Source organism: Nelusetta ayraudi, unplaced genomic scaffold (assembly GCF_046127955.1).
Source record: "Nelusetta ayraudi isolate G7.1 ecotype Tasmania unplaced genomic scaffold, CSIRO-AGI_Nayr_v1 ptg000026l, whole genome shotgun sequence".
NCBI classification, from domain to species: domain Eukaryota; kingdom Metazoa; phylum Chordata; class Actinopteri; order Tetraodontiformes; family Monacanthidae; genus Nelusetta; species Nelusetta ayraudi.
In genome coordinates, this window is record NW_027466076.1 from 1177442 (window position 1) to 1448368 (window position 270927).

General features: G+C 49.5%; 29 protein-coding genes and 3 long non-coding RNA genes across 44 annotated transcripts in view; 15 read left to right on the forward strand and 17 right to left on the reverse strand.

Annotated features, from left to right (window-relative positions):
* Positions 1-1652: 1652 nt before the first annotated feature.
* Positions 1653-4118, forward strand: faap24 (FA core complex associated protein 24). The gene is made up of 4 exons (XM_076028768.1): positions 1653-1883; positions 2926-3068; positions 3170-3325; positions 3629-4118. Exons 1-4 carry the CDS (start codon positions 1781-1783, stop codon positions 3875-3877), a joined length of 651 nt encoding a protein of 216 aa, XP_075884883.1. The 5' UTR covers positions 1653-1780; the 3' UTR covers positions 3878-4118.
* A 376-nt stretch (positions 4119-4494) lies between these two features.
* On the forward strand, positions 4495-13002 carry slc7a10b (solute carrier family 7 member 10b). The gene is made up of 11 exons (XM_076028760.1): positions 4495-4778; positions 7467-7671; positions 8023-8174; positions 9008-9133; positions 9225-9378; positions 10187-10310; positions 10758-10861; positions 10941-11037; positions 12032-12181; positions 12261-12438; positions 12510-13002. Exons 1-11 carry the CDS (start codon positions 4646-4648, stop codon positions 12638-12640), a joined length of 1554 nt encoding a protein of 517 aa, XP_075884875.1. The 5' UTR covers positions 4495-4645; the 3' UTR covers positions 12641-13002.
* A 1991-nt stretch (positions 13003-14993) lies between these two features.
* Positions 14994-20136, forward strand: dus2 (dihydrouridine synthase 2). 2 transcript variants are annotated; one of them, XM_076028761.1, is made up of 16 exons: positions 14994-15117; positions 15419-15657; positions 15731-15776; positions 15868-15959; positions 16055-16098; positions 16208-16268; positions 16490-16537; positions 16623-16688; positions 17238-17308; positions 17392-17478; positions 17835-18003; positions 18104-18225; positions 18307-18432; positions 18963-19050; positions 19245-19318; positions 19409-20136. In XM_076028761.1, exons 2-16 carry the CDS (start codon positions 15538-15540, stop codon positions 19677-19679), a joined length of 1485 nt encoding a protein of 494 aa, XP_075884876.1. In that variant the 5' UTR covers positions 14994-15117; positions 15419-15537; the 3' UTR covers positions 19680-20136. The 2 variants fall into 2 exon arrangements, with proteins under 2 accessions (XP_075884876.1, XP_075884877.1); XM_076028762.1 differs by lacking the exons at positions 16490-16537; positions 16623-16688.
* Positions 20109-23481, reverse strand: LOC142890028 (uncharacterized). The gene is made up of 2 exons (XR_012927035.1): positions 23340-23481; positions 20109-21506 (listed from the first exon to the last, which is right to left on the reverse strand). It is a non-coding gene; the product is annotated as an uncharacterized LOC142890028 (long non-coding RNA).
* nfatc3b (nuclear factor of activated T cells 3b) lies at positions 21433-32528 on the forward strand. The gene is made up of 10 exons (XM_076028759.1): positions 21433-21506; positions 23340-24042; positions 24146-24544; positions 25413-25578; positions 26180-26379; positions 27160-27332; positions 27420-27560; positions 27658-27713; positions 28263-28785; positions 31844-32528. The coding sequence occupies exons 1-10, from the start codon at positions 21440-21442 to the stop codon at positions 31957-31959; spliced, it is 2544 nt and encodes an 847-aa protein (XP_075884874.1). The 5' UTR covers positions 21433-21439; the 3' UTR covers positions 31960-32528.
* A 511-nt stretch (positions 32529-33039) lies between these two features.
* Positions 33040-35181, reverse strand: pdcd2l (programmed cell death 2-like). Its single transcript, XM_076028767.1, has 2 exons — positions 34545-35181; positions 33040-34119 (listed from the first exon to the last, which is right to left on the reverse strand). Exons 1-2 carry the CDS (start codon positions 35056-35058, stop codon positions 33473-33475), a joined length of 1161 nt encoding a protein of 386 aa, XP_075884882.1. The 5' UTR covers positions 35059-35181; the 3' UTR covers positions 33040-33472.
* Positions 35182-37964: 2783 nt separating this feature from the next.
* Positions 37965-54861, forward strand: LOC142890015 (Golgi apparatus protein 1-like). 2 transcript variants are annotated; one of them, XM_076028753.1, is made up of 26 exons: positions 37965-38435; positions 41941-41970; positions 42090-42176; positions 42277-42492; positions 43104-43307; positions 43995-44066; positions 44141-44324; positions 45333-45547; positions 46283-46404; positions 46638-46739; positions 47371-47527; positions 47854-47901; positions 48381-48605; positions 48913-48975; positions 49610-49723; positions 49810-49898; positions 50478-50595; positions 51553-51645; positions 52471-52608; positions 52718-52841; positions 52944-53086; positions 53176-53277; positions 53368-53475; positions 53891-54011; positions 54108-54214; positions 54390-54861. In XM_076028753.1, the coding sequence occupies exons 1-26, from the start codon at positions 38100-38102 to the stop codon at positions 54555-54557; spliced, it is 3486 nt and encodes a 1161-aa protein (XP_075884868.1). In that variant the 5' UTR covers positions 37965-38099; the 3' UTR covers positions 54558-54861. The 2 variants fall into 2 exon arrangements, with proteins under 2 accessions (XP_075884868.1, XP_075884869.1); XM_076028754.1 differs by lacking the exon at positions 47854-47901.
* A 4269-nt stretch (positions 54862-59130) lies between these two features.
* On the reverse strand, positions 59131-62683 carry LOC142890023 (fibulin-7-like). 2 transcript variants are annotated; one of them, XM_076028765.1, is made up of 7 exons: positions 62608-62683; positions 61504-61657; positions 60637-60807; positions 60351-60560; positions 60136-60273; positions 59906-60041; positions 59131-59635 (listed from the first exon to the last, which is right to left on the reverse strand). In XM_076028765.1, exons 1-7 carry the CDS (start codon positions 62671-62673, stop codon positions 59275-59277), a joined length of 1236 nt encoding a protein of 411 aa, XP_075884880.1. In that variant the 5' UTR covers positions 62674-62683; the 3' UTR covers positions 59131-59274. The 2 variants fall into 2 exon arrangements, with proteins under 2 accessions (XP_075884880.1, XP_075884879.1); XM_076028764.1 differs by having other exon boundaries at positions 61504-61660.
* Positions 62684-65926: 3243 nt separating this feature from the next.
* Positions 65927-74036, forward strand: LOC142890017 (NLR family CARD domain-containing protein 3-like). Of its 2 annotated transcripts, none has more exons than XR_012927034.1 (12): positions 65927-66068; positions 66637-66767; positions 67045-68893; positions 69300-69473; positions 69623-69796; positions 70595-70771; positions 71021-71194; positions 71640-71813; positions 72375-72548; positions 72922-73098; positions 73296-73764; positions 73803-74036. XR_012927034.1 is itself a non-coding variant. In XM_076028755.1 (12 exons), exons 1-12 carry the CDS (start codon positions 65935-65937, stop codon positions 73300-73302), a joined length of 3408 nt encoding a protein of 1135 aa, XP_075884870.1. In that variant the 5' UTR covers positions 65927-65934; the 3' UTR covers positions 73303-74036. The 2 variants fall into 2 exon arrangements, 1 of the variants encoding a protein (XP_075884870.1); XM_076028755.1 differs by adding an exon at positions 66225-66287 and having other exon boundaries at positions 73296-74036.
* A 510-nt stretch (positions 74037-74546) lies between these two features.
* On the reverse strand, positions 74547-78807 carry LOC142890026 (troponin T, fast skeletal muscle isoforms-like). The gene is made up of 11 exons (XM_076028769.1): positions 78680-78807; positions 77334-77351; positions 76663-76681; positions 76476-76521; positions 76261-76377; positions 76099-76176; positions 75620-75733; positions 75426-75538; positions 75230-75320; positions 74844-74884; positions 74547-74718 (listed from the first exon to the last, which is right to left on the reverse strand). The coding sequence occupies exons 2-11, from the start codon at positions 77344-77346 to the stop codon at positions 74682-74684; spliced, it is 669 nt and encodes a 222-aa protein (XP_075884884.1). The 5' UTR covers positions 77347-77351; positions 78680-78807; the 3' UTR covers positions 74547-74681.
* A 53-nt stretch (positions 78808-78860) lies between these two features.
* LOC142890029 (uncharacterized) lies at positions 78861-84029 on the forward strand. 2 transcript variants are annotated; one of them, XR_012927036.1, is made up of 3 exons: positions 78861-81679; positions 81842-82982; positions 83599-84029. It is a non-coding gene; the product is annotated as an uncharacterized LOC142890029 (long non-coding RNA). The 2 variants fall into 2 exon arrangements; XR_012927037.1 differs by lacking the exon at positions 78861-81679 and having other exon boundaries at positions 81689-82982; positions 83599-83739; positions 83858-84029.
* Positions 84030-84094: 65 nt separating this feature from the next.
* prr33 (proline rich 33) lies at positions 84095-90032 on the forward strand. Of its 2 annotated transcripts, XM_076028778.1 has the most exons (4): positions 84095-84194; positions 84384-84535; positions 86446-87258; positions 87350-90032. In XM_076028778.1, exon 4 carries the CDS (start codon positions 87853-87855, stop codon positions 89374-89376), a length of 1524 nt encoding a protein of 507 aa, XP_075884893.1. In that variant the 5' UTR covers positions 84095-84194; positions 84384-84535; positions 86446-87258; positions 87350-87852; the 3' UTR covers positions 89377-90032. The 2 variants fall into 2 exon arrangements, with proteins under 2 accessions (XP_075884893.1, XP_075884892.1); XM_076028777.1 differs by having other exon boundaries at positions 86446-90032.
* On the reverse strand, positions 85798-99028 carry lsp1a (lymphocyte specific protein 1 a). Its single transcript, XM_076028779.1, has 13 exons — positions 98650-99028; positions 95955-96101; positions 94730-95033; positions 94534-94640; positions 94195-94438; positions 93952-94083; positions 93115-93158; positions 92551-92632; positions 91746-91889; positions 91256-91354; positions 90640-90729; positions 90455-90548; positions 85798-86038 (listed from the first exon to the last, which is right to left on the reverse strand). The coding sequence occupies exons 1-13, from the start codon at positions 98706-98708 to the stop codon at positions 86019-86021; spliced, it is 1566 nt and encodes a 521-aa protein (XP_075884894.1). The 5' UTR covers positions 98709-99028; the 3' UTR covers positions 85798-86018.
* Positions 99029-101671: 2643 nt separating this feature from the next.
* Positions 101672-108310, forward strand: LOC142890033 (ATP-binding cassette sub-family G member 4-like). 2 transcript variants are annotated; one of them, XM_076028781.1, is made up of 16 exons: positions 101705-101735; positions 103876-104199; positions 104695-104917; positions 105007-105124; positions 105216-105348; positions 105444-105494; positions 105596-105741; positions 105929-106052; positions 106148-106262; positions 106355-106482; positions 106667-106765; positions 106846-107014; positions 107126-107226; positions 107613-107771; positions 107867-107985; positions 108064-108310. In XM_076028781.1, the coding sequence occupies exons 2-16, from the start codon at positions 104053-104055 to the stop codon at positions 108287-108289; spliced, it is 2058 nt and encodes a 685-aa protein (XP_075884896.1). In that variant the 5' UTR covers positions 101705-101735; positions 103876-104052; the 3' UTR covers positions 108290-108310. The 2 variants fall into 2 exon arrangements, with proteins under 2 accessions (XP_075884897.1, XP_075884896.1); XM_076028782.1 differs by lacking the exon at positions 103876-104199 and having other exon boundaries at positions 101672-101735.
* A 6612-nt stretch (positions 108311-114922) lies between these two features.
* On the reverse strand, positions 114923-118645 carry LOC142890039 (troponin I, fast skeletal muscle-like). The gene is made up of 7 exons (XM_076028787.1): positions 118623-118645; positions 117083-117116; positions 116610-116646; positions 116244-116372; positions 115768-115857; positions 115509-115682; positions 114923-115382 (listed from the first exon to the last, which is right to left on the reverse strand). The coding sequence occupies exons 2-7, from the start codon at positions 117088-117090 to the stop codon at positions 115305-115307; spliced, it is 516 nt and encodes a 171-aa protein (XP_075884902.1). The 5' UTR covers positions 117091-117116; positions 118623-118645; the 3' UTR covers positions 114923-115304.
* Positions 118646-119494: 849 nt separating this feature from the next.
* On the reverse strand, positions 119495-122964 carry LOC142890038 (troponin I, fast skeletal muscle-like). The gene is made up of 7 exons (XM_076028786.1): positions 122846-122964; positions 122053-122085; positions 120979-121018; positions 120746-120874; positions 120525-120614; positions 119959-120132; positions 119495-119770 (listed from the first exon to the last, which is right to left on the reverse strand). The coding sequence occupies exons 2-7, from the start codon at positions 122058-122060 to the stop codon at positions 119693-119695; spliced, it is 519 nt and encodes a 172-aa protein (XP_075884901.1). The 5' UTR covers positions 122061-122085; positions 122846-122964; the 3' UTR covers positions 119495-119692.
* Positions 122965-124055: 1091 nt separating this feature from the next.
* Positions 124056-126615, reverse strand: LOC142890037 (troponin I, fast skeletal muscle-like). The gene is made up of 7 exons (XM_076028785.1): positions 126540-126615; positions 125954-125986; positions 125651-125690; positions 125253-125381; positions 125073-125162; positions 124315-124488; positions 124056-124219 (listed from the first exon to the last, which is right to left on the reverse strand). The coding sequence occupies exons 2-7, from the start codon at positions 125959-125961 to the stop codon at positions 124142-124144; spliced, it is 519 nt and encodes a 172-aa protein (XP_075884900.1). The 5' UTR covers positions 125962-125986; positions 126540-126615; the 3' UTR covers positions 124056-124141.
* A 1419-nt stretch (positions 126616-128034) lies between these two features.
* Positions 128035-132019, reverse strand: LOC142890040 (troponin I, fast skeletal muscle-like). Of its 2 annotated transcripts, none has more exons than XM_076028789.1 (7): positions 131927-132019; positions 130879-130917; positions 130268-130304; positions 129722-129850; positions 129405-129494; positions 129144-129317; positions 128035-128388 (listed from the first exon to the last, which is right to left on the reverse strand). In XM_076028789.1, the coding sequence occupies exons 2-7, from the start codon at positions 130884-130886 to the stop codon at positions 128311-128313; spliced, it is 516 nt and encodes a 171-aa protein (XP_075884904.1). In that variant the 5' UTR covers positions 130887-130917; positions 131927-132019; the 3' UTR covers positions 128035-128310. The 2 variants fall into 2 exon arrangements, with proteins under 2 accessions (XP_075884904.1, XP_075884905.1); XM_076028790.1 differs by having other exon boundaries at positions 131931-132014.
* A 3500-nt stretch (positions 132020-135519) lies between these two features.
* On the reverse strand, positions 135520-140253 carry LOC142890036 (troponin I, fast skeletal muscle-like). The gene is made up of 7 exons (XM_076028784.1): positions 140158-140253; positions 137645-137681; positions 136844-136880; positions 136620-136748; positions 136447-136536; positions 136152-136328; positions 135520-135897 (listed from the first exon to the last, which is right to left on the reverse strand). Exons 2-7 carry the CDS (start codon positions 137653-137655, stop codon positions 135817-135819), a joined length of 525 nt encoding a protein of 174 aa, XP_075884899.1. The 5' UTR covers positions 137656-137681; positions 140158-140253; the 3' UTR covers positions 135520-135816.
* Positions 140254-141000: 747 nt separating this feature from the next.
* LOC142890035 (troponin I, fast skeletal muscle-like) lies at positions 141001-144320 on the reverse strand. Its single transcript, XM_076028783.1, has 7 exons — positions 144177-144320; positions 142976-143004; positions 142357-142393; positions 142011-142139; positions 141844-141933; positions 141364-141540; positions 141001-141274 (listed from the first exon to the last, which is right to left on the reverse strand). Exons 2-7 carry the CDS (start codon positions 142981-142983, stop codon positions 141179-141181), a joined length of 537 nt encoding a protein of 178 aa, XP_075884898.1. The 5' UTR covers positions 142984-143004; positions 144177-144320; the 3' UTR covers positions 141001-141178.
* A 1992-nt stretch (positions 144321-146312) lies between these two features.
* LOC142890041 (uncharacterized) lies at positions 146313-148974 on the reverse strand. Its single transcript, XM_076028791.1, has 4 exons — positions 148223-148974; positions 148007-148087; positions 147715-147899; positions 146313-147329 (listed from the first exon to the last, which is right to left on the reverse strand). Exons 1-4 carry the CDS (start codon positions 148296-148298, stop codon positions 146439-146441), a joined length of 1233 nt encoding a protein of 410 aa, XP_075884906.1. The 5' UTR covers positions 148299-148974; the 3' UTR covers positions 146313-146438.
* Positions 148975-150535: 1561 nt separating this feature from the next.
* LOC142889901 (voltage-dependent calcium channel subunit alpha-2/delta-4-like) lies at positions 150536-176144 on the forward strand. The gene is made up of 39 exons (XM_076028577.1): positions 150536-151980; positions 154108-154189; positions 155861-155977; positions 156109-156168; positions 156344-156506; positions 156655-156786; positions 157152-157212; positions 157776-157926; positions 158476-158550; positions 158755-158844; positions 158963-159076; positions 159250-159328; positions 159486-159619; positions 159800-159817; positions 160570-160647; positions 160766-160846; positions 160921-160995; positions 161121-161207; positions 161368-161439; positions 161742-161803; positions 161994-162061; positions 162163-162208; positions 162355-162452; positions 162576-162666; positions 163006-163098; positions 163186-163307; positions 163406-163474; positions 170705-170766; positions 171955-171969; positions 172289-172333; positions 172419-172481; positions 173450-173520; positions 173705-173780; positions 173883-173935; positions 174014-174069; positions 174699-174816; positions 175063-175217; positions 175401-175471; positions 176043-176144. The coding sequence occupies exons 1-39, from the start codon at positions 151895-151897 to the stop codon at positions 176142-176144; spliced, it is 3291 nt and encodes a 1096-aa protein (XP_075884692.1). The 5' UTR covers positions 150536-151894.
* Positions 163698-170152, reverse strand: LOC142890043 (uncharacterized). Its single transcript, XM_076028793.1, has 4 exons — positions 169868-170152; positions 166884-167008; positions 166113-166799; positions 163698-165331 (listed from the first exon to the last, which is right to left on the reverse strand). Exons 2-4 carry the CDS (start codon positions 166927-166929, stop codon positions 164838-164840), a joined length of 1227 nt encoding a protein of 408 aa, XP_075884908.1. The 5' UTR covers positions 166930-167008; positions 169868-170152; the 3' UTR covers positions 163698-164837.
* Positions 176145-176931: 787 nt separating the features above from the next.
* afg3l1 (AFG3-like AAA ATPase 1) lies at positions 176932-184609 on the reverse strand. The gene is made up of 15 exons (XM_076028792.1): positions 184366-184609; positions 183453-183537; positions 183305-183369; positions 183014-183163; positions 182866-182937; positions 181959-182083; positions 181605-181875; positions 180665-180956; positions 180054-180161; positions 179828-179953; positions 179617-179727; positions 179393-179508; positions 178872-179072; positions 178558-178752; positions 176932-177789 (listed from the first exon to the last, which is right to left on the reverse strand). Exons 1-15 carry the CDS (start codon positions 184495-184497, stop codon positions 177562-177564), a joined length of 2277 nt encoding a protein of 758 aa, XP_075884907.1. The 5' UTR covers positions 184498-184609; the 3' UTR covers positions 176932-177561.
* Positions 184610-185220: 611 nt separating this feature from the next.
* On the reverse strand, positions 185221-186325 carry LOC142890044 (5-hydroxyisourate hydrolase-like). The gene is made up of 3 exons (XM_076028794.1): positions 186189-186325; positions 185738-185873; positions 185221-185437 (listed from the first exon to the last, which is right to left on the reverse strand). Exons 1-3 carry the CDS (start codon positions 186323-186325, stop codon positions 185348-185350), a joined length of 363 nt encoding a protein of 120 aa, XP_075884909.1. The 3' UTR covers positions 185221-185347.
* On the forward strand, positions 185302-187137 carry LOC142890045 (uncharacterized). Its single transcript, XR_012927039.1, has 3 exons — positions 185302-185426; positions 186121-186346; positions 186477-187137. It is a non-coding gene; the product is annotated as an uncharacterized LOC142890045 (long non-coding RNA).
* A 3547-nt stretch (positions 187138-190684) lies between these two features.
* myod1 (myogenic differentiation 1) lies at positions 190685-193733 on the reverse strand. Its single transcript, XM_076028795.1, has 3 exons — positions 192906-193733; positions 192203-192284; positions 190685-191600 (listed from the first exon to the last, which is right to left on the reverse strand). The coding sequence occupies exons 1-3, from the start codon at positions 193554-193556 to the stop codon at positions 191374-191376; spliced, it is 960 nt and encodes a 319-aa protein (XP_075884910.1). The 5' UTR covers positions 193557-193733; the 3' UTR covers positions 190685-191373.
* A 26769-nt stretch (positions 193734-220502) lies between these two features.
* Positions 220503-225935, forward strand: dld (deltaD). Its single transcript, XM_076028797.1, has 14 exons — positions 220503-220654; positions 221553-221622; positions 221758-221837; positions 221922-221990; positions 222406-222475; positions 222569-222669; positions 222766-222909; positions 223538-223639; positions 223730-223920; positions 224007-224177; positions 224397-224586; positions 224791-224928; positions 225368-225457; positions 225689-225935. Exons 1-14 carry the CDS (start codon positions 220616-220618, stop codon positions 225752-225754), a joined length of 1521 nt encoding a protein of 506 aa, XP_075884912.1. The 5' UTR covers positions 220503-220615; the 3' UTR covers positions 225755-225935.
* A 679-nt stretch (positions 225936-226614) lies between these two features.
* syt8 (synaptotagmin VIII) lies at positions 226615-232201 on the forward strand. Of its 3 annotated transcripts, XM_076028800.1 has the most exons (10): positions 226615-226856; positions 227187-227546; positions 228460-228671; positions 229509-229678; positions 229759-229857; positions 230025-230192; positions 230304-230471; positions 230775-230892; positions 231144-231277; positions 231799-232201. In XM_076028800.1, the coding sequence occupies exons 3-10, from the start codon at positions 228482-228484 to the stop codon at positions 232033-232035; spliced, it is 1284 nt and encodes a 427-aa protein (XP_075884915.1). In that variant the 5' UTR covers positions 226615-226856; positions 227187-227546; positions 228460-228481; the 3' UTR covers positions 232036-232201. The 3 variants fall into 3 exon arrangements, with proteins under 3 accessions (XP_075884915.1, XP_075884914.1, XP_075884913.1); XM_076028799.1 differs by lacking the exon at positions 227187-227546; XM_076028798.1 differs by lacking the exons at positions 226615-226856; positions 227187-227546 and having other exon boundaries at positions 228245-228671.
* Positions 232202-232223: 22 nt separating this feature from the next.
* Positions 232224-236782, reverse strand: asb15a (ankyrin repeat and SOCS box containing 15a). Its single transcript, XM_076028578.1, has 8 exons — positions 236646-236782; positions 236481-236527; positions 235883-236032; positions 235151-235402; positions 234728-234899; positions 233920-234445; positions 233331-233484; positions 232224-232642 (listed from the first exon to the last, which is right to left on the reverse strand). Exons 1-8 carry the CDS (start codon positions 236780-236782, stop codon positions 232482-232484), a joined length of 1599 nt encoding a protein of 532 aa, XP_075884693.1. The 3' UTR covers positions 232224-232481.
* Positions 236783-238659: 1877 nt separating this feature from the next.
* iqub (IQ motif and ubiquitin domain containing) lies at positions 238660-245362 on the forward strand. Of its 3 annotated transcripts, XM_076028803.1 has the most exons (14): positions 239243-239421; positions 239487-239533; positions 239599-239758; positions 239874-240008; positions 240144-240311; positions 240438-240613; positions 240753-240908; positions 241711-241921; positions 242270-242445; positions 243241-243411; positions 243502-243678; positions 243775-244023; positions 244531-244716; positions 245191-245362. In XM_076028803.1, the coding sequence occupies exons 3-14, from the start codon at positions 239617-239619 to the stop codon at positions 245353-245355; spliced, it is 2112 nt and encodes a 703-aa protein (XP_075884918.1). In that variant the 5' UTR covers positions 239243-239421; positions 239487-239533; positions 239599-239616; the 3' UTR covers positions 245356-245362. The 3 variants fall into 3 exon arrangements, with proteins under 3 accessions (XP_075884917.1, XP_075884916.1, XP_075884918.1); XM_076028802.1 differs by lacking the exons at positions 239243-239421; positions 239487-239533 and adding an exon at positions 238660-239166 and having other exon boundaries at positions 239699-239758; positions 240441-240613; XM_076028801.1 differs by lacking the exons at positions 239243-239421; positions 239487-239533 and adding an exon at positions 238663-239166 and having other exon boundaries at positions 239699-239758.
* Positions 245363-246339: 977 nt separating this feature from the next.
* cadps2 (Ca++-dependent secretion activator 2) overlaps positions 246340-270927 on the forward strand; it is a 51893-nt gene continuing 27305 nt past the window's right edge. Inside the window, 15 exon segments of the mRNA XM_076028804.1 lie at positions 246340-247008; positions 250326-250439; positions 253709-254056; positions 254216-254296; positions 254881-255117; positions 256039-256160; positions 257341-257452; positions 257724-257863; positions 260130-260196; positions 260326-260434; positions 260596-260784; positions 264455-264591; positions 267606-267695; positions 267697-267794; positions 270161-270262. Coding sequence (XP_075884919.1) covers positions 246607-247008; positions 250326-250439; positions 253709-254056; positions 254216-254296; positions 254881-255117; positions 256039-256160; positions 257341-257452; positions 257724-257863; positions 260130-260196; positions 260326-260434; positions 260596-260784; positions 264455-264591; positions 267606-267695; positions 267697-267794; positions 270161-270262 — 2348 coding nt within the window. The 5' untranslated portion in view covers positions 246340-246606.

Below are 270927 nucleotides of genomic sequence, written 5' to 3' on the forward strand. Positions count from 1 at the left end.
TTTTTATTAGTTTTACTATTGTAAAAATATATTATCATTATGACTCAGTTTAATGTACATGTGACACACTGGTCCTTTGAAACATTCCAGTAGTCGGCTAAAAAAAAAAGAAAAAAAAAGCACCAACATCATCACAACAACTTTGGGCCGGTGCGACTTCCACTCTCACATCCACAAAAGTGTGGATGGGCCTCGTCCTAGCCTGGATCAGTCTGGGCTTCACACGTCCACGCTGAGCAGAGCCTGTAGAAAAGGTTTACAAGATGCTCAAAAGCTACCAATTTCTTGTTAACACACTGAGTGCACACCGCTGTGCACAGCGTACACACTGCACACGCAAAATCATCTGATCTCATCTGATGCAGAGTTGCTCCTTGATCACGTGACATTTGTCCGAATTTTTGGCACGAGTGGCGTCGGATCAGTAACGCAGCTGGATGGCCCGATTTTACATACTCAGCGCAGGCAGCTGATACTCACCAGAATAATTTACTAAAATTATATGCACTCCTGTTATTAAGTCCAGTTCAGTCTGTTAATGTTGACAACCGTTTCAAACGAACTTTAATAGCTGTGTTGCTAAGCCTAATAACTTAAATAACAAGCTTGAAATTTACCCGTCCCATTTTCCCCTTTATTGTTTTTTCTCTGTACTGTAAATCTTCTGTCTAAGAAGAAATCTGAGGCTGCTGTTCTGAGAATGAGCTACCAAAGCTTTTTCTGAATAAATCTATAAAGATCCATTTATGGAAAGCTGTGATGAAGGCAGTTTTGTCTTTAATTATATTCAACAATATAACATATTTTACCACTTTTGATTGATTTTTCTAACTTTAATACACTAAAGTTAAGGCTATATACCTAATTTCTAGTAAGTGGCCCAGCCCCTCTTATATTTTTTATGTATATGGCCCTCAGTGAAAAAAGTTTGTTCTGTCATACAGTATGGATGGTAATCAGAGATGTGTTAATTTAGTTAACTCTCTTTACGTGCCGTAAATGTGCTGATTGTGTGGCTGTAAAAAGATTCACTCTGAATATTATTTTAACTATTGAGTGGACACACACACACACACACATATATATATATATATATATATATATATATACATACATACATACATACATACATACATACATACATACATACATACTCTCGTACATAGTTGTATTAGGGTGGGTCTTTGTTTTGGTACATTATATTTATTTTTACAGTACTGTGTTCCATGTTGAGTGTATCAATAATACACATGTAATATTTTAAAGATCATGAAAATTAATTCTTAATTTTAGCACATAATTTGGTCATAAAATAAAAGAAACAACAGAAAATGTAAGGAGCCGTTTGGAAGCCAAAAGAGCGTGAGAGTCAGCTGAGTCAGTCTCTTGGCTGAACGGCATCGTGATCTTGCATGATCAGTGTTTACTCTTTTTTTGCTAATTTCCTCTACTTGCATTTGCTCCCCGTACATTTGCATACCATTGCATTTATTTCTATCTTCGTTATAATCATTAGTGTATGTCAATTGATTTCTTTTTTTCATATTTGACTAAAGAAAAACAGAGTTTCCTCTATAACGTTATAGAGCGTGTCGATGTATTCTACATCGTGTCCATCGGGGGGCGACCATTGATCATCTCCGCCGCTCACCTCTACTTGAGACGAAGAAGACGTTCGGAAGTCAACGATCCACGGCGGGAAAGAGTTTTCCCTCGACCGCTGGCTGTTCAAAGCTCTCAACAGCCAGCTGTTAAACGGGCCAATCGCGTCTTTGTCTCCATGGAGACCCAGACGTCTGCCGCGTTGCACGCGGTTCCTCCGTACGGACACGTTCTCGCCAGCGAACGTTGGAGAAACACGTCACTCAGTGACGGCTTGAAAGGTAGGTAGACGTCGCCCAACATCTCCCTGTGTCATCGATTAATACAGCTCGACTGGCCCAGTGGTGGAACGGCTGTCCGACATGTGACGTCAGGGAGCACCTTCGCCTGGTTCCTGCGCCAGGAAGACGACACTCGCTCGCGCCAATCGCCGTGTACAATAGTCCATGTTGAAGTTTGATTTGACGCTGACGGCAGATTGATAAATATTGTTTTTTCCAAACGTGTTAAGATGAGTTCTACTTCCGGGTTGTTGTTTTTTTTAGTTTATAATTCAAATGATGGGAGATTTTTCAAACTCCTGGTGCGCTGCTGTCTAAAAGAAACTCCTGCTTTGTTAATTGTGGGTTTTCTATTGACTGTTGTTGAACTTAAAGAGTTCTAATTTTCTTTTAATATATTTTTAAACTGATTTTTGAAGCTGTCTAATTTTGTGGTTGACAAATCAGTCTTATCAACGCTACAAACCAACGACAGACATTGTACAGAGACATAATATCCAAAGGACTTGGTTGTCAATTCTTATTTGTTACAATCAACAATAAATAAAATAAAATCGAAACAAATTAACAAATTGATTTTAACAACTTCAATTTACATTCTGTGTTTCGTGGCCCTCCGATCAACTGGCCACTTGTCCCTGCCTTCGCACTGTGACAGCTGGGAGAGGCTCCAGTAGACCCCCACAACTCTGAGTTCAGGAAGGAGCATGTATTGAAAATGGATGGATGGATGTTTCCAAGTCAAACTGAACTTTTCATTCATCTGTCTTCAGTCACAGTTTGTCCTGCACTCATTGGTTTCAGGTGGTAGAGTCTATCCCAAGTCACTTGTTCGTCACATGGCCAACACACACACACACCAAACACACCCACACACACAGATAATTTAGAGTTCTTCACCAGCCAGGTGTGTTCATCTTGGATTGTGTGCGGAGCTAGAGAACTTGAGAACCTGCAAACCCAAGAGCCACATGTTTCCTGAAGACAGCCTCTTTTGTTTTGTTCTTTTTTTTCTTCCTAACAAGCTTCACCCATGCTGTAGGTGGAGGTGTGAAGGTCCTGTTTGAAAACCAGCTCGGCGCTGCAGACTTTCTCCTGCCCAACAACAGCTGCATCCTCTACGTGTCCGAGTGCGATGTCATTGCAGGAAGCAGCTTCAGGAGGAAGTTGGCTCGCCACCGAAACGTGAGTTGACTGCAGAGGCCGTTGTTGTTTTCGCCGTTGTTTTCGCCGTTGTTTTTTTGTGTCCCTGCGCTGACGTGAGCCATGTCCATCCTGTGTTGCAGAGCAGCAGCCATCTCCAGGCGCTGGTGTTGGTGGAGAACACCAGGCTCAGTGAGCAGTACTTCACCACCGTGCAGAAGTTTGTGGTGTTTGACCTTGGCTTGACCCTGCTGCCCGTGGGTGGGCAGACGGAAGCCGCACAGCTCATCACTCAGATGGTGAGTAGCAGGGAGGAGATAAGAATGTTCAGTTTCACTCAGGGAGCATCCAGTGAATCTCACAAATTCTTATTCCCTCCACGACGGAACCAACTGTGGAGAATTCCTTATGTGGAAGAGTCTCAGGTTTGTTTCCTGTGCTTATGTGCAACATTTCTTGGTGTTCCATAAGGTTCTAAAATAAATTGTCAGAAGCTTTATCTGAAGCAACCACATTAGCTGGTCCGGGGTCCAGTAAAGTTTAATTTACTCCATGAAATCTGAAAGCGTGCTGCATGTTACGGCTGCTCTTGTCCACCACAGGTCCACTGTGAGAGCAGGGAGAACCCGTTCAGCAGGAGGACTTCCTGCCAGCTGCTGGACCCACTGGTCCTGGCCATGGTGCAGCAGGTACCGGGGGTCGGCAAGGTCAAGGCCCTGGCGCTGCTGCAGCATTTCTCCAGTGTGCAGCTGCTGTGCAGCGCCACCCTCGGTCAGCTGGAGCCCGTCGTGGGCCAGTCTGCGGCGCAGCAGATCCACAACTTCTTTTACCAGCACACTGCAGGAACCTGAAGCCACCGACAGGGGTCCCCCCATTCCTAAGGGAACACTGGCTGCGCTACAACCAAGACTGACAATGTTGTTCGAAGGCTAATATTTGTTTTTCGGGCGACCACAGATGGTTCAATGTGACTCGCCAGAGCCGACCAGCCGATCAGCACAGTGGCAAAACTTTCAAATGGACCTGGTGACACGGACCGTGGGTTTTAATGTTTCGAGCATCGTTTTGGGCTTCTGTTCTGCCATGTGTGTTTGAAGTCGGTGTTAAATATTAAAAACCCTAAATATGAGATTAATTTGCGCAGTTGTCTCATTCATGAAATAATGATATTAATAAATAAGCCTAATAGTGTGTCCTGGGTTTGACTGCGAGGTGACGCGTGAGTGTTTAATGTTTACAACAAGCTCCTCATAATAAGAGTTGTATGAAATCTTTAAGCAGAAAAGAAACTATTATATTCATTTAAGCGCGGGATTTCAGAAAGGGACTGGCCGTCCCTCTAATAGTCGGAGAGCTGCCTGACCGCTCGAACCAACTTCGGTCAAACCGGACGCGCGCGAGTCGATCGAGTGGATCCACGCGCGCGTCCGTGAAAGCATCTCGGAGAGTCCCAGGGTATTTAACATTCTACCCCGGACAGCCGCAGGTTGTTGCGCAAGCGCGGCCCTTTCAGTATGCATGAGAGCGGAGTGAGGAGAGGACGGGAGCACTGGGAGCACTGGGACTGACTGGGAGGAGGACACCGAGGACCGGAGCGGAGCGGACCCGGCCAGGCGGACATGGATGGCCCGAACGGCAGCGCGGCGGACGGCAGGAAGAAGAAGAAGAAGGAGAAGGAGGAGAGCTCAGTCCCGGAGCGGGTGACGCTGAAGAAGGAGATCGGGCTGCTGAGCGCCTGCACCATCATCATAGGTGAGCTGCAGCTTCCTGACACCGCCGCTGCAACTTTGTGTCGCTTCAGTCGGCAGCAGCCAACCGACGAAAAGGCACTGAAATAGAAAATACCAGAAGAAGAAAAGGAGATGGGAAGATCTTTTTTTTTTTTTTTTTTTTTAATCATGTTTGTTATTGTTTATTTGAAATTCTACCACCACCACCAACCTACCCCCAATGGAGGACCAACCAAGAGGACTCCATGTTTGTTTGCATGTCAGTCCTCGTCAATGTGAGTTGCAGTGCCGACGTGGCTGGAGTTGGCTGGGTCCAGCAGGAGGCTGCTGGTCAGGCAGAAGAGCTGTGACTGCTGGAGCAGAATGAGCAGCGGGAGTCTATGCACTCAGTAAATAAGAGCGACAGCCACCCAATTATGTCACTCCCCTCTGCAAGGTGAACAGCACAGCACCGGGGGAAGAGATGGAGAGGAGTCTGGGGTGGATGTCTGCTCAATGACCCCCAAAACCCAAAACAGTTCCCAAGGCTCAGTACTTCAAGGCCACAGAAGCACAACCGGAACCAGATCAAATAGTTTTGGGCTCCAACAGTATAATTTCTGTTCACACAGGAGGTTCCATAAGCAGAGTCATGATCCTGATATGTCAATTTTTATTTTATCAAATACTTATGTCACTTTGTGAAAGAGTCCATACAAAATATTAGAGGGTGGGGAGGATGCAGTGTTAGCGTGGATGTTGCAGTGTAAACAGTGTCGGTGTAGATGCTGCAGTGTAAATAGTGTCAGCATAGATGATGCAGTGTAAACTGAGTTGAGCGTGGATGTTGCAGTGTAAACAGTGTCAGCATGGATGTTGCAGGGTAAACTGTGTCAGTATGGATGTTGCAGTAAACAGTGTCAGCGTGGATGTTGCAGTGTAAACTGCCAGTGTGGATGTTGCAAGGTAAACTGTGTCAGTGTGGATGTTGCACTGTAAGTTGTGTCAGCATGGATGTTGCATTAAACAGTGTCAGTGTGGATGTTGCAGGGTAAACTGTGTCACTGTGGATGTTGCAGGGTAAAGTGTGTCAGCGTGGATGTTGCAGTAAACAGTGTCAGCGTGAAAAGTGTGTCAGCGTGGATGTTGTATTGTGAATAGTGGCCGCGTGGATGTTGCAGTGTTAAGTTTGTCAGTGTGGATGTTGCAGTGTAAACAGTGACAGCACGGATGTTGCATTAAACGTATGTTGCACACATCCACCAAAGGTGGATGTTGCACGTTCTGATCACATTTCCTCGTTATAAGAAGAACAAAGACCTGGATGGTCTGAAGGCATTTTTCTACTGCTGCACTACTACTGGCTATGTCCATGTGCTCTGTACCTGTTCTTTTCCAGACTGACTTACGGTAAATTATTTTCCGTATTTGGAAATTTGGTGCAGATCGCGATATAACTTCACTCTGCTCTAAAAACGTGCTGCTTCTGTATCACTGCGTCGCAAGCTGACTCGCCACGGTTCAAAACCAGTCAGGTCTGAGTCAGACGCCATCAGATGTGATGCTCTGGGAAGCTGCCGGAAGGCAGGAGGTGAGTCGGTCACTCCCCCACCTCAGCAGCCGCGGTGCTGGATAATTTATGTGCTCTTACGTAACGGCCGTCTGTGCCACTTGGCTGCCTCCTGCCGCGCTACTGCTAGCGCAGCCGTGTGAATGCGGCGCCTCGACTGGGACCCTGAGGCGGTGGGCGGCAGCGGCCGTCCCGGGATGGAGTGATGGTCGGCAGCTCCTCCCCTCACCCACTCTGTCACGGTAGCCGCTTTTGTGTGGCCTGGTGGCCCCGTCTTTCGACTCCCACTGACTTCCTGTGCAGAATTGTAGAATTCTGTGCGCGGACACATGCACCCCGACACGTGAGGCCCTCTGGGACAACATGTGGGGCTTTGGAGGAGGTGGAGGAGCAAAGACTGACTAAAGCCATCGTACGTCCGCAGTGACTTTGAGAAACTCTTGTCGCGGCCATACAGTGAAAACACTTTCAGCACCACAGCTGTGATCAGTGTTCATGTGACTGGCCTTCGTCTCGGGGTTCCTGAGGGGGTTGCGGTTTTGGATGGGAGTTCTGCTGCTGGATCTCCTGCATCTGTGTCTCTATAGAATAAAGCACATACATTACATTTCAGAACTTTTCTTTTTTCTTTTCTTTTCTTTTCTTTTTTTAAAAAAGGTGTTGGAGTGGAAACTTTTTCCAACCATCATCAGAATCAGAATCATATTTTATTGTTTTCACAGTCAGGGTTCAACTAGTAACACTTGCATCTAAAAACTGACAGCACAAAATTGAGAGAGTCATAGCAAGCAGAAACATAAATACAACAGACAGTGCTGTGTGAGGAGGCCAATTATTTTTGAACAGGGGAATTTTAGGGGCTTGTTTCTATTGTTAGTAATGTCGAATAGCAGAGATGCTCAGTAAAGAAGAATGGATTCAATGATTTGATACAATGGTACAGAATGAGCAGAAGGTGGGATTGGACAGATCAGGGAATGGGGGTGTGGAACATAGCGTCTCTGTTGGTGCCGGCGCTGGTGGATGTGAGTGGTGTGTTGGTTGGTTGGTTGGTTGAAGGTAAGCTTGTTGTGGATGGTGATGCGGTATTGTCGATTTTGATCTTTGCAAAGATTTTAAACACTGAAGCCTCAGCTTCTTGTACTCCCCTGCTGTCCTCAGGAAACATCATCGGCTCCGGGATCTTCATCTCTCCGAAGGGGGTCCTAGAGCACTCGGGCTCGGTGGGCCTGGCGCTGGTGATCTGGGTCCTGGGGGGCTGCATCGCCGCTCTGGGCTCCCTCTGCTATGCCGAGCTGGGTGTCACCATCCCTAAGTCTGGGGGAGACTACTCCTACGTCACTGAGATATTTGGTGGCCTGACTGGGTGAGTGTCACGACCTCATCAAGGTTGTGCTGAAGTTTAGTACAGAGAATATATGCAACTTTAAAGTTCATTCATTCGCCGGCTCCACTTCTCATAAAGTGTGGACTGAGGCTAAAGTTCAGCAAATCGTCCTACTTTGACATCACAAAGGGGCACTGGTACATCTCCCAGGTCTGCTGACTGTACACAAAGCAGCAGTTTTAGCAGGAGACTGTAAACAGCGGGCTAAATGTGCTGCAGCTGCTGCTGCTGCTGCCTGGAGATGTAGAGAAGTCAGCAGATTATCACGGTGAAGGCAGTGTGGGCTGATAGACATGTCTTGACCTGTAATAACCCCAGCCTGCCCCTCAGGTTCCTCCTGCTGTGGAGCGCCGTCCTCATCATGTATCCGACCACGCTGGCTGTCATCGCGCTCACCTTCTCCAGCTACGTCCTGCAGCCCGTCTTCCCCAACTGCCTTCCTCCGTACATGGCCACCAGGATGCTCTCCGCCACCTGCCTGTGTAAGTCTGAACTGACATACAATAAAACTGCAGCCTCTCAGACTCTCCAGCAGCATTCTAGAGGAGAAAGAGGAGGAGCTTCTACATGTCAACGGTCTCGAGTGCTTGTGCTGGTAGAGAAGCCAGCTCTTTTTTTCTTTCTTTTTTAAATGGCTGTAGTAAATAATGCAGAGCATCCTTTCAGAAGGCAGAGGAGGAGGAGCAGGAGGTGGTAGACAAGGGGGAGGATGAGAGGAAGTAGAAGCAGGAGGTGGAGGAGAAGGTGGAGGAGGGGTCAGTAACAGAAGCAGGATGGGAGGGGGAAGTGAGAGGAGGAGGAGGAGGAGCTGTAGTAGTTCTAGAAAAAGGGAGAGGATGAGGTGGAGGAGGGGGGCAATAGCAGGAGAAGGGGAGGATTAGGAATAGGGGGAGAGAGGGGAGTAGTAAGTGGAGCAGTATGAGGAGGTGGAGGAGGAGCTGTCGTAGTTCTAAATAAAGGTAGAAACAGAGGAGGGGGCAGTAGGAGGAGCAGAAAGAGGAGGAGAAGGGGGAGGTTATGGAGGAGGGGAAAGGAAGAGGAGCAGGAGGTGGGAGAAGGAGAAGTAGGAGGAGGATGGAGGGGAGGGTGGAGGTGGATGAAGAGCAGTTTTGAGGATGTCGACCAGTGTGGAGTCAGAAGTGAACTCAGAGGCTCCTCCCTGCAGCAGCTTCTGCTCACATGTTCACCTCCTCGTTGGTGAACGCCAAGAGCTGCCTTACGAAATCTGGTTGCTGTCATCGCTGTTATTGCTGTAGTTGTTGCTGTCGTCATTGTCGGTGCTACCGTTTGACACCGACTCCACTCCTCCTCTCAGTGCTCCTCACTTGGGTGAACTGCTCCAGCGTCCGCATGGCCACCAGGATCCAGGACGTCTTCACCGTGGGGAAGCTGATGGCCCTGGGCCTCATCATCGTGGTCGGCCTGGTCCAGATCTGCAATGGTACCATCCCGGACCAGTCCAGCGGGGTGGGGGCGCTCTCACATGTAGGGTTTCAACCCACCCGCTGACGCCATGTGACCTGTCCCGCCAGGTAACTACGAGGCTCTGAGCCCTCAGGTGGCCTTCTCTGTGGAGCGGACGCCGTCGGTGGGCCAGATCGCCCTGGCCTTCCTGCAGGCCTCCTTCGCCTTCAGTGGCTGGAACTTCCTCAACTACGTCACAGAGGAGGTGGTGGAGCCCAGAAGGTGAGCGTCCTGTGACCTTTTCCAACGCTTGCTGTCAATCTGTGTCATCCAGGTTTACATCTAAATAAAATCATGGATCCGACCGAGACATTGAGGCAGCTGATTTATTTTGTAAGTTAAAAATGGAAAGCGATAAGGGGTAGGAAACAAAACCAGGTCAAAAGATTTTTTTTTTCCGAGTTCCCTCTCAATCCAAACAAAACCCTTTTTTTTGCCTCAGAATGCTATTCTCCCTTCAGTCACAGAAGGGTCGAGCCTTCAAAATAAAAGTCTTCTGTTGCCATTTTAAGTCTAATAAAACAATGAGATAGTACTTAATCAACTTAAATATTTATTTAATATTATATTTATAATAATAAATCTTTACACCTGTAGGCACTTGCAGGACCTTAAAGGGTTAGTCTGACAATTTGTTTTTTGCGTCTTTGTATTCGAGGCGGCCGTATTCCAGCGTCTCTTGTCCATTCTTTACTTTTCCTGCTGTGACATCACAAGGGATTTCATTATTTTATTTTTTCTGTCATCAGTTTCAAACGACGCCTTTAAGGTTTGCGCTCACATACATTTTTCAGTTTCCTCCCTTGGTTCAGTATCTTCTGAATTCAAGATAATTGACACGCAACCAGGTGAAGAACATGTGGAGGCAGAAGAAGCTCTGCAGTGTTTCTTCTTCTAACTGTGTGTGTGTGTGTGTGTGTGTGTGTGTGTGTGTGTGTGTGTGTGTGTGTGTGTGTGTGTGTGTGTGTGTGCATGCTGCATGGCCTGTGTGGTCACCTGCCCGCTCGCTCGCTGCATGGCGCGGCTGCAGGAATCTACCTCGTGCCATCTACATCTCCATCCCGCTGGTCACCTTCGTGTACACGCTCACCAACATCGCCTACTTCTCCTCCATGTCGCCCGAGGAGCTGCTCTCGTCCAACGCCGTGGCCGTCGTGAGTAGCAGCGCAGCGGTCGGCATCTGTCCTGCTCCTCAATGGTGTGGCGGCTCTGAGAGTTCCTCAGAGTTCCTCAGGACTGAGAAAAATGTGTAGAGTTTGGCTTTCGAACCAACTGCTCTTCTCATTCTCTTCCTTCTCCCTCTCTTCTTCCTGCTCCTCGTCTTCTACCTCCTCACTTCCTTATTCTCCTTCTCATCCTCTGACTTTCTCCTCCTATTTTCTTCTTCTTCCAACTTCTCTACCACCTTCTCCTTATACTCCTCATTGTCTTCTTCTTCATTCTTGTCCTCCTCCCATCCTCTTCCTGCTTCTCCTTCTTTTCCTCTTCCTGTTTCTCCTCCTTTCCATCATCATCACCCCCCTCCACCTCCTTGTCCTACTTTTCCTTCTCCTCCTGCTTCTGTTTCTCCTTCTCCTCCTCCTTCTTCTCGTCCTCCTCAGACATTCGGTGAAAAGCTCTTGGGAATGTTCTCCGTCATCATGCCCATCTCCGTGGCTCTGTCCACCTTTGGGGGGATCAACGGCTACCTGTTCACCTCCTCCAGGTGAGAAGCTGCGCCCACTCTAGCGTGCTACCAGGGGGTACCTCGCCTTGTTTTGTGACCATGCTTTTTGTTCCTGCAGGTTGTGTTTCTCTGGAGCCAGGGAGGGTCACCTGCCCAGCCTACTGGCCATGATCCATTACAAGAACTGCACCCCCATCCCTGCCCTGCTGGTCTGCGTGAGTATTGCACCGCCTGCGTTTCTGATTCTGTGTGTTTGAAACAAGTTGACATAGGAGACAAACAGTTTGGTTGCAGGTTTTAAATCTCAGGCTTTGCATCTCTTCCCTTGTGTGGAACACAACAACACAACAACACATGACATCACAGCCCAGCTGTTTGACTGTTAACTGGCTGTGACTAAATCAGAAGGTTTTTGGCGACCTGCACTTTGTTCTGCCCCTCGGCAGTGCAGTAGTGGGTGGAGACCAAAGTGACGATTTTACTTTGTGATTGTCAGTCATGTCTTCAAACATCACAAAGTGACAGACAAGGGAGAAAGTGGGAAAAGGGAGACCTCTGCTGGGAAGTACTCAGAGTCTCTCTGGGGAACTGAAGGCCCTTCTCACCATGCTGTCGTCCCCCAGTCACTGATCCATCGCCATGTCCTGCCTTGTTTTGAGTCCAATGGGAAGATTACTTTGCAGATATAATTGGTTACAAGTACATTACCCTATTGAAAATGTAATAGTTGTGTAGCTGTGTGAATTACTTCATCAAAGTAATATAAGTAATTAAATTTCATTAAACTTTGATTGCTTTTCAAAATTTTGAGTAAGTGTTCTCAACTGTTTAGACGTGATGGTGTTAACTTTTCCGCAGTACTCAAAACAAAGACAATTCAACTGGCAGGCAAGTTGTAGATGGGCACTGCAATTCCCAGGGTTAATTGACAGGAGAACCAGAAGCATCAGAATATTTTCAAACTTTGGTCTGTCAAGGGAAAATAGGACGGGCAAACGAGAAAACCATGCAAAGCAACAAAATAAAACGAGTAAACATAGAGCCCAGCCTTTTTTGTAAAAAAAAAAAAAATTGGTCAGATGTAATTAAAATTGTAATCATGAATAATTCCACAATCAATTGATTTACAAATGTTTTTCCAATTCTAAAAGAGTATGTAATAATGTTGCAAGTAACATACTTGCCTGACACTGTTTTATGTCTCCGCAGTGCGCTGCCACTATCGTCATACTCTGCATCGGGGAAACACACAACCTCATCAACTACGTCTCCTTCATCAACTACCTGTCATACGGCGTCACCATCGCCGGGCTGCTGTACCACCGCTGGACCAAGCCCGGCTTGTACCGACCCATCAAGGTAGCACTTGTTGTCACTCGTTGTCACTTTTGCTACTCGCTGCAATGTTTCCCCCTCACATTCCCCACCTGTCCTCCAGGTGAACCTGCTGGTGCCCGTGTGCTACTTGATGTTCTGGGCTCTGCTGCTGGGCTTCAGTCTCTACTCGGAGCCCGTTGTCTGTGGCGTGGGCCTGGTCATCATGCTCACCGGCGTCCCCGTCTACTTCCTGGGCGTCCACTGGAAGGAAAAACCAAAGTGCATCTACCGCTTCATTGGTGGGTGGCCGCATATGTGGGTGGGAGGGCGCAGGGGTCTCGGCTGACTCTGTTTGTTGTGTTTCCTGCAGAGAGAGCGACGCTGCTGGGCCAGAGTCTCTGCTTCGTGGTCTTCCCTCAGCTGGACCCCGTGGAGGCCGTCGCTCCATCAGAATGGACAGAGCCGTCCTCCGGCCGGAGCAGTCTGTGCGCCAACTCTTAAGACCATTTCGCCCCCGACGTGCACGCCGACTGTTCCTTTTTTTTTTACTCTGAGAATCTAGACACTTCCTCCCAGGGGCGCGGGAGCTTCCTGTCTGGTCATCGGAGACTCAGCCGGCGGAGCTGAGTGCGAAAATGCCTGTTGTGCTGTGCAAGCCTTGTGCACTTTTTACTTCTCTCCTTCTTTATCTAATCAGTAGAGCAGCACAACAGTCAAATGACCACAAAGTCACTGTGAACAGTTGCTCCTCTTCCGGCTTATTTCCTGTGTGCAACAACGCACTGCTTATTTTATCTTGAATGTTGCTGGGGTTTTTTGGCTCTTTTTTTTTTTAAAGAAGGGCGTGGGGTTATTTTTTTTTTTACACAAGATCATAAATGATCAGAACGCCATCAGTCAGAGCCGACTGCAACCCAAACACACAAGACTGCACTTAGGGTTTTAATTGTCACTTACGAATGTGCTAACCGATTCTAAACTAGCATGCTAAACAGTAGAGTAATTGTCTTCGCCAGTGAATGCGTTAGGGAGCCGAAGCTAGCATTTAGCACTCGCTGTTGCTAAGTCAGACTGACGCAGAGGCAGTTTGATCTCGCTCATCCGTCTTGCCGAGATCCAACCAGGAGTTTTTTTTTTTTTTAGGTTACTCCCAGTGTTCTGTAACCAATCAGTGTCCCTTTGTCAACTCGCGACAAAACTTGGAAGCTGCTTCTAACTTCTATTAAGTGAATGCAGAAGTAAAGGTGGAGAGCACCTTTAGGTGGCAGCGGTGAGCTCATCCTCGTGGACGCTGCAATCGGCACTGTTTCCTCAGCGGGAGAAGAGGAAAAAAAACAAGAAGCTTTTCTCCACCACCAACTGGTTTTTGGCAAGCTGCAATTAAGGTACACCCACCGTCTTGGCTCACCATCACAGCCAATGGAGTGCAGCTACTGTGGCCCTTATAATTGACATGAAGGGACCCAGTCCCCCAGTGTCCATGAGCCAACACGCATACCGAAAAAGCTTTTGGCACCGGGGTTACTTCCGGCCATGCGGCCAGTTGAGCATTTAGCATAAGCGTCCCTTCCCACCTTGCCTCTGCAACACACGTGATCAGCCAATCAGAGCGAGCGGAGGCACTGCAGCACTTATAACATTGTGACATTACAATGGGAATAAGCTCTTTTCTGGCAGTTTTGTTGGCCTATGTAATGTTTTTAGCCCAGGAACTAAAAACATACAATAGAAAGATTTATTATGAACTGTGTTTCAGGTTAAAAGGTCATCCTGTCAGCCATTTTTCTTTTGTATTGCGGCCTAATGGGGAAAAAAATGCTTTTTGGGCCACATGGGGTTTTGGCTGCAGTACATCGGATAGCCACTGGGAAGAAATTGCTGCGCCACCATATTAGCAGTAATGTATTTACCCATCCATCCATTCATCCATCCATGAAGGGTTCCATCTACTTCTCCGGTCTCTTCTTCTTTTTCCCTTTTGCCTGTTACAGTGCATATCATGACCGCCGGGCTGACCAGTGGCTCCTCCTTCTGTTCTCCTCCCACGATGGTGACTGCACTTCCTTTTTCTTGGTAGGAAACCACTTGGCTGACAGGTGGAACATTGTTAGGTTAAGGAGGAAGTGCGGCACATTTGGCTAATGACCACAATCATGCAACTGTTTATTCCCCTTAGTCAGTAGGCGTCACACTCACTCGCACTGTTGATGTTACTGGCTCAGAGATTGTTATTGCTTCGCATGTAAATATTCTCAACATTTTGGATGAGATAAAAGATTTTTTACACAGTTATTTCACTACTATACAACTTTTTTTTTCAGGAAAAGTTAACTTTTATTCTGTGCCTTTCTTAAGGTACTGTGGATGTTGTATGTATGTATTTGTGTAATTCAAATTGTCTGTACCACCTTTAAATTCCAAAAACCATTGTGTGTCTAAAATTAGCAATTAAACAACAAACAATTAAATTGGTCTCTTGTAGCACAAACATACCAACTATTGATGTGTACTGACTATTCTCGAAAAAAAATATCTTCTTTTTAGTATTTTCCTGTTGTCCAGTTATATAACTATCCTGAATAAATGTGACATACCTCTTTTGATTGAATAACGGCTGTTTGTCTCGTTTGTCTAAGAGACTGCGACTTCCCCAAGTCAAAAAGTGTTAAAGAAAGATCTTCGAATTAAAATTTTAACTTATAGAACGCAATTATATGAAAAGTTGATGTGCCCCCCTCCCAGTGGACCAATAACTTCCGATTTGATGTGATAATCTTTATTCTAGAAAAATCTAGAATAACTGATGTGGCGTATCCAATTTATTGACTGGTTCACTGATAGATCGTCGTTGTCAACGACTGCGCGTGATGATGACGTGCGAGGCAAACAGGAAGTCGGATTTTAGCACGCTGCACTCTTTGCCCACATGACCACAAGCCTCGGCTCTTCTTCACACCAACAAAACGGGCTAAATGCCGGTGAGTTGTCGACAAAAAAGTTGTGTTTTTTGCAAGTCTTTCACACTCTTGTCACAATCTGTTTCTCGGATGCCAGAGTGGCCAAAAAGGTTAGCTCGTCGTTCAGCCAAATTCCGTTTAGAAAAGCTTCGTTTGTGACGGCGCAGCGTCGAAGTAACCGAGAAAAACGATTAAACGACTTCAAACCCGCCTGCACATAAATGACGACGGCATCAGAAACACGTCGGCATATTTATTTTGTGTTTTAATGGCGACTTAATGGTCAATTAAAAGGCGAATTGTTTGCTCGGCTGTCTTAAAGCCACAACATTTTAGGCTTTAAACAGTCAGCTGGGTCTCGAGGAGTCACCGAGTTTGTGGTGTAAAAGTGCCCGGATGCTGGTACTGCCCGGTCTCGGGTGGATCCGGTTCTGAGAGACGATGACGGCGAGCCGGCTGAGCTTCCGGAACATCACCGCCCTGGCCCCGATGGTCCGGGTCGGGACGCTGCCCATGAGGCTGCTGGCACTGGACTACGGGGCGGATGTGGTTTACTGCGAGGTGAGTGACTTGTTTTGTTGTTGTTGAAGCCGCAGTTCCGTCTCTAGGTGCTGATTGGTCCTGTCTGTGTCAGGAGCTGATCGACATCAAGATGGCCCAGTGTCGCCGGGTGGTGAACGGTGGGTGTCCCTCACCTGCTGGAGATCTAGAGTGACTCGCTGACTCACTGCACCGTTTTAACCACACTGTGTTGTGTTGCATTTGCGGCAGATGTGTTGGGCACGGTGGATTTTGTCGCTCCCGATGATCGCGTCATGTTCAGGACCTGTGAGCGGGAGAAAGACAGAGTTGTCTTCCAGATGGTGAGACTGAGGACACCTGTTGCACCTCAGGCGGCCAATAACAGAGCGAGGAGGAGGGTTGAGAGTTTTTTGTTGTTCTTGTTTTTTTTGTCCAGGGAACCGCTGACCCTGACAGGGCGCTGACCGTAGCCCAGCTGGTGTGAGTCCACAACTCTGTGTGTGTGTGTGTGTTCATAGGAGTAATTTGTGTTGAGGCGTTTGTTGCCTTTTTTGGGGGGGAAAAAAACTGTGTGCTGCTGCTCATCCAGGGAGAAAGACGTGGCCGCCATCGATGTCAACATGGGATGTCCCAAAGAATATTCCACCAAGGTGAGTCTCCTCAAGCCGTCCGTCACGCAGCCTAAACTGACCGGTGACTTTCTGTGGTGTTCGGATTCACTTTGGATCTCCGGCTCATGCTTCTCTCAGCACTGAGAACGTTTGACTGAAACCTCAGACGTCAATTTTGCTTGTGCTCAGGAACCAAGTTTTCTGTTTTCAAGTGTGCCGTGAAAAAATGACAAGAATGTCTGACCTCTGACCTCTTGCAGGGTGGCATGGGGGCGGCGCTTCTCTCTGACCCCGACAAGATTGAGGCGGTGAGTCGCTGCACCCGCCTGCCAGTATCAGACACTGAACTCAATTTTCAAATTAAATTTTTCCTTCTTTTGTTTCTACCTTCAGATCCTCAAGAATCTGGTCAGAGGCGTTTCTCTTCCGGTCACGTGTAAAATCCGAATTCTGCCTTCGGTAAGACATTAAAAGAAACTGTGGACTTTATTAAAATGTAAACTCCTCTTAGTCTTTCAGATATGATCGAGTTGGAACGAGTCTGTTTTACTTCTCCACCATTCAGTGGAGAGTTTTTGTGGGTTTTTTTCTCTGCGTGGAGAGTATTTTTCCATTTGTGCACAAATATTTGCATTTTCCACTGCTTACATTGGAATAACATACTGGTTACTTTTGTGCTTAAAAATGCTCAGTCAATCACCTATTATTTATTCTCGTTTTTGTTGCTTGAAGTGGAGCTATTTGAGCATTTGAGCTTGGCTGTTGTGTAGTTGAAAATAAAACTCGATGACTGTTTAGAGGGAGATTATTTTAGAATACCTCACCTTTGCGGCCACTGTTCAGTGCTTTTCCAGTGCAGAGGCAAATGAAAAAATAAAATGGAAATAACATTGGTTATTGCTGGGAGTTTTTTTTACGCAAGTATCCGTACTTTCACTTAAGCACAGACGGTGACTACTTTTGCCACCTGGTAACTGATCTGACCTTGTCGTCGTTTCCTGGTTTCAGCTGGACGACACCGTCAGTCTAGTCCAGAGGATTGAGAGGACGGGCGTGGCTGCCATCGCCGTTCACGGCAGGTACGTCCACTCAGTACCAGATCTCGGCTCCGCCCGCTCAGCCGAAGCTCGCCCGACTGTAACCCGACTGCTGGTGTTTGCAGGCTGAAGGAGGAACGTCCCAGACACCCGCTCCACTTCGACTACATCCAGGCCGTCGCCCAGGCCGTGTCCATCCCTGTCATTGCCAAGTAAGCCCCGCCCCCTGCAGCTGTCGAAGGAGAAGACCATCACCTGGTCATTGAGTCAGACTTTTTTTTTTCATGGGTTGGTGATAGTTTTTTGAATGGTGAATGAAAAACTTTTTTTTTCTTTCCAAATCATTTTTAATTGTAATAATTTTATTTAATTTAATTAATTTAATAATCACAATTTTAATCTAATTATTAATCATTTGCTCCATCTCAAAATTAGACAATATTCATTGACTCTTCAAGTCTGTCCTTTAAAGCCGCTGCTGCCGGGTGTTGGTGAGGAGCGTTCCAGGTCCCTGGTTCCAGCCGCAGCAGGTTATGTGATGTGTCTTGCCTCCGTGTGCCTCCTGCAGCGGCGGCTCTCTGGATCTGGTGAAGAGCCAGGGCGACATCGAGGTCTTCAGGAAGGCGACGGGTGCCTCGTCCGTCATGCTGGCACGCGCCGCCATGTGGAACGCCTCCGTGTTCAGCGAGGGGGGGCCACTTCCTGTGGAGAGGGTGATGGAGGACTACCTCAAATATGTGAGTGTCTAAACCGGGGAAGGGCTGGGGTTTACTTTTATTTATTTATATATATTTTTTAACCGTTCTCCTGACTCTTTCCCGCTCCGCCCTGCGGCAGGCCATCCGGTATGAGAACCACGCTCTCAACGCAAAGTACTGCCTGTGTCAGATGCTGCGGGATAAGGTGGAGTCTCCGCTGGGCAAGCAGGTGCAGGCGGCGCAGACCCTCGCAGAGATCAGGTAGTGGGCTGCCGGGTGACTGCAGAAACCCTGAGGTGAGGAATTGGTCCCTATGTCACACTGCGCGTCCCTGTGTTGCAGCAAGGCGTTGGGCCTGCAGGAGTTCTGCCGGCAGACCCAGGAGCAGCTGCAGGCCCGGAGGGAGGTCCAGCCGGACCGGCCCATCCTGGACGGGGACGTCACCACCATGGCTGTCAAGTTTGAGCGGTCAGTGCGAGCGCGCGCACGCACACACACACACACAAGCAAAGTAAATACAGAAATTCACCAGATACATTTTTACTGTATGTGTTTCTATATCTAATGTTTGGGAAATTTACCTTTTTAGAATAGCTTCATTTAAAAAAAAAAATGAAAGTATGAATGAAGCCTCCTGTATTTACGAATCCAGCCAGTAAAATTAAAAGATATGTTAGTTTGTGAATTAATTGGGAATTTTAAGTGCATATGTAGTTATGTTATTCCACAAGATAAGATATAAGGTCTTATTTGTGACCCTCAGAGGTGGTGGGAAGTACACACAGTAGGCACAGTTTTTTTTAAAAAAAAACATTGTTTGCATTTCCTGTTTCCATTTATAGAAAGAGTGAGAGAGAGAGAGAGACACCTGTGACTCTGCTCTGTCGGTCATGCTAAGGCGACACCGCTGACAGACTGGTTTTGCTGGAGAATATTAGTGCTTATTTTTCGTCGAGTCATTTTCACGTTTTTCTTTCCGTTGCCCCCGGTGGTTTCAGGAGGGAGTACCCGCCCACCGTCACGCCCAAGATGTTCCTGCTGGAGTGGAGCCGCAAGGAGAAACTGGAGCAGCCGCTCTACCAGACGGTGTGAAAAAAAGTTGAATTTGTGGGAAAAACAAAACAAAAAAATCTTCACTTACACGCTAAATCCTGTGGGCCAAGCGGCCATTCTGGGCAAAGTTTTACTAAACTGAGTCAGTCGTGTCGCTGTTAGCCCGTAAATTAGCAAAGCTAGCGCAGAGCGACGGTGAGAACTGGTGGTTTGTCGTGTTTTTTTAGGTGCAGCGCTCTCAGGATCGAGCCTTCCAGTCAGTGGTGACTGTTGCAGACAAGAAATACAAGTCTTCACTGTGGTCAGTACGCACTCGCATAAGGCACACACACGCATACAGAACCAGCATGGACTCACAACTTGAGTTGAACAAACTCGTTTGTGTTCTCAGGGAGAAATCGAAGAAGTTTGCCGAGCAGGCGGCCGCCATCGTGTGCCTGCGGGTGCTGGGCGTGCCGGAAGGTCGCATAGGAGAGGAGGACTCGGGACTTGTCTGCAAGAGGAAGAGAGAGAGCGCTCCGGACAGCGGCGCCGTGAAAGAGAGCAAGAAGCGGATTGGAGCAGACGGCCAACAGGGGGCGCAGCACTGCTGCAGCACAGCGGCCAACGGTGACGCAAAGAACGGGGCAGACACGCCCCCCAAAGAGCTGTCGAGTAACTGAGATTATAATTGTTGGGGGGATTATTTTATTTTCATTTTCCAAATTCATTGGATTGCAAAGTTTTCATCAAAATAATTATCCGAACCTTTTCAAACTGGGATCTGCCCACTGTAAGTCTGTCTTCCATGAAAACACGCAGTTTAACTAAGAGATCATAGCCCATAGGGGGCAACACATCACAAAACTTTTTTTTTTTTTTTTTTTTAATGATGTTGTGCCTTCTGACGGACTGATGTATTATATTTTTTTATCCTTTAAATGAACTGTACGCACATCTTCATTCGTCTCATCATGACACAGTCTTTTGTGTCATCTCTCATTTATCATGACTCGGCCTCTTTGGAAGAGAACCAAGGAGCAGCAGGTCAAAGCAAATAAAGAACAACCACGTCATTAAAGTCCAGATGTGAGGAACTTTGTATTATTGGAAAAAAAAAAAAAAAACTGCGCCGGAGCGACTGTAGACGCCCAACGACACGACGTCATCACGTTGTCCGGCTTACGGTGCCTTCAAGGGCTACTGCGAAACGTGACTTCCATCGTGCGAAGACCTGCTGCATGATGTACAAAAACTGTTCAAGAAACCAAAGTTTTTTTGCATTGTTTGCATTATGTATGGAAAATAAACTTGATGGTTTCCATGAATAGCAAATAATATACTGACTTTACATTTAAATAAACACAAAATCTAGCTCTTTCAATGCATGTGTCATCACGATAGAGACACTGAAGTAATTTAGAAATATTTTTGATCTAAAATTTAGAGGAATTCCAGTGAAACCGTGCTAGAAACCCAGGTATTTATATATCCATTGACTGATTTCAAAACTTGCAAAACAGTAACATAGTGGTGGAAAGAAAGGTTTCTGGATAACTCATGCAATGGTCATGTTCTGTATTGCAGTAAGAATCACTCCAAAATCTGTAAAGTGCTCTCCAGTTTCAGGAAGATGACTGCTTTGTTTCGACACATCCAGAGTACATAAAACTAGTAAATAATAAATACGTTTGATATAAGTATGATGCAGTCAGTCCTCTTGAAACACACGTCTTTGGCGAATACTGTTTTTAATTACAATATTTGGGAGTGAGTACATTTTTTCTTGATTTCGTGATTATGTGCTGAAACAAAAAATAAATAAAATGAACCACACCCTCATGTTCTTTATCCTATTAAGACGCGTAAATATGCCAGCCCTTCAAAACAAGTTATCATTATTACACTGTCATTTGAGTTAAACTTTTAGCTTTGCGATAAGACGGCGTCTGAGAGTTTTGCGTTTTTTTTCCGGAACAGAACCGCTCTGATTGGTCGTCGTACAAGAGGAAAACCTCCGACTTAACGACGCCCCTGAACGCGTCATTCGGATCAACCTGGACTGGAGGGAGTCAAACTCGCAGCGAACGAACACAAACGGCCAGACGGCAACAAGTTCGCGCGACGCCCGGAAGGGAAGGGAGCGCGCGGCGGCGGCTTCCGGCTGCGCGTCGGCGCTCGCGCAAAGAACTTTTATTCGATTTTATTTTATTTATTTATTTTAGCCGCCGAAGCGGCCGGAGTTGCGCCGCCTCCAGTCCGATGGCAGTGAGTGAGTGAGTGAGACGAGTCAGTCCCACAGGGAGCGAGAGAGAGAGAGAGAGAGAGAGAGAGCGACACACACACACACACACACACACACACACACACACACACACACACACACACACACACACACACACACACACACACACAGCCCCCGGGGACACTTCCGGTCCGTTCTATGGCTGCCTCAAACTTCTCCGAGGAGCTGGACTTCGGCCTGGTGTTCGAGGCCGACGGCGGACGTGCTGCAGGTAAACTTGACGTGTCATTTTTTCGGGGTCGCTTTACCGACGTTTGTCAACAGCAACAAAGCTGGCGGGTGTTTGCTTGGCGAGTGACGAGGAGGAAGTGGGGGGCAGCGTGGTTTTCAAAATAATGTCAGGGAAGCAACAAGTGTTTGTGTGCGTGTGTGAGGGGTGGCACTCGTGTTCCAAGGCTCCACGATTGACGTTCATGTACGACTGTGACCTTGATGTCGATCCGTGGCGGTCTTTGCGTAACATACACAATCTTTTTAAAAAAGTGAAGGGACATTTTTTTTTTAAACTCGTTTCCGTTCAGTTGGAAACCGACTGTATGTGTATGTGTCAATGTGTGTTGCGAGAGTGCGATCAAATCTCTCAGCAAATATCGAGGAAGAATTGCATTTATCCAAAAACAAACAAAACAAACAAAAACAAAACAAATACTACCTAGAAACCAAATGACCAGCGATCAATTTGACGGCTCCTCTGTTTTACTTTGGGGAAAAACCGGAAGCCGTTCTAGTTGTGTTATCGCGGTGGTGACACGTCCAGCTGTCGGCTCTTGAATGTAGGTGAATCTTTGAGAATGAGGTTAAGGAGGGAATGGAACAAGGAAACGGGCCCTTATCGAAACCCGGCGTTCGATCAGCCTGCTCGGCTGGTCGTCTGCAGGGTCCAATCAGCTGTCGGAGCTGCCCTTATCACTTTGGATCAGCGCAGGTCGATTATATTTGACACAGCAGGTTTTAAAAAACAACAAGAATGTCTCATATTTTGAGTAATTTATTGGTTTAAAAGTCATATGATATAATCAAGATTCCTTGTTGAATCATTAAATAATGTAAAACTTAAAACTTGTCATGCCACCCCCCTCTTTTTAAACATACTCAGCCTCAACTCAGTCTCAAATGTTGTTGAAGTATTTTGATGTATATACCAGTTAAAAAGGTTGATGTTAGAGCAAAATGCAGAGGTTGTGTCTGCCTGGTGGTTGGCTGCGGTATGACTCCCCGTTAGCGGTGAAGAGTTAATTAAAACAAAAAACAGGCAAAGAACTAATTTGTTATTTACAGTTGCTGCACCTTCCTGCTGACAGGTTTCACTTCCTGGTCTTCAGTGTGCGCTGATGCACCCAGCTGCACACATCCCTTCCGTCCCCTTGTCACCCATTCTTCTTGGGGCAGGGGAGATACATTTTGTTTTGGCGGGGTTGGCAGGCAGTGCGAAGCCAACTGCTGCATCACGTGTTGGTCTGACTGTGTTCAGTGTCTGCAGCTGCTTTTACAGAAAGCAGACGCTACCGAAAACACATCGCTGTGTGGCCTTTCACACCTTGTGTGTGTATGTGTGTGTGTATTAATAGCAGAGTTGCGGTGCAACGTGTGTGCAGCTGTGTGAATGAAGTGGAACACATGATCTGGCCAAAACTACTCAGGTGCAACACATTTGAATTGCTGCTGCAACTTTCTGTAGTTTTCTTGCGCGTCCGACCGGGAAAATGTTTTGAAACCTTTTGCCACCAAGACTTTATGTTGTTAATAGTGGACTTGTTATTATTATTATTATTATTATTATTATTATTATTATTATTATTATTATTATTATTATTATTATTATTGTTGTTGTTGTTGTTGTTGTTGTTATTGTTGTTGTTGTTGTTATTAGTAGAAGTAGTAGTAGTAGTAGTAGTAGTAGTCTACTTCTGCTACTAATACTAATACTACTACTACGACTAATAATAATAGTCAGTCATATAAATGTGTCTGCTGCCTGCTGCGGTTTGCATTGCAAATCACTACAGGTGTGTTTTTTTTTGTTTTTTTTTACACACACCTGCAGGTCCAGGTGTCCATGTGAGGGGACCGCCCACCTCCGCCCAGGCTGCGGCCGAGCAGCGAGTCTTCCAGGAGCTGCAGAGCTTCCCCTCCACCGCCACTGGCCAGTACCAGCAGCAGTATGGGTACCAGATACAGGGTCTCCAGGGTCTCCAGGTGCTCCAGGGTCTCCAGCCGGGTGCCCAGGAGAACCTCAGAGCCTTTGACTGCCCCAGCATCCAGATCACCTCCATCGCCGTCGGCAACCACGCCGACCAGGCCGGCTGCGGCCTCGAAGCGGCCCTGGCGGTGGGCGGAGCCGAGGGGGGCTACCCGGTGCCGCCCCCTCGGTCCAGAGGGCAGCTCTACCTGCCCCCGGACGCATGCTACCGGGATGCGGTGCTGTGCCCGAGCCCCTGCAGCAGCCTCTCCTCCAGGAGCTGGCTGTCCGACGTCTCGTCCTGCGAGTCCTTCTCCCACGTCTACGACGACGTGGAGGTCGAGCTGCAGGACGCCGCCCGCCTGGCCTTGGGCTCGCCGCTCGCCTCGCCCCTGGGCTCGCCCGGCTGCGGCGGCGGGGCCTTTGGGGTGGAGCTGTGGCAGCAGCAGTACCAGCACCCGCTGGCCTTCAGCCCGGCGCTGTCACCCCACCAGTCGCCCTGCCAGTCGCCCCGCACCAGCGTGACGGAGGAGAGCTGGCTGCACCGCCGGCCCGCCTCCAGGTACACGCATGCCGCCCCGCCTCCTCTCGCCCACGCCGTCCTTTGCTCTCTCGCTCTCGCTCCAGTTTCCATCCCACCCACCGCCTGACCTCTCTGCCTGCAGGCCATCCTCCAGGCCCACGTCGCCCTGCGGGAAGAGACGTCACTCCAGCGCCGACCCCTACACCCGCCGCTCGCCCTCCCCTCACCACTCGCCCAGCCCCACCCCGGGCGCCTCACCGCGGGGCAGCGTGACCGAAGACACCTGGCTTGGGAGCCCCGCCGGCACCCTGGGGCCGCTGCTGCTCTCCGAGCTGGACGTCCCGTCCAAGACCAGGAGGAGGTCGGGCGGCCAGCTGGGCCTCCTGGCCGCCCAGGGCGACCCGGCTCTGGAGTCCTTCCAGGACGGCGGCGCCGCTGCAGAGGACAGCCACGACCAGGACGGCCTGGCCGAGCTTTTCCTGCAGGTGCCGTCCACCTTCAGCTGGAACAAACCCCAACCTGGAAACCCCCCGCTGTTCAGGTACTTGCCTGTGTTCTGTCTTCCACATCAGCAGCACACAAGACAGAAGGTCGATGTTTTTTTGATAGAACAATAAGCAGCAACATGGACCTGCAATGATGTGAACATGTTTCTTTCTTTCTATGTATGGCGGCCCATTCATTTAAATGGAGTTGCTAGCTAGTTAGTCAGCTAGCGCATACGGCAAAAAAGTCCAACATTTTCAAATGGCTACAGGGTTGCTTCTGCATCACGCAGCCCCATAGAGCATGAAGCAGTTGTGTCACTTCCCATCATGCCCTTGTAACTGTCCTGTGATACATCAGGAGGATGCATCAACCAATCAGAACATGCCAAGACACACTGAGAGTATACACTCTTTTCTGGGGATTTTTCCAGCCTTTATAAAAAAAAAAATATTAGAAAGATTAAATATCTGGAACTTAAAAATCTACAATAGATACTGTAGATTTATTATGAACCTTGTTTCATGTCAAAGGTCGTCCTGGCAGCCGTTTTACTGTCCTTTACTTTTGTATTGCAGTCTATGGGAAAAATGCTTTTATGGCCGAATGGGATTTTTAGCTTCAGTACCTTGGGTGACCACTGGGAAAATCGCAGCGCCACTATAGCCGCCATAGCATCATTGCCTGCCTGGTCTCAAGTTCTTATCACACATTGGTGGTCCATAATACTCCAGCAACAGAGCAGCTTATTGAAACATGTTTAGCAGAACTTCAGGTCACATGGTTGTGGCGGCAGAATCGTCCAACGTCCAAAACCTTCTGTCATGTCGCTGTCACACGTCTGTTTTGGTAGATTAATGTGATTAATTGATCGATCAGCTCAGTTCAGCTCATTAAAGTTGGTTTGTCCGCCACCTCCGCAGGGTCTCGTCGCCGCCCCCCCCTCTGGACTGGCCCCTCCCCTCCCAGTTTGAGCAGTGCGAGTTGAAGCTGGAGGTGCAGCCCAGGTCGTACCACCGGGCCCACTACGAGACGGAGGGCAGCCGCGGCGCCATCAAGGCGGCGCCTGGCGGACACCCCGTCGTCAAGGTGAGCCGCCGCCTAGCCATCCGAACGAGGCTTTTCCTGCCATCAAGTCGGCTTGTCCTTCGTTAAAAGGAACCAAACAAAAAGGAAATTAATTTGAAGAATTCTAATATAATAATTGTAAGATAGATTCTCTTAATACCTCCCAGAACCTCTCAAGACCTTTTGGCTTATCTTGTGGAATAACATTATGTATGTATGTATGTATGTCTTCATTTTGCTTTATGAATTTTAGGATCCCGGGAAGACTGGCTACCACTGTTGATAGCTAATGGGGATCTATGAACCAATGAATTTATTCCTAGTAACCAAATCAGTATTAAAACTACCAATGAAAGTACAAACTGTCATTATACCATACGTTTATGTATTGTTATTATACTATTATTCTCTATTATCATTCACCTTCTTCAACAAAGTAGCTACTTCAAAAGGTACATTTCACAATGTGATAATGTATCTAGTCAAGTAGACCTGGGCTGAATTTTTGTTGTGTGTGTGTGTGTGTGTGTGTGTGTGTGTGTGTGTGTGTGTGTGTGTGTGTGTGTGTGTGTGTGTGTGTGTGTGTGTGTGTGTGTGTGTGTGTGTGTGTGTGTGTGTGCAGTTGCGGGGCTACTGTGAGCGGGCGCTCAGCCTGCTGCTGTTCATCGGCACGGCCGACGAGCGCAGTCTCCGCCCCCACGCCTTCTACCAGGTGCACCGGGTCACGGGGAAGATGGTGACCACCAGCTGCCAGGAGAAGATTGTGGGCGGCACCAAGGTGCTGGAGGTGCCGCTGCTGCCGGAGAACGACATGGCTGCCAGGTACCTCGGAAGCTGGGAACCAGTCTTAGTCCTGCTGGAGCCGTCCCACCCAGTTACCATCTCATACTTTTATCTTCAATCCAGACTTTTTTTTTCTGTTTTCTTTAAATGTTTTTGGACTTTTTACTGTTTGAGTCCCAAGATATCTGAGGCCACGCCACGCCCCCCAGGATCCATTATGGCGGCCCATTAATTTTAATGGAGTGGACGCCGAAAATGTTTTTGGCTTCTGGGTTCCTTCCACGATCATGCGGCCCCCATAGAACATGTAGCAGTAGTGTCACTTCCCATCATGCCTTTGTGACTCACACGATGTGTCAGTACGCAGAATGAGCTGAGTGAGACACACTAGGAGTTTAAAACAGTTTTTTGGGGATTTTCTGACTTTTATAAAAAAAAGAATTTTCCATGACTTAAAAATCTATAGTGTTTATTTATTATGGTCCAGTTTTAGGTCAAAGGTCATCCTCGCAGCTGTTTTCCAGGCTTTTATTTTTGAATTGCGGTATTGCGGAGAAAAAAATGCTTTTGGGCCGCATTTGGTTGTTGGTTACAGTACCTCGAGTGGCCACCGGGTGAAAATCGCAGCGCCGCCATATTGCCAGTCAGGTATTCATTTCTTATAATACATCCATGCGACGGATGCTTTTCGTTTCCCCGTCGGTCATATTTCCAAAAGCCTCTTCCTGTCAGAACCTTGTTGGCTACCTGAGCCAGTTGCTTCACAGCCGCTGATGGACCTTCTCGTTCTTCCCCTGCCCCTCCACCCCCACCCCACAGCATCGACTGCGCCGGCATCCTGAAGCTGCGCAACGCCGACATCGAGCTGAAGAAAGGCGAGACGGACATCGGCCGGAAGAACACCAGGGTGCGTGTCGTGTTCCGGGTCGCTGTGCCCCAGTCGGACGGCCGGGAGCTGTGGCTGCAGGCGGCGTCGGTTCCCGTGGAGTGCTGTGAGTGGTCAACACGAGTTCTTTTTTCAATACTGCTCCTGATCCTTAACTAACAAAACCCCCGACACATCGGTTTGTTTCTTTCAGCCCAGCGCTCGGGGCAGGAGTTCCCCCTGGTGGAGAGCTTCAGCCCGGCCGGCTGCTCCGCCGACGGCGGCGAGGAGCTGATGATCGCCGGCTCCAACCTGTCGGCCCAGTCCAGGGTGGTGTTCTCCGAGAAAGGACCAGGTGCGCTTCTGTCAACGACCACTCGACGGCCGATCGTCCTGTTTGAACAGCTGAGTTTTGTCTGAATGCTGAATACGTGTTTTTACTTCCTGTTCAGACGGGAGGTCGCTGTGGGAGGTGGAGGCCCGAGTCCTGCCAGACAGAAGCAGCGCAGTGAGTGGAAATATGATGGCAACATGTTTTCCATGTAACAAAAAAACAAAACAAAAACAAAAAAACAATACAACCATCAGTTAATATTGATGAATAATCTAGCTGGTTCCTTTAAATGAAGAAATTATTCATTAGAAATAAAAACATTTTTTAAACACAAATTATTATTTTAATCAGGCAAACTGGTCGACCTCAGCAGAGTTTTTATTTTCATCCCGTTGGAAAAAATACACTTCATGCCTCACATGATGAGACTGCAGCCAACATTAATACAATCACTTCTCACAATAACTGAGGCTCAAAGGAAAAATGGGAAGAACTTGATTTGTTCTCCCCTCCACCTCTCCCTTCTTCTCTACGTCCATGCTCTCCTTTCATCCTCCGTCCGGCCCAGTCTCAGTTTATTTTGTCTTTTCGTTTTAAAAGAAGAAATAAAGCAAGAAGGTCAAATAATTAGAGGGGAAACATCAAAACGCAGACGTCCTTCAACATGTTCTCAGCCTCATTGTCCCCCTCAACCACCCATCGTCCGTGTCCCTCTGCTTTCAGTCCAGAGTGGTGGTGGAGGTTCCCCCCTACCACAGGAACATCGAGGAACCGTTGCAGGTGCAGTTCTACGTCTCCACCGGGAAGAGAAGGCGGAGCCTCGTTCAGAGCTTCAACTTCTTTCCTGGAGTCGGGCGCCACCGCCGCCATTTGGTCAAACAGGAGCGCTGGGAGACAGACTACATCCCCCACGATGCACCTGGCCTCCGCCCCGCCTCCGCCCAGGTGTCCTCCGGCGGTCCCGCCGCGGCTCGTTTCGATCCCTGCGACGCCCTGCTGCACGCTGCTCCTCGGCTTCCCCAGCCGGTCCCGGGGTTCCGTCACCCCGCCGGGCCCCGAGGCCACGCCTTCACAACCTCCTCCTCAGTCCCCTACGCTGCTGGAACGCCCTCCCTGACCTCCAGGACAGCCCTGGCGACCCCCGGCGAGCCCCTTAAAGACCCTGTTCTCGGCATCAAGCAGGAAGCCGAGGAGCTGCAACCCGTCCTGGGCTCGCTGGGCCTCCAGGAGATCACGCTGGATGACGGTAGGAACCAGCCGCTGCTCTCCAATATCCCTAAAGTTTCCCACCAGTTCCTCTCCAGTTCCTCTCCAGTTTCTCACCGGTTCCTCTCCAGCTCCTCCTCAGTTACCCTCAGTTCCATCCAGTTGCCCCTCAGCTCTCCTATAGCTCCTCCTCAGCTCCCCTCTCGCTCCTCCTCAGTTACCCTCAGTTCCATCCAGTTGCCCCTCAGCTCTCCTATAGCTCCTCCTCAGCTCCCCTCTAGCTCCTCCTCAGTTACCCTCAGTTACCTCCAGTTACCCTGTAGTTCCCCTCTAGCTCCTCCTCAGTTACCCCCAGTTGCCTCCAGTTACCCTGTAGTTCCCCTCTAGCTCCTCCTCAGTTCCCCTCCAGTTTCCCTTCACCTCCTCCCCAGTTCCAACAAGTTCCCCTCCAGCTCCTCCTAAATTACCCCCCAGTCTCCCCCAATTCCCAATTTTAGAGGTGTCTCAACTGGAGCCACTTCCTTATCAACATCAACATCCACAATCCATTTGGAAAAGAAAATGTCTAAGCACATAGAGGGACGAATTAGACTTTGAATATCAAGCTTTTAAAAGGTGAGAGAGAGAAGTCAGACTTACAGACTTATTGGGAGCGGCTCATACAAAAGGCTGCTTACCGAGCTAGCGGTTGGCTAATGTGAGGAAGCCGATGTGGTTGAATGAATTAAAGAGTGAACGGTAGAATAGTTTGAAGCCTTGTTCTGAAAAACAAGTGTGTGTGCACGCGTGCGTGCGTGTGTGTGTGTGCGTGCGTGCGCGCGTTCACACTTTTTAGCTGCTCAAGTAGAAAAACCTGTACGCGATCTCTGCTGAGTTTCTCTGAAATGTGATCAGTGTCGGTGTTTGGCAGCTGTGCACCAGTTGCCTTGCACACTGTGTGTGTGTGTGTGTGTGTGTGTGTGTGTGTGTGTGTGTGTGTGTGTGTGTGTGTGTGTGTGTGTGTGTGTGTGTGTGTGTGTGTGTGTGTGTGTGTGTGTGTGTGTGTATCTGCAAGTGTGTATCTGCAAATCCTCTGTGATCTGGGTTAATAATAGCCTCCTGTGCGTCTGTTGCAGCTCTGGCCGCGGTGGCACACGCGCAAGGTTAAATTTGTTGCTCAGTTGGCGAGTGGCGTCTGTCATCGAGATCGAGGTCCCATGGACTGGCACTGCCCCCCACCACCCAACCCCCACCCCAAAACACAGAGGCACCACCCCCGCATCTCCTCCCCCCCTAAAAAGGATGACAAATTCTATCTTAAAGTTTATCATCGTCCCGACACAGATGAATGAGATTCCCTCTTGATGGTGGGTTGTGAGGGGTGTCTCCAGTGCTGTAGTGGGCGGAGCTTAACTCCGGCATTGTCCTAGAGCTGGTTAGCACCTGAAAAAAAAAAACGCCTTGGGAATCCGGTTGTGATCAATCTTGCCGCTGACATGTCGACAAAGACTTATGCTCTTATTTTGTGTTTTTGCAAAGACTTCCTGGTTGTTTGCCAACCGTGTGTCCAATGCAACACAACACTGGTGTGTTGATGCGCTGCCTCAGGTTTCACTGCGGCACTATGAATAGGCCCGCTGCGCAAAATAGAGTCAGTGGAGCGGCTTGAAACGCCGCTGCTAATAAACACCAACATTTGCCGCCTCCCTCGGAGCTCAGTTGACACACAGAACCCAGCATTGAGTTGTGTTTCTGATCGGTCACCAGAAGACACTCTAGAGAGCCCCTGCACAGCAGAACGAATAGTGCATTGGGGACTACATGAGAGCTTTTGGAGCGAGCTTGTGCACAGCTGCTCCCTCTTGTGGACACTTTGGGAGCTGCAAGGGGAGAACTTGCTCGCTGCCCTTTGTCATTTCAACACACACACACACACACATATGTATATGTGTGTGTGTATATATATATATGTATGTGTGTATATATATATATAAAAAATATATATATATATATATATATATATATATATATATATATATATATATATATATATATACATATAATATCTCATAATATATTTATTTATCATAATATATTTATTTATCATAATATATACCTTCATTGCTCAAAAAAATAAAGGAAAGACCAAAACAACACAATGTAACTCCAAGTCAATCACACTTCAGCACGATTGGCATTTGCCAGAGAACATCAAGATTGGCAAATTAGCCGCCACAAACGAGAGCAGGTTCACACTGTGACCAACGTGGAGAACGTTGCACTGCTTGCAACATCATCCAGCATGACCGGTTTAGCGGTGTGTCAGTAATGGTTTGGGGGAGGCATTTGTTTGGAAGGCCGCTCAAACTCCTTCTGTGCTAGCCAGAAGGAGTTTGACTGCCGTTAGGTACCCGGGATGAGATCGTCAAGATCCATTGTGAGACCATATGCTGGTGCTGTGGGCCCTGGGTTCCTTCTGATGCATGGCAAGGCCAGGTCTCATGTGGCTGAAGTGTATCGGTGTTCCTGCATGATGAAGACATTGATGCTTTGGACTGGCCTGCCCGCTCCCCAGACCTGGGAAGGGACCCCTCAGGAAACAATTGGCCGTCCCAATTGGAGCATGCCCAGGCGTTGTAGGGAGGTCATACAGGCATGAGGAGGCCACACACACTACTGAGCCTCATTTTGACTTGCCCTAATTTCCACTGTATTCTTAGTTTCCACTTTTGTATTGAGTGAGATTCCAAATCCAGACCCCCATGGGACAATAATGTTGTTTTGTTCTAAACACATTCCACTGTCCGATTAATAAAGATTTTCACCTGGAACATTTCCTTAATTGATATGATATCTAGGATGTATTATTTCAGTGTTCCTCACCCACTGCTGGTTGCTAAGAGTGTCCGAAGGTTCTCAGTCATCCAGGCGATCAGAGCCTTGAAGGTGGACTCGAGTCTCCTTCACGCCACCCTCAAGGCTGTCGGAAAAGTGTGCTGGTCTTCTGGTGCTTGTGTGGAAATGATCTACCGGCCAGCACGTCGAGTGACTCTGGCGTCTCTGAGCTGTTCTCCCAAATGACGAGGGGATTCTGTCTCCGCCATCTCCTTGTGTTGCAGTGAACGAGATCATCCACCGGGACATCGGCGGGGCCCACTTGGACCAGCGCCACCAGTACGACTGGCAGGATGGCCACAGCAGTGCCACCCCACCGTTCAACGGGGGGTCCCGGTAGCTGCCTTCCACCCCCCGCCCCCTCCCACCTCAGGAGATCCTTGCAGTGCTGCTGCTTGTTCTTCTTCTTCTTCTGTTTGCTCCTCAGTGCAAGTTTGCACGAACTGATCTCCAAGTGCCTGACAGTCAATTAGCAACCAGAAACTAGTGGTCTCACTTCCCTCACCCACTCAGGAAATCATTCAAGCCAAAGAATTATCAATTTTTCAGTAAATTGGAAGAACATTTAAAAAAAAAAAAAAACACCAAAGGGCTGAAATTGGACTGTGACAACGGACATGAATCAGCGATGAGTCGCACAAACACTCAACAGATATTTATCGGCCAATGAATGAAGAGCTCTATTTTTGATACTATGGCTATGATCTGGTCTGAAGCTGATTCTTTTAGTTTGGTTAGTTGTTTTTTTTTTAAAGCTGGTTTCTGTCTTGTTCGGCCGGTGCAGGATGGCGTCTCAGACTCACTGGAGGAACCGTGTGGTGGATGATGATGATGATGATGAAGACAATCAGGAGTGTTTGCCAACATGTGTAGGCCACGCGTGGTTCCAATAAATCTAGAGAAAAGTTGTGTGTGTGTGTGTGTGTGTGTGTGTGTGTGTGTGTGTGTGTGTGTGTGTGTGTGTGTGTGTGTGTGTGTGTGTGTGTGTGTGTGTGTGCGCTCATCGAGCTTCATGTTTGGTTTGGAATCCTCCTCGTCGAGTAGCCTCGGGGCGTCGGCTGCACTGATCACATGGTCCACATTGACACATATTTAAAGGCTGTGTCCGTAAAATCGTCCTCTACTGACTATATAGTCACATTTTGCAGCGACATCGGTATTCACTATGTAGCCCAACCAATGTTTCCCTCAACGCATAGCTAAAAGTTGTGTACAACTGTTGGTCACTAACCCGGCAATATATACCATCACGCTAACCCAAATTTGGACACTTTTTTTTTTGGCCGACGCCAAGTGTATTATATACTTTTCACAAAAATGCATATACATGTGTAATTAATGTATATATTTATTTATCACTACCTGCCGACGGGACTTTTAATAATGTGGCTGTGCTAACGTTAATTAACGGTGTTGAGAGTGGAATCTGATTTTTTAATTCTTTATTTTTTTAGTTTGGCTAATGAGTGCACTGTATATTGTGCCCCCTACATAGAGAGGAAAGAGGAGAGAATTTGTGGGTGATTATCAAGACACGGGTGTGGCCACCAACGCCAATGATTTAATCACCAATACTCTTTAATTGTGAAGAGTGACGGTAAAATAAACAAAAAATCAGGAAACCACGAACAAACAACTCGCGTCACCTGTCAGTGAGGTCAGAAAAGAGGCACTTTTGTCAAACATCCAGCTGTGATGTCATCAGCCTGGCAGTGAAGTCACAGCGTCCACCACATCCCACTCAGGCTGAATCAACAAAACAACTGAGAGGTCACGTGATACTGTTCAGAAGGGTTGCTCGCTTGTGGCGAACAGAGCCAATGACCTTTGACCCCGACGGGCAGGCGGGTGGGTCACCTGAAGAGCTGCTGATCGGGGTCCGCCTGCACCAGGCACACCTCCTCCACCGCGGACGTCGAGCCGGCCGTCCAGCAGCTCTTTGTGCACGTGTAGACCAGAACTGTGCCAAACTCAAGCCCAACGTCCTGCTCCCCACCATCACCACCACTGCCATCGTCCGTCCTCCGCCGCAGCAGACTCACCAGAGCCGGCATCAGCTGCAGCTCCAGTGTCCGGGGCCCTCCGCAGGAGCCGCACGGCGTCACGGTGGCGGCCATGTGGGCCGGCAGCTCGCTGATGAAGAGCGGCTCGCCGCCGCGGCGGTACCTCAGGATCTGCTGCGGACACACGGCGATCTCCTTCATGAACCTGGAGAAGACGGCGTCGCCGTGTCGGGCCTTCATCTTCTCGTACTTCTCCTCGCCGCCAGTGGCAGTGGCGCCGCCGCCACCGCCCTGCATCTCCTCCACTGCCACCCCCTCCCTCCTCTCGTACTCCTGGAGCAGCTGGTGGGCGTGGCTCAGGCCGCCGTCCACGTCCTCCTCGCCGCCGAGATCGGCCTCGTCCACCACGGTGATGAAGAAGGAACGCAGCTCAGGGACGTCCTCCTCCTCCTCCAGATGGAGATTCTGCAGCTGCTGGTCGATGTCCCTCTCCCCGTCTGAAAGGGAGAACAGCGGCACCTATCACTGCTGTTGCACACATGCATGCACACACAGCGTACAGTTAACGGAGCTGTCTCCACTGACTCAGGTCTGAAATATCTTCAGGGTTCCAGTGAGATCAAATTGAGGAGGAAATCATTATTATTATTATTATTATTATTATTATTATTATTATTATTATATATTTAGAAGTATTAAGTTGGACCTCTCCAGAGGGAATCAGCTCATGAAAATTAAAAATATCTGCAGTGGTTGTGCTGCCGCTTCATTCAAACAGCCATATCTCGGGTTTAAAACATTGACAGTGTAAACAGTGTGCACTGTTCCGGATGCCGGCTATCTGATGGACGTGATGGACAGATTCGACCAGGAAGCAACTCCGCTGCATATTCCCCGGAAACAACTTTAATCTATACTGTACCTCTGGGCTCGTCTCTGGCTTCCGTTACTGCTGTCGGTTTCTCTACTTGACCCTCGCTGTTCTTCCTCTCGTCACTTTCTCCCCACCCGTCTTCCTCCTCACCCCAGTCATCAGCGGCGGCACACCAGTCAGTGGCCGTCAGAGGAGCCGCCTGAACCAGGACAGGTGGTCCAGGTGGGCCACTGGCCTGCGCCGCCTCGGCCTCCAGACACTGGGAGCGGAGCACCGTCCAGGCGTCCGCGCCACCGCCACAGTCTGCAACCGGGCAGGCGAACAGGTGGAGGTTCCTGTGGTAGGGGGACGTGTCCAGGGGGCAGTACACTTGCACCACCAGGAGCGACCGGGCTCCGCAGCGTCTGCAGCAGGGACGGGGCCGGGTGAGAGGTGGTATCCAGTCTGGCCGACCTCCGACTTTGTTGGTGAGGAAGGAGGTCCTGTGTCGCTGCGGATCGAGCTCCCCGTCACACAGGCCGAGCAGGGTCGGTTCCGCCACGGCTGGTGCCATCTTCATCATCGTCTCTCACATGCTGGAAAGGCTACCGGAAGTGGAAGTCGGTGGTGTCTGTGCGAGTCCGTCACCAAAACATGACCGCAAACTAAGCTAGCTTAAATGTAAAGTCATTTTGTACGTATTTTGTATGTATTGACAACAATAAAGTAATTCCTATTTTATTTATTTATTTATTTTTTAAAACATACTAAATATTCTGAAAGGAAGTACGTTTTTGTTTTTGGAAATAGACAAGCGCACATCCACAACCGAGAGGCACCCAAATGCAGACATGGGCGCCGCCATTACTCCAACCCCGTAACTCAACGCCGGAAGTTAGTTGATCTTTTTTTAATTGTATTTTTTAATGATTGCGCAAAACAGTACAAAAAACAAAACAAAAAAACAATAGCAACAAAAACTATCGCGAGGGGGTTGCATACATAAAAGTATTTTTACGGTTTGCACGATAAAAATAATTGTAGAAGGCAGATAGATTCAGGGTCTTGATAGCTTTTATGTTACTATTATTTTCAAATAGTTTTAATATACTGTTGGACATCGTTCTCAAATGTAAGAAAAAAGGTTTGACTACATTTTTTAAAAGAAAGGGTAAAATCAGGTTCAATATAAGAGAAAATCAAATTATAGACATCTACTCAGCAAAGTTAAGTTAAAAGTAATTTAAAGGTAAATTTGTAGGCTACTATAAAACTCAGAATTTAGTTTTCTGTGTTTCAGATATTTATTGAAGTCTTTCTGCAAGAAGGAATGACAAGACTGAATGCGGAAATAACATTGGCTCGTGGCAGCTTTTAAGCCTCCTCACCACAGCCACCCGCCACCACAACGGCCAACGGAAGCCTGGCCACCCATTTTTTGTTTGTTTCTGGTGAATTTTTATTTATTTTTTTGATGATCTCAATAAAGGCATTGTGAGAACTTCTAGTCAAATTATTATTGCCAGTATGACATGACATTGTTTTTCATTACATTTTAGAAACAAAATAGAATGAAGAGAAAACTGATAATGGTTAAATAGAATTATTTCATGCATATAGTGACTAAATGGGATAATGAAGACCTCTCCAGAAGCAGGAAATACGTGTTCTGTTGCAGCGATGTCAGGGGCCATTGTTTTACTCTGCTTGAGATGAAAAATCAACTAGCAAGACTGAAGTCATTTTGCCAAGCTGCTTTTCTGTGCCTTTGAAAAAAACAGTATGTTGGGAGCTGTGTCTGTGCAGTGTTTGAATTAGTTGTAGACGCAGATTAACACATCAGAAACCTAAAACAATTTTCCTTCTCTCCCCAGCAGACTGCAGCATAAAACAACAAGGGGGAAGAAGAAGAGGGGGCTTGGATCTGCAAGAAATCGATTATTATTTCCTTGGTCTATGAGGTTTTTCAGTAGGACAGTTCTTGTGACTCCAGTCACTGAAGGCTTTGATCAGGTCCTTATATTCACATTGCTGCCCATTCCTGATACACTTCACAATAGCAAGGATTTACAGTGCCTTTATTTTTGCTGTTGACCTACATGAATAGTAACCATATGCTAATGTGAAAGTAAGTATGACATTTGTTTTGACCATGTGTGCATGTTGCAACTGCAGCCTAATCAGAAAGTGCTCTGTTTATTTGGTTGTGTAAAATTAATTTTCTGTTATAACTTAGTGATTGTGAGCTTTGAACTAAATTCTGAGTTTTATAGTAGCCTACAAATTTACTTTTAAATTACTTTTAACTTAACTTCGCTGAGTAGATGTCTATAATTTGATTTTCTCTTATATTGAACCTGATTTTACCCTTTCTTTAAAAAAAAAATGCATTAAAACCCTTTTTCTTACATTTGAGAACGATGTCCAACAGTATATTAAAACAATTTGAAAATAATAGTAACATAAAAGCTATCAAGACCCTGAATCTATCTGCCTTCTACAATTATTTTTTTTATCGTACAAACCGTAAAAATACTTTTATGTATGCAACCCCCTGACGATAGTTTTTGTTGCTTTTGTTTTTTTTGTACTGTTTTGCGCAATTATTAAAAAAAAAATACATTTAAAAAAAAAGAAGAAAAGAGATCAACTAACTTCCGGCGTTGAGTTCCGGTGGCGCCCGTGTCCGCCTGCTGGTTTACTTTGATATCGTTTTTCCATACATCGTATATTCATCATTCATCTTCCATACCCGCTTATTCTCGAGCTTAGTGTCACGGGGGCAAGGGCGCCGCCAAATGTTGATTAAATCAGAGCTGCCAACTTTTACAAAAATCTTGGAGTGAGATTTAGTGGTGGTTTATCATGGCATAGATATATCTATGGTTTATAGTGTCCCCTGCTGTGCGAGGCGGTCCTGTTACTGTACAGAAGCTCACCATCAGATGGCAGTATACCTATGTTCACCGCTTTCGACGGTACCGTATGGCCAACGCAGCCCTTCGACGTGAGAAATCGGAGGTGAGGCGTGAGAGCGTGAGGAACAAGTCAAATGCGTGAGCCAAAAATCAATGTATATATACATCAGGAAAAGACACACTTGCATAAATATTTCAAAACAAAATGTATGTAGACATCACGAGATTAATACAAGTCACCTTTGGCCTCTACAACTGTATGTGTAAATAAGTACGTATATAAATTAAATATTTATTCAAGTTTTTCTTTTCCTAAAGTGTGTATGCATTTATTTTTTGCTGACTCCTACCCGGCTTTAGCATTGCTCATATATTGTTAGTTATTATTGAACTAATAGTGATCTTTCTTCCGTAAGAAAGAAAAATAGTTGGGTCTCCGTGTTTTGTTTTTCTGTCAATTTATTATTTTTGCAATATTTGCACGAATTTAAGATAAAATCATTGTTTTTACTCGGACCGTGAACCCACCTATTAATTATTCACGAGTTCCTTTGGCTCCAGGCTCCAGTTGGTGAGGAGGAGAGGGAAAGAAGAAGAAGAAGAAAAAAAAAAAATCTGTGTGCAACTTTACGGCTGGGTCCCGATTTTCCGGCAATCCCTGGAAGCAGCAGTAGCAGGAGCAGACTGGCTGGCTGGCTCTGTGAAGATGGCGGACTGTATACGTGTTCCTCTCCTCTTGCTTTTGATGTGCATCTTGTCGTCTGTGCATCCAACTCGGGGTGAAAACACCTTTGTCTCCAAACACGCCGCGAAGGCTGAAATCCCACAGAACCCTGGCGGAGGTCCGCTGGCGGCCGTGGCGAACCCGGCGGCGGCTGCTGAGAAGATCCCGGGCGCCGGGGCCTCGGTCCTGAGGAAGCGCAACACCGGCTGGAAGTTGGCTGAGGAGGCGGTGTGCAGGGATGACCTGACCCGGCTCTGCCCCAAACATTCGTGGAGCAACAATCTGGCGGTGCTCGAGTGTCTACAGGACAGGAAGGAGGTAAATGGCCGGGACACGGTGCAGCAGTCGCAGGGATAGAAGCAGGGTGTGCCTGTGCTTCGGCACGGCTAGTGTTAGCTGCTAGGACTCGCCAGCCGCTAGCCGCCGCAGTGGGAGAACGTCACGCCAATTTACGGCTAAAAGATTCGTCAATTTATGAACCACAACAGTTTACGAATAATGACTTAATTCCGTAACAGAACACTACATTTATTCAGCGAGACCAGGGTGTTGTTGTGAATGCGTCATTTTATACAACACGTAGGTAGGGGAAACATTTTTTTTTTTTTTACTTTATGAACCGTGTCGCCTCTTCTTACACGTCAAAAAATATGACATACACTGGATTCTAGCGGCGCACCATTAATTACAACACAAGCAAAGTAATGTATCCGTTTTAAGGCATTACAACCTGTCAATCATAACGTCACTAAGGGGGATTGTTTAAAGTAAACTAGCAGTCCGCTAAGTTCGTCGTGGAATTGGGCTGCTAGCTAACATTGATGTAGCTAAAGATATTTATATATATTTATTCGCTAATTCCTGTTAGCATTCACAACCTGGCCGAGGTTGTTTTTTGCCGCTCCCCCAATAGTTAATTACACATCATCGGTTTAATTTTAGACCGTGACAACAGTACACTTTTACGGCTAAATGAGTGTCGGCCCACCTAGGTGCTTATTAGTGCGCGTGGGCTTCGAACCGGCTTCCGTGTCAGTTGCTCGTCTGATTGGTTTTGTGGCGCTAATGAGAGGCAGGCGGCTCTCCAGAGACTCGGGCGCTTCTTCTTTTTTCTTTTTGGTGACGGGTCATTGGGGGTCGTGGGTGGGAGGGTGTGGAATGGGGGTCTGTCTTCATGATGGAGGGAGGCGGCCCGACATGCTCAGGCAGCCTTATCCCAAGATCCTTATCGGCTTCCGGTGGTTGCTAATTTGCAGCACGTCGAAGTTCACCTGTGGATTCGTGTTTACGTGTCCTAATATGCCACAGTAACATTTGGCTGAGGTGTGTGTGTGTGTGTGTGTGTGTGTGTGTGTGTGTGTGTGTGTGTGTGTGTGTGCGCGCGCGCGCACCTGCAGGTCTCGTTTTCTTTCTCTCTCTCTCTTTTTTTTTTTTAAGGCCAGCTGGCAGCGCTTGCTTCCTGGTTCGTGGTCACACCCTCCAGGACGCTAATATTTTTGTCAGGGAATACCAAGGGCAACTCAATAAGGTGGATGAACTCAGGTCTCACATTTGAAGAAATATCAGCGCGATAGCAGCACTTGAACTTCCTGTCCCGCTTCCTAGCTGCAAGTAAAACGTGTGTCTGTGATAGTGTGTGTCACTTACTATCACAACAGGTCACATGTGCCCTGATAGCAGTGGCAAATGAAAGCATCCGGTTGCCAGGTTATTTAACAAGCATTTTCTTTGGAAAGTGTGTGTGTGTGTGTGTAAAGTAAACCCTGAGACAACAGCAGATTAGCTCCCTGGTTATCTCCAACCTGGGAGATAAGGGCCAGCAAACGCTTTCACCTGGAGCTACTGTTTATGACTCATCTCGCTGACTCCGCTTCCCACACACACACTTTCCCACTGTCGCTGTTTTTTTTTTGTTGGTTCAACCGCTGGTCTTTGGTCACCGGGTCACTCTGGCCACCTGAAGGTGTGGGTGGGGGAAGGGGGTCAAGTTCTGCTCCGGCCTCTTTCCATAAGCTCATTAGCTGTTGATCAGCAGCCCACAGACGAACGCGTCTTTAAAAAAAAAAGAAGAAAAAAAGCACGTCTTTAAAAACAAAAGAGAGAAAAAAAAACACCTAAAAAAATGAGTCGCAGCTTTTTTGTTTTTGCTTTCTGCCTCAGTGACTGTGAGTCAAACTTTAACTACCTCGGTGTGTGTTGTCGTCATCGGTGTGTTTGTGTATGTGTGTGGCGCAGGTTGCTGTGAATTCACCCGTTACTTCCTACTGTGACTTTTTTTTTTTTTTTAAGAAATGCCTGCCTCGGTGTGCACATTTTGGCAAAGAGAGACACTATGTTTTTTTCCTCAATGTCGAAGCTGTTGGAAAGTCTAAAGGTCCCATATTGCGTAGAAGAAAAAAAAAATCATGTTAAAAAGTAAAGCTCTGCCCTTTTGGCCTGCGTTGTTTTTTGGGGGGGGTTTGTTTTTGTTTTGTTTTCTCACCTCTTTGCAGGAAGGTCCTAGACAAAGCGCTGGTTTTTAGCAGAGGGCTGTCAACAGAGGCTTAAGCATGCGTCTGTTGAGAACATTAGAATATTTATTGCACGTTTTAAAGATCATTTGGTAGCTCGTTGAGAGTGAGAAACGGTCGTCAATAGCGCTGACCTTTTAACCAATTGGTTATCGAGCTGTGTGATTTTGACGTTGTTGCACCGCAGATCTATCACGACCGTCACGCTGATCCTCAGACTCAGTCTTCAGTTTGCGTTCTCTGGTTTGTGACGGCGCAGCATCAGACAGCGGCGGCCTTTTTTTTTTTCCCCTCCAAATTGTCTTTGGGTAACGGGATTAGAAACGATGTCTAAACGTGATGGAGACCTGGCTGGCGACGAGACACACCAAAATAAAACCATCACAGGACCTCAGACTAACTTTTTTTGGGACACAAGCAGAAAATGTAGTTGTAGGACTGAAAGAGGGAGGTGACTGTAAATTGTCTCTGCAAAGTAAATATTTACTGACCAGTACTGACAATAAATGCTTAAAACCACAATGTTTTAAATTCACAAACATCTCATCTGTATATCAGAAGTTAGTCAGCAACTAAATTAGGGCTGCACATAATAATAATTATTAATCAATGGAATGGAAAGTGGAAAAAAGCACAAATTTACTGGTTGCACATCTGGGAGTGGATGGAAAATTAGCTTTTTGAGGGGCCAAATGTGACCATGCAGGGACAGTGTGGCGCCTTGGATCAGTTCCCCTGTGAATTAGGTTTATTTTCTGGCTTTTATTCTTCGTCTTTGCAGCTATTGAGCGCCGCTGTGACCCGGCTGTATCTGAGAGAAGCTGTTTTTTTTTGTTTTCTTTTTTTTTTTACCGGCTGCTGCTGCCGCCGCTCTGGAGCTCCTCCAAGTGAGGCCACGGCGCCGCCCAGCTGGTCGGGCGCAGCAGCCACTTTTAGACCGGGGAGCATTTTTGTGTGTCTTCCAGTCGTGGCTGCCATTGTGGTTTTGTGTACGTGGTGCAAAAACTCCGGTGGGAGGAGGCGCCGCCGCCGCGTCAGGCTGGGCTTCCTATAGCCTCTGGCTGCGTGGCCCGTCGAAGCTCCTGCACGCCGGTTCCCTCTGGACCTGGACCTGGGCCCTCGTTTTAGCCGATTTCCAAGGCTGCACCGCTACTGTCCTTCGCGTGCTTCTGCATCCCATGATGCTTTTGCGTGCTGCTGCAAAGCATCGTGGGATCCTGGCAAATCAGCTGAAATTCACGGCATCTACTGTCAGTCATTCCGTCTGCACCGAGGCTGCCCCTCCTCACCTCCTCTGTCTTCCTCTCTTGCAGGACTCTGAGATCGCCACCGAGTGCAACCACGTGAGTGTCCCGACTGCCGCCGACCACCTCCCACTCCCAGTGTGCATCGTTGGCCCCGGCGCAGTGGTGCTTCCTCGACTAAAGTAACGATAAGCCCCGTGTCCTTTTGCTTTCCGCAGCTGCTCTGGAACTACAAGCTAAACCTGACCACCGACCCAAAGTTTGAGTCTGTGGCCGTGGAGGTCTGCAAGAGCACCATCTCTGAGGTGGGTCTCCATCAGTCGGCTGAGTCCTGCTGTCAAAAAAAAAGCCACCCTGGCCCTGAATTTTTCCCTGACTCCGTGTCCGCTGCCCCCGCTTGGCCAGATTAAAGAATGCGCCGCCGAGGAGCTGGGCAAGGGCTACCTGATGTCCTGCCTGGTGGACCACCGCGGCAACATCAGCGACTACCACTGCAAGCAGTACGTCACCAAGATGACCAGCATCATCTTCAGCGACTTCCACCTCATCTGCGGCTTCATGGACAGTTGCCACGACGACATCAACTCGCTGCGCTGCGGCAGCATCAGCACGGGGGAGAAGGTGAGACGCTGCGGCAGGAGAACTCACAGCCCTCAAAATGAGCCAAGCAGACTTTTATTTGACCTTTTCCTCTTGTCAAAAGCCTTCAGTACCCTTTTGTTCTTCTCTCATACCAGGAAGAGTGTCAGTCGTAAGACTCATAATGTAATATATCAGGCGACACAAACGCTTGACAATAAGTAACAAAGGAGAAGGAGGAAAACAGGAATAGATTGAAATCATTACAGTCATACAAACAACAAAGAGCATAAACATTATAAGAGGCAACAGGTTATAACAGCATCTTGTCATTGGACATAAAAAAAAACCTGTATTGTTTTGAAAATCATATTTCACCCTCAGCCTTAATAATGTAGCCATGTGGTTTATCCTCTCTAGAGAAGCTCTGTATGTACGTGGCTTTTCTGGTCATGACCAACAGCAGCTTCCTGTTTCTGGCTGTAGCTCCGCCCCTCAGGCGGCGAGCGGTTTAGACTGGAGTCTTTTCTTCAAACAAGTTGTGCGAGATGTTTTCGTTGCGCTGCAGGTGTAATTAGTGACTCGTGATCAGCAGAAATAATTTTCAAGCTGTGGGAACAAGCAGCTGAAACCTCCTCCGTGTGTGTGTGCAGGACGTGCACTCGCAGGGCGAGGTCATTGCCTGCCTGGAGAAAGGTCTGGTGCGGGAGGCCGAGGAGCAGCCAGGCGCCCACCCCATCAAGGACGACTGCAAGAAGGCCATCATGAGGGTGGCTGAGTTGTCCTCGGACGACTTCCACCTGGACCGCTACCTCTTCTTTGCCTGCCGTGACGACCGAGAGCGCTTCTGTGAAAACGTGAGCTCGTTGATTCTTTTCTCTCTCTCTCTTTTTTTTTTAAAATTTATTCCCCCCCAATGAAGTCTTTTTTTTTACTCTCTATGCACCAAAAACTATGATCCATCAAAAAAACACTAAATGACTGATAGGTGTCGGGGGGTTAATTAATGTAAGAATCACGATTCTGTATGGACTCATAAATTTCAAATATTGATTTTTGATGTCAGCCCCCCTCCTTGCTAGCCTCAGCTACCTTCATCTCAATCCGGCAATTTTGTATATCTTGACCTTATTCTCATAGTCACTGAGAGCTGAGACGTACTTAAAAAGATTTCTGTCTTGAAAAATCAAACAAAACAATCATTTGTGGTATTTGTGTACAATTTAATTTGTGTAACCTTTTGGGAGAAAGGAGGCCGCCGGACCAAAAGGTCCAAATTTGTGCAATTTTATTGATGTAACAACAATTTTAATTGTACAACCTGCGCATCAATAACTGTTGAACCTTTAGTTGTCAACTTAGCAGCAGTAGTAGTTTTGTTTGCGTCATTGGAATCAGTTGGACATTTCAAATGTAAAAATCCTGCTAAACAAGCTGTATTTTGTTTTCATGCCATCATTTGCCCCAATTATTAACACTATCTAAACACCGTATCAATTGCACCCCTTCTCCTCCTCCTCTAACACCGGCTGGTGTCTCCTCAGACTCTGGCGGGAGAAGGACGAGTCTACAAGTGCCTCTTCAACCACAAGTTTGAGGAGGCCATGTCCGAAAGGGTGAGTCTCCCTGCGCCTTGGAGCCAGCGTCGGTGCCAGAGAGCGTGCTGACCTCTGACCTCTGCCCCCTCCAGTGCCGCGAGGCCCTGACCACCCGACAGAAGCTGATTGCTCAGGACTACAAGGTGAGCTACTCGCTGGCCCGCGCCTGCAAGGCCGACCTGAGGAAGAACCGCTGCAGCGCCGACTCCATGCCGCGAGCCCGCGAGGCCCGCCTCTCCTACCTGCTGCTGTGCCTGGAGTCGGCCGTACACCGAGGTAGGTAGAGGAGGCCACCACCTTAACATCGATATTCCTCTTGCATGCAGAAGTAAAAGTTTTGCACTTTAGAGAAAGTGCACTTTGGAGAAAAACCTTTTATTTTTCAAGCGATGTTCACTTTATCCTTTTTTAGTTTTTCTGGAAAATTGAAGTCGAAACAAATTGAGTTTTCAGAGAAAAACAAAAAATTGGGATTCCATTTTTGTCCAAAATCGCCCAGCCCGACTGACGACGTAATGTCAAGGTGCTACTGGTCGGCAGCAGGGCTGCAACTAACCATTGTTTTGCAATCACTGATTCATTGGCTAATTATTTTTATGGGATTAATAGATGAATCGGATAACAAAAACAAACAAACAAATAAAGATTTCCACCCTTTTATTTGTGAAACAGAGCTCAGGGTGCAAATTTACAGGGTAGAACATCATTAGAAAAGTGGACAAAACTTCCATCCAGGTTTTTTGTTGAAATGGACCTGAGCTTCAGAAGAATAAATAAATGATAAATTAGGAAAAGTTTGCCAGATTCCTTTGAGCATTATGAGCACGACATTCTGATGTGACGCACGCCATTTACAGACGTGTTTTACGGTTCAGGTGAAGGCGCCGCTGTTCCACAGCTTGCAGTGGAAAAACTGTTTTTGGCAGGATTTAAAAAAAATCTAAATTTACGTCAAAAGTTCCTTTGAACTGCCTCTGCCACGTTTCACAACAGCAAGCGTGTGGCTCCGCAGTCACACGCACTGAACTGAACTCAACTCCCAATGCCTTCCCCTAGAGGGCGCTCTGCTCTGCTCCACAATGAAATTTGTTGCCAACACATTTATTTTATTTTTTATTTTTTATTTTATTTTATTTTTTTTGCTGTTGTTGCAGTTTTGTCTGTCCCCTCTTTTGTCCGAGTTAATAACGGCAATCACACACACAAAAAAAAAAAACAACAACACTTTTTTGCACATTTGTTATTTTTATTTTAAAAGAAAAATTACATTTTGTTTTTCTGTAGGCCGCCCGGTGAGCGGTGAGTGCCAGGGCGAGATGATGGACTACCGGCGGATGCTGATGGAGGACTTCTCGCTCAGCCCGGAGATCGTGCTGCACTGCCGCACCGAGATCGAGGGCCACTGCTCCGGCCTGCACCGCAAGGGCCGCACGCTGCACTGCCTGCTGAGGGTGGGCCGCGGCGACATGGGCGCCATCGACATCATGTGTCAGCAGGCGGTGAGCAACCCCCGGCCCGACACCTCACCTAAGGCTAGGTTCAGGCTTCCAAGAACGAATAGGTGGCTGGTGGTGGTATTCACATTCTGTTCTTAAGTCAAGAACTTTCAACTTCTTCACTTAAGTGAAAGTAAGAAAGTACAGGTTCTGAAATGTACTTTTCCAAAAAGTAAAAAGTAACAGAATAATCTGGACTGAACTGAGAGAGGTCAGATGTCTTGATGAGCATCTGGATCATTTTGAAATGATAATGATAATAATAATAATAATAATAATAATAATAATAATAATAATAATAATAATGATACATTTTATTTATATTGCTTTACATTAAGAAATCTCAAAGTGCTACAAGAAGCATAAAACCTAATGTAAAACATATTTAGTAAAACAACACAACCAGAGCAATGAGACATAAAAAAAAAATCCTTTTAGATCATTTTGAGCAGCTTTGCTACTGTCAATACTATAGTTTTTGTTTCTTTACTAACGGCAGCACAACCAAACTGTAATCTGTAATAATTCTGACACTTTTAAGAACAATAACCAACATTATTATCGACTACTGAAAAAAACCTACTTAAGTCCAGTAACAAAGTATTTTTTACTTTGTTACTTCCCATCTCTGGGCGCAGTGGATCATATCCAGTGGCGTTTCCCCCCTTTTGTCGCCAAGTCCAGTTGACCTGCCTGCTGCAGCGGTGCGCCCTGACCTGCCGTGTCTCTGTCCCACAGCTGCAGACCCTGATCCAGGAGGCCGACCCCGGGGCTGACTACCGCATCGACCGGGCGCTCAACGAGGCCTGCGAGTCGGTCATCCAGACGGCCTGCAAGCACATCCGCAACGGAGACCCCATGTAGGTCCCCCAGCCCGGGATTGCTGCACCCTGATGCTAGTGGCCCTTCACTGTGTTGTAGAATTCAAACTAAAGTGAATTCAATTAACAGAAGCTGAAGCTTCAGTTGGAATAGCTGACAGTTGATCTTTGTTTTGCCATAAATGTTTCTCTTACAAGGGGGGGGGGGGTCTAGCTTTGTTTGGTTTTCATTTGCTGCCGACACCAATCTTGTTTTTTTTTTCGACCTTCAGGATTCTGTCGTGCCTGATGGAGCACCTGTACACCGAGAAGATGGTGGAGGACTGCGAGCACCGGCTGCTGGAGCTGCAGTACTTCATCGCCCGCGACTGGAAGTAGGAGCCGCGCGTTTTGTCTCCCCCTGACACTCGTTGCCGTTGCGAACAAACTGTGAGATGAAAGATAGAGACCGGCGCCTCCAGCGCCCCCCCCCAGAGTCCAAGATGCCGGCTCATTCGTTTGAATGGAGTTTCTCACCCGGCGCACATGCCGAAAAAGTTTTTGACTTCCGCATTAATGGGCCCACAGAGCGTGCGCAGTAGTGTCACTTCCCATCATGCCTCTGTAACTCACATGATCTATTTGGCCAATCAGAACGATCCAGGGGATCGTCACTTACAGACACGTTGGGACGCAGCAGCTTTGTACGTCGTCGTGACGTCACGCTGGGAATGAACTCTGTTCTGCTGATTTTCTGGCCTTCGTTAGACCATAACTGAAAAATCTACAATAGAAAGATTTGATATGAATTACATTTCAGATCACAGTTGTCCTGTCAGCTATATTGAAGTCATTTATTTTTGTATGGTGGTCTATGAGAACAATGCTTTTTGGGCCCATGGGATTTTCTTTTGCTGCAGTACATCGAGTGGCCACTGGGGTAAATCGGCACGCTGCCATATTGCCAGTCCGATATCTGTTTCTTTTAATACATCCATGACCAGCTCCTCACCCCCTCTCCCCCAGGCTGGACCCCATCCTCTACAGGAAGTGCCAGGGCGACGCCGCGCGGCTCTGTTACACTCAGGGCTGGAACGAGACCAACGAGAACGCCATACCGTCGGGCGCCGTCTTCTCCTGCCTCTACCGCCACGCCTACCGCTCGGTGGAGCAAGGCCGCAGGGTGAGTCCGCTCCCCCCCCTCCAAGAGATCTTGCACTTGTGTGACTGAGACTCCAGTGTTTGAACCCAGCAGACAGCTGATCCAGAAGAAAAGTCCCCTTTTTTCAAAGCTAGGTTATCAGGAAAAGTGAGGAAGGTTTTCTGGGAATCTGGCTCCCTCCCTTGGTGGGAGCATGTTATTGCACTAAGCGTTGGAATCAAGCAAACGTCCAAGTGTGTACTTTTGGAAAGTACATGCAAAATTAAAGTATTATTATTATAGTGTGTGTGTGTGTGTGTGTGTGTGTGTGACGGAATTTTGTGGCTGACCTCCAAATGTCCTTGTAGCCCTTCACTGAGGCGCCGGGAGCAGAAATCGACACTGTCGCTCTCACTGTGAGTAAGTCGAGCTGCAGAGGCCTGCAGGGGTCGCTGTAATTCAGTCTCCTGCTCTGGTGTCGGTGCACGTCGGGCTGATCGTGAACAGAATCGAAACGATGCAACATCTGTTGTGGGGGAAAAATCGACGGCAATCTCATCAAATCTGAGGGACGCTCCGGTCTGAATGTAACTGGCTGCACTTAATTCCTGTTGTGTGATTACGGCTGATCTTGATCTGACCTTAAAGGGAACCTACACCCGGAGCACACACAGGACACGCACAAAACACACACACACACACACAACGCACCCATAACACAAACGGAACACACGCGCACTCCTTGGCTCGGTGCACATCTGGGGTGGTGCACCAAGGTGTGCAAACTTCACCGGCTGGCACCTGTTTAAAGGGAATGAAACAAAAATAATCAAACAACAGAGTCTCCATTTAAGAATATCCCTCCTCCCTTCCCTCCCGCCTCTCGCTCATGCAGCTCTCCAGGGACTGCAAGGTGGAGGTGCAGAGGATCCTCCACCAGAGGGCGCTGGACGTGAAGCTGGACCCCGAGCTGCAGCGCCAGTGCATGGCGGACCTGGGGAAATGGTGCAGCGAGAAGACGGAGGCGGGCCAGGAGCTGGAGTGTCTGCAGGACCACTTGGAGAACCTGGCGGTCGGCTGCAGGGACGTGGTGGGGAACCTGACGGCGCTGGAGTCGGAGGTAGAGCGCAGGGCGGGGTCGTCGCCCGGGGGGCTCGTCGAACGTCCGTGTGCATGAGTGAGATTAAAATGCAGCAGCTGAGGTTGAACTCAAACAAAAAAACAAGTTAGCATATCTCACAACACACAAACAACAATATAACATAATGAATATAACATAATATTTCAAGTCTTGTCAGTAAATAACTAAAACAAAACAAGAGAAACATGTAAGAAAAAAAAGTGTGAGGCACAGTAAACTCTTTTTGTTTTAACTGAGGTCTATTCTGAGCCGTCTGTCTGTCTGTGTGTCTGTTGTTCTTCTGCAGGATATCCAGATCGACGCGCTGCTGATGAGAGCCTGCGAGCCCGTCATCCAGACCTACTGCCACGTAAGTAGGCCCCTAAAAAGCTGCCACTGGGGCGGGGTGCTGTGGTGGAGCCTTTACCTTAAGGGGAACCTGCCTGCCGGAGCAAAAGAAGAAGTGTAGCACCGTAGAACTACACCACAGTGCAGCATAATTTGGCTGAAAAAGTTGTTCTGCGTTTTGAAAATTTGAAATGAAAATCTCGGGACCGTCGCTGGAAAATGGACCTGGCAAAGTAAAGATTCACGTTCTGTCTCGTTTTTGCTGTATTACTGATAAATACTGTGACGATAAATGCATAAAACCGCAACGTTTCAAATTTGCAAATTTTTCATCTGCAAATTAATCAAAAGCAACAAAATGTGTTGAATGATAGTAAAAGGGGTAAATTGGTCGCATATGCGCAAGTAGATTTTCCTCGCATTGTCTCAAATTTTATGGGCAAATGTAAACATGGGGGGTGGGGGGGGCTGTGTGGAGCAGTGTGGAGCCCAGCTCTTGTATATGTTCAATTTCTGTGTGCCAAGGCACTACAGGACAAAATCAGTTGCAGGCTGCATGCAAATCCATAAATTTGTCTCCTCCTTGTTTTCGAACAATAAATGAGAAAATGATTCCGAGGTGAACTGGCATTAACTGCAGCCTGTGTGTCTGGCAGGAGGTGGCCGACAACCAGATCGACACCGGTGAGCTGATGGACTGCCTGGTCCAGAACAAACACCAGAAGGAGATGAACGAGAAGTGCGCAGTGGGAGTGACGCACTTCCAGCTGGTGAGGAGGATTAAAGGGGAGAAGGACGAGGAGGAGCAGCAGGAGGAGCCGGCAGCTTTCTCTCAACCCGCCGTTTGTCTCCACAGATCCAGATCAAAGATTTCCGTTTCTCCTACAAGTTCAAGACGGCATGCAAGGAGGACGTCCTCAAGCTGTGTCCCAACATCAAGAAGAAGTGAGGAACCCGCCTCAGAACCCCAGTGTCTTGAAGTTTTTCCTTCTCTTGTGCCGCTTTCCCACTGAGATTAGCGGGTCACCGCTGTTAGCGGGTTAGCCCGCTAACAATTGGCGTTTGGCCCCTTTCCCACTGACCAAAACCAGCAGGTCTGCCCCCCCGCTGTCAAGTAACGCTCGAAGTCGTCACGTTAATTAGCGTGTGGACGCAGGGTCTGGCTTCCCCACTGCAAGCCGATCTGAGGCGACTAAAGTCGTGGGTACGTGGGTCGCTGACCTTTTTCCGCTGCCACCAAATGCCGGTTGTTAGCGGGTTTAAACTGTTTTTTTGGCCAGTGGGAACGGAGCTTTACTTATGGGGGAAAAGGGTAGTTTGCTCTCGGTGTGCTCTAGCTCCGCCTACTTCCTGGAGCAGGAGTTGCAGATCAGCAGGTCCAGTTGAGCCTGATGGCCGTTGGCGGTCGCTCAGCGTAGCCACGCCCCCCCTGGCCGCCGCCCCGAGCAGGAAGTGGCTTTGCGTTTTTCCCGCGCAGGCAGTCGGATTTGGGAGGGACTGAAAGGACTCTTGCCTCTCGCGCAGGGTGGACGTGGTGATCTGCCTCAGCACCACGGTGAGGAACGACACCCTGCAGGACGCCAAGGAGCAGCGGGTGTCCGTCAAGTGTCGCAAGCAGCTGCGGGTGGAGGAGGTGGAGATGGTGAGTCCTCCGTCAGCCCCGCAGCTCCGGGGGGGTCGCTTTAAAAACGGGTGATGTGGCTCCGTTTTAAGGAAGGTTTGACAGTAGATTTAAAAACAAACAAAAATGCACATTTTTTTACATAGAAAAAATTCCATGGCACACCAACCATAAATATTATAAAATGACACCGTTTAGCCTAATGATGACAATATAGTCTCTTAATGTATTTATACTCACTCAGTGTAAAACCTGGGCCTGTTTATATGCACACAAAGCTGATATCCTGGGTGGAAAATAGACACACATTCCATTTGAAGCACAGTCACCTGACAATGGAATGTTTAGGTTTTTCTTTTTTTTCTTTTTTCTTTTTTTTTTTAGACTATTACAGTGAAATTGGGTAATTTCTCTCAACGCACCTGAAATTATCTCACAGTGCACTAGTGAAAACAATGGTTGAAAAACACTGGTATAGACATCATGTACTTTGGTTGAATTGAAATGATAAGCGATAACTGTGTTCTTGTAGGTTCACGGTTCGCTTTATTTCCTTTTGGTCCAAAGGGTTGAAGCCAATGACACAAATCACCAAAAAAACAAATTAAATTTAGTGCTCTGGCAAAAACGGTTCGCTTCTCCACTCAGCGACTTGGCTAATGTCATTGATCAACTCTCAACCTCAAGTTCCACCAAAGTTGACGTTTGGCTGCCCTCTAGTGGCTCAGAGAAGCTTTACACAAAAACATAAAGTGCAGCTCTCACACGTCTCGCTACCTTCTTTCACTGCGTGGCCCTGGAAATAAGCCGCAGGGACAGAGTTAAAAAAAAAGAAAAGCTTCCTGCTCAGGAAACAACGTTAGAGACTGACTGACCAATTAGACTTTGTGGTGGAGTTTCCCACCAGCTGAGCCTTTCCTCTCACGACGCATGTGAAGGAACATTTCTTTCTGTTTCTCTCTCTTTGTGCATGTGAAGTCGGAGGACATCCGTCTGGACCCAGAGCTGTACGACTCCTGCAAGACAGACATCACCAAGTGGTGTCAGACCGTGACCTTCGGCAACGCAAAGGTCAGTCCCTGCAACTGCCAGTCGCCACAAACTCTTCTTTGAATCCGTGCCCAGTGTTTCTCGTTATTATATCCTGTCTTTTTTAATGTTATTCATGAAAGCTGAGTGGTTTCATGGGTTTCACAGTTTCATAGGACGCAAACTAAGACAGTTGTGCTGCACGCACTCCCACTAGGCTCTCTGTTCTGGTGTGCGCTAGTGTCAGTGCAGCCCGAGGTAGTAAAGTTTGCCCACAATTCCTCAACCCGTATCAAATAAATACAGAAGAGGATTAGGGCCAAGAACAGAAAGAAATTAAGATAGAATTTTTTTGTTGTTGAAATTTTGAGAATAAAGTTGACGTAAGAAAGTGGGTTAATCCACTGTCCATTCAGTCTAGTCGCTGGTTTTTTTTTTTGACGTTGAGTTTATTCACGAAATTTCGTCTTCGTTTACGTCATTTTTTTTCACAAAATTTCAAACTTCTTTGTTTTTTTCGACTTAATTCACAAAATTGTCTTTTTTATGTCGACTTTATTCTCGAAATTTCAAATTAAAACTCAAAATGAAAACTTAAATAAAAATCTCCTTCCTCTAATATTTTTTCTCTACTTGTGGCCGTAATCCTCTTTTGGAAATAAATGACCAGTTTATTTGGATGAATTCATAATAATTTGGAAAAACTTTTTTTTTTTTCTTGTAACTGAGGTAATAAATTTCCCTGCTGGAACTTTAGAAGGACACAAAAGTTTCCACAACAACTCAGAAGAGTCAGATTGGCCAAGCCAAAAAAAGAAAGCTGATGTGGTAAAAACTTGTGGAGCCGCTTTTCCCTTCCTGCTGCAGGTCATCGAGTGTCTGAAGGAGAACAAGCGGCAGCTGACTCAGCGCTGCCACCAGCGCATCTTCAAGCTGCAGGAGGACGAGATGGTGGACCCCGAACTGGACTACCAGCTGATGAAAGTCTGCAAGCACATGATCAGGGTAGGCCAGCAAATGACAACAACAACACCAACAACAGCAGCAGCAGCATCACATGATCAGATGAGGCGCGTTGTTGCTGCGTTGTGACCGTCGTGTCTCCGCCCTGCAGCGGTTCTGCACCGAGTCGGAGGGCAAGAACATCCTGCAGTGTCTGAAGCAGAACAAGAACAGCGAGCTGATGGACCCCAAGTGCAAGCTGATGATCACCAGGAGGCAGATCACCCAGAACAGCGGTACTCGCACTCACCTGGACCTCCCCCAAGGCTACACTGATTCGCCGAAGATGAGGCCTCAATCATTAGTGTGTGTGTGTCTTTGCGTGTTTGTGTGTGCAGACTACCGTCTGAACCCGGTGCTGAGGAAGGCCTGCAAAGCCGACATCCCAAAGTTCTGCCAGCCGATCCTGACCAAGGCGATGGCCGACAGCGAGCTGGAGGGTCAGGTGATCTCCTGCCTCAAGCTCAAGTACGCCGACCAGGTGAGTCTCCGCCGTGTTGCTGCGTGTCCTGAACACAGTAGAAGAAGGAAGGCGAAGCAGCAGCGTTCATCTCTGTCTGTCAACTGCAGCGTTTGTCCACGGACTGCGAGGACCAGATCCGCATCATCCTGCAGGAGGCGGCGCTGGACTACAGGCTGGACCCTCAGCTGCACATGCACTGCACGCAGGAGGTGCGCACCTTCACACCACTTCCTGCTGCCAGGTGGCCCGTGTCATGTGACCAGTGTGTGTGTGTGTGTGTGTGTTTGTGTGTGTGTCAGATTTCGCGGCTCTGTGCCGAGGAGGCAGCCGCCCAGGAGCAGACAGGGCAGGTGGAGGAGTGTCTGAAGGTGAACCTGCTGAAGCTCAAACAGGACGGATGTAAGAAGGTAAAGAGAGCTCCCTCTCGTGGACAGAGTCGGGCCCACTCCACCTCTTCCTCCTCCTCTCCTGTCCACCCTCTCCTGGCTCTTCCTCACCGTCTCCCCGACTCCTCCCTTTCCATTGTCTTGACCCCTCCTTTCCATCTCCATGGCCCCTACTCCCTCGACTCCTCCCACTCATCTCCTTATTTCCTTCCCTCCATCTCCTCGACTCCCCTCCATCTCCTTGACTCCTCCCCTCTTTGACTCCTCCCCTCCATCTCCTCGACTCCTCTCTTCCCCGCCATCTCCTTGACTCCTCCCCTCTTCGACTCCTCCCCTCCATCTCCTCGACTCCTCCTCTCCATCACCTCAACTATTCTCCTCCATCTTTTTGACTCCTCCCCTTCCACCATCCTCACCCCTCCCCCTGGCCCTGCAGGAGGTGCTGAACCTGCTGAAGGAGAGCAAGGCGGACATCTTCGTCGACCCCGTCCTCCACACGGCGTGCGCTCTGGACATCAAGCACCAGTGTGCCGCCATCCCACCCGGCAAAGGGCGACGTAAGTCTCCGATCAAGCGCACCCCAGTTGTTTACCGAGCCACCGGACCACTTTCATAGGTGGCTGACGAGCATTTCCGTTCACTGTGGCCCCCAGAGATGTCTTGCCTGATGGAGGCGCTACAGGACAAGCGTGTGCGCCTGCAGCCAGAGTGCAAGAAGAGACTCCAGGACCGCATCGACATGTGGAGCTACGCCGCCAAGGTGTGTGTGTGTGTGTGTGTGTGTGTGTGTGTGTGTGTGTGTGTGTGTGTGTGTGTGTGTGTGTGTGTGTGTGTGTGTGTGTGTGTGTGTGTGTGTGTGTGTGTGATTTTTTATTTATTCATGAGACCATTGAGTGACTTATTTTGTCGTGACATGTGCCCTCACTTCCTGCCAGGTGGCGCCAGCTGAAGGTTTCTCCGACCTGGCCATGCAGGTGATGACCTCACCGTCCAAGAACTACATCCTAACTGTGATTGGTGCGGCCGTGACGCTGCTCTTCCTGATGGGGCTGCTCTGCGGCCGCTTCACCAGGCGCGTCACTCAGGAGCTCAAGGACAGGTAGACCCCGCCCACTCCGCGGAGGCGGGCGTTGGGACGCGCCCGAAAGGAGGGAGTACCAACCACCTTGGCGGCTCTGAAAGAAAAAGAAACAAAATTTGAAATTGGAAAAAAGAAAACCCCTCCCCGACCTTCACCACTTGCAAGTGAAAACTCCGCCCACTTAAAACCTGCAACCCGCTCCAAGTTCGCTGGCCAAGCGTTGACGGGTTTTGATTTTTTTTTTTTTTAAACCCACAACCCTTAACGCGCAGGGGCTTGATCGGCGACTTGACTGCCCTTCTCTGCCGTGAGCCCCGCCCACTCCCCCCGAAGCCACGCCCACCCACCAAATCTGCCCCACCCCTCCCCCCCCTCACTTCATCTCTTACTCTCCGAGCTCTGACAGACAGACAGGAAGTGCTGGAAGTGTCCCGCCTGCACCTGTCTGAGACGCAACACGACTCCACCTGTGCTGTGGGTTCAGGAGAGGGGGGTGGCGGGGGCGTAAGCAGGGGGGTCAGAGGTCAGCGCACGGAGACGGAGAGGCAATCTAAATGCTTTCAAATGTAAATGTGTATAAATGGGATGGGGGATGCTCATGTATAGAGCAGTTTAATGAATCCAGTATTTTAATGACGTGTGTGTGTGTGTGTGTGTGTGTGTGTGTGTGTGTGTGTGTGTGTGTGTGTGTGTGTGTGTGTGTGTGTGTGCGCGCGCGCGCGCCTTTCATCATGTTCATCATCTTTGTCCTACTAAACGGTGTTGGGGCCTCTGTTTTGCTCCCTTTTTTTCCTCCCTTCTTTTTTTTTTTTCCTTTCAATTTGTGCTGATGTGTGTTTGATTTATTGGCCATGGACTGCCAGGTGGGCGGTGCCAGCCCTCAGCCGAGCCACAGAGCTGGGCGAGACCAACACTCCCCGCCTTCTTCTTCCTCCTCCTCCTCCCCCTCCCCTCCTCCTCCGGTGAGAACTTGTGTTGAGGTTCTGTTTCTGACAGACCTGGCAACCGCAGCTCTCCCTCCTGTCCTTGTGCGTTTTACTCCCCCTACAGGCCAAGCTGTGCCATGAATCTGTCGCGCCCAGTTTGACCTGCGTCACCACGCCACCTGCAGGTCGAGGCGTGTGTTTGTTTTTTGTTTTTTTGGTTTGGTGGAACCGCGGTTTGATCCACGCTCGGGAGGAGACGACAAATGGACGTGTGAATTCTGCTACTTCTCTTTCCTTTCTTTGTCCTCCTGCTTTTGTTGTTACGGAAATGTTGAGAGCAAAGCGGGAACAAAGAAACAAGATTTGACTTGGAGAAATGAGAAGATTCTAGATTGTTTAAGGAGATGTGAACATTTTGTGTAAAGATGATACTGGAATCATTGCACATTTTTTTTTCTTTTTATATCTTTAAATATATATATATTGTTTTGTCATAGCCTTATTTATTTGATGACTCTTTTTGCTTCACTATAATTTGAATGTTCTCTGGTTGCCTTTTCAAGCGCGCGTCCCTCAGTTCTCCACTAATGGGGCGGAGAAGTAGGAGGGGTCGGTTTGGCTCCTATACATGTTTTTTTTTCGAGGAAACGGGACCTGGTCGTTCAGAACCGGAACTGCGGGGTCGGGGCTCGGACGCTTATTTCCTCTAACTGTGGTTTGATTTGTTCTGCAAAAAAAAACAAACATGTTTTCTTTGTTGCAGTTCTAAACTCATGTCAGCTAGTCTTGCGGGGGACACTGTCGTCGGTGTCGCGAGTTGTCGACAGTTGTCAGCGGACCACTTGGTGGCGCTGTGTGATTTATTATTAGCAAGGGTGTTTCAAAAACGGACAGTAAGTCCGACGCGGTTCGCTCTCAAAATCTCCTTTACGGCTTTTTCTTCTCTCCCCCTCCCCCCGACTTCCGGATTTTGTCTCGTAACTGGTAACTGCGTAGCCTCGACCTGCCGCAGCTGGGGGCAAGAAGTTGAAAGTCGCAGTGATACTTTTGACCGTTTGAAATAAAGTTACCCGGCAAAAGAAAACACTAGGTTCTTCTAAAGTGTTGATGAAACTTGAATTATCAGAAAATATTTGAGACAAAATATGTTTATGATGGAATTATATTTGTATCATTATGTTTATTTTAATTTTTTTTTTTTTGAGCATTGAAGTTCTGTATCCAGCCACCACCAGATTTTTGCTACTAAACTGGAGAGCTCTTTATGTGCCGTTCATTTTGACCGGGTTAGCGTTAACGCTTGGGACGCGCTTCTTTGCAGCGCCATCTAGTGCTCGTCAATGGTACGTCCGGGTGAACTGCCTTCACTGAGGTTTTTTTTCTTTTTCAAATCGTGAGCTTTTTCGTGTTTTTTATTTTATTTTTTTTACATCAAGGCGTGCCTACTCACCGTCCCACCGAGGGGCCTGTTGTACAGAACATCCAGAAGCCCTGCAGCTGTGTGTGTGTGTGTGTGTGTGTGTGTGTGTGTGTGTGTGTGTGTGTGTGTGTGTGTGTGTGTGTGTGTGTGTGTGTGTGTGTGTGTGTGTGTGTGTGTCCTGCAGCCTGCCCCTCCTCCGCTCTTTGCTGTTTGCTCTCATGGTTCCCGAGCTTTGACAAAGTTTCAGTTTTCCATTTTTTTTTTTTCTTTGTAAAGTTTGTTTCTGAATCCATCAAATCCTCTTTATCACTTTGTTTTATTTTGTTGCTCTGTACAGATTAAAGTTGGACAGTTTGTTAATAATAATAATAAAGTCTGCAAGGTTTCTATCCTGCTGTCCTGTTTGTGTGAGTCCATCTATGAAGGAGAAATTGATTTGAATCATTTAAGAAGCAACGAGCCACAAAGAAGCCCTGATTCAGTATCATCCAATATCACAGCCAGGACGTGGTGCCAACTAGTGGATTGGAGGTTTTGGTCTCCAACACCCTCTTAAAGTTTCAGTGTGTAGTATTTGGATATTTTGAAGGGGAAATGGTGACATCAAGTGGTCACCTTTCAGATTGCAGCTTCTTTCACTTTCCCACACCAGGCTTGATAAAAAATATGGCTGTGCAAGATGGCAGCTAACTGGGAGCAAGAACCTTGCTATGACTATTCTTATATATGTATGAGAACCGTTCTAAGGGTAGGAGAAAGTTTTTTTTTTTTTTTTTTTCATACTGGTAAAAGCTTACCATGCAGCCTATAAATGCATGAATAAAGTGTATACGTGCAGTACAACAAATGTAATTTGGTTTTCCTTCCCTTAGAACGTTTCTCATATATATAAGAAGATACATTGAGCAAGGGTCTTGCTTTTCGTTAGGAGCCATCTTGCGCACCATTTTCTTTAAGGAAGCCCTCCAGACAGTGGCCCTAAATACAAAAAGCACTGTCAGGCCGACTTCCTTAAGAATCTTACACACTTTAAATCCAATGGCCAAAGTAGAAATTTTAAGTTTAAAAAAAAAAGAGAAAAAGGAATGGAAAATAAATCAGAGGGCGGGGGAGGAGGGGTTAGGATGGATGTTGGCGGATTGGCTCAACCAGGCTCCTCCCACCGCCTCCACACTGGTGTGCGACTCTTTCCGTGTGCATGTCGCCCGACCCCGAGGTCAACACTCCTCTGTGTCCTGTGTCTTCGCACGGCCGTGCGCGAATGTGACGTAAAACACGTCCGACTGTGTCGCCGTGTCTTGCACTTCTCCGCCACATTCCTGCGTCTGACGGGCCCGAGAGCCTTCGGCGCCACACAGGAGCAGACCCAAGAGACACAACTGGCAGGACAACTAGGTGACGGCACAAACCTCTTCATTGCCGACTACGCAGCGAGTCAAAGACAGACAGACACACGACAGGCGCACTGGCTACAGGAAAAAACACAACACAACACTCCTCACAATACTTTCTGGTATTCACATTTTCTTCTTGCTAGCTTTAAAATCTTTTCGTAAACCCGACATGTTATGACAATGGAATAGAGTAAGAAAAAAACCCAAATGAAAATATGAATAACATTCAAGAACATATAGCAGTTGTAGCTTTTCTTTAAAAAAAAAAAAAAAAAAGTTCAAAAGTTACAAATGTTACAAGTCTGGGGAACAGAAAGCACAACAGAGTCATAAAAAAGTAAACAGTGGCACCGTTTTCTAAATGAGCTCGATGTTGTGGGCGTGGCCAAGATTCACGAAAACTCCGCCACCATCGCTTCCCGCTCCACCTCACTCGGTCCCTGATTGGCTGAGTGTTCTGCGCGCTGCACAATCCCTAACCTTTGAATGTAATGGTAACCAGTCAGAGTGACGAGTTTGCCATCGCCAGTTGCCGTCATATGACAACAGACCACTAGGTGGTGCTAAACCCTGCTCCAGGTACCAGGGAAGAACGTCATGATCCCGCTGTGCTGTTGGCTCCATGTAGCTAAACCATGGGTGGATTATAAGGCCTGGACATCAGTTGTTTTTTTCTCTCGAGTGGTCACTTGAGGTACTGTGGCAAAAAAAGGAAGCATTTTTACCCTTTAGACCGCAATACAAAAAATAAACGCCTGTAAATTGGTTGACAGGACGACCTTTGACCTGAAACAAACACGGTTCAATCCATCTATTGTAGATGTATAGATCTATAATAGATAGATCCCGGGGCTAGACTGGGACGAAGTCCACTGTGATTTCACTTAGCTGTGCTAATGTTGCTAAGATCTCATTTGTTTTGCCTAAGGTAGATGTGTTGGATAAAGAACCAAATCCCAACAAAGGTGTTTTATTTTTTTTTTCCCTTTCTTCCCCCATCTAAAAGTCGTACTGTGACACGAAGACGGTGACTCTGGTGAGGTAGCGGCCCAGCAGGCGGCCGCGCTCCAGCTCACTCATCTCCACCTCGGCCTCCAGGGTGGCGGGACCGCGGACGGGCGCCGCCAGGAGCAGGGTGCCGCTCTGCCTGCCCGCCCGACGCACGCTGAAGTGGCCCCGGCCACTGTCGCCGACCAGGCCGAAGCGCAGCGTGTCGCCCAGCACGCGGGCCGCCGACACCCGGAAGAGGACGCGCGGCGCTGCCATGTTGGACACCAGCGACAGGAAGTGGAAGGAGACGGAGTTCGGCGCCAGAGCGCAGCCCTCGTCTCCCAGCATGCACGGGTTCCTCTCGCAGCGCCTGCAAACAACCGACGGGGCACCCGCGTTAGTTGGCTTGTTAGCGGTAGCGTCAACAGGACCAGACACGCAGTGTGTTACAGTGTGTGTAAAATCTTTGACAGTTTTAATATTTATTTTTCTGATTTCATGAAGCGGCTTGGCTTGATAAAGCTCGATAAAAAAACTCTCCGTGCTAATGTGCTGTTAGCATGCTGGCTACGACAAAGGGTTTGGTGTCGTGGGGCCCATTGGTGTGTCGTTAGATCTCGATGGATTCACGGGCTCTTACACGGGCGAGGTCTTTATGTAGGTGGCGTTCCTGAGGTCGGGGCACCTGACCGCCACGCAGCGGAAACCGCCGAAGGTGTTGACGCACAGCTGCGGCGCCGTGCAGTTGTGGCTCCGCTTCTCGCACTCGTCCACATCTGAGGACAGAAAGAGCGGGGGAAGAAGGGACCAGTAAGAACCAGGATGCCTGCGCACCTCCAGGTCCCCCAACTCTTGTCCTTGACCTCTGACCTATGCAGGTGCGGCTGTCGTCGGCGAGGCGGTAGCCAGCCGGACAGACGCAGCGGAAGCTCCCAGGGGTGTTGACACAGCGGTGGACGCAGAGGCGGCCCGGCTGAGCCAGAGGAAACAGGTGGCACTCGTCCACGTCTGGAGACACCAGGAGGGGGCGTTGGTCAAAAAAAGGTCACCGACCGGCGGCGACTGCGGGGAATGGATGAGCTCACCCGTGCAGACGGCGTTGTCCCGGCCTGAGATGGCGAAGCCCACATCGCAGGTGCAGCGCGTGGAGCCCAGGAGGTGAGTACAGTGGGACGGACGGACGGAGGCGGCGGTAGCTGGGGTGGTGGTCGCCGACGAGGGGCGAGGAGGTGCCGGTGGGGTGGTGGAGGGACTGCGAGAGTAGAAGGGGGAGTAGCCGCCAGACACGTTCAAACCTGGAAAAGGAAGAGGGAGAGAGTTCAGAGACTCTGAGCGCCGCCACCTCAGCTGAAAGTCGGTTGCGTCGCTTACGTCGACACTGGGGCTGCCGGCCGCTCCACCGCAGGGACTCCAGACACTTCCTGGTCCGAGGGCCGATCAGCTCATGGCCAGGCTTGCACAGGAAGTGGACCTCGTGCCCGACGCCAAACACCCGACCCAGGCGGCGGCCGAATGCCGGAGCCTCCGGTTTGGGGCAGGAGGCTGAAACCGGAGCAGGGACAAGAAGAAGGGAGTTTGTTCAGAATTGATTGGGCATTTGCTGGGAATTTATTGGTAATTTTCTGCGGTTTTGTTTCAGAATTTGCTGGGAATTTACTGGGAATCCATTGGGGAATTTGCTGGCCATTTGTTGGGAATCTATTGGGAAATTGCTGGGAATTTATTTGAAATTCACAGTTTTTGCTTGGCTTTGCTTGAAATTTATTAGAAATTTGATGGGAATTGGCTGGCAAGTTACTGGGAGTTTACTCGGAATTTATTTGGTGTTCATTCAGAAGTTGCTAGGATTTTGTTTGGGATATAACTGAATTTGCTCGGAATTTATTAGAACTTTGCTTGGAATTTGTTTGGAAGGCGAGCATGAACCATGAACCATGAGCATAAACCAAAGCCGCCAACCATGACCCCCATAATTGGTCAGCCCATCTGCCAGTGAGGTGACTTTTGACTGTGGGCGGTGCCAGAGGACCTGGAGAGAAGCGCTGCCCTATCTGTGCACGCCGCCCCCTACTGACCAGAGCTGATGATTGTTAAAGGATGATCTGGATTGAGACTCTTGCTAATAAAATGGTATTTGTTGGCAATGAGAGACAATTTAACTTTTAGAAATAAAAGAAAAACGATAAAAAAAACTTCATAAATAGCAGTTTGATATTTCCACCGTTGATGGCATCTCACCGGCAGCCTTGAAGACAACCGCGGTGCTGTTGTGTAGAGCGCCGATCTTCTTCCTCAGGGCTCTCAGGCTCTGCTGGTACGACGCCTCATGGGCGGCAAACATCTTCTCCACCTGCCGCAGCGACTTGACCAGCTTATGGGTGGCCGGACACTCCTGCTGAACGTCAGTCTCAGGATGTCAGCCCGCTTAAGCAACATGTTTTTTTTTGTTTTTTTAATTTTCAAAACTAAAAATATGATATTCAACAACACATCCAATAGTTTTGTTTTGTTTTCAAGTTGTTTTACTGTGTAAATGAGGTAAAAGAGGGTTTTTGTTTGATTCCTCCTGAGTGGCCGACGTTGCCTGTTGGCTAAAGGTAAGGTCAGCTATGCCAGTGGCTCACTGGCTCACTTATGTAATCACACAGAAATCCTTGTTCCATTAATTAGAGAGTAAGGTGAAAATGCAATGGTAAAAATCACCCTGAAAAGTAGACTGAAGTACTTTCATCAGGACACATTTTATTTATTAGATCAATTATATGAATTTGAGTCAAATTAAGAGTGATGACATTCTGACATAAGTTTATAAATATCCTGCATAAAAAAACCTTAAACTACCAGAAAATCAGCCGCCTGTCACATTTTTAAGCATTTACCATGAAAATGACTATTGACACATACTATTACATGAAAACAATTAAAATGTGAAAATATAAATGTTTTACCACCAATAAAACATGTTGCATCTTGATTGGGTTTACTCTGAATTCAAGCAAAATTTTGCTTTGTCCACTCAGTTTGACATTTTCATGCCATCGCTGCTGCTCGTTTGGACAGTTTTTCAAACTCCGGTGAGATTTTTCTGTCTCATAAAAAATGTATTTGAGAGTGCAAAACCTCCCAGCTTGAAAACAACATAAATATTAACTGATCTTACTTGCTGACATACACACACAGCAACACTAGATAAAAAAAAAAAAAAAGTGTTATATATTTAACATAAAGACATTTTTTCAGGGTTCAAACTGCTTGAAAAAAGAGAATTATTGCCACCAGAGTGATCCTGATATCAGCATCGTGAGAGAGTCCTCGGTGTTAGGGTGAATAAAAGAAACGCACCTGAGCTGAACCACAGGACGTGAAGATCAGGCACAGCGTGAATACGGCCAGCTGGGCAGCCCTCATCCTGACCCAACTCCACAGACCTCAGATGACTCTCTGACTCTTTTCAAGGGCGCATGGCAAATTTCTTGCCCGAAACTGTGAGAGTGGGAGGAGCAGAAACCACCCCTCCTGGATCTGGAATACCTTTATTGGTCTGCAAAAACAATTTTGTTTGTGCAAGAAATGTCATTTTGTTGAAAAGTTTGTCAGAGCTTATTTGTTAAAGATAGATTTGCTAACATAGTATATGTATCACATCGAACATTAAATCCTTTTTATTATTATTATTATTATTATTATTATTATTATTATTATTATCATTATTATTATTATTATTTTTTTATTAATTTGTCCAGTAAGAGTAATTGCAGTGTGATGAAGGATTTTGGGGCAAAATATGAATCAATGATTGAAAACAAGTGACGCAATACATGTCTTTGAATATCATATGGAAAACATGCTGTTGTATTTTTATTTGAATTGTCCTTTTTCCGATTAATTCATGCATAGGCATTTGCAAATGATAGTTTATGTTTCTTTGCTGCTTGGTTTCGAAAGCAGACTGCGGTTGCTTGATATAAAACACTTTTTGTATAGTGGAAAAGTTCAATAAAGTGGCTCCCTCTGGTGTCTGCTTAACGCCACTACCGCATTCTGCTGTCACGTGATTTTCTGGAAATGGGAGGAGCCACGCCCACAGACCTCTGCCTGAACGGAATCAGCAACAGAAGGAGATGAAGTTCCTCTGCTCGGCGGACGGACTAGCGGGCTCCGTCCTGGCGTGACTCAGCAGCAGCAGAAGAAAAAGATGATGAAGATGATGAAGAGGAAGTGAAACAACACAAGTCCCGCCGCAGGGTAAGTCCTCTTCTCCTCTTTGATTGAACTAACCTTCCATCTGCATCACTGTGCAGACTGTCAGAGTAAAAGAAGTAAAAAAGGGAAAAGATGTTATTATTGTAGCCGAATACCATATTCACTGTACCAGTTTTCCAGTTTTTTGGTGAGATAATGTCAGGTGTACCGTGGGAAATTATCCATATTTATTTAATTGGTACAAAAAAAAATTCATTGTTGAGTGACTGTGCTTCAAAATGTGAGTACATTTTTCTTCCTCAAGTCCTCTCAGGATATCTGCTTTGTGTGCATCTAAACACAGGCCCCTTCACTTTAAGCATACATTAAAAGACTGTATTGTCATTATTAGGCTTATTAAGTGTCATTTTATAATATTTTTGGTTAATGGTGCGCTACAAAAAAAAATGTGCCGTGGCTCAAAGAAGCTGAAAAACACTGTGTTAGTGTTGCTGTCTTGGCCTGAAGTTTACTCAACCAGCACCTTTATTTTGTTTTTGGTTCTTTGTTGTATTTTTCTTTGACCGTCATAGTTTTTGTAATTGCATAACATTTAACTTTAAATATAACTTTTATCCACCAAATTGTGTTCAATATATGCATATATTTTGTCAAACAAACAAACAACTAAGTCCAACAAAGTTGAGATGAGTGTTTCCAACCTGCCCACCAGGCCTGAGATGCAGTGGCGAGCCTTGCATTTTATGCATGGGCCATGAGTAACGTCATATTTGCTCAATCCTAAATGAATACACCTTATAATATCCTCAATATGACACTATGGCTCGAGAATCCACAGAGAATCACACTTAGACATACCATCACCTTCATATAGGTGACCTAGCAAAACATATTTTCTGGAGGATTTAATCACAACTAAGACAAGTAACTCAGGCCATTGATAGTGTCAGGACTTATAAATAAAAGGCAATATCAAGAGATTCCTCAACAAGCTTTTAATAAGTCCACCAAAGGTACTCTGTAAGCTTTAGCTCTTGTCCAAACTTGAAGAACTTTACCATAATTTACAACAATGGAAGCAACGCAATCAAGTTGAATATCTGAATAATTTTATGAGGATGTTTACGGGGAAATGTGCTATTATAAGTGTGTTGAGGCGAGCAGAGAAGACATTGCTGGCCCTTCTGGCCCCCCACTGCTCAGATGATGCACACGCTGTTGGCGGACTTGTTAATGAGACATCAACTCCCGTGTTCTGGATGCACTTTGTTGGCTAAAGTTCTCGATAAAGATTTTACTTTTCAGTTCTATAAATGTAGTGACTTGCAAATGTACTGCGTTACACGCTATTTGCTATTTTTATGGATAAAATCCACTTTCTTTACTCTTCCTGTTTGACCTCCAGGTCATAAGATGGGTGTTCAAGTGGAGGAAGAGGAGAACTCATCCATCATATGGAAAACATGCTGTTGTATTTTTATTTGAATTGTCCTTTTTCCGATTAATTCATGCATAGGCATTTGCAAATGATAGTTTATGTTTCTTTGCTGCTTGGTTTCGAAAGCAAAGACTGCGGTTGCTTGATATAAAACACTTTTTGTATAGTGGAAAAGTTCAATAAAGTGGCTCCCTCTGGTGTCTGCTTAACGCCACTACCGCATTCTGCTGTCACGTGATTTTCTGGAAATGGGAGGAGCCACGCCCACAGACCTCTGCCTGAACGGAATCAGCAACAGAAGGAGATGAAGTTCCTCTGCTCGGCGGACGGAATAGCGGGCTCCGTCCTGGCGTGACGCAGCAGCAGCAGAAGAAAAAGATGATGAAGATGATGAAGAGGAAGTGAAACAACACAAGTCCCGCCGCAGGGTAAGTCCTCTTCTCCTCTTTGATTGAACTAACCTTCCATCTGCATCACTGTGCAGACTGTCAGAGTAAAAGAAGTAAAAAAGGGAAAAGATGTTATTATTGTAGCCGAATACCATATTCACTGTACCAGTTTTCCAGTTTTTTGGTGAGATAATGTCAGGTGTACCGTGGGAAATTATCCATATTTATTTAATTGGTACAAAAAAAAATTCATTGTTGAGTGACTGTGCTTCAAAATGTGAGTACATTTTTCTTCCTCAAGTCCTCTCAGGATATCTGCTTTGTGTGCATCTAAACACAGGCCCCTTCACTTTAAGCATACATTAAAAGACTGTATTGTCATTATTAGGCTTATTAAGTGTCATTTTATAATATTTTTGGTTAATGGTGCGCTACAAAAAAAACACGGTGGACTTGTTAATGAGACATCAACTCCCGTGTTCTGGATGCACTTTGTTGGCTAAAGTTCTCGATAAAGATTTTACTTTTCAGTTCTATAAATGTAGTGACTTGCAAATGTACTGCGTTACACGCTATTTGCTATTTTTATGGATAAAATCCACTTTCTTTACTCTTCCTGTTTGACCTCCAGGTCATAAGATGGGTGTTCAAGTGGAGGAAGAGGAGAACGGGGAAGCAGAGTTTTCAGACTTCAGCTGTGTGTCTGTAAAGAGTGACCACTCCAAAGGTCTTCCTCTTAACTTCAGTGAAGAAGCTGGACCCCCTGAGACACAGTAAGAAAACCTGGTCTGACTCAGTCTAACTGTAACTGCCGTTTGTCTCACTGCCTGTTCAAACTGCTGGTCATCTGGAAAACCTGGAATCTAATGCAAGAGGAAGACCATCCCGTCCAATTGTCAATATAAACTGAACACACATTTGTGTTGCAGAGTTCAGTTCCAGAGACAGTCAGCAGAGTCTGACTGTTTCATTGGGAAGGACTGGAACCCGAGGTGAGAGGAACACAATGAAATTTTCAATATAAACCTAACATACACGTCTTTGTGTTGCAGAGTTCAGTTCCAACTCCTCAGACACAGTAAGAAAACCTGGACTGACTCAGTAACTAACTGCAGTTTGATTCAAACTGTTGGCTGTCTGGGAAAAAAACTGGAATCTGGTGGGAGAGGAAGAACCTTTTATATTTATAATTATACTGGAAGGAGAGCATCATGGGAATTCTAGTTGATTTAGAACCAAATGTTAAAATACAATTCACTTTAAAAACAAAATGAAGAATTTCAGTAAACAAATATAAAAAGCGATGAGCTGACCACAACCAGAGCCAACGTGTCTCCACAGGAAGAGGAGTGGTGGTTGTGAGGAGCAGCAGCTGCATGGGAACGTCCTGACTGACCCAGTGTGGACCAGCAGTGGACACAAGTTGTGTAGAAGGTGCACCAGCTCATACTGGGACCAGTCTGCTCTGTCAGGTGAGTCCCCATGTCCTCAGTGTGGAGCTGGACTGGAAACTGCCAGTCACATCAAGACTGCTTACAGTAAGACTGTCCCCCTGCACGTCCTTCACATCTCACTCCTGAGATCATGTCAGGACCTCCAGTGAGAAGATTCACTGAGAGACATTTATAGCAAACACTCAGACAATTAAAAAAAATGACTTTGGATGCTTTCAGCTACAAGTTGTGGATAGAAAATAATGCTCACTCTGTCACACTGATGTTTTCTTGTCCAACGTTTTATATACTCCAGTGAATGATGGTCTGCAGGAGCTTCTACAGCAGCATAAGATCAGTCTGGAGAGGAGATGTGAGCATGTGAGTGAGGGAATCAATGAAGCACGAAGTCAAACCCTCCTCAACAGCATCTACACTGAGCTCTACATCACTGAGGGACAGAGTAAAGATGTCAACAGACACCATGAGGTCAGTCAGCTGGAGACCAAGACCAAGAAGAGCCTCCATGACCGTCCAATCAGGTGCAGCCACATCTTTGAAGCCTTTCCTGAGCAGCAGGGAGACATCAGAGTGGTGCTGACTAATGGCGTCGCTGGAGTTGGAAAAACCTTCTCAGTGCAGAAGTTCACTCTGGACTGGGCCCAGGACCTGGAGAACCAAGACCTTCATCTGGTGGTTCCTCTCTCATTCAGGGAGCTCAACTTGGTCAAAGAGCAGCACTACAGTCTTCTGGAGCTGCTCCGTGTTTTCCATCCAACATTAGAGAAGCTCACAGCAGAGGAGCTCTCTGTCTGCAAACTTCTCTTCATCTTGGACGGCCTGGATGAAAACAGACTCTCTCTGGACTTTGAGGACAATCAGGTCGTGAATGATGTCACTCTGAAGAAATCAGTCAGAATTCTGCTCACAAACCTGATCAGAGGACAGCTGCTTCCCTCAGCTCTGATGTGGATAACTTCCAGACCTGCAGCAGCCAATCAGATCCCTCCGTCATGTGTTAACAGGCTGACAGAAGTACGAGGCTTCACTGATGACCAGAAGGAGGAGTATTTCAGAAGGAGGTTCAGAGATAAAGAAGATGTGTCCAGCAGGATCATCTCACACATCAAGGCCTCCAGGAGTCTCCACATCATGTGTCAGATCCCGGTCTTCTGCTGGATCACTGCTACAGTTCTGGAGAGCATGTTGAGCTCAGATCAGAGAGGAGAGCTGCCCAAGACCCTGACTGACATGTACTCTCACTTCCTGCTGGTCCAGACCAAGAGGAAGAAGCAAAAATATGAAGAAGGCCATCAGATCACAGGTCCACAGGAGCTGACGGAGGATGACAAGGAGGTTCTTCTGAAGCTGGGCCGGCTGGCATTTGAACATCTGGAGAGTGGAAACATCATGTTCTACAGTGAAGACCTGGAGAAGTGTGGTCTCAGTGTCACTGACGCATTAGTGTACTCAGGAGTTTGTACAGAGATCTTCAGAAGAGAGAGTGTGATCTTCCAGAAAACCATCTACTGCTTCGTTCATCTGAGTGTTCAGGAGTTCCTGGCTGCAGTGTACATCTTCCACTGTCACACCAACAGGAACAACCAGGTTCTTCAGAATTTCCTCATAGACTCAAAACCATGGCCATTACAAATTATTTTTTTGCGGATTTACAATTTGATTAAAGGAGAAGGTGGCCAAACTGTCGACACCTTTCTGCAGAGAATCTTGGAGAAATTCCTCAAGAGCCAGAACGGTCACCTGGACTTGTTTGTTCGCTTTCTCCATGGACTCTGTCTGGAATCCAACCAGAGACTCTTAGGAGGCCTGCTGGGTCACACTGACAACCATCCAGGAACCTTACAGAAGGTCATCAACAACCTGAAGGTGATGAACACAGGTGATGTCTCACCTGACAGAAGCATCAACATCTTCCACTGTCTGCTGGAGGTGAAGGATCAGTCAGTGCATCAGGAGATCCAAGAGTTCCTGCATTCAGAGAACAGATCAGAGAAGGAACTCTCAGCCATCCAGTGTTCAGCTCTGGCCTACATACTGCAGATGTCAGAGGAGGTTCTGGATGAGTTGGACCTTCCAAAGTATAAGACAACAGATGAGGGAAGATTAAGACTGATTCCAGCTGTGAGGAACTGCAGGAAGGCTGTGTAAGTGGAGATGTGTCACACACCAAATGCAACCACAGTTGCACATGGTCAGGGTTGGATTTTTTTATGCGTAGACTTGCATTTGGTGTGATTGTTAACTCTACAGCATACACCAAAAAACAGAATGTTTGTTAGTATATAGTTGTAATAGTTGTACTTGCAATAGTTTTAAATACAGGCTTTACCGCTGCCCTTTGGTTTTTTACGACAAATGTTAATGCACTTTCTCACCACTGAGAAATATTTGTTTAGATATGGTATATTGTTTACGGCCGTCTTGTTTATGGTCCGTATTGTTTGTGGTCTTATACAGTGTTCTGTCATGGAATGGTGCAATCATATATTGCATATGTTATGTTGTTCACAGCTGTGTCGAATTGTGATGAAATCCTCCTCTTCATTGCAGGCTTTTTAACTGTGGACTCTCAGAGATCCACTTGGAAGTTGTGGCCTCAGCTCTGAAGTCCAGCCCCTCCTATCTCACGGTGCTGGACATGAGTAGGAATGCCCTGCAGGATTCAGCAGTAAAGCTTCTCTGTGCTGGACTGAAGAGTCCAAACTGCAGACTGGAAGTTCTCAGGTCAGTTCCCTGTGTGTGTGTGTGTGTGTGTGTGTGTGTGTGTGTGTGTGTGTGTGTGTGTGTGTGTGTGTGTGTGTGTGTGTGTGTGTGTGTGTGTGTGTGTGTACACATACTATCCATATTTTGAATTACATTTATTGCTCATTCAGATTAGAGACCTGCGGTTTGTCCGCCATCAGCTGCGATTTGCTGGCCACGGCTCTGACGTCCAACCCCTCCCACCTCAGAGAACTGGACCTGAGTGAGAACATGCTGCAGGATTCAGCAGTAAAGCTGCTGAGTGGTTTTCTGCAGAGTCCAGGCTGTAAACTGGAGACTCTGAGGTCAGTTTACTGTGTTCACTTTATAACCGTATGACTCTTTTTTTTATCTAATTGTCACCTTTTCCCAATGGAGCGCAGCTGTGTTGTTGGAGGCACGTCCTTCAGAGTCCTCGAGGGCAAAGTCCTCCATGTATTTGATCACCACCTGGTGTTGTGTCGGACCAGGATCCTTGACAGATTTGTAGTGAGGGCGAACTGACATTTCGTAGAGAAACCTGCTCTTCAGCTCTTAAACCAATACGGCTTTTTGTGCGTCCTCTGGGATGTTTTTGTTCACAAAAATCAAGGCATCCATTGTGGAAAAGGTGGTGAAGAGCCATGTCCTCAAGGTCAGTCGAGCCTGCTGAGTTGGGAACTTTGGTGGAGAATGCTACAGGTGTAGGGGAGGGTGTCAAGCTGAAGAAGGGGCCCTTCCTTGGGTACTGATTGAAAGCGCAAGGCTGTGGATACAAGTGGCTGGAATGAGGTTCCTCCAGCAAGTGGCTAGGCTTACCGTCAGGGCCAGGGCAAAGACCTTGGACATGCAGAATGAGTAGAGCCACTGTGCATTGCTGTCAAAACCAATTAAGGTTGCACAACCTCTCCCTGTTAGAGGTGTTCTGCGTCTATGGATGGCTTGTGTTCCCGTCCTGGGTGACAGTATTTGACAAAATGCTTCTTCTTTTTCTGAAGGTTTCATTGGGCTTTTGGACAAAACATATTCGACCTGCTGACTGGAATTGTTCAGTATACATATAAATCCAGCCATATCTGATCCTGTATTTTCTGTTCTTATACTTCATTTTGGTTTGTATTCAGATTGAGTCACTGCAGGCTGTCAAAGATCAGCTGTGATTCAGTGGCTTCAGCTCTGGAGTCCAACCCCTCACACCTCAGAGAGCTGAACCTGAGTAAGAACAACCAGCTGCAGGATTCAGGAGTGGAGCTGCTGAGTGGTTTTCTGCAGAATCAAGACTGTAAACTGGAGACTCTAGGGTCAGTTCACAATCTCCAGTCAATAACATTTCTTTTTCTTTTAATGTAGTTTTTCAATTTGTTGAATGTCGGTCTAAATCTAAATTTTTTTAATCCAAAATATTTTTTATAGTGATTAAACAAAAATTAATTTGTACTTTTCAGTTTCAGTCTCTCTCTCTCTCTCAAACACACACACACACACACACACACACACACACACACACACACGTGCAGCAATGTATCAGACTATGTTTATTCTTTGTTCAGATTGGAGGGCTGCAGTTTGTCAGAGGTCAGCTGTGATTGGCTGGCCTCAGCTCTGAAGTCCAACCCCTCCCACCTCAGACAGCTGCACTTGAGATACAACAAACTGCAGGATTCCGGAGTGAAGCTGCTGAGTGGTTTTCTGCAGAGTCCAGACTGTAAACTGGAGACTCTGAGGTCAGTACTGGCTCGGATCTACTTGACTTGTCTCGGCGCCAAACACAGTTAATAAAACAGCATATCGTTTGTATCGCATATCCTTTGTTGTAAGTTAACACAACAACCTTTTGCGTCCTATGAAATGTTGAAATGTGGTTTTTCATATTTTGTGAATTTATGGGTTGATGGACGTCACTGAACAGAATATCATCTTCACAAATACTAAGAGATAGTCATATTTTGATTTCTTTGTCATGTGACTGATCTTTTAAACGTATTTCACAAACAGTGTGATAGGCCTTTTTAAAAACAATCATACACAGAATCGAAACATTCATTTAACATTTTCATTGTAGCAAATATGTTACACCAACATCCATACTTTAAGAAAAATGAACAAGATAATATGAAACCATTCATTAAAAACCTAATTTTCGCTCTCCATAATTTATCCTTTATTCAGACTGAGGGACTGCAGTTTGTCAGAGATCAGCTGTGATTGGCTGGCCTCAGCTCTGAAGTCCAGCCCCTCCCACCTCAGAGAGTTGGACCTGAGTTGGAACCAGCTGCAGGATTCAGGAGTGGAGCTGCTGAGTGGTTTTCTGCAGAGTCCAGGCTGTAAACTGGAGACTCTGAGGTCAGTACTGGTTTGGAACCAGTGGATGATGGTTTCAGCACCAAACACAGTCAATCACACATGTCGTATAAACACTGGACTAAAGGTGTATTTTAGGGCTGCCAGTCGATTAAAAATTCTAATTGCGATTAATCACATAGTGTCCTGAGTTAACTCGAGAATAATCACAAATTAATTACAAATGTTTACCCTGCTCGATATGCAACTTTTACGAGATATTTATTGTGTTTCTTATACTGTAGGAAAAATTACAAGTTCCTTCCTGTCGAGCTTGATCACTCGGATCGCTCATGAAATGGTTGTTTTTGGCTTGGGGGTGAGGAGGGTTTCCTAACCTTACGTTGCTGGGGGATTGCCTAACCTTAGGTTTCTTTTCCTCCAGGATTCACTATGGGGGCTGCAGAACATTGGATGAAAATACAATTTTTGTAACATTGTCTGTTGGTTTCTGAGAAGCTAATGCTGTATGGGGGCCATGGCATGGCAAACTTGGGAAGCCCTGCTTTAGAACACACACCCTAGATTGTGTATTTCACTCTCCATCCTGCTTTCTTTATTCAGGTTTAGAGGCAGCAGTTTATCAGAGATCAGCTGTGATTGGCTGGCCTCAGCTCTGAAGTCTAACCCCTCCCACCTCAAAGAGCTGGACCTGAGTGACAACAAGTTGCAGGACTCAGGAGTGAAGCTGCTGAGGGACTTTTTGCAGAGTCCAGACTGTAAACTGGAGACTCTGAGGTCAGTGCTGGGTTGGAACCAGTGGATGATGGTTGTAACACCAAACAAAGTTAAACACATGTTAAATGTTGAATGAGCATAGGACTAAAGATTCGTACCTTTTCATAAATCTCAAAACATCATTCTTTTCATGTTTGAACTAAATTGAATTTTTATTATGAAAAAAGAAACTGGCAATCAGTGGTCATGTGACCAAACCTCATAAGTTTTGTACTGAGGTTATATTTTACAGGTGATCTTTTCATTTTTATCTTTTATTTTTGGCAGATTCTGAAGTTAGGGTTACCACTTTGATTTTCAGAGCACACGCATCATTATAAACTCTCCTTCATTTATTATTTACTTTTGTTATTATTATTACATATTTTTACAGATTGAGTGAGTGCAGTTTGTCAGAGATCAGCTGTGATTGGCTGGCCTCAGCTCTGAAGTCCAACCCCTCCCACCTCAGACTGCTGGACCTGAGTCGGAACCACAAGCTGCAGGATTCCGGATTGAAGCCGCTGAGGGATCTTGTCAGCAACAGAGACTGTAAACTGGAGACTCTGAGGTCAGTCCTGGTTTGAAACCAGTAGATGATACGCATTTCAGAACACTGCAAAGATCCAGTATTCCCAGTCACACTGTTAGAGGAGGATTGTGAGAAGTCAGTCCTTCATCTCTATGAATTGTGAACGTCTCTGTGATGATGCATTGAAGGACCGAGCTGTGAGTCGTGACTCCTGCTGTCACTTCTTCTCTCTACAGTCGTTGAAGGTGAATCTGTTGGTCCTGACAAGAGCAGCGGTTGAGCTGAGGACAGCTCCATCTAGCTGTGGCTGACAGAACTACAACAAGTGGAGATGAGTGACACACTGAGGCTACGCCTCTCTACCTGAATAATGACACTGCACACGCCATCAGGACGCTGAATGTTCCTACTACATATCACTCTAGGATAGTTATAAATCAATACCAAGTGGGGTTTTTTGTGTTGTGCAGTGTGTAAAATTGCGACATCTAGTGTTCACATTTTAGATTGCAACATGGTTGCGCAAGATGGCTACCCCCTGCGAGCGAGACCCTCCAATATTACTATTGTTGTTGTTGTTGTTGTTCTTCTTCTTATTATTATTATTATCATTATTATTATTATTATTGTTACTATGATTCAGCTTTTTCAGGTCACTCACTCACTTCAGGTCACTCACTTCAGGTCACTCGAGAGCCATGCCAAGTTTTATGCCGCCATGCATCAGACTTATGAAGGGTTAGGGTTTATTATTAGGGATTATTAATAGCTGAGCCGTTAAAGATCTTTAAATTGAAATAATAAATAAATGAACGTGAATGCCAAATGCCAAAAAATGTAAATACTTGGATCAGCCCGAAACTCGCAGGGAAGACTGTTAAATGGTAGTTTAGCACAAAACTGATTGATACCACAATGTCCAAGAATCGGCAAAAAAGTCATAGACTATACACTGCTTTTTTTTTCTGGGGGCCTAATCTCTTGCAGAGAAGACTGTTCTATGATAGTTTAGCATGAAAACGCGGGAAAGAGAACAAAATCTCAACTTGGAAAAAAAGTTGTTTTTTTCTCAAATCAGCCCAAAAGTTGAATTTATAAGTGTAATTTATATCACAGCTCGCTTTTTTTTTTTTTTTTGGGTGGGGGGGGGTGCGGGGTGGTGAAAAAAAATATTTTTTAATGAGACTTTATTTCTGGTTCATGTCACCAAATAAAGAAATGATTTCAAACATGTTTCTTCTCAAATAGACGATGTGATTCACAAAAACTGCGATCGGAACGCAAACAACATTTAGATTTTGCGGCTACAACTACAAAGCTTTATTGACCTCTTGGTTGAGTGACGACAGCGCAACAGTCGCAGCATGGAGAGTCACACTTTATTTACAAAAACACTGAGAACCAAACAGTGGGAGGGCGAGGAACCAACACAGCTATATTTCCTATGTGAACAGCAGCTAAGAGCTCCCGGTTGCAGGGGCCAGGAGGCACAATGGCTAAGAACCGCAGCATTCAGGCTCCTCTGCTGAACTAAGACCTTCGCCGCCACGTGCGTGGTTTCTTCAGGCGTGTGTCCGAGACGACGGCAGTTTGGCTCGGGAACAGCGGCAGGGCTGGACCGTTTACTTCCTGCGGCGAGCGGCGGCGCCCTTCTTGCTGCTGTAATGTGCAAACAGAGGAGAAATACAGGAGGTTCAGCGCCGTTGTTCGGCAGCAGGAAGGGATGATGGAGATTCTCTGATTCACGCCAACATGCTGCTAGCCTGATGCTAGGCGCTACTTACAATTTGCTGAGCTCCTCAACTCTCTTGCGCAGGGTTGTAACCTGGAGAGAGAACCAGAGAGTCAGCAAGGATGCATCGTCATCATCATCATCATCATCATCATCAACTAAAAATTCTTTATATGAAGCCAATCAGTAAATCACTGAGTCATATTTTTTTTTGTTTAATACAAGTCTAGTTGTACTTTTTCATTTTAATGAGTTTTTAAAACTAACTTTGTAATTATCCAAATAATCAACAAAAACCACAATAACAATAATACTACTAACAATAACAACATATAAACGTAAGTAACAACATAAACGGGGAAAAAGTCTTCATCGAGAAGGTGAAAAATGCAGCACAGGTCCAGCCAGTGGGAGGTGGTGAAGTGGGCGGGGCCTCACCTCGTACTTCTGCCTCTTCAGCCTCTCCATGTGGTCGAACTTCTCAGACTCCAGCTGGCGCTGCCAATCGTACAGCTCGTTGATCTTGTCCCTGTGGGAGACACCCGAACACACACCGTCAGCACAGGCCGGTGACGTCAGCACAGGCCGGTGACATCAACACGGCGGCGGGGCCGCCCGCCAGCTCGCCACGTACTTCAGCTTGTCCTCGTTCAGGTGGTCGATGTTGAGCTGCTTGCGCCTGGCGGCCAGAATCTTCTTCTTCTTCTCTCTCTCCGTCTCCTTCTTGCCTCCTCTCTTCTGGTCGGCCTGGAGAGAGCAAGTCGAGCCGGTTAGTGTGTGTGTGTGTGTGTGTGTGTGTGTGTGTGTGTGTGTGTGTGTGACACTGACTCTCTGCAGATGGCTGCTGTAGTTGGAGCCCATGCTGGACAGAGCCGACTTCTTCTTGGCTTCATCGTCTGCCTTCTTCTTGGCATCGCTCTCCTCCCTGATCCTTCTCTCCTCCTGGTGCACATCAGCAGCAAATACAACGACGACAACGACGACAGACAGTGAAAAGAAATGTCATCAACAGGACAAAATCATCACCATCGCTGCTCCACTTTTAAGTTCAGGATTTTTAGGAAACGGCAAGAAAAAAAATCTGCTGGTAACTGCGCAATACAATGACTGATCAATGCAAAAACGTAACAATTACACATTTTTGTGAGTCATTTTAATACACTGTGATATTAGACAAAACTCTCTGTCTTTGATGTGACAATTTAGCAAATGAGACATAATGCACAAAGAAAAATTGGTGAATTTCTTTTTAATTTTCTCAATGAGTAGAATTTAAAATCCAGATAAACATTCCAAAGACTTCTGACCTCACGTCTGGCCTGGCGCTCCTTCTCCTTCTCAGCACGGACCCTCTGCTGCTCGGCCCTCTCGGCGCGACGCTTCTCCTGCAGGTGGCAGCACCAAACAAGTCAGCCCCACAGGTGGGAAGAAGAAGAAGAAGAAGAAGAAGGGGTGGGGTCAGAACTCACAATCCTGTCCTTGAGGGCGATGAGCTCCTCCTCCTCCTTCTTCCTGCACTCAAAGTGAGCGTCGATCAGCCCCTGCAGCTCGATCAGGTCCTTGTTCTGACGCTTCTTCTGGATGTCCTGCAAGCAAGGCGCACACACATGCGACACCACCATCAGCCACGAGCAGCGCCCCCTGCAGGACACCACCCCTCCTGCCGACTTCCGCGCTCACTTACGTCAAAGTCCACCTTCTCGCCATCGGGGATCTTGGGAGCGCTGGGCCTGCGGGGACAGAAGGTTTCCCCCCCCTCATTAGTCGGAACTTTTTCCCCACAATCCTCGGACCATTTTTTTTTTTTTTTTCATAATTCTTATTTAAAGAGGAAATGTGGGCAGGACTCGCCGGTGACGGCAGGGACTTACTTGAACTTTGGCTTCTCCTCTGTGGGTTAGGAAATGGAGAGGGGGGGGGACAAGTGACATGTGGTCGGGTTAGAATGCAGATTATTTCATGGTGTGGATTAAACCGTGTGGGCGGGGCTTAGATCAAAGATGTGAGGAGGTGTTAGTGGAGAGATCAGACGGTGCAGTTATTAAAGTCCTTGGATTATTTCTGCAAAGTGGCGCCCTGGAAACCTGGATATCCATTTTCTTGTTTTGCCCTTTTTTTGGCTTGACCCCCAAACATGGTACTGTTGTCACGCAGGCAAGACAATAAAAAAAAAACAGCATTTGGTCATGTGACCGACCGAGAATCAGACTTGCTCCACACCATGCAGGAAAACAGCAGGCTAAGACGCTTAGACGTTAGTGTCTCGCATCCTTTTGCCACCTTCCTCTCCACTAACTTTAGTAACAAAATTCAGTGTCTCTGAGTTTAAGGGATGATTTCACGGTGAGCAGAGGGGAGGTGGGTGGGAAGTTGGGGGGGGGGGGGGGGCAGAAAAAAAGACTCTGAGTACGAGTGACGAGTGGCAAGCGTCGCGCCCCGCCTCCCTGAGAAGAGACGTCGGTTCGAGCGGGGACGCTGAGTTCCGCCCACAACCAGAGACAGATTTCAGACGTGACAGAAGGAGGGGGAAAATCCAACATACCTTCCTCTTCCATGGCCTCTGCATGCAGCAAGCATCCCGGACATAGGCAGAACAGATAGCAGCAACAGTTAGCCGGCTAGCCACTGTGCTAGCTCCGCCCACCAGGGGCACTTCCACCAGACTCCTAGCAGCTTCAGATCGGCATCAGTCATCAAATACGGGGTTTTTTGGGGTTTGTTTTTTAGTTACAATTTAGTCCGCGTTCCGCTACATCAGAAGGAAGCAGCAAGGCAGGTTAGCTTTGGAGTGAGCCAGGGGCCGTCAATATGAGCCCAGTATTTGAAGACTGATGCTGTTAAAAATGCAGTTTCACCTTCAGACATTTTGGTCGTTGTTCGTTGACCACTTCCTGTCGGCGTACGTTCACAATAGAAATGCACAAAACTTTTGGGAAAATTGAGATAAATAAATGACTGCCATTTTCAGAAGCATGTGAATGCGACACCGACACAGCAGGAGGCCGCTTGTGTTCTGCAACCACATTCAGGTAAGACCCGACCCACTTGCGTCTGATTGGGTTAACGATTAGAGACATTGAGCCAAACAGAAGCAATCGGGCCGGGTCTGTGCTGAATGTGGTTTCAGCAAAAAAACTAGCATGTTAGCAATAGCAACATATGAAATATAGCATACTACACACAAATGATAACTCTGCAATGATATCACATTTTTAACGTGTTCTTCCAATAACTCCCCATTAACTTGTTATTAATGATCTGTTTATCTTTACCAAACATCAAAACAACATTGTAAACTGGAGTTAGTACTTGAACATGTGACTCAGTGGTAAAAGACTGGATGTGCTGATAAAAGAAGCAGATGTTTGTGTCAATTAGCCCGTTTTAGCTCCTTCACAATTTAAGTGCTAGGAGGCCAAACTTATCAATGTACAGAAATTCAATTCAGAAGATTTTGGCGGGAAGAAATGTGTGTCAATGTGTGTGAGCGTAGAGCGCTTAAAAAAAGCAAAGTAGCTGATTGTAATCAACCTCTAATCAAAAGCTCACAAAAGGAAGGAACTTTGGTTCTTTGTCCCAGTGCAGAACATGTTGTTAGTTTTCACACAGTCCCTGCAAAATACAGTTGGTTCCAACTGGTTTTGTAAATACAATGTATATATACATACAGTATATGTATATATCTGAAGCAGTTGAAAAATGGTCCTAATGCTAACTGCTAATCTCCATCTCTACCTCCCATATGGATTTGTAGCATTAGCATTAGCATTAGCAGACATGGTGAACATGTTTGCAGATTAGTAAGTCCGGTCTGCCTTTGGCTCCGGTGCTACGCTAAAGAGTGATGGGTTAGCCCCCCTGTACACCCACCCGCTCCATGCCACATACCTTCAGGCTCAGCTTCTGGTTCTACCTCTGGTTCTGGCTCTGGTTCTGCCTCTGGCTCTGGTTCTGCCTCTGGCTCTGGCTCTGGCTCAGGGGCCGCCTCAGGAGCCACCTCTACTTCTTCTACTACCTCCTCCTCTACAGCTACACAGCATGCAGCCAATGACGGGGGGTAGGGGAGGAGGGTGATGGAGGGGAAGGCAGGGCAGCGACAGGGTTAGCGGAGAGATGGGAAAAGGGAGAGACCGGGTGATCCTAGTGAGTAGTGGTGAGACATGAAGATGTTGAGGTGATGGAGGGGCATAAGGTAGTGCCACCAGATGGTGCTAAAGCAAGCGGGTGGAGGAGGGGAGGGTTGTGTGTGTGTGTGTGTGTGTGTGTGTGTGTTTGTGTGTCAGTGGCGGTGAGTCCCCCGGTTGGCGGGGCCAGACCAATCCGACCGATAAACGTCTGGACTGTGGGCGTGGCTTCGCGAAACCCACAACAAGAAGAAAAAAAAAAAGAGGAACGGAAGAAAAATATTTGTTTCCTGTGGCCGATGGTTAGAGTTACCCAACATGCCACACGATCAGAGCACAACATTAGTAGTGACGTGGTGAGGTTGGGGTGAGCTTGCTGTGAGGTGGGGTGGGGTGGGGCGGGGGCGGGCTCTAAGTCTGCGGTAGGCGTCTTACCATCGTATTCTTCACGTTCCGTGTAAGAAAGAGAGGAGCAGAAGAACATTGTGAACAGATCCCGTTGGCACCCATTTTTGACAGAAATCAAAATGTGGGCGTCACCGAGGGGATCCATGCTAAGCATTCGCAGCACCGTCCTCCCCGGTTCGAGCGCTAGCCCCGCCCTCTGACCCTTCCCTGGCGCTCGGACCGGGGAGGACGGCTCAGCCTGCACAGGGTCATGCGGAGTCGCAGGACTTATTGCCGCCGGGACGGTGCAGCCGGTTTCGACCGGAGCTGCCGTGTGATTGGCCGCTGCAGCCGGCCCCGGCGGCAGCAAGACTTCCTGCTACCATCCATGCCGCAGCGGCGAGAGGATGAGAATGAAAATTGTTTCCGTTTGGAGCAAAGTGTGTGGAGCATGGTTGCACAACTTGAATCTGGAGGAGGAGGGAGGAGTCAAGCCAAACCTGCAGTCGCACAAATATTTTTTTTTTTTTTTTTTTTTTTGTCTCTGAGGAAGTGGGAAGTGGTGTTGAGGCAGGATTTCACAGGTAGGACCGGTAGTTTAGCATGGAGCTCGGCGCTGTTTGTTGTGTGAGGGTGGTGGGCGTGAGTGCGACTTACCCTGATCACTGCAAGAGACAGAAAGGAGGAGAAAGATTGGCAGGTCAGAGCAGGAAGTCAACAGCGTTTTGACAGGAATTTGTTTGAAAAGCAAAAATGCAACAACAAAAAAAAAGTTCCCCTGTGGGATTGTCCTTCTGGTTAACGTAGCATTAGCTCATCTTGACCCAGAATGATGCTTTTTTTTTTGTGTTACTGCGTGAGAAGAACCAGAAAGGGGCAGCCTTACACTTCCTCGGTGTCAGACATGGTGAGTGTGGACTTATGGAACCTGGAGGCAGAAGGAGAGCAGGAGAACTTGTGTGAGGACGGTATTTATAGCTCTGGATTAAGTTGCACATGTCTGACATACCAGCCCCACCCTCAGCTAGCGCCACCTGCTGGCTCACTAATGACCCTGCCACCCTCCCCTCAGCTCTCAGTGGAGGCAGAAGAACATCAGCTTCAGCCCTGAATCAGAACCAGGACACTTTATTAATCCCCAGGAGGAAGTGACCTCAGGTGAGCTGATGGCGTTTTAGACCTAGACTCAGACTTAGACTTTCTTTATTCTCATTGCTAAAGGAAAGACAGCAGTGATTTCTAATACAACAAAATGTTGCTGCTCAGCTCTGGAGCACAGCGATCTTTGCTTCGCTGTATAATTTAAAAAATAAAAATATGAAAATACTAAACATAAAATAATATTTTCCAGGGAGATTAACAGCAGCAAGTAAAAATAAATAGATAATAATAATCACAATCTGGGGGCGGGGCAGCTTCTTCATTCCGCCACCAGTGGGACCCACAAGGTGGCGCCACATCTGATCAACTCCTCCCTGAATTTAATCAGACGCTGTGATTGGTGGTGGGGTTACTTTCCCATTAGGGACATTAGTGCGAGGTCACCAACCTCCCCCTGCCAACCTCGACCCCCCTGCCCCTCCCCTCACCGTACTCCTCCCCCCACCCCCCACACCAGAACTATTTCCACCGGACAGCTGCACAGGTCCCAGATCTGGTTTCATGGGACCCAACACTGCAGAAGATAAGGTTCCTTGCCCTGGACCTTCATCTCCTTATCTGGCTCTCAGATGGTTCCTTCAATCATCTTCCCCGCTGACAGACGCCACTTTGCTCCAAGAATTAAAATAAACCTTGAATATGAACCCTCAAAGGTCGGAGGTCATGGTCGATGCTCCCACCCGACTCCCACCCTCAGTTCTATTTCTTCTCTGACCCTCGTTAAATTCCGGGTAAAACCTGTTCACAGGGATGCGAGCGGAAAAAACACTTGCGCGCTTGGTGGTTCCTCTGCATCCCCCTGGAGGCCCCTGGCTCCCGTTCAAAATGCTAAAGTGTTGATCCCGATGCTATGTGCACTTTAACGCAGGCCACACTTGCCCCGCCGCGACCCTCTGATCCCCGGAATCCACTGTGTTGACTCGGCATGAACAGGAAAAACCATCTCGGATCCGAGGGACCGATCTCTGGTCTCTGGAGGTGGTAGCTAATGGCTGGGCTCAGCTCAGCTGGGCTTGGCTGGGCTCAGCTCAGCTGGAGCAGGAAGCTGCTACAGAGGCTCTAAGTCGCCTGTAAATCCCTCCACTATGCACCGCCACTGGACTTGGACCAACAAGATGACGACAATAACAACAAGTGACTGATGCCTCTTTTTTTTTTAAGGATACCACCCTTAGCGAGGACCGGGGGGGGGGGACCATCAAAGAGCCACCCAAAAGTGAGCCACACTGCTGGTCTTAACACCAGTGGATGCTGCCGTCCCAGCGGTGGGGGCGGTCCGGTCTTACCTCAGAGAAGCGAGAAGAAGGAGCTCCCTGCTGGCCGGGACGGGCTGTCGGTTCTGCAAACTTACCGCGCTGATTATGTCCTTCTGTTATAGTGACACACGATCCGCTCCGCCCTGCCATTGGACGAGGGGCCGGCCCAGGGGCGTGGCCGCGCTAGGCGGCTCCTGCGCCGTCCCCTGCCGCCTGCTACCGGTCGCTCAATAAGGAGTTGGAAGGTCCAGGGAGCTGAGAAGCACTGGCTCAAGTTTAGGAGAAGTCGGGTTGCTATTCTGGGGTTGGCCGCATGAGGCAAGCACATTTCCCCTGAGGAGCAGCCATTTAGGCAGGTGTCCTGCAAACAGGCCGAGGCTAACGCTGCATAGCCACAGGTGTTCCCAGGTGTTCCCAGTTGTCCCCAGGTGTTCCCAGACACCCATTGGTGGGAAGTAAAGTGGCTACATGGCAAGAATCAACGGGATAAGAGACACTGGGGAGTGATGGGGGGTGAAGGGGGGGGGGGGTCGGGTTACATCATGGAGCGCCTAAAAATATGCTTAAAAAAAAGGATCACATGACCAGGCCAACAGGCTCCAGGTCAGGTCAGGCGGAGTTACAGCCAAGATCGACCTGGAGTTGTCTGCAAGGCAACTCTCTGTCCTTCCTTCCTGTTGGCCAGTAGAAAGAGACAGAAGTTCGACCAGGTTGGTTTTGACACTGGCAGCATTTGTAACAGAATTTGGATTCAGGAACGGAACCTTCAGAAGCGGGAAAAACCTGCAGCATCTCAGGGCCACCACTGGTTTTCCACAAGAGGGCACTGCAGGGCCAGTGTAAAAGGCTGAAGACAGGTACGGCCACCAGCTGGAGAGGAACGGACCAGTGTGTGACTGAGTGGTGATGTTCCAAATAGACAAACAAACAGTTTCTAAAGAATCTGTCTCATACACACTGTCATCACACCTTCATTTTCCATCCTGGACTCCAGTGGAGCAGCTTCACATCATTACTCTATCCATCCGTTTTCTATATCCACTTATATCCACTTGTGGGGACACCATTAATCAAAAATAAATAAATAAATTTAACAAATCCTTCCGGACCTGCAGCCACATTTAGGCCTGTGTTTACAGTTGTCTGCTGACAGACTGGCGGAGATAAGATGCCGAGGTTCCAGAATGGAGGAAGTGGCGCCCTCTGGTGGACAGCTGTAGAACGCAAGGATCAGACGTCTGCCGATACTAAACCTCGACTGAAGTACTAAGCAGTAAGCACAAGGTGGCACTGCGTTCCCCACTTCCCTCCAGTGTTTCCCACTGTTCCCCAGTCTTTGTCAGTGTTCTCCACTCTTCTCTAGTCTTGTCTAGTCTTCCCCACTGTTCTCCAGTGTTTACCACAGTGTTTACCACAGTTCTCCAGTCTTCCCCACTGTTCTCCACTGTTTACCACTGTTTACCACAGTGTTTACCACTGTTCTCCAGTCTTCCCCACTGTTCTCCAGTATTTACCACTGTTCTCCAGGCTCCCCCACTGTCACGTAGTGTTTCCCAGTATTTCCTACTGTTCCCTCTGCCCTCCAGTGTTCCCCAGTTTTACCAAACGTTCTCCAGTGTTCCCCACTGCCCTCCAGTGTTCCCTATTGTTCTCCAGTGTTCCTCTAGATGCCATAACAAGTATCTTCTGGGGAGGATGTCCTGGGCTCTTGGTCTAATGTGTCAAAGGTCTCAGAATGAATGTCACTGCTGCATGAAGCTCTTATCCTCCAACTCTGGCGCTGCTATAACCTATGTACCTCACCTGCTCTCAATGGCTGCAGCTGCAGAGGTGCTTGGCAGATGGTTGTCCAAGTTGTGTGTCTCTTCTTCACGTTGAGGAGCTGTCAGACTGAACGACCACCAAGGATAATGCACTTTGGGGCCAAGTGGGAATGAGGCCAGAGGAACCGTCCAGTGGAACGTCCGAAAGGTTTTTCCATGTGCCAGTGAGAGAACAACGATTCTGCTGACCCACAAAGGTGCAGCTGAATATGCAACGCTGTCAGTTTTCATTTCAGTTTGAAGTAAAAACGGGAAATAAATCCCATCTGTGTGATGACAATTGAAATGACACCTTTCTTTTAATAACGCCAGTAGATTTTCTGCTGCACACACAGGAGAAGTGGGACTGGCAGCCCCCTCCGGGACCCCTGGGTGGCCCTAAGACCCCACTTTTGGAGCCTGTTGGTGAAACCTGAGGTCCAGTTGCGTCGCCAGGGGCTGGCGCTCTATTCATAGAGTGTCATGGCGCCTGTTCCTTCCACTTGTAGGGGGGTGGAGGGGTTGGTGGGTGGGTGGGCTGGGTGGTGGTGGTGATGGTGGTGGGGGCAGGTGGTGGGGGGTCAGGTTGTGCTCCACATGAGCCTGCAGCTCCGACACTCTGGGCTGGGACGAGCAGCCAGCCGGCCGCCCCCCTGCAGCACCAGTGCCACAGGTAAACACCACATCGACACAGCACCTTTTAATCCAGCAGGTGGCCAGAAGGGGGTGGGGACAGGCGGGGGGGTGGGGTGGGCGGATCCCTCCTCCCCACCTTGCTGGCAGTTGGCGTGTGTGTGTTGTTGTTTTGACACTGCAGCAGCCTGACTAGGCTGGAACTGACCAAGCCTCCGTCTCCCTGCAGCACCGAGGGCCAGCAGTCCGTCTGACCACAGTAGCCTGATGTAAGTCTGGGATGAAAAACACTGTCTGTCCTGTTGCTGCATCCAGGGGAAGCAGCGGCCTCGAGCAGCAGCAGCAGTAGCAGCAGCAGCAGCAGCAGCAGGTCTCCACCTGGTACGTTAGAGTCTTTTCCCTCCTGTTTGCGGCGCTCTGTGGGAGTTTTTGGGGTCGGATTGATTGGCGACCGGGTTCAATCTTGCACGGCTATTATTACCCTTTCCTCTTTTGAGCTGCGTCCGCCGGGCGCTCAACATGCCGGACCTGCCCGAGCCTTAAAAGGAGGAGTGGGCTCTCATGTGTCAGAGGGAGGGAGGGGGGGAGACAGGGGTAGGGGAGCCGCTCTGGCCTACATTTCACCAAGCTGACACACATAATCACCTGAGGGCCTATAGTGGCTGAGCCAAGGGGGAGTGTGTGGGGAGGGGGGGGTTACACACCTCGGCGTATGCCTGTGCGGCAGCGGCAGACCCTTTGTCCACCATCAGGCCAAGGTTCCAGAGTCGCATGCGTTTGTGGCTTTGGATTGAAATTGAGGGCAATTTATTTGTTTGGTCTACTTACATTTAATTGAATCTTAAACCTGAAAAAAGTTATTTTCTGCTTGAGATCCAGCTCCTTAGAAAACACTGCCTAAACATGCCTAAACCTGTTCGCTCCAGCGGGAAACAGAAAGTCGAGTTGTTGTTGTTGTCTGATATCTCAAAACAACGTTTTCATTGATCTCACTGTTTTAAAAATCAAAACTTTTAACTAGTAGGTGGCGCTGTAAATGTCAACAAGCTATCAGGCATGTATGAAGGTTAGTGCCTTCATAACTTTGTTTTTGATTTTTTTTTTCTTTTTGCGGAGTGGGCAGCCACCTGCAGAAAGAGTCCAAGCTTCTTGAAACAGAAGCAGCTGATTTTCCGACCGCCTCACAGCCTTTCAGCTAAAATTAGGTCGAGCCAGAGCGCCATGGTGAGCTGCAGTGAGATGGTGACGGACTGGCTGGCCTATCAGCTGATCTCATCTACCAAAAAAACCACAGGGGGAGTTTTGGGATAGGCTGTCACCCTGTCACCCTCAGCGCTGAAGTGATAAAAAATTAAGTAATGAATGTTCAAGCGTTTTTCTATTCTCAATGTTCCTTAATAGTATAAAGTGTTTTAGCCGCATTATTTGCCAAGCAGGAGAACGATTTAAACATTTCAGATGAGCAAACCTTTTGCACAATAGTAAAATTATCGTGGCTCACGTTCTGGAGATATTGATTCATAACTAAAAACCTGAACATTCTGATTGACTGTTGTTGTCATAGACACAAGAAAAACAACAACGAAAACCCAAGTTTTTGTCGTTTTCAAGGCATTTGTGTTTTGGCAATAAAAGAGAGGAAGTGATGAAAAAGTAGAAAATTGTTTTAATTTATTGAGGGGGAGGAGATAGAGCTGATTGGAGGAGACAGAAGGTTGTCTGACACATGGAGGGAAGGCACACAACACGGGAGGCCACAGTCACAGTGAAAGAAGCAGAAACAGAGTTGAGACGTTTGTTTCGTTTTCCGGCAAACTGGTAGGCGGAAGAACGGCGACTGGAAACCACTGCTGGCAGGAGCTCCTCAACTATCCTGCAGTGAACCTGCAAAAGAGGACAGAAAAGAACAACACACAGGTTCAAGCAGGTCGCAATTAAATCCTGAATATTTACAAGCTATAAAAAAAACAAACAAACCATTAGGATCAGCGCAAAATCAAAGGTTCTGGTGATTATTATACTGGTTGCTGGAACAGAAATCTTGAAGGTTAAACCTTCGAGACTACGGTGATCAGGACAACTGAGAACCTTTACAGAAATGTTGAAACTGGAAGGTTGAGCCGTCACACATTCACATGTACCCAGATATTATCCAGATGAAACATGTCGGTATGAGAACGTTACGGGTCTCGGAACACAGACCACAAACATGCCAACAGATCTGGTGTGAATGAGTCTGCAGACTTGACCTCCTTGGAGCTCCTTCTGAAACCTCTTCCGTTTCTCCACAGATCTCCAGAGCGCTCATGGCTGTCGCGTTCAACCCTTTTTCGCAGATGGGCCTCCTCACCCAGCAGTATCCGCCACCGCTGCTGCCCAAACCTGGTAAGGACAATGTCAAACTGCAGAAGCTCCTCAAGAGAAACGCCAAAAAGAAGGCCGCTGCACAGGCCTCGCAGCCGGCCACGTATTTCCGCTCCAGTCTCTCCCCTGTGAACGAAGCCAGCCCTGATCTGGAGCACAGTGACCACTCTACACCGCCCAAGACTCCTGAGGCTCCCTATGGCCTCTACGGTGTCCAGCCGCCACCGCGCTTCAGCGTTCGGCCGCTGTACCAGCACGTGGCATCGCCATACCCGCAGCGCGCAGCCTATGGCCGAGCGGCAACGTACTCGCCGCAGACGGTGCTCACACCAGCCTTCTCTTATTCGCAGCACGTTACTGCTGCAGTGTCTCAGTATCCAGCCCACCTTCCTGGAGTTCTGCCAGAACCCGGGAGGTTTGCAGTACCTCAGATATCCGTGCCTGAGGCTGTGGTACCGGCAGCTGATGTGAAAAATGCAACCGTCAGCCAATCATCGGAGGCCCAAGTCAGTCACACCCGAGCAGGTCCAACTCCTTTTCAAGCCACGGCGGCGGCTTCTTTCATCCGTCCTCTCGTTGTGTTGACTCCGCTTAGCAGATCAAGGAGTCCACGTCCGACGTTCAAAGCCACTGAGCCGTCAAGGTCCCCCAAACCAATGTTCGACGTCCCTCAAATACGGATGTACACAGCCAGCACATCCTACTATGAAACATCTAAGACGCCACCGGTGTTTGACTCGGTGGGTTTGACAGCCATTGGTACGACCGCAGCTGGTCTGATTAAAGCACCTGTGGAGGCAAAGCAAAACCTGAGTCCATCTCCTCTGTCAGTCTCAGATACCCGAAGAGAGACACCAACTTTGGAGGCAAAGAGAGGAACCACTCCGACAGCTGAGATCAAACGGGTCACTCCGACGGCAGAGATCAAACGAGTCACTCCAACAGCTGAAACCAAACGAGTCACTCCGACAGCCGAGATCAGACGAGTAACTCCAACGGCTGAGATCAGAGCCAGAACCCCAAATTTTGAGCTTTGGGTTCAAGTGGGACGGGCCAAAACCCCAGCTTTTCATGTAACCCGCGCTGCAACACCTGTGTTTGAGATATCCAGGCCAAATCCTCTTCTGTTTGCAGTTTCACCAGTCACAGTACAGCCCGAGAGGTCAAGAACACCAAAAACATTTTCTGTTCCCGCCTCCCCGACTGTAAAGGTGACTGAACAACAACCAGCTGAGGCAGTGCCAATTAGGGACATTCATCCAGACCAGACCGCTGCGGTTCCATCACTATCGCTGAGCATCACAAAGCCACAACCTGATTTGACAAGAGAGACAATGATCCAAACTGCTCCAACTGAATCTCAAACACTCCATCCAGTCCCCACACCTGAGCCAACCACAGCAGTGGTGACTTCTGGAGACTACAAGAGGCCAAAGACGCCGACATATGAGGCATCCAGACTTAGGAGCGTATCACCTGCCTACAAAAGACCAAGAACACCTACATATGGAACATCTCCATCTGGTGTATCCCCCGTAGCCGTTCAAAGGCCCAAAACCCCAACAAAAAGTGCTGAAAAGTCAAGGTCGCTGTACCGCGGACTGACGCCGGCAGAATACGCAGCCCATGGTGGAATCAAAACCTACGTCCCAGAGTTCAGTTTTTCCAGTTCAAAGACTGAAATCAAAGAAGAAGTCACCAAAGAAAGCCAAGAATCACGTGTGGAGGTCCAGACTATGTCTGACTCTTCTAAAACCCTTGAGAAAGAGGGAAACGTTTCACTTGTCCAGCTGGTTCCCAGTATCATTGTTACCCAGGCCTTCACTACCTCAGGAACACAGCCAGCACAGGATACCGGTATGACTCGCAGTCAACCAGCAACAGAACCAGAGACAAATGTGATGGCTGAACCCTCGGCAGCAGTGAAGAAAACCCCAGAGAAAATGGGAAAGCCAGTGATGGAAGCCGCTCAAACAACGACTCAAACTCCAGAAGTCAAACATTCTCTGGACAAAGACAACGACCAAGATTCCCTGAAACATGTGAGAAAACCTTTAGTCAAAGATAAAGTCCAGAGTGGCAAGCAAAAGTCTGCGGTGGAACCAAAATCTGAGCCTTCAAAACCTGTGTCTCCAGCCAAGACCAGAGCAGAAGGACTGACAGCTGCCACAGCTGCAACTGATTCAGTAAAACAGTCTGTTGCTGGGATGACAACGGATCAGGACAAAGTCAAGGACAAGTCTGAATCAACTTCACCTGCAAAGAAGGAGGCCAGCAAATGGCTTCCTGCAGCTGAAACACCTCTCAAAGTACTGCAAAAGCCAAAAGGGTTGAAGTCCAAAGTCAGTGGGTGGTCCAGACTCAAGAAGCACATGGTGGTGGAGCAGGAGGAGCCAAAGTTTCCAGAGGTTGGTTCCCAGCAGGAGGTGGAGGTGGCGGTGGAGGAGGTCCAGAGTGGTGCACAGAGGCCTGATGGGAAGTCGGGTGATCCCGAGCAGGACCAGAGTGATGCCGCTGGCGCCCCCAAGGTCACGAAGATGTGGGACGCTGTGCTCTTCCAAATGTTCTCCACCAAGGAGAACATCATGCACCAAATCGAATTGAACAAGAGCGACAAAGAGAAGGAAGCAGATGAGAAGGAGAAAGAGGGCGAGCCGGCTGAGATCCCGTCCTTTGCGCACCGGCTACCCGTGCTGCTCTTCAGCCCCAAGTTTGACGCCAAGAAGCTGAGGGAGGCGGCGTCGAGGCCGGTGACGAAGATCTCAACCGTCTTCGAGATGGGCCTGATAGGACGGAAGGCTAAAGATGAAGAACCAAAAGACTTTAACAGGAAGGCGCGAGGCTTCGCGGCTACTTAAGCTAACGATGCTGAGTGATGTACAATGCGGAGACATAGAAGGAACCTGCAGCTCTGGAATGTCAGTCCTTAAATATCGGCGTGTGGTGAAGAAAAAAAGCCGGCCGGAAGTTTATACTTGACAAATGCTTTGTGTTACTCTTGTGCGACTGGTTGGTTTGGATGGGAAATGTTTGTGCGCCGTGTGGATTAGCTGCAAGAAAAATATCTCCGTACATTTGTCTTAAAAAGTCCGTCAGACGTCGCGTCACTATTTTGATTTTCAGTTCGAAGCCTCGTGTTTGTTGTCACACCTTCACCAGGACGTCTGTTGATTTCGTTTTTTTTTTCCTGCTTTTCAAAGTCTCAGTAATGTGAATAAAAATAAAATAAAAGCACTTGTAAACCAAATATTTAAAATTTCCATTCATTATGTAAAGGTAAGTTTTAGTTATATGGGACAAGTATGGATTACAGCATATCAAAAAAAAAAAAAAATTCAAGAACTTTTTTTTCTATGTTGACGATCATTTGAATAGTCGTGTATGTTCTCCATGGTGCTAATTGCCTCAGGTCTGACCTCGGATGTCTTCGTGAAGTTCAACACAACATTTTTATTCTGCAGCTTGTTTGTGATCATATTTTCAGTTCTAATAAAACAATAATTTGACACCATGATTATTCTGCCCTTTTTACATTTAAATACATAAACCTATACTTTCATATAAATATAAGCACTGGTCAACTCGCTTGCCCACTACCCTCACCCCTGAAAGCTGGCAGCTGGTAGGACATAAATTGATTGGGTGGAGGAAGATGCTGCCAGTGACACTACTTCTACTTTGTGTTAGCCAGCTGTTTTCAGAAGTCACCGAGCTACAGTGGATGCTAGCTGGCTAGCCAGCCATGGCTGACAGCTGGCTGTGGCAAATCTGCAAATGCGTTTTCAGAGAGATGAAGTTTGTCAAACACAGAAAGGGAAATATATATTTTTTTAAATCAACCTTAAATTTTTTTTTTTTTTTAATCGATCTTGACTTAATTATATGAGCTAACAACGAGGGGCAATCGTGGTATAAAGCAGCTGTTTGTGACCTCACCAGACTTCCCGTTGGCCGCCCCGTCTTCCGCGGCGACCTTCTCGTACTTGCCGTGGCCGGTGATGACAAATTTGTACTTTTTCGCGGCAGCACCCTGAAAAACGAGGGATGGCACAGAGTCGGTGACGCCTACATCCAGGAGGGCAAAAAAAAAAGCCTTTCAAAAACGGTGCTTTCAAACTAACCTTGGCCTTCGCCCCCTGCGGGCTGGCCAATGTCTCTCCCACGCCCTCCCACAGATTCTTTTTCTGCATCACGTCTCCGGGCTTCAGGTCCTGAGACAAACGCAACAGTTGGCGTCATTTTAAAAGAAGAAGACGCCGTGCGCACTTCCTGTCTGGCCTCGCCTAACCTAGCATAGCATCAACGCATCACAGGAAAGGCAAAAAACCTTTCGGCAGAAATTTAGCAGAATCTGCAATGCTTAACACTTTTCTCTCATCATCTTGCTCATTTGCTGTAAGTTCAATTGAATATCAGTATAAATCAAAAGGTTCAAAGTTTGAAATTTCAAATTCCAATTTGTTTTCAGAATTATGGGACCATTATTTGGTTTTTACATTTTCTGCTCAGGCACACCAGAAAATAAAAACTTTCTGATGTTGTACCCTTGACGTGCACTGGAGGAGCATTGAAAAATAAAGTTAAACCTAAACTGTGCAATGGGCAAAGTCTGAAAAGGTGAAGAAAATTGTAAATATGTGATTATTTTTTTTTCACTCAAATCTGGTTCAAATCAGTTTCAAACTGGATTCCAGTGTGAACGAGTCGCTCCACCAGTCCAGAACCATCGGGACTCACTGCAGGTCTGCCCGCCGCTGACTGTCTGCCGCTGTCGGATGGACCCTTCACCCACTGGGTGATCAGATTGGCAACGCCCACCTTTAGCCCATCAGTGTCCTAAGAAAGAGAGTGAGAGAGAGAGTGAGAGAGAGAGAGAGAGAGAGAGAGAGAAAGAAAAAGAGGACCACGATGAGTAAAAATGTTGTCAGACAGAGAGAAAGTGAAAACTTTTATTTTGCTTTTTTCATGACTCACTCCTGTCGTTCATGTTTTTCAGTTTCCATTAAAAATGTCCAGTTAAAGTTAATCTAAATTTAAATTTGAATTTAAGCTTGATTTAAATCTAGAGTTAAATCAAGTTTACTCAAGTTTATTCAAGTTTAATTGCTAAGCTAATTTTAAGTTAAAGGACCACAGAAGCGAGACAGTGATTTGGCTCCAGTAACTGAGGAGGGGAGGGAGCGGGGGGGCACTAGAGGGCTACAGGAAGCAGGAAGGTCCTCCTTGCCTTGCAGCCGGGCACCCTGCTGGGACTCTGGATCCCGGCCTCGCCCGCCTCAAACAGGTTCTTCTTGGCAGTGACGATGACCTCTGGTGAGGCCAGCAGCTCGCTCGGCGGCGCCACCTTCTGACTCCGCTGCTCCTGGGCGTTCTGCGCCGTGAACACAGAGGAAGAAGACCCCAAGTCAAGGTGCGTTTTGACGACGTGCTTTGGCTTTGACGAGGACTCAGGTTTACTTCCACTTGCAATCAGTGAGTCAGTGGAAAATTATTTGTTTTGCGTGGCTGTGAACTGAAGCCGTCAGCCGCGGCGGTGAGAAGCGCCTCCGGTGCAGCGACCGTTCCCGTGATAAAACCCGCGCGATGATGTCACCCACCAGGTGGCTGCACCACTCAGAGCTGATGTCATTGCGATGCCCCCACCTCCACGTCAGTGACATCCTGATTGGCTGCCTTTTCAAAAATAAAAGTGCCGGGAGGGGACAAAAGCCGTTTATTCCCACCGTCGCCAGCGGGAAGCGAGCTGCTGCAACCAGGTGTGACGGAGTGAGTCTGAACATGTCCCGACACAGGAGGCGCAGATGTTTACAGGTGTGTTAACACACACACACACACACACGCACGCGCGCGCACACACACACACACACACACACACACACACACAGACAGCTTTGTGCTATTGTGTTCTTCACAAGGTGACGACATTTCTGGGAAGTGGAGACATTTTGACTGGAATCAAACCAAAGAACAACTGGTACCTCTGTGTGTGTGTGTGTGTGTGTGTGTGTGTGGGTGCGTACGTATGTTCTCACCTCTACCGCATGGACATACTGCTCCACCTTGTCGTCGATCTTCGGCACCAGGACGAGCGGCGCCACCTTCTTAAAACTGTTGCTGCGTCGGACAAAAAAAGAAATAAAATTATTGGGGCGACTTGGGTTTCGTGTGTTGTGCAGCCCCACCTAGTTTTTCAGCTACTGGTAAGGTTTCCTTGCATTGAGGGCTCGTTTGCGCAGCTTGATAGTCGTCACCTCGGATGCCTCGATCAACTGCTAGCATGAGCTAGCCGCAGCTAGTGCGCCTCTATTAAAAACAAACCAACTGGCTTCTTACCTTTGTAAAACAGTCTGCCACCTAAAAGCTCCCAGTGCCAGGTAGAGTCCTTCATGACCACCGCCTGCGACAGGTAGCTAACGCCTGCCACAGCTTGCTAACGCCTGCTGAAGCTAGCAACCGCCTGGCACAGTCAGCCAATGCCTACTCCGGCTAGCTTCCATCTGAGTCTGTGGCAGAGGATCTGGACAGATTTCTACCTCTACCGTTTGCCACCAGGTGATGTTGGGAAATGAAAAGGCCAAACTGCCCCTGAGACTCACCTCTTCTTGAGCGAGCGGTTCAGCGACTCTGTTCTCTCTGTGATCTGTGAAAAAAATAAAATAGTATATTGAAAAAAAATTGAAAGTCGAAGGTTGATTTTTGGAAGTGGGAGAGGGGCCTAAAACACAGGATGTGAATTGCTGCACGGAGGCGGCAGCTCCGACCCCGGTCCAAGGCAAACAGAACCGGCTCCGCTGTTCCCCATCAAGCAGAGCATGACAGGAAGCAGAGCACCGGCTGCAGTGGCATCCTGTGTTTTCTCAGCTTGACGCTCGGAGAACCGGCTGAACCGCCCTGCAGTTCCGAGGGGAGGGGAACACAGCCCAGGGTCGAGGCTCTCGAGTGGAAGGTCAAAGGTTATCACAAACAAGTCTGGCAGCATCCCGATAATGCTGCAGTTTGACGGTGAAATTGACGACAAGGCCGACAACACAACACAACACAACACAACACACTCAGTGCAGTGTTCTCATGCAGTGTCGTGCACAAGCACAAACCCTCAGAACCCACAGAACCCACAGGGCAGGTGCCGAGATGAGCACCTGGACCCATCCTGGACTCAGGAGTCTGGGGGAGTCAGAGGTTGGGGGCAATCAAAAATCAAAGTCACCGCAACAGAACACAAAACACCACACAAGTGCCACTTACGAGCCGAGTCCGAGTCCAGCGGCTGTGAAGGCAACACACACACACACACACACACATAGTAAAGACGTTGACTAGTAAAGAGCTGCAGCGTCTCTGGCTCAACTGGTACCAACACATCGTGAGCTACGGGTTGCCTCCCGTCAGCAGGAGGCAGTGTGGTGCGGTGCAGTGCTGCGGGCGCTCCTCACCTTGTGCGTGGACGCCCTGGGACTGAGGGGGCTGAAGTTCTCGTCTCCGTCTGCGCTGGACATGATCTTCACCCTCTCAGCCGCCTCCATCCTCCTCCTCTCCATGTCCTTCTTCATCCTGCGCTTCTCCTCCTGACAGCCAGAGCGGCGACAGTCAGCAAGCTGCTGCTCCAACCAAAAGAACCCCTCCCCCTGGACCGCCTCAGAACACGTTCCCTCTCCTGGACCGACATGCGAAGGTACCTCCTCTTTGGCCAGCCGCTGGCGCTCCACCTCCTCTTTGTGTTGCTCCTCCTCCTCCCGCAGGCGGCGCCGCTCCTCCCTCCTCCTCTGCAGCTCCTCCAGCTCCTGCTCGGCCTCTGCCTGGCGCTGCCGCAGCTGCTCCAGCTCCTGGCTCTCTTTCTGCTGGAGGCCCTGGCGGATCTTCTCAAGGCACCGCTCTGTCTCCCGGGTGGCCTCCACCTCCTGCTCCTCGGGCTCCGTGGACCTGTGAAGTCACAGGAGGTGCTGTCAGCCTACTGCCATTGACCTGGACCTGGACCTTGTCTACACAGGGACCTGGCCTGCAGATTTGCTACCCACCTGGAGAAGCGTTTGGTCCTGGTGGTCTTGCGTGACATGGCCTCCTCGCTGGTGGTCGGCTCCTGGTGCTCCTGCCAAGACTCTTTAGGTCCTTGTCCCGGTTCCACCTGAACACAGACGTGTGGCAGAACCCGTCTTCAATACCAGAGGTGCCTCCTGGTTCCTCGAGAGGCCAGCGCCTTCTAGAAAACCTCACCTCCGTGTCAGCCCGCTGGTTCTCCTCCTTGACCATCTCCCAGGGATCCCTCCTGCTCCTTCCCACCTTTTTGCCTGCGTCCTGCACCTCCGTCTCTGGTTCCTGCAGCCGGCCGGAGGAGGAGGAGGAGGGGGAGGTTGAAGAGGGGCTCGGGGCTGGAATCCCCACCAACTCCTCCTCCACCTCCTGCTGTCCTCCCTGGTGGAGCTCCTCCATCTGCTGCCTCCTCCTCTGGCGCCGCTGTGTCCAGTCACTGAAGCCCTCGTCCTCCTCTAGAGACGGGGAGCTCCTGGGCTTCAGGTTGCTGTGGAGGAAGGGATGGCACCGGTCACCAGAAGTGTCTCCGCATCTTCTGCTGCACCTTCCCATCATTTAACCAGACACAGACTTAGAATTTCTGAAGTCCACATTTATGGTCTGCAGGAAGTGGGGATTTCTATTGGCAGGGAGGTTGTGTATTCTATTCCCAAACCCCAGGGGGTCATCCTCATCCAGACTGAGCATGTTTCCCCTGAGCAGGGTGGCTACCCATCAAGCTACTCTGGAGGCTGATTGGCAGCTCTAAACTGTCCTGTCCAGGGTTTACTCACACACTCACCACAGGGCTTTTGTTTTGGTTAGCCTCCGTGGTCTCCGTTTCTCCAGATAATTTGTACAAGCTGTTTTGGAAATGTGCAACGTGGAATGTGGGAGAACAAATGCACAACAACAACAACAACAACAACAAAACCTCTCAGTCTCTCAGTTGTCGCTCAAAACGTCATTTTCTCACAACACCCATTGACCATCAGTTGTGTGATTGCTGAGATACGCACTCACCCATTCCTGAGCCACCTGCTAACCAATTCCCGAGCTAACCACTCGCTAACAGTTAGCTGACTCTGCTTCTCATTTCAGCAGTCAGTTAATCATGAAGCCCCCCTGCTGGTGAAGAAACAGCCAGCCAGCCAAAAAAAGGTCATTGCTAAACACCACCGCCGCGTCACCGCAGTGCCTTTCAATTACAGCCCGCAGTGGAGGTGGGTTCAGCGTGGCGGGGGCTGTGATTAGAGCGCCGGTCGTCCCCTCCACACGCTCTCCTGTAAACATTCCTGAAGTGGTGTGTAATGGTGGTGGTGGTGGTGGTGAGGGGGGCGGGGGCTGTGTGTTTGACTCCGCTGCAACGGTGAAGGTGTAGTGAAGGGGCGGGGCTAATGCTGAAGTTCAGGGGCCTGTCGGGACTCACTCGTTCTCCTCCGCCACCGACTCGCCACTTCCGGCGGACTCTTCGGACGGCGAACCGCCATTGCTCCAACGCGAGGCGTCCCGCGTTCGGCGCCGCTGCTCTCGCTCCGCCTCCTCGGCGTCTTCGACGCTCCTCTGAGCTGTCAGCCTGAGTGGGCAGAGAGAGGAACTGTTGTTAGCATTAGTGGCTAGCAGCGGGTGGGGGAGGTGGAGGGAGATGGTGACACAGACTCAGAGTTTCCTAGTTACACACAATCGTTTGTCTGATCAATAATTGTATCAGATGATGACGTCCTGGTTTGCTTTCAAAAAGGAAGCCAACATGAACGTATCAAAAAAAACAACTGCAATCTATCCTTTTACCAGCAGGGTAAAAAAAAAACAAAAAAAAAACAACTGGTTGCCAAGAGAGTAATAAAGCTGTCAATATAGGGGAGGAGAAATTCAGTCTGCACCGCCAGTAAATAAATTCAGCCAATCGGCTCTGATGTCCATTTGTGTTGATTCGGTCTAATTTGGGGTGAAAATCTCCATTAAAGTTGTGGGCATGGCCACAGGTCAGAGCAGACGGGTGGAATCTTCCGGTTTCAAAATGAACCGGAAGCTCCAGGCAGTGGCAACGCCGAGTGTGAAACCGACCTCCGGTTCCTGTCAGTCAGCCTGGCGACTGACAGGAACCTGAACCCCGGCGGTTGTTTGACTCAGGGAGGTTTGGACTTCCATCAGCTCGGCCAGCACCAGCAGTGGGACAGCCCCGCCTCCTCCTGGCTGACGCAGTAATTACAGACAAGGAGTTTTGATGGTGAGGTCACCATAAGGTCACCGCTAGTGTGGGAACAAGCCGTGGTGGCGACTAAATCACCGCCGACAGGAGAAAACCACAGATAACCAGCTGGAGAGGCTCCGTCCAGGAACTTTCTGGAATGGGCCAATCGGCTTCTTCCGCCTCCGCCTCCTTCTCCTCCGAGCTGCGTCTTGGCTAAGTCGCTGCTTAGCTAGCCCACCTCGCTCTGGTGGATCTGGTGGAGTGTTACTTTTTGAACTGGTCCTTTAAATTGCCAGATTCTTGCAGTGAGTTGTGCAGGTGGCGCCGCTCTCACAGCTCCTCGTGTTGGAAAAATACCTGTGAGTCAAATCTGGGATTCCGTTTTCTGACTGACTGACTGGTAGTTTGTTTAAATTGACTCCAGACGCCCTGCAGGGTTCGCCCCCCCCCCACGACGCAGTGCCCTACTCCCTCTCAAACACTCACTGACACACACACACACACACACACACACACAAACACACAGGGAAAAATAACATTCCTCAGCCTCTTATCGGCCAGTATCATAAACAGGGAGGGCAGCCCCCCCCACCCCTCACGTTGGGGGAGGTCGGAGGTCACCGAGAGGGTGGGTGGTACAACTCCCGGATGACATCACTGCCCTGTGTGTGGGCGGGACGCCTGACGGAAAGCATCCATGCCCCGACCTGCCCGATAACCTGCCGCTGATGAGGTCACAGACGGCTCGGGGCGGTCGGCCCCACAGGAAGTAGCCGCTCCGCCAACAGGAAGTGTGCGAGGTGACCTCAGTGAACGTCGTGGCCACGTCGTACGAATCAGCTGCGCGCCTTGAGCAAGGCGGCAGGGCAGCGAGTCATGTTTGACGACGTCTCGTTTGAAAAAACGCATGGCCCTCTGTGATGTCACAGAGGGCCATGCTTTTTCGTAAGAAACACGTGCAAGCTGAGCGGGAGGCTGCGAACAGAGGGCTAAGTGTTCGTCATGTGTGCACCGATCCGGTGGTGCTGACTGAGGACTCGCAGGGTCATGTGACTCAGCTCCGGGGCGAGTCACATGACGGTGACAGTGAACTCCAGTGAACTGTCAAGTCAGGAGACACCCGAGGCGGGGGGGGGGGGGGGGGGGGGGTGCGACGTCATCCGCCACATGACGCCATCTGCTGGTCGCCGCCGCCGACCAGCTGGCTGCTCCAGACGGCGTGCGCTGACTCCGAGCGGCTCCTGACCGGAGCTGCTGAGAGCCGTGACTCAGCCGGTTGCTGAGTGATTGGATGAGTGATTGGATGAGTTGGGGGGTGGGGGGTGGGGGTTGTTTTGGGGGGTAGCGGTGAGGTTGGTGGGTGTGACCCCCCCCCACCACAACCCCTTCCTCTATAGATCACTAAAGGCTCATTCCGCTCAACTCAGCAAACCTGAGAGCCTCAGTCACACACACACACACACACACACACACACACACACACACACGCGGTAACCCTTCCTGGTGCAGTTGGACAGGATGTGCCTCCACCTGAAATCCTTCCAGAAAACAAAAGATGTAACCCTCTCTCATTTGACCTTTCACCTCCGACATGGACCGCCGCCGCCTGCTGCCGCCTGTCTCCACCCTCCTGCCTGGGAGGAAGACAGGGGGTGGATGCCAACCAGGCCGCCGGCGCTGCCGCCGCCGCCGTGTCCCGTTGTTTTCCACAAAACCGTCTCACAACAAATCCCCCAAAACCTGCCCTGACCCAAAACACCCATAATCCCCCGCTCCCCATCCAGAGCAGCCAGTTTATCACACACATACACAAAGCACGGAGACAGGTTTGTGTGTTTGTGTGTGTGTGTGTGTGTGTGTGTGTGAGTGAACATTAACCTGAGCTGTGTGTGTGAAAGCAACACAAAGCAGCAGCAGTGAGCACACACACCTCATCAGGGCCTGTAAGCCCTGTTTGCTGGAGTTCCTCCTCAGCAGAGCCTTGGACATGGTCTTTTGCTTTCTCCTCCTTCTCTACGTCTTCTGTGGCTGCTGCTGCTTCTTCTTCTTCCTCTTCTTCTCCTCCTCCTTGAGTACGACAACTTTTCCTTTCTCCTCGCTCTCGGCCTCCAGCTGCTTCCGTCCCGTCCCGGCTGCTCCGACTTATCGCTTTGTTGTCAAAGCCTCCTCTAAAGCTCTCTCTCTCAGGCGCCGCAAAAGGTGTACACGCACACACATGCACGTACGCAGCCGCTGCAGAGGTTTCAGTTGTGTATCTATCTCTCACACACACAGACCCACACTGGTTCTCGTCTGCAGTGTTGTTGGGAATGTCAGAGTGACTCCCCTCCAGTGTGTGTCGGAGGCGGGGTTTATACACCCGCCCACTCTCTGCCAAACACACACACACACACACACGCACACACCTCACTGCCCTCCTAAACCCCCCACCTCTGTCCTACATGTGGTTTTCATTGAGCAGCTCAGTCCCCCCCCTTACCCCCATTCCCTGGCTAGGTCATGTGACCCCCCCTCAGGGAGGAGTGAAAGATGATCCCCCATCTGTGCCCCCACTCCAGAGCGAGAGACCGACAAATACCTCAGTCAGCTTCCCACCAATCAGAGCCTTGTTAATCTTGTTGTTGTTGTTATTGTTTCCACTCTCAGGAAACCACATGTTCAGCTCCATGTTTTTTTTAATCCCTTGAAGCAATTCATTTCATTATTTCATTTTATTTTGACACCAAAAACAAGATTTTCTGATGTTAGCTTGGCAATTAGCTTGGCATCACTGTGAACTTGACTGTATGTCAAGACTGTGTGATGCATCGCTTAATGAGGCTGTTGTATGTGTTCATAGCTTGCATTAGCTAACTGTTGCATTTGTTTTTTTGTTTTTTGTTTTTTTAGGTAGGATTAGCTCTGTTGTACTTTATTTATTGCTAGTATTAGCTCATTCTGTTGTATGTTTATAATTAGCATTAACTGTATTTGTTTATATAGACATAAATGACATCAAAGGGGACAGAGGAACAGTCCTTGGTTGAGATGAGCGTTTGGCCACCACCCACCAGACAGTAGTGACCACAAAGCTTCATTTACAAGAAAACGTGATTACGGGACAGGATTCTTTAAGTGGCAAACAGCTGCGGTGATGTCATCAGACACATTAAAGAACCACGACGTGGAACACATCAAGGACCGGCACACATGAAAGGCCCGGCGCGGCAGGTCTACCAGGGAAAAATGACGTTTGTCTGCGCTGCTGCTGCATTGTGGAACCTGTGACACGGTTCCGTTCAGATTCAGGCATTCACGTTCACTGCAGTGGTCAGAGGTAGCGGGGGCTAGAGGGGGGCGTGGCATGGCAGAGGCGCAAACAAGCAAAGAAGTGTATGAACGCACGGCCATGCTGTCCTTTGAAGGAGAAAACGGCCCCCAGGACATCCAAGCACTCCCAAGAGTGGACAGCAAAGACCAGGCGGCGATGCCGTTGCCTGATCCATCCCCCGAGCCATCCCCCAAAACGCTGGGCAGCCGGCACCAAGTGGCGCCCTCTTGGGCAAAGCACCATGACTACGCAGAGCAGGATCGGGTAGGCTCGTCCGATCCTGGGACCAGGTCCGAGGATCGTCAGTGGTCGGAACTCTACCAGCAAACCCCAACTCTGCCCTTCGAGGAAAGAGGCGGCCCACGTCCAACCTCTCTGCTGACCACTGAGCTCGCCTCCTCCAGCTGGGAGGAGGCGAGCTTGGCTGAGGCGGCGCACAGCGACAACATGCTGCAGCTGTTTGTAGCCCAGGTAGCGGCAAGGCTGCTGAGGGGGTGCAACGTCCCCCCTGACCACAGCAGGGAAGCATGGCTGACAGAGCGGACCATGGGGGGCCTGGCAGACCTCGCCGACGGCTTCTGCCCCCCCAGGAAGAGTGCCGGCGCGATCTGCCAAGCTGTGAGGAAGGACCTGCAGCGTACCTTTTGGAGCAAACGGCAGCTGGACACCCTGATGCTGATGGAACACCCGGCGGTAGACAGCGTCATCGTCCAGTGCCTGCAGGCTCACATCCGAAGCATGTCGGCGGCACAGCTGGCCAAGGACGCCAAGGACGCCAGAAAGCCACCTTGCTTCTGGAGGTGTGCGCCCCCCATGCTGGTCTTTGCGGCAGTGGTGGGGATCCTCTGGCTGCTGGTCATCTTCCTTCCATCGTGAGCAGAAGATGATGACAACAATTACTCAGCGGGCAGGTTTCGTTCCCGACGGGGACTCAGAATCTCAGAATCTCAGAACTCAAATTCAAGACGGAGCAGGTCACGTGGCAGGCAGGGTGTCAGCCACATCAAGAATAAAGACCAAACCTAAAGAATTCTGGGCCATGCATCCATCCATCCATCCATCCATTTTCTATGTCCGCTTCTTCCTGCACACAGGGTTGCGGGTGTCTGCTGTCATGGTGCGAAGGCAGGTTACACCTTGAAAGAGTCTTTCAAGTCTTAAAGTCTTCAAAATAAAGCACACAATCTCAATTTGTCTCAATTTTTCAATTTCTTCGATCCTCATTGGCAATTTTTTTTTTTTTAAAGAAGAGTCGACAAACAGACAACAATCATAAAACACGGCACTAACTCGGTAACCGAGGCCAAGTTGAACATGGTGGTGAATGTTCAGCACAGACTGTAACTGAACCATATCGCCAAATCAGACTCTGGTCTGGTCTGGGTCAGTGACCCCGTTCAAGGTTCTGGCAGTCTGAGAACGGAACTCCACAGATGCACCGCTGCCATACAGGCAGGCAGTGAGTAGAACACTTGAGAGAAGAGAGAAGAAAGGAGTTCAGCCACATTAAAGTGTCACTTTAATGTGGAAACACTTTAATGTGACGCTGAGATCGCTCGCAGGCTCCGTTGATCGTCCATACGAGCTTATCATCAGATCCGTGCGCCCACAGCAGAAGGGCTTAATCACAGCAGCCTTTAAAAAAACTGGCCACCCCAACAGGAGCGCCAAGATCCAGCGGCCACTGTCTGAACTACTCCCTGCAGGTCAGTGGCATGACTTGGGAATTACTAATCAACATTTGACAAACAGAAGAACACAGCTTCTGTGTCACTGGTGGTGTCTTGAGACCCTTGCTCCACTGGCCCCCCCCCCCAAAAAAAACGTCGCGATGTCCCGCAACTAATCTGCATTTGGTGGCAGTGGATCAGGCTCACCGAGCCGCGCTGTTCCGCGACATAACGGGTCAAACAAGCCGGCAAGCTACCCGGCTAACAATCGGCGACGATCGGCACTGCACCGTTCGGCTTGCGATTGAATTGGGACACCCGCGACATCGCCACCTTTTTTTTTTTTTTTTTTTTTTACATGCCGCACTTGATGACGTTGGGCGTTACACGTGCGCCAAGTCATAATATCGCGCCAGTCGCGGCGTGTATGCAAAAGCTATCGACCACGTTCCATCAGCGCTCGATAGCTGTTCATTGTCCTCTGGCGTCTTCGCTCGCGGCTCGCGCACAAAACGGACCAGACGCCGAAACGATCGCTGCGCGGCGGGAACGGGCCGCGGAGGCGCGCGCCGCCTCTCAAAGTCTGTCGTGAACGACACCATCGCCGCGGAACGATTCTACAGCACAAAATTGCCCAACAACTAACACTGGCCCCACCGCCGGACTCGATGCGCGATGACGTCAGCAGGCACGCAGCGGTGAAAGCGGCGGGGGTGCAGCTTGCCGGCGGGGGTGACGCCCCGCTGGGTTTGGTCCGTGGAGAAGGGACTACGTCCCGCGTCCAGAAAAACATGTGGTGACAGCGCGCTAATTTTAGCAGAGAAGAGGCTTTATTGTTGGTTCTTTGCATATCCGTACGGGTTACGTGCGCAAGTGGCACCGTTCTTATGCGTCGTTCCACCTCATTCTGATTTAGATTTTTCATAAAATGCAAAATTGAAAACTATTTAAAAATATTTGGCAAAATATTTTCATTTCTGTGAACCATTTTAACACTAAATACAACTAAAAGCCCGCATTTTAAGAAATACCAACACTTTTAGAGTATAATAAGTCTCTGAATTTAGTCTTTTCAATGTTTTACTGCGCCTCCTGACGTAGAATGCAATGAAAACTTAGGATGGGTCTATTATCATATGTTCATGAAGAAGCACAACAAATCCTTGGGTTTTGCAGTCAATGAGTTGCGGCCGCAAGGCGAACCGAAGGTCCCTGGACATTTTCTGTGCCTTCCGGGTCCCCGGAAAGATATTTTACTTTGTGTACTGACCGTGTTTTTGTTTTGCATTTTTGCGAGACATTTTAATAGGGCTTAGAATGATTTTGTTTCATACTGTTGACTTGTATCAAAACACTGTCCGCGCAGAGAAAATATGTACGCTGAAACGATCACTTCAGTCATAGAGTAATTTATTATTAGACAAGAATATCTGCACAACTTAAGTCCACACCAAGCACAGAGCAGGAAGAGATCTACACAACCCATGTTACCATGCTGGCAGCGTGAACATCGCTATAAGGAGTGAAACTTGCGAGTCAAAATCGCTGCCAGCGAACACAACACACACATCAAGCAGAGCACGGAGTTTATTCAAGGTTCTTTGAACTTCAGTATATGACAGGAAAACCTTTGATGAACAAAAGTCTCCTTTAGGGTCATTTTACGAAAACACCGTTTTCATTTGGCAGCTCATCAAGATCCGTACAGCAAAATTCAATCCCTTTAAGATACAGTCCCACTCCAAAGTCGTTAACTCATTTTTATTGCAAAGGCGGTTGCAAAGGCGGGCTCAGCCCCATCAACCCTGCTTGTAGGTTTAATTTTATTTATAGTTCTACTTTAGAAACTAAGGGCCAGATCCACAAAAAATGGAGCGCAGCGGTAAATTGCGGTGCATTTTGCGACGACTTTGCGGCCGTAATTTCTATCATCCAACATAATCGCTACCGACCGCTCTCTGACTGAACTCCATTTCTGGGGTGCCAGCCATCATTCTCACCAGATGAGAATGAGCATTATTACACATACAGTTATGGTTGCAACTGTCTCTTCCTTCACGAGACACCTGGCATCTTCCAGGCCTAACGGGCTGCCGGTTGATATCTACATGTTGATCCCCAGTCCTCACTACTTTGCCTGATATTACCCTCCGTCCACCTATGCTGCACCTTTAAGGTGACTTCAAAGGACACATTAAAGTATGAAGAGAAGTTCTTTGATGTGCACAACACCAACGACGATCTCAGTAGCATTTGGACTGTTGACGTTGGGAATCCCTCCTTGGAGTCTGGTTGCCTCCCAGACATTGCCTCTGCTGCTGCTAGCACCAGATGGTCACACAGCGGCGGAGAAATGAAGAAAGTGCCTAACAAGGCTGTTAGTGAACGCACACCAGTGCTGCCCTTTAGAGACAGAGACGTTCGTGGATTGAAGGGGCATAAGGACAGCCAATTAAGACAAGGCGAAACAGTTCAGAGGAAAAAAGACCCTGCCCCAAAGGTAGTGTTGAGCGGTGGAGCTGCCACTGAACCTGCTAACACGCTAGCACCAAAAGCTGAGCGCTGCCAGAGTGCCACCATGGAATGAACTGTGACAGCGGCCAGATCATTGACCTGATCTGGGTAGCTGAGTCTTGACTTGCCTGAATTATAACCGAATGGTCTCTTTAGGGGGTGCCAGAGTAAATATAATTGTGTGGAGCTCTGATGCTGTCCCTGACACCACCTGGCTCAGTACTGGTACGCCTATCACTTGAAAACTTTAGCTTGTTGTCTTGGCACAGCCAAGCCTTAACGAAGACCCCTCCCCCTGAAAATTTTTAAATATTTAGTTAACTACCGTACAAATACTACGCCTTTTTTTAGCCTTTAGCAGCAATTTGTAGAAGATACCTCAGCCGCTGAAATCCACCAAGGATGAATAAGATTGACCTACTGTCACGTCTCAGCGAAGAACTTAGCTTTACGACATTTCTGCCACACCTTTTATTTGCAGCTGGGCATCATGGCAGAAAAGCCCCTGGAGCAGGTCTCGATCAGCGTTGCAACGATGGAGGTGGGGCTTTCAGCTGATGGTTCACCGAAGGAGTTGGAGAAAGAAGAGAACCTGAACGCTCAGGTTCAGCGCCTGTCACAGTTACCACGCCGCTCACCTGTTGACCTGGAGTTCAACAATCTGTCCTACACCGTCCCCGCTGGCCCCTGGTGGCGGAGGAGAGGTACTGTTAGTTCAGTCCCAATCTTGTCATTCAGAATTTTCTTTTCCTCCATCGCTCCTTTGGATGATGATTTGAATTCTCTCCCACAGGGCAGAAAGTCCTCCTGACTGGCCTATCAGGGAAGTTCAACAATGGAGAACTGATTGCAATCATGGGTCCCTCTGGGGCGGGGAAATCCTCCCTGATGAACATCCTGGCAGGCTACAGGTGAAACTTTGAATTGTATTGTAATTGTAATTGTAATTTAATTGCTTTTTTGGAGGACATTCTCAGATCAGCACATTTAATTGCAAAATAGGAAGACAGGCATGAAGGGCAACATCCTGGTCAACGGTCAACCGAGGAACCTCAAGACTTTCCGGAGAATGTCCTGCTACATCATGCAAGAGAACATGCTGATGCCCCAGCTGACAGCAAGGGAGGCCATGATGGTGAGCAGCGACAGGCCACAGATGGCCAGGAAATAAAAAACTCCTGAGTTCTTTAGGCTGAAGTACACTGGTAACTTCTGCCTTTATCCCTCAAGGCTTCTGCCAATCTGAAGCTGAACGAGAGCATGCAAGTGAAGAAGAAGCTGGTAAGTGAGGCAACCAAAAAAGTCTCAAGGCAGTGTTGACACACTCTTTTGCCCACTTTGTGTATGTGTGTGCGTGCGTGCGTGCGTGTCTCACGTCTCAGGTGGACGAGATCCTGGTGGCTCTTGGTCTGATGAGTTGTGCAGATACTCGTACCAACTGCCTCTCCGGAGGTCAATGCAAGAGACTCTCCATCGGGCTGGAGCTGGTCAACAACCCTCCAGTCATGTTTCTGGATGAGCCCACCAGGTAGCTTATTGGCTCTGCTAAAAACCCTTCGGCACGCAACGGTGAATCTAAACAGGTTCGGCCGGTAAATCAGGACGTCTGCAACATTTATTGGTTGTTTCTGTCTCAACAAGTTCTGTGGGTTTTTTGATGTGACAAGTTTTCTCAGCTCACATAAACATGCAACCGCGATGTGTCTCTTCTCCAGCGGGCTGGACAGCGCCTGTGGCTTCCAGGTGCTCTCCGTCATGAAGTCCTTGGCCCGAGGAGGACGGACCATCATCTGCACCATCCACCAGCCCAGCGCCAAGCTCTTTGAGCTGTTTGATAAGGTGATCTTAAATGTACTGCCCCTGTGCATTCTAACGAGGATGATTTCTTGCTAGTCGTGATGATGACGCTCTAGGCTTGTGCTTGACCCCACCAGCTCTACATACTCACTCAGGGTCACTGTGTGTACAAAGGCAGTGTAACCAACCTCATCCCGTACATGAAGACCCTGGGCCTCCACTGTCCAACGTACCACAACCCTGCGGACTTCAGTAGGTCTTTTCACCAGTAGGTCTTTCAACCGACTGCACTCTCTACTGGCCGCTGGCCTGTGTTTTTACAAGTGTGTCCTGTGTGCCATCAGTCATCGAGGTGGTGTCAGGTGAGTACGGGGACCTGAGCCAAGTACTGATTGAGGCCGTCCAGAGCGGACTGTGCGAAGAGGTGCAGAGAGAGACGATCATCCCCTTAAGTTTCCCTGGCAGTGACCGTGTGAGTGATTGCAGCACAAAAACAATAATAATTAAAGAGAAAGAAACAGCATCTGGCCATACGTGACGTGAGCAGATCAGACAAAAAGATTATCTCCTTATTTATGGCTGAAAAAAAACTATATATAAAAACAGTTCAGGTGTCATTAGATGACAAAATGAAAAGATTCAAGCTGTTTCAATAGATCGCCACACCATTGGGGACAGCTGCGCTCTCTACCAGCAGGTTCAAGCAGTTCACGGTCCTTTTCAACAGAAGCTTGATCACAACCTGCAGAGACGCGGTAATCAACCACTAGGTCGTTTCATAACGCTACCATTGACATGTTCACTTGCTCAACGCTGCCCTATCTGCGACATCCAGGTGCTGACCAACCTGCGACTGTGGTCCCATCTGGTCATCGGTATCATCATCGGCCTACTCTATCTCAACATTGGCAATGATGCCAGCAAGGCCTTCAACAACGCAGGCTTTCTCTTTTTCAGCGTACTGTTCCTCATGTTTGGCGCCCTGATGCCCACAATTCTAACCTGTAGGTGGCGTTCACTGAAGACACCCTTCGTGCTTTCCTGTGTGTGGGCTTTAGCTTTGACCTGACCTTTGTCCACCTGCAAACTTGTTTGTCCCTGCTAATGTTCCACAGTTCCGCTTGAGATGTCGGTGCTGATCAGAGAGCATCTCAACCACTGGTACAGCCTGAAGGCCTATTACCTAGCCAAGACCGTGGCTGATGTGCCGTTCCAGGTACGTCGTCACAACTAAGTCCACTGTACCAATGGGATCGTGATCACTCGAATTAGTGAATTCAAAGTATGTATCCAAAAGATTTGTTATCGTAATTATTCAGTTCTACCGCACAAAAACATTGAACTTGACTCAACAACTGTTCCTTGTTTTAATACTGGAATTGTTCAGAATTGTTCTACAACCTATTGCTCAGAAGGCTCACATGCAGCCAGTGGAGTCAGTGCATCTAGTGAACGTATTACCTTAGCGCAGTTACTTCACTGAAGACAGTTTGTTCGGATCAATCCCCGAAACTTAACTGAACTGAGAAGTTAATTCGTTTTGGTGCGTTTAGCCACAAATACATTTTTAGAGTGGTAACCATGCGTGGGTGTGTCTTCCAGATCATTTGTCCAATCATATATGTCAGCATCGTGTACTGGATGACTGACCAGCCACCGGAAGCGGACCGCTACGTCCTCTTCGGGATCTTGTCCACATGTACGGGCTTGGTAGCCCAATCTTTGGGTCTGTTGATTGGTGCTGTAGCACCGTCTCCGCAGGTTGGCAGCCCTATTGGACTTTTTTTTTATTGACACTTGTTGCAGTGCGTGCAAACGGTACCCACTTCATGCCATCCTTCTGTCCTATCTTTCAGGTGGCAACCTACCTCGGCCCGATGGTAGCGGTGCCGATGCTCCTATTCTCTGGCTTCTTTGTCAACTTCGACACCATTCCGTTCTATCTGCAGTGGAGCTCCTACATGTCCTTTATTAGGTACTTACAATATTTTAATGTCCTGAACCTTGCTCCCCCACTCTGACCCGAACGAAGGCTGACTACCTTGCCTTGCAGGTACAGTTTCGAGGGAACTATACTCGCCATCTATGGGATGAACCGCACAGACTTGGCATGTGCTGAATCGATGTGCACTTTCCAAAAGGCGGAGCAGGTCCTGGAGCTGCTGGACATGAAGGATGCGACGCTCTACGTGGACTTTATATCTCTGGGGGTGTTTTTTCTAGTCCTCCGAGTGGCCACTTATGTGGTGCTGCACTACAAAGTCAAGTCAGAACGTTAGAAGGCGGAGGAGGAAGTGACAAGTTTTCGCCGCACAAGTGGTTTGGTAGTGGGTTTAACCTGAATTCTAAGATGATTGTCAACAGTTTAATAAATTAATCAACCGACAGCGCTGATGCTTCAACATAATCAATGAGGACAGGTTTAAAGTAAAAACAAAAAAACATGTAACCATCCTTAGGCCGTAAAACCAAAAACAAATGTGGAAAGGCTCAGTCCAGGAAGACCAGTGGTGTTGGCGGAGGTTAGTGCTGGAAAGAAAGTGAACCTGAGGAGGTGCAGCAGACACTACGAGAAGCATTGTACATACTACCCAGCAGTTCTGAAAAAAGCTCCTACAGTATTTTGCGCGCAGACAAATGTTAGAATGTAGCAGTCTACCGATATCTATTTTGTCAAAGGTTGCAGAAGCTAGTTTTTCTATACTTTTATTTTGGCCTCTTTTATGCACTCCATGAACAGAGAGTAAATGTATATATTGCTGCTGAATAAATCTTGAAAACGGACTTACGTGTGATGTGTATTTTTGGAGGAAATGTGGTTCCTGGAATAGTCTGTTGACAATCCTAATCATTCAACTGTTCCACTGGTGTTAAAAAAGCAGACTAAAAAGTAGTAGAATCGCAATTTAAATTGAATCGGCATCCAAAGAAAATCGTAGAATCGGGAGAAAAGCATAATCGCCGCAGCCCAAGTAACTGAGCACCTCGCCCTGTCTCTTACGGCCGGTTCACACCGGACGCGGAAGCGCTGCAAAGCGGAGACGGCTTCCTTCTGGCGTCCACGTTAACCAATGGTGTCGTTCACACCAGACGACAAGCGCCTTGTCATGCACTGCATTTAGTGTTTCGGCATCTGCTCTGTTTTGTGCGTGAGCCGCGAGCAATCGTGTCAATTGGACAGGAAGTCGCTAAAAGAAAAGCGAGAAAATTAAAATCAAAGCAATTTCAAAAATAAATAACAATACCTCCATGACAAATTAGATCATATTTTTGTAGATTGTGAGAGAGATGAAACACACGTGAGCAATGGAGTGGGCTGGCAACCGGGGTGTCACAAACAAACGGGGAATGAGCGACAGAGAAAAGGCAGAGATTTTTTTTGTGAAGTCAACATGGACGTGGAAGTGGCTGAGCAGAAACGCTTGTCCACCGTCGCAGAGCCGTGCACGTCTGGTGTTAGCAAGAGGGCTGTGGCTCACACGTGATTTTTTTCAGAGGCCGCGTCTAGCGTGAACCGGGCGTAAGGGTGCGCCCAGCCACCCTAAGGCGGAAACTCATTCCGGTCCGCTTGTATCCGCAATCTTATTCTTTCGGTCATTACATCACATTATCTCTTGTCGCCTTTCTTGGTTTTTCGAGACAACATCTTGTCCCCCCGTCGTGTCTAAACAGTCCAAACATGACCCCAACGCCCTCTGCTGGCACCTCTGCCAACCACCAAACTCCGGTTTGAAGAATCTTTGACCTTTTATTTGCAAATAAAAGATCAAAGAATAAGAAGGACGCTTCAAAGGAAATACAAAGGAATTTCTGGCCCTTTGATGTGGTGCCGTTAAGATATGTGTTGTCACCACGCAAAGCCAACAGCAACCTTGTTATTGGTTGGTGGATGCGGAACTTGTGCCCGTACGATAGTTTCTTGGACTCATGATAATACCGCAAGGCGCGACTGATACCTCCACAGTACTTTAGACGTGTGCGATCCAACACGGTGAAATGCAAAAAATAACAACAGCTCCCATTTACGAACGCACACCGGTTTTGCCCTTCCAACCTGATGGCCAGGTACCTCAGCTCCCGGTCAAGAAGGAACCCAAGCGGGCGACGGCACAGTTCTTCTTGCGCAACCAGGACAGCAAGGTGCAGTTCTATGACAATCCCGTAGCCGGGGTGGGCGTCGCCGTGAGCCTAAACAGCGACAACCCGCTGCAGCTGTTTGTCACCTTGGTGACGGTGAGGTTGTTCAAGGATTGCAACGCCATCAAAGGCCGCACCAGGGACCAGTGGGTGGCCCACAGCAAGAGGCTGATCGACCAGACCATGATCGGCCTGGTGCTCACCGATGGCTTCTGTCCCGAGAACAAGAATGTTCAGCCCATGAGCAAGTCGGTGGTCAAGCAGCTGCAGAAGGAGTTCTGCACTAAGCAGCAGCTGGACGCGCTGGTGATGATGGAGCACCCTTCTGTGGACGCCGTCATCGTCCAGTGTATGCAGAATCACATCAGAGAACTGTCTGCCGACCTGGCCAAGGGGGTTGGCAGCCGCCGCAGCTGCTGGAAGTGGGTGCTCGCGGCCTTGGCTGTGCTCGGAGCAGTTGGCGTCGCCGTGGGCCTGGGCCTGGCACACTTTTTCGGCTTAATCTGAGGAGGGTTTGAGGCGGACCCCACTCTTTGTGCTCGTTGTGGCCTGGCTTTGTGGCGCCCTCACAGAACTGTGGCCTCTCAAGAGTTTCAGACAATTTGTCCAGTGATGCCTGGTGAACTTCTCACATGCGCAATGTTTGTTTTTCAAGGTTATTTGCTCCCTCCTCCCCTCACAGAATCCAAATACCCTAATGTACAAGTATACTTTTGGTATAATACATTTCACGTGTGTCGTGGCTTCTGGTGTCGGGCCTTAAACACACAGACGCAACATTGCAGCCTCCTTGGGGGGAAACAGTTAATGTGGTCAACTTGAGTCAACTTTTATGTAAGATCGGACATCATTAAAAAAAAAAAAAAAAAAAATGCAGCTAATTAAATTGAATAAAGACTCACATCTCGTTCCTGAGTCTCTCAAAAGTGCATTTGTTCCAATTAAATCCCTGTCATTTTCCTGGGAAACGTTGACAGAGCCCTAAGTTGGATTCTCTGCAGGGCTGTTGTAGCCTCAAAGTGGAAATGAAACAGCAGAACAAACGCTAAACATGACATAGATGTACATATTTTAAAACATAAGGCTGAAATAAAGCAGTTTTAAAGTAAATCAACTTTCAAATGCAATTATGATGTGTTTCAGGGCACACTCACCGCCATCTTTATTTTAGATCACTCCCTACGTCAGCGGTGTGATAGAGGGACACGCAGGTTGGGAAGGAGGAAATGTGGGAGGACTAGGCAGAATTCTTTCTTTCTATTTCTTGGACATCAAATTTAATGGCCTATGCATTTGAGCTCAGAGGGTTGAGAGACCCATTTTTGCGGAGGATAGTGGAGGTGCAGGGGCTCCGGATGAGGAGAGTGTCGGAAACACTCCCTGTCGTACATGCCGTAACTGCCCCGCAGTGCCGACTACTGTGGAGTCTGTGTGGCCTACATAGAGTCCCAGGAGAGCCGTCCTGCATCACACTGTCCAGCACTTTCAAGATGCTGTGTTGCGAGAGGGACGTCTTGGAAGACGCCGCGCTATCCCAGCATGAAGCTTGTGGGGAGAGACTGGAGCGATGATAAGATTAGGATAATGTCTAAGCTAATAATTACCGCTCGCTTACAAGAGTGTATTCGCTGTGGTAGATGTGGGCTTCGGCAGTAAAATCGCCAGTAATATGTTGTGTATGTTTGTAAATCCCTGATCAGTCCGCTGACGGTGGCGCAGAACGTCTGTTGCTGTTCGGTGGTGAAGCTCGTTAAATTGAAGACCAGTACGGACATTACACCGGTGCTGTATCGCGCCCCAGTTGTTTCGTTATTGTGTGACCAAAGAGGTTAACTACAAGGTAACGCGCTGAAAATACTCATATCGCCCCCTAGTGCTGGGGTGGAGGACGCGTTCCCGTCAATAATTCCATTTTCTCAGCTGCATGTGAACAGGGACAAGGAGAGAAGTCTGATTAGAGGGAAAAATGAATTATGAGCTTAGTCCCATTGAGCTCTGCGTGTAAACATACTGATTGTTTCCGGCTGCTCAGACAAAGGTAGGAAACATTGTTTCCACCTCAACAGGGTTGTCAGTGGTGTCTGGAGGAATTCCTTGGCGCCGCCTACTGTCTCCTCCCTCCAGCGAGGAAAATCTCATCAGATCATCTTCTACAGACGTCTTGTTCTACCTGCTGAGCTCAGATGAAAGTCTCAAAGAAGCTTTAGTCCTACTGCTGATCCACTGAAGGCTCAGGGAGGTTGACCTCCGACCCTGGCACCTCTCTCTGCTTCTCTTCTGCCTGCCTGAGGCTCCTCTCTTTACCTCCACACTGGCTGACCGGGAGGAGCCACTTTCCTTCTTTTCTCCCTTTGACTGGCGTCTGACAAGATGAAACTGGCACGCCGGATTCTCTCCGGAGCAGTTTGGAGAACAAACAAGAACAAAGCCAGTCACTCAAACTTTCAATTTCACTCATTTTCCACTTGGATGCCCCTTGTTGGCCTCTCATTGGGTTGGAGGTTGGAGGGTAGGGTCAGGGGCGTTGACTATATTTAAAGTGGCGTGGAGTCATAATAGCCGAAACCAAACTTGAGCCACGCCCACAACTTCATGGCCATTCTTACAACAAATTAGGACATTTGAACCCATTGGCAGACTTTTGGACTTCCTTTGCCCTCCTTTCAGACTGACACCCAGGCATTTATGGGAGTGGTGGCCAATCAGAAGCAAGCAGGGTCGGGCCTTTGCTGATCTCTGTTGCGTAAAACATATGCTAAGCAGAAAAAATAAAATAAGCTCACAGCAGAGGAGAACTGATGGTGTGTGTGTGTTCAAGTGTCTCCTGCGCTCTTTTGTCTAAACGGACACTGAGGACTAAAAGTGAGGAACATTGTGTTTCGGTTGCTCCGCCCTGTTTTTCTGTTCGGGCCAACCAGCTGTTTGTTTACACTTCCCTCTATCCACTCGCCTTTACGAGTTCCGGACGGATGCATTTTACTGCGAGAGATTTATTTTACTACACCACCAGGAGTTTTACAGCGCTGAGACACGTCCAGCTCACCGCCGGTAGGGGGAGGAGCTCAACACCACCAGTGGGAGAGGAGGGGCTCCTCACCGCCAGGGGGAGGGGGAGGTGCTCCACACCGCTGGACCTTATCGCTCCCCTGCTGCCGCTGCCGCCACCGCCAGACTCCCAGGTTTGAGATGCAGGAATGCAGCATTCCTGCAGCGTGAGGTCATCAGGGGGAGCCAGCAGGAGCCATGGAGGCCTAACTCCCTCACTCGCTCACTCGCTCACTCGCTCAGGGTCAGTGTGAAGAACTAGGTGGCACTGACGGCTTTGGTCGTGGGAAGATGAGCCACAGTTTGTGTTGTGATCAGAATCTGGCTTCATTTGGCAGAAATTCAGAGCAAACGCGCCCCCTGCTGGCGGTGCTGCATGATGACGCATTACTCCAACCATCACAACAGCAACAACAACAACGACAACTCTTGCTGTTTATACAGGCATGTGTTAAATATGAAATGTTTCTGTACGTTCATTATTTGGGACTCCACAGCAGCAGGTCAGTCCAGGAGATGGCGCTCTGCTGCATAACCTCATCGCCTCGGTTCATCTGAACATGTCCAACTCAGCCAAGAGCTTTGGGGTTCGGCTTCTGAGAAAGCCTGGCCCCCTTTAAGAAAGAAGAAAATATTCCTCCATTGTTTTGAGCTGTTTTGTCACTGTCTCTGTTGCTGTTATAATTAAAAGAGAGTCTCACAAACACACACACACACACACACACACGCACACACATGCACACACACGCACACACACACAAACACACACACACACACACACACACACACATTCAGTTTCTCTCCAGTACAGTCATAAGGTTGGACAGTTGTGGACAACCACAAGGATGAGCATTTTTTTTTTGACAAGGACCCTTGGTGATGTCACCAGGTCCAGATTTAACTGGGAGGCGTCTTCCGACATTCCAGCAGCAGGATGTTGAGGTAAAGTTAGCTGCTGGGGTAACTGGAGCCCTGAGACCTTGCAGACCCATACAAGGAGTGTGTGTGTGTGTGTATGTGTGTGTGTGTATGTATGTATGTGTGTGTGTGTGTGTGTGTGTGTGTTCTGCGCACCAAAAACTCCTCACTCCACCAACCAACGATTTGATTCGATTTGTACGTGTCAAAAGGTTTTGCTGGGGCTCCAGGAAATAGCCCGAGCCGCAGCACGTCTGCCAAAAGCAACAGGGCCGCTGTCACTCAGGCAGGGTCAAAGGTCAAATCTTTTTTGCGCTCCAGTTTTCTGGAGATGATGGTGCGGCAGGAGTCGTTGGGCAGGCTCAATCTTTATTTACTCGTTTCACCCACGGTAAACAGCCGGACCTGCAGTTCACCCTCTGGACCAGAAGGTGGCACTGCAGTCTGAGTTCAAGAGCAGGCCTTAGCTGTGCTGCTGCAATGTCAGCATATTTTATGCCATCTCTTGTTTTCTGCCAGTGTCTCTCGCTGCCGTTCATTGGCGGCTTGAGCGCCCCCTGCTGATCCGGAGGCCTGAATTCAAACGCTTGATGACTCTGATCATCAGAGTCATCAAGCATTTGATGGTTCATCAGAGTCTGATGAACCACGAAGCGAGTGTGACATCATCAGACCTCATCATTTTCTTTCAGTTTCACCTACGCTGCTGCAACCAAACAAAGAGATTTTTTTTGTTTAAATTTTAAACATTTATTTTTTTGTGTCTGAAGATTAAAATATGTGATGAAAATAGTCACACGCAAAAACACACACTTGTTTTAGTCCACAATTGACTTTTATTGTTTCTGTGTGACATATTTGCATGTGTGTGTGTGTCTGTGTGTCTGTGTGTGCGTGTATACGTGTGTGTGTGTGTGTGTGTTCCCAGACTTCCCAGACTTCCCAGAGTTTTTTGGACGTTGTGTGTTGCACCTCGCGGAACCACGTGACCACACCCACACATCATCAGGTTGTCAAACCGCTGCGGGTTCCCTGCAGAAAGACTAAAAAGCTAATCCCGCTGCATGCTAACGCTAACCCCACTGGAGGCCAACGCTAACGCTAAACCCTTCCTGCACAGCTCCCCTCGAACACATAAAAACAAGCAACACGCTGATGGGAAGAAGGGGGCGGAGGCAGTGGCGGCGGCGGCGTCTAGGAGGTCTCGAACATCTTCTTCCTGTCGGCCTTGTCCTCCACGTTCTTGCGCCAGTCGCCCACAGCTTCCGTCGGCTGCCACAGAAAAAGCAAAAGCACTTTTACTTCGACCTGCTTTTGGTGATCTCCTCCCCCCGGTGGCTGCTTGTTGGTACTGCCCCCCTTGAGAGAAATAGATGTAACAAAAGAGCGGCTCCTCACCTCCTCCTTCACTTCCTTCTTGACCTGCTTGAGGCTGGACCTCAGGTCCATGTTGACGGTGTGCTTGGAGCCCAGCAGGGCCTTCAGCATAGTGTCGGCCGACATGCGGACCTTCTTCAGGGCCGGTTTCTTCACGCCGATCAGATCCACCACTTTGATCCTCAGGTCCTCAATCTGCAGGAGAGGACGTTTCAATTAGACTCGAGAGGCGTGTGTCCATGTGTGTGTGTGTGTGTGTGTGTGTGTGTGTGTACGCTACCTCTTTGTCGGCCTTGGCCACTTTAGCCTCAATGTCGTACCTCTCCTCATCGATCTTGTCGATCAGGGCATGGATCTTCTTACAGTTGTCCTGTTGACGCGTCAACATGTCGCAACATTAGGCAAAAGACGGCCAAAGAAACGCAATTGCAGTCACGAAAAAAACAAACAAACGACAGCTCGATGGCACATGAAAACGCAGTTGTTGTTGTTTTTTTGTTACACTGAATTGAAATGATGATAAAAACAATCACAAAGTAAAAAGAGATTTATGTAACTATTGTTACGGACATACAGTAAGTTAGCAACAGGTTGCTAACTGCTTGGTGAACTAGCACCACTTCCACTGACATTTAATACCCCACAAAACTTCACCTAGGCTAACGAGGATGGCCGGAGCCTGCTTGAAGCGGCAGTGCCACCGCGTGGACACTAGTGGATGTGATTTTTTGATTTTTTGATTTTTTTTCCTCTCACCATCAGGGTGGCCTGGTCACCGCCCAGGTCAGGGGAGGGGCACTGCTCCGACATGTAGGCCTCTTTGGCCAGCACATTTTCCTTCTTCTCCTGCTCGATCCAGTTGGCGGCGATCTGCAGGATCAGACTCTACAGGAAGTCACAAGACGAGAGGTTTGATCAGCATCCGCCTCACTTCCCGCTGAGCCCACAATCCAGCCGACATTTTGGTTTGTTTGTTAGGATGTTGCTATTTATTGTCTAATACTATTTTTATATTATTATCATTATTATCATTATTTTCTATTGTCTATTGTGTGTTTAACAGCTGACGGTATTGTGTTTTTTATGTGTGCTTCTTTTGGGTGGAATCATCTTCAAGGTTACCTTCAAGTGATGCCTGCGGCTGGACGTCAACTTTTTCCTGTTGGACAGGAAGTGGAGTCAAAAATGATTGTGATATATATATATATATATATATATATATATATATATATATATATATATATATATATATATATATATATATATATATATACATATATATATATATATATATATATACATATATATAGATACATACATATATACATATCGCTTTTTTTTTTTTAAAGCGACCTTTGACATTTATTCTATATATATATACATATATGTGTGTGTGTCTGTGTGTGTGTGGGTATGTATGTATGTTTGTATGTATTTGCAGGAGCAACTTGTGAAGTGTTTATTTTATGAGTACATTCTTATGAGAACACCAACAAATTTGCCCCTGATGCCTTTTTTTCTCCAAATGTTTCGTGTTTGTTTATTTGTCTTTTCAAAGTAAAAGCATGGAAAGCTGCCGTTGTGCTCACACTTACTCAGACATCTCGGCGGTTTTCTGTGCTTCACGACCTGCACAGAGACAAGAAGGGAGACACAGCTAACGTCTGCCAAAGCCTCTGCAGTGTTGCCAACTTTAACAACTTTGTGGCTATATTTAGCGCCCTCTTGCAACTTTATTTCATTTTTATTTATTTATTTATTTTTTAAAAAGCGAACATTGACATTTTTTCTGTTGCTCTTGGAGTCTTTTGGTGACTCAAATGTGAAACCACATGTCGTTCTTCTGACCTGTCCACCTGCAGCAACCCCCCCCCCACCCCCCCAAATCTCCTCGCTCTCCCAAGCCAGTCAGGGCAGATGTTTATTCCTTTGTGTCCAGTCTGGAAATGAATAGTATTACATAATTATTACATTAAAAGAAACTACAAAAATGTGACCGTACACTGGTTTTACGCTACAAATGTTGTAATTCAAATGGTGACTTTGTTCTCATCTACTGTTTTTCCTCATTTGGTACTTTGATTTTCCACGAGATGTTGTCGCCTCCTACGTCGCCATAAAGTCGTAGAGGCTAAAAACCAAAACCCAAAACAGTTGCTCTGCTGGAAGAAGCTAATTTGTCGTTGTCAACACATTCAACGCACGTTCCTACCAAATTATTCCTCTCATTCAGCCCAACAGTGTCCAGTACAACGACATGAGCGGTAATGCCAATGAGGCGATGACGTCATCGACGCTTCTAGCAACCTTTGGGACCGGCAAGCAGCTAATTTTCTCATCGGAGTGTTTGCAGCAGCAGCAGCAGCAGCAGCAGCAGCAGCAGCAGCAGCAGCAGCTCAGCCAGCAGGTGTTGCTGCTGCTGCTGACGATGCTGCTGCCCACTGTGGATGGGAATGTCGGGGGCGTAACGCGATCCGAGGACACAGCTGAAGAGCAGAGGCAGCGGCGGAGGCGATGGAACTAAACTGGGACGTTGTGGGATCAAATGTTTCAACCGTTCGTGAGAAGCAGATCAGGTTGAAGGAAAGTTCTGCAAGCAGCAAGTTTCACCGAATACACACACACACACACACACACACACACACACACACACTCGATCTCCAATCAGAGGGAGGATTTAAATAATTGTCTCATCCAGCTATAGAACAACAAAAAAAAGAAACAAAAAAAAAGAAACAAACAGTCACAGTCAAATAATTACTTGAATTTCTTCATCCTGTCTGAGGAGTATAACAAAAAAAAAAGTTTTAAAAAATAAATCCCATTTTCTCTCTCTATGAGCCTCAGTGGCGTCACCTTGTTGGAATCCTCAGCGCTAACAGGTGCCACCGCCGCCACGGCTTCCACCGCCGTTCTGCTCGTTAATTTTGGTGGAGTCAGTGAAGGAAAAGGTCAGGCGTTGTCGACGGCAAAGCGGCGGGAAGCGAGCGGAGGGCGGCGGCGGCGGCAGCGGAGAGTCAGAGGTGAGGAGGAGACGGAGCGGCAGCTGCAGGTCACTTTAACAAACCGATAGAGAAGATGCTGCTGCCGCTGCTGCAGGTGAAAAAAGGTTAGCGAGGAAAAAGGATTTTTTACCTGCAGCAAGGAGGAAGACGAGGAGGAAGAGAAGGAGGAGGAGGACGACGACACAGTGGCCGGATGGAATCGAGATGCTGGCAAAGACGCACAGTGAAAAATGAAATACGGTTTATAAGGTCGGAGAAGATGCCTCAGCAGAATCCACTCATCCTCGTTATGGAAGCGGATTCCTGCCAGGACCAATCAGCTGCCGGGTGCCTGAAATACACCCGGCCCAGCCCTGAGTGTGTGTGTGTGCGTGCGCGTGTGTGAGTGAGAGAGTGTTTGTGTGTGTCTTTGATGTTTGTTTTTAAAAGCGATATACATTGCCATCGACTTATTTATAAAAAAAAAAAAAAAGGAAAACAAAAAACGTTTTTTGCGACTTTGTTGCTTGTGGGAGGTTCAAGTTAGACAGTGTTAATTATCACTCCGCCTAGCAGAGCATAGTATATAAATGCAAAGCAGCACAAAAGTCAATGTTAAGAAAGAGTATGGTCCAGTTGGCCAACAGTGCTAAGTCTGTAATTGTTGCGTCCACCCAAAGAATTCTGAATATTTTCTGAATTTGAAGTCAAATTTGACACAAGAATCATTTTAGTTATTTCTGTGACATTCTATTTTTAGTAGGAAATTCATGTCATCAATAATCCGATGAGATGATTAGTTGATTTTTTTTGTTCAAATAATAATAATAATAATAATAATAATAATAATAATAATAATAAAAATAATAATAAAATATTATTTCTAGTTTGTTTTTTGTTGTTGGAATACTGTTAACATTGTTCAGAATAGGTTTGAAATTTGTTTTTTTCCACAAACCTCGGTTAAGACGGAAAAAAAAACCCTGAAAAAAAAAAAAGTCATAAATGTACCAACAATAAATGTCTTACTTCAAAAACATTTATTTCTACCGTTACTGTGGGAACTTGTACATGTTTTCTGGATTCTTTTCCTCAGTTTAGTGCCGGAGGGCAGTGACGGATCCACAAAAACAGGTGGCGGAGGGAAAAAACAGGAAAAATGAAAAAGAAGAAGAAGAAGAAGAAGAAGAAGAAGTGTCCAGACTTCCTGATGAGAGACACTTAGGAGGTCTCGAACATCTTCTTCCTGTCGGCCTTGTCCTCGATGTTCTTGCGCCAGTCGCCCACCGCCTCCGTCGACTGGACAGGAGGGGGAAAAAAACACAAACGGCTCAATCTTCCCCTAGTGGCCAGCTGCAGTATAGCACACATAAGCCCCTCCCCCCCCACCACCGTATCAGCGAATGGACATCAAACAAAAACACTAATACTCGGATGATTTTTTTGGAATTCGAGGTGACCTCTGACCTCTGCTCCTCGTCACTCACCTCCTCTTTCACCTCCTTCTTGACCTGCTTGAGGTTGGCCCTCAGGTCCATGGTCACCTTGTGCTTGCCGCCCAGCAGCGCCTGCAGCATGGCGTCGGCCGACATGCGGACCTTCTTCAGGGCCGGTTTCTTCACGCCGGCCAGCTCGATGACCTTCAGCTTCAGGTCGTCGATCTGCAGGGACGGCCGGGGACACGACCGGGCATCATGTGACCGTGGAGGTGATGCAGAAAATCAGCGAGATAAACATCGGCAGGATTGACTGACCAACCTCTTTCTGTCTACTATTCTAAATAAATTCATTCAGCAGAATCTCCTCTATCCAAAGCCACGGACAAGACGAGAATTTTCCATATTAGTAGTACATTGGAGCTGCGGCGGTGGCTCAATTCGGCTAATCCAAAAATAATCTGCAGTGTTGTAATAATAATAATAATAATAATAATGATAATAATAATAATAATTGGCGCTAGCTAGCACTAGCTAGCTCTAGCCATGAGGATAACGTAGCAAGGTCTCTTCCGACCACCAGGAGGAAGCACTAGCATGCGGCTGGTGTTGCTCACGTCCTTGTCGGCCTTCTGAACTTTGGACTCGGCGTCGTACCGCGCCTCATCAACCTTGTCGATGGCGGCCTGGAGCTTCTTGCAGATTTCCTGCAGGATAAAATAAATAAATAAAAAAAACTTTAGACTTGAGTTCCTGATTTTTTTTCCCTCCCCAAGGTTCGTTGCCAGTTCCCCCACCCCCGCCCCCTACATTCTTCGCCCTCTGCCCCCGTCCTCACCATGAGGGCGGCCTGATCCCCGCCAAGGTCGGGGGCGGGGCAGTTATCAGCCATGTAGGTCTCCTTGGTCACCTCAAGGTCCTTCTTCTCCTGCTCAATCCAGGTGGCGGCGATCTGAAGCATCAGACTCTGCACAACGGCAAAGGACAGAGAGAGAGAGAGGGGTGAAAGAGTGAGTGAGGGAGTGAGGGAGCGGGAGGACAGACAGAGAAGAAAGGGAGTGTGGACGTCACCTTCAGATGGTGCCGGCGGCTGGACGTCATCTTCTTTACGCTGAAACCACAAAGGCCTCGTCAAAACAGTGCAACGCTTGAGTCCAAACATGAAACCAGCTAGCAGTTAGCATAGCTAGGAGTTAGCCTGCCTAGCGCTTACCCAATGGCCTCACACCAACCAACGTCACATGGTCAATAATTAGCCTGATTGGCCTGATTGGCCGAAGATCATTCCAACTGAAAGTTTAGACGTAAAGTTTCGAGGTAGGATCTTGATCAAGCCAAGCTCAGAATCAGCATTGTCATTTAAAAAAAAAAAAAAAATGTTCCTTTGTTTCAATGTCGCAAAATACAAACAAACTTTCACATTCTGATGTCAGAAAATGTAGTCGCTGGTTTTGTTCAAATCGTTTTTTTTTTTGTTTTTGTTTTTACTTGAAATCTTGCAGCGGCTTGATTTGGATGGTCGAGGTCGCTCCAAATGTGGAGCAGCAGCAGTTGCTGCCCGCCGAGGTTGAACTTTGACCTTTCAGCTGTCCTAACCTTTTGTTTGTTTCTTTGTTTGTTTGTTTGTTTAAACTGGATTTCAGTCAACGCCGTGTTGTCCCGCACTCCACCCCGGAACTGAACGCCTCGTCGGCCCCAAGCTGTCTTAGATCTCCTTTAATGTGGCACCTATGTGTGGAATGATTTCGATATTTCTCTTTCCCTTTTTTTATTCGTTTTTTTGTCTTTTCTTTCGTCTAATCTAAAATTAATAATTAAGATTAAATCTAGACACTAAACACATCACAGCTGCTGCTGATCAACACAATAACAACAACAACAACAACAACAACAACAACAACAACAGCAACAGCAACGACACAACCAAGGAAACAAAGGTCACACATGAATCACCAAGTCAAGACTACTGTTGTCGGTTTGAATGCGGTCATTTCCTCCTGATGCTGCTCAACTTTTTTTTTTTTTTTTTTAAACTTTATATAAAAATTTTTTATCAGGTATTTAAAATCTGAAAACTATAAAATAATAATAATGATAATGGTGATAACAACAATGATAAGAAGAAGAAGCGGCGGTTCTACTCACTCAGACATGTTGACTCTCGGCTGTGTTCACACCCTGTCGACACAGAAGACACTCGTCAGTGACGGAACCGTCGCAGCTGAGTCGCTATCGATCGGCGACATCCCGACCTCCCCGCACGACACCCGACACGCCCACCGCCGCCGCCGGCCTCCACAAACCGGCTAATTTTGGCTGAGAGGGGGTCAGGCGCCACGCGGCCCCTGAGAAGAATTTCACCCAAAGGCCGCAGAGCCGCATACCACCAGCAGAGGAGCCAAAAATGGTGCCGAGCACGAAGCCCAGGGGCCGTTATCGCCGCAAGGCAACGCCCGTGGAGGAAGGGAAGGGGTGGGGCCGTGGGGCCCGGGCGAGCCCTGCGGAAGGTCGCACTCATGCGGGAGCCGGACGAGATGGAAAAGAAAAAGCAACACGAAAAAGAGTGGAAACGGGAGGTGACGCGTCAGACTGAGCAAGGCTGGAAAACTTCACTGGTGTGAAGAGAAGCAGGTGGCCAGGACAAGTTAGGTTTTTTTTTTGTTGTTGTTTTTGGAACTTTTTGGAGGGGCATTTTTTTTCATGGCTGCAAAATAAAGAAAAAAAAATTGTCGTCGAATCGCTGCTGGTGGAACGCCACGCTGCGCGCAGCATCTCGGCGGCGGCGGCGGCGGCTCCTCTCCTGAGGCTGCAGGAGCCAACAGGAACCAGGAGCTCTCCGACGCTACCTGCCGGCACCCTCGACGCACCTCAGGTCGGCGGGAGGTCAAAGGTCACCATGCAAACGGAGCATCACGAGATGTGACGAACGGGGGCTCACCTGCTGCAGGTGACGAGGAGGAGGAGGAAGAGGAGGAGAGACGCAGGAAACACTGCCAAGTCGAGCGGTGATCAGGATGAAAGCCGGTATATAAGGTGCGAGCTGCTGACTCAGCGCCGCCGGCCGCCCTACTTATGGTAGCGTCGTCGCCGCCGGACCAATGGGCCCTCAGGAGCGCCAGAAATACCACAGCAACAGCTCCTCTGTGTGGGAGCTCGTAAAGACGGCGGCAGGAAGTACAGCTTGACGTTCTCAGGTTCCTGCAACCCCCCCACCCCCCTCCCACCCCTTAAACCCCCACCGAACACTCACCACACCCACCCAACACCCCGGGACAATTGCTACCCAACAGGGACGGCTGTCAGTGTGTGTGTGTGTGTGTGTGTGTGGATGCTAGAGAGCCCCCTGCTGGCTGCAGCCCGTCTGGTAGGACATCGCTGAGCATCAGGAGACAAAAGTGGAAATGAAAAATCAGGCACAAAAAGTAAATTAAAAAATAAAAAATCCACACAAGTGAAGGGTGAGGTCCGATCGACCAGTGAAAGATCTGATCAGGTCAATGTCACTGGCTGACATTTTCTTCCTCGTTTGGAACGCGAGAACCTTGTCAAACACCATCAGCCCAGAGATCGGGGGGGCAAATCTGACCTGACGTACAGCCACATTCACAAAACATTAAATGAAGAGATCTTGATTTAGATTCTAGAGAGAATCCCAGCATCAACATCTGGGCACAATGAAATAAAAACAATAACATTTCTTTTTTTTTTTTTTTTTTGCAAAATTAAATGTTAAATTCGTGTTTCTCTGTCAAAACAATTTTGGTTTGAGTTGGTAGAACTGAAGCAGAAGGAAACAGAGACTCACCCAGCAGAAGGTCGCTTGATCAATCGCTGACACCACTGATGAGAACCTGCTCTCTGCAGCCATCTGGTGGCCAAGCGTGACCCCACCGCCGATGAAGAGTAGGTGATGAGCTACCCCGGGATGAACTGATTCAGCTCGGTCTCTACATGGCTGGCTGAAGATGCTGCGTAAGATTCAGCTGGCACAGCGAGACTAGAGCAACATCTGGAAGAACCCTGGGAGAACCCAGTGGAAACCCTGGAAAGAACCACTGAGGAACTCAGTGGGAACCCTAAAGGAACCCTGGAGGAACCCAGTCAACTCGACTCCCAAACAAGGAACAAACCGCAGCCTGACAGCGTCGCGTTCTTCCCAAAAAACATTTAATATCAAGAGTTTGGTGATTTTTTTTTTCCAGCGACACAGTAAAAAGTGAAGTGGTCAAAGTCTTTAGGAGGTCTCAAACATCTTCTTCCTGTCAGCTTTGTCCTCCACGTTCTTACGCCAGTCGCCCACGCCGTCTGAAGCCTGCAGGGGGGAGAAAGCACAGAGTGAGATCTTCTCCTTCGCCTCCTCCCGGAGGAGGACAGGGCTTTCTGCAGGGGGCGGTAGCGTTGGCTCACCTCCTCTTTCACCTCCTTCTTGACCTGCTTGAGGTTGGCCCTCAGGTCCATGGTCACCTTGTGCTTGCCGCCCAGCAGCGCCTGCAGCATGGCGTCGGCCGACATGCGGACCTTCTTCAGGGCCGGTTTCTTCACGCCGCCCAGCTCGATGACCTTCAGCTTCAGGTCGTCGATCTGCAGAGACGCCGACAACCGTGCCTGTCAACAACAGCTGCTCGAGGATGAGGCCTGAGGGGTCCTGAACACTGCACTAAGTCCCCTACATGGGGCGCTACAGGAGGTCCTGCAGGGGGTCAATCATCGCCTCATCATCGCATTGATTGGATCTGAACAGCTTCAAATGTTTAAAATAATCAACCTGAACTCTGATCGGCAGACTTGTTCCTTTGTTTTCTGCATTTTTCAATTAAAAATTTAAAAATAAAATCTTTCAAAGTTTTTTTTTAAATTACTTAATTTCACCTCACAGTTTTTCTTCACTGATTAAGAGGTCTGAAACAGGAATCATATGAATGAAAAAGGACATGAATATCAATGTGAAATGGATCATTTGTAATATTACAGACACAAATTTTTTATCAAAATACCTGAATATTGAACCAAAGGTTCTTTTAAATTTGTAAACAAGTAGAAAATGACAAAAATGTAAAAATTGCTATATTTGAAATTGCTTATCAGGTTAGAAACGGTCCGATCGTATTCCCTTCACAGGGCCGGTTAGCCTGTTAGCCTGTTAGCCAGTTAGCACGCCACTCTACCTCCTTTTGGGTCTTCTCCACCTTGGCCTCGGCGTCGTAGCGGTCCTCATCGATCTTATCCAGGCACTGGTAGAGTTTTTTGCAGTAATCCTGTCCACACACAGGAGGGGAAAAATTATACATTTATATTTGACTGAAAGTTAACAATGTTTTCATTCTGTTGTGGTTCAACCCGGTTACCGCCATAGCTGCCATGTCTGCGCTCAGGTCTGGTGCCGGGCAATTCTCCTCCATGTATGCCTCCTTGGCAGCGGCCATCTCAGTGGCTTCCTGCTCCAGCCAGGTGGCGGCGATCTGGAGCATCAAACTCTGAAGATACAGAAAAAACGACCGGCGTCAGCGCAAAACAATATTATTTAATAACACCATGCAAAGAAGAAAATCTGAAGATGAAATATTGAAGATCACAGTCCAGGATAAAAATTTTCCTGCCCTGTCGGGTCAAACATTTGAGTGTTTTCTTTCTGCTACTTCTCAGTCAGGAATTAAGTTTACTGGATGTTTTTTTGTTTGTTTTTTTAACTTTAATTTCTGTCACTAAATGTAGAAAAACTCCTTCAATGAAAGCGAGCGGCTACCTTGAGATGATGCCTGCGGCTTGATGTCATCTTCTTTCCCCTGCAGTGACACAGCAAGACAGTCACGTTCAAAGGTTGTTTTTAAAAAAAATTAAAAAAATAAATAAAATAGTAAATTGCATTTTACCATTATTACATCAATGACTAAAAAAATTACTTCGACCAAAATGATTTTTAAAAAAAATATAACTGTAAATAATTACATTATTTTATTGTATTATTATTATTATTATTATTATTATTATTATTATTATTATTGTTATTATTATTATTATGAGTCCAATGAAATGAAGTGGTACTCACTCAGACATCTTGGCGTCTCTTTAGTTTCGGAATCTGTGGATAAGAAAGAGAAATATTCAGTCTAATAATGATGGTCCTTCGGTCTGCCCTTGTGTCACTGGAGTGGGTCAAACTGTGGTCAGAAGGCCTCAGAGGGTCCAAGGGACGACTCAAGTCTTTTTGGTCATTCGGCCTCTATTTTCCTTTAAAAATAGCAGCGAAGCACCGGCCTCAGTGTCACTGAGCTGATCAGGTGGCCGCTAAGCTGGGCCCGCAGGGGTCAGTGGTCAGCTGCCACATCAGCAGCCCGTTGGACAGGTCGTTGCATTACGCAAGGATGACACATTCAAACCATTTGCAGCGTTTAAAGCAAAAGTGAAAATTCAAAATAAGAAATGAGAATCTTTGTGTTCTGTTGCAGACACAAGCGTCACCTGATCCGCCCACTAGGAAGTTAAAGTTCTCCGAATCTGCGGCTGATACCATCTGACTATTCTGCTTCAGGGTTTTACCAAGATTATCAAAAAAAACAGTCAGAAAACTATCATTGCTCTGAAAATCGGACAGGATTCAGCCGTAAAAACAACTCAAACCTGGTGTTTCTCACCTGCAGGTGACGGAGGGCCGGCGGATGCACAGCGATGGAGACTCAGACTAGCAGCTCAGCTGGTCCGGGGGGGTTTATATGGTCCAGGACGGGGTCTGGTGAGGTCTGGGAGGGGTCAGGGGGGTCTGGAGGTTCCTCTTTATGGCCACAAGGAACCAGGAAACCAATCAGACCTGCCAGCTCCTCAAACACCACCATCTTCTGGCCCCTGGCCTCGTATATCAGCCAGGACTGGGTCCTCACAGGGGTCACGGGGTCAGCGGGCGGAGGGGGAGTGGGTGGGGTGTGGGAGGGGCTGGTCTTTAATTGGCGACGACAGCCGTCGACCAATCAGCTGCTCCGATCTTCAGCCAAAAGTTGCTGGTGGTACACAAGAGAAAGAAAGTTTCTTTGGGGGCCAAGTTAGACAAACACAAAAACACACACACACACACACACGCACACACACACACACACACACACACACACACACACACACGCACACACACACACATCAAAGTGTGGGGCAGAGTCTCACCATTGGTCGCTGTTCAGTTTGGCTTCAGACAAAAACTTTGTCCTAAAAACTCGTCATGAGTGTGGACAGAGTCAGAGGCACCTGTGAGCCACTTGACTCAGGTGAGAGATATGAGTGAGGGGTGGAGAGAATCACCCGAGTTCAAACTCTAGCTCGAATCAGAACAAAGTTTGGCCTTGATTGGTCGATCGGTTTGCGAGTCTGTGAGGTTCGAATCAAAGTATTCATTTGTGTGATTTGGATTTTGTGTCTCCGGCTGACAAAACAGAAGCTTCGGCAGTAGGCCAACAGTCGTCTGCTGCCACCATGTGGCCAGAATGGGCAGTGACACCTGTATGACCTGCTGGCTCAGAGTCGGGAATTCTGTCGGTGCTCGCAGAAACGTGCGTTCACATTCTGTCCAGTCGAATGTAGTTTTAAAATAAATCAATAAATGAACTAAATAAAATGCTAAACTAAATACATTTATCAAGTTTGTGAAGCGCCCTGCGATGAACTGGCGACTTGTCCAGGGTGTCACCCTGCCTTCGCCCTGTGACAGCTGGGATAGGCTCCAGCAGACCCCCGTGACCCTGAGCTCGGGACTAAGCGGGTATGGAAAATGAATGAATGAATGAAGTTTGTGAAGCGCAGCTGATTCGTAATAAACTGTCCAATCCAATCACGAATGTGGGCATGTGTGGGTGTTGAAATGTTTTTTCAGAGTGGAAGGATTTGGTAAGAAGAAGAGAGGGGCGGGGGAGAGAAGCAACATCATAACCGGAAGTTTGAGTTCAAGACGAGGATCACATGACCACCGCGATGCGACCTCGGGAGGTTTCACGCCGGTTGTTGACAAAAACATTTCTGCCTTCTGGCGAGGCAATTGCCGATGTTCACTTTCTCACTTTCTCTAACTCCCGGTCCTACAAAATAAAGGAGGCGGAAACAGAACCCTGTGGCCGGAAGTGTCTGGAAATATGCAATCAGCCAAAAATGTCCGTCTAGAAATTCGTTTAATAATTTACAACATTAATCAATCACACCACGTGCGCCCGCCCACCGGGGGGAGCAGGAAGTTGTCGGCATCACCAAAATAAAAGCCCGACACGGAACAAAATCCGGCTTTTCACCGTAGCTGCGGCGGCTCTGGCAGAAAGAGGTGGAACTTATTAAGGTCACGGGTTGAGCGGAGCAACAAGACGGTTTAATCGAAATGGAAAAGTTCCAGGAAATCTTTCCACGGCGACTTGCGGGCAGCAGCGCCATCTTCCTTTAGGAAGTCTCGAACATCTTCTTCCTGTCGGCTTTGTCCTCGATGTTCTTGCGCCAGTCGCCCACCGCCTCCGCCGGCTGCAACAAACACAGAACCGCCCGTTATCACCTGGATCGTTCCCTGGTGGTCGCCCGCAGTAGAGAGCCCGGCTGGGAGTCTGGCTCCAAACAGCATCAGGGGCCCAAAATGACCTGTTATGAACCCACCAATAGAGTCAGCGCCTGCCCTGCAGGCAGTGTTGCCGACTGCCCAGTGAGAAAGGTAGCTACTTGCGTGACCTAGAGCTCACTAGAAGTTGCTAAATGACGCCTTATTCCATAATTGATCATGCCCATGTCATTGTAATGGACACTGTAGGGCGGAATGACAGAATAACGTACAAGGAGAGACAAATAAATACGTACAATATGTTTAGAATTACAAATTAAGTTTTTAGGCGTGAAAATAGATACTGTGGTAAAGTGACTGTTTTGGTGGTACTTTGGCTAGTGACCAGTCAAAGTACCATAAAAGGAACCAGAACAAAGAACAAAGTCACCGTGTTAACGGTTGAAAAACAAACAAAAAAAATGATACTTTCTTCCTCGACTTCACTTGCACGATTCATTTCCAGACTGGACGCAGAGGAATAACATCAGTTCCGACTCGCAGCAGCACGATATGCGAGCAGGTCCGAAGAACGACAAGTGATTTCATACTCGAGTCATCAAAATGCTACAAGAGCAGCAGAAAAAGTTGCTAATCGTGTTGCCAAACTACAGTGCTAATTTGGCAACACTACCTGTGCAGAAACCTCTTGGAGGTTTCTGCTTTTTGAGTTGTGGTTCCTCACCTCCTCCTTCACTTCCTTCTTGACCTGCTTGAGGTTAGCCCTCAGGTCCAGGTTGACGGTGTGCTTGGAGCCCAGCAGGGCCTTCAGCATGGCATCAGCCGACATGCGGACCTTCTTCAGGGCCGGTTTCTTCACGCCGGCCAGGTCGATCACCTTGATCTTCAGGTCGTCGATCTGCAGAGACGACCCCGACCGCAACGGTGAAAACATCTCCCGCACAGCCGCAAACAGGCAGGGGGCGCTGTTTCACCGACTGCTTACCTCCTTACCGGCCTTGCCCACTTTGATCTCCAGGTCGTATCTCTCCTCGTCCACCCTGTCGATGAGAGCGTGAATCTTCTTGCAGGTATCCTGAGGAGGAAGGGAAGAGTAGAGGAGGAGGAGAACAGGAGGAGAGCAGGAGGGAGGAGGAGAAGAACAGGATGAAGAGGAGGAGGAGGAGGAGATAAGAAGAGGAGAAAGAGAAGAACCCTCAGCTGGCTTATTACAGGACTTCACTTCATGCTTCTCTGCGACAACGACCAAGACACTTCATGTGTGGACATGTGACCAGCAGGAGCCAGTGAGCCATCAGTCACCATGAGGGTGGCCTGGTCTCCATGGACACTGGGGGTGGGGCAGTTCTCGGCCATGTACGCCTCCTTGGCGGCGGCGATGTCCTTCGTCTCCTGCACGATCCAGCCGGCGGCGATCTGCAGCATCAGACTCTGCGGGAGGGGCAGACACATGGCCGTGAGGGTCAAAGGTCAAAGTGGGAAAACGAGCAAGGGGGGTGAGGTTGAGGCCAATATCTGAGGACCTTTTGCCTGACACTGACGCACATGAGACTGTGCTATATACTTTTATCAGCAGATGGCGCCACAAAGCTTCAAACCAACAGCAGTTTAGATTTGCCTTAAAATACCAACAATACTAATAATAATAATGATAATAATAATAATTATTATTATTATTAGTGGTAGTAGTTGTAGTAATAGTAGTAATACTATTATATTAATATATGTATTATTATTATTTATTTATTTATTTATTTAAAAACTATTTATATTCCAGTTTTAATTTGGAGCAGAAGGAGCAATCCCTCGGCTCTCCTGAGGGGGGCAGTGTGAGGCTGCGGTCGGTACCTTCAGGTGATGCCGGCGGCTCGAGGTCATCTTCTTACTGCGGAGGAGACGAAAATAAATGTGACGACCATTAACCTCATCTCACCTTTGTGTTTTCCCTTCCTCCCTCCCTACCTCTCTTCTTTCCTTCCATCCCTCCTTTGTTCACATTCACCTCTGTTTTCTTTTTGTCATCTTTTTCCTCTCTGTCCTTCTTTCTTTCTTTCTTTCCCTCCCCTTCCCTTCATCTTCTCGCCTTGTTTTTGTCCCTCCATCCTTTCTCATCCACGTCTCACTCCTCCCTTTATTCCTTTCTTTCCTCTTTTCACTTTCTCCCTCGTCCTGCCCTCCTTGTTTGCGTCGGCCTTCATCCCTTGTTCCTTCCACCCTCGTTAATTCCAAGTGTCTTTATTCGCTCTTCACTTCCCTATCTCCTCCTTCATTCTTCCGCCCTTAGTTTTTTTTTTCCCTTTGCTCATTCTTTCCTTCATCCGGGATCTTCTTTTATCTCCCTTCACTTTTCCTCATTTCATCCCTTCTCTCCGTCCCTGTCACAGTCAGCTCCATCCCTCTCTCCTCCCTTTTCTTCCCTCTTCCTGCTCCAACAGAACCAGTCGGGACGGGAAACTCACTCGGACATGATGGCGGCGGCGGTGTTCCTTCACAACCAGCTGCAAAGACAGAAAAGGAGGGGTGGGCTGGGGTGGGGGTGGGGGTGAAGGAGAGTGAGGTGGGGGGCGGTGGGGGATAAACCATCATCAGAGCGGGATTGAAACAGGATCTGGCCGCTGAGTGCTGAGCGAGCTAACTTTGGATCACCAATCAGCTCAGGTGATCCTGCGGGTCCTGCAGAATGTGCTGCAGCAGAGCGGCGGCCGCCAGCGGCACAACGACGACGGAGAGCATCAACATCAACATCAACATCAACATCAACAAGTCATCAACAGGTGCTGGAACTTTCTAGTTTCTTTCTCTTTTTTTCATTCACAGTGTGAGACTGACAGACGATCCGAAATAAGGCGTGGGAAGCATCGGGCCTATAACCAAACAGGACACAGCTGCTCAAAATTTACACACGAACACACACACACACACACACACACACACACATACACACACACACACACACACACACCTGTAGAACACTATCAAAAAGTGTTTTAAATCTTTTTTCATCTACCTAAAAAGCAGAATGTGCTGAAATATTCAATCAAAAATTCCTTTTGACACACAACAAAGCACAGTCATTTCATTTAATTGGTGCACTGTAAGAATTAATGATGAGTTCCTCTTTATATTTTAGCAAACGGCTCATTGGTCAAAACATTGTGGAAGTCATCCAACCAGAAACCAGAAACCGGAAACCAGAAACCCTCTGATTATTATCAGAAGAACCTTCATCATTTTTCTTTAATTGGCAGAAATCCTTCAAACTGCTATTGCCCCATCAGCTTTTTGCAGCTGCCCAGTGAAAAAGCCATCAGACATACCAGGCAGACAACAGGTGAGTCAACACCTGGACGGCCGATGGCGACACACCAGACAGAAGAAAAAAAAAAAAAAAAAAAAAAAAAACCTCTCAGCAGGAGAACTTCCCAACATTCTCACAGAATGATCAATCAGCTCCATCACCTTCAGCACATCCAGAGCAGGAAGAAGAGGAGGGGGAGGAGGACTCACCTACCGGACAGATGGACCAACGGATGGACGGACGGATGGAGGGCTTCAACAGCGGTGAGGCAGTGCGACCAAATCCTCCATATATATAGCAGAGTTGCGTCGCAGCCGCACCCCCTGTTTAAGGAAAAGACAACATCCTCGGACCAATCGGACGGCCGGACACCTCCGGAAATATCCAGGCCCGCTGCCAGGAGGGGGCGGGGCCTGTTCCGACCCGGTCCAGAGCCACTCCGCTATAAAAGGCAGGAATCGGACAGCCGGAGGGACAGACGGAGGCAGCGGGGAAGCATCACCGGGAACCAGATTTACTGAAGCTGGAAGAAGAAAAAGGGGTTCCGCCACGTTCTGCAAGAGGCTTCCACAAATCTGAACTGGAGTCAGAACGGCACCGGTGTTGGCCCCACCCCCCTCCTGCACCTATCCCCAGCTAGCCCCACGTCCAAGGGACTCACCCGCTCGCCCCCACCTTAAGCCTCCTCCCCTCCCACCTCCATCCTCAACCGCAGCCTCCTCGAGTCCCTCTGTGATCTGATTCACTCACGATGAGCGGCGGCGTTTGGATGAATCTTAAGTTTCTGCCGTCTATAAATACGTGGAGCCGCCTGCTTAGCGTTTCACACTGGCGACGCTAAGCAGCTGCCACATCCTGCCAGCGATGTCGGATTAACACGTCCCCGCCGTGAGCCTGGGGGGGAGGGGGGCTGCTGAGGCCTCAGGCGACTGCTTAGGCTGGGTGTGTCGGAGCGTTTGACAAAAGTTTTAAAGCAGCTCTAGGTAACTTTTCGACCATAAAATTACGATTCCAAACTCAGTAAAGCGGTAGATAACCGATCAATAGGATCAGCGGTGCCGCCTCGGCAGCGAGGGGGGGGGGAGTGGTGCCGGCTGTAACTGCACTGCGTAACTTTCAAGCACGACCCGACTCGCCGGACGAACCACCACACGCCAACGTCACACGTTTATTTAGATGCGGTTTTACATACTGCTATTACAAATACATAAGATTATAAAATCACTGAATGGAACCCAATAATTAACCTCGATGAAAGACGAAGTAATAAAAGTGTTGGACGTTTGCTACGACGTTATTGTCAAATGCCTGTTTTGCATTTCATATTATTATTATTATTATTATTATTATTATTTATTATCAATATATTATTATTTCATATATGTTTTTCCTGAACACATACGAGCGCTCCAGCGAGGCGACTATTTGTATTTTCCCACATCAATAAACTAGCGCTGCAGCGTGTTTACTTCGTCACTTCGCCATTTCTACCGGAAGTTACCAAGAGCTGCTTTAACAAAAAAAATACTTCCACGCTGTTCACAATCTTCCCATTGAGAATTGTTTTACGCTATAAAAAGATGACGTTAAATTTAAAAAAATGTGCAACATTGTGCATCGTCATGTGACATGCGCAACATTGTACGACAATGTGCGACTCTTCGTCCTAACCAGTGGCGTCTCAACAGACTAAGAGCCTCCTCAAGTCAGCGCAAAACTTTGGCTTTTAGCAAAACTATGAAATTTAGCTAAAAGCTAAACCAGCCATGAGGAGAGCAGCAGTTACAACACTGACACGGCGCCCCCAGCTGGCCTGGGACGGGACTTTGAGCTCAATGGAAGCGGCCGCAGACCAGCAGGATGCTTGACCACCAAACACAGGATGCAGGACTCCTGAGCGGCGGCGGTGGCGGGCCGGCGAGGTTCAGCGAGGCAACCTGCAGGGTGAAGACAGCCGAGACGAGGAGCCTCGCAAGGAATGTGTCGCCGCCGCAGGAGGCTGAATGTGCAGCCAGCGTGGGAGTGTGTAGCGTTACCTCACTATGTAGACCTCCAATAACCAGACGCCAACAGGAGGACTGATTTATGATGCTGCTGCTGCTGGAGGAGGTGGAGAAAGAGTTGGAGAAGGTGGAGGAGTTGGAAGAGGTGGAGGATGTGGTGGAGTAAAGGAGGATGTAGCGGTTAAGGAAGAAGTGATGGATGTGAAGGAGGATGTGAAGGAAGTGGTGGTGGAGGTGGAGGAGGTGGTGGAGAAAAATGAGGGTGTGGGGGTGGAGGATAGGTGATGGAGGTGGAGGAGGAGGGAGGAAGAGGAGGAGGAGGGTATGGAGGTGGTGGAGGACGTAGTGAAGGAGGAGGAGGTGGAGGAAGTGGTGGGGGAGGTGGAGGAAGAGGGGGAGGAAGTGGTGGGGGATGTGATGGAGAAAAAGGAGGGTATGGAGGTGGAGGAAGAGGTGATGGAGATGGTGGAGGAGCAGTAGTGGAGGAGGAGGTGGAAGAAGAGGCGGTGGAGAAGAAGGAGGTTATGAAGGTGGAGGTAGAGTTGATGGAGGAGGTGCTGAAAGCTTCTCTCAATCTCAGTTAGGCTCCGCCCACCATCTCAGGAATCCGACTGTCTGCAGCGAAGGTGACGGATGGACGCACCGACCAATCGCCTTCAGCCGTCTCACGTTAGCAAGGCCGTTTGTGAGGTGCCTCGCCGTTAGCGCCGCCTGCTCTAACTTCCCTGCAGGTTAGCGCCGCAATTATTTTAGCTGGTCTCCGTCTCCGGTTCCACCCGCAGCGCAGAGGCAGCTGCTCCGGCTGAACGCTGCTCCTCCGTCAGCAGAGGAACAAATATAACCAGCAAGACGGCCACAGCAGCCAATTAGGACATAGCTAAGAGGCCTGGGGGGGGATAAAGGGTAGGTGGAAGGGAGTGAGGAAGGAAGGTAAGAAGGAAGGGAGGAGGAGAGGGAGGAAGAGAGGGAGAGCGGTAGGGAAGAAGGGCGAAGGGACGAAGAGAGGAAGGAAGTGGAGGCACATTTTCCGCTGAGAAAAACTTCACTTCCCTGTTTCCCAACATGACGAAGCTGCGCCGCTCGCCCCCGAGGCCTCGGGAGGACGCCACTCCGCCATCGGTCACATGACCAGCTGCGCAGGAAGAAACAGGGGGAGGAGTCAATCTGACAGAAACAGGAAGAATCAAGAGAGTGGAGTTGGAGACTCACCTTCTGCTGCCTGCAGGCTGGTTTTACAATCTTCGCCACGTCCAGCTGAGATGCTCCGCCTACTCGGGAGCCGCCCCCGCCAGTTCATTTCTCAGGGTGAGAAACGACGTTTAACTCTGAACTTTTTCGAGAAAAATACTCTGACACTCTTCACGATCTTCTGATTGAAAACTGTTTTAGATTCAAAAAAAAAAAATCATTATTACAATAAGGAAGCCTTTGTGTCGCTGGGGATTATTTTAGCTTTAGCGTAAGTTTAGTGATAGCTGTCCTCAAACAGAGGGCTAACTGCATGCAACATCATGAGCCTCACCCGGTATTTTTTGTTTGTTTTTTTCCAGTCAAGTTTTCACTTCTCGGTTTCCACCATTTGGCACTTTGATTTTCAAGCACGGGCAGCGTGAGATACGAAGAAGGTGGAAGAGTAAAGTTTCGTTGTTTTTTTGACGCGAAGGCCCAAAGGGTGCATGACATTTGTGTTTGCTGGAAAACTGAAAAGTGTGTGTTTGAAGCTGTAAAAACCATGAGGGAGAGCTTTTGGGAGTCGGTGGTGGGGTCAGTCGGTCAGAGGTCTCAGAACAAAGAGCAGGTTTGTTTGTTTTGTTTTTTTTTTATTTCTCATCAACATCAGGACAAACAGTAGAAACACATCGCGACGTTCTGTGGCCTTCAGGAAATCCAACTGCAGAGTTTTCTACCAAAGCCAGACAGCCGAAGATGGTCCCACGCTCAGCTCGTCCTCAGCCAACATCCACGTTTGGACCTTCTCAGCACCTTCTCCACACACCCCCTTCGCCGGGATCCGTCTCATCGGCTCGGGCTTTGGAACAGAACTCTGCAGCCAGCAGGCTCCACAATCTGAACTCCTGCCCCGAGCGGATCCCCCTTTAACTGTCGAACATCTTCTTCCTGTCCGACTTATCCTCGATGTTTTTGCGCCAGTCGCCCACATCGCGCAGCTGCTTGTCCTGCAGGAACAAAAAAACACAGGACAGGAAATTACCTTAGAGGAGCACAGCCAGACCAGAGTCATAATCCTTGTTGGATTGCGGCAACCACTGGCTGCCACCAGTTGGCAGTAGGTGCCGCTCAGGCTAAAAACGTGGACAAACGGAATCGGTCCTAAAACAAATCCGCTGCTAACAAAAGTTTTGTGATTTTGGCTGTAGAGAGCACCCCTACAGACAAGGAATCCGGTCATTTGGGGGCTGTCCTTACTCACCTCCTCCTTCACCTCCTTCTTGACCTGCTTGAGGTTGGCCCTCAGGTCCATGTTAACAGTGTGCTTGGAGCCCAGCAGGGCCTTCAGCATGGCGTCGGCCGACATGCGGACCTTCTTCAGACGGGGCCTCTTGAACTTCCCCCTCAGGTCTACAATCTTGATATTGAGGTCTCGGACCTTTGGAAAGAGCACACTCCAGAATTTAATTATCAGGAGAGAGAGAAAGATAGAGGGGGAGAGAGACAGGGAGAGAGAGAGAGAGAGAAAAAACCTTCTGCTCTGAAGAACATCTCACCTCGTTCAGCACCATGTTGAGTTTGAACTCAATGCTGTACCTCTCTTCCTCACTGATGCCAATCTGCTCGTGGAGCTTCTCGCAAAGCTCCTGCAGAAACACCAGGTGGAAACAAGTCATTTCTCCAGTCGGTCAGTTTGGTCCTTTCCTCAGTGATGGACCTGCCATCTCACCGTGAGCTCGTCCTTTGAGTATGGCAGCTCCAGCGGTGGACACTTGCCCGCCAGGAACGTCTCCCTTTCGCCGGATTTCACCTGCGACTCGGCGTCCAGCAAAGTTCCGGCCACAGCTAGCATGCAGCTCTGAGGATGAGCACGATGTGGCTACGTTGGTCATCTAGAACCCTTGCAGCTGTGAGTCATGGTTGGGGGGGATGGGGTAGAGTAGAAGCTCTTACCTTCAGTGTGTGTTTCCTCCGGGCAGACAGTCTCTTCCTGAAAGACACCAGATGGCCCCTCAGTGTTTACGTCGATGATGCACCGGTATATATGCAAATGAGAGGGGGCAACTCTCGACAAAGATCTTTATGATAACAACCAGGGCTGGAGCGACATGGTGGCCTGACCACGCAACTGCCACCCCACAGTAGGGTAATTTAACAGAACACCTTACACGTATATATCTTTTTTTTGTTCGAAAAACAGTATTTTATTTTGTTCTTGGTGGAAAGAAGACATTCAAAGACATTTTTCTTGTTCTCTAATTCATAGAAATGGTGACAGGTTGACTGTTTCTTTGACAGTTTCAAAAACGTGGAGCCTCCCAAAAATATTTGTTGTGGTGCTGTGACACAGTTGCTTGACCCAGAGGCTGGACTTCATCATGTGTCTTGTCAACGTCTTTCAATTAACACTCAGTTTGTTGTTGTTGTTCGTCCTAGCTTTCTACTCTGAAGTGGTCCAGCACCACATGAGCAGGTTCTAGCTTGATCCACTCTGAAACAAGCTTTTAAAAAAGTTGCGGTTTTGGGTCGTGAAAACACCGGTTTCATCTGGACGGAAGACGATAATAAACGTTTAATTCCACGTTTTTGTCAGACAGATTCATTTGCCTGAACAGAAAAATCTGTGCGCAAGAGACTCTTGGCAGAGATTTGTGCTCCACCCACTTGTTGCCAAGCACCACCCACTTCTACACACACAGTGACACAGTGTAAGTGGTCGAGCAGAGATTTTTCACATTAGTCTTTCAGACTTACTCGGTGGCCATTTTGGCTGCAGGATGACGGCGTTTTTCTAATGAAGAAAGACAAAGAACACATTAGAATCACATCACATCATCAAATCAAATGTGTTTAGTGAGGATTGATCAATTTCCCAAAGCATCACTGCTAATATCCTCATTTAGATACAATTCTTTGGAGGTTTAGTCATATCTCTTGACAGAACGTGACAGTGAATGCTTTTTTTTTTTTTCTCAAAGGTGAACATTTCTGCTGTCAGCTACAGGAAAGAACCTGTCCGTCTTTAATCAGGTGACGTTATGAGCAGAACCAGCCTAGTTGGTCGTCTGGTCCACTTGGTCGTCTGGTCTACTTAGAGCCGCCTCAGCTGCTCTGAATCCGACTCACTTCATTTCTATCTTGAGACATCACGTTAATTCCAGGAAACTTCATGCGGATGCTCTGTATAATCCTGGCTAGGTTCATGGCCGGAGGGCTGCAGCGCTATTTTTAGCAGCGCCGCCCAGCAGGTGGAGCCGATGCACTGGGGCTCCAATTTTAATATCCTGTCAGCCAGTGGAAAAGTTGCCCTCAGATCCAGAAGTTTCCTGAAAAATGACCCCTGGAATGTCTTGGTGCTCTGGCCCTGTTGGATGTTCCTCTAGCGACACTAACTGGTTAACATGTGTGCTACTGCCTCCTCTTCACTTAAACATGGCCCTAAGAGAGGACTTCCTGAGGCATCCATGGAGGCAAATACTAGTGTGCTAATTGCCTGCGTGGTAGAACACTCATTGCTAACAAGTGGCAGTAGGATATTGAGTGGATGCAGATATGAAGATATGTCAGGTATGGTCAAATCTCGGACTGTCGCCAACATTTAGCATCGTGGCTAGCCAAAGTTTCAGTGTGACATACAGCTAGCATCGGTCATCTTTAGCAAACTGATTTCATCACAACAGGATATCTCCGATAAATTGATTTAAACATCAGTTTGCCGAAAGATGAAGGACTTATCAGAGCAATTTGATTTCTTTGTGTTTAGCATCAGTAATCAGAACACAAGAGTCTCGTAACAACAGCCAAACATGTTGAGGGCAGCGACAGGAACCAGGAAGTGTCCTGGAGGAACGACTTGATTTAACGAAACGTCTGTCACCTCTTCTTAAGTCGCTTTTAACTGACACCGTTTGGTGGCCAGAGTTAAAGCACAATACCATATGACTGCTGTTACTTTTCCTGCTTGACTGAACAAATCAGATTTGTTGCCAACAGTGACATCCAAAGCTCTCACGTAGGAGCAACTTTTAAAAGGTTAAAAAGTTCTTGTCCTCCTTTGGTATGTTTTCATCTTGGCAGTGCTCTCCAGTTTGAGGCCGCCCCACGAGGCCACCAGGGGGCATCGAGGACCAGGACTGTTTTCTCAGGGGTTTAAGACTCTATTCCTAGAAGCTCAGCTGTCGCTAACATCTTCACCACCGAGGGGAGGAAAGAAAAAAACAACAACGACGGCACGCTGGCCTCGTAAGGAAAACCAAACAAATGGTCATCGTCGCCCTGGGCAGACCAATAATAGCGGGTGAGAGTGTCTCTGGGCGGGGCGGGGGGGCAGATGGTATTCAGGGCAGTGAGAGGCAGCGAGGACAGAAGATGGAGTTACTCTAGAGGTGGAATAATATCTGGCGGGTTTAAATTTGGGGCCTGATTGTGGTGGCGAGGGGATTGTCTCTGGAGGTCTGGGCCGTAACCCGAGACCACAGAACATCCCGCCAAGCGGACGGGTTGTTAGCGCATGTCGTAAAAATAACTCGCAGCTGGGGTCACATGCGTGAGTGGGCGTCTGTGTGCGTGCTCGACAGGGCGGCCCCCCACCCCACCCTCACGCTTCGACAATGACCATTTCAAAACTGAACCAAAAAGAAGCTCCTGAACCAATGAAATTTTGCCACCCGTGCAAAAGATGTTGGTAAGTTGGAAGTTGGTCAATTCTAACCAGCGTGAAGTGGAGGCTCCGACTGGGTCACTGCGGACTAGAGCCGAAGTACCAACCCTCCCCACCCCCCGCCTCATCCCCAACCCCATATTCCCCGTACGCCCCCCCCTCCCCCCCCCAACCCTCCGCGCTGACAGGAGGATAAACACCGACGGATGGGTTTTCAGTTCTGCGTCTTGCAGCGGGGTTGGCTTTCAGTGTAGCACATTGCCAGGACATACATCAAACATCCGCTCAGCAGCAGACAGCCCGCGGCTGCTTGCCAGCATGCAGACCACACGTTCAGACAGCTTAAGTAGAAAAAAGGTGGAAAAGAACCCCCTGCCCCCCGCCAAAAAACAAAAAAAAAACAAAAGACAGGGCTAAGACAAAGGCTTTCAGCCAGTCCAGCCAGTCACACTGCCATCAAGCCAACAAAGATCCGTCAAAATTCCCAGAAACAACCAAATCTCACAGCTGGCGGGGAAATGGACAGATTTCAAAGCAGCCATGCAGACAAAACATGCGACTGACCAAAACTCCTGCCACGTCCAGCAACTGGGAAAAAGGGTCTTACCTGAGAGAACGGCGAGGTTGGCTGGTCCAGAATCCACAGACCGAGTCCCAACAACAAGGTATATATTGCAATGGGCAGTAGCCCTCCAAATCCCCCGCTCGCTCTTTATGGAAGTGGATCAACGGTCAAACCAATGAGCTGGCAAGGTCATGAAATACAGTACTGAGCGGTTGGGCCGCCTCCACGGCCCGCCTCATTATAAATAACCCGCCCTTTAAGATTCTTATCCCTATTATCCCAGGACATCCAGCTGTGGCAGGCAGAAAGTCATTAAAGCAGAATTATTTTGGATCGTCGGGAGGAGCCGACTGGTTTCACACTGACCGTCTGGTCTGGTTGGTGCAAATTCTGGAATTTTCAACATTTGGCCACAGTCGATCACTCACCTGGTCGACCCTGCCAACTTCGCCAATCAAACTGAAGGGCCAATGTCTAGAATTGTTTTTCGCCTATGACGGACGGAGCTAATCATTTAACTCACCAACGGCCTGTCTGCCCCTTAGGCAGTATAATGCAGATTTTTGCAGTTTTCGCGAATTCAATCAGAAATTTTGACCACGACAGGCACCTAACGGACATGACAAGGCTTTTTTGTAGAAAACTTGACTTACCTCCGGGTAGTGGGAAGTGTTCCTAGCAGCTTCTCTTGGTCCTCAGGTCAACCAATTGATGACCAAACTATAACTCGCCACTGGGGGTGGGGAGTTGGGGGGCACCAAACCAGTTAAGAGTCGGGCCGCCTCCTTGCTGGCCCCCCCGAATGACTGCCTGTTAACACGATTCCCAGGAATACTACCGACACTCGGGTGAAACAAAAGTGGTGAAAAATCAGGATTGCAGAAGTTTCTTTAAGTGTCGGCCGTTTATTCCATCACAACTTGTTCAGCAGGAAAGAAGAAAACAAAACAAAACCATAGAAACACACGCAGCTTTTGTTACTGCCAATATTCTCAGATTTTACCAGTTAGAGGAAAGAATTCAAAACTTTGCAGGCTGCTGAGAAACCTGTCTAGAACCTGGTTCAGGCCTCAGTCTCAAACATCTTCTTCCTCCCGTCCATGCCGGACTTGTCCTCAATGTTTTTACGCCAGTCGCCCACATCACGCAGATCCTTATCCTGGGAGACCAGAACCAATCAGAGGACTTTCACTGAATATCACCAATATCAACATCTTAATAGTATCATGACATTATCGCGGCCCTCACCTCCTCTTTCACCTCCTTCTTGACCTGCTTGAGGTTGGCCCTCAGGTCCAGGTTGACGGTGTGCTTGGATCCCAGCAGGGCCTTCAGCATGGCGTCGGCCGACATGCGGACCTTCTTCAGAACGGGTTTCTTGAACTTCCCCATCAGGTCCTGAACTTTGATCTTCAGGTCGTCGATCTGCAGAGTGTAACGAAGGAGCAGTTACCAGAAGTTCTCCTGGAGCTTGTCATCAGGGGGCCCCCTCAGAGAAAACAGCTGAACCGAGACGAATGGACCTGAAGTCACGAGACATCATCAGTGACTTTGGGGCTTCCAGACAACTGTTGAGGTCAACCCTCTGAAAATGGTAGATGTTTAGTGGATGAAGGAACCTGATCTGACACCAGGGGTGAAATGTTAGTTTGTGGTGGAATGACTGGAACGCCAACCCCACTGAGGCTTATCCTGTCGGACCCACTGAGAGGTTCTCCAGGAACTCACCTCCTTGTTGGATTTAGTGACTTTCATCTCCAGGTCGTAGCGCTCCTCGTCGTTCTGCTCAATCTTGCGCTGGATCTCCCGGCACAGCTCCTGAAACGGCAGCGACAGCTGGTCACCTGTGGGGTTACGAGCTGGGGTCGAGTCCAGGCGGGGTCGGGGGCCAGAACCTGGAGCTCCTGCAGGTTCCTAGGCATGGAGACTGGAGGACATGTGTCGGCCATGTAGCGCTGCCGGTCCTCCTCCCGCTGCCGGTCCTCCTCCTCCAGGAGGCCTTTGGCAATGGACAGCATCAAACTCTGCCCGACAACAGACACACGGCATCAGCCAACTGCACGTCTGGATTTTATTGTATTGAAAAAAAAAAAATTCACGTCCCAGTTTGGCATCATTCCAATAAGTTATGCTCCTTTCAGTCATTTACTTTGAAAACACAGAGGCCCCCACCCTCCCTTCCTTGATCCTGATTGGACCACAGCGCCTAATGACTCACTTCCCAGGTGTGTCAACCTTTACCTTCAGGTGATGCTTGCGACTGGAGCTCATCTTTTTCCTGGAGGGGTTGGAAAATATGCAAACATTCAGAATTGAAACAAATCAAATTGTGGTCATTTGTAAAGATGAGTAACTTTTTTTTCCAAAGTTTCTCGACTCATTACGTGACAAACTCTGTTTGTTTAAATGAAATATTTGCGTTTTTTTCTCAAGTTGGAACTTAAAAACTATTTTCTATCAAACTCCCTTTCTTTTGTCATCAATAAGAAGAACTCATCAATTCTGACAGCCCTCAAACGCCTCACCAGTTTACATGAACTGAGACAATACTGTGGAGACTCGGACCAGTGGGCGTGGCCAAAAATATTTCAGAGTGGGATGATGACTCAGACAGGAGACATGGCAATTTAAGTAGATGCCTGATACTTGTCTACATTATTATTTCTTATATATATATATATATATATATATATATATATATATATATATATATATTGTTCAATATTTTCAGTGTGATCCTCTATACAGCCGGCCTGTCACCATTCCATGAGTTAGACAGCAGCAAATCTTCACCACTGTCCAACGAAACTCCGCCCCTGACCCAGACAGAAACCTGGAAGGTGTGGAAGGAGTTACTCACTCGGACATCCTGTCGGCTCAGCTTCCAGCCTGCGGGGGAAACAACAAGTTTAGGTAAAAGCGGCGGTGGGAGGAGGTTGGAGGGGAGATTGAGGCGGGGCCACGGCAGCTGTCTGGCGACGGCGGGAATGTCGGGATGAAAAGTCCACTTCCAGGGGAGGTGAGAGCCAGTGAGAAGCCTCGGGCCTTCGTCTGGAGGGACGGAGCTCAGGTCTAAATCAGGACCAGGATCTTGTCTTCAGTCGTCGCCCCCCCGCCCAAAAAAAACATCTCCCCTTGCCCCTCCTGGAGCATCTCCTCCAGCCAAAGCCCCACCCACCAGAGGATAATACACTCAACCCTCCGTCACGGCAGGAGGTCCCGGAGCGTCACCCTGCAGTGATGGATGAAGAGCAGTTGGTGGCCACCAGCGGCCCCGCCCACTAACAACCACTCTGGTTCTGGTACAGCAGCAGAATCGGAACCGGCATGAAACTGGAGGCTCTATGACACATGAGCAGCAGCAGGAAACATTTTATGGAGGGAAAGAAAAAGCAAACAAACAAAGGAACCAGGAAGACGATTGGACAAAGTTTCTGTTGGCCAATCAGAGCTCTTCACTCTCTACCTGTCTGATTCACCTGCGCAGCTGTGGCCACACTTCCTGTTTCCCTGGCTGTCGCTCTGCCCCTTCCTCCACTGAAGGACGCTGACCGAAAAAAATCGGAAGCTTTCAACCTGAAACCTCCTCAGTCCTGCTGCTGTTCCTGCTTTCGCTCACACGTCTGGACAAAAAGAACCAACATTTTCAACCACTCAATCACTAGCAGGCATCCCAGAATTACTCTCCAACAGAAAAATGTAATAGCAATTTAAGTAGATGACGTCAGTCCAAAAGAGTGGCTGCACAGGTTTCACCACACACAGGCACAGACAGACACACAAAAGGAGGAAGTGATAACCTTAGTAGCAAACATCAAAGCAGGCCTTTGACTCTGTGGCACCATTAATGTTGACACATAAATACAATCATACAAAGGTTTGTAGACTAAATATCAAAAATGGATCAAAGTTTTTCAGAAAAGTCCAAACAAGGAGACTCCAGAAGCCCTCGGATCGACATGGTGATGATAATATTAATACTAGTCGTAATAAAAACAATGACGATAATAAAACCTCATACCTTCAGCAGACCTCAGAGGTCTACAGCATCACATTCTTACCGTGTGTGTTGAAGGAGCTACGGGTCCGAGCGGCGGCGCCTCAGCTTCAGCATCATCAGCTTGCTATTTATCATCTTCCCCACAGGCCTCGTCTCTCTCTGTATGGAGGGGGACTTCCCCACCGACCAATGAACTCGGCAGCCACAGGAACATCAGCGGCCCTTAAGCCCCTCCCCTCCTATAAAGGCTCCTCCCACATCTCATCACAGAGTCTCTCCTAAAGGGGGGAAATGTTTACTAAAACTCATCCGGACGGGATTCAAAGACCACGTCAGCCTGTAAATGGTAAGGGGCAGGCTCTGCCCCCCCTGGGGATACCGGAGTGATGCGATGAAAGGTGGAGGAGCAACAGGTGGGATGGCAAGAAGCAAGGAGGAGGAAGAGAGACGACAGGAGAGGAAGGAGGAGAAGAGAGAAGGTAGAAGAAGAGGGTGAGAAAAGGGAGAGGAGGAAGGAGTAGAGACAAGAGAAAGGGAAGGAAGGATAAGAAGAAAGGAGGGAGGAATGGAAACACTGGGAGCAGCTCGTCCACACATCTTGTGTGGAACCTGTGATGGTCTTCTGCTGCAGGTCAGTGTGACAGAATGGAAGCAGAACATTTCCGACGTTTGCCAGATGAAAACTGGCTGCATCAGACAAAAACTGGCAGATAAGCCAACTAATGGGCGAGTGGTCTAACTAATGGAATAAACCAAAGCAGACTGTACACACGTCATTGTCTTTAATGCTTTACATTACAAATCATACCCGAAAAAAAGAACAGATCATCAGAAACGGCTTCACATTTCAGGAAAAAGAAGAAGAAAAAAAAAAAATCACGGTCACGTGACCTTCTGTTCCACTGAGAAATCACCTGAGAGAACCAGTTACAGAACCTCTGCAGTTGGACCGGGAGCGCTCAGAGGAAACACAGGGTCAGCACCAAACACCATCGCTGTGCAGAGTCACAGCAGGAACCGAGTGGTCGGGTCGTCGTCCCAGCCGGCCAGACGAGCTGAAAGTTCGGAACGGTCACACGAAGAGTGCACAAAGTCACCGGACGCTCACCACAGCACGGCACTCCAAACCAAGGCACCAAACTTTTAGCTTCCACCCCAGAAAAGAACCACAGCGAACATCACACGAAGAGGGCAAAGAGCCAGCAGGCTAACGTGGCTAAATGCTAGGACTCGGATCTTGGATCCCTCAGCCGGGTGGCTGGGTTGGGGTTGTGGCAGAACAGAGCAGAACCCTGTGGAACCGGACTGCAGGGAACTACAGGGCGGGTTCAGATCAGGGTTCTGCTGCCGGAGCCGTGGGCCTTCAGTCTTTTCATATGGATACGCTAACCATCTGGACGTGGTGGAGCCAACTGGCAAAAAAAAAAAAAAAAAACTGTAAACAAAGTGAACTCAAGGTGGGCAGGAAGGGGAGGAGTCAGGGTTCACACCTGGCACCAGAGGTGTCCCTCAAAACTGGACTGAACTGGGTTCACAGCAGCAACATTTACAGAAGGATTTTAAACTGGGTTTGAAAGGTTTCCCACCACTAGGAGGTGCTGTGACATTACAGTACCGGTTCTCCTTTCAGTTTACAACCACCACCGACCAACTGACCGACCACAGCTGCTGCCAGCTTAGTGTTTGGGGCCCTGACGCTGGCAGGTTGTTGGTCCGAACCGCCTGCCAGGTCGGACCAGAACCAGTTCATTCCTGCTGGGCCTCACGGTTCAGAGCGGACCGGACCGGGAGGGTTTAGTTGGCTCATCAATAAAAGGTCCATTTTATCATAGTCAATGTTTAAAAAAAAAATAAAACACTCCTGAGATCTTCCCTGGAAAGAAAAAAAAACCCACAAAAGCAACAAAAAGTCCCGATAGGAAAGAAAATTCCAACCACGACGACGACGACGACGGCAGCAGCAGCGTCACAACTGAAGCAAGAATGACATCACAAAAACACCAGCACCATCACATGACCACCACCACAAGCTGCCGACGCTTGAAATCAACAGTCCGGTGCGCCTCCTCCTGATTGGTGGAGGAGGGGCGGCAGGAGGGGGGGGGGGGCATCACAACCGGGGTCACATCGAAATTTAAAACCCACCGCCAGAGGTCCGTAGGGGGACAGCCAGTCCAGCAGAGGGCGTCGCATTAAAGTGTCTGGGGCTCTCTGTCCAAGGGAGGAGGTGAGGTAGGGCGGGCAGGCAGGCGGGCGGGTGTGTGGGGGCGGGGCTGAGCGAGACTCCGCCGCCCCCCCCCGTCCCACCCCTCCTCCTTTGGGCTCAGGTCCACGCCAGCCTGCGCGACAGCGCCTGCTTGAAGCAGTCGGGGTGGACGCCGCCGCCGGGCCGCAGCGCCCCCTCCAGGCCCACCAGCAGGTCCTGGTGGCGCTCGCCGATGTTGACGGGGTGGCGGGCGCGCAGCAGCTCGTAGGCAGCCAGCAGCCGCATGTTGCGGCGCACCATCAGGTACTGGATGACGCAGGTGGGCGCCAGCGAGAAGCCGTCGCGGCAGTGCACCAGCACGCGGCGCCGCTTGCCCGCCGACGCCTCGATGCACTCGTTGATGTCGTGGAAGCAGCGCTGCTCCAGCGAGGAGATGTCCACCTTGAGGCGCGACCAGCAGTGGCGGGCGCCGCGGGAGCAGGTGCAGGGCACCAGGCTGATGGCGGGCGGCGGCTCGCCCGGCACGCCGCTCATGTCGATGACGCTGTCGATGTTGTTGCGGCAGAGCGTGCGGCCGCTGTACGCCGCGTTCAGGTTGCCCACGTAGATGTAGTCCGTCACCCGGGAGATGAGCGGCTCGGCGTGCTGGAAGTGCTGGGGGGTCGGCGTCGCCGGCGGGGGCAGGGGCGGGGGCGTAGGAGCGGGCGCGGGCGGGTCGGGCCCCCGGGCGCCGGCCGGCCCCGTGGCCGCTCGCCGCCGGTAGTTGCGCAGCTTGGCGGAGCCGGAGCGCGACGGCGGGTTGGAGTCCGACTCGGAGCTGCTGTTCCACGGCGGCGAGAAGAGCGAGAAGCGACTCGAGGACTTGCCCTTGGCGAGGACGTCGCAGGGGCTGGAGAGGGCGGAGCCGGAAGAGGAGGCCGCCGCCGCCGCCTCCGAGGCGCAGAACAGCGAGGAGCGCTCCAGAGAGCCGGTGCTGCTGGCGGCGCCGGCGCTGTGGGCCTGCTCCATCTGACAACACACACACACACACACACACACACACACACACACACACACACACACACACACACACACACACACACACACACACACACACACACACACACACACGTCAAAGGTGTCAGACTTCCCACTGCAGCCTCTGGGGAGGGGAATCTAGCTGCAACTTTCCTCCTTCAGGGTTAAAAAAAACAAACAATATTGGACACAAATAGAACAAACTAGTGTTTTGCGTGATTTTTCAAGATCAAAACTTTTGGACAACGTCTAAATTCTCAGTGACTCGCTCAAAGTTTAGGAACCCCGCCCCTAGCAGCCTGACAGTTTGGGTGTCTCCAGTCAGTCAGTCAGTCAGTCACTTCCTGTCTAACTGCCCGCAGACCCTCATCGTTACCTGGGCCCTCAGGTTGTTCTTCCACTCCTGCGTCTCCAGGGCCTTGAAGCGGCCGCTGCTGTCGGAGGACACCGACATGCAGAGGGGCCGGTGGGCCCTGGGGGCCAGCTGGGGGGTGAGGGCCACGGCCACGGGGCGGCCCTCGGCATGCTCGCTCCTACTCATCATCAGGTCGGGACAGGAGCCTGGGTAACGGGGGAGGGGGGGGAGGAGACGGAGGAGGGCACGTTGAGAGGTTTCTGATTTGAAGACACAAATCTTAGCAGAAAGGTCGCAGGCTGTTGTCACTCACCGGCACATTCTGAGCGGCTGATGGACTGGATGTGCAGCGTGTTGTGGCTTTTTAGCAGGTTGTTGAGAGCTCGGACTATACCTGAGAACACACACACACACACACACACACACACACACACACACACACACACACACACACACACACACGGCAGTCAAAAACACTGCTGTCTGGGGTCTGTGCGTGTGCAACACACACACACACACACACGCTCACCTGTCCTCCCATTCTGCTTGCAGGACACCTTCTGATTCAGCAGGTCGTGCGCGCCCAGGTGTTCCTCGGCCTCCATGTCGCGCCTCCTGCCGGCAGAGGCACAAAACACCGACTCGTCATCTTTGGCAGGCGGCGCGACGCTTCAACTCCATCGGACGGGAAGCTCATCTGCAGGCGGGCGGGCAGCTAGCCGACTAGCATACAAGACTAACCCCGCCGCAAAGTCTAGGGGTTGTTGTTTCTAGCCGGGCAGTCAGTTAGGTGGCTGTGGAGCTGACGGTTACTTTAAAGAGTCGTCATTTAATCCCGATCCTGCAGAACGACACCAGGCCAAAACACACCAGAGCATCCCTGCTGTCTGTAAACATGACGGCGGAAGTTGGTTTAACACTGCCGCTACGAGCGCCGGGAGGCTACCCTAGCCTAACCCCTTAGCATAGCATGCCTGTTGCAGCAGCAGCCGCAGTGCCAATCATGGTCCTTGGGTCGCTTCACTAAAACGAGCCGCGACAAACGTGGCCGCGGAGCGGACGGCTTCCGGTTAGCTGAGAGGCTAACTGGCCAGCTAACGGCTCCGCCAGCGCGGCAGCATCAGCAGCGTCTCCGTGCGCGAGCCCGACCGGCCTCCCGCCTCGCCGCCAACAACTGCCCGAGCGCTTTACATAAACAGCGGGGCCTGAGAAACCCTGAGCGCTGTCTGGCAGGCTTGTGACGACACAATCCGCCCCTTCCACCAGGAGCGTTTCAGCTCCTCATCAGAGCGAAATGTAGCGGGAATACCGGGGGGGGGGGGGGGGGGGGAGAAAAGAAGGCAAACTGGAACCCAGCTAGAAGTTGTCCCCTCGAGTAAAAAAAAAAAAAATAATCGCAAGGATTTGGCCAGGACAATGAAACAAACCACCATGCAACAGTCGACCCACTCAGTCAGCCGGACCCTGAAACTTAAGAGACATCAGAGGAATCTGATTAAGTTCAGTTTCGACCTCCGTTTCACTCAGTAACAGTAAATATGATACACAAAGGTTTTTGACAGACAGACAGACAAGTAGCAGATCCACAGGTGGGTGACAGGCAGACGGGTAGCAGATCCACAGGTGGGTGACAGGCAGACGGGTAGCAGATCCACAAGTGACAGGGAGACAGGTGGCAGAGAGACAGGTAGCAGAACCACAGGTAACAGAGCCACAGGTGACAGGGAGACAGGTGGCAGAACCACAGGTAACAGAGCCACAGGTGACAGGGAGACAGGTGGCAGAACCACAGGTGAAAGGCGGACAGGTGGCAGATCCACAGGAGACAGGTGGCAGAACCACAGGTGAAAGGCGGACAGGTGGCTGCAGGCCGAGAGGAACCTTTAGAACAGGAACTACACAAAGTAAACCCATTTTAAAATCTGAGAAATGCAATTTTGAACAGCGAGTGTAGACACACTGTGGCCGTGACAAGCCAAGACCACCAAAACGCCGCCCGACCCCCCCCCACCCCACACCCGACCCCCACCCCACAACAACACCCGTCCTCCTCCTCCATCCCAGCTCGACGTGACTCTGATTTCCTGCACAAAGACAGATGGCCTGGACCAACGCTGAGCCGCAACAGCAGAAGAAGAAGCACCAGCAGCAGCGGCACCACCAGCAGCACCACCAGCAGCAGCAGCAGCAGCAGTGTTCCATGGTCCAGACCTTCTTCTCACCGTGTTGTGGTTCTGCTCCAGGCCGCTGCCCTCCGTCCCTCTGGGCTCTCAGCGGCTGATCTGCACCGGAGGAGTGAAGTGGTCATCCATCTGGAGCCCTCCCGCATCTTCTCCCCCTCCCCCGTTCCTCCTCCACCTCCTCCTGTCTAATTGGATGGCCGGGCCTCTCTGCCAGGTTACCTGGTAACCCACCGACACGCTGATGTCACCGCTCTCCATAACGAGCAGCGAGTGGCTCACTGCCGCTGCTGTCTTTTGTCAATAATACATGCTGGGAGGTTCACAGGAGATGAGATCAGCGGACCAGGAGGCCTGTTGGGAAATCAGGCCGAGGACTTGCTCGCTCAGCGTGCATCATCACGCCATCTTCTACACGGAGGAGCCGGGCTGACTCCACTGGCCCAGAAATGTATAATAATAACAATAATCATCATCATCATCATCATCATCATCATGATCATAAAAACAGGATTATTTATGACATGTAACCTGAGAGGATGACATTTGTGAATACGAGCCAAGTTTTATTTACACTTGTCCTCAAGAACATTTCAATTCAATGCTACTGCACTATTGCGACACTTTACGACTCTTTATTTTGGCGATGCTGTGTGTGTGTGTGTGTGCGCGTGTGTGTGCGTGTGTGTGTTGAACCACTAGAGGGAGGTGTTATGTCACTATAGCTGCTGCCTCCTGACTGCCACAACCAGGTTGTCGTGTGGGATGATCCATGGATGGAGGCGTCAAAATAGAATCAGACAGACTGCAGCGGAGCGCCCCCTACAGTTTTAATGTCGGAGTCGGTGAAGACCAGGCGAGCCGACGGTAAGGTTGGAGAGATTATCAGCCGAAGAAGAACCTGATGGAACTTCTTCACTGCTGGTGGGGCTTTGTTGAAATATTCAACTGCAACGTTTCCTTCCTGGAATCCACAGGTCCAGGTTCAGGTCCAGGTAAAGATCCAGGTCCAGGTTAGATTCCAGATCCAGGTCCAGGTCCAGGTTCAGGCCCAGTAGCAGTTCCTGGTCTATGTCCTGCTCCTGGTCCAGGTCTCCAGCAAATTGATGACCCTGTAGCAGCTTTGACACTAATTTCTTCTCATTAGATTAAAGCCTGACACAATCTGCTGCTCGGCGTGGACTCCATGTGCGCATGTGTGTGTGTGTGTGTGTGTGTGTGTGTGTGTGTGTGTGTGTGTGTGTGTGTGTGTGTGTGTGTGAGACGTCATTGGGGTTTCTCGTCCCACAATCTGCTCTGATTGGTCGTCTGAGGGTCCGTCTCCTCCAGAATTTGCTCTAATCCCCCCTGGATAAAACTGGAGCTCTGGGCCAATCCCCTGCTCCGATCCCTCCCTCTCCTCCTGTGTGGGGCGGAGGGAGGGCTTAATCCAAGTGGATTACGTCGCAAATTGGGTGAGAGTGGCAGAGAGGCTGCAGACAGACTGCAACGACAACAAAAAAAGCCCAACAACCACAGCCCTGCTGCAGCCTGCAGTGTGTCCTTCCCCCCTGGGTAGGTGAGGTGGAGGAGCTGACCCACTTCTTGGTCCTGGAGGAACCTGGAAGAACCTGGAGGGACCTGACAGAACCTGAGGGAATTTAAAGGAAACTGGAGCAGGTGTGAGTGGAGGGAGGGGCAGGACTTCAGGTGACGTTGATTTCTTCTGAGTCTCTGAGGAGAACCTCTCCGGGTGGTTCCTGCTGGACAACGTGGTGGAAGCATCTCCAGTAGGTTTCCTGAGGGAGGACGAGCGGCGGAAACAAGAAGAAGGATGCCGGCGGCAGGATCCGGAGCTCCTCATCCTCCTCTTCCTCCTCGCCCTCTTACCGTGACCTGCGCCCTCTCCGCTCTCGCATCATCATGAGGAACCTCCTCCAGGTCCTGCCCAGTGCTCAGAGCCGTCTCCTGAAGACTTTGTGAAGGAAGAACCCCGCCGGTTGAGTTTCTCCTGCGAGCGAGGCTCCAGAGTGGCCGGCAGGATGAAGGCCAGGAGGCTCCTGGGGATTCTGGGATTGGTTTTCCTGTGGATTACAGCTCAGGCTCAGATGAAGATCCCACCAGAGACGTAAGTTCCCTCCATCAGCTGTGCACCTGCTGCCTCAGTTTATAATATCGCGTAGCTCTTAGCTTGTAGCTTAAGCACAGGAACATGGTTCTTTTTTATTATTGTTGTGAATGTTCTATCTTCGTTTATTTTCATTCATTATACTTGAATACATCCGTAAACAATAACAAAACACAAACGCGCACACATTTGATGGAGGTGCAGGAAAGTAGCTAGACAAAACAATAATAGGCTATTAGCCTCTGCCTAAAGTGTTGCGTTAGCTTTTTTTGTGCTGCAAAAAAAATCTCAAATTCTTTGCCTGCTAAAATCCAAATCAGCAACTTTGCTAGCATGGCTGCAAAAGCAGATGTTTTCAGTCATCAGATTAGCACCTACATAACCACATTAGCTCACCTGCTAAAAAAAAAATCCTTCGCTCACCTGCTGAATAATCGCGTTAGCTTTCCTGCCAAACAAACTCAGGTTTCTCACCACATTTAGATTAGCTTACAAGCTACACAATAGCATCCTTCGTGACCAAATTAGCCTGCTGGCAAAGAATGTATTGGGAATCAAATTAGCTCGACTGATACACAAACTCATTAGCTCAACCCTTGGCCTCCTTACAAAAGACAAATTACAGAGCAAATCCCACAGCTTCTTGCCCCATTAGACGTTTAATGTTTTTGCAGACAAAATATTTGACAGTCATTTCTAGCCTTCAGCGCTTGCTAGATTCTAAGCTTTCATCAAACAGACGGTTTTTTACAGTTGCTTGGGATAATTTAGAGCCTCGCTTGCTTGGGATTCCCCAGAGCACTTCCCAAGATTCCCGGGAGGAAACTGCGGGCAGCTGACAAGCGAGCTCCCTTGGGATCTTGGCTAATGCAGGCGCAATTCTGCTGTTTAACGAAACAAAAACAAAAAAACACGTTTCCAGCGTTGCACAATGCTGCTTTCCATCCCAGCGTAACAGCGGTGATTATAACGACCTTCCGACAAAAACAGCAAAGAATCTGAGCTGAAACAGTTTCAACGCAGTAAGCTAACAAGCTAGCTCGGCTACTCAAAGGTCGGCTTCAGGCTGTCAATGCGTATAACAGCGACGAGATCTTCAGCATCAGCAGAAATTTCTCAACATTAATAAACCAAACATCTCGCTGTTGAAGAGAAAACTACTGTTCCCAGAATCCTCTCCTGGTGTGACAGTCAGTCTCAACCCACATGATCCACCCCCTGCCGTTGCCCTCCTGCCTTTGCCGGTCACTGTGTCAATGGGTCACAAGTGCCCCCGGGTGGCTCGTTCCCTGCTAATCTGCCTGAGGAAACCGTTCGTCACTTTGGCGCTTGGCGTGATCGTGGTTGTCGCGTTTTAGCCGTTACAACAGGTCGAACTAGGAAGTCCCAGGTTGGACCTCCACTGAGGATCCTCCTGGCCTTCATTTCCAGCACTATTTTTGTAGTAGTTTGGGTTCTGTGTTCCATATCCAGGAGTTCTTCTTCCACTCCCTGGTTTCCCCCTTCCAGCCAGAAGGCTCAGAGCTTGGCCAGGTCTGTCAGTTCCTGGTTCCTCTGCCACGGGAATCTGCAGCGGTTCCACCACTGTGAGAGGACTGTAGCTTCACTCATTTACAGCAAACCCGACCCCATTTGTTGCTGACAGGTGTGTGTGTGTGTGTGTGTGTGTGTGTGCGTGTGTGTGTGTGTGTGTGTGTGTGTGTGTGTGTGTGTGTTCAGGCACCTGTGTCTCTGTGTGTGACCCAGATGAAGGGCAGATTATCTGAATCTCTGTCGCCGGTGTCACTTTCAACAACCCAACATTTTTTTTTTCTCTCACGGATAACTTTATCATCAGGAAATTTCAACAAAAATTCTGGTCATAGAAACAGACAGAAGCAGGGGGAAAAAATGAGTGCCAACGAGGAAGAAGGATGCAGCACTGTGAGAATGCGACCTGTAGATGGCGCCGTTCCAATCTGATCTTGGTCAGATTTTTATTTTTATTTTTTTTAATTTATTCTGAAGCGATGGGCTGTTTGTCGTGTCAGATGACAGGCGTCTGGTAAAAGGTCAGGTTAGGTCAGGTCAGTGATCCCAGCATGCACTTGGGGTTCTCCACTGAGGCCGTCTGCTTTGTCTTCCCAGGGTGCAGCAGTGGGCGTCGGTCTTCTCCGTCCAGCTCCGGGACCTGACCGTCAAGTACTCGGGTTCTCTGCTGCTGCAGAAGGTAAAAGCAGGAGCTCTGGCTGCACACACACACACACACACACACACACACACACACACACACACGCACACACACAGACACACACAAACAGACACACACAGGGATCACGGTAATGCCCAGATTGAGGGCCGAGCCTCTTTGCGGGCGTCTGGATTTGTGGCTGTTCTGATTTTAGACATTTCATCCATTTATCACATGACAGATTTGCAGCCGTCACCGACTGCAGGGACTCAGCGGGCCAGAGAACCGCCCGTACCGCATTGAGCGAAGCTCAATCAGAGTGTAGCGACAATTTCAAATAACGGCGAGCAGAGCCTAGAACCGGGCCACACTGTGGTCGTCATGGACGCCACTGTCACCACCATTCGCATTGGTTGGCTAACATCGGCATTAGCGTTGTTGGCAAACACTGCCATTAGCATTGTTGGCACACACTGCCATTAGCATTGCTTGGCACACGCTGCCATTAGCATTGTTGGCAAATGCTGCCATTAGCATTGGTTGGCTAACACCGCCATTAGCATTGTTGGCACACACCGCCATTAGCATTGGTTGGCTAACACTGCCATTGGCATTGTTGGCAAACACTGCCATTAGCGTTGTTGGCACACACTGCCATTAGCATTGGTTGGCTAACACCGCCATTAGCATTGTTGGCTAACACTGCCATTAGCATTGTTGGCAAACACTGCCATTAGCATTGGTTGGCAAACGCTGCCATTGGCTAACGGTGCTTCCGGACTTCCCTTGGACTAATCACATTCGCTGTCCAACCTAATGGAGCCAACCAGAGTGTAAACAAACAGAACGACTCCTCGCTCCACTTCCTCATCCAGAGAAAGTGACCTGATTACCTCCCAGAGCCTCGCTGCGTGAAAGACACACACACATACACAGACAAACACACACACACACACACACACACACACACACACACACACACATACACACACACACACACAGCGAGAGATGCCAGTATAATCTGTCCCAAACTAACCAATCTGCCAGCAGCATTAGTTTCAATTACTCTGTGAGAAAAAAAACCCTCTGATCAGACAAAGCCGATCCGACCGTCCAGATTGAAGAAAAAACACAAGATTAAAAAAAACAGCGAACTGAGTTTATGATGCAAAAACTCAATATTCTTTAATTGTAACAGAACCATGCAAAAAAAAAAAAAAAAAGGACACACTGCATGAAAAAAAAACAGCCACGATGATGATGATTGGTGCGTCAGGGATCATTTAAATCTCAGCTTCTCCTAGTGGCCACTGGCAGTACTGCAAGCTGAGCTCTTCCAAAAAGTCGTCAATATTTATTCATTTATTTATTTTTAAAAAAAGAGGAACCAGTTGTACCCTGTACCTCGAACTAGACTGAACTAGGCTTTTAAGATACTTTTATACTTGTTTTTATTGATTTGAGATTTTTGTGGGTGATCCAGAAGTTTTGCCAAATCAATCAATCACTCAATCAATCAATCAATAAATCAATCCATCTATCAATCTATCAACCAATTAACTTTTATTCAGAGAGCGCTGGATCAAACCCAGAGGCGTCTCGCAGCTCTCGGTACAGCAAGAGAGGAAACCCCCTAACCCAGCCACGCCCCCTCACATCAGCCGGTGACGAGTTGTGTTTTCTTCTTCTTCCTCCTGTCCGCCCGGCCAGAAACTGAAAGACGTGGAGTCCATCGTGAAGATCGAGGAGCTGAAGGGAGCCGAGCTGGTGAAGGACTACTCCGACGAGATCGAGCGCATGCTGGGGAGCAAGATGAAGTCGGTGAAGGTGAGGAGGAGCGGGAGGAGGAGGAGGGGGAGGAAGAGAGGGAGGTGGAACGTTCGGCTGGAGGCGGAGTCATCAAAGAGAAGTAATGCTGTCTTCTTCTTTTCCTCCTCCTCCTCCTCCTCCTCCTGTAGCGATTGGCTGAGGCTGCCGAGGACGCTGATCTTTACCATGACTACAACGCCACCATGGAGGTCAGTCACGCTTCTTCTTCTTCTTCTTCTTCTAATAGTTGTTGGCTGAGAAGTCAATTGAAATGGAAGCTGCAGAGAGTTTGTCATAAACAGTATATAAACAGTTTGCTCAGTCTGCCATCAGTCATTTTTTTTCCCATTGGATGACTGAAACCGCACCCCCCCCCCGACCCAGTTTGACTACTACAACGCCATGCTGATCAACACGGCGGACGAGGACGGCAACAGCCCTGAGCTGGGCGGAGACTTCCTGCTGGAGGAGAACGAGCACTTTAACAAGATGCCTGTCAACACGCAGCAGAGCGACGTGCAGGTGCCCACCAACGTCTACAACAAAGGTCAGAGGTCACAACCCCGCCACCACCACCACCAGCAGCACCACCGCTGCCGGTTCCTCTGCCACTGACGACTGTGTGTGTGTGTGTGTGTGTGTGTGTGTGTGTGTGTGTGTGTGTGTGTGTGTGTGTGTGTGTGTTGTGCCGGCAGACCCAAACATCCTCAATGCCATTTACAACTCGGAGGCACTGAACGACGTCTTCATGAGCAACTTCCTGAAGGACCCCACACTCACATGGCAGTACTTTGGCAGCTCCACGGGCTTCTTCAGGATCTACCCAGGTGGGAGGCTCTGAAAACACACACACACACACACACACACACACACACACATGTCCCAAACAGGCTTCAGATTAATAATGTTGCACACGATCAACACAAATTATTGCACATAAAGATTCACAATCCATGTCCGAGTTCAAGCTGGGTGTGTTAACATGATATTTGCTGTGTGACTTATCGCATCTGAATCTGAATATTTTGTATTTTTGAGGATGAAATATTGTGAATATTTTTATTTCAATTAATTATTTATATATATATTTTTTTTATATAATTGTATTTTATATAGATTATTATATAGAAACAAATGATATAAATAAGAAAAAAAAATAACACCTTGTCCTCACCCGCCGTCTCTCCCTCAGGTATCAAGTGGACTCCGGACTCCAACGGCGTGGCAGCGTTCGACTGTCGCAACAGGAACTGGTGAGTTGAGTCGCCTGCTGCTGCTGCTGCTGCTGCTGCTGCTGCTGCTCGCCTCCCAGAGTCAAATGATAGAAATCCTCCCATCTTTCAGTCGCATCAGAATAAGGTTTTATTTTTATTATTTTGTTATTGAATCGAATCGTCCGATCGTTCAACTCTCAGCAGTTTTTGTAGGGTGTAACGGCAGCCTTCGGCCAGCGTGAGGCGCCGTCCTCAGCCAGCCCTGGTGGCGGCTGCGAAGAGAATAATCCACACACACACACACACACACACACACACACACACACACACACACACATAGTGCCATATGTGGCTGCTCAGGCCGAGCGGCAGATGTCCCTGAACGCCTCGTCACGCCAGCTGAGCCCAAAGGGCCGCCGTTGCTGTCGCCGCCATCTGCAGTCAGGAAGTGGGACTGCAGCATTTTGAAAAAAATACAGATGAATTCAAACCATTAGTACATTTTCAAATTAAGTCAGTCAGTGAGCTCCCATTGACTGCTGTGGTTGACAAGATGCCCGCCCCCCTGACCTGGCCCCTCCCCCTCCCCCATCTGGCTGCAGGTACATCCAGGCGGCGACGTCTCCCAAGGACATCATCATCATGGTGGACATCAGCGGCAGCATGAAGGGCCTGAAGATGACCATCGCCAAGCACACCATCAACACCATCCTGGACACGCTGGGCGAGAACGACTTCGTCAACGTCATCGCTGTGAGGACACACACCTGCTTTTTGTTATTTCAGAACACCTAGAATTCATTTGGAGGATATAAAAAAAAAGTCAGACTGGAAACAGCGACGTCAATGGCAGCAGTGAATATTATCAAATAAACACACAGACGGACAGCATGTAGGGAGCAGAACCTGACTTTGACTGAGGCTCCTGGCCCTGGAGCAAGAGCTGGGCCTTGACCTGGTTGTGGTCATGGCTCTGGTCCTCACCATGATACTGGTCCTGGACTCTACTCCTGGTCCTGCTCTTTGTCAGGATATTGACCCTGATTCTAGTCCTGGTCCTGGTCGTTGCCATGATACTGATCCTGACTCTAGTCCTGGTCCTGGCTCTATTCCTGGTCCTGGTCTTTGCCATGATACTGATCCTGGCTCTAGTCCTGGTCCTTGTCCTAGCCTTTGCCATGATACTGGTCCGGGGTCTGGTCCTGGGCCTGGTCCTGATCCAGGTCCTAGTCTTTGCCATGATACTGACCTCGGTTCTAGTCCTTGTCCTGGTCCTAACTCTCTTCCTGGTCCTGTGTGCAGTACACTGACTATGTCCGCTACGTGGAGCCCTGCTTCAGGGGGACTCTGGTCCAGGCGGACTTGGACAACCGGGAGGTAAGACCATCAACTGCTGCACCACTGACCCTGTGTAAACGTTGCCAAGACATAAACACACAAACTCAATGTGGGAGCTCCACCAACAAAAGGCTAAATATGCTGCTTCTTGGACTTGTAGAGCGGTTTCTGGCTCTCCACCAGATTCTCACTGTGTGTGTGTGTGTGTGTGTGTGTGTGTGTGTGTGTGTGTGTGTGTGTCAGCACTTCAAGCTGCTGGTGGACGAGCTCCATGTCAAAGGAGAAGCCAAGATCAAGAACGCCATGAAGGAGTCCTTCAAGATCCTTAACGAGGTCCGTCCCTCTTCACACTGAGACACTCAGACACTAAAACACTGGACTCTGAGTTGATCTGACGGTGTGTGTGTGTGTGTGTGTGTGTGTGTGTGTGTGTGTGTGTGTGTGCATACAGGCCAGGCTCAAAGGCCAGGGCAGCATGTGTAACCAGGCCATCATGCTGATCACAGATGGAGCCATGGAGGACTTTGAGTCGGTGTTCGAGGAGTTCAACTGGCCGGAGCGGCGGGTGAGAAACCTGAAGGACCGGGATTCTCTCGGCATAGTGATACGTACAGAAAGTAGTCCCCTCCTCCTGAGTCTACCGAGTGCCGTCCCTGACTGCCACAGCAGTCGTTAAAAGTTGCTGTGAATGTGAATCAGTTAAATAAATCAGTCATGGGCCACGTGTTTGACCTTCAGGTGCGAGTCTTCACCTACCTGATCGGCCGAGAGATGACCTTCGCCCAGAACACCAAGTGGATCGCCTGCAACAACAAAGGTTTGCCGTCTGTGTGTGTGTGTGTGTGTGTGTGTGTGTGTGTGTGTGTGTGTGTGTGTGTGTGTGTGTGTGTGTGTGTGTGTGTGTGTGTGTGTGTGTGTAGGCGAGTGTGTGTGTCCGCACTGACAGACGTTGCGTTGCGTTTGTGCGTTCTCAGGCTACTACACACACATCTCCACCCTGGCCGACGTGCAGGAGAACGTCATGGAGTACCTGCACGTGCTCAGCAGGCCGATGGTCATCAACCACGATCACGACATCATCTGGACCGAGGCCTACATGGACACAGTGGTGAGGCCGCAACCCGGGCCAAGTCGCAGAGGGAGGAAGGGATTGGGGGCTGTGCGCTGTTTCATTTGTGGTGAACTGCTCCTTTACATCATCTTCATCGCTGTCTTCATCATCATTGCGGTCTCCATCTGTCTGCTTCCTTCCTTCGTTCCTGCTCATTGGTCCTCCGTCACCCGGCAGCTTCCCAACACCAAAGAGGTATAAGAAAAAAAAATGTTTTAAGCAACTGATGGTTATACTTTATGATGGTTGTACTTTATCTTTATTTCAACATCAAATTACCTTAAGTGGAAATTATGTCATGGTTTAAAAAAAACAAAAAACATATAAAATCATCAGTAACTGTGTAGTTTCTGTTCAAATGACCTTGAAACAAAAAAGTGCAAAGAACTGAAGACTCACTGAAGGCTTTGGACACCCTGTAGTTGGACTCCGCCCACCATCACCGCTTGCACCTATTGGAAGCCTAGAGCTGCTGCCGACTTGCTCCGCTGGCTGGCAGGGAAAATGATCTGATTGGCCCGTTAAAAAACCCCCCAAAAAAACATAAAGGTTCTGTCCAATCACCTTTATTCAAAAGTTTTTTTAAATTATGATAAATAATTATATTATAATCTGTAATTATTAATTATATTTGTTTATTAATGTTTTCATAATCATAATTTCATAATCATTCATAATTATTAATAAGAATAGATCATTATTTTGTTGTATAAAAATATAAACCTGCTGCACCCGGTTGACTCCTAGCCAAATATTTCAGTTAGCGTGTCTGGTACTTCTCGTCCTGTCCAGCAGGTGGAGATAATGAGCGGACAGATGCAAAACCTGACAGGGAAAAAAAACCAAACAAACACCACAACACTAACCTCAGTTTGTTGACGTGCCAATGCTAATGCTAACAGTGGCCAGTGTCTGCAGCTCTGACCCGTCCTGTGTTTCTGTGGCAGCTCTTCACCACCAAAGCTCAGAGTCTGCTGCTCATGACTTCCGTGGCCATGCCCGTCTTCAGCAAGAAGAAGGAGACGGTAGGCTCGGCCTCAAGCTCCGCCTGTAACACCTCTGTGCGTGTGTGTGTGTGTGTGTGTGTGTGTGTGTGTGACCCCTATTCTCACAGACGTGTGCATGTTGTGCCCGTCTCCCCAGCTGTCCCATGGCATCCTGCTGGGCGTGGTCGGCTCCGACATCCCGCTGATGGAGGTGATGAAGCTGGCACCCAGATACATGGTGAGTCCCAAAACACACACACACACACACCATCAGACTTTCACAATAAAAGCCCACTTCCTGTCTCCTCGCAGCTCGGCGCCCACGGCTACGCCTTCCTTGTCAACAACAACGGCTACATCCTAGCGCACCCTGACCTCCGACCTCTGGTGCGCTCTGACGCTCACTCTCTAGTGCAGGCGGCAAAATTTCAGTACACTCTTACACAAACACACACACACACACACACACACACACACACACAGTGTAACAGTGTGTCTTTCCTGTGCTGCAGTACAAAGATGGAAAGAAACTGAAGCCGAAGCCAAACTACAACAGTGTGGATCTGTCTGAGGTGGAGTGGGAGGACACAGAGGAGGAGGTAACACACATACACACACACACTCTCTCTCTCCATCTCTCTCTCTCTCTCCATCTCTCTCTCTTTCTCCATCTCTCTCTCTCACTCTCTCTCTCTCTCTCTCTCTCTCGCGAGTATTTCCAGCTCAGACTTGTTTTTTTTCTCGCTTTGCTGTATGCAGCTGAGGACGGCTATGGTGAAGGGACAGACAGGCAGCCTCAGCCTGAATGTCAGAGGGTCTGCAGACAAAGCAGTGAGTGTCACACTTAAACAAACATCCAGTTATCTATATATAATTATGTAATAGTAATTAGCTTTAGTAGCTGTCAGAAAGTGTTCAGAAAATAGTGCCTGTAGTTTCCTTCCAGGTCAGCAGATGGCAGTAGTGCACAGGGGAAGGACTTCCCCTGATTGGTTGTTATTTGACTGACAGCAGTTGCGGCAAAACGACCCCGATGTGTTCTGACAGTCAGTTGCGGGCTAGTTGCGGGCTAGTTGCAGGCTAGTTGCGGGCTAGCTGCTAAGCTAACGACGTCACTCCCTCTCTCCCAACAGAAACGGCCCCTGTTCCTGGTCAACGAGTACTTCCACACCAACATCGATGACACTCCCTTCAGGTAGGTCAGCTGGTCATCTTCCAGAATGTTAAAACAAACTCTTTTGGGTTAGGATTTTGTTTTTTGTACACTGGTCAATCAACCAGCTAGATGATAAGAAAAAAAAGGTCTAGCTGGTCCAGTGTAGCAGGTGCAGCTTAGGGCAGAGTTCTCTCAGCGACCTTCTCACCAGCATCCCCCTCCCTCACAGCTTCGGCATGGTGCTGACCAAAGGTCACGGGAAGCTGATGTTCACAGGAAACGTGTCTGTGGAAGAAGGTCGGTGTACCCACAATTCCTTGCTGCGCTGCCAATTGCAGAATGTAAAAAAATATATATTTTACTGGAATTAAATAAAATGCCTGTGTGTCCGGCTGCAGGGCTGCACGACCTCACCTCCCCCGACCTCTTCATCGCCTCCGAGTGGTACGTAGGTGTAAGGACAGGAAGCTCGCAATGAAATTGTTGAACCTTGAAATTGCTTGATGGTCCAGAGGAGGAAGATGCCGGAATCAGCTGCTGGTTCCCAGCATGCCTCAGGGCGGTGGTCTCACGAGTCTGTGTCTCCTCAGGACCTACTGCGAGACCGACATCGACCCGAGTCACAGGAAGTACTCGCAGCTGCAGGCCGCCATCCGCTACCTGCTGGGCAAGGAGCCCGACCTGGAGTGTAAAAAAACACACACACACACACACACACACACACACACACAACTGACAACACAATTTCAACATTTTTGTGCACTTTGCATGAATTGAAACCACTGACTCCGCCCCCGTATTGGTTGCCCAGGCGACGAGCTGTTGCTGCAGCAGTTGCTGTTTGACGCCGTGGTGACGGCGCCGCTGGAGGCCTACTGGAATGCCCTGATGCTCAACGACCGGTGAGAGTCTCGTCTAACACATACACATGATGAATGAATGAATGAATGAATGAATGAATGAAGGCTTCATTTAAATAAAAACCATGTGTGCACACTAGTGCTCTACCCACCCTACTTCTTTCCTGTACCTGAATGCACTATGTTTGTACCGCTGTTTGAACCACAAAAGGGCTTCACCCTAAACACACAGAAATGCACACACACGCACTTTTACACGACACCCGACAGACATCCCGACTCCTGAAGTCACACGGTTCAGAGGTTTGGCTGTGTGACACTGCTCAGCTATTGCTAACGGAGTCACCTGAACCTGTGCGTGCGTGTTGTGTGTGTGTCCAGGGTGGATCCCGGCGTGGAGACGGCCTTCCTCGGGACTCGCTCGGGCTTGATGAGGATCATCAGATACGCCGGTGTGGAGTCCAGAGTGGCTAAGTGAGACTCCAGACATGAATATTTACTCCTTCCTTCTTTTTTTTTTCCTTCAAAATAAAACATTAATAAACATCTCTGGCATGGCAGGAAGTTCCTGACTCCGGCCGACAAGGACAACCTGTTCACCATCGACCACTTCCCACTGTGGTACCGCCTGGCTGTGGAGAACACGGCCGGCAGCTTCTTCTACTACCCCGTGGTGGACAAAGGTCCGTCCGTGTGTCTGTCCGAACCGCCACTGGCCTAATGGCCTGGCCCGTCACATATCCCGCCCCCTGTCCCTGATTGGATGGCTGTCTCTCTGCAGGGGTGATGTTTGTGGTGGCCACGACGGCGGTGACGGTGACCTCGGAGGGCAGGACAGCCATGGCCGGAGGTCGGTGTCGCTCCTGTTGCTGTCGTTGTTTAGGATTTGTTGCTCCTTTTATTTTGTTCTGGCTTTTTATTTTATTTCTGTTTTGTTGATAAGTTGGAAAAAAGGGCAAATCAGTTCACGTCCACCTGTTTGTTTGTGTCTGTTTGTAAGAAGAAAAGAAAAAAAAACACACATTAGGTAAAATATAGTTTATTGATTGCAGCGTCGTGAACAGTCTTGAAAATTGATTTGATTGGATATGTTGTTTTTGGTTTATGTGCTTATCACACAGAAAAGTGGACAAATGAACAATAGTGCAAAAAGAAAGTTTGGTGCCTATTTTGACCAACGTCACAAACTGTCGGCTCGCATCTCGTTCTCTGACCCTTCAATATTTTTTTCTGGGCTGTTGTTGTTTTCTGCGTGTCCACTAGAGGGCATCGTAGCTCCACCACAGTGGTGTGCAACGCAGTCTGCAGCAGCGAAGCGAGCCACAGGTCCATCCGCTTAATGTGTGCGGGTTTTGGAATTAAGTCCCATGTGATGTCACAAAGGGGACTTATCACACCCCCAGTCAAGTGTTGGCTCCACCCTCTCGGACTGCGTTGGTTTTGTTGTTGTTGTTGTTGTTGTTTGGTTTCTTTGGTCCACTTCCAGATCAATGGAGTATGTGTGTGGGTGTGTGTGTGTGTTCTGGATGATTAATGGTGTTGGGCTTATCTAGCGGAGTCCAGGGTCTGAGAAAGAAAAAAGAAAATTATGAGGGACTTTTAATCTATCTGGGTGCTGCCCACTAGGGGGCAGCGTTTCTTCGTTGCTGTTGTTTGTTAGGTGGCTGCAGCTCCTCCAAGATCCTCAGTCAGGGATTCAAGTGGAGTCCCAACAGAACAGAGACAAACTGCACTTAAATCCTAATTGCACATTTAAACTCAGTGACTGGGATCAAATCTCACTCGATCAAACTCAAGTGAATAATCAAAGAGAAAGGAACCAGGTGGGTTGCTGCTGAAGGACACTGAGAAGACCACAAAACACGAGGATCGGGAAAAAAAGAACAACACGATCACTGGGATGAGAGACTGAAAGTCCTGCCTGCTGCTTCAGCTTGTGCTCGTCAGGCTGAGACGCTGAGGGACGGCGGCGGTGGACAGAGGGAGGGAAGTGGCTCAGGTCCGAGGAGGAGCCAGAAGAAACACCAGAGAGAGGTCAAGGTGCAGTAGAGTCTGACAGCAGCTTTGGAGAAGCTTCCACATGGGGATCATCCACACATGCGGATTCCATCAAAGGACCGGGACCTCGGGACCTCAGGACCGGGATCACAGGACCTCAGGGCCGGTACCAGGAAGAACCGCCCTCAGGCGTATCCTCGGGAAGGTCGTAGGGGTCAGAAGCTGCTGATCCGGTAGCCGTGCACCACGCCGCAGGCCTCCTTGGCCGGCGTATCAGCCGGCGAACTGGGACAGGATCCGGGCCCCTCCTCCTGGTCTGCCTCGGGCCCGGCCTCGGCCATCAGTGGCGGGCCACGGTTCTTCACCTGCCTTTGGTAGCGGGCCATCAGCGAGGCGTACACGCAGCCGTAGGTGGCCGCCACCACCATCATGACGCACACGGTGCCGCAGATGACGCCCGCCACAATCTGGGTGCCGTGGGCCCGCCGCACGCTGACGGGTCGGTACCGCTGTCGCACGCACTCCTCGCCAGTGCTTCCGATGCGGCCCGGCGGGCAGGGAGGTCGGGTGGCATAGCCGGTGCCGGTGGCGCCGCCCTCTCTGGCCGGGCTCTGCAGGCAGTAGCTGAACATCTCTGCAGGCACGGAGCGGATGTCCCGCCCCCTCAGGTCGGCGGGACGACTGCAGCGCACGGAGTCCACCTGTCCATCTGCATGGGGGGGTGGGACAGGGTGCGAGTGGGTGGCAGAGAAGAAGCAGGAAGTTGAGTTCTGCAACATACTTCAGCAAAGACACGGCAAAGATACTTGTTTGTGATTGGCCAATTACTCCTCACCCCCATCCCAAACCCACAGCCCATTTATTTCGATGTAGCTGCTCACCCAGCGCATACATAGAAAAGGTTTCTGGCTTTTGCATTATGCGGCCCACACAACGTGAGCACTTCACACAATGCCGCTTTAACTCCCGTGATACATCAGGACGCATCAGCCAATCAGACACAGCACATATGATGCCGTGATGTCACGCTGGGAATAATCTCTTCTGGTGATTTTCTAAGCCTTTTTCTTTGTAAAGACTAAAAGACCATGACTGTAAAAAAAAAAAAGAGAGATTTATTATGAATTTTGCGTTTCAGGTCAAAGGTCGTCTTGTCAGCCATTTTACTGGCATTTCTTTTTGTATTGTGGAAAAAAAACAAAACTCTTTTGGACCAGATGGGGTTTTGGCTGCAGTACCTCTAATTGGCACTGGGAAAGAATCACAGCACCGCCGTATTGCCAGTCAGGCTTTCAGTTCTTATAATAGATCCATGCTACGCCCTTAGTTCGTCAGAAAAATAATAAAATAACGTCCTGCAGTTAAACTCCGCCCACCCTCATCGCTTGCTGCCGCGTGGGGGCACCCTGATATCAGTCCAGTAACAGGAAGCCTCATTCAAGGCCCATGTTTTCTCGGTGGGATGCTTACGGCACGCCGACTCTGCTCACCTCGGTAGACCAACCACTCCATCCAGTGCTTGAAGCCCCTCAGCCTGCAGTCGCACTCCCAGTGGTTCCCCGCCAGTCGCAGCTGCTGCAGCGCCGCCAGGGGCTCAAAGGTTGCCCGGTCCAAGGTGGCCAGCCGGTTGGAGGCCAGGGACAACCAGGCCAGCCGGGGAAGCAGGTCCAGCAGACCCACAGGCAGCCACGGCAGACCGTTGGAGGCCAGGTCCAACACCCGGAGCCGCAACAGGCCCTTGAAGACCTCCTTGCTCAGGCCCACGCCCCCAGCTCCACCTCCAGCCACTTCCCGAAGGCCCCTTGTGCTGCTGTTGGGGTCAAAGGTCTCCAGGTGGCCTCCGAGGTCGTTGGAGGAGAGGTTGAGCCAGCGTAGGCTGCCCAGGCTGGAGAAAACTCCTGGCTGCAGGGTGGAGAGGAGGTTGTGGGACAGGTCCAGGAGCTCCAGGCTGCTGAGGTTGGACAGCTCTGCCGGGTCCAGGGAGGACAGGTTGTTCCGGGGGAGGCGGAGAACCAGGGAGTCCGGGTCCAGCAGGACCGCGATGGGTGTCAGGGAGAGGAGGCCCGCGGCAGAGCAGTCAGTGGCGTTACCATGGCAGGTGCAGGCGGTTGGGCAGGCCTGGACCGAGACCAGGAGTCCCAGCAGGACCAGCAGAACACCAGCCAGGCCTTCACAGCCTTGAATGAAAAGAACCAGAATCTTGGACCACCTGGATACCTCAGAGACACACAAGGTCACACAGCTGACGAGTCGTCACTCACCCAAACTCTCCAGATGTCCTCGTCCATGCTGGTCCAGGCTCTTCATGTCTGGCACATGGGTCCCACGGCAGGCGGGTTCAACCTCTCGTCTGACTTCCCTCCCAGGTCCTGCGGTGAGGAACGTCCTGAAAGGAGAAGAAGAAGAAGTAGAAGAAGAAGAAGAAGTTTTACCGGAGCAGTTTGTCACAGAAACATTAAAAACAAGGACCAATAGCTCACGACCGCAAGCAGCCGCAAACAACCAGACCAGCAAAACAGTGTTGGACCACTTCCTCTTCTTCTTCTTATTCATCTTCCTCTTCAGTTGGTGGAAGCAGCAGCAGCAGCAGCAGGTCTGCTGGAACATCAGATTCCACAAAGCTCCAAACGTTACCTTCAGCTTGGACCTTCACAGTGCAAAAATGGAGCTCAGCCTCATTCTTCTCCCCAACCAGCCACCACAGGAGGTCCGCCCATGGCTCCGCCCCTCATCAATTGGTATGCCCTCCCCTCGGTGGTGGTTGCGGTGGCGGCGGCGGAGGATAATCCCTCTCCAGCCGAGGTCCGGATTTACTTTTGCTCTCTTTCAGCTCGGTCTTCATCTAGTACATCAAGAGATCTGCTGGAGGCCCCGACATCTGCTTGCTCCGGGGATCCGCCACCACAGCGACCTCTTCCACCCCCCCCCCCCCCCACCACCACCACCACCACCACCGCCGCCGCTAAGAGTGCAACCGCGTGTGTGAGATTAAGAGTTCTGCCCCCCCTCGCCGATTGAACAACGTCAACAGCTTAAGACTCATCTGCTGCAGGCCGGACCGACGCTGCGCTCGTCCTCAATCCCTGCTGCTTCTGCTGGCCCTGTGTGGAGAACCCAGCGAGAGCCTCCTGCCCGATGAAGACAAATAATAAAAGAAAAAAATAATCCTTTTCAAAGGGGAAAAAAATGAAGCTTTTCCAACGCCCACTTGAATTTCAGCCGGAGACGCAGCATCAGCACTCGTCGTATCAGAACAAATCCTCCGCCCCCCTCCCCCCCCCCCGACTATTCTTTCACTTTCCTCACGCTATCTTGCAGTGCTTTGGGAGACTTTGAACAGTCAGCAGCGGCTCGGGGGCGTCGAAATCTGCCTCTCTCTTCAGAAGCTTCGCCCGCAGGTTTTCCTTTTGTCCGGCCGCTCCTTCTTTTTGTGCTGCGGCCACAAAGAAGGTGCGTGAGACAGGAAGTGGCCTTCGGGCCGCGGCTGGCAGGAGAGAAGGAGAGAGAGAGAGAGAGAGAGACGGGCTGGACGTCGGGCCGGGGAGGCTAAAATGGCAGACCTCTGGGAGAGAGAGAGGAGTGGGGGTGGAGGGGTCAAAGTTCGGAGAACGCCCCCTAGTGTTGACACGTGGCAGTGATCCGGGAGGCACTGAGGCCACAGTAGTGAATGCTAAGCTAGCTAAATCAGACACCAGTAATAATGATTATCATCATTATCATCACCGGAACTGGATTTCCACGCTGGCTGATGCCCTTCCTGTCAGCTGACCTAAACTCTGAGGAAGTTAGGCTTGTTGTTGTCGTTGTTGTTTTTATGATGCAACTGACTGCACCGACTGAACACATCTGGATGGCCGTTGCGACCAATGAGAAGTCAGCAGCTGCAGCTCAAGGATGCTGATTGGCAGAGCGTGACCTCTGACCTCTGACCTGTGGGGGCCTTGTGATAGTCACAGCGACAGATGGAGGCCGAACTCCCTTTATCACTGAGCCAAACAGAAAGAATTGAACGGAACCTGCGTCAGGGATTGGCAGCACCACCTTAGGACATGCCGCGCCCCCCTCGCCTCCACCCCTCCACCCCTCCTCCCCTCTCTCCCTCTTCCTTACACTCCTTGCACACTCTAGCTTGTACCTGCGAGCGTGTGCGATGGGCGAGGCGTCGCCTCCAGTTTGTCAGCCGGCGCCGCTCCTCTACTCGCTCGGCCGCCTCCCTCCCTCCCTACCTCTCCTCGTCACCGTCGCAGTCTGGAGGTGCAGGCTGTCACGTCCAGCTAGACTCAAAGCTGGAGCGCTGCTACTTCAGGATGATGTTAGCATTTAGCTTTAAGATCCTGCGGCCACTAGGTGGGGGAGTATGGGGCGCTGGGGTTTCATTGGACCGGTTTGAGCGTGACGTCCAATCACGTTCATGTTTTTGAGGTCTTTTTTCCAAAAAACAAATCTACCAAATTTTTAAACTACTGAACCTGGTTATTGAGGTTTTAATTCTTCCCTGAACTGTGCAGTTGGAGGTCATTCGCTGACCCCACTCCCTCAACACACACACACACAGGCCAACTCCTACACACTCTCTTTGCTGGTTCCTACTGAAGAAGAAGAAGATGAAGAAGAAGGAGAAGGAGAAGAAGAAGAAGAAGAAGAAGAAGAAGAAGAGTCCTTCAGTTTCTACTCGGTGAGAAGAAGTCATCTTCTTCTGTTGGTTTCACGCTCCACAAACTATCCTCCTCAAAATTCTACCAGCCCTCTGTGATGTCACTGGGGCGCCTCTGACTGGTTGGTGACCACGCCCCTAGTCAGGTGTGGGCTAAGCTGAAGGCTTTTGACCTCCTTCGAAAATGTGCAGAAGTCCCCATCGAAGCGTCAACTGGCTGCAAACAGAGGGCTAATGACGGACACTGCCGGAGGGTGGGGAGCTGAAAGTGGGCGGAGTCTCCCGATCTTCAAAGGTCTGAGCTGCAGGTCACGATAATGGAAGGATGCAGTTTGGAACACCGTCACACGTCCACGCGTCCACACACACACACACACACACACACACACACACACACACACACACACACACACACACACACACACACACACAAAACTGATCATCAGCGTGGTCAGGTGGACAGGGAGACCAGGACCAATCAGCTGAAAGCTGCAGGACTGTAGACAAGACGCAAGTTTGAGTTATAGAGCGTGCACACGCACGCGCGCGCGCACACACACACACACACACACACACACACACCACGCTCACCATCGGCTGCTCCAGCCTCCAAACAGCAGCAGTGTCTTCTCCTCCCGCAGCCTGCAGCTCCTCCGTCCTCTGATCCACCACCTGAACCGGGTGGCACCCTTCCAGAACCAGAACCAGAACCAGAGACGGAAAGGGAGAAGCCCAGTTTTTGTTGTTGTTTCGCTTCTTCGTTAATTCCGGATCAAACGCTGCTCGTCCTGCTGCTGCTGCTGCTGCTGCTGCTGCTGCTGCTGCTCATCGCTGCTCACTGAGCTCTGATCGTCTCAGAGCGCCGTGCGAGCAGACACACACACACTCACACTCACACACTCTCCGACTGAGGATGAGCATGCTGATGTGTGTTTTAGAGAGAGAGGGAGGGAGGGAGGGAGAGCATAGGAAGCCACACGCTGCTGTTGCGTGCGTGCGTGCGTGCGTGCGTGCGTGCGTGCGTGTGCATTAAAGCAGAGTCTGACAGAAATAGTAACAGCAGAGTGTTGCAGCTGCAGGCTGATCTCTGAATGAATGAGCTCACTGAAGAGAGTGACTCTTTGGTCACACACACACACACACACACACACACACACACACACACACACACACACTTTCTCTCACTCACTCTCTCACACACACACACACACACAGTAGTGATATGTTGTTTTGCAACTGAGCCGGTTCAAAGAGCCGGTTCCTTAAAGTGAACAAGTCAGTTCCACTGTGTAGTCAGATGATGATGATGATGATGCTGATTATGATGATGATGATGATGATGATGATATCTTTGTCACCCGGCCTCAACACACACACAGGATGGCTTAGTTTGTAACCTGTGTGTGTGTGTGTGTGTTCTATTTTTAGCCATTGGCCTGCAGTTCTCCTTGGACTGGTTTGAGAAAAGGTTCTGGGCCATCGCCAAGCAGGTGAGTCTGGGAGACCACACACACACACACACACACACACACACACACGCACACACACACGTGGTCTCACATGCATGAAACATCAGCAACAGACTCATAAACATATTTAAATCAAAGTGGAAACTGTGCCCTAAGTTCCAAGGTTTTTTTAACCAATAAAACTTTGGCGGCATCACCGACTAATCCTCAAAGGTTAAAGGTCGGTGTTTTAATTTCGCGCCAGGTCCAGCCCATTAGCGGTGGTCATTAAGCCTCTTTGATTAAAGGAGGACAAGTGTGTGTGAGTGTGTGTGAGGATCCAGGAGCTCCTGCAGACTTCCTTCACATTTCCTCCCATCACCGACTTCCAAACTGTCCCCAATGCTCGTGGTTGGCTCTGCTCTGGCGCCCTCTTCAGGATGGACCGTGGTTTCCTTTGTTTTTGTTTTTTGCATCTATTCGCTCATTAAATAGAAGGCAAACTTTTTTTTTACGCTCTCACTATTTTTGTTTAGAAGCCCTGCCTGATTGCACTGCAGAGGCTTAGTGCTGTCTCACTCTCATCTCTTTCACACACACACACACACACACACACACACACACACACACACACACGTCGACCTTGCAAAGGTCTCCTGCAGCTCGGCAACACGTTGCTGCAGCTGATGCTGCAGATGTCCCGTGGAGGTGGAAGTATTAATAACTGGAGCTGACAGCTGCAGCCGCCAGGCCGGCAACATTCATCAACCCGTGACACGGAGTCATGTGACCTGGCAGCGGTCAACATGTGCATCCTGTCGCCGAGCCTAAATTCTTCTTCATCAATGTCACGTTTTTTTTGTTTATTTATTTACCTTTTTGTGAAGAAGAAAAACAGGTCTTAGTTTGCTTAGTCATAAAAATCCAGTTGCGCCACTAGGTGGTGCTACTCACAGTCACAGTCTGGTATTACGTTCACACAACTAGACTAACGGATTGTTCATATTTACTAATGTTAATATTTGCTATACATTAGTGATGCGCACCCGTTGTTTATAGGTACACGACTGTTAGCAGCGCTACTAATAACTTGAACTAGCTTATAAATAGTGTTAGACTTTATATTGAAGTTGTGTGTGTATCATCATCATGTAATTCATTCTAGAGATATTAACATGGCTCTCTCTCTCTCTCTCTCTCTCTCTCCCTCTTTCTGCGGATCTACTTCAGCCCAGTGACACTGATGTAAGTATGCTACCATGCTATCTAACGTTGCCGCTGTTGTTGCAGCAACGTTAGCATCATTAGCATCGCTAGGAGGCTCCGATTTTTTTTTTAAGAAAGTAAACTTTTTTTTTGATAACTGACCGCCCTGAACGTGGTGATGATGTCCCCAATCAGCCACCAGGGGGAGACAGCTTTTATACAGGTTTAGATTATATAATTGGTATCAATGAGCAAAGCTTCCGTCTGGGTGTTTAAACCAGAAAACTGTAAAGAGCCTGCAGGTAATACAGATGATCCTCTCTCTCTCTCTCTCTCTCTCTCTCTCTCTCTCTTTCAGTGTTCCAACGTGGAGGGAGTTTGTCCTCTCAGCTGCGAGAGCGCCGTAAGTATCTGACTTGCTTGCCAGAGTGACAGCGGTGCTTGGCTGCTCAACTTCCTGTTTTGCTTTTTTCCAACTTCCTGTCCAGGACCTGAACTGCTTCCTGGTGGACAACAACGGCTTCATCCTGCTGTCCAAGGACAGGAACGAGGTGGGATGTGGTTTCGGCTCTCCGGACGCTGCAGGGCATAAAAAGCTGCTTTGTTTGTTTGTCGAGAGCAGCAGCAGCAACAGCAGCAGTAGCAGCAGCAAGGGGGGGGAATATGGTCGCTGCTTCACCTGCTGACCTCATCAGAGGGTAGGCGGAGCTTAAGCCCTATGGCACAGCTGGAGTTTAATTACACCGTGAAATTCGGCCTCTGTGACCTTGAAACCAACGGATTAAAGGGACACAATATATATTTACGTAAGGACAGAAAATTATTTATTTATTTATTTATTTACTTACTAACGTGTCTTCTTATCTATTGGTTGGCTAATTTCCTGCCATGTAACATCAGAGTTCTCGGGCCGTTCACCTGTTGAACCAGCAGCCCTTCTGGGAGAAGAAAAAGGCAAGACAGGAATGCCTTTCGAGAGTCAGAAAACTAGATCCTGGATCTCTGGAGGTCACTTCCTGTTGGAGGTGTCACAGCAGGAAGCAGCGAGGTCCTACTGCTGCTGCCAAACTGCAGTAGCAGATCCTGAACAGCAGGGGGCGGCAGTCATAGCGCTTACAGCTGCAGGCAGGAGAAGCTAAGGGAGATGGAGAGAGAGGAGCCCAGTGTGTGTGTGTGTGTGTGTGTGTGTGTGTGTGTGTGTGTGTGTGTGTGTGTGTGTGTTGTCCATCTCACAGCTGCTCGTTAGTTTGGGATTAACTCAGCCTGTCAGGATATTAGTGAGGGTTAATCCAGAGTCCGTCCTGCTGACACACACACACACACACACACACACACACACACACACACACGCACTTAATTAAAAGGCTCGGTGTTGGTGTGGGTCCTGTAACATCTGGACAGCTGTGCAGTGAGCGCTGGACGACTGTTGTCGTTGTCTTTGTTGTTGTTGCGTTAACTTGTCGCTCAGTGCTTCACCACCGTCATTAGTAATTATAATCAAATGTTTTGAACTCCACAGGTGGGACGTTTCTTCGGTGAGGTGGACGGTTCCGTCATGGCGTCACTCATCAAGATGGGAATGTACAAAAAGTATGACGAACTCCACTGAAAATCTGCACACTTCCTGCTGTCTGTCGCACACTTCCTGTTGCCTGTGGCACACTTCCTGTTGCCTGTTGCACACTTCCTGTTGCGCTCTTCCTTCTGCCAGTTGCACATCTCCATCCTACTTCCATCCCTGTTGCACACTTGCAGTAACTTGTCCCATCCACAGGGTGTCGCTGTTTGACTACCAGGCCATGTGTAAGAACAGCCACCATCATGCCAGCAGTGCTCGTCCACTGCTCAATGTGAGTCTGGTGGTCATGGTTACACACACACACACACACACAATGCTTCCGACCTCTAGGTGGCAGCGGTTGGCTTTACCTGCAGCTGCTCTCTGTTTTCAGCCCTTCTATGGTCTGGTGGCTGTGCTCCGATGGTTCTTCTACAACACCATCATGTGAGTGCTCAGGGCGAAACCTGACTTCCTGTTTGAAGAGTCGGGGTCAAGCCTGACTTCCTCTTTGTCTCTGGCCAGGTTCCTGCTGGAATTTAACCTATGCGGTCTCTGGCACTCAGACTACTTTGTGGACGGTAAGAAGCTCCGGCTCACTTGAGACTTTTTCATTTTCCTTTGAGGACAAACCGTGGGGTTGTAGTGCCACCGTCAGGATGGTGGCTGTACAGCCTGAACACATGAGATGCTTTGTTTGTTTCTTCATCACTGCACTGTGTCTATTTCTGTCTCACCATGACCTCATCATCATCATCACTTTCACCATCATCACCTTCATCTTCATCATCATCTTCATCATTATCACCACCATTATCATCACCATCGCCATCATCATCGCCACCATCACCATTATCATCTTCTTCTTCATCATCATCATCATCACCACCACCACCACCAACATGATTGTCATCATCAATGCCATCACCATCATCATCATCATCATCTTCTTCATTATCATTGTCATTATCACCATTTTTATCATCTTCTTCTTCTTCCTATTCTTCATCATCATCATCATCATCATCATCATCATCACCACCATCACCCTCATCAGCCAAGGCTGGCTATCACACATGTGAGTGCATGCATGTGTGTGTGTTTCTTATGGACACAGATGACACAATGCTGTTTTCTAAGCTTTTATCCATGCACCTGACTCATTGTCACACTGTGTGCGTGTGTGTGTGTGTGTGTGTGTGTGTCTCAGCTCACAAGCAGAAGAAGGTGGAGGCCATGGTGCCCTGCGACACGTCCTACCCCGGCTTCATGTACGACCCGTCAGTCAGAGAAGCAAACAGCCTCATCAAGTGTGGCCGCTGCCAGAAGTACGACACACACACACACACACACACACACACACACACACACACAATCAATCAATCAATCCATAAAGACAAACTACCACCCTCAGCATGAAAACTGAGGAAGAGAGAGAGAGAGAGAGAGAGAGAGAGAGAGAGAGTGTGTGAGTGTGTGTGTGTGTGTGTGTGTGTGTGTGTGTGTGTGTGTGTGTGTGTGTGTGTATGTGTGCCGCTGTCGCGGTACCTCACGCTGCTCTCTGATTGGCTCAGGATGTTCGTGGTGCAGCAGGTCCCGGACAGTAACCTGGTCCTGGTGGTGACCCAGGCCGACTGCGACTGCTCGCGCCAGTACGGACCCATCCCGCTGCAGCCTAAGGAGATCAAATATATCCTCAGCCTCTGGCGCCCCCTGCTGTCCACCATGTGTAGCCTCACATACACACACACACACACACACACACGGTGAACCTTCTTGTGTCCTCGGTCTTCCCAATACACGCATTTTTACTCAGAAGGAGGTTTACTCCCACTGAACTGACTCTGCGCGGTTGTTGTGTTGTTGTGCCAGCATTGTGTTTTCCCTAACAACAGTGAACATAACGCCACAGTCAAGTGCAACAGGATGAAGTCCCAGAAGGTGCGGCGACGCCCAGAGTCGTGCCACTCCTACCACCCGAAGGTGAGCCCCTCCATTCCAAGCCCCCACACCAACTCCAATATGGCCGCCCCCATCTGCTTGAACATTGTTGCTCTGCCAGCCCAGACACCGAAAAAGTTTTTTTTTTAACTTTCGCATTAGAAGGCGCATGGAGCATGGAGCATGTAGCATGTAGCATGTAGCACTTCACACCACACAGCTGTGACTCCGGACGCATTGGCCAACCAGAACGAGCCCGAGACACAGCAGTATGTACGACGCAGTGACATCACGTTGGGAATTAAAATTTAAAACTCTTCTGGTGACTTTCTGGCCTTTATAAAGATTAAAGATTAAAAGACCACGACCGAAAAATCTGCAATAGAAAGATTTGCTATGAGCTACGTTTCAGGTCACAGTCATCCTGTTAGCTGTTTTAGAGGCGTTTGTTTTTGTATTGCAGTCAATGGGGGGGAATCGGCGCAGCGCCCTATTGCCAGTACACTGTGCAGTTCTTTATATTATTTTTGTTATAATACATCCATACTTCACTGGAAATTGCTGAACATTTATTTTTTTGTTTTTTTGTTTGTTTGTTTTAATCTCGCCTCAGGAAAACGCGAAGGACTGCGGCGGAGCGGCGACCATCTTCCTGTCGCGCGCCCTCCTCATTGCCTCTCTTCTCAGGGTGGCGCTCTTCCATGACTGGACGTAGGAGCAGACGAGCAGCCAATTTAGGACAGTAGGGGCGGCGTGACTTCCTGTCCGCCACAGACGACAGGAAGTCTTCTCCTCTCCTCCTGCACCATCCAAGGGCTTCTCTCACGGGACTCAGCAGGGATTTCACCGGCTGAGAAACGGACAATGAACCGCTGCTGGGGCTGCTGCTGCTCACGGACTGATGTGAAACAGCGACGCCCCTGGACAAATGTTGCCATTACATTTTTTGATTTTTTTTTTTTAAATTTATTTATTTTTTAGCTTTTTGATAAAGAAATATTGTAGACTGCATTATATATAATAAAAAAAGAAAGAAAAGTTTTAAGGGAGAAACAGTCAAAGGAGTCACAGTGGCCAAATATCAACATCAAAAACTTAATATCTGATGTGTTGAGTTTTTATCTGCTTCTATTAGTCCAACATTGAGGCCATGTTTGGTGAGTTATGATGCTCTGAAATAAACCAAGTCGGATTTAAGATGTGAATTCAACCAACCCAACAAGGCTTCTTCAAAAAAGTCTTTAGAAAAACACTGTTATTTTGCATTGATGGGTTGGTTAAATTGATAAGATTGGCAGCGTCATGCACTCCCTGCACACTCAATGGCGAGTTCCATTTCAACACCTGTGGAGTTTAAACTCTCCCTGCAGCAAATGGCCAATCAATTCAGTTCAGAGCTGCCAAGTTCACCAGCGACGCCCGTGATTGGACGGTGGGCGGAGCCAGGCCGACCCCCTCAACTGCTGGAGTATCAGGAAGGAACAACAAGCAACAGGACAGTGTGTGGACACATGGTGTTTAATCAGTCAGCAGAAAAGCACCAACAAAAGACAGGATGTGGTCTCCGTCATGGTAGAGGAGGTGGCGTTTGACATTTCATCAGTCAGTCGGTCGGAGGAGGACATTGAAAAGGTTTCACTCAGAGACTGAATCAGAAAATCCTTCGTCATCACTCGGCTGGTGAACAAGCAGCTTCCTGTTGTGGTAAAAAGTCTAAAAACTGACAGAGAGTCCAGCAGTAACCTGATAATCTGTTTAAAAAAAAAAAAAAATTCCAAAACTATAATTTTACTTCAAGTCGGATCAAAAATATTAAAATTCTTTAAAAAAAAACAAACAAAAAAAAACCCACACTTTAAAAATTCATTTTCTTTTGCTTCCTAGAATAAATACAAATTCAAATCAGTCTTTCTGCGCTGTGGAAACGCTTCAGCCGGCGTTCAGGAACGTTTAACGGTTGGTCTCTTGGTTTGGGCGTCTACATCGGTACATCGGCGTGGGAGGAGCCTCCACGCCCCCGCCCCTCTGAAACACTGGCAGAAGAAGAGTCACTCCTTTTGCTGCTGCAGTGGCGAGCGGCGGCCACCGGGTGGGGGCGGGGGGCGGTGTTGGTGAGAAGGCAGCGGCGCCCCTCAGACAGCCTGCTGCTTCTCCTGAGCCTCGGCCGCGTCCTCGGCGCCGCCCCCCCTCTCCTGGTTCCAGTCCTGGAGGCCCTGCGGCAGGCTGGTGTCCTCCTCGAAGCTGCCGGTTCCCTCCACAAACTCCTCGTAGGTGGATTTCTCCTGGAAGGGCCGCGGGCCCAGAAGCTCCAGCATGTCAGCCTTGTCCAGCACCTCCTTCTCCAGGAGGCGGCTCCCCACCTGGCCGCACCACGTCACATGACATCGTTAACAGACAGGTTTACGCCCCCATAAGCACCTACCCCATTTTTCAATAAAGAAAAAAAAAACTGAAAATGAGTTATTTTGAGATTTTCTTGTTTTTTTCAGAAATATAAATATAGATATAAATAAAGAACAACAGGCTGAATAGGACACAGCACGTCGTTCAAGCAGCCATCTGAACCCGTTCATCCAGCTCTGCCCATCTTGTGTTTAGGCCTGCGATTATTTTTAGTTTTCTTCAGTGCAACAAGAGGAACCTCCGCTTCTTCGCCAGTCCCTCACAAATTTCTCAATCACTCAAAACTTTCTTTCTGCAGCTCGATTGTAAATTCCGGCTGCACATTTTACTACCTGCAGCTTGCAATCTGCAGAATAGGATTTTCTTTTCTTTCTTAATGTTTAAATTAATTTTCAGTGGTACAGGAGTTGTCACAAGCCTAGAGCGCCCTCTCATGGCTGTAGCTAATGTTTACTCCTTGGTCGTGTCAGTCAGTGTGAATTAGCATTTAAAACAATGTGAAATGATATATTTTAATATGCAAGTCACACCTGAGCATGAGTCGCATGAGAAGCCAAACTAAGAAGAAAAAAAAGTGTGACTTACAGTCCGGAAAATACAGTAAATAAAAAAAACGAAACATGATATTATGGTAAAAGAATATTATAATTAGAAAATAAACTAATTTAAATTAAACAAAATCAGGTGAACAATCAGCCATGTCGCGATGACCTGCAGCGCCTCACCTTGTCCACTAGGGGCTTCTTGTCCTGGACGAGCTGCCTGGTGGCGGCGTACGCTCGCTCCACCAGATCTCGGACCTCCTGGTCGATGAGCTCGGCCGTGGCCTCGCTGTAAGGCTTCTCCGTGACCACCTCGCCCTGCCGTGGCAGGTCGAACGACACCTGGCCCACCTTGTCGCTCATGCCAAACTGCACCACCTGCAGGCCGAGACGGGCGCAACAACAGCGACAGCGGCGGTGAAGATGACATGGCCTGCACGTGTGTGTGTGTGTGTGTGTGTGTGTGTGTGTGTGTGTGGGGGGGGGGGGGGGGGTACCTGGGCGTAGGCCGACTGCGTGACCTTCCTGAGGTCGTCCTGGGCGCCGGTGGTGACGCGGCCGAAGAAGACCTCCTCGGCCACGCGGCCCCCCAGCATCATGCACATCCTGTCGAAGAGCTGCTCCCGGCTGTACAGGTACTGCTCCCTGGGCAGGTACTGGGCGTAACCCAGACCCTTCCCCCGCGGGATGATCGACACCTGGGGACCAGGACACACGGAGGGAGGGGGAAAGAGAGAGAGAGAGAGAGAGAGAGAGAGAGAGAGAGAGAGAGAGAGCGAGCGAGCGAGAGGGACAGAGAGAGACAAACCGAGAAAGAGACAGAGCGGGACAAAAAGAGAAATTCACATTCACAACAACTTATTAACATTCTAAAGCAATGCCAAATACAAACAGCTCAAGAAAGAAAGATTGAAAATAAAAAAACCAATCAGAGGAGAAGGACAGAGGACGACTGGTAACTGCTTCGCTGTTTCCTTGCTAAATGGAGTGAGTGCATGGGTGTGTGTGACCTCCTGACCTTCAGCAGGGGGTCGGCGTGCTGCAGGAACCAGCCCACCACGGCGTGGCCGGCCTCGTGATAGGCCACCGTCTTCTTCTCGGTGGGCTGCAGGACCTGCGTCTTCTTCTCCAGACCTGGACCACAACCAGGGAGCAGCGGGGGGGGGATTGCATCAGAGTGACGTCATTGGAGGTTGGCCCGAGCGGGGGAGGGGTTAGTCAGGGGTTGGTCAGGGCACCCACCTCCGATGACGCGGTCGATGGCCTGCTCAAAGTGTTTGCCGTTGACGGCGGCGTCCAGGTGTCGGGCGGCGATCAACGCCGCCTCGTTGCACACGTTGGCGATGTCGGCCCCTGATTGACAATGAAGACGACGACAACAGCGGCGTTAGACGTCAGAGCTCACCGGCACCCTCTGCTGGCTGCAGCCACAACAGCGGCAGCTGAGACCTACCGGTGAATCCGGGCGTGGCCGCCGCCATCCTCCTGGCCAGCGCGTCCTTATCCATGCTGGGGTCCAGTTTGATCGGCCGCAGGTGGACCTTGAAGATGGAGGCCCGGCCCTTGATGTCTGGAGGACCTGAGGTCCGGTGAGAGAGAGTCGGGTGGGGGGGGGGGGGAGACCGTCAGCTCTGAAGCCAGGGCAGCGGGTGAAGATGCTGGTGGGTCGCGTTCCGTACCGATGTAGATCTGTCTGTCAAAGCGACCCGGCCTCATCAGGGCCGGATCCAGGATGTCGGGTCTGTTGGTCCCAGCCAGGACCACCACGTTGGTGGCCGTGTTGAAACCTGCGTTTGAAGAAGAAGGAGAAAAAACAAAACAATTGATGAGGACGAGGAGGAGAAAGAGGAGGAAGAGACAGTAGAAAGAGGAGGAGGGGGGGTGAAGGTGGAGGAGTGGAGGGAGGAGGAGAAAGAGGAAGAGGAGAAAGAAGAGGATTAAAAGATGGAGGAGAAGGAGAGAGAGTAGGAGGAGGATAAGGGAGAGTAAGAGGAGGAGGAGAGAGGAGAAAAGAGGAGGAGGAAGGGGAGAAGGAGAAAAAGGTGGAGGTGAAAGAGGAGGAAAAGCAGGAGGAGAAAGAGGAGGAGCAAGAGGCATCGGTGGTGGAGGAGGAGGAGGAGGAGGAGGAGGCAGAAGAATAAGAAGGGCAGGAAGAGGAGGAGAAATGAGGTAGAGGAGAAGGAGGTGGAAGTAGAGAGGGAGAAGAAGGATGAGCAGGAGCAGGAGGAGGAGAGGATGAGCGCCAGACACTCCAGACAGTGTGAGAAGGTCCAGGTGGCGCTGCTCTCACCGTCCATCTCCACCAGCAGCTGGTTCAGCGTGTTCTCCTGCTCGCTCTGCCCGCCGAAGTTGCCCCCGCCCCTCTTCCTGCCCACGGCGTCGATCTCGTCGATGAAGAGGATGCAGGGGGCGTTCTTCCTCGCCATGGAGAACATGTCCCTCACCCGGGCGGGGCCCACGCCCACAAACATCTCCAGGAACTCCGAGCCGTTGACGGTGATGAAGGGGACGTTGGCCTCGCCGGCCGTGGCCTTGGCCAGGAGGGTCTTCCCCGTGCCGGGGGGTCCGGAAAGCACCGCGCCCTGCAGACACGCACGCATACAATATTTAGACATGTGGATGAACATGTGTGTGTATATGATGTACACACACACACACGCACACACTTAAATAACGAGAGCTTCCTGAATATTTCATTGGAACTCATGTTGGCCAGTCTGCCACCGACTACTTTTATCCCACACTTAATTTTTTTTTCCATTTTCCTTTTCACCCAAACGGTAAAAGCAGATGGCTCCATAGCTCCATTCAAGCCAGGCTCCAGGCCGTGCATCACAACAAGTGGCGCTGTCGCAGAGACATGACGTCACGCACTGCACGCTACGCTGGACGACGCCTCGGCTCCGACGCCGTTGCTACAGCAGCCTGTCAGATGGGTCAATAATGTGGCCCAGTGTGAACAGAGCCACATGAAATTTGGACACTTGCGAAAAAAAAACAGTGTGGACGGTCACCCCTGAAAATCAGATTTGAATCAGATTCGCCTGCAGTCTGAACGCAGCTTTACGAAATAAAAGTTGACCGACTGACTGACAATGAAGGAGCGCAGAGAACTAAAGGCGTTGAAGGCACTGAAGGCCTTTCATCTGCTCCTGATTGGCTCCCTGGACACACGCCCAGCGTTCGGCAGGACGCACACAACACTTGCGACCAGAAGGGGGCGCGGTCACCTTGGGGATCTTGGCGCCCAGGTCCTGGTACTGCTGCGGGTTCTTCAGGAAGTTGACAAACTCCAGGATCTCCAGCTTGGCCTCCTCGCAGCCGGCCACGTCGCGGAACTTGACCTCGATGTTGTCCTTCATCATCTTGGCCGTGGACTCGCTCATGCTGAAGGGGCCGCCCCTGCCGCCGCCGGGGCCGCCGCCCATGGGCCCCCGCCGCAGCGTGAGGAGCAGGAAGCCAATGAGCAGCACGGTGGGGATCAGGCTGAGCAGGAAGGAGCTGCGGACACAGAGGAGGGAGGGAGTGAGGGAGGGTCAAAGGTCGCCGAGGGGGGACCGACCGGGAAGAACGGGGACACCCACCCGTCGCTCTCGCTGCTGTAGACGACGGCGGGCCGGTGCGACGGCTCCAGGCCCAGCTCGGCGTGCGCCGTCTCCAGGTTCCTCTCGAAGGAGTCCACGCTGCCGATGTTGAACCACACGTAGCTCTGCAACACCAGCAGGGCAGCGCTTCAGTTGGTTTGAGTAACGACTGGCTAATGGACTGGCAACCAGCAGGGCTACTTTCTTTCTTTAGTGTCTCACACAGGAGGCCAGCAAGTCGATGCCTGAAAACATCTACGTGACTGTTTTTAATCATCCTGATTGTCGCTGTAGTTGTTTGTATTTACTCAATGTCGTCAGTGTGACCTTCTAACAGTCGGCCTGTTAACCATACTACATCAGCTGGTTCCCACTGTGCCCAGGTCAGGGGTCAGGATTACATTACATTTCCATCTTTGAGTGTTTCCACCAAGAACAAAATACAGCCAATCATCAAGTTAGAAATACATGTTAAAATTAAAAAATGGGCCAAATATGAGAATTTGTTCCCACAAATTAATATTTTGCAGGAACAAATTAATATTTTAATGGGGACGAATCAGCACCCCCCCGCATTTCATGTCTGGGACTCCGTAGTACATCAATCAACAAAGATATTATGGCTTGAGATGCTGTCGTGTGGAAGCAAGAGAGACGTTTTGTCAAACTGCCCCCCATTCCCACTGTGGGATGGCCCGAGAGTGGCCACGCCCACCACTGGCCTCCATGCGGCTGCGACCCTGCTGGCAGGACTCTCCATTAAATAGTGCTCGAGTCACAGGACTGGCAGATCGAGTTGGTGGTCAGCAGGTTAGCATGCGGCGCGAGTGACCTTGAAACAACCTTTCTTGATGTTTTCCTCTTTTTTTTAGGCCCCTTTTTATCATCTTGCCACGTTCCCTCTCACCGTGTCAGCGTCGGCTCCCGGCACCAGGATGACCCGGACGTACTGCTTGTTGACGACCTCCAGCCGGTCCACCTGGAGACACACGCGCACACTTTCAGCTCCGCGCTCGGACCCGTGCGACTCGCACTCAAGCCCTCCCGCTCCTCACCACTCCTCTGCTGATGTAGCGATGGACAAAGTCCTTCCAGCTGATCTCTCTGCCGTTGTCCCTGAAATAGAGGTAGAGCAGAACCGAGCCCAGGCCGGCCGCCGTCACCGCCAGGTAGCGGAAGTCCTTCTCATCCCAGGGGACGTCCCCCTGCAGAGTCACAGCGGGAAGCGTCGTCAAATTATTTAAAATTCTCTCATTTTCAGAAAAAAAACAAGAAGAAAAACAACATCAACCTGATCCATGAGTTCAGACAAATTGACCCAAAAAAAAATCCAACACTGGACTGACCTTTTGCAGACGGCTCCACCAGTCCTTGGCTCCTCCTCCTTTCTTTCCTCCTCCCCCTTTTCCATCTAGAAACACAGCGAACTTCCTCACCTCTGATTCCTACACAACTTCAACTAACTTGATACACAACACACACACACTCACACACCTTTCGGGCCGGAGGCGAAGAGCCGCCGCTGAGCCAACTGGAACCTTCTGCAGGACAGGAAGTTGACTGGAGTGCGACACACACTCTGGGAGAGATCAGAACCAGCGGAGGGAATAAAAGTCACTCTGCTGACACACAAGTTGTCACCAGCTTCGACTGGTGCCGACAAACAAAACACTGACGAGCATGTTAGCTTCTGGCAACTCCATGAGAAATAGTGGAACTTCAATAAAATGTTAATATCAAACGAGAGATTGTGAATATGAGCGATGATGACCTGTTTCCCAGTCACACAATGAAATCAGCGTCTTATTGGTCCAGTGGCCAACAGCTGTGGAGTAGGACTCACAGGGTCACGTGGTCACCTGGTCACATAACATGATGTCTTCCGATCTATGAAATTTCAATTTCATAATTTTATATTTTACTTTAATTTAGAAAACTGAACACCCCACCATTTTTTTAAACATACATACAACTAAGGACAACAAAACTCTAAAGTCCCTCTTGAGACGAAAAACTGACCGTCGCTCACTATTACAAAGCGTTTCAAAGTCATTTATGGAAAACCAAAAAGATTATTTGAGGCATATGATCTCCAACCCGAATGAAAACCCGCCGTGAAAGCCAGCGGATAATTCGACGTGCTTACAGCTGCGGTGAATTAGACGCAGCTGGGACGCAAACAACTCCAAAAGTAAGTGGTTTTGTAACGGCGGCAGGTCAGGTGACGGACGGCTCTCGAGCTTCTTTCAGCGGCATCAAACCTCACTGAACATGACCTCCAGACACAAGTACAGGAAGGCTGAGGTCGGTAGGAGAACTACGCGACTCTTTTCTTTTTCTATAAACAAATAAATTAATTTGACAGACAACATGTCAGCGGCTGCGGCGGGGAGCCAACCCCACTCACCGGGGCAGCGTAGCTCCGGTACCCGGCAGCGAGGAGCCGAGCAGCCGTCGCCGTGGAGAGCCGGGCTCGGGTTCCCGCAGCCCGGCAGAGCGGCAGGACGGCCGCCGACAGAAGCCTCAGCAGCTGAACCATCCTCCCCGGTGCCACGCCAAACACAACGTCGAACCTTTAGCTCGTCCCGCCGGGGCTCATCCTGCGTTGCACACGCAGGTGTTATTGAGTCGGAGCAACAGCGTGAAATGTCAACGGGAGAATGACGTCACGTGCCGTGGGGGCTGCCTTTGTAGGTGCCTGTCCGAAAACCACAGGACTTTTGACAGGTTTATTGAAAGATGGCAAGAAAGTACTGTGAAGCTGTATTTATTGAAGGGTGAAAAGATAAGCCTGTTTGATTTTGAAGAATGTAAACTTGGCCAATTATTTCTAGTCGACTCTATACAACAGAGGCAACACACACGGGCGCCCTGGGGCTTAACTGCACGAGTCGTTTCTGATTGGCTAAGACGGAGACGGTCTAATCTCATGTAACTGTTACCAAAACACGGGGTGACTGTGCGTTTTGGTTTCTTTCCGACGATCCATCCTTCTTGCACCACTTTTAACTTCAGTGAAAGTAGAAAGAAGTTTAACCAATATGGTTTTGTACCATCTTGATCTTGTTTTTCTTTTTTTTAAATAAACTTTAACGTTTATATTTTTTATTGATAACTGGTCCGTTTTCGTTAACCTTTTAAGGTTCAGGTTGCCTGATCGGATGTATCAAATAATCATAAACTTGTGTTGAGACTCTTGGAAAAAGCATAGACATAAAACAAGCATCACATAGAAACAAAAATATTGTAATAGTCACGTCAGTCACTTTCCCCTCTAAGTTTATTTTCAGTGCGCAGTCTGGTTTGTACAAACATGGGACATGATGCTAAATGTCAATTCAAAATAGAAAATATACATTTAGAATTAAACAACAACCAAAAAGTGGCCTTCAGCTCCCCCTGTAGGTGCTGTAGGAGAAGCGACTCAGCAGCAAGGGGATGTGGAATCTCTGCTCCGCGTCACTGATGGTAAACACAACCTACACACACACACACACACACACACACACACACACACACACACACACACACACACACATGAAAACAAAGTATTCTCCATATAAAAATTAACATCCAGGATTTAAAACGTATATGCAACATAAGAATGTTAAAAAAAAAAAAATCACGTAAGTGTTTAAAAAATATTCAGGCATACATTACTTGTTTTAATCCAGACATGCTGAAAATGCTTATACGCTCAACAATTCAAAGTACTTTATCATTCACACTCACTGTAAATAAACAATGACACTCGTAATGCAACATTTCCTGGATCTCACCTCCACGTATGGGTGGAAGCAGCTACAACCGAGCTCCTCCCAGTACGAGCCAGTCTCAAAGCGCAGCTTGTACATGCCGGGGATGAAGGCTTGGCGGCTGACTAATCCTGGACAGCGGCCGTCTTCATTGGTCGTCCTGAAAATCATTAAACTGCTGAGCGGCCGAACCGAGGCAAGGAATCATTAACGGTTGTCATCCTGAGAAATAACCTTCTCAACAAACAATCTGCACTTTTGTCTGCAGCACAGAAATCCCCAGATCATCAACACACACACACACACACACACACACACTGGAGCTGACTCCCACTATTCTCCTAAAAGATTCAGCTCTCTGAACCGGCTTATCATCACTTTTCTGAAGGGAAGCGGGTTTAAATGAGCATACAAGATGTGTTGAGAAAGTAGGTGGGGACAAGTGGAGACCAGTGGAGGAAGCAGAAGAAGTTACCCAACACTCAGCAGGTTCCAGACTACCAGCCTGGAGTCGAGGCGGTGCAGGCTGAGGGCCATCCTGGCCGCCGGGATGCCGTCGGCCGTGTTGAGGACGTGAGTGGTCAGGGGGCCGGGCTCTGTCACCGCTGCCATGGTTCCCTGCGGACAGGCGAGGTCAGTCAGTCTGGACTTCCACTCTGTGACCTCTGTCTTCCACTGAAGGGCACATGGCATGAAGAGGTCCCTCAAATCTCTCTCAAATCTCAATCCCCCCCCCCCGCCTCTGCCTGCCTCCATCACACAGGGAGAAGAGACACCCGTCTGCAGCTCAGGGCAAAAGCAAGATCAGCCGACACAGCACACTTTAAGTGGGGCTAGCAGAGAAAATTAAATGGACGTGCAACATAAGTGTAGATCTTTAAAGAAAAAAAAATCCACAATTTTGGAGCAAATTGAAGCCTAGCCCCCGCCCCCTGAATGAAATCTGTACAGATAATCTTTGGAACAGGAATTTCTGGAACTTTTTCTACTTCTTTCGATAGATATATAGATGAATACTTTATTAATCTCCAAAAGAGATTTACAGAAATTGATGCTGCACGGATCAAATGCCCCGGGACCCGCTGGAACCCACTGGAACCCCGCCCCTAACCCCCAGGCCCTGCCAGTTGTGTTCTGACGGCAGTCTTACCTTTCGGCCGCAGCGTCTCTTTCACTCAGCTCCCAAAAGTGACCCAACCGGTTTCTGTCATAACTGCGCTCGCTCTCGCTCAGCCTCTTACCCAGCGTGCACTGCGGACGGAGGCTGTGTCAAAGGTTGTCCTGACACCCGTGAATCATTAGAACCTCTCCTCCCCCCAACCAAAGGGGAGGGGTGACGAGAGCCGTTGTTTGATTTGGAGCCACTCGGCTGTTTGTCTGCGTGATAACGACCAACTAATTCAATTAAACTGTAAAAATTCGGACCTTTCCTGCCTGAACCACTGCCTTCTTTTAAAGCGTCATCATTTCAAGTCAGCTCACTGAGTTCAAGGTGTAACACTTGCAAGAAAACTGAAAGAAAACTGAAAAACAATTTAAATAATATACATTAAGATTTGTTTTGACTTGATATAACTTTAAAATATATACATTGAGAACATTTTTGTTTTGTTTGTTTTAATTTGGACTGGACTGGTTTGAAGGCTGACTAATGCACCAGCATATGAATAAAGAACCTTTGTTTTTCTTCCCGTCAGGAGAAAACTAAAAACATTAGATTGATTTAATCAATCAATCTGCAGTTAATTTACTGGGTCATTTATTGATCCAGTAAATCAACGGCAGATTTCAGAAAACACATTAAATTTTTATTCAAATATTTTCCAAATAAAACTTTAAAGCAGATACAACACAAGCGCACTTATGAGAATAAGAATAAGAATTAGAGGAAGAAGAAGGAAAATCTCTCACACACACACACACACACACACACACACACACACACGCACACACACACACACACTGTCTGCCCACACATAACACCATCAGGTTACAACAATAAAATGTGATAAGCACAGATAAGGAGTTGGGTCCAAAACGGGAAGCAAGGTAATACACTTTATTGAAATGAATCGCACTATCTTTATGGAGCAGTAGCATAACGTCCCACGTCTGCGATTGGCTGATGAGCCAGTGAAAGGATATTAAACTGTTCTGCAAAGCACACAAAGCAAAAATAAAAACCAGTCCCGGTTGCCCAATCAGAGTTGTAGATCAAACAGTGGATCAGTGGTCAGCGACGCGACTCTGTGACCTGACAAACAGACGAGAGATGACATCAGAGGTGTTTGCAGGTCATGTGAGGGATTTTCCACCATGGCCCCCAGCAGAGGGAGAACGTCCCGGGGGAAAAAGTCTTGGAGGGGAGGAGCTTGGAAAAAGAGTCTTCATCGAAAATAGAATAAGAAGAGAAAAATAGCTTCAACAACTTCTTCTAACGAAATCCTGCTCGTCTTCAACAGGCTCTGTACTTTGTACAAACCTGCCGGATTTACTGAGTTCCCCCCTTTAGTCAAGATAAGCTTTGACTCTGTGTGGCATTTTTCGCACACACACACACAGAGGGAGAAGAAGGTGAAAAAAGAGAGAGGTGGAGGGTGGGTTTGGCAACTATTATTTTACTGGAGGGCGACGCAGTGGTTAGCACTGTTGTTGTGGTATAGAGAGCGCCAAACGTGGCCCTCAAAAATATAACATTGAAGTCCAGTCATAAAGAGGGGTGATGTTGAAACATTCAGTGTCCTGATGTTGTGTAGAGTCTCAGCAAACAGGTGGAGGGGCCAAGGCTGTGGCTGTGTCTCAATTCAGGGTTTGAATCCTCCGAAGCCTGCGTTTGAAGGCCGCTTACATCATAGCACTGCGCGAAGGCTTTGTCCCAACACACTAAAATTGGAAGGATGCTCCAAACGCACGCGAGGCCCGCGAGCCAAATGCGGCCCGCCAACTGATTTTAAGTGGCCCGTGGCTTATCTCATTGTGGCTCGCCAATCGGTATTTAATCAAACAAGCTGACTTTGCAATTTTTCTGCTCACCTCGCAATGGCAGCACTTCCAGCCAGCGAGACGGAACCGAGGACCCACCGCTGGCTGCCGCCGCACCCTCAGCACACTTCTGATCCTCCCTTAACATCACTTTCAGCTGTAGAGAGAAGAAGAGACAGCAGGAGGCACTACTCACAGCTCAGTCCTTGAACGCACCATCAGAGAGACTTTTACTGTTTATGGAGACGATGGATTCACTGCTGAGAAGAACCAATATCTCAGTCACATGTTCACAATTCCATAGTGGATCACTGAGATCCACAGCCACAAGGGGTTTCCTGTTGTCACTGTGCAGCAGAACAGGATCCACCTCAGATTCACTCTGTGACTGCAGCCTCAGAGGAGCTGCTAACACAGCAGGGCTAACAAGACCTCTCTCTCTCTCTCTCTCTCTCTCTCTCTCTCTCTCTCTCTCTCTCTCTCTCCCTCTCTCTCTCTGTCTCTCTCTTCTTCTGGCCCTCACTCACTCAGTGTTCTCCAGGGCCAGGTCCCAATCTGAGCACAGATCTTCCTTGTCCCTTGACACTTCTTCCAGCTATATCCCTGAGGTGCTTAAAGGCCAGCCGCAAGACGTTGTCCCTCCAGAGGGTCCTGGATCTCTCTCTGGGTCTCCTCCTGGTGGGACAGGTCCTAAACACCTCCCTGGGTCCAGCTACCATCCAAAACAGATGCCCGGTTCTACTCTGAGCTCCTCCTGGGTGACAGAGTTCCTCAGGGAGAGCCCTGCCTCCCTGCGGAGGAAACCCATTTGTACTGCTTGTATCCAAGATCTTGTCCTTTCCGTCATGACCCAGAGCTCGGAGAGTTTAACCCAACACTTCTAAATCAGTTCTGATTCAGAGGTGCTGGTCCTCATCAACAAAATCACAACCCACGTGGACTGGATGAGTAAACTGCACACAAGGTTCTTCACCTTTTCAGAGTGGCTTCGGCTTGGTGTATTGTATGAGTCAACAACCTCTGGGCACCAAGCCTCTGCTTCCTCCGCAGAAGGTGTGTCGGTAGGATTGAGGACATGCTCAAAGTATTCTTTCCACCGTTCTGTTCCACTGCGTTAGCAAGCTGGCTAATATTAGCATCAGTGTGACATCAGTTAGCAACACTGTTGTTAGCAGCACTTACTTTGTTGTCTTGGCATGGGTTGGAAATGGCTGGCTGTCCGTGAAGACACGGATATATATGCAGTTCTAAGGGGTGGCCACACTGGGGCGCCACAGCTAAGTCCGTTGTAGCTTCCACGGGGGCGCCTCATCCGGAAAAAGACTTTTAAATAAACGGAAGACCCAAGAAATATCTGGTGACACAAGCTTCAGAGGGAAGAAGTGTGCAGAATAAAAATGACTTTGAAATGAATGAATGCAAAGTCAATTTAGCCAATTTAAAAGGTAAATAAGTTGTTTTGGTCAGCGTGGGGAGGGAACGATAAAATGTCATGTTGCTTTTAAAATAAAAGCCTGAAGAGTTTGTAAATATAATCTGCTAAATTCCACTTCCTACTGCTCCTCAGGTGACCCCGCGTAACCCTGTGTTGCAAGACAACTTTGGTGCCAGTCTGAAGGTAAACTAATAATAATAATAATAATAATAATAATAATAATAATAATAATAATAATAATAATAATAATAATAATAATAATAATGAAATGTTCTGTCTTTTTGTCATCATCAAGCATTATGATTATTTAATTATTATTATTATTATTATTAGTAGTAGTAGTATTATTATATAAATAATAATAATAATAATAATAATAATAATAATAATAATAATAATAATAATAATAGGAAGAAGAAGAAAAAACATAAATTCGATGTCTTCAGTGCTGGAAAAGCTTCGGTGCCGGAGACGCTGTGACTATTTTCATTGAAAAATGAAAATCTAAAAAAAACCCCAAACAAACAAAAAAAAAAAAAGCCAAGTCATGCCAGTTTTGTATAAATAAGTATTTTCATTTATTCCTCAACAGACCGTCACTCATTTTTCCAGACGTATAAATATAAAGTTTAACATTTTTTTCCCACAACAAACAGAAGCACGTAACGACGGGTACATTAAATACATAATTATAATACTTTTCGTGGCAACAAATCGGCTCTTATTTACAACTCTATGTACACAAGCAAACTGGAAATGGTCCTCCGCTGCAGCGAGGGAGGCAGAGAGTCCAGGCGGTTCCGGGAGAAGCTCGGACCTCGACCTTCAGGCCGTCGGCTGGACGCAGTGGAGGAATGTTTGGAGGGTCGCTGGCTATTTTCTTTTCTGCTTCTTTTTTTGTCGCCTCCGTCCATTTTTTTTGTGTTTGATTTTCGTTTCATTTGGAAGGGAAATCCGTGCGAGTCCGGTTTCGTCCAGACAACGACTGAACTGGGCTGAGTGGCTGTGAATGTTCTGTCCTGTTAACACTTCATTTCCCAGCATTCAGTGGTTGCAACTTCAAGGAGGGGAGGGGTTATAATGAGGGATCATTTCTGCCAAACAATTTGAAAGTTTGTCATTTTTCGTCATTATTATTATTATTATTATTATTACTCTTTTGGAATGAAAAATTAAGTTTTGAAAATATGTGTGTTGCTCTGCGGGGCTGCTGTGTGTCCGAGGAAGGACGCCCTCCGTCCGTCTACAGGACCTGGTAGATGAGGCTGGGGTCCTGGCTGGCGGTCGGCGACGGGTCCCGGACCGGTCCCGGGGCCTCCAGGGCCTCCGGGACCGACTCTGAGGGCCTCGGGGAAGCGGGGCAGTCGGCCGTGGGCAGCAGGCTGCCGCTGTCGGTGGAGATTCGCTCCACGATGCTGGACAGACAGTCCAGGCTGGAGACCACCGAGCTGCGCTCGCTCTTCACACCACCTGCAGGTCGGAACATAAAGGGAGATTATTTTTCTGTTTTCTGTTCTGGGACGTGGAAATATCCTGTAGAGAGATAGTATGAGAAAGGTTTGGATCCCACCATCCTTCTTCATTTGTTATGTTCAAAAATGTTCAAAATTATTCTGATATAATTTTAAAAGATTTTTTTTTTTTAATATATATGTATATATATATATATATATATATATATATATATATATATATATATATATATATATATATATATATATATATATATATATATATATATATATATATTAGTTTCATAAGACTCAGTTTTAGAAATAAGTCGAGATAAAAAAAAAATAACTACAAATTCGTACTTGATTTTAACAATTAAATCAAATAAAATCGAAATCAATGAAAATTATATATAATAATACGAAAGTTTGGCTCAGATTTTCTCATTTAATTGCTAGAAGTTGATCTTCTTTCATTTCTGGTTCGTTTAGATTTTACTTTGGCTCACAGATTGTTTTAACAATATTACATCCAACCATGATTTGTAATAATAATAATAATAATAATAATAATAATAATAATAATAATAATAATAATGGTTTTCGCCTCCTATTTCTCACCGTTTGGGGTCTCGGAGAAATAAGAGCTTCTGTCGTAACTTCCTGTCCTCTTGGACTGACAGCTGGGTCCGTTGTAATCCGTCTGCGGAGGAAAGGCAGAGAAGGTTCATTATAACAAACCAACTTCACAAAGTGTTAATGAAACAAGGATCATAATAAAATTTTCGAGAGAAAAAAACCAAACAAATATTCGACAGGGGGGAAAAAAGGAAAGAATTTAACAGTGCTGGTAAAATTTGTGAAGTTTAATCATTTGGCACGGAGGAATTCTGACGGAAGATAAAGGATAAAAAAAAAAAAAGATAAAATCTCGAGAATGAAAATCGGATTTTTAAAACATTAAAAAAAAAATTGCAGAAGATGCATTTTAATATTAAACCTAGCATTATAATACACGTGTCTTTGTGTTTATCTCGCGATTTTTGAATAATTTAGTTTTGAAATATTTATGTAATTTCTTTTTCCTGTTGTGCTTTTTTGTTGTTTTTTTGTTTTATTTCGTTTGCCCCGTTCACTGTTGCCCCAACATTTGATTTCAAATCAAAATTTCTATGACTTTAAATGCCGATGTCACCCATCTGCGGCTGCAAACGTATAAAAGTCGCAGCAAAATAGAAAATGAAACGGAAAAAATATCCAAAACGAGACCAGGGTGCGTCTGCCGGCGCGTACAAACGCGCATCGCCGCCGCTGCCGCACTCACCATGCCGTCGGAGCAGTTGGAGCGCGGGCTGGACGCGTCCGAATCCCCGCTGTAGTGCTCCAGCACCGGGTAGAAGCCGTCGTCCTGGCCGCCGCCGCCGCGCAGCAGCGCCTGCAGCGACTCGATGTAGCTGATGGCGTTGCGCAGGATCTCCACCTTGGGCAGCCGCTGGTTGGGGTTGGCGCTGGTGCAGCGCTTCAGCGTCTCGAAGGCGTCGTTGACCTTGCTGAGCCGCCGGCGCTCCCGCATGGTGGCCGCCTTGCGCCGGTCCGCGTTGGTGGTCTTGCGCTTGCAGGCCTTGCAGGCCCACAGCAGGCAGCGGCCCGCCTGGTGGTGGCCGCTGGGCGCGCGCACGTGCTCGTCGTCCTCGGTGTCGGCGCGGTGGTGGTGGTGGAGGTGGCTGTGGCTGTGGTTGTGGTTGTGGTGGTGGTGGTGGTGCGACGACGACGGGGACGAGGAGGTGGACGAGGGCGAGGGGGAGGCCGAGGAGGAAGTGTTGGAGGAGGAGTCGTCCGGCTTGAGCAGGCCCACAGGGACCAGCCGGGGGTCCAGGTCCTCGAAGAAGTGCATGTCGCTGGTGTTGAAGCACGGGTCGTCGTAGAAGTCATCGGCAGCGGGGATGGGGAAGGAGATATCCGACAGCTCCATCATTCAGTCCGAGAAGGAGGAGGAGGAGGAGGAGAAATCCACAGGAGGAGCCTTCAGCAGCAGCAGCAGCAGCAGCAGCAGCAGGATGAGGAGGAGGAGGAGGAGGAGGTGGAGGAGCAGCTCATCGACAGGCTGAGGAGGTTCTGGGGGAATGTCAAACTGGGTTCTGGTCCCTCAGCTGCTGACCTGGATCGTCTTATACCTGGGACGCCCGCTGGGGGGCGGCTCGCTTCGCTGACGTCCACTCGGGGCCTGGCCAATCACGGAGCGGCGGGAGGGGTTTACGACTTCACGGTAATTAGGGTACAATTACCCCCACCGCCGCCGCCGCCACCACCACACACACACACACGTCACCCCCTCATGCCTCACGGAGACCCAACAGGGGGTGCACGGGAATAATAATACTGTAAAATAATTTTTTGTTTTGTTTTTTAAAAAAAAGAAGGGAAGAAAATCACAGGAAATCTGGAGATTTTCTGGACTCTTTTTTTTTTTTTTGCCTCGGACACAATATCGTTTTAAAAGATTTGGAGGCTCAAATCTTTTAAAAGTGGGGGGAAATGAGCATGAAAAAGAACAAATTCAAAATGAGAATATCGATCACATGACCAGTGTAATTTTCTGTTACAGGATTATCTGTAACGAACTAACTCTGGATCCAGATTCAACAATTCCTACATAGATGCAAAGATAATGTTCACATTTGACAACACGAAACCTTTTTTATTCCATTTATAATACATGTTTAAAAATATTATATTTTTAAAATGCACATTTTTAATATATGCCATTATTTACGTTACACAGGAGGGGGGGAGGGGGGGCAGGGATGCTGGGAAAATGGGTGAAGACTGATGTTGCGACCTTTGACCTTCTTCCAGACCTCAATAATTAGCCATAATTCATAAAACACGTGACTGAAAACGAACGCGGTTCTCGCTCTGGGATTCCTCTGACCTTCACGAACAGCAGGCTGCAGTGCCCAGGGAGCCGCCACAAGGAGCCGCTGTAGACCCCGACCCCCCCCCCCCCCCCCCCCCCCCCCCAGTGTTGCCTGACAGGCGGACCTGGACGTGCTGCGTCCACCGAGTCCTCCACATAATATTCATCCGGAGTCACTTTCTATTCTATTCTGTTGAGTGTGTCCAGTTCTATTCAATCAATTTATGTTCTGTTCTATTCTATCCTGTTTTATTCTATCAGGTTCTATTCTGTTCTGTCCTTTTCAGTTCTAGTGAGTTCCAGTTATATTCCATCCTGTTTTATCATTTCTAGCTTGTCTTTTTCTACCCTATTCTATCGACTTCTATCCCAGTTTGCTTTATCCATTCTATCCAGTTTCATTCTCTGCTGTTCTGTCCTATTCAATTTGATCAGTTTCCACTCGGGTCTCTTCTATTCAATTTTATTCGATTCAATTATATTCTTATATATTATATTCTCATTTATGTTCTGTCATATTCTTCCCTATTATCTTCCCTATCATTCTCTATTCAATTCTATCTAGTTCTATTATATCCTATTCTATTCTATCCAGTTCTTTCCTATCATTTCTTATCCTCTCCAGTCTTTTCTATAAATGACAGCCTATTATATTATATATTACATCCACTTCTATCCTATTCAAACCTCTTTCATTCTATTCCGTTGTGTCATGTTTTATTATACTCTATTATCTCCAGTTTCTGTTATTCGGTTCTATCCTACTCTATCCTGTCCACTTCTATGCCGCTCTCTTCCAGCTCTGCCTCGACTCCAGCTGAGTGCAGCCGGTCAGAGGAAGACGAGGAGTCTGTAGCCGACTGGAGCGTCTCTGTCTCGCAGATCCAGTTCACGTCGTAAATTCACCTTCAACGCGGCTCCACAAATCAAAGCGCGAGCATCACCGGATCATTTGACCGGTCCCGAGGACCCGACTCCTTTGATTGGAGGTAAATGTTCTTATAAATTCTTATCTTATTCTTATTTTTATTATTCACATAACAACCACAACAACAACAACAACAACAACAACAACAACAACAATAGTAATAATAATAATCATAGGAAATAATAAGAAAAACAAACCCAAATGTGTTGTTTTTTTTTTGTTTATTGTTGTTTATTAAATTTGTCTGGCTTCTGATGACAACACTGAACATGACGGCTGCACACAGCAGCTACTGTGTGGGGACAACACACGGCACGCAACTGAGTTCCCAGTTGAACGGAGTTCAATTGAGTTCCTGGGTGACGGACACACACGCACACGTGCACGCTCACTCAAAGCACTTAATAAACCCAAAATGTGCCGACTGACAGGAGAGGCGTCGTTCTTCACACCTGCTGCCTGCTGTAAACCACCAACAGCAAGACCAGCCTCTCACACACACACACACACACACACACACACACAGTCGATTAATTTATGGCCCTGCAGACAGCAGCAGCAGCAGGGTTCATTGTGAGCTAAGACTGAACAAATCTGTGTGTGTGTGTGTGTGTGTGTGTGTGTGTGTGTGTGTGTGTGTGTGTGTGTGTGTGTGTGTGTGTGTGTGAGCGTGTGTGTGTGTGTGGGTAGTTGTAGGAAACAGTATCTGGTGTTTGTGTGACTTTCTTCACTCAGTTTCCTATGTTGTTTCACTGGAGCTGCGCCTGCTGGGCCGTCTCGCTGCTATGCTAATGGCGCTAACAGTGAAGCTAAGCTAAAAGATATCTTGATGGGTGACTCTCAGGTGAAGAGCTCGCTAGCCCTTCCACTTTTCATCCTGTGCACCACTCAGCCTGATAACTTGTCCCCCTCCCTCACCCCTGCTTCTCCTCCTCCACTTCCTGGGGGCGGGGCCGGAGGGAGAACGATTACCCAGAATGCCCCTGGGTCCCTCACTCTTCCTGAGGGCGACACAGGTGCGCGTGGTCCACAGAGGGTGAGTGGCCGCTAAACTGTTCTGATGATGACAACGACAATGATGTTGTTGCAGCAGGTGGGCTGATGGGAACGTGAGCCCTCTGTGACATCACAGAGGGCGCGCCGATACCTCTGCCAGGTGAGTGGCCACACCCCCCATCCAGGAGTGGGCTCCGCCCCCTGACACTCCCTCCTCCTTCGGCCTTGTTCCAGCAACACGTGCAGGGTCTGACAGAGCTGCGGCTTCTTCAGCAGGAGGCTGTAAACAGCGGGCTAAGCAGTGAGGTCAGCTGGGCACTGAAACTACTGGTTATTTATTACAAGTGTGTGTGTGTGTGTGTGGGTGTGTGAGGGAGGGAGGGAGAGAGAGAGACAGATACTTGGACACACAAGTAGCAGTAACACACTCTGTTAATATTTTGATGAGCACACACACACACACACGCACACAAACCCACACCCTGCACCCCCACTAAGGACACTCAGGTTACACTGCAACTGTTTGTGTGTAAGTGTGTGTGTGTGTGTGTAGCTGCATATGTGTGTGCGTGTACGTGTGTGTGTCCTCTCTGTGTGGTCCGTCACCCTTTAAACCCGTCTGAGGCCTCGGCTGACGGACGGCGGAGGCGTCCAATCAACTGGCGGCAGGTGGGAGGAGACAAACTGGCCTCGGCGAACCTGCGGTTATTGGACACAAAACTTTGATTCATGTTAATGTTGCCGTTGTTGTCGTTGTCGTCCTCATTTACGTGCTGTTGAATGTTTGAATTTTCTTCTTCCAGGACGACGAAGGAATTTTTTTTTTATACACACAAGGCACATGTCAGATCAGGTCTATAAGTATATATTCATATACATATATAAATATTAACATATAAACATATACAAATATATATTTATATATAATTGTAAATAATAATACGTTTTTCGATGCTAGCGGTTGCTAGCATCGAAAAACGTATCGAAAATCACCACCACCACCACCAACTCCTCGCCACCCCCAGACCTCAGCTGAGATCACAGCCTTCCTGCTGGGAGTGGGGGGGCGGGGAGGGAGTGGTGGTGGTGGTGGTGGGGGGGGGGGGGTTACTGGTTGACCTCCAGCCGAGATGGGAAGGCTTGGCGGGGCCTGCGGGCGGCGCCACCTCCGTCCTGGTGGTCCACAACGTCACATTCCTGCCGCCGTCCAAATGGTCTCGTATCAGCGCCCCCCCCCCCGACGTCGACGCCTCGCTCGACCATACAATGACCACTGGCAGGTTTCCCCGACCCCGGGGCCTCAGCCAACCAGCGGCGTCGCCCTGACCTTGAAAGGAAAACAATATCGACGTTTAAATCAGTGGTACGAGGATTTTCATTCTTTCTCTAAACAGAAAAATGTGGCTCGGGTTAAAATATCTGCAGTCGCTCAGCTCAGACTGATGCATTTTTATTGCTGTAGTTTGTCTTTCACAATTTCCAAAGGTTTCAGAGATGGATCGATCTTGTTCCTGTGGATTCCTGACGCTAGCTGAGGCTAGCTTTAGCCGTAACCACCACAGTTAGCCTGTAGCTGTCGGTGCTACAGTGGTTAGCGCTGAGCCCAGGAGTTCATTAAATTAGACTTTAATTGAAAGTAAGAGGATTTTTGAAGAGCGGCTGCTTTGACCGAAAAGGCAGCAGCAGGAGGTTCTGATGGTTGTAATGGTTCTGAAGGTTCTGATGGTTTCTGTTGGTTCTGATGGTTTCTGAAGGTTTTCATGTTACTTCTTATGGTTCTGAAAGTTTCTGAAGGTTCTGACAGCACTTCCCGAAGATTGTGATGGTTCTGTCGATCCTCTGGGCTTCTCCCTGTCCCTCAGAACCTTCTGTCTGACCCGTGTCCCTGCGATTTTTCACTCGTCCTCCCTGTTTTCCTTTCATTTGACCAGCTGCTAATTGCTGTTAGCAGTTAGCCGCCGTCTGTGGCGCCTCCAAACCTCCCTTAGTGTTGTTGTTGTTGTTGTTGTTGTTGTTTTTCGTTGTTGTATTTTTCCCTTTTGGACGCCTCCAGGCAGGGACCCAGCTGGAGGAGGAGGACAGTCCAGAAGACTGCTGCTCTGTCTTCTGGACTCTTTCCTTCACAGCCAATCAGCCGCCTCCGTCTGACTCTTGACTTCAAGTCCTCTGACATCCACAGTTCTCTACTGGTCTTCCTCTGAACCTCCATCCTGTCTTCTTCTTCTTCTTCTTTATTTATTTTTGTTAGCATGTGTGTATGTGTGAATGTGTATGTGCATCATTTTCATCGGAGCAGTTCTATGATTTTGAGAAATCCTTTTTTTTTAATTTTATTTAATAAAGTACCTTGTTTTTCTATAATCCCAGTGAAAAAAACTTCTAATAAAAGCGTGGTTGTTAAAGAGGATCAGTGAAGATCATGAAGGCTGATCCTCACCCAGGACACCCCCCCACACACACCAACCCCCAGACTAAACTCCCCCACTAACCCTCTTGTCTCCCCCCCCCCCCCCAGCCCCCCTGGAACGAGCAGCGATTGGGTTTCAACTGGAGTGCCGTGAAGAATTCCACATCCACGCTTTCACAAACAGGAAAGTTGCTGCAAAGGCCAAATTAAAGCGGCAGCTGCAAACGAGCGAAAAATAGCCGGCAGGGAGATAAAGCGGCGTCGGACTCCTCGGACTCCTCCCCCTCCTGCACGTTGTCGTCAGGGCACAGGTTCAGTGTCGAGGTTTTGACGTTGTTTCACCGTTTTGTCGTTTGTTGGAGATTTTTTTGGATCACGCGTCGTCATGTTTGCGGCTGAGTGGCACTAGCGACGCAGCTAGCACGGCTAGCGTTGCGGGTTAGAACAGCTAGTGACGCAAGCTAGCACGATTAGAACAGCACCCCCTGGATGGGTGAAGGAACAAAATACTGGATCTGCCCCATCTATGTATTCTGAAAATAATAATTATACTACTATTACTAAATATACTATACTGCTACTATTGGTAGTACAACTAACAATAATAATAATAATAACAATAATAATAATAATAATAATAAGAAGAAGAAGAAGAAGAAGAAGAAGAAGAAGAAGAATAACATGTATATTTATTAAATATTTTATATATGAATTGTTATTATTATATTGATGTTAATGATTATGTAATTTTTTGATATTTTATTTATGGAGCTTTGTGAGGGCAGTAAACGTCCTGCTAGCGGAGCCACAACACTCCTCTGGGTTTAAGAACTTAGCAGTTAGCATGTCGGCTAGCTTCTCCTCTTCCCATCCCCACTCCCAGCTCCCTCCACTGTCTGGGACTTGTGGAGTTCGTTGCCGTCAGCACCTGCCGGCAGCCAAACAAACAGCCTGTAAGTGGCTGAGGGGCCGAGGGGGCGGAGCCAAGACGATGCTTCAAAGAGAGAGAGAGTGAGTGAGAGAGAGAGAGAGAGTACCAGCGGCGAAACAGGAGCCGCCGCTTCTCCAAAACAACGTGATGGTGGGCAGGAGTGTGTGTGTGTGTGTGTGTGTGTGTGTGTGTGTGTGTGTGTGTGTGTGTGTGTGTGGACGTCGGCTCCATGTGGCTCCCGTCACTCTCTCTCCACCTCTCATAGAGGGCCATCAGGAAGGCCTCAGTGAGGCCGTTTCCCACAATGCCCCTGTGCAGCCATCCATCTCCTCTCGAGCAGCCACCCTCCGACGCCGCAAACACCCTCCCAGCCCCCTCCCAGCCCCCCTTCATTCAAAGCCATTTAAACCCAGCGGTATGACGAGGATCGGGTGTCAGCAGCGAACAGCCAAGAACACCCCCGAAGAATCAAAGAATCACTGGACGAGTCCCACTTCGGTTGCGCTAACAGGCCGAGGCGCTAAGCTAGCGGTGCCGCTGACGCCGCCATGGCAAACGGCCGAGTTCCGGCTGTTAGCGCTATAGCTAGCAGTTTACTTGCAGAACTTGAGCCGGGATGGGGGCGGCCTAGGAGGTTTGACTTTGATTATTAGTTCATTTAAATTAGCTGGCGTCTAAGCAGGGAGGAGACCCAGACCCGAGGCTTCAAAGACTCAAAGATTTGTATTTGTCACATCGTGTCACCTTACATGGTAGTGACATGTGAAATGATTAGTGGACTGACAGATTCATCGTGGACCAGTTTAATGTTGGCGTGGCCGAACCCAACGCGCATGCAAGGAATAAAGAAAATGGAAAAAGGAGAGAGCGACAAGTTAAATATAAGTTTAACAAAAATACAAGTTAACATAATATAATAATATTATTATTATTATTATAATAATAATAATAATAATAATAATAATAATAATAATAATAATTAGTTACATGTTTTTAAAAGTAATATAGAATATATAGAATATATTGTCAAATGAAATATTGTATACATATTACGTTTACATACATATGTTTATACATTTACATAATATAATATTATATAGTATAGTATAGTAACTATATATGAATTCATGTGATTATGGGTGTCATGGTGCAGGTTATTCTGGGTTATGGCTGGATGCAGAGTTCAGAGCTCTAATGGCTCTAATGGGGGAAGAAGCTTCTCCTCACTGTTTGTTCTCTGAGGCTGCGCAGGCGTTTTGGGCCTGTTGTGTTTGGTTGGAAGTGTTTCTTGATCCGGAGTTTGAATGTTTGACTCCAGACTTGGTCAGCTCCCAGTCTCTCACTTTGAGTTTCTGCCTCGTAAAAACGTTGCACCTGCTGCCACCCTGCAACCCCCCCCACACACACACACACACACAAACACACACACCCACACACACACACACACACCCACACACACACACACACACACACACACACACATTTGGATTTAGACAAACTGCAGGATTTAGTCCCAGTTCTGGACTCGACTCGGAGCATCTGGATTTTCGGACTGCAGCAGCAGCAGCTTCCTGTTGTCACTGCAGCTCCGCCCCCTCAGAGGATGCTGATTGGGCCGGTCAACTCTGATGGGCTGAAAATTTAACTTTTTTTTCCCGTTTTTATTTATTTATTTATTTATTTATTTATTCATTTGTTGAGGTGACTGACACGTGGGTGCGACTCGGTGGCGCAGTGGTTCGCACTGTCACCTCACAGCAAGAAGGTTGTGGGTTTGATTCCGGGCCTGGGACCTTTCAATGTGGAGTTTGCATGTTCTCCCTGTGTCTGCGTGGCTTCTCTCCACGTTCGTCCCACAGTAAAAAAAAAACGAAAAAAAAAACAACTGAGGTGAATTGGGAACTCTAAATTGACCACAGGTGTTTGTGTGTGAGTGTGAATGGTTGCTCGTCTCTGTGCGGCCCTGCGATGAACTGGCGACTTGTCCAGGCTCCCTGAGAGCAGGAAGTAGCCGGTATTGAAAACGGATGGACGGATCTGACTGACCCTCCCTCTTACCGCAGCGCGGTCACCGGCTCTCCGCTCGGCGTTTACGGCTTCGCGCTCCGAGGCGGCGGTGGGTTCCCGGGGCGTCCGTGGAGACAGAGATGGCTCTACCACATTGAGTCTGACTCGGGGAATAAAAACAAGACTTCCAGGTCACTGCAGAGCTCTGGTCGGCCCTGGGCCGGGGGCGGGGGCGGGACCAATGACGTTTCCAGACGCCGCACCTGTGCTGCTGGAGCTGTGGTGGCAGGAAGTGGCGTCTGCCGTCGCCGACTGACGTCCCGCCGCTTCTGAGTTAATCTGAGATTAGCAGATTAGCTAGCAGGCTAGCTACTGCAGTGGTTTATTGATAAGAGGAAAAACAGTTTAAATTCTATAATTATATGTACATACTGTATACTAGTTACATAAACATATATCTATATGATCAGTTTAGATGAGATTGGATAAATACTTTATTGAGCTCCTCCTAGAGAGATTTGCAAGCACAAATTTGTGATATGTATATATGTATATATGTATATATATATATATACATACATACATACATACATACATACATCAGTGATGATCGTTTTTTGAGTCCCTGACTAATTGACCCTTAAAATCTGGAAATTTGAAATTTAGAATTGTGAGAATTTTGCCACTTTATTCTCAAGATGTTTTTTGTTTTGTTTGACGTGTTTGATTAGATTTTTTTTTTTTTTTTTTTTTTTTTTTGGGAGGCGGGAAACAGCGACGTGGGCCCTTCCTTCCGTGCTCACGAGCACACAGGCCGCTTGTTTGTGCTTGCTGGCTGACCTTTGACCTGCCGGCTGGGGGTCCCGCTGCGACAGGTGTACGCCCATCTGGGGAAGACATCACTGAGCCTCAGCAGACCGGCGCGGCGACGCGGCAACCGCTGCTGTCGACGGGTCGGGAGCTGCAACTGAGTCTCCGCTGGCCGCTAGCATGTTGATTCCCCACAACTACGGTTTTCCCCAAAACGCAGCAACTGCACCACAACGCTGTCAAACGTAAGACAAAGTCACGATGGTGGGGAGCAGTTTGGAAACCTGGCTTGCACACACGCACGCGCAGACACACACACACACAAGCACACACACGCAGGTCAAAAAAATGTAGAACAGGATTTTCACCAGAAAAATAAAATATAAATTTTTGACCAACTGAAAATGAATCTGTTTATACAGGCGTAGTATTACACTTGTTTAGCCTCACTTTAGGGAGCCGTGCACCACTAAACACACTTTGAGCAGCGAGGACAATCAGGGGGAAAAAATACAGTCTCTAGCACTTCAGCCAATCCAGGAGTTCCTCAAATGGATGGGAGGGGCCACAGTATTTGTGTGGGGGCGGAGTCTATCTTCGGCCTGTCCCGGAAGCCAATGGGGCTTCCTGTTCCTGGTGTAGCTCCGCCTCCTCCTCCTCCTCCTCCTCCTCTGATTGGCCCGCTCGGCTCACGCACTCTCTCCAAGCCACGAGGTTCAGTGTTCCGAGACGGAAATTCTGACTTGATGTCACAGAGATTTCAGTGATAACTCTCTCTCTCTCTCTCTCTCTCTCTCTCTCTCTCTCTCGCTCTCTCGCTCTCTCTCTCTCATGCCAGTGCTCCCCTCCCTCTTCATGCCCCTCCCCCCCGCCGCCACTCATCCATCATCTTCATGGCCGAGTGTTGTGTTGTGATGTCTCCACATCGACATGCTGAACATTATAAATCACATGCTGATGATGTTTTGTCTCTGTTTCTAGGGGCAGGGATGTGTGTGTGTGTGTGTGTGTGTGTGTGTGTGTGTGTGTGTCGGTGGGGGGGTTGGTGATGTGTCAAATTAGACCAACAAACTTTGTCTCTGGCAGCTGGTTGCAGTTCAACGCTCGGCCTTCGGGGGGCGGGGGGGGGGAGCAGCACCAAGCAGCCCAGCCGGTCAGAGCTTAGCAGACGGTCTCAGGCTGGGGGCGATCGAGCTCTGGGAGTGGACGCATTTATTTATTGACCGAAATGACAAAATATAAAGTGCAGGTGCGGTGAAACCAAGCGATTGGTTGATTGAGTCACGGTTAAGAAGGTTTGTGTTGCACGTAGCACAAACACAACCCGTTTCGACATTCCTTGGACCGGTGCCTTCAGCAGGGTCGAAGGTCAGAGCCGCTGCGGCCTAAAACAGACATCGCAAACGAAGCGCAGCGCCAATTAACCGCAGCGTCAAAGCCGCCGGCCCGGACTATTTGCGGGAGGAATCTGGCGCCGCAGCCATAGCCGACATTCCCTGGCATGCCGTTATTCTGGGAAGGGGGGGCGGGGGGGTTGAGGGGTGGGCTGAAGCTCCGCCCCCTCCACCTTGCCGCTGCTGGTTGAGTCACAGCGTGTTTTATGTTCGGCCTCCGGGAAATCTTCACGTCAGCCAACAAGCAGCGTCAGCGGGTCACCTGACCTCCTCCCCCTCCCGACATTCCTCTTGTCCCTGACGTCGGCCAATCAGAAGCCACCGACGCTGTCGCGTGGGAAAGAATGTGTTGGTGCCGACAAATACAACGTGACGACGGAAGACGCACAAATAGAAATGGAACTGAAAAACACAATCTTCCGTGTGTGTGTGTGTGTGTGTGTGTGTTATATGTACAGCATGTGGGCTGTCGGATGACGTCCTTCCGACTTCTGCAGCTCCGCCTTCTTCCTGTTACCATCTTAAATTCTTGTGTCTTGTGGTTTTTGGATATTTGACTGTGTTTTTTTTTTCTTACAAGCAGAGTCTGTCTAAATCTGACTGTGTAAAACCACTTGCTTGTCATTGGAAGAAGCTGCTAGTGCTCCCCCCAGAGGTCTGGAGGACACCTGTTGATTTATCGCATCACTGTTCAATCTTTGAAATACTGACAAAAGGTTCAGTGTGTTATTGACGTCATCGTTATTGTTGTAGCCTTTTTTGTTGTGACAGAATGCATACATACAGCACACACACACACACACACACACACACACACACACACACACACACTCTAGTTGAGAGGGGGCTTGAACCATCCCTCTGTTAACACTTGGCCAAGAACTGCAGCAGGGTCTCGGGGAGGCGGGGCTTCAAACCACTCCCCGGGGTCCATTTGCTGTGAGCGGGTCCACCAGGCTGGGAGGGCCGGGGGGTCCCAGTCAGATGGAGCAGACTGAGAGAACAGGGGAGGAGGTCATGAGGAGGAAGATGTGAGGGAGAGATGGAGGAGGAGGAGGAGAAGGAGGGGGAGGAGGAGACCAGTTCTCCATCTCCAAGTGAAGGTCCACTCTCCAGACCGTCAGAGACTCTGAGGTCCAAACTCAGTGTGCGAAATACAAAGTCGCCCCCCCAACACACAAACATTTACCTATGAGACCCACTGAAAGACTCAAAGCATGACTTTAAAGGGGGTCTCATATGTTTTCAAGAAGCAAAAAAAAACAAAAACAAAAAAAACGGATATATTATTGTCACCAATGGTCACTAAAATGTTTTTGAAAATATGACTCACCAAGGGGAAAAGCGCCCACCAGGTTGACACTCAACTCAACTTTATTTCTAAAGCACTTTAAAAAAAAAAACAACCACAGCTGACACAAAGTGCTGTTCATAAAAACGTAAAAGCATCAAACAAACCGTAAAACAATAAAAGCATTAAAACAAACACGGTCTCGTGCTGGGTCAAAAGCCACGGAATACACCTGGCAGAAGAATGAATAAACGCTGCTGTCTCGAGCTCTGATGCCAAACAGCTACAAAGTTGAGTCGCGACCAGGAGGACGGGACCCTCCGCTGCCAAAATGAACGGGTATTTTTTCCGCACATTGTCCACCGCCATCGTCGCGTCTCTGTCGTCTCCTTCCACACCAGATGTGATGGAAGCAGGGGCTTCTGACCGAGTGACAGCCAATCAGATCCCGCCCCTGCTGGCTCGCTCCACTTGGACGTGAACTCTGGCGGCCGAAAGGTCGCGACCTTCCCGAAGGGGGGTTGGCAGACTGGACACTCCGTTCAGAGGATTAGACAACACAAACTCAGGGCTCTCCCTCAAGCCGACCAATCGGGTGGCTCTCTCTGCGACGGCCGGGGGAGTGTCCTGGATGTAACCTTGTGTCAGGCTCCGCTCCCCGGTGGCCCGGAGTGCAGCAGAACAGACGTCGGATTCATTTGATCAGCTGATTTATCCACGGAGTCAGCGGTGAAATGACCTGCGAGTCTGCAGATCACACACACACACACACACACACACACACACAGCGCCACCACCTGTCAGCCCTGAGCGGTGAATTCGATCTCGCTCACCATGTTTACCCACCTGTCGGGTCCCAACCTCGGCACCGACCGTCACCCACCTTAACACTGACAAATGACTGCATGACCAGGAAGTGGGCGGAGCAGCGGGGGGTTGTGGGTAATCGATACGCGGCGGTCGCAGCAGCTGTGTTTAGAAAAAAAAAAAAAAAACTGATGTCGTTCCGATCGCGGATGAATCTGAATATTTTTTTTTTCAATTTCAGAATTTAGCACTTGAGTCGGGTGGAATCGCGTCCAGAGTGGGCGTGGCTTCTCTCAGATACTCTGGCTCCGCCCACAGTCCAAAGACATATCGGCTGTGGTTAGTCTGTCCCTCGGCGTGGGTCTGAGGCTCTGCCTCAGTGGCGAGGTCTACACAGGTTTACGCCGTAGAACCACTAGAACAGGCGGTTGTAAAGGTGCGCAAAGACACACAACAGTAGGTTTTGATTAAAACGATGCTTTGTGTTCTGATCTGTTTGAGAGTCAGCCATAGAATCTGTTTGTGTGTTTGCACCACTTTTTGCACTTGATTGCTGAAACTTTTCTTTTATTTATTTTTTTTAGCACGTAATTGTGTTCGTTATTTTTATTAAATTATTTTAACTTGTCTTGTCACAACATACGCGGGGCCGAGAAGCTTTTCAATCCGGCCTGCCGAAATTGAAGAAATCATATTAATTGTTACCAAGTAATAACAGCTGTATTACATCCATTTTTTTTTCACTGTTTTAAGAGTCATTTCAATAAAGAGCTAAATACCGTGGGGCTTCACAGATACACATATTTTGTTGTAACGCTTTTATTCATTTTCAATTGACGTTAAAGCACATGTTTTCTACCCATCCCGCAATATTTTTTTTTTCATTGAACTCCACATTTAAATAAAGTTCCAGGTCTTTTGAATCAGAGGTCATTTTTCCTCGGCTTGTACTGAAGAGTTGCAGTTGTTTCAAAATGATTCCGTGATGTGATTCTGTGAGTGTGTTTGTGTGTTTCCTGTGTGTGTGTGTGTGTGTGTGTGTGTGTGTGTGTGTGTGTGTCACCCTTAGAGCCTGCACAATGTTTCCTCAGTGTGTTGATATGGAGCCCTTTCTCCTGCTGCCACACTGGGACCGGAGGAATGGTGTTTACTGCATAGAGACAACTGCATGGCGGCAACTACACACACACACACACACACACAAGTGCGCGTGCACAAACACACACACACACACACACACACACACACACACACACACACACACACGCACGCGCACGCGCGTGCGCACACACCTGGCCCTTTGCCAAGCGATCTTATGAGTTTGGATTTTTATTTCCTGGTTTTAATATTTGGATCAAGTCTGTGTGGAGTTAACACTCCATTCTTTCCACTTTAAAGAAGGCTGCAGCACACACACACACACACACACACACAAAAACACACACACACACACACACACACACACTCCCCACCCACTGGCCTCATTGGCCAATCATGTGCTCACAGAGACAACAGCTGTCTCCAGGATGAAGAAGCTACTTTCAGGGTGCCAGCCAGTCTGCAGGCCTGCAACTGGAGAGGCCCAGCGGGTCCCTCACGGCCTTCAACACACACACACACACACACACACACACACACACACACACACACACACACACACACACACACACAGGGACACACATGCACGCACTGGCAGCAGAGCCGGATTAGCGCCCCCTAGAGACCGCTCGGGGAGTTTGATGAGGGTTTTTTTGTTGTTTAATCCCCTTTTTCTCTGTGTGAGTGTGAACAACCAGGAGAACAATTGTGTTGTTGTTCGCGCACACAGCCGCACAAATTGTGTTTTTTTACACGTCATAAAGTCGTCTCCGGGTCGGCTTTCACGTGGGGGAGAAACGCTATCCGTGTGTGTGTGTGTGTGTGTGTGTGTGTGTGTGTGTGTGTGCAGTTCCTCCGTTTATCTATAAAATATGGAAGTGAATTTCATGCAAAATGAGTGCGAACGGACCATGAAATTGCATAACACCACACACACACACACACACACACACACACACACACACACACACACTCACAGCTCAGCCTGAACGTAATACAGCTTCAACTCAAAGAATCTGGAAGGCAAACGGAGTGATTGTGAGTTTGTTCAGTTCAGCTACTAGCTCGCCAGTAGCTCCGCTAGTAGAGCTAGCTAGCGAGCTAGCGCAGGCTCACACTCATGCGGCGCTGTCGTGTGGCCCGTCGCCCAAATGCACTTTGCATTCATTTGATGACGCGGTGAAAAGTCACTCGTGTTTGTCATCATAGGACACTGGCTGGGCGTGGCCTGAGTTCCCGCCCCCTCAGTGACATCATCGTTAATTCAGCTGTCGTTGCCGCCATCCAACAGCAGATTATCAAATCCCTCAACCACGTAGTGACGCACCAGATTATTGACCGAGAGCATCACAGTGACTCACCGTCTGTGTGTGTGTGTGTGTGCGTCTGTGTGTGTGTGTGTGTGTGTGTGTGTGTGTGTGTGTGTGCGTGCGTGCGTGCGCGCGCGCGTGTGAGAAGGTTGCATGTGTTGTTTTGGGTCGACTGCAACTGTCAGGACAAAGAGTCGTCTAATCTGCACCTGCCACTGACGCAGCAAATGTACGTCTACACACACACACACACACACACACACACACACACACACACACACACACACACACACACACACACACACAGTCAACTTCAGAGCCAGACGGAGCCGAGGGTTCGACTCACGAGCTTCTTCTTCTTCTTCCTCCTCCTCCTCCTCCTCCTTTCCTCTTCTGCTCTTCCCCTCCTCCTCTTCCTCCTCCTCCATTCCTCCTGCTCCTCTCCTGCTCTCTTCCTCCTCTTCATCCTCCCGGCCACTTCTCCTTTCATCCTCTCCTGCTTACCTCCTTCTCTAACGTCTGTCTTCTCCTCCTCCTTCTCCTTCTCTTCCTCCTCCTCCTCTTCCTCTTCCTCGTCCTCCTCATTTCATCATCCCGGCCACCTCTCCTCTCGTTTTCTCCTCTTCACATCCTTCTCTAATTTCTATCCTTTCCTCCTTAATCTCCTCCTTCTCCTTCTCCTTCTTCTCCTTCTCCTACTCCTCCTCCTACTTTTCCTCCAATTCCTCCTCTCTTCCCCTTCCTCCACCTTCTCCTCCACCTTCTCTCCCTTCAAACCAGACAACATTGAATTGTTGATAAGTTTTTATTCCCAAACAGAAATTTAACCTTTTCCAGTTTTGTCTTCTACCAGTGTTGTGCTGATTGTCGTACAGTCACACACACACACACACACACACACACACACACACGCACGCTGCCCCCCCACCCCCCCTGTTGATTGACAGGCGGGGCAGGTGTGGCCGCCCGGCAGCAGCAACGTCCCACCTGTCGCTCTGACCGACACACACACACACACACACACACACACACCCACCTCCCTCTCCCCACTCCCCCGACCCTTGACCCCGTGACCAACTTCCTATTCCCGTGGGCACCGTAACGCCCCTCCCTCCCGCCCTCCACTGTTGGGGGAGTGGCGGTGGTGGCGAGTTAAAGCACCCCTGTTTACGGCCTCACCCTCACCCATGACCTTTGACCTCTGCACCCTGCCGCTCCAGACAGTGTAGCGGTACAGGAAGCGGTCGGTCGACAGAAGTAGAACCGGGAGAAATATTGCAGCCAGCCACCGGGGGCAGCAGATCTCAAAGCTCTGAGCCCATTGGAGTGGAGAGGCGGGGGAGGTGACTGTAGAAATGGGCCAAACTTCCTGTGGGAGACAGGAAGTGGCTGTAAGCTAGCCCCCGGCTAACCACGCTAGCTGGTCCCCCAGGCTGTCCACGGTTCCTTCATCGCCCAGAATGCCGTGCGCTCGGCACCCTCGGACCCCTCGCACCCCCCTGCCCCCCACACCGCTGGCCTGGCACCTCCCCCCCCGAAGCGCTCTGTGGGCCGGGGGGGATTATCCATCCGCGGCCCAGAAAAGACCTGTGAAATTGTGACGGGCACGAAAATAAAAGGGGGGAGTTCTTTTGCGAGGCCGTGCGTGGAGCAGCGTGTTAGCGGCTGGCACGCACACGGCGCTGTAAGCCGATACGTGTGTGTGTGTGTGTGTGTGTGTGTGTGTGGGTGTGCGTGTGTGTGTGGGGGGGTGTGCGTGTGTGCCCAGGGCCCGCTGTGAGTCAGCGATGCTAACCATCACGGCCACTAGCAGGTGCTGCTGGTGGGGGGGATAATGCGGATCGTGCGGACGCTGTAATTGATTGGAAGGAGCTTTATGACCGTCCGACATGCCGCCAGCAAACCTGGTCACAGCAAACTGAGGCAACACTGTTTGAAGGATGGAACAAAAAAGTTTTCCAATTTGTAACATTTGGCTTGATTTATGGTTTTTATATTGGTGAAAGCTTCACGTACCAGCCATAAATATATTAATCAAAGTGTTTGCTCGCAGTACAATGAAAGTAATTTGCTTTTCTAACCCCGAGAACAGTTCTCATATGCATGTAGCAATATACATAGAGCAATAAGAGTCTTGCTGCCCGTTAGCTCCCATCTTGCGCATGCCTATCTGATGACGAAACGCAGGTGGGCTTCCTTAAAGAGTTGACACATTGGACCTTTAAGTGAGATTTTTTTTTTCTTTCAACCCATCGGTAAAATTTGCATTTTCACCACCAGCCGTCGACGTCTGTCCTTCCAGCTTCACCCTGCAGGTGTTTCTGAAGCCGCCAACGCTGACCTTTGACCCCTACATCTCCCCTCTGCGTACCCCGGATAATGAAGCTGTAGCTGGACGCCTCCAGCGCCAATTAGACAGGCGGGGGTGGTGTGGGGGGGGACCCGTCGGGACGTGTCAACAGGTCGGTTCTGATCCGGGACGATCCGGGGCGTGTCGGCCGGCAGCTTAAAGGATCGAGAGAGAATGTAAATTCAGCGCCGCTCAGGAGCAGAGGTCAGGGGTCAGCCGGGACAAGAGTGGGAGGGGTCAGCGGGGACGGGTGGGGGTGGGGTCAAAGGTCAGGGCTATGAGGTTACACGGCCGAGCGCCAACGTCAAGGGCAAACGTCTGAGCCGGCGGCCCAGGAGGAGTCACTTCCTGTTGTTGTGTTACTGTGGCCACGCCCACCTGGGCGCCAGGTGTTCCTGGTCTGGGCCTTTAAAACCACTTTCTGGTGAAAATCCCTCAACTCAAAATGTTCTGAGGTGAAGATTCTGACAAACTTTCCCCTCCGACTCTTCCTCCTTTTGCTCCTCCTTTTCTTCTTCCTCCTCTTTGCTTCCTTCTCCTCGACCACTTTCTCCTCCTCTTCCTCCTCCCCCTCTCCTCCTCCTCTTCCTCCACTTTCTCATCCTGCTCTTCTTTTTCTTCCTCCTCCCCCTCCTCCCTCTTCTTACTCAACTTTCTCCTCCTCGTCCTCCTCCTCATCCTTCCCCCATGTCGGCTCCGCCCACTAAGCCCCGCCCCTCTGTGATGTGACCCAGGACAACCTGTCGATGGCGTCTTAATTATTGGTCTCAATTGAAAAAATTAAGAAAAAAAAAACAGGAAAAAAGGCAATATTTGAAGTGGGAGTCGAAGCCGCCGCTGCTCCGCCACCTTCCCATGATCCCGTGCAGATGTTCAGCGACGTATCAGGTGACGGCCCGATCCGACTTATATGAAGAGCGAAGCCCTCCGAGCCCGCGACCTTCGCCGTCCCGTCTTCAGAGGGGTTTGGGGGGGTGTGGGGGTCCTTCACAAGGTGGCACCACCTGTGGGCAGCCGGCCCGGCAAGCTTCGGCACTCCCGTCTGGTTGGCCAGACAGACAGCGAGCGGGAAAGTGATCCTGGGCCGGGAATCCCGGCGCAGCTGAGCGGCCGATTGGAAGCTTAAGAAGAGGATGTGGCGGTAATGAGTCCGAGGCGCCGTAATCCCCCATCTGGGCGGCAGCGGCGGCGGCGGTCCGACACCGGCGGGGTGAGCGAGTGATGAGAGAGAGAGAGAGAGAGAGAGAGAGAGAGAGAGAGAGGAGCATGATGGGAAACGGCCTGCGTTTGTTTTGTTTTCATTTTGTTTCCGCGGATCAGTTTCAGACGGCGGCTGGGTGGGAGTTCCCACACACTGAGGCCGGGGTCATGTGACCTCAGGAGTGGGGGGGGGGGGGGGCGCGGGGGGGGTTGTGGGGGTGGGGAGGAGGCAGGCGGAGAAGCCCCTCAGGTGTCTGATGTTTTCTTTATTTACTCGCCGAGTTTTCCGCTCAGAGCTTTTCCGGAAGGAATCCAGGAGTCGGAATCCCGCCGACACGCCCACATCGCACCAGCAGGGGGAAGCAGGGGCCGCAACCGCCCACCGTCTCTTCTTCACTGCCATGGAATTCATGCAACAGTATCGAGGGCCCGCCTTCGCCTGAAGGAAAATATGGGTGGAGCAGAGTGGGAGGGGCCAACACACACTTCTAAATCACACCAGTCCCACCTGCCGCTTCCAGGTGTCAGCGGGTTTTTACCTTCTGCCGCCACTAGATGTCACCCTGCCAGGCTACGAGAGGCTCCCCTTCGGAGCAGCTGAGCAGGGACAAGCGGGTGTCCCTGATTGCACCACCAACCGCCACTCCAGGACTCCACACGCCCCCAGGCTCTAACGTGTCAATGGAGTTGCTAGCTAGCCAGCTAGCTGCCTAGCGCATACAGCCAAAAAGTTTTGAAATGCCTTCCGGGTTATCTCCTGGTTATACTGCTTGTAGCAGTAGTGTCACTTCCCATCATGCCTCTGTGATGCATCATAACACATCAGTCAAAGGCCATCCGGTCAAACTGTTTTACAGGAGTTTATTTTTGTGTTGCGCTCTATGGGGTAAAATGCTCTTTGGGAACGCGTGAGGTTTTTGGCTGTAGTACCTCTAGTGGCCACTGGGGGGGGGGGGGTGCCCGTCTGGTCTTATCATACATTTTTAGTGAAAAGTTGGACACAGCTTTCCTGGATCGGCGCGCTTCTCCCCTGAGCTCCACCAGGCGTGATGGATGGATTGATGCATGGATGAACGGATGGACGGAGGGATGCATGGATGGACGGATGGATGGATGAATGCCGGACTATTTCGGCCCTCAGCGTCACCGGCCGGTGTCTCCTTACAGCAGAATGTTTCCTTGGAGTCCTGCCGAGCCCTCCTGCAGTCTAAAGAGCCTCCTCAGGTCCCTGCTGCTGCTGTGTGTGGACACAAACATGGATGGACTCACCGACACACACATACGTTAACTTCAAAAATAAATAGATACATAAATAAATAAATAAATAAACTGGGAGAATGGAGGTGTTTTCGCTTTGGTTCCAACCCGGTGAGAAGTGGACTAAGGCCAGGAACAATGACACAGTTAGCATGTAGCTTCTAGTTTGTAGCTGTTAGCGTGTAGCGTTAGCATGACGTGGGAGCACAGAATAGCAGCCTCGAGGGCTGCATTCAAGAATGTGAAAATGGTTCCCTGGAGCAGTGTTTAAAAACAAGTCGGAACTTCAGTGAACCATCTGAAGGCACACGGCCCCGTGGGTAAAAATGGGGGCGGGGCCAGTGACTCTCCTGGTTTATTTCCTGGATCTGATCCTGATGCCGCGTCGTCTCTAAAAGTTGGGCAAGCGTCAGCGGAATGACATGAAACCAGAGACGGGCCAGCGTCACGGCTCAGGACCCTGTGAGACGTTCAAGAGCTGCCCCGAGCCCCCGAGTCCTCGCACCCACCGGTGCCGCCAACGCTGCCTTTAGATGGAGACACTTCTTCCTCCTCCTCCTCCTCCTCCTACTCCTCCTCCTCCCCCACCTTCTCCTCCTCACTGCTGGACGATGCTAAACTTGTCGGCTTTGTTCCGAAAACTTTCCGTGCACTCTTACAGTAAATGACCCTATTGCTGCCCTCCTGCAGTCCCTTCTTAGCCCACCGGGGTGCTGCAGCACGATCCGCGTTGACGAGTCAGACCTGAAAAAGTTTTTCCAGAACGCGTCGAATTGTGTCATGAGTGTTTTATTCAGCGGGGTGCAAGTTGGCCGAGCAGCGTGACCTCATCAACCCCGACACACACACTCATACACGCACACGTGTGTGTGTGTGCGTGTGTCTGTTTTTTCATTTGCTGCTGCCGCTCCGTGACATTTGTTGCCGCAGCTGAACATGTGCGGGACAATTTCTCGATTCTTCCAGCAGCAGCAGACAGCTGTTACACTAAAGCTGCTGCTCAGGGTGGATTAGACCTTGTGTGTGTGTGTGTGTGTGTGTGTGTGTGTGTGTGTGTGTGTGTGTGTGTTGGCGTGTGCCTGCCTCTTGGGACATGTTAACCCCCCCCTCCGTGCGGTTAGAGGTCCTCCGGGTCCTGGACCAGGATCTGGACTTTTTACCGTCTCCAGTTCTTAGCTTTCATGTGTGCGGCGGCGGCGGCGGCGGCGGCGGCTCCCGCTGCGGTATCTGTCGGCCAATCAGCTCCTTCATCACGTCCAGCAGATTAGACGTCGCAGCCGGGGCCTCAATCATCTCTGGGCCCCGGGCCTGAAAACACTCCGGCTGGTCGTCCCCTGCGCTCCGGGTGATTGGTGGAGGCTAGATTTTTTTTTGGCTGGTGGCAGCGAGGGATTGGGACAGATTCAATGCTGGATCTGAAGTTTCCAATTCCACCTCTGAAAATTCTACAGTCCAGAAAAATATATGTCATGGGATTTGTAAGGTATCTGTCTTTGAAGTTCCGTGATTCTAAGCTCTGAAAACATTGACAATTTGGATCCAAAGCAGCTATATTATGACTGAATTATGACTCACTAACTATTAATAGAATTTCTTTGAGTTAGGCGGGCCGAATTTAAAAGCTCAACGGGCCGCGTGTGGCCTCCCAGCCGCAGTTTGCCCATGCCTGATGCGAGAGACATTGTAGTGCCCCCTACCATCTCTGTGCTGTTTCCTCACAGGGACTTGGACCTGGACCTGGACCTCCAGCTCCGTCCAGCTGGAGGTGAGTGAAGGTGAGTCAGATCAGAGGAATGAGTCCTGCTCCAACTTCCTGCTTTAAAGGCCTCGTGACAACTAGCAGAAACATTTTTACTGAGAAACCGCGACTTGCGCCGGCCCCACGCGTCGCCCCACTCTCGCTGCTCCCTGACCTTGCAGCGCCACCGGGGGCGTCTTGTAAAGTGAGGAAGCACCACAGAAGAAGACGCCGACGGGGCCGCGAGGGCTGTTTTTCCATTTAACGGGTGACCGAAGCGGCGCTTTGTCTGTTTGTCGAGGCCGAAGTGGGGGACGGACGCGTGTCGCGTGTCTCGGACGGGGGGGGTGCGGGAGCCTCGTTTTGCGCCCCGAAAGATAACGGCCCCTCTTTTTAACGAGCGCCCCTAAGTCCGGTGTGGCGAGGGCGACGGCTTTATGGGGTGGCCACACAGGCGGGCGCAGGGCGCCGCTCTTTACTGGCAGCCCGCTCCGAGGCTTTACGGCCTCCACAAACCGGCGGGAGAGGAGCGTCGAGCTTTAACTGATGGACAACTGCGGCAGTTAGCTGCGGTGGGTCATGTGACCCCGATGACCACAGAGACACAAGGAAGAAGTGGCCGAAGGTCACGAGATCTCACAAGATTAAATCATGGCGATCAGATGCACAGGTTCTGCCAACTAAAGGGTTAGGGTTAGGACAGATTCTGATGGGAGCAGGCCATATGATTATTGGTGGGCGGAGCTGACAACCGCGCGGGTGCGCAGAGCCAATCAGCTGTCAGCAGCTCTCTAATGAGGGACATTGTCCAGCCGATCAGAACCACTGTCTTCCTGCTTCTTCCTGTTTCCGCCTCTTTCTCCTCAGAGGACTCTGTGATTGGTCCCGGACACACTTTGAACAGCTGGTCGTGCTCTCTCCTTGTTTCAGGACTTTTTTTAAATGGTTCTGGTTCTTACTCTGACCCGGATGGTGTCTCAGGCCACGACTTCAGATGTTTGTGAACGCAGCTCAGCAACTCAGCGGTTCTCCAAATTTGAGCTAGAAATAAACTGCACGCAACCTGAGGCCGCCGCTATTTATATCCGGAGCCTCAGTGTGTGTGTGTGTGTGTGTGTGTGTGTGTGTGCAAGCCACAGCAGGTCAGATCCAGTCAGGAACCGGTCAGCACCAGATGACACTTTCTCAGGGTTTTTCCCTCGTCGCATGTTTTTGAATCGACACGTTTAATCAGAGTCGTCTGAAACTTCACACTTCCCACGTCGGCCGACGGCTGCTGACTGACTACAACCACGCGCACGCACACACACACACACACACACTCACAGGAGGGCCACCAGCAGGGTTTGATGACCCTGTTTGCCTGCACGACAGTTGGTGTGATGAGAAGAATCCGGTTGTTTGTGTAGGTGTAGTTTTATTTTTTCAACTCTCTCCGGAAGTCTGGAAAACACACACACACACACACACACACACACACACACACACACACACACACACAGCAACTGAACACACGACGTCGCCCCAGCCAAGAGGCGTTTTGAGCGAGAGCTGAACGTGAAGATAGCCGAGAAACTGATGACTGCGTGTTTGTGTGTGTGTGTGTGTGTGTGTGTGTGTGTGTGTGCGCGCACGTGTGTGCGTGCAGTTATGTAAGTGACATGTATCTGTGGATGCCCGCTGACCTCTGACCCCTGACTTGACTGTCAGCATCATACGACACTAACCCAGGTTACGTCAGTGTGACGTACCGCCAGCGGGGGGAGCTGTTTCCTCGACCCCCAGTCGGGAGAAAAGATTGCCGTATAGATTTATTATAGATGTTATATTTATTAGTCTTAAAGGAAAAAACAAGATTCAAGAAGCTTCAGATGCCATTCGAACACCCACACACACCCGCACACACACACACACACACACACATACACACACACACACACCACTTAACTTTCCGGCTTAATTTTTTTTTTTTCAGACACTTAAAACTTTCAGACTTGTTGTGCTTCATCCGTGGCTCCGCCCCCTCCTTCATTGACAACTGCTGGATTTGACGACAGGTCGCGTGTCACCAGGATGGACTCGGGCTCAGCGGCAGCTGGGCCGCATGCAACTAGCCAGCCACCCCCCACAAGTCCCCTTACACCTAACCACCACCACCACCCCTCCTAGCCAGTGGTGAGGATACCCCACCCCCCCAACCCCCAAACACACACACGCACACACACACACACACACACACACACGCACACACACTCCTCCCAACGGCCTCCAGATACCCCACAATGACAGAGGCCTCGCCATCCATCGGGTCTCCACAGAGGCCGGAGCGTGCCAGGCAACAGCTGCAGGGCTCACACACACACACACACACACACACACACACACACACACACACACACACGCACAAACCCTTTATCCACGCCAGCACGAACAGAGCGACGCCCTCCTCAATGCCACCATTGTTACTCTCCTTGGGCCTCCAAATCAGAGGGTTAACACACACACACACACACACACACACACACTCCACCATATCTACGCGTGTGTGTGTGTGTGTGTGTGTGTGTGTGTGTGTGTGTGTGCTTGCCCTGCAGCTGTTTCTCATCTACCACTGTCCAGAAGAAGAGAGGAGGACCACCAGCAGGTGGCGCAGCAGAACTTGCTGCTCTCTCTCTGCTTCTCCGAAAGTCAGAGGTGCGTGTGCGTGTGCGTTTGCATGTGTTGGGGTGCCTGGCTTATGTAAGATGACCTTTGACCCCTCGGTGGTCATGTTGCGGCTCATGGTCCCACTAAACAACTCAGGTGTCACTGTAATGTGGCAGTGGAGGTGCCAACGGCGGCGCTGCTGAGCACATGCGGGTGAGACATGTAACGTGTGTGTGTGTGTGTGTGTGTGTGTGTCTTCAGACACCAGATCGTGGCAGCGTGCATACATGGAACTAACCTCATCAGCAGCTTACACACACACACACACAGTGTGGGCCATAATGTTGACTCCTTTAGAGTGGATTCTAACAAGCATTAGCGCTAACTGCACTTTTCTGGTGCCAATGCTGAACTCCTGCTGGACTCAGTCTGACAAGCCTTTCTTGATTTCTTGTCCAGTGTTGATAAATCATTTTTTTACCGTGCTCATTTCTTTAATTGAATTCAATCAGTATTTGAGAAAAACATGAGGAAGCTAGCTAGCTCCTCCCCTTACCTGCCCAGGTGTCCCTGCTGATCCGCCTGCTGCCAGTTGAAAATAAAATTCCAAATTGCACAAAGTTTGACAGACGCAACTTTAGTCACGCAAATTTTTCTGTTTGGTTTTTGGGTTTTTGTGCTGACACACAGTCTCTCGCACCCACGCACGATTGTACCCCTGGTTCACGTGCAGCTCAAACCTGTTTTTCCCAGGTGAGAGTCAGCGTTGTTAACCAGCAGGCCATCTTCAGTGCTGAGGAGATGCAGATTGGAGGAGGCTCTTCACCCTCCACCTTCAGTCATGTGATCTGAGACTGGGACCAGCACCAAGACTTGGACCAGGACTGGCATCAGGACCATCAGAGGAACCAGGATAGAGACAAAAGTAAACCACGGATCAGGATTAGGGCTGGTATGAGGTCCATGTCCATGGCCATGGCCAGGACCCAGGAGCTGGACCAGCACGGGGCCCAGGACCAGGACTAGGACCAGGACCAGCACTGGAACCAGGACCAGGGCCAACCCAGGACCAGCCTTAACATCGCCACCAGAAAAGTCAATTTATAGCTGAATGCTTGTTAGAATCCAAGCTAATATAGGCCACATTATGGGCCACACTGTGTGTGTGTGTGTGTGTGTGTGTGTGTGTGTGTGTGTGTGTGTGTGTGTGTGTGTGTGTGCCCAATCTCCCGAATCCTCTTTGATTTTGATTTTTGAATTGAACTTGTCCTGCTTGTATTTTTGTTTGTTGTTTGTTTGTTTTGTTTGTTTTTGTTTTTGTACGTTTTTGTGTGTAAGTGTGTGCCAACCGAGTCACACATGGAAGAGCAATCGATAAACATAATATAAAACATACAGATACAACAGTGACACTGATTCCCTCCTCAGGCAGTGTCTGGCTGTCAGTCTGAAGAACAACCTCAACGAAACGTGCACACCGCTGCTAGTCGCTGAAGGTAAACAGCGGTCATCCGCTGTCTTCGACTGCCATCTAGTGGCCCAAGTTGTCAACTGCCTCCAGATGCTCCAACGACTGAAGTTCCGCCACCGCGGTGGAGATCGTCTCCAGCACAGTGTGTCAGACCAAGTCGGTGCCATCAGGACTTCCGCAAGCTGGATGGAAACGTCAGACGTCCGACCTGACGAGATGTTTGCTGAGGCAGCAGAGGATCAGCGACGAGGAGCCGTGAAGCTCCGGAGAAGAGCTGGAGAGTTTGAGAGGAGGGTCTGAGGAGCAGCAGGACACAAGATGGGGACAAAAATATCCAGGAAGAGGTTGATTGATCGATTTTCTCCCAGAGTCATAAATCAAAAGGAAAAAAACATTTAAATGATGTTAGGAACCAAAAGTGAGAGAGTCACTGCTGCCAGGACCCAAAACCCCAGTGTGGTGACATCTTTTGGTTAGTGCCATGCTTTAACGCCAACATTTTGGTTTTCATTTTTCAATTACTTATATTTCCATATATCCAGTTGGGACCAACACGGTCAGACACTGTGCTGGAGGGAAGATCTCCACCATAGTGACTGAACTTCTGCCCTGGGAGCATCAGGAAGCAGTTCCCAAATCAGACCACTGGATGGCAGTCTAAGACAGCAGTTTGCTGTTGATTATCTTCGGTAACTATCAGCGGTGTGTTGGCTGCGTCACAGTGTACTCGTGTTTGGTCAATGTCCTCCTTCAAACACACACACACACACACACACACACACACACATATATATATATGTATACATATATATACATATATATATATATACATATACATATATATACATATATATATACGTATATACATATATATACATATATATACATATATATATATATATATACATATATATACATATATACACATATATATATACGTATATATACATATATATATATATATATATATATATATATACATATATATATATATATACATATATACATATACATATATATATACATATATACATATACATATATATATATATATATATATATATACATATATGTATATATATATATATATATATATATATATATATATATATATATATATATATATATATATATATATATATATATATATATATATATATATATATACATATATTAGAAAACAAAAAAGAGATTCCAAAATGCAACGAGTCAAGTTGAAAGCTGGTGATGTGGATGAAAAGTGTACCATAAAAGACGACGAACTCAATCATAAATTCAAAGGTGTTTCTTTTATTCTCTTCTTTAGATGTTTTTTTTCTGTCATCGTCATTTTATTTTCTACAATACATAACGTAACAAGCTTTACGTCATCACTGCGCGACTTAACCGAGCCACAGTGCGCCTGCGCACACCCAGGAGTCCTTGGCTGGTCGGCCTCCTGTAGGTTATACATCACCGTGAGCAGTCGCGGACAAAATGCAGAGCTGGACCCAGTTGTACCGCTCCCTGGCCACGGTATGGACCCTCTCTCCTCTCGCTCTGAGCGGCTTGTGCTGACCGGACCTGGCTCCCGTCGGTTTGAGGCCGGTCAGTCTGGCGGGTAGTGGTGCTTTTGCCGCGGCCGTAGCTCGGGCCTGGCTAGCGGGTTAGCTAACAGTCCTGTGGCCGGGGACGAACGTCACACCGAACTCCCCCGGAAAAGAGCGAGATGTCAAGAGTTCCGTTTGATTATTAGGATTTGTGTGTGTGTTGACGTGAAGTCTGCCAGCCGTCCTCACTGTCCGCTCCGCCCTGTCGTTCGGCCATAATTTAAAGTGCGTGACCTGTCAAAACAGTCGTCCCTGTGGTGGTAAATCAGAAAGTAAAGAAACACTCTGACAGGTGACTTTGAAAAACCCGGTTGTTGCGGGGCAAGGCTGGTTGGTGGGTTTTCTGTTGTGTTTTTTTTTTTTTTTTACGTGTTTTTGTACTGATGTTCACACTGTTTTTAAAGGGGTGGGCGTTTTTTGTTTTTGTTTTTTCGTGAAACGCACGCCTGAGTTCTGCGCCTCTCTCTGCTATGAAGCCGCTAGCATGCTAATAGTTTTAGCAGCGGCGTCAGGGAGCAGCACTTCCTGGGTTTGAGTGGCTCGTCCTCTGGTTCGCCAGCCAGCCAATTAGCCAACCAATTATCTATCCAACCTGCCGCTGTCAACTTCCCGGTGTTGCCAGCTGATGTTGTTGCTGACCGGCGATAGGGGGTGTGAATCTCTTGATTGTCTCATGAGTCGATTCAAAAACTGAAACGGTGCTCCCATATGTGTTAATAATTAGTTTGAGTCCATTCATAATTGCATTTCTTACTTGAATCACTCTTCCCCCTCTGAGGTGCGTATATCTCTGCGCTCTGACCTCCTGACCTTTCTCTCCACAGCGGGGCCACCACCTCCCCTCCAAACTTCCGGCAGCCCTGTCCGTCAGAACGTATGCGGACAAAGCAGCAAGTAAGAGAACCTAACCTTGTGAACATGCTGTCGCTGCGCTGCCACCTGGTGGCAGGAATCTCATGCAATTGTGTTTTTTTTGTGCGTGTTTTATTTTTCTTCTTTTTTTTTTGTTGCTGCGTTGTTGTTCTGCAGTCGATGCAGATGTCACTGTGGTGGGTTCGGGGCCCGGCGGCTATGTCGCCGCCATCAAAGCTTCTCAGCTCGGCTTCAAGGTGAGCCACCACCGCCGTCAGGCACCTCGGCCTGGACGACGGCCGCGTGAGCTAATGGTTCCTCCCACTTCCCCCTCTGTGCAGACGGTGTGCGTTGAGAAGAATGCCACCTTGGGCGGGACCTGCCTCAACGTCGGCTGCATCCCCTCGAAGGTGAGAAACTGCACGGTGTGGTACCGCCACCAGCCACCGGGGGGGGGGGTGGACGGAAGACTTTCACCAGAAGAATTTAAGCTTGCTGAAAGAGACCTCACGTCGCCGCTGCATAAACATTTGCCAACACAACAGTGGAGATAAGAGCTATTGTAACGAGCACCTTGTAGAAAATTTATTAATTTTAGTTGTCTAATGCTAACTCACTTGTATGGCTAAGGGTAAAACGTGTATAGATACACACTGTGACACATTCATTCTGTCTTTAATTCATTTTATTCTCAGAAGGCATCATATTTTCTTCCGCGAGACCCTCCTCTTGGGAGGGAGGGGTCGTACCCTTGTCACTTTTTTTCACCACTTGACCTGTCCTCCTGCCCGGCTGAGTCTAAGACCGTTGTGTTGCTGCCCCCAGGCGCTGCTCAACAACTCCTACCTGTACCACCAGGCCCAGGGCAAGGACTTCGAAAGCAGAGGGATCGAAAGTAAGAGGCTATGATGAGAATGGTGGGTGTGTGTGTGTGTGTGTGTGTGTGTGGTTGTGTGAGAGTGACGCCCGTGGTTCCTCTGTGCCTCAGTCTCAGGCATCTCTCTGAACCTGGAGAAGATGATGGCCCAGAAGAGCGGAGCCGTCAACGCGCTGACCGGCGGAATCGCTCACCTCTTCAAACAGAACAAGGTTCCCACCCTCCCCGTCCTCCCTCACCCTCCTTTCCTCCCTCTCTCCCTTTCCTAACAAGCAACTATGCTCCACCCCCATCCCCCTCTCCCCCAGGTGACCCACGTCAACGGCTTTGGCAGGGTGACGGGTAAGAACCAGGTGACGGCCACCGTGGCCGACGGCAGCGAGCAGGTCATCAACACCAAGAACATCCTCATCGCCACCGGCTCTGAGGTCACGCCCTTCCCCGGAATACAGGTAGGGAGCCCCCTAGTGGTGATGCCAACAGGAAGCGATGGGGGAGGAAAAACTAAATATTTTTATTTTCTTAATCATTATTATTGTTACTGTTATGATATACACATATCTATATATGATAAATAAACACATTTAAATGTGCATATACATCGCTAGACTTTTTTGTTGTCTGTCTTTTGACTGACAGGGTCATAAAAATCCCGATAGAATATATTTTTACCAGTCACTTTAAGTTTTTAAGTGATGTGAAGGACAATAGCAGTTTATTTTCATTCATTATTAATTAATATTCAGTCCAAAGTTAGCCGGAAAGAAAATCCAAACCGTATCAAGCCGATGAGTATGGAACTTTTTCCCCTCACGCAGTGACAGAAAACACTGACTGTGGCCTCAGGAGCTCCATATGAACACAATCAAAGATGACGAAGTCGTCTGACAGACGACTTCTCGTAGCAGTTTTTGTGTTCTGGATTCTGAATCTGCGCTTTTCTGCCACACTGGAATTACAAGCGCTGCTTCAGTTGCCACCATGTGGTCCGGGGTGTGAATTGCAAGCTGTCAAAATGACAAATGGCCTTCAGATTTTCCCGTCACCGTTTTAAACTAAATTGTTTTTTTGCTCCTTCAGATCGACGAGGACTCCGTGGTGTCCTCGACAGGAGCTCTGTCCCTGAAGAAGGTCCCAGAGTCGATGATTGTGATCGGAGCCGGAGTCATCGGCGTGGAGCTGGTCCGTCACCTGCCGCCTGAACATCCATGATCTGCTGATGGTCAGTAAGGTCTTGAGCGTGACCAGCCAGTTTCTCCTCCTGTCCTCCAGGGGTCAGTGTGGCAACGTCTGGGCTCCAAGGTCACGGCGGTGGAGTTCCTAGGCCACGTGGGTGGGATGGGCATCGACATGGAGATGTCCAAGAACTTCCAGCGCGTCCTCCAGAAGCAGGGCCTCAAGTTCAAGCTCGGCACCAAAGTGATGGGCGCCACCAAGAGGCCCGACGGCAAGATCGACGTGGCGTGAGTCACCGCAGCCACAGATAACGAGACGCGGAGGACAGCTGGAGGATGTTTTTTTTCTCATCTTGCCGGTCGGTGTCTTTCAGGGTGGAGGCAGCAGCCGGAGGGAAGAATGAGACTCTGACCTGCGACGTGCTGCTGGTCTGCATCGGTAGACGGCCCTTCACCCAGAACCTGGGCCTGGAGAACGTCGGCATCGAGCTGGACAACAGGGGGCGCATCCCCGTCAACAACCGCTTCCAGACCAAAGTGCCCAGGTGGGTGCGACAGAGCAGACCTGCTAGCACAACAGCAGCTAACACTGCAGCTGCGCTAGTGTGAAGGATGGCGGCTCGGCTAGTAGCACAGAGACTAGTAGCAGTGTTGATGGTAGCACTGAGGCTAGTAGCAGTGTTGATGGTTGCTGGTCCACCTGCCAGCTTGGCCTTCACCTTGGCCACGAGCTCACACCTGATGCTGGTGTTCCTTCCGTCCAGCATCTACGCCATCGGAGACGTGGTGGCCGGGCCCATGCTGGCCCACAAGGCCGAGGACGAGGGCATCATCTGCGTGGAGGGCGTGGCCGGCGGCGCCGTGCACATCGACTACAACTGCGTCCCCTCCGTCATCTACACCCACCCCGAGGTGGCCTGGGTGGGCAAGACCGAGGAGCAGCTCAAGGAGGAGGTGGGGAGGGGAGGGGAGAGGGAGGGGCGGGGCCTCATCTGTCACAGCAGCTGTCCGTCGTTGGGAATGTGACGAGGTGTCGCATGACCTGCGCTAATCTTGACTCTCTGCCCCTCCCTCCTCCTCTTCCTCGTCCCCATCCCCCCTCCTCCCCTGCTCCTCCTTTCCCTCCCCTCCTCCTCCTCATCCTCTTCTTCCTCTCAGGGGGTCCCATACAAGGTGGGCAAGTTCCCCTTCGCCGCCAACAGCCGAGCCAAAACCAACGCCGACACAGACGGCTTGGTGAAGATCCTCGGCCACAAGGAGACGGACAGGATGCTGGGAGCTCACATCGTCGGATCCGTGAGTAGTTCGGGGGGGGGGGAGCTCACACGGGCGTGGGAATCGACCCTTGTACAATCAGAATCAGCCTCCGCCTCAATGACTCCGTTTTTTTCTCTATTCTACTACTTAGGTTAAAAAACAAACAACAACAAACTACAGAATAAGTAAAAAGTAAGGGTAAACAAGTAAACAATGTGCAACCGGAAGTATAAATAAACAATAAACAGTGTGCAACTTGGTGGAGTAAAATAAGGATCTGTATACAAGTCGACATAGTATTCGTTAAATGTGCACATATACCGAAATATAAAAAATATATACACGTCTACATATGTATACCCTGTGACAGTAAAATAAAAAGAAAGTCGAGTGGAAATGTTAGGTGCAGTGCAATAATGTAATGTAGCGTAGCTTCCTGGCTCTTTCCAACCCTGCTGTGTGCGCTGTCGTCCTGCAGGGGGCAGGAGAGATGATCAACGAAGCCGCTCTGGCCATGGAGTACGGTGCCTCCTGCGAGGACGTGGCTCGAGTCTGCCACGCTCACCCTGTACGTACCCACTGTCTCTCTCTCTCTCTCTCTCACTCACTCACACACACACACACACACACACACACACACACACACACACACACACACACAGAAACTTGTTTACATCCTGTATAGGGACTTTGTTTTGTGGGGACGTCATGGCAGCAAGTCCAAACACTCTGATGAGAAAACAGCTTACACCCTCTCGGCAGTGCAAATCATGTGCTCTTCCTCCTCTTCCTCTTCCAGACGGTGTCGGAGGCCTTCAGAGAAGCCAACCTCGCCGCCTCCTTTGGCAAAGCCATCAACTTCTGATGAGCCGCCACTGCTACCGCCGCACCTTCAGTGTACATACCCGAGGAAGAAACAGGAAGCGGAACCCTTGGTCCCTCCCACCGGCTCCACTGCGCACACTCACCCTGAACTGCATCTAGTTCTTGTTATTTAAATACTCTCAATAAAATACTACAAGGAGTTTTTTGGTGGTGAGGAAATATTTAGGCTCGTGTAATATTTTGACAGAAGAAGTTTTTTTTTTTCTTTCTGTTTGTTCCTCTGTGTTTTTACAGTGTGAAATACTTTATTGCAGCACGTCTGAAAGCAGGAAGCTGCAGTAGCATCAAAATGTCAATAAAAAAAATAAAGCGAAGACACTGAGACCTGCGAGTGGGGAAACACACGACATCTGGTGGTGAGATCCTGTTTTCTGCCGGAGCTGCCACTACCTGTTGCACCGGCTCTGTGATTGGCTGCCTGACTAGACCAATAAAATACATTTTCTCGTCCCCGCTTGTCGTCCTCCGTCCTTCAAGTCGCTGAGTGGAAGGACAGTTGGGCCTTTTTCCTAAAACACGATGGAAAATGCAGTATGTATGCATATACACATATAATATATACTTGTATGTGTGTATATATACACACACAACACACACGTATATGTACCCCCTTTAAAGGGACAGTTCAGCCAGTTTTAAAGAGAAGCCAGCCAGGAGATCAGACGGCTGTTTCAATTTGTTCATTCAAGAACAAACATCAGCTGCCAAAGATGAACGGTGTGTCCTAATATGTTTGTTTGTTTATTTACTCCTAATGAACCAGAAGAAACTCGTCGAGTCGGACAGGAAATTGACAGAGCATCCACACAAACAAAACAAACAGGAAAACAAACGGCCTCAAGACATTGAAGAGACTCCGGCCTTTAAGCTTCAAAAGGGCCGAGTGGCTCCACCCCCCCCGCCCCCTCGAACAGACACCTGAGACGCAGTCAGGTGGCTCCGAGTGTGTCTGTGTGTGTCTTTCAGCAGGTGTGTCGCTGGGAGAACACACACACACACACAGAGACGCACTGCGGCGGCAGCAACATGGGCGGCTGGAAGCAGACAAGAGCAGAGGCGACAGCGAGGAGCGACTGAAACAGGTAATTAAAAAAACAAAAACAAAGAGCTGGAGTAGAATGGTTAAGTTGGGGGCAACTGGATTTGTTCTTGTGGTCTTGAAGAACAAGTCCAGTTGCCCCCAACTTGACCCTTTTACTGTAAGATGACCTGGATGACTGAGAACCTCAGACAAAGACATGGTTTCTTTGTCGGAGGGAATCTTTCTGCCTCTGTTTTTTTCTGGTTCCTCTGATTTTTCTTCCAGCTTCGTTTCCGTTTTGTGTTTTTCTCTGTTGTGTCAACGTCCTCTTCCTCTTCCTCCTCCTCTTCCTCCTCCTCCTCCTCCTCTTCCTCGTCCTCCTCCTCCGGAGCTCCTCAGCACCTCGGTTCCCTTCCACATTCCGCCATTGGTTGGATTTCAATATTTCTAAGGAGATGGAAGGAGGGGCGGAGCTTCATGACGGACAAAACCAAAGTGCCTCCTTATTAGTCGGATCATTAATCAATCAGAAGTGACAGACCCTCCCCCGCCCACCCAGCAGTGTCGCCTATGAGGGGGGGGTATGAGGGGGTCGTCGTCGGGGGCCTCCTGGGACGGCGGATGGCGTGCTTGGTGGAGCCACTTCCTGTCTGTGATTAGAGTGCCCAGGGTTTCCTCTTCTGGAAACAGTCGGCGACGTCTCGACCGAGTTAGCGCAGCCACTGCTCTCCTCGCTAACCTCCGCCAACCAGTGAGTAAAAAATATTTAGCTTTACTCCTTCGGTTCGTTGCATCGGGACACCTGGTGGCCACTGGAGGCAAACACTCATTACTTTACTGATTTCATCAGTTTGATGTGTTTTTCCCCAATTTTCTGGGATGCAAAGTATCCAAAGGGGTTTTCCGTTCTCGATAGAAGTTTTGGAATCTTTGCTCCTGATCACCAGAGCAGCTGCAAACCACGTCCAGGTTGTCAGTTATGGTCTAAAACTAGCTGTCGAATAGAACCATTTCCTGTGAAGCGCCTCGGTGAAGTGGTTGACGGAAGGGTCGGCGAAGAATGTGACCAAACTTCCAGTTGAAAACATTCCGAAGCTCCTCCCAACGCTTCCTCCTCCTTCACCTCCTCCTCTTCCTCCTCCTTCACCTCCTCCCAACGCTTCCTCCTGCTTCACCTCCTCCTCTTCCTCCTCCTCCTCCCGCCAGTAGAGAGTCCGAGCTGCCTTCAGCAAACATCCTTCGTCCGACCGACCCTTGGAAAACATTCCAGGATGAGGAGCAACACGGTCGTCCAAACAGAGCTCCTGGTAGCTCCTGTGGAAAGAGGAAGTAGCACTGGGGTTGTTCAGCCCAGTGTTGGGTGCTTGCTTGTTTGTTTGTTTGTTTGTTTGTGCATAGTTGTTTACTTCTGCTGCAGTGGACATGGCTAACAGCCTGTTCTGCTTCAGAACTGAGTCGGGACCTTGAAGAGGAAGTCTTTTTCTCGGAAGGTTCTTGGTTCTTTGGCGGTTGCGACCACTGAGTTGCTGGGCTGTTGCATGACCCATTGGCCCAGATCATGTCTAAGTCTCTCTGATCTTTAGGCTCTAAAGATCGAGGTCACGAGGTCAACTTTTTTCAGTTCTTCCTGCCTCAAAACATCCCATCATGCATTGGTTCCTCAGGACTCCACTGCAGCCGACCACGATGGTTCGTCACACCACCACAGCCACCGCCACTACGCCGGCACCGCGGGAACGGCCCATGCCGTCATGGTCCATTTCCCGGCCCACCGCCTCTTCGTGGACCACCCTCGGACCCAGCACCAACTCTACCGTCAACCCGGCCGTCGCAGTTGTCACGCACTACGTCGGCAACCTGTTGGACAAAATACCCCGTAAGTCCGACAACTGAAGGTACTTTTCTTAAATGCGATCGCTGATGTTGACCTCTGGACTCGAGGACAGAACCCGGCTCAAGGGTTACCTAAACCAGCTAGCGCCATTTAAGCACTGCAGTAAAGAGTGACAATAAACCTTGTAGAGGCAACTAGTTGGACAACTGTTAGCCTTCTTGTCACACTAATTTTTAAAGACCTTGGTCATGTGACTGGCCCCGCCCACTCAGCCCTTTCTGCCAGTACTTATTAACTGCCTTCTTCTTCGTACGCAAATCATCACAAGCCAACATCTTGGTCGTACATTAGCTAGCTTGGCATTGCAGTTTTACCACTGGCAGTTCTGAAGACAATCCACAGAATAGCAGCAGCTGGGTGCAGATCCTGGATCAGCGGTTTTGCTAGTCACAGAAACATGTATCCTAAAAAAGAAAAACTCCCGCATGGTCTGGATGTTCCCAACCTGCTCCGGTTGAAAAGTAAATATGACTTACTCACATTAGCATCCTCCTGTTTACCCAGCAGGCAAAGACTAGAGTCACATGACCGATCCTGTCAGGCCACATTCAAACAAACAAGACGTGTGTGACGCCAATAAATGTAAAAGGGGACTTTGATCGTTTCACAAATTAGTTTTATGTGTTATCGGGTTCTCGTCGGTTGCAATTAGTGGGTTCAAAGGTCAAGGAGCAGCCAAAACCTGCCGTCTCGGAATGGTTAGCTTGTTAGCAAACCATAGTTGGCTCTCTCGCTCCGAGACGTCTCTTGGAACGTGATTTGGCGCTTTTACAAGTAAAAGTCGTTTGACGGATCGATCGGTTGGTTTGTGGCTCGCAGTGCCGCGTTGGGCCGTCTACACCCTGCTCGTGGTCGGCGCCCTGCTGGTCATCATCTGCTGCCTGTGCGTCTGCGTCAAGTGCTGCTGCCGAGGCAGGAAGAAGAAGCGGCAGAGGAAGGAGGACAAGATCCACCTGATGGAGGCCAACGGCAAGTCCAGCGCCACCCCGGTGAGTGTGTGTGTGTGTGTGTGTGTGTGTGTGTGTGTGTGTTTGTACTCTCCTCCACTGAGCTCCCAGTGCTCTGGCAGGTCCAGCAGGACATGGCCGACGCCGATTACGGCGCCACCAAGCAGGAGGAGCGGGGGAGGATGCTGTACTCGCTCGAGTTCCACGCTGCTCATTCAGAGGTGTGTCTCCAACTCTCCACCGGGTGGCGGTAGAGACACATTTGACACCCCTGTTTTTTTTTAATTCAGTTTTACATTCTGGTTCAGACCGGTTCCCCTCCCGGTGGTTCTCACGAGGTCGGTCTTGTAGGTGAAATGAATCCTCTTCATCTCGTTTTGGGTGGAAGCTGACGGTGGGCATCAAGAAGGCCGACAGCCTGAAGGCCATGGACCTGGGCGGCACCTCGGATCCCTACGTCAGGGTCTACATCCTGCCCGACAAGACTAGGACCTGCGAGACCAAGGTCTTCCGGAACACCCTGGACCCCGTCTTCAACGAGCAGTTCAAGTTCCAGGTAGGAACGTTGGCCAAGGAGTTCCTCAGCCTCAGACTGTCGTAGCTTCTTCTTCTCCCGCTTCACACTGATCCTGGAACCTAAATCTTATGCTGACGCCCCCTGTCCCAGATCACCAAGTCTTCCCTGCTTGAGTCCACGGTGGTGATGCAGGTGTTTGACTTCAACCGCTTCTCCAAGCACAACATCATTGGCGAGCTCAGACTGCAGCTTTGCAACGTTGACTGGAACCACGTCATCGAGGAGTGGAAGGACCTGGTAGCGCCCGCCAAGTTTGAGGTCCGTGCCGCCGCCGCCGTTCCATCTCTGTTCTTTGCTTTCAAAGGGGTGCGGAAAGTAAAAACTACAAAAATATAACACCCACATTGTGGTTTTTAGAAAACTGAGACTTAGGAACTGAATTTGAAACTTGGAATTGGGTGAATAAAGTGTACTTGCTCATTCAAACCGAAACTGGTAGATTTATCCAACACTTCTGCATTTCTAGGCTTAGCTACTCTTAGCTTTTAAAGTTTTTAAAATATATGTTCTAAGATGCTAATGTTGGTTATGATCTGAAAATGCAACATTTTTTGCTGTCAGGAGGAGAACCTGGGCGAGATCTGCTTCTCGCTGCGCTACGTCCCCACGTCCGGCAAGCTGACAGTGGTGATCCTGGAGGCCAGGAACCTGAAGAGCATGGACGCCGGAGGGAGCTCAGGTGTCGGGAGGGGAACACAACTCTAAAATCAGGACGAGTTAGCTTACCTAGCTAGTTTTGGCTAGCAGAACAACACAGCTAGCTTTAGCTAAATAGCTAACTGAATTAACTGCAGGTCTTTTGGGATCTGTTTGCAGTTAGTGGTTTTTGTTTTCACTTTGACTCGTGGGGGGGGGGGGGCCTCTCACTGTGAAGCTACGAGTCCAGAGCTGAACACCTCAACGTCGCTCCCTCCTGGCTGTCGCCCTCAGATCCCTACGTGAAGGTGCAGCTGGCGCTGGACAAGAGGAAGTGGAAGAAGAAGAAGACTTCTGTGAAGAAGAAGACGCTCAACCCTTATTACAACGAGTCCTTCGTCTTTGATGTGACCTTTGAACAAATCCAGGTGAGAGGCAGAGACTCAGGAAGGACTCGATCCGATTGTACGATTTCAGACATCCCTGTAGTTCTTCTTTTTATTCACTGTAGTTCTTTTTCTCTGTAGTTCTTTTGTGAGAGGAAAACAAAACAGCTCCCAAAGTTTGTTTGGATTTCCGTTTCAAAAAAACAAACCAATGAAACATATAACATATAACATATATATATATAAATATATACATGTGTATATATATATATATATATATGTATATGTGTATATATATATATATGTATATATATATACGTATATATATATACATATATACTTATATATGTATATATACATGTATATATGCATGTATATATACATGTATATACATATATATATATATATATATATATATACATACATATAGCTATAGATATATAGCTATATATATATAGATATACACACTGTATATGCGTAACACACACACGTATGTATGTATGGTATATAAAGGCAGGTGGTTGCCGGCAGCAGGTTGACCTCTGACCCTTTGTGCCGCCCAGCGGGTCGACCTGGTGGTGTCGCTGTGGGACCACGACGCCGTCAGCCGCAACGACGCCATGGGGAAAATCTTCCTGGGCTGCAACGCCGCCGGCAACCAGCTGCGGCACTGGGCCGACATGTTGTCCAACCCGCGGCGCCCGGTGGCCCAGTGGCACAGCCTGCTGTCGGCCACTCAGGTCAACTCCACGCTGACCCTCAAGAAGAAGATCCCGCTGGCTGACAAGCTGCCGCTGTGACAGCGGGGCAGACGGTTGCAAGGGTGAAAAAAAAACACCACACTTCGAAATGACTTTTCTCAATCATCACGCACCTGCTATTTATTGCACTTAAATCTTCCCGCATTGATCGTTTCACATGAAACCTCTGTTGTAGAACTGAAATAAAGTAGAATCTTTTTAAAAAGCCTGTGTGTGCGTGTGTGTGTGTGTGTGTGTTGCTGGGATTCCACTTTATTCTCCAGGGTCAGACATGGACCTCGTTGAGCTCATTAGTGCGTTTCTCTCTCAAGCGCCAACCAGGAAGTAGAGTAGAGAAGTACTTCCTGGTGGAGAGCCACCAGCAGGGGTCGCCGTCGTCCCTGGAGGCGGAACTCGGCCAAGGACGTCTCGGCATTTGCAGTTTGCTGACATTTCTCGATGGATGTAAAGAGGTGGAGGATGTTCGAGGGGTCACCGGGGTCGGGTCACACGGGGCTGATGAGGTCGAGCTCCTGGTACAGGAGGAAGCGCCTCAGTCCCGGCGGGAGGACCTGCGAGCCGATGACCTCTGACCTGTTGAGCCTCTTCAAGGTCACACGCCTCCTGATTTCCAGCCGGCAGAGGTGGGCGAGGGAGCGAGGGCTGCCTGGAGAGCAGGGCCAAAGGTCAGACGACAGGAAACAGGAAGTGGCTGAGGCTATGCAGAGAAGAGAGGGGTGTCGCCCCCTAGTGGAGACTTTGTGTGTTTATTTAGATTTTGCCTTGCGCTGCTCAGAACGCCAAGGACGGTGGTGCAACAACACAGAACAGCATGTAACGCTGCTGTAATTCTCGATTTGACCACCAGGTGGCAGCAAGTCGTTGACTTGGGAAAGCGCCACAGATCAGCTGGTCAGTGGGAAACGCTGCAGTGTGTTTGTTATTTATACACAGAGGCATTTACCGGCAAACAAGACCTATGTGGTTGTGTATGGTGCCCCCTGGTGGAGGGAATTCTTCTTCACCATATTTTGTCATTTTAAAATGTTTTATATGTCTTTGATGTATGTTTTGAGAGGAGGTGTCTATAGACATCTATATGTATGTATATATACATATACACACACACCCATATTTACACATATATAAGTGTATATAGATATACAGTATAGTAATAGAGCTATAATAATATGTAATACTATGTGAGGTAACGTTAATAATAATTATTTGAGGTGTACATATATATACACATACACACACATATATTACATATTGTATATCTATTATTATATGTCTACATACAGATATAGAGCATAAAAATAAAAGAGTCAGGTAATGAAATAAAGGTCTCTCACTCAGCACGGCCTGGATGTGGGGCCACTCTGGCTGCTTCTCCAGGACCAGCCGGAGGTCGGGGCAGAGGCTCACATGGCCGACGTAGTCCAGCAGGATCCGGACCACCTTCCCGGCCAGGTGCACCACACAGCCCAGACTCACAAAGTCGCAGAACTGCGGGAATGACGCACAACAACAGCAGCAGCCGACTTTGAGAATGACAAACTTCACCTCCGCCTCCAGGTCTGTAACACCTGGACCCCTGGCTGAGGTCCTCTGAGGAGTCACTTGTCCAAGTGGACAACTGCCTTGAACAGAGCCCGCCTGGGCCGAGCCGAAGACCTTATTGTATTCTTAATATTTCTTCATTATCATTGTACTGACACCAAGTGACGCCAATCAATATGTACCTATGTATATATATATGTATATATATATACATATATATATATATATTTGTATATATATATATATATATTTATATATATATGTACATACATATACATATACATATACATATACATATCCGTATATATACATATATCTTTACAGTTTAAAATCCAGGAGTAAATGTGTTGTGATGTGAACATTGAAACGTACAGAACTCACCGAGATGGGCCCCTCCCCCTGGTGCTCCAGGGCGCCGCCCTGCTGGTGGCCACACTGGAAGCAGGCCTGGGCCCGGTAGCCGGAGGCGAGCAGCATCCTCATCATGGCCTCGTCCTTCAGGCAGTACTGCAGCGCGGTGGGGAAGTGCGAGTGGCTCACCGGCCAGAAGTGGAGGTTGGCGTCGGCGCCGGCGGCCAGCAGCAGCCGCGCCAGGTCGCGGCGCCCCGAGCGCACCGCCACCAGGAGGCAGCGCAGCGGGTCCAGCTCCGTCTTGGCGCCGGCGTTTAGCAGCAGCCGCGTGCAGTCCGGGTCGCCGTTGGACACGGCAAAGTAGAGGGCGCTGCGGCGCAGGTCGCAGTAGCTGGCGGCCGTGCCGGCGCTCAGCTGGTGGTTGACGTCCAGGCCGCGGGACAGCAGCAGCCGCAGGCACTGGGCGTGGCCGCCCTCGGCCGCGCAGTGCAGCGGGCTCTGGCCCGACTCCCTCAGGGCCTTCCTGCTGGTCAGAGGGAGCAGGAGCTCCAGGACGCTGCCATCGCCACCGCCACCCGGACAACAACGAGCAGACAGACAGACAGACAAAGAAAGAAACAGTCAAACAAACAAACAGACGGATAAGCCAATAAACAAACAAAAACACGGGCAAACAGACAGAAAGACAGACAGATAAAAATAGACAAACAAACAGACAAACAAAAAACAAACACACAGACAAACAAACAAACAGACAATAGATAGATAGATAGGGTGGAGGCTGGGTGTGGTGGTTGGGGCAGGGGGTGGTGGAGCTCCAGAGGGAGCAGGGACTCACCTGAAGTGGCCCCTGGCCGCCGCCCTGTGGACGGGCAGGTGCCCAGTGCCGCTGGCCAGGTCCGGTTGGGCTCCGTGCTCCAGCAGCAGCCGCACCAGGGCCGAGTTTCCCGAGCCGGCGCCGCCCATCAGGACACTTTCACCGCTGCAGGTCTGCGCATTGACCCGGCTTCCTGAGTCGGCGGGGAGAGTAGGGGAGGGTACCTCAGTGTGGTCCCAGGCCCGTAATTGAATTATTCATTATTTCTTTTTTTTTAAGAAAATTTGTCTTGTGACTTTTTGTGTTGTTTTAAAGCAGCTGCTGCAGGGCAGATGTGTACGAGGCTGGGAGGGGGGGAAATGTCAGAGTATAGCCACTAGAATCAAGTGGACTACACCGCTGGGGGGCGGAGTCACGTTTGGAAAGCGCTGTTGGCAGACTGACCGCAGTGCAGCAGGACCTCGGCGGCCTGCAGGTGGCCGTGCTCGGCGGCCACCGCCAGCGGCGTGGCGCCGGTGGCGTCCCGCTGGTCCACGCAGCCGCCGCCCCTCCGCAGCAGCAGCGTCAGCACGTCCGCATGGCCCCGCCTCGCCGCCTCGTGCACCGCCGTCCACTTCCGGGACGGGATCGGCTGCTCCGCCCAGGCGCCATAAGCCAGGAGGGCGTGGCTTATCTCGTAGGACCCGCCTCTCACCGCTTCCGGAGAGAGGGAGAGGAAGAGAGAGGGGGCCAGAGCGAAGGGGAGAGAAAGTGAGAGTCGAGGTCGGCTTGGTTTGACTGCAGTCCAAGGGTAGGCAAACTCTTTGACTGGTGGGCAACAATAGGTTCTAAAATTTGACAGAGTGCCAGGAGCAGATGGATGGAGTCTTTTGGTGACCCACCTCATAGGAGAAAGAATTCTATCATGGGATGTGTAGAAAACGTGCCTTGATGTCGACTGAAGATGAACAAAAGTAGTTTCAACAAAATCTGTGTCTTTGAAGCCCCACGATATTTAGCTCTTTATTGAAATGACTCTGAAGACACTAACGAAAATGGACGAAATACAGCTATGTCATAACTCACTCACTATTGATATAATTTCTTCAAGTTTGGTGGAACGGATGGAAAAGCTTAACGGGCCGCAGTTTGCCCAGGGCTCCGGGACTCCATCTGGCGGTGAGTGGAAGTAATTACCGAGCAGCAGCGGCGACTCGTCCCTGCCGTTGGTATCCAGCGGCGAGGCTCCGCCCTCCAGCAGCTTCCTCACCAGGTCAGTCCGGCCAGTGCGGACCGCCAGCGTCAGCTCCGTCTCCCCCCCACACCGGTCTGTGCTGAGGGTCCGAGCTGCCGAAGACACAGCGCAGTCACACTTCTGGTCAGCCATGATGTCACTTCCTGTCAGCCCTGAGGAGCAGAGGCAGGGCAGGTTCTCCAGGAGTGTGTGAGGAGTGCCACCCTGAGGACGGAGGCCTCAGCTGCACCCTGGCCGAAGGGTCAGCCAGCAGCCAGGAGTGGGGGTCCAGAGGAACACAACCAACACACTCAACACAACCAATACAACCAGAGGAACACAACCAAAACAACCAACTCAATCAACACAACCTACGCAATCAACATAAAAAACTCAACCAACACAATCAACACAAATAACATAACCAGAGGAACACAAGAAGCACAATCAACACAACAAACACAATCAACACAAAAAGTATACTCAACCTAACCAACACAACCAGAGGAAGACAACCAGCACAACCAACACAATCAACACAACCAGTCTGGTGACAGTCACCTGGCTGGATGGCAGTTGAGACCCTCAGGTGTTTGCTGTTGGCCGAGCTGGTGGTTGAGAGCAGAAGGAGGTCAGACAGTGATCAGCTGATCTTTGGGACGGAGAAGGTCAGAAAAGGTCAAAGAAAGTCAGCAGGACGTCAGAAGGTCAGACTGCTCTGCCCACCTGGTTGCCGTCTTCAGGTAGGCGTCCCTGCAGGAGTCGTGGATGCCGAGCTGGAGGTGGAGGTCGTGAAGGTCGTGGATGTTGTGGAACTCCTCCTCCTGAAGTTCCTCCCACTGCTGCTGCGGGACTTGGCTCATGGCTCTGCAGACCAGCTCTAGGGTGGTCTGCAGCAGCTCCTGGTGAAACCAGATGAGGAGATGATTTGCTGCTGGAGCCTGAACCCTGGAACCTGAATTCGGCTGAAGATGGTGAAGCAGAAGATGGTCTACAGCGAGGACGCGGTGCTTCCTCCAAACCAGGAGGTCCAGCCAGCTCTCCCAGCCGAGGCTCCTCCCCTCAGGCTTCCTGGAGCTCTGGAGAAGATTTGATCTGCACTTCAGACGACGTATCTCCTGGACTTGACCTCCTGACCTCCTGACTTCCCGACCTTGATGGTGCTGTTCTGAGATCTTCCTGGACCTGGTGAAACTCCTCCTCCCTCCTGCGGGGCTGCAGACACTCTTTCACCTGCAAGTCTGCTGGCAGCTCGCCTCTTTATACCGCCAAGAGTGACCTGCTTTCTGTGCCGGCGGTGGTGGTGTTGGGGGTGTGTGTGTCTGTGTGTGTGTGCGTGTGTGTGTGGCCTCATGTCGGCGCCTATGGAACCCCACAGCAGCAGTCATCCTTTGTATAAACTAATCCAGGACTTTGGCCGATATCCCGCCTGCATGATCCCACAATCCTCTGCTGCATCTGTCTGACACACGTCAACCCCGTGGCCCGTCTACGGTGTGGGCGAGGGGTGTGTGTGTCGGGGGAGGAGGGTGGATGAACTGGACGTAAATTAGTAAATTCAATTTCGATGCAAACTCACGTTCGCTTCCGCAGAGTTTGCGTTCGAAACCGTCATCCACGTAGCTGCAGGCAATACCACTGCGCAACCCATTCACAGCAACTGCGTGCTGGCTGCGGCTAGCTTGCGTACAGTTGGCTATGTCAGGATGGCCTTTTCTTTTCAGCTTGATTCAATTCCTTTGTGTAAGCCATCCATCCTACACGTTATTGATTGTTGTGTAAAAATATTTTAAATGAAAACATTTCAACACAATTTAAACATTATTTCCAATGCAGTTCAAACTATGCGAACCATATACCTTTTTGAACCCCTATTTTACAGTAAGTGATGATTCACCGCTACTGGCGAGCCACTGGCCGTTGATGGTCACGGCCCCCGAGCACTGCGGAAGACGTCCTTTATTTTTCTCAATGAAAGTAGGCAACACTACGCTGGGCTAGATGGCTGCTTGACTGAATCCACACCGCCTTTTTCTACCCCCCCCACCAGTTGTCCTTCCCCCGCTGCTCCCAGTGTGTCCCAGTAATCCCAGCAGGACAGCTGGACCCCTCCCACTCAGGGAGACTGGGCGCAGATCAGCGAGACTGGGCACACACGAGTTTAGAACAACAGCAGAACCTCCTGCACGACTTTAAACACAACACGACACACACATACACACACACAACAAGCTAAGAGCCACTGCATTGACCCCTCCTGACCTCTGCTGACGGGTATAGAAAATGAATGCATGAATATTTGAAGGTTTCTCTCAATTGTTTAAAGACATTTTCTGAAAGCATGCCTCATACTCTCTGAACTCTACGCACAAATGAAAAATCCACACAATGGTCAAAGCCTCTGAATGCACCTTGAGAGTTGGGCTAGGCGTGCGAATGGCTAAGAGGAGAGAGGGGGCGGGACAGAGGTGACAAGGTGAGGCAAAAAAATATATATATAACATTGCAGCTTCTTCTTTTCTTAATGGTCTTTTAAACACATAAACCTCACTTTCACTTAAAAAAAAAAAAAAAGAGAATTATCTTTGAACTTCTGTTGAGAAAAAAAAAATGAAAGGAAAGAAAAGAAAAACGAGATGCGTGTCGCTTGAAACAGGAACATTTTATTCAACCAACAGCGGCGACGGCTTGGTCCTGGTCTCCTCATCCTCCTCCACAATCTTCAGATCAAAGAGAAATTTCTCACATCAAAGTCAGAGAAAAATAAACGCGCCTCAAAAGGGTTTTACGGCACCGCCCCCGCTCCTCTTCTACATCCTGGAGCTTCGAGGGACGCTGTTTCGAGTTTTTTTTTATTTTTGTTTTTTGTTTTCTATGACCCGCACAACGGTAAAATTGCCCATCAAGGATTCGCCACTGACTTGTAAAGGAAGCGCCAACCGCGAAGCACAGGCGTCGCTGTGACGTCACATCACCATAGAAACGCGTCAACAGCGAGGACGGCGGAGCTGCTGCCGAGGTCCCTCGAGCGACGTTTGACGGTGTGTTACAGTGTGTCGCACAGTTGTGGGTCCCCGCAACTCCCTAAGTGGGCTTAACGGCGCTAGCTTAGTTTAGCTCAGCTTAGCTTAGTTTATTTTGGCCCGAAGCAGCAGCATGTCAGAGCCGCAGGACGGAACCGAGTCACGGGCCACCGAACAGCCGCCAGAGGGCAACGGAGAGCCAAGGAGCGAGGCTGCGGCAGCAGGTAGGAAGATAACGATGATTGACTGATCGATTGATTGATTGATTGATTGATTGATTGATTGATTGATTGATTGATTGAAGTAGTAAGGTTAGAGAGTCTATCAGGAGCCGCTACAGGCACAACGTAGTGACTGAACCCAGGTGGGTTTGGTCTCAGGTGGGTTGGACCTCAGGTGGGTTGGACCTCTGATGGGTTTGACCTCAGGTGGGTCTGACCTCAGTTACTTTGACCCCAGGTGAGTTTGATCTCAGGTGGGTTGGACCCCAGGTGGGTTGGACCTCAGGTGGGTTGGACCTCTGATGGGTTTGACCTCAGGTGAGTTTGATCTCAGGTGGGTTTGACCCCAGGTGGGTTGGACCTCAGGTGGGTTGGACCTCTGATGGGTTTGACCTCAGGTGAGTTTGGTCTCAGGTGGGTTGAACCTCAGGTGAGTTTGACCACTGCAGCAGAATGTTTTTGATGAACTGCTCCCACTTCCTGAGTGTTGAAGGGAAGGTGAAGCTGTTGTCTTGGTCCGATGTTACCTGTGCAGATGCAACGGAGGGAGGCGGAGCCAGCACCTTGAACCAACCCGAAAATGCCGAGGCGACAGGTAAAAAAACAAACAAAAAAATAATTCGCTTAGATTTTAAGGCAGCTCCTTTGCTTTAAGTAATTATTATTTTTTTAAATGAATGCCTTTTATTTCACCGCTATGTGATTTCCAGTGAAGCTGGTGCTGCTACCAGGAGGTCATGTGATCACCATGGCCTTCCCCGTCAGACTGTCCGTCCGAGACCTCAAGGCCCTCCTGGCACCGGAGCTGCAGGTCCCTGTCGAGGTGCTGCGGGTCTCTGTGGATGGTACAAGGTCCCACTTCCTGTCTGGGCTCTCTCTCTCTCTCTCTCTCTCTCTCTCTCTCTCTCTCTCTCTCTCTCTCTCGCCGCCGCTTTCACTCACCCCTGAACCCCTGTTCTCCGCGTGCCTCTCTTCCTCAGGCGGCCTGTTGGAGGAGCAGCTGAGCCTTCTTGAGCTGGGAGTGTGGCCTCAGGGCTCCACCCAGATGGAGGTGAGCTCCGCTGACCCGGCCGCCCATCCGCTGCGCCCGCGGCGGCCAGCGGAGGGCAGCGGCGCTGCCGATGTCCTGACAGTTCGCGTGCAGACAGGTGAGGAAGCTCCTCCACCCCCCCACACACCCCCAACCCTCACACACCACATTTATTAAGAATAAAAAAAACTGCCGGTGGGGAGGAGGCGCTTGCTAATCACCCCCAGTTCCGTTCCTCCGCCAGAAGGGGGCGTCGTCCAGGAGAAGGTGGTGGAGATCGAGCGGCGGAGCCAGAGGAAAGCCTTCCTGGGTGGATACCGCCACCGCGTGACCGGCGCCGAGTACCACCACGCCGCTGTGCAGACACTGCCCAAGAAGAGGCCCGACAGAGGGTCAGAGGTCACCAGCCGTGACACTCAGGTAGGGGGACGCCTAGCGTCCAGGAGGGGTATTACAAACCATCAGTACCTTCACAGCCGGTGAGTGTGGAGCTTCTGGGAAGAAGCAAAGATTCTCGACGTCCTCGTGAAAAGATTCCTTCGTCTGTTCTCTGCGCCAGACGGTCCTGCTGAAGTCGGAGGTCCAGCAGTGTCCACACGAGGTCGCCACTCAGATGAGCATCGCTGGCTGCTTCGTGTCCTGCGCCAAGGACCGCCTTGTCAGTCCGGGGCCGTACGTCACCGGCGACCAGTTCCACGACCGCAGGCTAAAGGCCGTGAGTCCCGCACTTACACACACACAGACACACACTGATAGGAAACACATTGTTTTCACCACTAGAGAGCGTTGCTGAGCACAGTGTGTAAAAAAAACCCACAACAACACAAAAGAAAATGTTGAGCCACGGATATAAGACATAGAGTTGCGAGCAGGTGTGATCACGAACGAGCTGGACACTGGCGAGCTAAAACGATCCTGGACATCACCCTAAATCCTGACGGTAGCGTTTCGTTACCAGAATTACCTGTCCGTAGTTTACCGGCAAGACATTTTACTTTAGTTTTGTTCATCCAGAACAATTAGTTTCATTAAAACAAAACTTAGACCTCTGCTGTGTTTCAGTAGCGTTGGGTTGTGTGTCACTGATTGTTGCCCCCCCTTTGTGTTGCGTAGTCTCCCAATTTGGGATCAATAAAGTACCTCAATCTATCTATCTATTGTGGGACTCTCGGGATTAAGTAACTGTACATCCAGCCTGGTTTTAGCTAACGTTAGCGCCCTCGCGGAGCACACGTCATGCTATTAGCATGTGTGAAGCTTCGCTCTATTTATAACAGCGGCTGTGCGGCTGTCCCAGTGGGCGAGGGAGGGGAAGGGTCGGGTGTATGTGTGTGTGTGTTGGGGAGAGTCGGGGGGGGGGGGGGGGGCTGAGATCCACATGCGTTAACGTGCACCTACCACTAGGGCGTCTCACACATACACGCAGTTTTATTTAATGAAGCATCTGAAAGTAGTCACCACCACCACGACAACGGCGCACCGGCCCTGAAAATGACCTCTTCTCACGCTCTGCCCAGGCGATCCGGCTGCAGGCGCTGACCCGGCGCTGGCTGGCCCAGCAGCGGGTGGCCCGGCTGCGGCGGCAGCGGGACCGGCGGCTGGCCTGGCTGGAGGCCACGGAGCGAGGCTGGCGGCAGGAGAGGGAGGAGCAGCAGGCAGAGCGTCGCCGCCGCTGGACCAACCCCCGGAGGATGGAGGACTTCAACCTGCTCTACAACGCCCTGGAGAGTAAGAATGATCAGAATATTTTATTAGAACATTGTAATATTTCATTTCTAGAGCACTTTATTTATGAGCACTTTTCGAAGTTCCCAAAGACACTTTATGGACGTGACGTTAAACATATCAGAATAAACTTTGCAATTAAAAACTACTACTTTACTTGAAACTTATACTACTTAAGAGTCAAAGTCACATGTCACGTTACATTGCAGTGAAATGTTGGTGTGGATGAACCTGACATAATTGTGCATGCAAGTTATAAAGAAACTGTAAAAAGAGTTTAAATAAGAAATCTATGTTTTATAAAATACAACGTGGCGGCGTGCTGACTGGCAGACTTGGTGTGTGTTTCAGAGTGGTGGAGCGAGGAGGAGCGCCGCATCAACACCACCCTGCAGGGGGCGGCCAGGAGGGCGGCGCTGTGCGAACTGCTGGAGCAGGAGACGCAGCACATCGCCACCATCGGGCTGCACCGCAGCGCTGCAGTCAGCGACACCTGGGACAGGAGCATCAGGAAGTTCCTGGACAAGGTCAGAGGTCACGCTGCCGCTTCCGCGTGGACTCGAATGTGAAACATAAAAAATTAAACAAGATTATAAGATTTTTTTATTTTCTTTCTTTCTTTATTTTTACAATCGGTTGACTTCTAACTACTGGCTGTGTTCGGGAGCCAGGGGGTGAGCGGTGATTGGAGCGTGTGACACCGACATCCGCCTACCCGCCGTCATCGCCAACTACAGTTGGCTACTGAACTTTAGCAACGGCCACAACTTTATGCACATTTTTTCTTTACTCTTATTTGGTCAAATCGAACCTTTGAGCCCAATTGGCTGAATTTTCAGACCGACGGAAACATTGTAACCAGTTTGGAGCAGTTTATTAGACGGGTCAGGATGAAGGGTAGGGATGGACTCAGGGTCAGGGTTAAGGCCCGGGTTAGGGTTGGGGTTGGTTGGGGTCAGGGGTCAGGTTCAATGTCAGGTTTAGTGTCAGTTAGTAACGGTGTGAATTCAAGGCTCCTCCCCTTTTTTGACAGCCATTGACAGTCATTTTTAGTATTTTTTGCAACCGACTCTGGCGCCCCCTGCTGGTGTCTGCCTCTCTTTTTTTTTAAATCCGGAAGCTCCCCCCCATCTTTGAAAATGCGGCCAATGATTCTAATGGGCAAAGCGGCCCCCAGCTGGCCCGTTGCGGTACTGCAGGTCGAGGCTAATCTGGGCAGCAGTGCAACTTTAATTCAATACTGGATCAGTGACTCGCGGGATCGATGACTCCTGAAGAGCTTTGCAGTGGGGCGGGGCTTAACGCTGTTCCCGCTGTTCCAGTGCGCCGCCCCCCTGCGGTGGGTGGCGGCTGACGGGCGGCCGGTAGAGATGGACAGCCTGCCCACCGCCAGGGCCCGCCTCCTGAGGGACATCTACACCCAGCTGACCACCTTCCAGGTGGACACGGCCACCAGGCAGAGGGTCCTGGAGACCCTGAAGCACACCGTCCAGGTGGCACACACACACACACTGCTGGAGGACAGGTAGCGGTAGGTGGGGCCCACTTCCTGATTCCTCTGTGTGTGTGCGTGCGCGCTCCAGGAGCAGAAGTGTCAGCTGACCCGGGACCTGGTGGAGCTCATCGATCGTGAGCTGGACCTGATGCGCCGCAGCGTGAAGGCGTCCAGCCTGGAGGGCCTGAGGACCAGGATCACCACGCTGTTCCTGCAGTACATCAAGACGCCCGCCTTCAACCCGGAGGTGGCCAAGTACCTGAAGGTGAGCGGGGGTCAAGGGGGTCCGAGGTCGTGCTCCTCCTCCTCCTCCTCCTCCCCCTCCACCTCCTCCTCATCCGATCTCTTGTGTCTGCTGCAGGTGCACCAGAGCTCCGACCTGCTGCGCAGCAACATGTCGCTGTGCCGCAGCTGCAACCGCTACATGAGCTCGTCGCGCTTCCGCCCGTCAGCCAGTGACATCGCCATCGGCCGCTGCCTCGACTGCACCGACCGCGACAACGCTGCCCGGCACCGAGACGACTTCAGCCGCTTCAAGATCATCCTGCGGCGGCTGCAGGCCGACGAGCTGCGCCTCAGCGGCGACGCCCAGATCCCCTTCCTGCTGCAGGTGAGCACGCAGGGCTGGCCAAAAATCTGCATTTTTGCGTCGCATTTTTGCGACTCATTTTAGCGACGTTTTGCCTATTGCCTGGTGTGTAAAGGACCTTTAGGAGATAGAGTCAAGTTTGGTTTGGGGGTCAGGGTCGTGGATGGGGTCCGGGTTAGTATTAGGGTTAGATGCAGTCAGGGATACGGGTTGTTTATTTACTTAATGAGTTAATGATTTTTTTTTTTACACTAGTTGCTGGGTTTCAGTAACATGGTTATGATGACGAACAAAGGTTGTGCAAATTCAGATGGAGGGCAGAAAGTAGAGATGGCGTCAGATCAGTTTGAGCGATTGGAACAAGCGTAAACGACGCAAAACTTTGTCGTATTTCGATAGGACACATCATTAGAAACCATCCTACCGTTCACTTCCTGCCCACTGCCCACTGCCAGGGGCTCAATTGTGTGTGTGTGTGTGTGTGTGTGTGTGTGTGTGTGTGTGTGTGTGTGTGTGTGTGTGTGTCAGGTGGAGGACGTGCGCTACCTGGTGGAGATGGTGTGGGCGTCGCGCTCGGTGCTGCACGGCAGTGGCGAACTCTACGACCTGGTGCTGGTGCGCTGGGACCGCTGGCGGGACTGGAGCCCCTGGAACTGCATCCTGCTGTCCAAGAACGAGGCCAAGGCTCACACCGAGCTGGAAGACATCAACAAGGTGAGCGCGACACCGTCTGGAGGCGGGGACGGCTCATTGGCTATAGACCGGGGCTGGGCAAACTTTTTGACTGGTGGGGGCGACAATGGGTTCTAAAATGTGACGCAGGGGCCGGCGCAGGAGCAGATGGACGGAGTGCTTTGGTGACCCATCTCATAGGAGGAAAAAAAAAAACTATATCATGGGATGTGTATGGGACGGTATTTAGCTCTTTATTAAAAATGACTCTTCAAAGAATGAAAAAAATGGTTCTTCAAGTTCGGTAGGCCGGATTACGGGGCCGCATACAATACCCGGGCCGTAGTTTGCCAATGCCTGTGCTAGTGTGTGTACGCTAACAGTTAGCCAGCTAACATGCTGGTTTTACACATTAGTGACTGATTGATCCATCAAAGACTTTATAGGATGTGTGGCTTGTGTGTGTGTGTGTGTGTGTGTGTGTGTGTGTGTGTGTGTGTGTGTGTGTGTGTGCAGGGCTACGACAAGGCCTTCATTCGCAGGATCCAGTACAAACACATGCTGGCTTGGCGCCACTTCAGCCAGATCTCCAAGATGGCCGAGTTCCTCAAGTCCAATCAGAACGCTGGCCTGGACGCTGGCCTGGATGGCGACGGCGGCAGCGGTGGTGGCCAACCGTGAGGAGACGCCCCGGCGCCCCTGTTCCGCCCCGACCCAACCCAACCCAACCCCTTGCGAGACGTTTCTCAAGCTTCACCCGCAGGACTGCGTCAATAAATTACACTGGAGAAACTGGAGGAAACACTGCCTTCTAGTGGCCACTGGGACCGTGTCAGGCTGTTCAGATATAAAACAATACATTGTTTGTAAAAATAAAAAAAAAAAAAAACAACAACAACAACAACAACAAAAACCGTGTTCAGTATGTCTTTATTTTTTCAGTGGACAAAATTAGTAATATAAAGTAAATTGTGCCGTATGACCTCGTAGTTTCACTGTGTAACAACACAGTTTCAGCCAAATTATAAATTAAATGAAATATAATAAAATAAAGTTTTAGTCATTCGAACCTTCCGTTATTTTTCATTATTATTATTTTGTCCTGTTCGGACTCTGGTTCTGGTTCTGTTGAAGAACTTCTGGAGCGAAGGCACCAAAGATCGTCTGTGAAGAGGGAGGGCTCGCTCATGATGAGCAGTCCCAGTCATCAGGCTGTGTCACAGGTGGCCGTGGGTCGGGGTGCGGGGTCCCGCAAAACAGGCGGAGAAGAGTCGGTCAGGTCAGTCCGTCTGTGGGCGTGGCCTCCTCTGGTCCGGTCTACATCACTGGCGTGTGAAGCCAATCACTTCTCCTGATCATTACCTTCGTTCATAATCATTTTTGTCTGAAAACAATGTATTCTTACTTCCTTGTCAATAAAGATAAAGGAGCGCCTCCTGCCGTCCACAGATGGCTGTTTCTTGCGTCTCATGTTAGATTTACTGCAGGAAGTATTCAGTCGCTAATCCCAGTTCTTTTCTGTAAAATCAAAAACTTTGAGAAACCGGAAGTCGTTTTTCTTTTTTTTTGTCGCAGAGTTGCGGGAATTTTGTGTTTCCTGACGGAGTGACTCCTCCCCGTCCCCTTCCCTCTACCTTCTCTACCTTCTCCTCCCCCCTCCTGGCTGCCACAGGTTGCTGCTCACCTGTCTGCCATACCGACACATCGCAGACCGCACCGAGCGCACCAAACAGGGGGACTAAACCCCGCCCACCCACACCGACCTTCCGCGCCGCGGGGCTCACGGCTGCCAAACGCTCCGCCACCGCCGAGCGGAAGCAGCAGCGGCGGCAGCAACAGCAGCGGCGGCGGCGGCAACAGCGTCGGGAAACGCCACGTCGACCAACAACAGGCGACAAAAAGTCGCAACACTTGTCGCCTCCTTGCTCAGCCATGCTGGACCCGTCCTCCAGCGAGGACAGCGGCGGGGAGTCCGACCCGGGACTTCCCGGGGAGGCGACCACCGGACCCGGGGAGAGGAACCGGCGGCCGGGTGGCGGCCGGGAGGAGCGGAGGACCGCCGCACCTGGAGCCGCCCGCGGCAAAGGGGGCCGGGACGGCGGCGCGTCAGGTGGAAGGGACCGGGAGCAGGAGCAGAAGAAGCAGGAGCAGAAGAAGCAGCAGCAGGAGCAGGAGGAGAAGGTGCAGCAGGAGGTGCAGCAGGAGCGGGAGCGAATCCAGAAGGAGGAGGAGGAGAGGAGGATCAAACTTCAGATCTACGTCTTCGTCCTGCGGTGCATCGCCCACCCGTTCAGCGCCAAGCAGCCCACCGACATGGCCCGGCGGCAGCAGAAGGTGAGACTCGGCTCGGAGCACACCTGTAGCCCGACTCGGCTCGGCTCGGCTCGGCACGCTCGAGAAGGGCGCCGGTTTTCACAGGAATGGCTCCTACTCCTGGAGCTTCTGCCGGTGCCTCCACACCAGCTGTTCCGGAGAACCGGCTGCCACCCCACGGGGGCCACGGGTGGCGATCAGACGGAACCGTCTGTCCCAAAGTGTTGGCTCCCTCAGCACAGTCTCAGGCACAAACCACTTCCTCTTTGAAAATCATTTTATTTCCCTGTTCACACCAGTGTGAATCGGTGCATGTCACCTCCACTGCAGCTCAGGCAGGATGGGAGCAAACAACAAAAGCAGTGGTGTGTTGGTGGGTCTGTGAGGAAGTAGTGCTCTGATAGGTGTGGATCTTACACTTGACTTGCTGTTTGGAGACAAAGATGAGGGGTCAGGGGTCAGAGAGCTGGCCTACGGTGTGTGTGTGTGTGTATTGGTCCCATCTGACTGTGAGTCCAAACAGTGAAAGCAAGTTTGGACCAACAGTATACGTACTTGTGTTGATACAGTATGTCTATATATATATATATATATATATATATATATATATATATATATATATATATATATATATATATATATATATATATATATATATATGTGTATATACAGGCAAATATACAGTATACACATATATATACGTGTGTGTGTGTGTGTGTGTGTGTGTAGACACACAATTTGGTGCTTGAGACATGTCTCTACTCAGTGGGAGCCACGACTTTCACTTTTTCACGTGTTCGTTTTGTGCGTCTTTGTTTCCTGGTTGTGTGCCGAGTGTAGCTTTGTGGGTCTGAGGTGGAGAAACCTGCCCTGCACCGTCTCCCGCTTCCTTCTTCCTGATGTGCTGCTGCTGCTCCACAGCTTCCTGTTAGCCCGCCTCCGTCTGTTTGCGTCCCACCTCTAAATCCCTTGTGTGTTTGTGCGTGTGTGTGTGTGTGTGTTTGCTTGTTTATTTATTCATTTATCTCCGTGCTTGCGCGTCAGTGGACGCAGGCCGACTGCTGGAGTACCATGCTAAAGGAAAGCCGGGGCTGCTCGGTATTTTAAAAGTTCGTAAACTTTTCACGCGGTCAAACTCCACAGACGAGCAGTTTGACCACCAGGGGGCTCCAGTTGACGAGACTTTAAGTACCGCCATTTTTAAATGCCGCGCGTGTAGATTTTCACAATGACACATATTGAAAACTCAAGAACGAAGAGCTGCACACGTTTTTGTTCTCAGCAGGCTGAAGAGAAAGTTCAAAGGTCGCCGGATGGAGCGAAACACTGTGAAAAGGTCTTCCTGGTTTTGTGTCGGGAGAATTTTGTGCTTTGTGTGGACTTGAGTTGTTCGGACGTTCATGTCTAATAATCAACGACTTTGTGAGCGTCTAAATCTTCTCTGTTTCCGTGTCAGCTGTTTGCTTCGGGCTGGCTTTGCAGAGCTTCAGCTCCCTGTGACCCCTGACCTCCGGCCTCTGACCTCTCTCCATTCTGCAGCCGCCGCTCACCTCCAGGCAGGTTTCCGAGAGAGAGAGAGAGAGAGAGAGAGACAGAGAGAGAGAGAGAGAGAGAGAGAGAGAGAGAGAGAGAGAGAGAGAGAGAGAGAGAGAGAGAGAGAGAGAGAGAGAGAGAGAGAGAGAGAGAGAGATAAAAGGTTGGGTTGGGTCCTAAATTGCTCCCAATGCAGCGCCTCTTATATGGGTGTGTGAGTGACAGGCCATTGTGAAGCGCTTTGGGGTACCGTGATACCGCTATGTAAGTGCAGTCCATTTACCGGTTACCACTGTTGAGTGCGACGGCTCGCCGTTCCACTCGCTGCCTCCAGGCTAATGATGCCCCTGGAGGAGGGGGCGGGGCTTAAAGCTGGATCCGCCGACCCCCTCGGAGACGTCTGGCCTGGTGCGCTTGAGCGGCCGAGTGGGACCGCGTGCTTTTCCAAAGGAGGAGAGGGGGTGAAAAACAAGCGCCACCTGGAGGTGGAATCCCGACACCAGTGTAGGGCAGCAACTATGACGATTATTATTATTTTTTTGTCCACTAATTAATCGCTTAGTCCAATTATCTTCTCTGTTTTTCAGCAACTCAAATATCGAAATAATATCTTTATCTATCTTCCCATTGGTGGGAGGGGCCACACTGGGTCACTGGGCGGAGTCTACTTCGGTTCTTTGTTGACGCAGCCGTGGCCTCCTGTGTCACTTCTGTGGCTCCGGCTCTTTTTTTTCCTCCTCAGCCGCTTCCGATTGGTCCTTTTCTCTCTATCCCACCGAGCAACTCCAAGCTCCACAAGTTGGTGGGCGGGGCTACTGAGAGGTGACCTCTAGTGACCCTGAGGTCAGCTGACCGTGGTGGAAGCAGGGCCCGTGAATTTCCTGGATTTTAGCAGCAGCTGCTGGAAAAAGTGAGAGGACAGGAAGGAAGTGGCCGAGAGCGAGGCGGGACTTCCTTCCTTCCTGCGAGAGAGAGAGAGAGAGAGAGAGAGAGAGAGAGAGAAAACAACAAAGAAGAAAAAGAGAATTCTGTCCTGCTGAAGGAGGTGTTTTCACTCTCAACTTCAGACGGGGACTGAGCCGATAGAGGTCACGTCCACATGTTGCTGAGCCGACAGACATGACAGCAGCGGTGTGTGTGTGTGTGTGTGTGTGTGTGTGTGTGTGTGTGTGTGTGTGTGTGTGTGTGTGTGTGTGTGTGTGTGTGTGTTGATCCAGGGAGTGGACGTGTGTGTGTTTGTCTTGAGGGAGGAGCTCCAGCAGGCGCTAATTAATGCCCAACCAACCAACAGGCTGACAGCAGCATGCTAACTAGCTAACATGTTCAAGCCAGGCCTCAAACATTAGTGGCTGATTGATTCATCAAAGACTTTATCGGACGTGTGTGTGTGTGTGTGTGTGTGTGTGTGTGTGTGTGTGTGTGTGTGTGTGTGTGTGTGTGTGTGTGTGTGTGTGTGTGTGTCCACTCACTTGAGACTGAAGAGTCTTTCCTGTTTCTAAACTACATCCTGTAACTCTCTCTCTCTCCACCCCCTCCCCCTCTCTCTCTCTCTCCCCCACCGGTCTTGGTTTCTCATTCTCGCTGATTGAAATGCTTTGTTGCCTGGACAGGAAACGGGCTGAAAGACGACCGTCAGTTTTTCTTAAAACTGTTGAAGACTGTGTTCAGAGTTTCGCTCACCCATCAGGTTCTGTCAGACTCTAATCTTCTACCTTGTCTTCTGCTTCTCTCCTGTCCTGCCTCCTCCACTGGCGCCTCCCCTGGCTCCTCCCCTGGTTCCCCCTCTGGTTCTTCTGCTCTCTCAGGTCAACAAGCAGCAGCTGGTGGTGGTGAAGCAGCGCTTCCTGTCCTTCCTGAACGGAGAGACTCAGATGTTGGCCGATGAGGCCTTCTGCAACGCGGTGCGGAGCTACTACGAGGTGAGAAGCCCCCTGCCGATGCTGTTTCTCACTTCCTTTACTTTCCATCGCCCCCTGGAGGCCCAATGAGGAACTACGACGCTGTGCTCCAGGTTCTGTCCTTCCACTCCCTGCCACTTCCTGCCACTTCCTGCCACTCCCTGCCACTCCCTGCCACTTCATGCCATTTCCCACCACTTCCTCCCATTTCCTGTCACTTCCCATCACTTTCTGCCACTTCCCATCACTTTCTGCCACTTCCTGTCACTTTCTGCCACTTCCTGTCACTTCCCACCACTTTCTGACACTTCCAATCACTTCCTTTACCTCCTGTCACTTCCTGCCACTTTCCAGCACTTCCCGTCACTTCCTATCACTTCCCGCCACTTTCCGGCACTTCCCGTCACTTCCTATCACTTCCCGCCACTTTTGTCCACTTCCTGCCATTTCCTGTCACTTTCCTCCACTTCCTGCCATTTCCTGTCACTTTCCCCCACTTCCTGCCATTTCCTGTCACTTTCCCCCACTTCCTGCCACTTCTCTGCCATTTCCTGCCACTTCCTACCACTTCCTACCACTGCCTGCCACTTCCTGCCACTTCTCGCCACTTCCGGCCACTTCCTACCACTGCCCACCACTTCCGGCCACTTCACGTCACTTCCTTCACCTCCTGTCCCTTTCTGTCCCTTTCTGTCACTTCCTGTCCCTTTCTGTCACTTCCCAGCCATAAATCTAAATCCACAAATAAGTTAATAATAGTTGTCTGGCTTGAACTGGTTTATCATTTGTTGAAACCTGGCACCATCGACGGTAGTGAGCGGCCTCACATCATAGATCAGCAGCTGCAGCATTGACTCAGTGAAGGCAGTCGCCTGTTGCGGGGTGCATGTCTGCTTCTTTGGCAGAAGGGGCTCCATGGTGGCGCTCTTCTTCAGGCTGCATACATTTAATTTAAAATACCTTTGTCAGGCACAGTCAGGCATAACGTTAAAGCTCTCTTTTAAAGCCAAGATACGCTTATAAAATGTACATTGAAGCCGATATGTTGTTTTTTGTTGTTGTGATGTCTCAGTCTGCTTGTTAGCTTAGAAGCTAATATCTCCCGAGGCAAGTCAGACTTAGACTCCGTTTCAATCAATTGTCCGACTAAAATGCTCCCCAACCTTTACATTTTTCGTGTGCATAGCTGCTGTCTGGGAAGCCGTCATATTTGTATACCCTTCCGCTCGGCAGAGACACTATTGCACCTGTGCCACTCTCGGCAGAGATTGTAATGAAGTGAGATGGCTCACTCCACTGTAGAAACACGTCTGGCGACAATTGTCCACAATGAAATTCATAGTCGACTTTTTTTTTCATTATTGATTTTTGTCGACGCTGACGTTGCAGCCCTACTGTTGAGCTGATTTCATTTTGGGTGGCTAGCTGCAAGCTAATTAGCATTAGCCTGAGAGCTTCAGTCACAGCTTGAAGCGTCAAGAGTTTTAAACTCTTGTCTGATCCAAACCAACAGGTGCTGCAGCCGGTCAACTGTTTCCACGCTAACAACGACATGCTAAACACAGCGCGCTAACGTTTTTCCTCACTGTTCCAGAGTCAGGAATCAGCAGTGTTTCAATGAAGCTCCCACTCCCCCCCGACAGAGCTCTTGGTCAGTGGGCGAAGGCAATGACTCACCGGCACCCTGCCTGCCTGCCTGTCAGCGACCTGTTAGCCTGTCACATTTGCGGAGCGGCGCTGACATTTCCGGCTGTCTTTGAAGGCCCCGGCTGCTCGTTAAGAAGCCGTCGTCCTGGAAACCAGCGACGTCAAACTGAACTTGTCACAAACTGAAACAACGATATAAAAATATCCGCGGTGGGAAAAAAAACAAGTCTTTTTTTTTCACCTCTGCGTTGAAAGATGAGGATTGGTTCATTTGTTAAAGGTCAAAGGTTGAGCCTCGGATTGTTGTAGCCTTGACTTTACAGAACATGTAAACATGTAACAGGACATTTCCAGTTATTTTTTTTAAATTTGTGCTGCATGGCGGAGAGGTGGGGGAAGGGGCTGGGATTGGGAAGGGGTTGCGGGTGCAAAAAAATGTTTTTTGTGTGTTTTTGTGTGACAGCGTCCTGTTGCGTTACCACCGTGATGTGGTGTCAGGACAGTTCTTCACAGTTTTTTCTCTGTAGAGGTGAAGGTTTCTGTTCCCATGGAAGCAGTGCTCTCTTTCTCTCTCTTTTTCTTTCTCTCTCTCTCTCGTTCTCTCTCTTTCTCTCTCTCTGTCTCTTTTACCGTCGCCCCTCCAGGTCAGAAACTTTCAATTGAAAAAAAATTGAAATATGTAAAAAAAAAAAATAAAAAAAAAAAAAAGAAGAAGAAAAAACAGCATTGAAAAAGAGCCCAATTTAAAAGTTACAATATGAAAAACAAAACCAGATGAGTGTAAAGACTGAAACTGTCCAATGGTGGCGCTGTGGAGGACTCCCAGATTTCCGCCAGCCCTCGTTCATCATCCTGCCATATGTCACCCTCCCTCATCCCAACCGCCCTGCCCTACCTGAATAATTCACAAGGAAATTTTAAAGGCCCAATTAGTTCCACCAGCAGGGGGCGGGGCATCCCGCCGGCACAACCACTGCCGGGTTCCATCAGAATTAATGGCTGACATTTGAGTCCAGAGCGCCTGCAGAGCCTCGCCGGGTCGCGGCGCCCACTGCACACGTGTAGAAAGGTCGGCCGGCTGTTGGAGCTGAACACAGCTAGCAACGGCTAGCTAGCCGCAGTTAGCCAAGGCTAGTCTGCAACGTTTGCACACCGACGTTTGGTCCACGCGCATCGTTGAAGTTCACAGGATGTGATGTCACAGGCAGGGGGCGCCGTCCTTATCGATCCAGATGCTGGGGGGGGGGGGGTCAGGAGACCCGCAGGGCTGACAGAAGGGCGAGAGCGTGACCTTTATACACACACACACACACACACACACGCACGCACACGGGGACGAGGTTCAGGTCATGTGATCGCCATCGGTCACTGCTTGCCCTCTAACGTGACCTCCAACTGACCTCAACCCGACTTCCTCACCTCCAGTTGGCCTCCAGCCGATCTCCTGTCCTAATCTCCACCTAACCTCTTATTGGCCGCTGCCTGTCCTCCAGCCAACCTTGAACTGACCACCAGCTTAACTCCAGCTTGACCTCTACCTGACCTCTACTTGACCTCAAGCCGACGTCCTGACCTCCAGCCGACCTTTAAAATGACCTCCACCCTGACGTCCTGACCTCTGGCCTTCCTCCCCCCACCCGCAGGGCTTCCTGAAGAGCGAGCGGGTCTCCAGGATGGTGCAGAGCGGCGGCTGCTCGGCCAGCGACTTCCGCGAAGTCTTCAAGAAGAACATTGAGCGCCGCGTGCGCAGCCTGCCGGAGATGGAAGGCCTGAGCAAGGAGACGGTGCTCAGCTCCTGGATGGCCAAGTACGACGCCATCTACGGCGGCCAGGACGAGGATGAGGCGCGGCGCCCGCAGCAGGCGCCGCCGCGCTCCCACCTGGGCACCGCCTCCGAGCTCATCCTCAGCAAGGAGCAGCTGTACCAGATGTTCCAGCAGATCCTGGGCGTCCGCAAGGTCCAGCACCAGCTGCTCTACAACGCCTGCCAGGTGGGTCCACCGGCGTGGAGGTGGGCGGAGTCCCGCTGGCCCCTGCTCCTCTGGTTGGCTGGATTGTTTTAGAGCAACGGCAACACTGTGAGCAGATTGCAATGGCGTGAATGTGGGCGGCGTCTTCCTCTCTCTCTCTCTCTCTCTCTCCGCCCTCAGCTGGACAACGTGGACGAGCAGGCGGCGCAGATCCGCAGGGAGCTGGACGGACGGCTGCAGCTGGCCGACAGGATCGCCAGGGTGAGTCTGGCCCCGCCCACTGGCCCCGCCCACTGATGATGGAGGCATGGAGGTGGAGGGATGGTTGGATGATGATAGAGGGATGGAGATAGAGGGATGGGGGGATCATGATGAAGGGATGGAGGTAGAGGGATGGGTGGATGTTGATGGAGGGGTGGAGATGGAGGGATGGAGGGATGATGGAGGGATGGAGGTGTAGGGGTGATGATGGAGGGGTAGGGGTGGAGCTGGACGAATAATGATGGAGGGATGGAGGTGATGATGGAGGTGTAGGGGTGATGATGGAGGGATGAAGGGATGATGATGGAGGTGATGAAGATGGAGGGATGGAGGTAATGATGGAGGGATGGGGTGGAGATGGACGAATAATGTTGGAGGAATGATGATGGAGGGATGATGATGAAGGAATGAAGGGATGATGATGTAGGGGTAGGGGTGATGATGGAGGGATAATGATGGAGAGATGGAGGGATAACGATGGCGAGATGGAGAGATAATGATGGACGGATGGAGGTGATGATGGAGGGATGATGGACGGAGCTCTGTCTGAAGCTGTCCCCCGCCCCTCTCCCTCGCCCCCGCAGGAGCGGGCGCACCCCCCGCTGCTGTCTGCAGACATGGAGCCGCTGTACGTGGAGGAGCTGCGCTCGGCCGTCAGCCTGCTGATGGCCAACCTGGAGAGCCTGCCGGTGACCCGGGCGGGCGGTTCCGACCTCCGCCACCGGCTCAAGCGCCCCTCCATCAGCAGCTCCTTCCTGGAGCTGGGCGACGAGGGGGACACCCTGTCCAAGTCGGACGTGGCGCTCTCCTTCACCCTGGAGGTCAACTCACACCCGCCGCGACTCGCACACCTCACCTGAGCCCAGGGCTGTCGCACTCAAACACACAGCGGGGCCAGAATTTCCAAAGCTGGACAACAAGTCTCGGTTCAGCGTGGATTTGAACACTTTATTCATAAGACTTTTCAATTAACTTACATCAAAAAAAAAAGGAACAACAGGACAGTGGCCAAGACACGCAGTGATAAGAAAGTAAACGACTCAAACAAAAACAAAACAAAACAAAAAAATGGGGGCGGGGGTGCTGTGGGGTGGGGGGGCATTAGAATTACAACATTTTCATACTCCACTGTACAACCGTCTGTAATCAGGGTCGGGTAGGCGGTTCATTTGCTCCACCACTGGGCTCCATCAGGGGGTTACCAGAGTTCCCTCAGCCAAGACTCAAAATTGGGAGCGGAGTCCAATTTCCACAGTTTCAACGTTTTATATATATATATTTATTGAAAAAAATAAAAATAAATAAAAAATAGAACAGTGAACCTTTTTATATGGACCCAAACAAGCTTTGCCTCCCATCTGAATATGGAACAAGCAAAGCTTAATACTAATAAATAACTTATATAAAGCTAGACTTATTACTCTAACTTATACAGTAACTTATAAAAAAATAAAATATAAATATGAATAAGTTAATGTAGCGCACACGCTAAATCCAATTTCAAATTTGAAAAACTCGTCAAAAATAAATAAAATGTAAACGCTACCTGATTGGCCGTCGAGAACCTTCAGGTGCTACTGCTGCTTCCCGTAGAAGGGTTAAATTAGGGCAACTGCCTCTCATCCAGAGGCGACACGTCTTCAAGGTCAGCAAGAAGCACAGTTCCAGTTGCCCTAAATGAACCCTTTGACCTTGAGATGACCTGGGTGGCTGAGAACCTTCACAGGCGTTGCTGCTTGCAGGTGGTGATCGTGGAGGTCCAGGGCCTGAAGTCGCTTGCGCCCAACCGCGTCGTCTACTGCACCATGGAGGTGGAGGGAGGGGAGAAGCTGCAGACGGACCAGGCCGAGGCTTCCAGGCCGCAGTGAGTCAGCTGACCCGAGGGGAGGGGCCTTTCGCCGCCGAGCAGGAAGTCGCAGCGCGCGCACACAAAAACACACCTAAACAAACGTTTGAATGGACCTCTCGTGTGACCACGGTGATGTCATCGCCGCTCCCAGAAGTTTGGCTCGTAAAGACGATCACGTTGTCTTAAAAAAGACAGCTGTGTGTGTGTGTGTGTGTGTGTGTGTGTGTGTGTGTGTGTGTGTGTGTGTGTGTGTGTGTGTGTGTGTGTGTGTGCGCGCTGTTAGTGTCAGTGTGTTGCCGTGGAAACTGGGCAAAATGAGGACAGAGGCTCAGTTTTGCTTGTCGCCCTCAAGAGGTGGAGGGGCCTCACACACTCACTCACACACACACACACACAGTTAGGGACTTTGTTGGTGTAAGGGTATGTGATGACGTCCAATAGGGCGGTGGTGGCGGCTGATTGGCTGCAGGAGTTTCTTCTCCACCGTCGCCGTGACGACGGCTGCAAACGCTAAAAGTGGCTCGTCTGCATCGCTCCTGGAGCCGCCGGGGTGTCGACCAACCCTGAGGCTGCCTGCAGGTCTCAAGATCCCGTACCCGCTGGTCTCGGTTCTCCGACGTTCCTCCCACTTCCCATTTGCGGGAAGAAATCCATCCCATGTCGTTCAGACTGCAGACAAACAACTGAACTGAGTCAGCCGCTAAGCTCGCTAGCTTAACTTTAGCCGCCACCAGCATGCTACAACCGGCTGGACAAGGTTCGCTAAGTTTTCTGTGAGCGACTCAGCGACTGGAGCAGCTAGCTCTTCGCTACCAGCAGGACACTACACAACACAACACTCTGGGAAAGGTTAGCTTAGCGTATCACGTGGAATAAAAAAATGCTAGTGGGCCAGAGATGCTAGTGATTCTTGTGCGTTCAGTTGAGCCACGTCACGCTGCGCTGCCGTCGAGTCACATGATGCTGCTGGATCGGTGCAAATCAGCTCCGATCAAGTCGCCCAGCGCCGATATAGTCACTGTTATTATTAGTAGTAGTATTATTATATTATTATGTTATTATAAGTTAACTTTTTACTACCCAACGTTCTCACAGCCTTCCCCTGCTGTCCCTCAGTCTGGCCAGCAGGTGTCAGGGCGGAGCAGGCAGCTGCTTTGGCCTGTGATTGGCTGTGATTGGTCGGCTGTGTTTGCAGGTGGGGGACGCAGGGCGACTTCACCACCACTCACCCGCTGCCGGCCGTCAAGGTGAAGCTGTTCACCGAGAGCACCGGCGTGCTGGCGCTGGAGGACAAGGAGCTGGGAAGGGTGCGAGACCGACACACACACACACACACACACACACACACACACTCCCACACACACACACACACACACACACACACACACACAAACACACTCCCACACACACACACACACACACACACACACACACACACACACACAAACTGGTCCTTTGGGGGTCAGATTGTGGACTGAGAAACTGGGAGTGACCAGCAGGTGGCAGCAGTGAGCCGCAGGAGGAGGAGGAGGGTGTGGTTCTTCCCGACCTACCTAACCACAGGCTCCACCCCCTCAGGTGGTCCTCAAGCCCACCCCCAACGGGCCCAAGCTGGCTGACTTCCACCGGATGGTCGCCCCCAAGAGCAGCCAGGACTCGGAGCTGAGGATCAAGCTGGCCGTGAGGATGGACAAGCCCCCCAACATGAAGCACGGAGGGTGAGTCAGTCTGACACCTGGTGGGGGCGGAGCCACGGACCTCCGAGCAGGAAGTACTTCCTGTTGGAGAGCCGCCAGCAAGCGGTCACTGATGTCCCTGGAGACAGAATCTGTGTGTGTTGGGGGGGCGGGGGGGTGTGATGATGGAGGGATGGAGATGGAGGGATGGGGATGTTGATGAAGGGATGGAGGGATGATGTTAGAGGATGATGATGGAGGGATGGAGATGGAGGGATGGGGATGTTGATGAAGGGATGGAGGGATGATGTTAGAGGATGATGATGGAGGGATGGAGATGTAGAGATGAGGGATGATGATAGAGGGATGGAGGGATGATGATAGAGGGATGGAGATGGAGGGATGATGATGGAGGGATGGAGATGGAGGATGATGGAGGGATGGAGATGTAGAGATGGGGGATGATGGAGGGATGATGAACAGAAGATTTAATTATTTAAAAGAAACTGATAAAGTGTTTGCAGGTGTAAGAGGAGGGGCCCTGTGTGTGTTGAAAAGAAAATCATCTCCACCAGGGGGCGCCAACAGGGGTGTAATTTACTCCTCCAGAGCCCAGTGTATAAAACACAAAACATACACACACACACTGCACAAGCGGTCAAACTCTGCTGCAGTTCCCTATTCCTGCCGCCAGATGGAGCCCACCACCTCCTGGTCCTTCTCCTCCTCCTCCTCCTCCTGGCGGTGCAGCGGGTTTCTGAACCGGCCAGCAGGGGGCAGTGTCGGCCTGCGGAGCAGAGCCGCAGCAGCAGCCAGGTTGTCAGGTTGAAGCGGTTGCGGTGCGTCGAGATTTTGTGGAAGTCAGATTTCTGTCGGATCTCTAAGCACCAACTGGCTCCATGAAGCGGGAAAATAATCAGAATTTACGGGAGCTGCAGTAGAATTTTTTTTCATTTTTCATTTTTCATTTTTATTTATTTATTTATTTATTTATTTATTTTAACAAAACCAGAGTTTTTCATGCCCTGGAAATTTCAGGAAAAATATGCAATAAAATATTCGATATTTTCACAATGTCTTTATAGTGTTTCAAAAATGTTAGCTTTTTTTCTTTTTGGCTAACAAGACAAAAATAACGAGGCCGAGGCACTGCCTGCGTGCGTCAGTCAGTCTGCCGACTGAAGGGACCTGAGCGCGTGCAAGAAGCAGCGACAGCAGTGTGAGGCTGCAGGCCGCCAGCGCGCGGACACTTTATTAAGGCCAAATCATCGGCACAGTGCTGCTGCTTCACATCCTCGTTTCATCTGCATTTCATTCAAGGTCCAGAAACTGAAGGGTTGAGAAGACAATATAAACATAAACACGCTCCTAATGAGACTTTTTTTTTTTCAGTTTTTTTTTTTTCCAGTCAGTCAAAATGAAACCGTCTCAGAAAAAGAAAGATATAGCGTATAAAACAGTTTGATGAATTTAGAATGTTTTATTTTTTTGTATCCAAGAGGAAAAATTGTGATATATACATACATTTATATATGTATATATGTGTGTGTATATGTGTATATATATACTGTATGTATATGTATATATATGTATATATATATATATACACACACATATATACATACATTTATATATGTATATGTGTGTGTGTGTGTGTGTGTGTATATGCATATATATATATATATATATAATATATATATATATATATATATATATATATATATATATATATAAATATGTGTGTGTGTGTGTGTGTGTGTATACATATATTTAAAAATAAAATTGGAATTAGAATTGGAATTTTTCCCCAGTAGATGTCAGACTTTATTAACGGTCACTTAATTAACAGCTATTGGAAAAGACATTAATTTAATTGAAAATGCTAAAATGTCAGCCAGTAATATTTATAAATAAATAGATAAATAAATAAAGATCCCAACAATAATAATAATAATAATGATAATAATAATACATTTATCCAAAATGGGCAACAACAAAAATTGAGTCTTTTTTTGTGAGATTGTGTGATTTTGTTTTTTTTGTTTTTTTTCCCTGTGGCCCACATTGGCCTGGTGGGGGGGGGGGGTTGCCCTCTGATTGATTTTCTGGCTCTGCACTTGTCTGAATCCCACGCCGGCCATCGATCCGGGGGGGGGGGGGGGCTCCCTCCCTCCTTCACCCCCCAACCCCCCACCCCAACCACCCCGCTTTCCTCCAGACTTTGGGAGGGGGGTGGGGGGGTTGTGGTTTTCTTAGCGGCCACACAGACCCGATGACAGATTCTCCTGTCTCTGATTGGCTGTTCCAGGCACCTGTTCGCTCTGGGACAGCGAGTGTGGAAGCGCTGGAAGAGACGATACTTCGTCCTGGTGCAGGTGAGGCCACAGCCAATCACATCATCAGAGGACCGGGGGGGCGGAGCTAGAGGGCCTGACTGCAGGTGTGTGTGTGTGTGTGTGTGTGTGTGTGTGTGTGTGTGTGTGTGTGTGTGTTGGTCTTTGCAGGTGAGCCAGTACACCTTTGCCATGTGCAGCTACAGGGAGAAGAAGGCGGAGCCTCAGGAGCTGATGCAGTTGGAAGGCTACACGGTGGACTACTGCGAGCCCCAGCCAGGTGCACGCACACACACACACACCCACTCACTCACACACACACACACACACACACACACACACACACACACCACACTCACTCACACACACACAAAGGCCTTCCGATATTTCTAGTTTCTGAACTTGCTAACTTCCTGCCCCCCCCCCCCCCCCCCCCGACAGGCCTGCAGGGCGGCCGGGTGTTCTTCAGCGCGGTGAAGGAGGGCGACCAGGTTGTGTTCTCCTGCGAGGACGAGCAGGAGCGCCTGCTGTGGCTGCAGGCGCTGTGCCGCGCCACGGGCCAGTCCCACAGGCCCCTCCCACCTCCCCGCCCTGCAGGGGGCGGAGCCCAGCAGCCCACCTCGCCCACCGGTGCGTCAGCCGCCGCCGCCCCTCCCTCTCTCATTTATCGGAAAAAAAAACATATCTGTATATCCACGCGTGTACAGACAGATATCGATGGAACGCCACAACGCCGTCGGTGTCCGCGCTCCACTCTGCCCCCTGCTGGTCAGCCGCTGTCACTGCGCCTCTTCCTCGCTACGATTTAAAAAAACAACAAAAAAATAAAATAAATCTTGCGCTTTTTCTTTTTTTTTCTGTTTCTGAACTTTGACCCCCCACCCACCCCAACCCCCCGTTCATTCATTTGCATTGTGCAGTGGAAGCTCACCCTCCGTCCAGCTGAGCCTCGTCGACGCTGCGTCACCGTCCTCAATGCTGTGCCTCCTTCACCTCCTCCTCCTCCTCCTCCTCTTCCTCCTTCTTCCTGTCCTCCTCCTCCTCTTCCTCCTTCTTCCTCTCCTCCTCCTCCTCTTCCTCTCCACCTCCTCTTCCTCCTGTTCCTCCTTCTCCTCCTCCTCTTCCTCCTCCTTCTTCCTCTCCTCCTCCTCTTCCTCCTTCTTCCTCTCCTCCTCCTCCTCTTTCACCTCCTCCTCCTTCTTCCTCTCCTCCTCCTCTTCCTCCTTCTTCCCCTCCTCCTCCTCCTCCTCTTCCTCCTTCTTCCTCTACTCCTGCTCCTTTATTTTTTTCCCTTATTTTCTTTCCCTTTTTTTTTCTGCTTGCAGCGGGCCACAGCGGCTGCCGTCGCTGCCGCTCGTTAGCGTTTAATGGAAACACACGGAGGCGCTAATGGCGAGAGGTGCTGATACGCTGTTGGCAGGAGAGAGCAGGAAGAATGGAAGGTGTCCCTGAAATAGCTCTTAACTGGGTGCTAAGTGCTGCCACGCGCCGTGTGTGTGTGTGTGTGTGTGTGTGTGTGTGTGTGTGTGTGTGTGTGTGTGTGTGATTGCCTTGACAAAGAGCCGCTTGCTAGCGCCGCTCTAATAGCGATGGTATCGCTGAAGGTGCGGCGCTTTGTGTTTTTCGACCGCTGGCGTTTTTTTTTTTTTTTTGTTCAAATAAAAAACGCAAAAAGGTTAAATAACACTAATGACTGAAAACACACACACAGACACACACACACACACACAAAGCCATCCTCTTGGCGCTGCGTTCAGGAGCGGTGTTTTCTTCCTGACTGTTTGAAGGTTAACAACGGTCTTTTTTGTCCGCGACTGTTTACGCCGACGCGTCTTTGAAGGCATCGCGGCGGCTGCTGCTGCTGCTGCTGCTGCTGCTGCTGCTGCTGCTGCTGCTGCGGCGGCGCCGGTGCAGCCGCTCCGACCCTTTCAGCGCCGCCTTTGGACTTTTGTTTGTCCGGAACAACAAAACGGTGTCGCAGGTTTTGCGGAGACGGAGCTACGGCTAAAGCTAACGAGCTGAACCTGGCCTGACGGGTGGGGGTTGGGGGGGGTTGTATCTCGTGTCTCGGCCGCCTGACTCCCGTCCGTCAGGTGACTCTCTCACCCCCACCCCCCTCCACCCGCTAACGGCTCCGCCCGCCTCCTGAACGTGGACCCGTCCGTCCGCATCTTCGTCTCCTGGTCTCTTGGCTCTGACAGGCGGGTCGCACCTGGACCCTCCCCCCCCCTCCCTTCCCCTCCTTCCCTCCCCTCTCTCAACCCCCCCTGCCTCCATCGATACCGCCGCCATCAGCGGCCCCCGCCACCTCTCATGGCGGGATGTCACATGGATGTGACGGTTGCCGTGACGATACCTGTGGAGACGGATATGAAGAGATTGAGCGCACAGACACACACCCCCCCGCACACACACACACACACTCGGGTGGACTGATGAGTGTAAATAGAAACAGCAGCGCTCTGTCTGTCACCCACAATGCAAGCACGGGGACGGAGCCGCGACGAATCCGGAAACGGTCAAACTTTGCCGCTGTGACCTTTGACCTCGAGCCCGGACGGCGGCCTTTGCGCGAACTCTCGCACAGGAAGTGAGTCAAGCGCCCCCCCCCCCCCCCCCCCCGGCCGCTTGCACTCTTCGTCTTTTTATTTTTCTTTTCTTTGTCAAACGCCCAAAGAGAAAAACAGGCCGTGCTAGCATGTCAAGCTGCTAGCGAGCTGCCGTGGCTCTTCCGGCTGCTAACAGTCCCCCCCCCCCCCCCCCACCACCACCACCTGTTAGCACTCCGGCTAGTTGGCGTGCGGAGCGTCACTCGGGCCCACAAACGACCCCTTTTCTGCGAGCCTCACAAGTTTAAAAAAAAAAACAAACAAAAAAAAAAAAAAAACAGTCGTTTGCTCCAGCTAGCTAGCCAGCTAGCCAGCGCTCGTGCGCAAGTCGACTGAAAGGAAGTTGCCGACAGCTTTTTCTTTTCTTTTTTTTTCTCTTTATCTCATTTCTGCGGCTGGATGTGAGTCTCAGTCTCACCATCTGCCGCCGCCGTCGCCGTGCGTCTCACACGCGCCCCCTCACTCACTCCCCCCCTCTTGCCCCTCCCCTCCCTACCCACCCCCGCCACACACACACACACACAACAGGATAATAGCTGAAAGTTGGACTTGACACGGATCGACGCGACTCCTCGTCTGCCCCCCCCCCTCCGTCCCCCCCTCCTCCTCCTCCTCCCAATCAATACGCCCCCCCCACCCCCTCTTGTTATCGCCTGCTAATCTATATCTCTTTGTCTCGTTTTCTTTAGAGTCGCCCTCCTTCTTCGCTCGCTCACTCGCTCCTCGGCCCCCTTTTTTTTTTCTTTCCAAATTGCATTAGGGAGGCGAGGAGGTGACCAAAGGTAAAGTTGACCTACATGGGCGGGGGAAGCGGGGCGGGCGGCGCCGCGGGGCCGCAGGGGCGGGACGCTCGCCACTTGATTGGGACGTTGATTGTGCGGATTTCACTTTTGCCGTCTTTTCTTTTCTTTTCTTTTCTTTTCTTTCCCTGATCTCTTTTTTTTTCACAAACACACAAAGGGTGGGTGGGGGTGGTGGTGGTGGGGGGGGGGCTAAGAGCCCTCACGGCACCGATGGCGGCGGCGGCGGCACACAAAAACAAAAATGGCAGCGTGGCGGCGGCGTTGATAGAGCGATGCTAATGCGTCGCTAACGCTAGCCCGCGGGGAGGGGCCGGGCCTTTTCTCGGCCTGGACCTGGTTCTTTTTGTTTGTTTGTGGGGGGGGGGGGGGGGGCGGCGGCATGTGTGCCTTGCAGGAAGTTCCCATCACAACCCCCCCCCCCACCCCCCTCGCCTCGTCCTCGCCAGAATGGAGTGTGAGTCTTTTCATTTGTGGAGGCCATTAGCAGGACGTCCTGAAAGGACTGGAAGTGAACCCTGTGTTGGCTCACCCCCCTCCTTAGACCCCCCTCCCCTCCCCCCGTGCTTCCCCCCCACCGCCGCCGCTCCTTTATTGCAAGCTCGGCCTTTCAGCCGCCGCCGACCCCAAAGCCTCGGTAGCGCCGCAGCAATTGCGCTGGCTGCCATCCCGACAGGAAGTCACTCTGCGTCACTTCCTCCTCCTCTGTTAATGGAAACCGAGTGTGTGTGTGTGTGTGTGTGTGTGTGTGTGTGTGTGTGTTTGTGTGTGTGTGTTACACATCTGACGGTCAGGTGGATGATGTTTTATTTACGCTACGTCGTCGCGGCTCGGGGACTTCCCGTGCCGACGTGCTAAGGTGAGCTAACGAGCCGCTGCTGCCCCCTGCAGGTGTGGAGCCGTCACTGCGGCAGGGCGTGGAGGACCTGGTGGCCGCCGCCCCCAGCGGCTTCGACCACGCCACCCTCTTCACCGTCCTGCAGAGGAGCACGCTGCAGCACCGCATGAACGACTCCTTCTCCTGCCTGGTGGGGGCGCACACGCACACACACGCACACACACACACACACACACACACGACAGAGGAGCATTACACCAGAATGGAAGAAAATTAAAAAGTCCTGCTTCGCTACCTTCAGCTCATTGGTTCTCAACTCTCCACCCCGCCCTCACATTGAGCCAGCAGGTGGCGCTCTCGCTCCAGTCAGTGCTCCTGCCGGTGACGGCGGCTCCTCTGCTGTTTCAGCGGCTGAGCTTTTGCTCTTCACGCCGCCTGCTGGAAGGGTTCACGTCACTCGTTGCGCTGTGACGCGCTACATGCTAACAGAAATGAAATGATTTATTTATAATTAATTTGATAAAATGTGTTAAAAACCACTCAATCATCTCGGGAGGGAGCCGCGTGCTAGCGGCTAGTGGCTAAAACAAAGGTAGCTTTGCTAAGGACTTTGAGGTTTGAGGCAAGGCCAGTGGCCGTGGAAGTGCGCGCACACACACATGCACACACATGCACACACACGCACACACACACACACACACACACACACACACACACAGTGGAAACTTGTGATTACAATCATTTACCCACAATTCATCACTGAGGGAGTTTCTTTTTTTTCTTCCCCTGCGGCAACAATGGCGGGAATGACTTCCAGCAGCGCTAGCTAGCATGTATAGCGGGGTTAGCGGTGAATGGGACGCAGGTCAGACGCACAGAAACAATTTCCCAGCGGATCAATGCAGTCAAATGTGTGCATTGTGTGCTTTTTTTTTTTTTTTTGTTGTCGCCGTCGCACGGCGCCGGCCGGCCGGACCGACGGCAAAACTTTTTATTTTCTATCCCCGTCGCCTCCAAACGCTCGCTGAGCGTCTCGGTGACCTCCGACCCCGAGCTGAGAGTCGCAGCTCAGACATTCTTCTCCTGGTTTGGACGGGCGGAGTTATTTTTTATTTTTTTTATATGATTATTTTCCTTCTCCCTCGGCAGCGAGGATCCCAGAACCGCCGGCGCCGCTGTCGAGAGGTTCAAGGTTTTTTCACTTTCACTTCCGAATGCAACGGCAACAAATCAATCGATACCACAAACGCACACACACACACACAATGCAGCCACACCGGGAGGTGTGTGTGTGTTTGAGAGGCCTCCGGGGGGGGGACGCCAGGACACTGGACCACGAAGTGACATCATCGAAGTGGCAGGAAGTCAGAGGTCAGAGGTCGGTGGAGGTGGAGGAGAGCACCAGGAAGTAGTCTCATGGTTCTGATGGTTCCATTCTTCTGGTGATTCCCGACAGTTGCTGATGGTTCCCTATGATTCTGATGGTTCTGATGGTTCTGATGGTTCCATAGTTCTATTGATCTCTGCCCGTTCATGATGGTTCTGCTTGTTTTAAAGTTTTCTGATGGTTCTGATGGTTCTGATGGTCCCTGATGGTTCCTGACAGGTCCCATTATTCTGGTGATTCCCGATGGTTCTGATGGTTCCATAGTTTTATTCGCAGCAGCCAGTTCCTAATGGGATCAGGCTGGTTCCCGGGGGCGGAGCATCTTTCCACAGGAAGTCACAGCACAGTGGGCCGAGACCGTTCAGGGAGGAAGCGGTGACATCACCTGTCGCCGCGCATACTTCGTACCAGAAGGTTCCTCGTGGTCCCGACGCTTCCTGTTCCTGAGAGCTCCCAATAGTTCTGATGGGGTCCAGGTGGTTCTGATGGTTCCAGATAATTCCCAAGAGTTCCCGATGGCTCTGATGGTTCCGACAGTTCCTGACAGTTTCTGAGGGGGCACGTTGGGAGGGGAGGAGGAGGGGCTCCAACACGTCTGACGGAGCTAACGAGGCGGCGGGCTCGTTAGCGGCTAATTGAGCGGTCAGCGCCAAGCCCGGACTCGGCCATCTGTTTGTCACGGGAACATCTTGTCGATATTAATAGCCGCAGCTCGAAGAAGCACAGAGGGACGGAGAACCGGCAGGAAGCAACAAACAAACTGGGGGAGGAGGGAGAGAAGAGGGGAAGGTGCGGGGGGTGGGGTGGGGGGGGGGGGTTGGGTGATCCGGAAGCTTCCAGAAGTTCTCCCTCAACTGTGAACGGTCTCGCAGTTCAGGGAGAAGAACCCGAAGCTCTTCTTTTCTACTTCCTGCAGACCCCCCCCCCCCCGTCCCCCGTCCCCCGCCTCCATCATGTGACTAAAAGCATCTGGACCAGCTGCTGCTGCGATGACAGCAAGCAAAAAAAAAATAAAAGAAACAACAAAAAAAAAACCCATCAGTTCCAGAAAAGTCTGAGAGCAAACAAAGTGTGTGTGTGTGTGTGTGTGTGTGTGTGTGTGTGTGTGTGTGTGTGTGTGTGTGTGTGTGTGTGTGTGTGTGTGTGTGCGTGCCGCAGTGTCTCGACGGAGGTGCTAATTTGCTAATGTTCCGTCCGTGAGAAATCCTAATTAGCGCGGTGGGTTCGGCGGCTAATTTAATGATTAGCCGTGCGCCGAGCGAGCTAATGAACGCCGCGTGACGTCTCGGCCGTTCCACACCTCCGTCTTATTGTTGTTGTCGCCTTTTCTCCTCTTTTTCTTCCTGGCGATGCAGAAAATTAGCGGTTGACGCGCTAGCTGTGGTGGGGCGTAAAGCAACCGGCAAGGACAAAGCTGGAAACTGACACCAGGCGATTAAAGAAAGTTGTTAACTTAACTTAACTGCCTGACTCAGTGGCAACTTGCTAACTTGCAAGAAGAACTAGCTAGAAGCTAAAAAACAAAACAAAACACATTTTAGCTTCATTTTATTTTTCCGTTGACAGGGGGGGTTGGAAATAGCGGCAACATCTTTTGTCGTCTTTTGTCTTGTCTGACTGCCTTCACGCAGGCCGGACAGAGACGCACGCAGCAGGCCGGATGTGGCCCGCGGGCCGTAGTTTGGGGACCCCTGATTATAGACTATAATAATACCAATGATATTATGTCTTAACGCAATTACAGTTAGAGACCTAGCATCACAGTCACCTGATTGGTTTGCACTTCAATCTCAGTGTCTGTGTGTGTTGCCGTGCAGGGCTGGTTCAGTCCCGGCCAGGTCTTCGTCCTGGACGAGTACTGCGCCCGCTACGGCGTGCGCGGCTGCCACCGCCACCTGAGCTACCTGAGGGGAGCTGATGGAGTTCTCGGAGAAGAGCGTGCTGGTCGACCCCACGCTGCTGCACTACAGCTACGCCTTCTGTGCCTCGCACATCCACGGGAACAGGTAGGCCCCCCCCCCCCCCAAACCCCCTACATCCCCGCCAGGGTTCTTTTGGTCCAGGTTCCACTGAAGCTCCTGACGGTGCTGGTGTTCTTTCACCGGTGACTCTTCATGCTAAAGTTTAAAACTGTCACCGCTAATAGTTAGCCAACACGAGCTAGCTGGGAATGGCAGAGGATTTATGTTTATGAGCTATCCGCGAGTCGAGGCTAGCGTCACTGAATTGAGGCCGATGCTACTCTGTGGAGGCTAACGCTACTCAGTAGGAGGCTAATTTTACTCGGAAGAACCTAAAGTTAGTTAGCGGAGGCTAATGTTGGCTGGTAGAGTAATAGTTAGCCAGAGGCAAAGTCTTTTCTCTCTCTCTCTCTCACACACACACACACACACACACACACACACACACACACACACACACACACACTTGACTCCAAGGCACTGTGCTTCCTCTCCACACAGCTTCATTTAGCTCGTTAGCCTGAGTGCCGATTAGCCTCTGCAGCTAATCAAGAAGCCTTAACTGGCTTTTTGTCAGTCAGCCGCTAACTTGAATAGTCCGGGGCTCCTGGCTGGGGAGGGGGGCGGGGTTGCGAAGTGGGTTGGTAGGGGGGTGGGACTTTCAAGGGAAATGTATTTAAAAAAAAAACACATGGTTAAAAAAAAAGTGGTGTAGCCGCTGAGGCTGCTGCTGATTGGTTGCCGCGGCTGTGGCGATGTTACGCCGACCTTTTCCTCCGGGGGGGGGGGGGGTCGCGCAGCGGCGCGTGTTTGCTAGTCGCAGGTGCGTGGGTCCGCGGCGGCGGTGAAGCGTTGCGTGTGTGATGTCTGGGTGTTTAGCGGCGGTGCGACGGCTGCGTTTGAGCCGAGGGTTAAAGGAGCGTCGCCAGGCCGCCTCCCACCTCCTCACCTGTCACCTGTCAGCCGTCAGCCGCCGCCGCAAGCCGACAGGAGCTGACAGCGGCTTTTACCACCTTGCCCCCCCCCCCCCCCCCCCCTCCACCTCCTGTCAGCTGACATCAGAGCGGCGGCGGCGGCACCAGCTCCTCGTTGGTTACCCCCCCCACCGCCCCTCCCCAACCCCCACACACGTTGTCGCCGCTTGCTTCGTTTAGCGGTGACAACGTGTGTCTGAACCCCCAACAAGCTGTCACTGCCCCCACCCCCCGCCCCCCAACTCCAAAGCCCCCCCCAGCCCCTCGCTCCCCCTACACACACAAACTGTGATGTCACTTCATCAACTTCCTAACGCAAGGTGTCGCCCTCCTCCTCATAATAATAATAATAATGATGATGATGATGATGATGAAGGGTGAATGGAATGCACTTTTTCCAGCACCTTCGCAGTGACAATGATGCTAATAATAATTCTTTCATTGCTTTCATTTTTTTCCTGCAAGCAAAAAATTACTAGTGCAGTTTTTCTTCCTCTTTGTTTTTTGTTTTGCTTTTTTTTTTTTTTTTTTTAATCAGAATTTTAAAGTTATTGTTATTATTGTTTCTAATCATCATCATCATCATCATCATTATAACTCTTTATTATTGTCAGAAGTATGACTAAGCACATCCTAATGTTTTTTTCTTTAATTTCATGCCTTCTGATTGGTCAGCTTCTATCAGCTGATTCTCAACAGATTCATTCATTCATTCTTCTAACTCTTTGTTGTGCGTCAGTCTAGTTGTTGCCTGTGTGGTTGACAGGAAGTCACTGCGCTCGCTCCAGGTTCTCCCCCCCCCCACCCCCACACACCCCCACACCCCCCTTCTCTTTAATTCCCTGCAAGCTGCAGGAAGGGGGCGACGGTCAGGGCCTCCTCCTCACCGCCGCTCATCTCTTTCAGCCGCCACGAGTCAAGGCTGCTCACCACCGCCGCTGATTGCATTTCCCCCCTTTTTTTAGCCGCAGAGCTGCTCAGACAAAGAGGAAGAGGGAATGAAGGCTCCGCTAGCGTGAATAAGGCCCCCCCCCCTCCTCCTGATTGGTTGACTCTGAGGTCATCCTGGACACTTTCACTGAAAGCAGCTTGAAGTTTTGGGAGGCGAGACGACAACGACGCGCGTTCGCGTCTGTTAGCGTCCCCTTAGCGCTCCGTCGTTTAGTCCGGCTCGGCTCAGTGTGTGCGGAGACGCGAGACTCCGCCCCTCTCTGCTGCCATTGGACGATTCAGCATTCAAGGAGGAAAACTGTCTTTTATTTGGAAAAAAAACAAAAAACAAAACAAAATGTTGTTAGCTAGCACGTTGTCATGCTAATTGGTTGTGTCACACCTTGTTCTTCTGTTGTAATGTTACTCTGTCCTGTGTGTGTGTGTGTGTGTGTGTGTGTGTGTGTGTGTGTGTGTGTGTGTGTGTGTGTGTGTGTGTGTGTGCAGGCCTGACGGGATGGGCACGGTGACGCTGGAGGAGAGGCAGAGTTTCGAGGCCGTCACGAGCCGCCTGCTGGCGCTGCTGGGGAACCACATCACTCACTTCAGGTACGAACCCAGCGGCGGGCTAGCGAGCTAGCTAGCAAAACCTTAATCGGGGGGTGGGCGAACTACAACATGAGCTGGTTGGGAACAGCGGGTGATTATGATTATGAGCTGTTACCGAGTCGAGGCTCATGTGACTCAGTGAGGGCTTTGTTACGTTACTTTAGTAGAGGCTAATGTTGGGTAGTGCAGGCTAATGTTGGCTAGTGCAGGCTAATGTTGACGAGTGCAGGCTAATGTTGGCTTGGAGACTCTGAAGTTTGCTAGTAGAGGTTTTTGTTAGTGGATGCTAATGTTGGCTAGTAGAGTCTAATTTTGGCTAGTAGAGGCCAAAGTTAGCTAGTAGAGGCTAATGTTAGCTAGTAGAGGCTAATGTTGGCTAGTAGAGGATAAGTTGGCGAGTTGAGGCTAAAGTTAGCTAGGCTAGCTCTAGGGAAGGGAGATTATTGTGTGAGTTGTGCAGATATTTTTTTTCTTGACGTATCTGTTTGTGTTGTAGTATATAATAGTAGTATAATATCTATAATAATATTTGAATATGCGTATTATTTTTATTACATGTAATATTAATCTGACTTCACGATCGGAGAGCCGGATCTTCGAACGGCCGCACAACAGGTGCTCTGCTGGCGACTAACGATCCCTCCCACACTCCCCCATTACCCCCA

Coding starts and splice junctions, on each gene's coding strand:
- LOC142889901 (XM_076028577.1), top strand. CDS start 151,895: ATGAAGGCCAGGAGGCTCCTGGGGATTCTGGGATTGGTTTTCCTGTGG. Junction 159,077..159,249: donor TCAACTGGCCGGAGCGGCGG/GTGAGAAACCTG, acceptor TTTGACCTTCAG/GTGCGAGTCTTCACCTACCT. Junction 174,817..175,062: donor AAGTGTGGCCGCTGCCAGAA/GTACGACACACA, acceptor TGATTGGCTCAG/GATGTTCGTGGTGCAGCAGG.
- myod1 (XM_076028795.1), bottom strand. CDS start 193,556: ATGATGGAGCTGTCGGATATCTCCTTCCCCATCCCCGCTGCCGATGAC. Junction 192,285..192,905: donor CCAACTGCTCCGACGGCATG/GTGAGTGCGGCA, acceptor TTTCCTCCGCAG/ACGGATTACAACGGACCCAG. Junction 191,601..192,202: donor TTTCTCCGAGACCCCAAACG/GTGAGAAATAGG, acceptor TCCGACCTGCAG/GTGGTGTGAAGAGCGAGCGC.
- asb15a (XM_076028578.1), bottom strand. CDS start 236,782: ATGAGCCAAGTCCCGCAGCAGCAGTGGGAGGAACTTCAGGAGGAGGAG. Junction 234,446..234,727: donor GCGGCCAGGGGCCACTTCAG/GTGAGTCCCTGC, acceptor TGGCGATGGCAG/CGTCCTGGAGCTCCTGCTCC. Junction 232,643..233,330: donor CCACATCCAGGCCGTGCTGA/GTGAGAGACCTT, acceptor CCTGCTCTCCAG/GCAGCCCTCGCTCCCTCGCC.
- LOC142890037 (XM_076028785.1), bottom strand. Junction 125,163..125,252: donor CAGACATGGCAGCTATGGCG/GTAACCGGGTTG, acceptor GTGTGTGGACAG/GATTACTGCAAAAAACTCTA. Junction 124,489..125,072: donor TGGAGAAGACCCAAAAGGAG/GTAGAGTGGCGT, acceptor GCGTCTCTGCAG/ATCGACGACCTGAAGCTGAA.
- LOC142890040 (XM_076028789.1), bottom strand. Junction 129,851..130,267: donor GCCGCCGGCATCACCTGAAG/GTACCGACCGCA, acceptor CCCCTCCCGCAG/AGTCTGATGCTGCAGATCGC. Junction 129,495..129,721: donor GAGACCAGGCCACCCTCATG/GTGACTGATGGC, acceptor CTTCCTCCTCAG/GATACCTGCAAGAAGATTCA.
- LOC142890023 (XM_076028764.1), bottom strand. CDS start 62,673: ATGAGGGCTGCCCAGCTGGCCGTATTCACGCTGTGCCTGATCTTCACG. Junction 60,561..60,636: donor CCGGCAGCCCCAGTGTCGAC/GTAAGCGACGCA, acceptor TTCCTTTTCCAG/GTTTGAACGTGTCTGGCGGC. Junction 60,274..60,350: donor GGACAACGCCGTCTGCACGG/GTGAGCTCATCC, acceptor TGGTGTCTCCAG/ACGTGGACGAGTGCCACCTG.
- syt8 (XM_076028798.1), top strand. CDS start 228,443: ATGCATTGGTTCCTCAGGACTCCACTGCAGCCGACCACGATGGTTCGT. Junction 228,672..229,508: donor CCTGTTGGACAAAATACCCC/GTAAGTCCGACA, acceptor TGTGGCTCGCAG/TGCCGCGTTGGGCCGTCTAC. Junction 230,472..230,774: donor TAGCGCCCGCCAAGTTTGAG/GTCCGTGCCGCC, acceptor TTTTGCTGTCAG/GAGGAGAACCTGGGCGAGAT.
- lsp1a (XM_076028779.1), bottom strand. CDS start 98,708: ATGTCCAAGGCTCTGCTGAGGAGGAACTCCAGCAAACAGGGCTTACAG. Junction 94,439..94,533: donor AGGACCAAACGCTTCTCCAG/GTGGGTAGCAAA, acceptor GTGACTTCACAG/GTCCACGGAGCCCGAGGAGC. Junction 94,084..94,194: donor AGCGGCTGGCCAAAGAGGAG/GTACCTTCGCAT, acceptor TCTGGCTGTCAG/GAGGAGAAGCGCAGGATGAA.
- LOC142890026 (XM_076028769.1), bottom strand. Junction 75,321..75,425: donor CTGAACGAGGACAAGCTGAA/GTACGTGGCGAG, acceptor TGTCTCCCACAG/GGACAAGATCAACGAGCTGT. Junction 74,719..74,843: donor GTTGAGGAGCTCAGCAAATT/GTAAGTAGCGCC, acceptor TGCACATTACAG/CAGCAAGAAGGGCGCCGCCG.
- LOC142890039 (XM_076028787.1), bottom strand. Junction 116,373..116,609: donor GCCGCAGGCATCACTTGAAG/GTAACCTTGAAG, acceptor GACTTCCTGTAG/AGTCTGATCCTGCAGATCGC. Junction 115,858..116,243: donor GTGACCAGGCCACCCTGATG/GTGAGAGGAAAA, acceptor ACGCGTCAACAG/GACAACTGTAAGAAGATCCA.
- faap24 (XM_076028768.1), top strand. CDS start 1,781: ATGGAGACCCAGACGTCTGCCGCGTTGCACGCGGTTCCTCCGTACGGA. Junction 3,069..3,169: donor AGTTGGCTCGCCACCGAAAC/GTGAGTTGACTG, acceptor CCTGTGTTGCAG/AGCAGCAGCCATCTCCAGGC. Junction 3,326..3,628: donor CACAGCTCATCACTCAGATG/GTGAGTAGCAGG, acceptor TGTCCACCACAG/GTCCACTGTGAGAGCAGGGA.
- dus2 (XM_076028761.1), top strand. CDS start 15,538: ATGACGGCGAGCCGGCTGAGCTTCCGGAACATCACCGCCCTGGCCCCG. Junction 15,658..15,730: donor CGGATGTGGTTTACTGCGAG/GTGAGTGACTTG, acceptor TGTCTGTGTCAG/GAGCTGATCGACATCAAGAT. Junction 19,319..19,408: donor AAATACAAGTCTTCACTGTG/GTCAGTACGCAC, acceptor TTGTGTTCTCAG/GGAGAAATCGAAGAAGTTTG.
- LOC142890038 (XM_076028786.1), bottom strand. Junction 120,875..120,978: donor GCCGCCGGCACCATCTGAAG/GTGACGTCCACA, acceptor GCCGTTGTGCAG/AGTCTGATGCTTCAGATCGC. Junction 119,771..119,958: donor AGAAGGAGGTGAAAGAGGAG/GTGAGTGACGAG, acceptor CCTCCTGTCCAG/TCGACGGAGGCGGTGGGCGA.
- LOC142890033 (XM_076028781.1), top strand. CDS start 104,053: ATGAAGAAAGTGCCTAACAAGGCTGTTAGTGAACGCACACCAGTGCTG. Junction 105,125..105,215: donor AACATCCTGGCAGGCTACAG/GTGAAACTTTGA, acceptor ATTGCAAAATAG/GAAGACAGGCATGAAGGGCA. Junction 106,053..106,147: donor TCTTTGAGCTGTTTGATAAG/GTGATCTTAAAT, acceptor TGACCCCACCAG/CTCTACATACTCACTCAGGG.
- LOC142890043 (XM_076028793.1), bottom strand. CDS start 166,929: ATGAAGAGCCTGGACCAGCATGGACGAGGACATCTGGAGAGTTTGG. Junction 166,800..166,883: donor AGGACATCTGGAGAGTTTGG/GTGAGTGACGAC, acceptor TTTTCATTCAAG/GCTGTGAAGGCCTGGCTGGT. Junction 165,332..166,112: donor GGAGTGGTTGGTCTACCGAG/GTGAGCAGAGTC, acceptor CCCCCCATGCAG/ATGGACAGGTGGACTCCGTG.
- slc7a10b (XM_076028760.1), top strand. CDS start 4,646: ATGGATGGCCCGAACGGCAGCGCGGCGGACGGCAGGAAGAAGAAGAAG. Junction 7,672..8,022: donor ATATTTGGTGGCCTGACTGG/GTGAGTGTCACG, acceptor CCTGCCCCTCAG/GTTCCTCCTGCTGTGGAGCG. Junction 10,862..10,940: donor TACCTGTTCACCTCCTCCAG/GTGAGAAGCTGC, acceptor TTGTTCCTGCAG/GTTGTGTTTCTCTGGAGCCA.
- LOC142890036 (XM_076028784.1), bottom strand. Junction 136,749..136,843: donor GGAGGAAACACACACTGAAG/GTAAGAGCTTCT, acceptor GCTCATCCTCAG/AGCTGCATGCTAGCTGTGGC. Junction 136,329..136,446: donor TCAACATGGTGCTGAACGAG/GTGAGATGTTCT, acceptor CTCTTTCCAAAG/GTCCGAGACCTCAATATCAA.
- iqub (XM_076028801.1), top strand. CDS start 239,076: ATGTCAGAGCCGCAGGACGGAACCGAGTCACGGGCCACCGAACAGCCG. Junction 240,009..240,143: donor GCTGCGGGTCTCTGTGGATG/GTACAAGGTCCC, acceptor TCTCTTCCTCAG/GCGGCCTGTTGGAGGAGCAG. Junction 241,922..242,269: donor GCTCTACAACGCCCTGGAGA/GTAAGAATGATC, acceptor TGTGTGTTTCAG/AGTGGTGGAGCGAGGAGGAG.
- prr33 (XM_076028777.1), top strand. CDS start 86,461: ATGGCTGTCGCGTTCAACCCTTTTTCGCAGATGGGCCTCCTCACCCAG.
- afg3l1 (XM_076028792.1), bottom strand. CDS start 184,497: ATGGTTCAGCTGCTGAGGCTTCTGTCGGCGGCCGTCCTGCCGCTCTGC. Junction 183,370..183,452: donor CTTCGCCTCCGGCCCGAAAG/GTGTGTGAGTGT, acceptor CTGTGTTTCTAG/ATGGAAAAGGGGGAGGAGGA. Junction 180,162..180,664: donor GCTGCTGGTGGAGATGGACG/GTGAGAGCAGCG, acceptor CTTCAAACGCAG/GTTTCAACACGGCCACCAAC.
- nfatc3b (XM_076028759.1), top strand. CDS start 21,440: ATGGCTGCCTCAAACTTCTCCGAGGAGCTGGACTTCGGCCTGGTGTTC. Junction 25,579..26,179: donor GCGGACACCCCGTCGTCAAG/GTGAGCCGCCGC, acceptor GTGTGTGTGCAG/TTGCGGGGCTACTGTGAGCG. Junction 27,561..27,657: donor GTTCTCCGAGAAAGGACCAG/GTGCGCTTCTGT, acceptor CTTCCTGTTCAG/ACGGGAGGTCGCTGTGGGAG.
- LOC142890017 (XM_076028755.1), top strand. CDS start 65,935: ATGGGTGTTCAAGTGGAGGAAGAGGAGAACGGGGAAGCAGAGTTTTCA. Junction 66,288..66,636: donor GGGAAGGACTGGAACCCGAG/GTGAGAGGAACA, acceptor GTGTCTCCACAG/GAAGAGGAGTGGTGGTTGTG. Junction 72,549..72,921: donor TGTAAACTGGAGACTCTGAG/GTCAGTGCTGGG, acceptor ATATTTTTACAG/ATTGAGTGAGTGCAGTTTGT.
- LOC142890015 (XM_076028753.1), top strand. CDS start 38,100: ATGGCGGACTGTATACGTGTTCCTCTCCTCTTGCTTTTGATGTGCATC. Junction 52,609..52,717: donor TCTGCAAGCACATGATCAGG/GTAGGCCAGCAA, acceptor TCCGCCCTGCAG/CGGTTCTGCACCGAGTCGGA. Junction 54,215..54,389: donor TGTGGAGCTACGCCGCCAAG/GTGTGTGTGTGT, acceptor ACTTCCTGCCAG/GTGGCGCCAGCTGAAGGTTT.
- dld (XM_076028797.1), top strand. CDS start 220,616: ATGCAGAGCTGGACCCAGTTGTACCGCTCCCTGGCCACG. Junction 221,838..221,921: donor CTTCTCAGCTCGGCTTCAAG/GTGAGCCACCAC, acceptor CCCTCTGTGCAG/ACGGTGTGCGTTGAGAAGAA. Junction 223,640..223,729: donor GAGTCATCGGCGTGGAGCTG/GTCCGTCACCTG, acceptor CCTGTCCTCCAG/GGGTCAGTGTGGCAACGTCT.
- LOC142890041 (XM_076028791.1), bottom strand. CDS start 148,298: ATGGAGGCCGAGGAACACCTGGGCGCGCACGACCTGCTGAATCAGAAG. Junction 148,088..148,222: donor CAAGCAGAATGGGAGGACAG/GTGAGCGTGTGT, acceptor GTGTGTTCTCAG/GTATAGTCCGAGCTCTCAAC. Junction 147,900..148,006: donor CAGCCGCTCAGAATGTGCCG/GTGAGTGACAAC, acceptor CCCGTTACCCAG/GCTCCTGTCCCGACCTGATG.
- pdcd2l (XM_076028767.1), bottom strand. CDS start 35,058: ATGATGAAGATGGCACCAGCCGTGGCGGAACCGACCCTGCTCGGCCTG. Junction 34,120..34,544: donor AGCCAGAGACGAGCCCAGAG/GTACAGTATAGA, acceptor TCTCCCTTTCAG/ACGGGGAGAGGGACATCGAC.
- LOC142890035 (XM_076028783.1), bottom strand. Junction 141,541..141,843: donor TCACTAAATCCAACAAGGAG/GTGAGTTCCTGG, acceptor TACACTCTGCAG/ATCGACGACCTGAAGATCAA. Junction 141,275..141,363: donor AGAAGGAGGTGAAAGAGGAG/GTGAGGGCCGCG, acceptor CTGGTCTCCCAG/GATAAGGATCTGCGTGATGT.
- LOC142890044 (XM_076028794.1), bottom strand. CDS start 186,325: ATGGCAGCGGTGACAGAGCCCGGCCCCCTGACCACTCACGTCCTCAAC. Junction 185,874..186,188: donor TGGAACCTGCTGAGTGTTGG/GTAACTTCTTCT, acceptor AATGATTTTCAG/GACGACCAATGAAGACGGCC. Junction 185,438..185,737: donor GCTTCCACCCATACGTGGAG/GTGAGATCCAGG, acceptor GTGTGTGTGTAG/GTTGTGTTTACCATCAGTGA.